The 246,236-nt window shown below is 49.0% G+C and overlaps 1 protein-coding gene across 4 annotated transcripts; it reads right to left on the bottom strand.

Moving 5' to 3' along the window:
- Nucleotides 1-20,828: 20,828 nt before the first annotated feature.
- On the bottom strand, nucleotides 20,829-244,314 carry LDLRAD3 (low density lipoprotein receptor class A domain containing 3). 4 transcript variants are annotated; one of them, XM_044389016.3, is made up of 7 exons: nucleotides 244,208-244,277; nucleotides 190,421-190,603; nucleotides 175,951-176,097; nucleotides 139,232-139,357; nucleotides 124,555-124,689; nucleotides 25,734-26,079; nucleotides 20,829-23,883 (listed from the first exon to the last, which is right to left on the bottom strand). In XM_044389016.3, exons 3-7 carry the CDS (start codon nucleotides 176,036-176,038, stop codon nucleotides 23,643-23,645), a joined length of 936 nt encoding a protein of 311 aa, XP_044244951.1. In that variant the 5' UTR covers nucleotides 176,039-176,097; nucleotides 190,421-190,603; nucleotides 244,208-244,277; the 3' UTR covers nucleotides 20,829-23,642. The 4 variants fall into 4 exon arrangements, with proteins under 4 accessions (XP_044244951.1, XP_026367889.1, XP_057173049.1 ...); XM_026512104.4 differs by lacking the exon at nucleotides 190,421-190,603 and having other exon boundaries at nucleotides 244,208-244,314; XM_057317066.1 differs by lacking the exons at nucleotides 175,951-176,097; nucleotides 190,421-190,603; nucleotides 244,208-244,277 and adding exons at nucleotides 156,634-156,751; nucleotides 157,192-159,422.
- Nucleotides 244,315-246,236: the final 1,922 nt, after the last annotated feature.

Here is a 246,236-nt window from a genome sequence, read left to right as displayed (position 1 = left end):
CTCCGGGCTGCCTCCTGCTGAGAAGGAAGGTCCCAGAGATGGATCTACGGACAGAGAGACCTTGTGACAGGAGGAGCCAGTGGGCCGAGAGGATGGAAACACAGGAGAAAGCTGGAGGTGGGACGAGGGACCCCTATCACCGGGCGCTGTCCCGGAAGGGGGTCCGTCGGATTCCAGGCAGCTGAGGGTGAGGCCGGAGCCGGCAGGTGGGTGGGAAGGGCCGGGCAACGCTGCTGGCTCTGTGGGCTGCTCTCTGGCTCTGGGACGAGAGTGGAAGCTGGTGCTTTAATTCGGGGTGCTTTTGTGCGTTTCCCAGAAGCCTCCATCTGAGCAGGTGCCCGTCTCCTCCAGCAGCCACTCAGGACTCCTGCCAGCCCTGGCTGTCCTGCTTCACTCCTTGATGGCCCATCAGCCTCCAGGTAGCTGGTCCAGCTGGCTCTCCCTCCCTCAGCCCCATGAGACGCGGAGGGGAGATTCGTACATCCTCGGCCCCAACAGACTCAGAGCTTCAGTGTCCCCTGTGCAGCCTCCTCTCCCGGCCACCCTCACCCATACCTAGGCCTTCGCACACCTGCCTCTGACTCAGACTCTGGGCCCTCAGGGTCAAGGCGGCATGGCCTTCTTGAAGCACCTCTCGCTGGGCTTGGGGGAGGGGGATAGAGGCACATCCCATCCTTCCCTTAGCCTGCCAACCGCTCTCTCCAAATATCGTCTCCATTTCCTACCTTCCCAGACACAATCCCTCCAACTCTTTTAGACTTTATATTTTGAGCTGTGAGTCCTCAAAACATTTGCAGCTCCTTCTTTGCAAACCCAGTCTCAGCATGGAATACAGCGGCACTCGGCATTGACTATTTTGTGCTTGGCCTTTTGGGACTGTGGTGAACACAACAGTTGCATTTTAACATCAAGGTTCATTTTATTTTATTTTATCTTAAATTGGTAATATATCATATGATCAAAAAAAAATCAAAAGGAGGGGCGCCCGGGTGGCACAGTTGGTTGGGCGACCGAATCTTGGTTTCGGCTCAGGTCATGGTCTCAGAGTCTTGAGATGGAGTCCGGCACTGGGCTCTGTGCTCAGCTCGGAGTGTGCTTGGAGTTTCCCTCTTCCTTTCCCTCCGCCCCTCCCCGCTGCACTTGCTCTCTCTCTCCCTCTCTCTCTCTCTAATATAAATAAATAAATCTCCCCTCCCCCCAAAAAAAATCAAAAGGAGGGGTGGCTGGGTGGCTCAGTTGGTTAAGCGTCAGACTCTTGATTTCAGCTCAGGTCATGATCTCAGGGTCCTGAGATGGAGCCCGGCATTGGGCTCTGTGTTTGGTGCGTAGCCTGCTTAAGATTCTCTCTCCCTCTTCCTCTGCCCCTCCTCCATGCTCTCTCTCTCTTAAAATTAAATTAAATTAAATTAAATTAAATTAAAATTTATCAAAAGAAACAAAAGTATGCACAATGAAAACTCGCTCTCACACCCCAGTTCCCAGGTCTCCTCCCACAGGCATGGATAGTATCAGTTTCTTGTGAATCCTTCTAGAGATAGATTTTGCCTGTGCAAACATCCTGCCCCTTAATCCCGGGGTCAGCAAACTTCAGCTGAGCTCCCCACCGAGGCCAAGCCTGGCTCACATTACACTGTTGTTCAGCCCGAGAAGGAATTATGGTTTTCACATTTTTAAAAGATTAAAAGAAAACCAAACCAAACAACAACAACAACCCCCCCCAAAAGAAAAAAAAAAACCCAAAAATATGCGACAGAGGTGGCCTGTGGTTTGCGAAGCCTAAAACATTTACTCTCTGGCCCTTTATGGAAAGTTTGGTCAAAATTTTATCAAAAGATGGCATACTCGATACACCCCGCTTTTATATTCACTCGATCATCTATCCCAAGCCCCCTTTCTATCAGTATCACTCTGTGCTGCTTCACGCGTCTCTAAGGGCACACGGGATCCTGCGGTTCAGGCGGACAGCTAGGTTGTTACCGCCCCGCTGCGGTTAGGGACACCGGCCCAGGGTGCCAGCCACGCACCGCAGACTGGCTGGCCTGTAACCGTGGGGATGTGTCTCTCACAGCCCGGGCGGCCCAGCGTCCGAGATCAAGACACCTGCCGCTTCCATGTCCTGGGAGGGTCTGCCTCCTGGCTCGCAGGTGACCGTCTTCTCACTGTGTCCCCACGCGGTGCAAGGGGGCTCTTCTACGAGGGCCCTGATCCCGTTCAGGGGGCCCCACCTCCATGAACTGAGCAGCTCACAGACCCCCCCCCCCAATGCCGTCACCCTGGGCCTTCATTCTCAAGGTAGGAATTTGGAGGACTCAAACGTTCAGTCTGTAGCCCTTTCCCTTTATCCACCCCCTTCCCACTCCCCCTTCTTTTCCTCCTTTCCTCATTTTCCCCTCCCGGCTATAATGCTGGCGTCTCAAAGACTATTGAGTGCGCTGAGTGAACAGACTTCTGTCTGGGAGGGGAGGGTTGTCAGGAGACCGTTGCCCCAGGGAGAACCAAGTCTCTGGTGGTCTCAGCGTCAGACCTGCGGCCCCTTCTCCTTCCCTTCCTCACCTCTCCGCCAGACAGTACGGTGGTGCCCTGTCTCCCCAGCACCTTCATGGGGTCTTGGGCACCCCCCACACCCCCCTTCACCTGCAGGAGGCAGATCTGCGAAGTGGGTGATCCCCAGGTCACTGGCACTTCCTTCAGACTTCCTCCAGCCTCCTGTCCCCTCTGGATGTGGCTGCCAGTCACTGGGCTCTGCAGGGCATCTCAGTGCTCCATCCAGAGCAGGAGCTGAAGCCTCGTGGGTAACCACACCCTGGGCTGGGGCTGCCAGGGCCCAGGGCTACAACGGCGCAAAACTCCAGTTCCCCTGACACACTGGATCCTGGCTTGATCCAACGTCCTTTTTCCCGTCCTCCCAAAGCTTCTCACTTCCGAGCTCTGCTCTCATGAGAGGAGTACCAGCCAGAAAGGCCGGCCGCCAGCTGCCCAAACCTGCTGTCCGCTGAGTCCCAGGATGGAGGAGACTGCTTGTGTTGGGGAAGGGCTGGAAGCAGGGACCCTCCCCAAAGCCTTTTCTGTTCTGGACAGGGCAGGACTGGCTGCCACCAGCCCCCTCTCCCCAGAGCTCCACCTTGCACCATCATCGAGCAAGGGGCCTCTGCGATCTGGCCCCCGGAGCTGTAAGCAGGGGCTCTTGTCTCTAGTTCTGGGGCTCCAACTGCCCACTTAGCTTGCAAGGCAGAGAACATCCCAGACACAGGCTGTGTGTGGATGGACAGTCCTCTGATCTCAAGCCCCAAACCTCAAAACCTAACTGACTTGTCCATTTCCTTGCCCCCCTTTCACGCAAGACTCAGCAATGCCTCTGGGTCCTGAGGTCACAATACGGCTCCACCTGCCCGCTCCCTCAGTTCCACCGTCCACACTAAGTTGGAATAAGAGCATCTTTCATCAGGACTCCTCAAGCAGAGAGGGGGAGAGGCGGGAGGCTGGGATGAGGCGCTGTTGGGGAGAGCCCCGCGGCCAGTTTAAGTGCAGGAGTGATGGCCTCTAATGGGTTTAACGGGATCATGTGGCTACCAGGAAAGGCGTGGCCTTCAGGGGGCAGCAGCAGAAGCAGGGAGACCTGCTAGGGGAACTTGAGGAGTCCTGATGAGAGGTGCTCCCCCTTCGCACCAGCTCATCCCGCTCGGGAATGCTCTCCCACAGATCCTCACGACCTGCTCACAGAGCTCAGCCCCACTCAGCCTCCTCGTCCTGGGGCAGCTCACTGGCAAGATCGGGTGTGCGGCCACCTGTCTCCTCCCCACGGAAGACAGGCTCCGGGACAGTAGGAAGCTTGTGTGTCGAGTTCGCGGTGGTGTCCCCACGTTCTAGAACTTGCACTCCCTTTTCCGTAGAGCTCCACAAAAGCTGTGTCTCGGTCACGTCCCTGGAGACTTTCAACAAATACCTTTATTAGGCAGGAGGTCCGGCAGCCCCTTACTTTGGTTTCTGAAACTTCACTAAAATTCACAAATTAGAGCGCGGATCCCGTCTCAGAGGATAGAGAATCCTCCAGCTGATCGGCCCCTCTCTCCTTTGATGTGGACTCTTTTGATTTCCTCCACCTGCCGGCCTCACTCCTTCCGCCCATGCCGCCCGCCCCCAGCCCCAGCCCTGCCTGCTTGCCGCTCCCCCATCAAAGGGAGGCAAGGTCCACCGGGGAACCCCTGAGCTTGTGGGAAATGAACAAAAGGAACGAGGGAAAAGAGACAAAGACAGAGAACGTGGAGGGAGGGGTAATACTACCAGGGGCAAGCCACGGAAGAAGTTGGCCAAGAGCGTGCCAGGCAGGCGTCTCTGAGAGCGCCCAGCCCTGGCCTGGTGGCTCATGGCGTCGTGGACACACGCTCAGGCAAGCTTGCTCCTGGATGACCAGCCCTCTCAACAGAGCTAGAGAGTCTAGGGCAAAGTCCCAGGAGGAAAGTGACATTTGAACACCAGCTTTGCCTTGGAATAGTTGAAGAGTCAGGGATGGGGGTCTGAGCTGGTCACCCATCTCTTGATTTCCTTGTCTCTTTGTCTCATCCTTGACCTCCATCCCTGGAGGATTTGAGAAGAAAGAATAACAGCTCGTAATTTTGAGTATCTACTATCAGCCAGCCACTGTTCTGAGCGCTTGGAATCACACAGCAACCTTGTGAAGGAAGAACTATTATTATTCTCATTTGTACCAGATGAGAAAACAGAGATCCAAGGAAATGAAGTGACTTGCCCAAGTCACACAGCTAATAAAAATGAGAACTAGAATGTGCTCCAGGCCATCTCCTTCTAGACTCTGGGTACTTCACCACCCTCCCTGCATGGCTCTCAAGCAAGAAATCAACATGAACAAGGCTTGTTAAACGCGACAACCCCATATAATAATTCAGTTTTCATCAAGCCCTTCTCTTGTGGCTCCCAGCATCTCTCCATGTCTCTGTGACAGGACTTCTACCCCAGGGATACCAAGGGACCCAGATGGGAGTCGTGCCCTCTGGGACCCCAGAGCCCAGCACCGAGCCTGGCACAACAGCCACACAGACGGGTAAGCAGTTGGGCTCCTCTCGGGAGGGCTGTTGAGGAAGGAGTGAAGACCGATAAGACAGTAGAGGAGCTGGAGCCGCAAGTTATAGCTTATTGATCATTCTGTTCGTAATAAAAAACAGATGATGTTTATTGCCCGCTACTCACACAGCAGGCATCATTTGGAGCCTTCAGATATTCATTGAAATGCTTATGCTGTTCGTCTTACATGTGGCCCCCAGTGATCCTCACTTCTGATATTCTTACCCTAGTTTCGTCCCCTCCCACAGTAAATCAGGGCTGACCTGTGTGACCAGGAAATTATATGACGGCAGTGACAGCGTGTGAAGGAACTGCATCTTCCTCTTTGGTGTCCTGGATCACTATATGGAAAGGAGCTGAGACGTCTGGCCATTGGCTGCCTGAGTGAGCCATCTTGGAAATGGACCCTCCAGCCCCACTCAAGTCTCCCGATTTCGCAGTGCCAGCCCACATCCGACTGTACCCTCAGGAGAGATCTTGAGCTGGAATTGCCCAGTGAAAAAACCCCTGAATTCTTGACTCATGGAAACTGTGACAGATAATAAATGGTTGTCTTATGCCACTAAGTTTTGGGATAATTTGTTATACAGCAAGAAATAACTAATACTCATTAAATCATCCCAACAACTCTATGAAGTAGATACTTTAATTGCCCAAGTTTACAGCTAGAAGGAGGAGAAGGCAGGATTTTTCTCAGGCACACCCCCCTCCCCCCCAAAACTTGTCTTCTAGTTGGACACCTAATGATGCTTCTGTGGTGGGAGATCTACTGGGGGATGTTGAGCAGACCACAGTGCCAGGCTCCCCAAACTGGCCAGTCCTCAGGGCCACCTTATTAAAAATAAAGACTCCCAGGACCTTTCCCTATTTTGGCTCCGTAGGTCTAGAAGGGGACTTTCAGCCGTTTTAACACTTGAGTATTTCAGGACTCACTAATATTCCCAGAACTTCTCAGCAGACAGCCATGCTCTCCCATTTGGCTAGTTACGGGACACTAGATTATACAGCAGTGAACCCCGAGAGGGGGCTACTGTCGTTAACATCCCTATGTCACACTGTACAGATGAGGAAACCGATTCACAGAGGCACTACATTGTCAAAGGTCCTGAGCTGGTTTCAGCTCAAACCCTGGCAGCATGGTTCCAGGGCCCTTCTCCACCAGAGGTTCTCAAGGTGGACCAGCAGCTGCAGCACCTGCGAATGAGTTAGAAACGCAAATTCTTGGGCCCCCCTCAGACCTACAGAATCAGAGCGCTCCAGGTGATTCTGGGACACCTTGAAGTTCGAGAACCCTGCACTGTGCTCTTGTGTGCTTCCCCCCTGCCCCCCCCTCCGCCCTGCGCTCCCCCACCTGTAATTAGTCCTTCTGGATCCCAGAGAAGTGCTGGCTGCTTATTAGATGAATGAATGAACGCTGTCCCCCGCTCCTAACTCCCGTTCACAGTCCTTCCTCCTGCCCCCGAGGTCAGAAGCACCAGAAGGAAACCACGCCCCACAAATGGAAATGCCCTCCTCATCCTCTCGGGGCACTTGCCCTGAGTTCTTGAACTGGGCAAGTGGGCCATCAGATCCGCTCCCTGGGTAAGATTGGGCTGGTGTCCCCTGCTCGCTGCACGCCCAGGAGAGCGGCAGGTCGTGGCTGGCTGGGTCCGGAGACGCTGTTTTGTTCCTAGCCCCAAACCAGACACCTCCAACCACGGCACCGCAAACAGATTGCGGCCCGGCCTCTCCCGGCCTCCCGCCCCAGCTGTTCCTGCCTGGCAGCCGCCCCAGCTCAGCGCTCCTGTCCCATCCAGATGGAAGCGGACTCAGCAGGCGCAGCAGCCCCGGGCAGGCAGCTGTGTGTCTGACTCGCAGGAGAGCCCCGCAGACCCGGCTTATCGGGAGGGCTCACGACGTCAGCGCAGAGGCAGCCGCGAAAATGCCAGCCTGTCCCAGCCCCCGGCCAGCCAGGGGAGCTTTCTCACGGTGGTTCTGATGTCTGTTAAGTGATGCCAGGACAACCAGGACGACCCAGCGCTTCCTGTGGGTCGGACGTCCTGCGTTAAAACAACCCTTCGGTGGAGACCGTGTTAAGATCACCTGTTTCACACGTGACGGAAATGAGCCTCAGGCTGGGATGTAATGAATCCAAGCGCTCCGAGCAGATGCGTAGTGAAGACAGTCTCAGACCCCGGTCTGTGCGACCCCACGCCCATAGGTCTAACCACTGCTCTCGATGGAGGAAACCAGCACGGCGGACTTTCACTTGGGCCTGAGCTGGCCAACAGGGGCTCCTCATGTAGCCGTGACCCACTTTTCCAGCCTTCTGGGAGCCTCTTTCTAAGGCTGCCAGCGTTCACAACCGTTTATTGAGCAGCTCCTGCTTTTGCTTAGAATTATGACATCTTGTTTCCCATAAATCCATGAGAACCAGTCCATGAGAACCAGGATTTTTTTTCTTTTTGGATCCCTGCTGGATTTCCAGCAGCTAGAATAGTACCCAGCACACAGTAGGCACACGATAAATACCTGTTAAATGAACGAGAGGCTCTGACCTCCAGATCTTGACCTGTTGCAGCCACAGGGAAGATGTAATTCTCTACTTGCATTATTTTCTTAAAAATCCATTACCACAGGGGCAGGGCTGGGTCTAATCATGAAAAATGCTTTTGAACTGGGGGATGGGTGATGAACTGTGAGGCAAGGCGAAGTGTGTGGTGTGCGCGCTGACTCCCCAGAGCACATTCTAACGCCGCTGAGGCGGCACCTGCCGCAGACGTGGGACGCCGGTGGCATTACTTGGATCAAGGATCTTGGAACTTTCTTCTCTGGCTTTTGTAGTCCCTGCAGAGATGCTGCCTTTTGGTGCTCTTGGCTTGGAAAGTGAATTCTGGGAGGCGGTAAGGCAGAGGGACCCAAAACTTAGGCTCTTCGCAGTGCTATGACTTCGAGACAGGCCATGCACCTTCTCCAAGTCCCATTCTCCTCCTCCGTAAAATGGGACTAATAACAGAACTTCCCCCCCATGATTCTTTTTATCATCACCACCACTTCATCCATCATTACCACCATGCTTTGGGCCTCTAGGGCGCTCCCCGTGCCCAGCGCTGGCCTGTCAGGCCCCTGGTTTCACCAGGGATGGACAGAGAGGTCATGGGCTCTTCCAAAGGCAATGGAAGCAGTGATGCAGCTGTGAGACAATGTGGCAACCTCTAGAAGCTAGAAAGGGCCAGGAATGGATCCTCCCACGGAGGCCTGAGCAGAAAGGCAGGCCTGTCCACACCTTGATTTTAGCCTAGTAAGACCATTTCCGGGAGACTAAGACTCTGATCTCCAGAACTGTAAGTTAATAAGCCACTAAGCCCAACAGCATTAAGAAACTAATACAAGGGCCTCTAGTCTTGCTTTATCCTTCTCTGAAATCAGGACTCCAGCTTCTATTTTATTCCATAAAAATCAAAACACACTTTGTTATATTAATTAGTTCTAGCCTGGAGAAAATACAATTTTCCGATAATACACTGTAAGGCCAGTCCCGTGGGTGTTTCTGGCCCTGCACTAGTCTGTGTAAACCAGTTTGTGCTCTGATCTACCACCACCCTTCCCTCACTCAGCTCCACCCTGCAGAGAACTACATTTTCGAGAACCGTCTTGCAAATGGCTTCCAGCTTGTTCAGGCCGATGGGCAGCACCAACAGGAGATGGGAAGGGGGGAAGCCATAGCAGCTCGCTTCTCACTCTGCCTCAGGTGGCTTCTCCAGCTGTGGCTGCATCACTTCTTGGGCCCAGTTCCTGATGGAAATTCCCTCCTGCTACAGTTCTGGGTCCCCCTGGGCATCATCCACTGTGACTTTGGCTCCTGCTGGTTGGTTTCTGATACTGGGCCCCTCCCTTGTTCATTTCCAGCCCGGATGTGAGATGACTTCTTATAGTTGCTCATCTCTGGGTTGTTGGGCTTCTCAGCACCTGTATAACCAGTTCCCTGTACTAACTGCCCGTTGTTTGAAGTCCCTGGAGTGGCTAATTTCCTGACGGCCCTTTTTCTACAAAGGCACTGCAGACAGTCCTACGTTCTCTGGCTCCCAAACAGTCTGCAGGCTCTGAGGCTGTGGACTCTGTCTTCTGGGACCATGACAGCCCTTGACCCCGTGCTGGGCTAAGTCAGCTCCATCTGGTTTTGGTCATGGTTTAAAAGAGGGGAAACCAAATATGGCAGCCATGGCTTGTTCTCCATTTTTCATTCTCCCTGACATAGTAATAGAATCCCAGACCTTGGGATGCCTGGGTGGCTCAGTCAGTTAGGCGTCTGCCTTCTGCTCAGCTCATGATCCCAGAGTCCTGGGATCCAGCCCTGTATCTGGCTCCCAGCTCAGCAGCAGTCTGCTTCTCTCTCTCCCTCTGCCTCTGCCCCTGCCTGTGCTCTCTCTCTCTCAAATGAATAAATAAAATAAAAAATAAATAAAAAGACTGAGGCCTTGGGAGTACATAGGTAAGGTGGAACATGAACTTGGACCTAGGCCATCGGGTTCAAACCCTACCTCCTTATGAGCTCTGTGACCTTGTGTGCAATACTGAATCTTTCTGCATCACAGGGTTCTCATCTGTGAAATGAGGATGATGGGAGGGCCTAACTCATGTAGTTGCCCCGTGTATTAAATGAGAAAATGTCTCTAGAGCACCAACCCAGGGCCTGGAACATAGCAAGTGCTGGGTAAACGTTCCTTTCCTCCCACACCGGGATGGTGGAGGCAGTGAGTCTGAGCCCTGGGTTAGGAGCTGAGTCTGAGGTTCCGGTGTTAGCAGGGGGCCACACTGGTGTCATGAGCCATGGGGTGCAAACTGAGAAAGTCCCCCCAAACCTCTCCGTCCACCCGGTCTCTGGAGCTGAGGAGACAACACTTGTCCGGAAGGCCCTTCTCTCTGAGAGGGGGGGAGAGCTGGGGAGGCGAGGCACGGACAGCAGCGGTCCACCAGCAACCTGGCCCCCGCCGGCCCCTCCCTCCTTGCTCAGACGATGAGTCTGTCGGGAGGGGCAGCAGCCTGTTTCATCACCCTAATTGCTGTGTGGTTTGCGTTCATCAAGGAAACAGCAGGGATTCCAAATTAAATTCCAACACGCAATTTATTCAAGATGTAAGGCCCGTTGAGAGACTCTGCAGACTGCCCTGCCCTCCCGCTCGGAGGCTGCCAGCCTGCCGCAGCCCACCCTGGTCTCCTGGGACCGAGGCTCTCCGGAAAGGGGATTCTCCCTGGGCTGCTGTCCAGCTGCATTCCCATTTTACAGATGGGGTTGCTGAGGCACAGAGAAGGGTCTCGCGCATGGAAACCGTCCTGGGGACACGGTGGCCAGTGCCAGCACGGGCTGGTCTGTCTTCGGGAATCGTGCATGACAAAGTATCTGTCCGGCACACCCTGAAGATGACAAATGAGCCAATTCTGAACGGTAGTAAGGGCCGTGGGAATCTCATTCGGAAAACCAAATCATTCCGCCAGCATTCATTGGCCTGAAAGAGGCTTCTGAACAGAGCGCAGGTTACCAACCCTCTCGCTCAGGCTTCCTACCGATGGGCCAACCCCTTCCGGGCAGACCCACCTGCCAGCGCTTTTGGACAGGTGACTACCACCTAGTCCCCCGGGAAGCTTTCATGAGTCACACAGACACCAGAATGGAGACGACAAAGTCGGTGGGAAACCACAGAGGTGAGGAAGCCACTGAACTGAGTAGGGGCCTGGCGGGGACGGCTCATGCACGCGTGGCTCCCTCCTTGTGTAGTTCTGCGCTGACAGGCAGGCGCTGGGTGCCGGGCCCCCAGAATCCCCCTCCAGGAAAGCACCCTGTGACGGCGGCCGTCAACGGTTTGCGGCCAGAGACTAATTCCTCCCAGGTAAGCTTTGCATTCAGATGAGAATTAGAGCTACATGCCCAAACACCCTTTGGGGCTCAGGGGTCCTTAATGTGGAAGGGTGTGGTGTAGGGACATCAAAGTGACATGTGCTGAAACCCGGATTATGTGCGTTCTGGAAGGAAGACTTTGCACAAAGCCAGCCCTGTCCGGCAAAGCTGTATTTTTCTAGGCTCCTGGACTCAGCTCCAAAACCAGCAGACTTCCTACCACTTAGCAGACCGCACTGCGCCTTCGGGGAATGGATCGATTTTGAGAGCAGTAAGGCCGCAAACAATGTCTAGGGAAGCAACATCCAGTTCTGAGCGAGAGCCTGGAGGTGGGAAGTGGACGATTCAATTCAGGCCTGCGGCCGTCATTGGAAGGAGGCAGGCAGTGGCTTGCATGTCCCAGTTTCCCCAGAGGAACGGGGAACGGAGAGGAGGAGGCATCACTGCCATGAAACGACCGGAAGTTTAAAACTTAATTGTTGCAGCCTGGCCTTTGAACTCAAATCTGACACGGAGGCCTTTCTACGTTTAGGTCTTAGAACAAGCTCTTTTATGTCTCAGGCCCTCAGTTTCCCAATCTGGAAAGTGGGTGGAATAATGATACCCAACTCTCAGGCTTCATTTAGAGCAAGGATCGGCACGTTTTCCCCATTAAGTGCAGATGGCAAATACTTTAAGGCTTTTGGGCCAAACGGACACGGTTGCGGCTACTCTGCTCTGCCTTTGTGCCTCGAAAGCAGCTGTAGAAATAGTAAATGTATGGGCATAGGTGTGCCCCAATAAAAGTTTATTTACAAAACAAATGGTGGGCCAGACTGTGAGTTACGGCGTGCCAATCCCTGATTCAGGCGATTATATGAGCCAATTCAAATGCTAGCAAAAGTGCTCGGCGCAAAATTGCTGACCAATAAATGTTGCCATCATCATCTCAATATCATTATCATCATCATCATCATCATCATCATCATCATCATGGGCGTTACTGCTCTGCATTTGGCCATTTGGGTCATCAGGTGCTGCCTACTACATATCTCTATCTCCCCTCCCAGCCTTTACCAACTTGTTAAATCAATTTCCAAAGGGCCCTTAAGTGGATTAATTCAGACTCCTGGGTGCAAATGCATTCAGGACTTTGCCCTGAAGTGGTGTGCTTAACGCAGTTTCCCAAATCTCTTAGCAAGTCATTTCTCCAAAGAAGCCATACAAATGGCCAACAGACACATGAAAAAATGCGCAACATCACTCGGCATCAGGGAAATACAAATCAAAACCACAATGAGATACCACCTCACCTTGGTCAGAATGGCTAAAATTAACAAGTCAGGAAACGGCAGACGTTGGCGAGGATGTGGAGAAAGGGGAACCTCTTACACTGTTGGTGGGAACGCAAGCTGGTGCAGCCACTCTGGAAAACAGTGTGGAGGTTCCTCAAGAAGTTGAAAATAGAGTTAGCCTATGACCCAGCAATTGCACTACTGGGTACTTACCCCAAAGATACAGACGTAGGGATCTGAAAGGTCACCCCAATGTTTATAGCAGCAATGTCCACAATAGCCAAATATGGAAAGAGCCCAGATGTCCATTGATAGATGAATGGATAAAAATGTGAGATACACACACACACACACACACACACACACACACACACACTGGAATATTACTCAGCCATCAAAAAAAGAAATCTTGCCATTTGCAACGATGTGGATGGAACTAGAGGGTATTATGCTGAGTGAAATAAGTCAATCAGAGAAAGACAATTATATAATCTCACTCCTATGTGGAATTTAAGAAACAAAACAGAGGATCACAGGGGAAGGGAGAGAAAATAAGATGAAATCAGAGAGGGAGACAAACCATAAGAAACAAAATAGAGGATCACAGGGGAAGGGAGAGAAAATAAGATGAAATCAGAGAGGGAGACAAACCATAAGAAACAAAATAGAGGATCACAGGGGAAGGGAGAGAAAATAAGATGAAATCAGAGAGGGAGACAAACCATAAGACTCTTAGTCATAGGAAGCAAACCGAGGGTTGCTGGAGGGGAGGGGGGATGGGGTAACTGGGTGCTGGACATTAAGGAGGGCATGTGATGAAATGTGCACTGGGTGTTACATAAGACTGATGAATCACTGACCTCTACCTCTGAAACTAATAATGTACTATATGTTAATTACTTGAATTTAAATGTAAAAACCCTGGAAAAAGAAAAAAAGAAAGAAAAATATCAATAAATCCACTCTCCAGAAATTAGAAACAACAACAACAAAAAGCAAGGGCGGCTTGGATCCCCGCTGAAGTAACATTGATAAGACTTCCCATTTAGAGTTTCTATCACCAGGGACTTCATTTGGAAGCAAGACGGCACAGATTTCCCACTGCTGCTTGAGGAAGTAGAGATGATTACAACCGTTTTGTGTGTAAGGAACTGAGCTTTGGTTAGACTGATCTGTGGGAAGTCACGCGGAGCGGCGGGAGCTGGGCTGAAATTTGGTCTCAGGTCCGTGGACTCGAAATCCAGTGCTCCTTCCCTGCCACGGCAGCTGCAGATTTGCTGGTTTAAACAAGGAAGGAATTCATTGAGTCAGTGGCTTGGAGAGTTTGTGCGAGGAGCAGAGAACCAGGGCTGGGGCTGTGTAGGAGAACACCACCCCACGGCCCTGGAGCCCCAGCCGGCCCCAGCCACGCAGAGCACCTTCGCTGCGGCCTGAAGCCTGACGTTCCTAAGCCACCCTCAGAACCAATTCCGTCTGCATGGTGCCTCCTTCTTCACCTTCTTCGCTTTCAAAGGGAAGTCTTCACGTGAGCGTCCTAGGAGCTGAGCCTCGGCCACGTGCCTGGGCCCCAGGTCCCAAGGAGCTTGCGCAAGGGAGTCACTTCTTCCTTGGGGAGGCAGGACTCACAGGAGGGTGTGGAAAACCTAGGAAGGGTGTGGAAAAGGTGTGGGGCCAGCTCCCCTGTGGGTATACACCCCAAAGAAGCGAACGCAGGGACTCAAAGATCCACCTGCACGCCCTCGCACACAGCAGCATTAGTCTCCGTCGCCAAAACGTGGCCACAAATCAAATGCTCGTCTACGGATGAAATAAACGAACTGTGGTAGATACCTACAAGGGACTCTCATTCGGCCTTAGAAAGTGGGAAATCCTGCCACACGCTGCCACATGGGGGAACTTGGAGGACATTATGCTGAGCGAAATCAACTAAGCCCAAAAAGACACTTCCGCTCATATGAGGTCCCTAGACTATTCAGAGAGACAGAAAGTAGAATGGAGAGTGCCAGGGCTGAGCGAACCGGGGAGGGGGGCTACGGTTTAATGCGGACAGAGTTTCAGTTTGGGGTAATGAAAATTTTCTGGAGATGGAGGGTGGTGACGTCTGCACGATGACGTGAATGTGCTTAGCGCCGCTGAACTGCACACTTAACAGTGACTACGATGGTAAATTCTATGTTCTGTCTATTTTACCACACACACAAGCAAAGGTGCTGGACATGACAAATGTCCATTGCCAGAACTTAGGTTTTCATTTTCCAGAAGGGGAAACAGAGGCCCAGAAAGTGACAAGACTAATTAGTGGCAAAGTTGGCAATTGTCTGAATCCCTGGTACTTGTTCTTCCCAGAAAGAAACTGCTGGTAGAAATTTGGATGCTGGCTCCTCAGCCTTGCTCCCTCCAGGTTCTAACAAGTCGGACAGGGGCCAGGCAAGCAATTAAATAAGTGAAGTGGGTTGGATGGGAGACGGGAGGGAGAAGCGGTGGCCGCGATGAGCAAACGTTCCATGCGAACAGGCCAGCAGCTCCCCAGCACTGGCGAGCCCGACATGTTGGAAGGGAGCCCAATGTTGCTCTAGTTTATGGTTCTTCACAAGAAGCCAGACATCCAGATATGAATTTGCCTGAACCTCAGTCATTGGCAATAGATTCAAACAAAAAAAAAAAGTCTACAAGCTGATGAAAATATATGTAAGGGTTGAATACTACCCTTGGGTTTCTGGCTTGCAAACCCAGTTTGTGAGTACAGAGGCAAGGACCCAAGATAAAAGTTTTGATAGTAAACACCAAGTGTCTGGTAATTTTTCAAAGTATAGGCTCCCCAGTAGGGGTCGATAAGTAAAACATGGCTATTAACTAAAACCCAAATGAGAACATTCTGTTACATTCTATTTGCCAAATGTAAACCTTTGGATCTTCCAGGGGAGGATTAGGACTGCAGATTACACTCGGAGGGCTCTGAGCCACCCCATTTGCTCCAAGCAGCATGAAGAGACTTATCTTTAAAACTCAGTAAGCAAGGAACGGAGCTTGGGAGAGAGGACAGGGAAAGAGGGAGAGAGACGGACAAGGAGGACAGGTGTGGAAGGGTGGGAGAGACTGGATGAGCATTCCCCTTTCAAGGCTGACTCTTCCTTCTGGAATCTCTGAACTCTTGTTCCCCCTTCGAGTAATCTGTTCCCTGGTTGACATGGCCGGATTGATATGTTTACCTGATTGACTCTTACCTAGTACATTTGTTTCTGTGAGGTGTTCATGAGCAGGAGAGAGGAAAACCATGGGGAGAGGGGCCAGATGCCTCTATCTTGGCTTCCAACTTTTTGACTTGACAGCCAAACCTACGGTCAACCCACAGGCCATTTCTCTCAGGGGAGGAGGCATGTATCTCACTCCCATCTGCAGGAATTTGCTCACCCAACACCCATAACTGTCCCATTTTGAGTTTCCTTGGGACCCACAGTGGGCAGTAGGAAGTTTTGTTCAGGGTCAAAACAGATCATGAGTAAAAGTAACCCCAAAGCAAAGCCTTTTCTATTTCCCAACACAAATTGTCCAAACAGCTTACCAGAAATTATACCAAAGAATATAATGGAATCATCCCAGTATTGAAAACAATGGCCTCCAATGATTGGGTATACCTAGAAAAATTCAGGGTCAAAATCAAATTCCCTTTCCTCATGAATTACAAAGAACTTAAGGTCCAATACTCATCAGACTGATTTGCTACATAATAAGAAATCTCACCTGGAGGATGGAGGGTCTGTTTTGGAAATGACTGCATGGCCGGGCATCCTGGTCCCCCCCGTGGGCTGAGGGCCCATTGACTCCATTCTCGCCTAAGGCTGGGAACCGTGCTCCCCAGAATCCTCTTTCCCGAATGGCTCCAGGTGAGTGTGCCCATGAAGGGAGCTCATGTGAGGTGCGAAAGGCGAGGTGCAGCTGCGTCGTTATTCTTGGGCGTTTGGGGCGACATGGCTTTACAGCCCTATGAGCTCTCCCGTCGCAGTACCATTGGGGAGTTAATGTGGCTTCTCCACTTGCCTTGCAGGCCCCGGTTTCTCTGCCTGTCCCTGGATGTGGCTGGTGTCATTGGTAACTGGGTCTTGGGTCCTTTCAGGCCATCACTCGGCCAGCTCTCGGTAAGCCCTCATTTCCATATTCAATCCCTTATTCCTGTAATGCTTGCAGTGGCTCTAACGCATCCCAGCTGATACACACTGGGCAAACACAACATCATCTTCACAAACGAGCCACTTATTAGATTTAAGCCGAGTCAGCAAGAGGGGTCAAGACACTCACATCCAGTCATTTCCCAGGACCTGATTCCAACGGGAGGGATGAGTTATTTAAGCAGTTTATTTTTCACTTAGAAGGAAGCTATCTCCTTCTTTTCTTTCTCTAACTCTCTAACTCTTCTCTGTTTGAGCTAGATGCCAACACCTCATCTCTGACCCCAGGATGCCACCATTTCCGACCAGGAATCGGTGATCCTAGGGAGTTTCCAGGCACGTCGGTGTGCCCTCTAGCTGATTCACCGACTGATAACACCAGAACGCACTCCAAGAAGAACGTCTGGTTCAAGTTCTTCTGCAAAAGAATCATGTGTCATGCAGGGGTCGCTGAAAGAGCAGGCCCCCCGTGGGCGTGCATTCAGGTGTCACCTCCATCCCTAGGTCCTGTCCTTCACAGTCCAGTGTATTATCCCCAAGTTCAAGGTATTTCTTAAGTCGGCTCACCTCTTGACCCTTGGATAATATTAGCATTGGTCCAAATTACATTTCCAGAGCTCACTTTTCAAACATACTCCCCAAAGCTCCTTCCCAAGTTCCCATGCACTGCTTTGGTCTAGGAATCCCTCAAAATCATTTAAGTGCTAACTAGATCTTGGTGAAGAGCGAGCTCTGCTATTTCTCTCTTCCAAGAGTCTCCAAGTGGCCACAGCTGAGGTCCCCAAGACGGCAATAGGAAGATTCTAAGTGGACATGGGTCATGATGGTTTTCTGACGGGGAAGAGTGTTCCATGTGTCTGGAGATGGGTGTTCCGGGTAATGGGAATAGCAGGAGCAAAGGCCTGAGCGGGGAGAGTGCCTGGTGGGATCCAGAGCCAGCAAAGGGGCCAAGGTCGCTGGAGCAGTGAGAGGGAGGAGGAGAAGAGTAGAAAATGAGGTTGGATAGGTAATGGCGGCTGATGGTGTGAATGTCCAGTAGATCACAATTTTGACTTTTACTCCGGGAGACTTGAAAGTTATTCAAGTATTTTGAGAATTAGGTTAAAGGAAGTCAATCTAAGAAGACAAATGATAAAAGATATGTGGGGTTGAGAAATTGTCCTAATAGGGGAGCCACATTTGCGTTGGACAGAAATTTTCACTGATCCTAGACATTGAATCTGATTAGATGCAGAATCTGGTTGGGTTTCTTCTTTGGGGAAGGGATGACTGTATTTTATGAGGGGAAACAAGTGTATGAACATATATTTGGTGGCTGGTGTCAAAATCCACTTCCGGTTCTTCCAGGACACACATCCAATCTATCTTCCCAGCTTCCTTGCAGTAGCCGTGGCTGTGAGACTGATCAGACCCTGGGTAAGGATGTGAGTGGACGGGAATGACCACTTCCAGGCCTGGTCCATAAATGCTGCCCATGTGTGCTCCATTTTAGAGAAAAGTCCAGAGGATTTCTCCATGTGTCTTTTGCTCTGTTGGCCCACAGGGATGATTTATCAGGATGAACTTGAAAGCCCAGCAATGGCAAATACTGCCTGGTACTGGAACTTAGCAGGAATCACCCTTGCTCAGCCCAGAGACCCACCCAGAAGTGGGTCTGAAGAATCAGTCATGTTAAAATAAACAAGCTTGCCCCAGTATTGCATCCCAGTCCCCCATGGTCATGCCTTCAAGTCCCAACCGTGATGGGAATTCAGCCCCTCAGCTCCTGTGACACCAGCTGTGCCAGAATTTCCAAGTTGTGGTTCTCTGGACATTGATGCATCCTGGCTCTTAGTGGGGGCACATAAAAGGGTTAATTTGGAAAGCTTAGTTAACAGCATGCATAATTGAGTCTAAGTCTTTGCATAGTGTAACAAGGGTGAAAAATGGGAATGTATCTCTGATCCATCAAATTAGAAATCCTGTGCAAGTTGGGGATGAATCTTGGTCGGATACCTGCACCATTTCCATGCTTCCAGGGGTCCGGGCGAAAGCCCTAGATCCCAAAAAAGAAAGTTCAAGCTTCTTTAGGGTAGAACTCCTCCTATCTTTATCCATGTGACCTACCCCAGATGAATCTCTCATAAAAGCATACCTAACCCGGGTCCAATATACCTGTAGCCCGAAACTGACCTTGCCCCCTACTTTTAGAGAAAGGCTGTTCTCTTCTGAAATTTTCACTGTTAACACTGCCTCTGCTCTTTTCAGCCCTATGTTGCCTGAAGCTTGAAGTTGCGTGCATTTTCTTATGTGCGCCAGAAATTGTGCCAGCCAGTTGTGGGTCCCATTCCTTGGTGAGTGAGGCTCTACAGTAGACATATTCATATGTTGGCTACTACGAGCCCCTCCCATATGGGAATCATCCCTTTCCCATTTCACGTAATGCTGGCAGGACTGTAAATCAAGAGACTGATTCCCACCCACAGTATTGGCCATATGACCAAGGACGACCAGTCATAATTCCATTTAAGGGAATTTCTGTAGACTCTAGGAGAAGAAATAGTATCTCTTTTTCTGAGATTGCAAACTTGGATCTTCTGGGACCCTCTTTTTCACCTACTGTAAAGCCATGACACCAATGCTGGGCAAAGCAGGGTGCTGAAGTGGAGAGGGAGAAACAGACTCCTAATGACAGGTGTTGAGCAACTAGAGCCAGCCCAACCTGAAACCAACGGTCCCATATCCTTGGACTTAGTTGCATTAGCCAATATATCTTCTAAAATTTAATACAATTAAGCATGTTATGAATTGGATTTCTATCACTTGGGGATTATTGGGGAGTGATCCCATGATCTTACCTAACTATAAGATGTCAAGGGAGTCAGCATATTACCTCACTGACATTTTTCCTGAAGGTCTTACTGGGTGCACTTATCACACCTCCACCGTAGTCATCTGAAGTTTTTTTTTTTTTTTTTTTAATAGTTTTCCCTTTCGATCTACTACTGCCTTGCCTCAGGTTGCCAGCTAAGTGGAGAATACGGACAATCTTCTCAGAGCACTCATTCCCATGGACTTTTCTCTGAAACACAAAATGTTATGTCAGTTTATCAGGTTAGAGAATCCTTAGTGAGAGTAATTTTTTTTTACTAGGACCTCTGCATTCAAAACAACTATTTAGGACCTCATTGGGAAAGCCTCTACTCATCTTAATCCTGTATTTCTATTTACCGGAAAAGAGTTTACAGGGTCAATTAAAATTAATTCCACAGGTCTTTGAATTGCTTGCCTCAGAAGTTCTATTTTTTATTTTTTTTTTGGAGATGGGTGCAATTTTAAGGGTTCTAATATTCCGGGCCACTAACATACTGTTTCTTTTCTACAATGCTGCTAGCCTTGGATACATGAACCCAATGTAGGAATGCTCTTTTAAGTCAAGGGTTGGGGAACCCCAGCCCACGGGCTAAAATCCAGCCAGCTGCCTATTTTTATGAATAGTTTTATTGGAACACACCCACACCCATGTATTTATTGTCTACGGCTGCTTTTGTCCTTGCTACAGAGACCATATGGCTGCCGAGCCAAAAATATTTAGTATCGGACCCTTTACACAAAACGTTTACTGATTTCTGCTCTAGATTGATGCTTCTCAACCATTTCCTCATCCTGGCACCCCGTAAATAATGGTACTTGGAGAGATGAAGGAGTTAATATCTTGACAAACCTTTGGAGCATACTGCTGGGGGAAGGTCTCCTCTAGACCACCTGGGGCAGGACACGGCCGGGTATACACTCGGCAGACCACTGTCTGAGAGCCCGGCCTTCTTTACGAGACACCTGGGGATGGACATGTGATCTAAACCTTGGTTCCATACATTCTGTGTTTAGAAATCCATGCGGATTTCGATCTTGGCCAAGGCCAGGGTTATTTCTCCTGTTCATGGGTGAGCTCTTGGGCACCCTGACTTTCTGTGGAAACTATCCGTGCAGCCTCAATTAACATACAGTTCCAAAATGAGACTCGGAAAAGCACAAAGACGTTATCATCACTGGTGGGGCCAGTCTGAGCCACTGGGGTTCAAAACTAATGACCAGCTAACTGTGCGAGAGCTGCAGTGTGCCCCTGAACACGTGGTCAGAATGTGTTTGCTGTCACAGTTAACTGTCCTTTTCCCTCAAATGGCACCCTAGTGACGGCAGTCAGTGTCCACCTTCTGAACGGACATGCTGGGTCCCATGATACTAACTGGTGTCCATGACTTCACTTCTGTATTTCAACCCCACGAGCTACAGAATCCTTAAACGCCCATCACATTTTCAGGTCCCATCACTATACTCCTCCTTTTTCTCACTTTGTTATGGCGTAAATTCACAGCAGAAGCCATGAGGAGTGGCCGCGGACTCTTCATACTGCCACAGAGGAGAAACACCGGTTAAGAACCATTTGCACCAATAGAAAGAATGAAACTGCAAGTTTATTTGAAAGTATAAAAATTAAAAAAAAAAAAAAAAAAAGAAACCCAAACCAAAACCTGACCAAAACACGAAAAGCAACCACACAACAAACTTTCCAGTTTACATCAACTTTGAACATCGCACACTATTTGTCAGCCACTTTGTTGCATTTTTTTTAAAAAGTCAGTTTCAGAGGAGGGGGCTGAGTCAGGGGATAAGATATGGGTTACAGGGATGTGAATTTGAACATGAAAATAAAAAGAACTTGCTGGTCTCATTTGAGGAAAAAGAGCAGAGATGGTTTTCTGTAGATTTAGGCAATATATAAAAAAATAGCCTGGATGGAATGAGTTAAAAAATATTGCTGGCCACTTACTTGCCATCTTGAGTAGGGGGAAAAAAAACAGGAAAAACCCCTGCAGCTTTGGTGTCCTATTTATATATTTTTTAAAAGATTCATTAAAAAAATCACCATCTATAATAAAAATGTCCCTGTGTTTATTAAAAAAAAAACCCAACAACAACATTAATAGGCTTTCTTATCTACTAAGACCATTTGTTTTTCCTAAGATGCCTGGAAGCAGAAAAGTGAGTGAGATTAATTCACTGCACAATTAATTAAAATTAGAATCCTTTCCTCTAAATAACTTCCAAAATACCAGAAAGAAGCACGGGCCCATCAAAGCGAGAAGATATAAAGCCATTCTGACTCATAGGAGATGAAATGCTCAGCCGGAGTTCTTAACACACTCCGGCTCCCATCAAAAGTTCTTTCTTTATTGGATTACGCGGAAAATAACTCAAGTGTTATTTAAAAAAATGAAAGACGCAAGCAACCAAGGCTCCTTTTCTTTAACTTAAAAAAGACAGAAAGAAATCAACAAGTGGCTAGCCTTCCTGTAACACAGTTGGATTTGGTTAAAAAAAAAAAAAAGTTCCAAGAACAGGATCATTAAATGCCACGTCGTACCCCCCGACTCCTGCAGGCTTCACTGAAATTCGCATCAACGAGGTCACTGAACATTTCTCCTGCTGTGGAAGAAGTCCTGAACTGGTGACAGCTGCCTGGAGTGGTTCCACCTGGTTCCAGTTTTGCTCCCCATCAGTCAGTGTGGTTTCCTGCCAACGAACACCCACATTTCTACCCACCATTTCTCCAGGGAGTGGGCCCTGTGGCTGGCTGGGCACAGAGGAAGAGGAAAGCTAGCATAAACACAGAGACTGTGAACCGAGGGAGAAAGGCATCCCTCTTTCTGCATCCTTCAAGAACTCGATAAATAATGACTCAAAGTGCAACAATGCACAAAAGCCTGGCACGCAGGTCAGTCTGGAGTGACTTGGTATCAAGGCTCAGTGGGACAAAGGTGTGATCTCCTTTCGCATCTTTCTTTGGACCTCACTGAAGGAAAAACAAACAAACAAAAAAGACAGCTTTCCTATACACATATAAATAATCCCTTAACTAGAAGGGAAAAAACAAACACACTGTTTCAAATGCATTTCTAAGAGATTAAAAAAAAAAAAAAAGTCCGAATGGCAAATCTTGACTCCAAATTGTCTACTGTCCATGTCTTTTAGAGGAGAAACTATGGCAGGTCAGAAGCAGCCTGAGCCTGACGCTAACCCTAACCCTAATGCTAAATCAGGGTGCTGGTCTCTGGGCCTTGGGAAGGGAAGTGTGTGCCGCGCAGGGAGCCAGGAGCCCTGGTGGGAGGTACTGAACATGGTTCTCATGCTTGTCAGAAACCACAGTGCCAAGTCCAAACGCACAGGGAAAATGACTTCTGGGGGTGAAGGTAACCTGGGAAGCTAGTGCGGAAAGCTGCACGAATGGGCAAGACAGGCTGGGTGTGGTTTCCGGGGACAGAGGACCAGATCCGATTTTTGGCCAATTCAAGGTGGGTCCTCCTTCCTTGGATCAGGGCAGGTCACAGCTGGAGGGGTGACAGTCCAGAAGCCGGGGGAAGGACTGTGGACCAAAGCAGGCCCGGGCTCTCAACAGCCTGCATTTGAGGAGCCGAGAACTCGGTTGAATGTATGGCTGGGGCTTCCTGCCTATTCTGGGATGAGGCTGATGACGGACGCCGCCAGACCCTCCAAACGAGGATTTTCGGGCAAGTTTTTAAAGCGAGTCTCTGCAGAGTAGATGGTTTGAGTTGTTCAGAGAACCAAAATGGCCCCCTGATGGCTCAAGGGCATAACCCTTGGCAACGTCTCCTCTGGCCGCCGCCTCCAATGAACTGAGGGCAGCGTGCACAAGAGTGCAAGGCAGGGTTTGCGGCTCACCCGGGTTCTTTCCAGGGCGGCCATCCGTGCCGGCCTCCTCGGAGCACCAACCAAGCCCAACCCCCAATAGAGCTGCAGTGAGCGGCCCACGGAGAACCTGGCCCAGTGTCTCCTGCCCCTCTGAACACCCAGCATGGCACAGCAACACTGCGTTCTCGAGGACTCCCCAAATACTGCCTTATTCTGCCGCCTGCAAACTTAGGCTGCCTATTCGGCACGATGCCACCAGTCACAGGACAATGATATGACAAGTGAGGTCACGATCCTGGGCCCCGAAGGACGAGTGACCTTCCAGACAAGACGCACAATACATCAGGTCACCCGAGAGGCCGGAAAAACGCCAGGTCTCCCTCGAAAGAACATCCCTGAAATTTGGGGCGGGGAGGGGGGCGGGAAGGGGAACGGAGAGACAGCTGACACCCCAAATCCCTCCTTGAGGCACCCTGAGGAGCTTCCCACGAGCGTAAGTTGTTAGGATGGTAACAAGTCAGAGCAGATGAACCCATATGGACTTTGGAAGCGCCGGGTTTAGACTTCTGCGGTGCCCTGGCCAGGCACGGAGTCCCTGGGCCCCGGGGAGCTCTCCGGAGGAGGGCCGGCCTGCCCGGGGCTGTGGCCGCTGTCTTCCGTGCTCAGCAGGCTGCTGGCCGCCTGGGAGCCGGCGCTGTCGGCGCTCCCGGAGCGCGAGCGGTACGGAGGCAGGTCGGCTTGGTTCAGAGACTCGGTGTCGGACGAGTAGGGCGGTGGAGGAAGGTCGTACCACGCGGGTCTGCAGGGAGAGGCAGGGTGGGGCGGGAGAGCAGAGGGAAGACAACACGTTAGGAGCCAAGGTCAGGGGGCAACCCCTCTCTGCCCCCCACCCCAGTCTGCGGGATGCTGGTGTGCCCCCTAAGGAGGACGGCTATCCGAGGACTAGGGTGACCCCTGCAACAAGACCAAGGGAACGGAAGAGGTCGGTGTGCTGCAGCTGGCGTGCGCTGAATGGGCGGTGCCCAAGCCACGTCCTGTGGGTCGGCTCCGGGGCAGGGCGGGGGGACGATGCCCAGCACCAGCGAGGGGCCCTGGGGCCGAGCGGCTGGCTGGCTGTTCTGGCCGAACCTCTGACCGTCCACAGAACTTGGGGTTCTTACTGAAAGCCAACTCTTCCTGGCTGTGTGGACTTGGGTGAGAGGGGACCTTCCCACTGACTCCGTCTCTTCTGTCAGAGGGGGTAATAAGGACACTGGCTGGCCGGGCACTAACTCCCCAGAAGATAGTCCGTTTTGCAGCTCTTCCCGCAGGCTTCCTGCCACCCGCTCTGCCTTCACTACCCCACTTACCGCTCATGACATTAAGAGGCGGACATTACTTTTATGCCCATCATACTGGGGAGTAAACTGAGGCAAGGGGGCATGAAATGACTTGCATAAGACCACAAATAACTAGGAAGCAGCAGCTCTGGGATCGAAACCCAGTGCTCTGTCTTTGGATTTGGCCACTTTAACTTGACTCTACACTGGCTGGTCCAGGTGAAGAGGCTGTGTGGAGAGTGAGGCTCTGGGCTCTTAACACTTATTTGCAAAGATGTCTTAAGCACCGCCCCCTAACGCTACCTTTACCTTTTATGAGGAGGAAAAACAAAGATTAAATAACACGAGAGCTGCCGCTGGAGAGGGTCCAAGAGGAGCCCAGTCAGCCCGGGAACATGAACTGCAAAATGCCTCTCGCCACACCCGGTGAGAGGAGAGCACGGGGGACCTCGAGCCAAAGTGAACTTCCAACATGGGTTCTCTGGGATACCCTGGAGGTCACCAAGGAAGGGAGGGGGAGGCTGAGCCGGCAGGATTCAACTACAGAACTCTGCTTTTTCACTTTCTCTGTTGCGCTTTCTGGCCCTCATTTCATTGGAAATGAGGGCCCTACTGTTTTGAAAAGCTTGGGACTGCTCTATGCTACCTCCTTTATTTTATAAATGAAGCCAAGCAAAGAACTCATTCATTCATTCATTCATTCATTCATTCATTCAACAATATGAACCACCCTCTAGTACGGCCTGGCCACTGTTCTGTGGTAGCAGGTGAGGCCCTGGAGCTAGCAGGTGGGCTGACCACGTGTCAGCGTGGCACTACCAGGGAGCACCAGGGCTCTGAGGTGGCCAGGATCCTAGCTCTATGTCCTTGGACAAGTCACTTAATATCCCAGAATCAGTTTCTCATCTCTAAGGCTGAGGCACTCCCCCAGTGACCTGCAGAGAGGGTTAAATGAGATGATGCAGGGGCGCCTGAGTGGCTCAGTGGGTTAAGCGTCTGCCTTCGTTCAGGTCATGATCTTAGGGTCCTGGGATCAAGTCCTGCATTGGGCTCCCTGCTCAGCAGGGAGTCTGCTTCTCCCTCTCCCTCTGCCCCTTTCCCCTGGCTTGTGCTCTCTCTCTCGCTCTCTCACTCTCTCTTAAATAAATGAAAATCTTAAAAAAAAAAAAAAAGGGATGATACATGTGAATTGTTCTGCCAGGACCCAGGACAGGCGGCCCTCGTGGCCGCCGTCAGCAGCCGGGTGCAGCTCTCGGCAAGCCCTGGGAACCCGTATCCCGCTTTCCCCGTCGATGCCCTCCCCCGCCCACCTCCGCCCTCCGGCTCGCACCTTTGGTCCAGGAGGGCCTCTGAGTAGGAGGGCGGGGAGCCCACTTCCGAGGCGTTCTGCTCGGCCTGGCTGGCCACGTACTGGATGCCGTTGTTGACGTTGTAGGTGACGTTGCAGTGGTGGGGGTGGTCCAGGACCACCAGGCGGGAGAGCAGCACCGGGTGCTGCAGCCGGTGCACGGGCAACGTCATGAGGTTGTTCCTCTTCCGCTGGTGATGCAAGACCAGCGCCAGCAGCGCCACCACCAGCACGAAGATGACCGAGCTGCCGATGATGGCGTACGTGATGCTGGGGTAATACACGAGCTGGTTCTCTGACGTCACGAACACCTGCCCGCTGCCTGGCTCTGAGAAACCCCAGGGGGAGAGAAAAGGAGACAGCTCAGCGGTTTGGCTCACACCTCTGCTTCCGACTCAGTCCCAGGAAGCGTGCAAGTGTTCGTCGCGACACAATCCGCCACAGCCAGAAACTGGGAAGCCACCCCCACGTCCAGTGACTGGTGAGGGGCTAAACGAAATGTGGGACAGCACACGATGAGTGGAATATTATTCGGCCACGAAAAGTAGTGATGCGTGTTACAACATGGACGGACCCCAACAACATGATGTTAAGCAAAATAAGCCAGACACCAGAGGCCACATCCTGTATGATTCCATTATCACGTGAAATGTTCAGGGAAGGCAAATGTACATAGACGGAAAATGGATCGATGGTTGCCGAGGGCTGGAAGCTCACTGGGAATTCACGGGAAGTGTGTACTATGACGTATATGAAGACCCCTGGTTGGTATTATGCAGAGCGCTCACTTTATGCCAGCCCTATGCCGAGCACCGGCGAACATGAGGGACTCTGGAGCCAGACTGGGTTCAGACCCCAGCCTCTGCGCCCTCCGGAACGTACTATGTGCCCCTTGTAAGGCGGCAGCCTCTCTGTGCTGTAATTTCGTCATCTGTAAAGCGGGGACAGTCATGGTGCCCACCTCGCTGGCTGTGGTGGGCATGAAATGAGCGAATCGTGTCGGAGCACTTGCAACAAGGGCTGACGCTGTGCTATGCAGGGACGGGGTCAAGACAGACAAACGCACGCTTCAGCCCCTCTACTCGCCTCACAGCAATTCTACGAATCAGGTGCCGTAACTGCCTTCTTTTCAAGATGAGCAAAGAGCATCTCAGAGGGTCCAGGCCCCCTGACGAGGGTCCCATGGTTAGTAGGTAAAGAGTGGCCTCACATCAGCACCTTGCCCCTCACACTGTGTCCTGCACCCCCTGACCAGACCGTTAGGCAATCTGCAAGCATGTCCTCAGAGGCCCTCAAGCAAAAGTCTGGGACACGTCCAACCCCCACAGGTTGCCAACACCCTCCTCTCCAAATGCACTAATAAGCCATGCTTCAAATCCTCAGGCGAGGGAGGGGCTTTCCACTCAGCGGGACACGCCTGGCAACCAAGACACGGTCCAGGCTGGCCCAGCAAACCAGCGCGGTCCCTCCTGGTCGAGAGCTAGGGACCCCTCATCTCTGCAGAACCACAACCACCACTGCTGTGGCCCCGCTGGAAGAAAAACAGAAATATAGCCCAAGTGAGCCGATCTGGTGGCCACCTCCTGTGCCTGGCCCACCCCGGCAGCACGGAGGCTTTCGGGATCCACAGGAGCCGAAACGCACATGTGACATAGCAGCAGGAGCGGCAACGGCTGGGTGTCCGGGCCCCGTGTCCTGGAGCTGGGCTAAGCTTACCGATCCCTCGTTACTAGACACGCACCTGTTCTGTTCAGCACAGTACCCCCAGCCAGTCTGCAGGACGGTGCCTGGCACGGAGCAGACCCTGCATACGTGCCTCCAACTCAGTGGGGAAAGTATCTGTGTGTTCACACACCCTGGGAAGGGAGGTGCTATCATCATTATTATTATTCCAGATATTATTATGATTTCCAGATAGCAACCTGACTCAGAGGTGAATTAACTTGTCTAGGTTCACATAAGATGCAAGTAGAAGACTCAGGCCTAGAAACCACCACACGCTGGGAAACACGCTATCTCTTCTCTTCCCTAATACAAACATCTCTCGATTTCCCAAACAATCCTAACCTGTGACAAATGAAGATCTTCAAAAGCTTCGATGTTCCTGTGGCCACTGTTGGAAGGATTACCTGTACAGTAAGATCCCCGACAAACCCAGCACACGCTGCAGACAGTGGAGGGACGGACGCGGTTTGGAATTTATCCCGAGACAACTAGCTGTGGCACTCGGGGCGGGGGGGTGTTGCTGGTGGAGTTCTGTCTGCTCTCAGTTTAGCTAACTAAAAATTGGGTGGGAGCTCCTGTGTGTGTGTGTGTGTGATGTTTCAGAGCTCGGCTTTCAAAAGAAAATATCCTCTTTATTTTGTGATCTCCAGCCCAGAGCTGAGGGGTCAAATCCCGGGGCCACTGCTTCCAGCTGTTGCTCGAGCAAGTGACTGCCCTCTTCGGAGCCTCGAGTGCCTCCCTGTCTACAATGGCGGCAGCTGTGGGTAAATCACAGTAGCCAAGTCCTTGGATTCGTGGGAGGGTAAAATACACTATATATGCAATGTGCCTGGCAAGGGTTTGAATTCCATTAATGCTAGTTCTTTTTGCTTTTTTATGGTGGTAAAATACACACATAACTTACTTTACCATTCTCACCATGGCTAAGGGTTTGGTTCAGTGGCAGTAAGTACATTCATGTTGCTCTGCAACCATCACCATCCTCCATATCCGGAACGTTTCATCATCCCACACTGGTTCATGCTAATTCTGAGTGTTCACATTCTTTCCATTATCCTCCCCAATTTCTCTGGGCCAGACAGAGACGGGGAGAGTCCCCTTTGCAGGGGGCAGGATGGCAGAGAGAGTAAGGATCAAGTGAGTTCCTCTTTAGAGAGCTGTGTCTCCTAAAAACCGAAAGCCAGTGCATTTTCCTCCGGCAAACAAATAGGTCCGGAGATTTTAAAACACTGACTTCCGTGTAACCACGTGAAGTTTTAAGAATACAAGAGGGAGCGCTTTAAAGTGAATGGAATATGAAATGATTGCAAATCTTAACAGTCTCATTTATGTCTCCGAAAGCAGGCTCTCTCCAGCTCGGCCCACTTTGGCATGCGAGAAGCGGCAATCACATTTACTCGAGAAATTATGATGTTACATAACTCAGTGCTGCCTGGTCTCGTTTTTGCTCTGTGTGTAAAATGTCATCTTGTATTAATTCATTAACTAGATTCACTTTTCTTAAGAGCTTAATGAGCCCGCTGGCCAAATTACTAATATCAGAGTTGCCTGGGACCTGAGTTCTAAGTGCATAATCCATAGATAATGAAGTTTCCATTTATTCTGGCTGTCCCTCAAACGAATGCCCTCATGCTTCAGGCAGCCTGAATTCCTGTCCTGTATCTGCCGCTAAGACCGCAGTCATTGCGGGCAATCTGGGTACCACCCAGAGACCGCTGTGCTCTCGAAACCTCCAGGCCCCCCCCCCCCCCCCCCGCTGCTGCCTGTGGGGGAGGAGGCTGTGCTGTCCCCAGCTCCGGGGCTGTTCTTCACCTCACTGTCCTCACAGATTTGTACGGTTATCACAACAGCTTTCTGGCAGGTGGCAGTCAAGGAAAAGGCACGCCTTTTCCTAATTCACAGAGAGGCGCTGTCTGGCCTGACGGAGGCAAGGGGGGAGGTGACGCTTGAGACACACTGTGCCTTTGCTTCTAAAATAGTCCTTCCTCCAGAAGCGAATCGAATTTCCTAGAAGGTACACTTTCTCACCTATCACACTGGCAAAGGCAAACCTGGATTTCCCATTCTGCTGGCCAGGTCTTGGGAAAACAGGTGTTACTTATTCATGTGGGGCTGGGGGAAGGGTGAACGGGTTATCACCCAGGGTGGTGACAGGGTTCACCATACACATCAAAACAGAAATGTACGTGTCCTTTGGTCCAGCCGTTCCACTTTCAAGAATCTATTTACTAGACAGAGTCACACACACAAGAAGTAACTTTTCAATATGCGTATTAACTGAAGCATCATTTGTAATGCGCCCCTATCAGAAATGATCTGAATGTCTCCCAGCGGCAGCCGGGCCAAATCCATACGATACCACACCTATTTAAGTATGAGGGCAGCTCTACATGTTCTGATGGGGAACAATCTGAAGGAGAACTTGATCCGTGAAAAATAGCAAAGTTCAATAGAGAACGCATGAAATATTTCTAGGCAGACGCACGGAACTGGTAATGCTGGTAGCTCCCAGGGTGGAGAAGAGAGGTGACGGGACGTTTGTTTACTCCTTTCTACTCTCTGTACTGTATTGTCCCTTCCAAAACCATGTCCATTGTCCACCACCTTGGTACCGCCTAGGCCGACAGTACGTCTGTTCGTTTTCCTTCCTTCTCTCCCTGTAACATGAGGACCCCTCGGGGTCACTCACTTAGGAACCCCCACTGACTCACCACTCCCAGAGTATGGCACTAACGCCTCCTGCCTGACCTCTGGAGTCCTGTTCTGGAATGTTCACTGCCCCATTCAAACCGACTCCTCATCATTCCTCTGAAAGATCAACTCCTGTGCACCTTTTTTTTTTTAAATTATTTTTTAAAGTCTGTTTTTCCCCAGATTATGATCTTAGAAAGTCAGGTTGATTGAGCTATCTATAATTTGCACACAATCCAATGTCCCCTTTTACAATGAGCAGCGAGAGGCGTTTCACAGAATGAAACAGTTGCATAACCACGACCACAAACGAGACAGGAACCTTCGCGTCCCTCCCCAGAAGTTCTCTCGTGCTCCTTTGCAGTCCATTCATTGCCCCTGGAAAACACTCCTCTGTTTTCTGCCCAAATGGATTCACTTTTCCCAGCAAGGCTTGTCACTGGAACCACACAGGATGTAGCCAGATGTGTCTGGCTTCCTCCCCTTGCATGGTGCTTCTGAAATCCCCCATGTCTCTGAGTATCAGTAGTTTCCTCCTTCAGAACGCGCAGTCGCATTCCATCGGACGCGGGATCACAATTTGTGTCGAGGGAGGGAACTGTGTTGTTTCCAGTTTCTGGAATGCAGGTTACTGCACGGACATATATTTTCCGATTTCTTGGGTTTACACCTTAGGGGTAAGGCTGCTGGGCCACACGGGACGTGTACGTTTAGCTTTATAAGAAACTCTCCCCATTTGTTCACGGTGGCCACAGCATTCGGCCTCCCCCAGACGCTCTGCACCCTCACCAGCACGTAATGAGGCTAGTCTTTTACTGTAGCCACGCGAGCAGGTGTGCAGTGACGGCTCCCTGAGGTTTTAAGTTGCATTTCCCAGTGACTAATGATGTCACGCCTCCGTTCACGTGCTGATTTCCCACCTGCAGATCTTCTTTGCTCAAGTGGAGCAAAAATCTCTTTAAATCTCTTGCCCATTTTAAAATTTGGTCATTTGGTTACTTGAGTAGTAAGGATCCTTTGTACGTTCTAGGATACAAGCCTTTCTCCAGAAATGTGTTTTGCAAATATTTCCTCCCCGGTTGGTGGCTTGCCTCTTCCTTTACAGTGCCTCTTTGAAGATAAGTGCTTAAAATTTTTTTATGAAGTCTATTGTATTAATGATTTCTCTTACGCTTCCTGTTTTTTGTACTCTATCCAAGAAATCTTTGCCTAGAAGACGTTTCATAGCATTAGCTCCTACATTTCCTTCTCCCATCCACTGCAAGTTAATTTTTTTTTATGGTTCAAGGTGAAGTTCAGTGTTCTTTTCCCCCCTCCCCCTGGATAATCAATTGTTCTAGCACCATTTGTTGAAAGCTTATCCTTTCCTATTGAATTACCTTGGCACCTGACGATACAAGTCTGGGTCTATTTCTAGATTCTCTATTCTGTTTGATTGAACCATATACCAATCTTCGTGCCAGTAAGTGTGTTGGTAACTAGAGCTTTACAGCAAGTCTCAAAATCAGGTATTGTGAGTCCTGTATGCTTTTTTCCTTCCAAACTGGACCTTATATCTGATTATACAAATCCAGAGTTGGAGGGGAAATAAAAAAAAAAATCCATTAACATTAAAAGCAAAACAGAAATATTCATCACCTCCCTCCCCTAAACCTACTAGAACAAAACAGTTAAGAGCTTGGTGTAGACCAGGGTTTGGCAACCTTTTTCTGTCAAAGGCGAGACAGTCAATATTCCATGCTTTGTGGGGCAGACAGCTTCCGTCACAACTACTCAACTTCACTGTTGTTGTACAAAGTCAGTTTCAGATGAGATACATCCGTGAATGAGGACAGTTGTGTCCCAATCAAATGTTACTTACATAGAGGCAGCAGCTGGGCTCACTGGCTGTAGTTTCTCCATCTACAGCGTGTACCCTTCAAAACTATTCTCCATGCATAGCCACACACACACAAGTACTTTTGTTCCTGCTACACAGATATTTCTGCGTATGGCCATCTTTCCCCACCCACACCTTTGTTAAAGAGTAGCTGGTGGGATCCCACTACACAGACGCATCACAACTTACAACCAACACCTGCTAATGTACACTTAGGTTACTTCCCTTTTTGTTGTCGTTGTTGCTGTGACCAACAATGCGACCACCCCACCCAGGGAGACCACGTGGACCGTGAGAGCCACGAGAGTGGAGCCAGGCTTGCTCTCTCCACCATCCTGTAGTTGGTGCTCAACGCATGTTGAGTAAGTTAGTGACCTGTGGGCACTGGTGTCATTTCTTAGGACAGACTTCCAGATACTGGTCACATCCTTGGTCCTCTGTTCTCCCAGGCCCGAACATTTGGGCTGTCTTGAACTCTCTCTTCTTCTCTGTCCACAGGGGGCCACCACGTGTGGTCGGTTTCTGCAGCGTGGGGTTTCTCCACCTCATCCATGTCCACGTTAGGAGGAGAAACTGCCTTGGGGGTCTTTCTGTCTTCAGCCTCTCATCCTCCAAGCCTTCGGCAACGCTCCCATCAGTCTGTGTCACTGTGTGATCCTTGTAAAATTCTTTGCACCAAGGACCCTCGATGGCTCGCATGGCCCTCGTCACCCACACTTTCAGACTCTGCAGCGTCCCCCGCCTTGGCTTCCCAGCACCAACCCTCAGGAGGTATGGGGAAAGAAGTCCAGGGCTGGGGAGAAACACTATTTGCCTTGGGCCTACCCCCCTCCTGATTTGAATTAATTAATAACACGAATAATACTAACCACCACCATCCATATTTGCTTTGGACTCGAAAACAGAGTAACAATAATAATCTCATCCTAACAATGATCACGGAGGTTCCTGCCCGACTGGCAGTATCTTCTGTGTGGTATGTATATTCACTCTTATAATCCTTCCACCATCGGTCGCGAGCTGAATGATGTCCCTCCCAAAGATAGGTCCACTTGGAGTCTCAGACTGTGATCTATTTAGAGTAAGGGTCTCTGCAGATGAAATTAAGGGAAAGCTCTTAAGATGAGGTCATCCCAAATTAGGGTGGACTCTCCAGCCAGTGAAGCGGAAGAAAAGGAGAAGATGCAAAACAGACGAGGGAGAAGGCCGTGTGCAAGGGACACAGGGACTGAAGTCGCACAGCCCAAGCCAAGGACTGCCTAGAATTGCAGAAGAGAGGCAAGGACGGATTCCCCTCTGAGCCTGCACAAAGAGCCAACCCTGCCAGTGCTTTGATCTGGGGCTTCTGGGCTCCAGAGCAGCAAGAGAAGAGGTTTCTGTTGTTTGAAGCAGTCCAGTTTGTGGGAGTTTGTTACGGCAGACCTAGGCAACAAATACACCATCCTATGAAGCCGACGATTTCAAAGAAGAGGAAATGGGAAGCAGGGGAGCTGAAGTATCATGCCCATGTGGTCCAAAGCCTAGGTTACTATTCACAACTACTGGTATAGCTTGCTAGCTGAAAAACCGACTGAGCCATCCCGACACCCCAACAAACCCGTGATGATTGACAACTACAGTACAGGACTTCTCAGAGGCTTTACCAGGCAAATATTCACTGTGATGCTTTACGAGAGGACGTGGCTATTTCACCAACTGCAGTGCTACCTGAGATGGACAGGACCCCCATCATATTCCAAAAAAGCACATTCCCAACATTCTGGAAGTTGTCTTTTTACAAATCAGATAGGGGCATCCCCGGCCCTACTGTCGGGAGGAAGCTCTGTGGCTGCAGCTGTCCACTGATGAGGTGGACGCTGAGAAGCAGATGCCTCGGCCCCCTTCCGTCTCCATGCAGAGCAGCCCCCACCTGGGAGGCGGGGCCTGGTTAGGGTTCAGCAGCAGGGTCCCTGACGGAAGCAGGCTGAGCACCGGGAGCCTGACCGTGCAGCAGCTGCTGAGCGAGATGCGAGACTGCACCCGGAGGGCTGCATGACACCCTGGCCCCCTGACACCTGACGAGTCGTCAGGAGCTGATCCTATTCAAATGTGCGTGAAGCCCAAGGCTGCCCTGGGTCTGCGAGTTCGCCAGCCTCCTGCATAATCGGGTCACTCGTGCGACGCCTGCCCGGGAAACCTGATTACCCAGGAACTGCTGAGTGGGCACCCTTGGAGCTTCTGAACGCAAAAACTTTCTGAATTATTTAGGGGAAATGGCTGAAGAGAGAAGCATTATAAGAGGGGCTCCCAAGAAGGAGTTTTACTGACACAAATGAATTTCCCCCTTCTGGAGATTTCAGAAAGTCTCAGCAATACGACTGGGGCCCCAGACGGAAGGGCTATCTGTTTTGCACACCCTGGGGTCTAGGGCTCCCGTCCCAGTGCTCCCAGTGACGGCAGGACAAGGTGTCCTCAAAGAGAAGCACAACACACAGCTGATCCCAATGAGCACCCCGCACACCAGCCCCTGGCTGGCCTCTCGTGGCCTCACACCCTCCACACCATGGCCACCCTTGTCCCGGCTGCGGTATAAAGTCCAAGTCTTCACCATGGTCTCCTCTTCTGCCTCTCCCTGGCTTCTTGTGCTGCAGACTCACTGGCTTTCTTTCTGTGGTTTCAGAACACACCAAGCACATGCCTGCCCCGGGGCCTTTGCCCTTGCTGTGTTCTCTGCTGTATATGCTGCTCCCCGGGCAACTGCATCACTCATACTCTCTCCCACCCAAGTCCCTGCTCCTAGGTCAGTGTTAGCGAGAGGACTTTCCGAGCCACCGTCAGGCCTCTCCATCCATCCCCTCCCCTGACCTTATCTTTCTGCACAGCACTTGCCACCACCTGTCATGTCCACTGTATTTGTATGTAATTATCCCAAAGTGGTCAAGATGGTGCCCGGACCCAGTCAGGCCAGGCCAAGCCTATGGAGACCCTCAGACTTGACCTGACTCAGCCGCCGCTCACCACCCCGCCTGAACCTTCTACTTCCCAAGGGCCAAGTCCCAGCTCCTCATCGTGACACTCGGCTCTTCCCTCTTGGTTCCTCCCTCCCCGTCTTCTCTCACTGCTTCCACCCTGACCTGCCCTCCCAGGCCCTGGCTGGCCTGGCCTGGAACAGGGTGCTCAGTGCTCCGGATCCACCCACAACCCTCCTGCCTGGTGCCCACCACCTGCCGAAGTGCGCCCCGCAGCCTCCTGGTTTCACAGGGGAGAACGGAAGAGGTTCATGCAGGGACCGTGACGGCCGTTCCCGGACTCAGGCCTGGGGGTGAGCACGCGGCTCCTAGGACCAGGTGAGCCTCTGGCGGAGGAATGTGGCCAGCACCCGCGTGTGGCTCACAGGACGCGGGAGGAACAAACACGCTGACCTTTTCTCTTCCACTCCCCTCCCTCCTGCTGGTGCTTCCCACTGGTCACCACAGGACGCCAAGGGGAGGAAGGGCCAGCTGATGCAGCCCGGGAAGGGGACAGTGGTGCCGGGAGGAGAGGCAGGGAGAGGGGCTGGAAGGGGCCACCCCCTCCCCCATCGCAGCCTGGCAAATTCGACCATCCTCCCGGCATGCGCTCAAATGCCACCGCTTTCACGAAGGCTCCTGCTGTCGCCGCTATTGGACGGACATGCCGTCCTTCCCTCTGCTAGACCCCTAATGACACCTTGCTGTAGGCCGCGCCGACGTCATGCTGCAGGCGAGGGGGCCCGGTGCTGAGCAGCACGGAACGGCCGCGCCTGCGACCCCCTCGGGGAAGCACCTGTCTTCAGAGCTGGCCCGCACGCCTGCTGCCTGCTGACCGGGAAGAAACGGAGCCCCCCAGATGAGCGAAGCAAGGGCTGTTTCTTCAGAGCTTGCCACAGCAAGGGAGTCAGCCGCTCTCCGCTGCATTCCTGCAGAGCCTCCGAGGCAGGCCGAGGGGCTTCGGGAAAGCTTCAGAGCGGGCTGAGGGAAGGCCTCAGGGGTGCCCCGAGTGGGGGCTGCTGGCACGCACGAGAAGCAGGACAGCCCCTGTGACTGGTTACGTATCTGGCTTTCTCCGCTTGGCCCCAAGCTGGAAGCAGGGACACACATTAGGGAAGCTGTCAGTTTATTAACCAGGTCTTGGATGCTTTGGGCCCAGGGCTGCAAGGGCCATCGTTGGGCTTCCTGGCTGGTCACTGTAGTGGCTGGATGGGCGTCCTGGGCTGGTTGCTGGAGGCTGGGGGTCACAGTTCTGCTTTCACATGTGGTCTGGCCATTGTCTGTTTATTGTCTTTCACTGACGAGCCTACCCACATCGCTGAGTCTGGCCCAAATCCCACTGCTGCTTGAGTCTCTGCGACACCTTGGGCCAGTCTCAGGCTCGGTCTCCTCGTTTGTAAAGTAGGGGCAGTAAACACCCCCCTGCAGCATCCCTGGGGGGCTGAGCGCCGACACAGGTGAAGTCCAGACGTGGGCAGTGCATTCCGCCCAGACAGTCGCTGATAATACCACGCACCTGTCTGTGCACAGAGGGACGGAAGGTGGAGCATGAATGCGGATGGGGGGACCCAACTAAAAAGGGGGTGGTTAGTCTATGTTTGGGAGTCTGACTGACTGGCTGAAAGTTCTGGTTTTGCCACAGACCGGGAGTGACTTCGGGCTATTTACTGCAGCTCTGTAAGCGTCCTCTGTAAAACTGGGCTTAAAAACCCATACCCAGCACAGAGTTGATGTGAACGTTAAAGGCTATTGTGTGAAATGTGAGCCAAGTGAACTGATGGTGAGCTCGCTTCTGTGGCTTCCTAGCATCGGCGCAGTCTGGTCCCCTCACGTGGTTAAAAAGGCCTCGTGAATGCAGGCTAGCGGAGAAGAGGGACACTGCCCAGGGGAGGCAGGAAGGACAGTGGGATTTTAGGGACACAGAGGCTGTGGCCTTCCAAGGATGGAAGGGAACGGACACTCCCTGGTGGGCTAGTGATTAGAATTCCACGCTGTCTCCAAGGACGGAAGGGAAGAGCTGAGGAGGAAAGTCTGGCCAGCAGTACATTCATTTATCTGCTTAGTGGCCCAGACTGCGGGGCAGGCCGTGTGCTCAGTGCTGGGGATTCTAGAACCAAAACAGCAGAGACCCAACTGGGAGGAGCTCCCCGCACAGAGAGGCCCTGGGACCCACTTCTCTCCAGCTCCCCATGACCGCTACGGCCTATGGCCCATTCTCTCCAGCACGGAAGCTTCCAGGAAAGGTCTTGGCTATTGTAAAGGAAAAGCATCCCCTACCCACCCTTTCTTGTTTAAAAAAACAAAAAAACATCCTGTGGGGGCTGCAGCACATTTATGGGCCCCTATTCCAAGCATACCTCGTGTCCCAATTTAACTGTGGACTGAAAAAGTTTAATTTAAAGGGCAGACCGGCAAATGGCTGAATCCAAAGAAAATCACGAAAACCCCATTGAACCATTACCATGGCAACTCATGTTTCTAAAATTAACTGGAAGAAGGGGGAGGGGAAATCCACGCTGCTAGACTGCCCCGCATCAGATGGACCCGGCAGGAGCCGGGCTGGCCTGAGCCTGAGGGAAATCAGGGGACCCATCTGCCAGGAGGGAGCTAGGACTCTAGGGCCATCCAGGGCCAGGAGACAAGCACCAGAAGATTACATGCAAAATGAGAGAGAGAGGGGAGGAAAAAGACACGAGAAAGTTGTAAAACTGAAGACAGAAGTAAGCAGATATCTTCCTGGGAATTTTCAGTTGTTCCTATCCTAACAGACCAAAGGGGTTTTGGCCCTCCCAGACCGTCACTTATGCCGCCTCCTGGGCAAAGGGGGCAGGGAAGCATCCTTGAAAGGCCCTGCGTTTTCAGCAGGTGCTACTGAACCAGCCAGCTGTTGCCGGTGGCCCCTAATTTACAAGCTGCTCCCAGTAAGGAGGGCGTCATGGCTTGGAGGCAACAGCCTATGGTCCCGGAGCTCTCTGAAGCCTGCTAAGGACTGCTGCACACCCTGAGAGCTTGATCTCAGCCTCTGATGAGGGAGGGTGCCAATGATAACCTGGGGAGCGAGCTGGGGAAGGGCCTCTGCTAAGGAACAGGCACAGGGCAGTTACAGAACCGGCTGGAGAATAAGGAACTTAATTGGCTGCTTAAGGTAGAAAAGGGCATTTTTTATTAGGAACTTAGATTGCTACCAAAACGCAGTGATGAGGGTAATTGGAGCGAGGGCCCTGGGTGGCCTTTTTAGAGCTCTGTTCAATTGTGTCATGGATTTAAAAATGTCAACAGAGGAGGGCCATGGAAGGAAGGGGGAGGGGCGGACAGTAATCTAGTTCTTTGGTGCCTCTTCTACGGCAGAAAGACCACGGAAAGCAATAGCCAGCAGGGGAGGGGTGTGGGCCTTGGTGATGAGCTCAAGGACTGGGATCCGTGTTCTAATCTTTCCACCCACCAAAGGGGAGACCTCCGGGCCCTCTCTCTCCTGTGCGCTGAGGGGCTCCGGGCAAACCAGGCTCCCCCCCGCCACTGACAACAGAGGCCGTTCCTGCTCGCGCGTGCTTGCTTCCAACGGATGCCCTGGCCGCCTGCAATATGCTGAATCAGGAGGGCTGCACAGAATTCCTCTTTCTACTGTTTACTCCAGCTGCAAAATTAAACGCTTAGCACGCAGTCTTTGAACTCAATGGCCCGTTGGTTTCTGGGCCGGTACTCAGGCTGGGCGAGCAACAAGACAGCGGTCTGTGGAGCCTGCAACGTCAGTGGCCCCAGCCCCAGCGGCATCCTGCTAACTCAAGCAGGATGCAGGGGCGGGGCGGGGCAGGGGGGGGGGGTTGAGGCTTTGATGAGTTTGTGAATCCTGCGTAATCCTTACACAAACAGCATTGCAGGGAGAAGCTCACCTTAAAAACCAGGGAGAGGGAGAACCTACCTCAGGCATACCATCGGCGGCAAATCAAATCTCATCAGTGGGAGCTGAGAAAACAAACAGCATCCAGTATCCGTTCCGATCCCGCAGGGGCATCCCGGCCACCCCAAAGCCGGACGTCCCAGCTGGGTCCTGCCTTCCCTATTCCATTCATGACCTTCCCTATTCATTCATGTCCAAGGGGCAGGTCCTGCCAACTCTGCTCCCAGATTCTGCGACAAGTTACCATGATCTGTTGCGTGGATTCCCACATGAACTTCCCAGCTGGCTTCCCACTCTCCAGTCTTGCTCCTCTCCATGTGCCACGCGGCATGCAGAAAGCTTTTTTAGGAAGTAAATAAGAGGGCGGCGTTGTCCCCGAAATCCAACTTCCTAACTGCGGCCTCCAGAGGCCTCTCTGACCTGGCCCTTGAGTCTTCGACAGTCTGACTTGAGCCATTTGCCTTGTAGCACTCCATGCTCTAGCCCTGGGGTCAGGGAAGCCTGGCCTGCTGCCTGTTTCTAGAAAGAAAGTTTTCCTGGAATACAGCCATGGCCATTTTATACGTATAGTCTCCATCTGCTTTTACGCTACCGTGGCTGAGCTGTGTGGTTCGGACCACAGGCTCTAGGCACACAGAGCCCCAAACACCGACGGTCTGGCCCACACGGGTGTAATTTCGATCCCCTGAGCAGACTGACATGTAATGAGCTATGAGCTGAGAGGTCCACCAACCGCTTTCATCCAGAGCAGTCTCTTTGGGAAGTCACTCTAATATCCAAAACGCAGCAGTCGTGATAAGCTGAAGAACCGCACAGAAAGGAGACAGAGAAACTGGGAGGTCAAGGGAGACATCAAGCACACCCCTTCCCGCCCTGCCTCTCTTGGCTCTAGCTTTTGGTTGCATCTAGAAGAAGGTGACAGAGATTTCCCAGAGGACGTGAAAGACTTGGCGTCAATCCAGGATACGAAATACCCGAATGGTTAAACATCTGCTTGCCCTCTGCGGCCACCACCTCCCCGTGTGGCCGCCCATCCCGTCTGACGCAGCAGTCCCGTCCTCTGAGAGGTGCTGGGAGGTCTCCCGTCTCCGCTTCCTGAAAGGAAGGCCTGGTGGAGCTTTTCATGTTCTCCAAGACAAGGTGCTGGAGGATCCCTTCGAACACCACAGGGCCTCCTGGGCATGGGGTCAATGAACCTGCCTGTTTGAGAAGAGACGAGCAACAACAGGGTTGGAGGCAGTGGAGAAGTCAGTTACCTTCTTGATTCTTTAAAGAGGAGACAATCACCCCATATCCCCAGGGCCGTTTTCAAATCCATGTATCCCTGTCAAAAGCTTTCCAGACACCGCAGACAGGCCAGAGAGCTCAGACAAGCATTTTTTCAACACTAATGGGGCTGTGTTAAAACCAGCGAGTGAAGAAATCAAAGCCTCCTGTCACTGACAGAGGACCCAAGCTGGCCTCCTCAGGGAAAGAAATGAGGGGATGTGATGTGATCCGTCCCATGCCGGGCCAACAGCAGAGCAGGGTGCGTCTTCACTAACCATTTACTGGGCACCCACTGGGGGATGGCCAGGGTGCAAGGAGATCCCGGGTCACAGTCATGGGGCTGGAGTTACTGGAGAATGGACAGGAGCCCAGGGAACCTCAGAGCTCTCACGGCTGCTTAGAATTTTTTAAAATTTATTATTTGAATAGAGAATCAATTCCTGGTTCAAAACTCAAAAGGTACGTACGGATCTGCAGAGAAAAGTAAAGCTGCCTCCCCTATCTGTCCCCAGCCACCAGAGTCCCCTCCCCAGAGGCAGCCACTGGCACCATTTTCTTTTCGTGTGGGCTTCTAAAACTAGTCCAGGCGTCTATCAGCAACTACCTATTATTTTCAGTACACATTTTAAGTATTTATGATTTTTACTTAAAATTTTTTTTCACCTAATGAACCACATCAATACACTAATTTTTAAAAAAAACCAAGTACCGTTTTGCCTATTTAATAAATACCTATACAGCACTTCCTATGGGCCAGGCTCTCCTTTTCTTTAAAAACACTTTTTATTTTGAGGTAGGTTTGGATTTACAGGAGAGTTGCAAAAATAGTACAGAGAGTTCCCACAGACCCCGCATCCAGCTCTCCCCAATGTTAACACCTTACCTAACCACAGAACGACGGTCAAAACGAAGAGGGGGTGTTGGAATGATAATGATATTCACAAAACTCCAGGATTTTTTCAGGCTTTTCCAGTTCTCCACTCATGTCCTCTTTCTGTCCTACCACCCAATCCACAGCATCTGCTTCTAAGCTGTGGCAGCTTCTCGGGTCTTCCCTGACCACGACCCTTCAGAGGAGACTGAGCAGTGATTCTGTAGGCTGTCCCTCCACGTGGGCTTCCCAAACGTCGCTTCATGAGCAGAGGTGCTGTGCCTTCTCTGTGTGTCCTACCAGAGGTTGGAGGCTGTGTCCCCACCGCTGACAACCACGGCCACCTGGTTCCGTGAAGGTGGCCTCTGCCTGGTCTCTTCACTGTCAAGTGATTTTTCCTGTTGGAGTGAATACAGTCTTGGAGGAGATCTTTGCGACTATGGGACTATCCTGCTTCTGCTCAGACTTCAGACTCTCCCCCACGCATGTTAGTATTCTTCAGGGGTCCTGCCCGCAGCAGTTATGACTCCGCTGTTCCAATGGGGCTTCTCCAGTTCCCTCATGCCTTCTCCATTCATTACCTGGAATTCAGCAGCACGGAAGGAAGTGTTGCCCCTTCCTCCCGTTTATTTATTTATTTGGTTACTTATTGACATCAGATAGACTCGTGACTATTTACTTCACTCTCCAAGCTATCATCCGATACTATTATTAATTAATTGTTACGTAGGTTGTTGCAACTTTTGGCCACAGGGTGCTTTTCTAGGCTGGCTCAGCTCCTGTAACCTTTCAACACACCCCCAGGATTCTGTTTCTTTGTCTATTTCAGGGACTACTTGTTTACTTTCTGGCAGAAAATACTTCAGACTCAGACCTGGAATCGACTCTTTTTTTCTTTTTAAGATTTTTATTTATTTATTTGAGAGAGAGAGAGACAGTGCACGAGAGCCAGCGTAAGCAGGGGGAAGAGGGAGAGGGAGAAGCAGACTCCCAGAGGAGCAGGGAGCCTGACGTGGGACTCGATCCCAGGACCCTGAGATCAAGACCTGAGCTTAAGGCAGGCACTTAACCAACTAAGCTACCCAGGCAGCTACCCCGACTCTAACTCTTTTCACAAGTAGCTGCATGGTGTGCTCCTTGTAGAGATGTGCCCCTGGTTATTTAACCAGAACCCATGATGGGCACCTAGGGTCTACTTCCAATCTCTTCCTATCATCATCTTTTACAACAAAAAGATCCTTGTGGATGGGTCATTTTGCAGTTCAGCAATTGTTAAAGTCAAACCCGAAGTCTTTACAAAGCCTCCTGAGCCCCTCTCTGACCTCAGGTCCTGTCACTCCTTCCCTTCCCACCCAGTGTGGTGGGCAACCCCGAAGATGGCCCCTCTGATTCTCTGCTCCTGGGATTCAAGCTCCTGTGCAATCCCATTCCTGCGAGTCGGGCCGGATTTATTTTCTCTCTTCTAATGAACAGAGTATCGGAGAAATTACAAGCTGTCACTTCCAATATCAGTTGATAGAAAGCCTGTGGCTTCTGTTTTGTCTTAGGTCCTTGTTCTCTCTCCCTCCCTCGCCTGCTCTGAGAGCCACGATGAGAGTTGTGCTAGAGAAGGCCACTTGGCGAGGACCAGAGGGAGGCCTCCACCTGCCAGCCAGCCAGCGAGGAGTGGAGCCCATCATCCCAGCAGCCCACCAGGAACTGAACCTTGTCAACAGCTATGCGAGTGAGCTTGGGTGCTGACCTTCCCTGCGCGGACCCTTCAGATGAGTCCACAGTCCCAGCCAATAGCATCGCTGTGAGCTCTAAAGACAATAGAGCAAGAGCTACTCATGTACAAAGGGTTAAGTCAACTCACGTCTCAGGTACCGCTGAAAGTGGAGAGCAGTCTCACTAGTCACAGGGCTCTACGGGTAACTCACGAGTCACAGGGCTCTACGGGTAAATCGTTCTAGATGCCCTTCCTTCTTAGGACTGCCCCTCTCTTGGCCCACTGTGTCCTTCCCAACATGACCTCCAGGCCACATCCTCACCGGCCTCCAAGACTCAGATGGCCCCCGAGCTACTTTCTCCCTGACTTCTCCCCCACCCCCCAGCCCTCCCAACTAGAAATAGCTTGTCTCTGCTACAACCTCCCACTGCCCCTCACCTGATCCCCCGCAGGGCACTTCTTACTCCCTCCCTTGCTACAGAGTTATGGACACAGCTAGTTTCCTACAAAGAAAACCCTAAATTTCTTGAGTGTTGGATTCCCATTTCAGTCATGTTTATAATGCATTCCTCTTGCTTCGAAGCACTAAGTTCAGGCTTACGCACCTACTGGGTGCTTCATAATATCTGTAGAGCCAGTAAGTAATAATAAGCCTTAAATTATGGGTTAGAATCCACTTACAGTCACAACGCTTACCACATACCGTATTAGCCATTATAAGCATTATTATCACCGATCGGTATTTCATAAATGAATGTTCTCTTTTCTCACAAGGATTTAGTTCTCTGGGCTCCCCATGGTTTTCCTCCCCCATTTTAGAACTTCCAAGTTTAGAGGAAATAAGAGATAATTCCTGGCCAAAAGTTGAGGACCTCGGGCTTAATTCTGCTGTTTTTATGTATCAACCGTCCCTTCTGGTGATGCCTTCACCCAGAGCAACAAGGAGACCCTGGTGTCAATAGCAACCTCAAATCCTGGCTGGAGGCTCAGGGCAGAAGCTTCCAGGCAGAAGCCAACCAAATTCCTGTCAATTAATATTCTACTCCTCATTTCTGAGAGTTCGCTGGCCACACTATCGCCCCAGCAAAGCCTTCTTGCAATAGCGTCTATGTCCAATTGTACTAATTGAACACACGCATAAGGGAGATAAAGGAAGACTCAGCTAACTGTATTTTTTTGTTGGTTCTAGAGGAGGAAAACTCATAATCAGTCATGATTACAGACGCCCCTTGTGGTCTCAACAGTACAGACCGAGGCTGGCACTCTTCTGAAGCATCTTGTCGGATGGCAGATAAACAAGCTCTTAACTCTTTCTCGCTCCATACAAGACTTCTGAGGGAGTAAGAGGAGATGTTGCAGATTTTCCTCCTTCCTTTGGTTTAGAAGCTCCTTTAACCCCGAGTCTAAGCTAAAGATGCTGTCATTTGTGGCATTTCCCCCATCATTGGTTCTCTTTGTGGATAAAAGATGAACACCTTGGGGGACGGGGCGGGGGGGTAAAAAAAAATAACAGGGCCAGCCCTGAGAAGCCCGTGACTGTCTCGACCGTCTCGACAGAAAGAGAGGTGCTGAAGGAGAAGGCCCTGGGCTTTCACTCTCTTCAGAGACGGGCTGCGGGCTTCCTTCAGCCTTTCACACTGATGGGATCAACTGCGTGTGGGGGGTGTAGTCCTGCTGATGGTGGGACTCTCAGGAACGTCCCAGCCTGTGGAGACCAAGAAGGGACCACGGTTTTGTCACCTTAACTTATCTGAACTAACAGAATAAGAATAAGGCAAATGCAGATTGGATGGATCAACTGAACATTGATCTTGAGCCCCGGGCAGAGCTTGGAATATATAAATCTGAGTTCCAGAGAATTCTGGCCTTCTATTAATGAAGGGGACAAAGGCTCTGGGAACCTGGGGGAAGGGGGCTGGGGGTGCACAGGGGCAGGTGGTCTGAACCTGGGGCTGGTAGCTCTCTGCAGACTTTTGCAAAGTATGTGTGACCTAATACCCCGAACAGGATGCTGGTAGGAGGCAGGAATGTCTAAGGGTCGAGTGCTATTTTGGGAAAACTTTGTGAACGTAAGAACCCAAGGAAAACTGAAATCAGTAACAAAGAAACTCTGATGACAACAAGAAAATCCCAAAACGCCCGGAGAAGAGAGCAAGACCCATGAGCGCAGCCCCACTGCACACCCTGGGAGAGACAAGGGAGCGGGAGGTGGAGGACGGGGCCTGGGCCAGCGTGGCCGCTGGCTGGCTCGCTCTCCAACTTTGGGCAAACTGCTTACTCTCTCTGTGCCTCAGTTTCTCGCCTCCTGATGCTGCCCCTGACACGGCATAAAGACTTGGCTCGGACCTGATCCACCTGGACACCGTATATACGATGGACAGATATCCAGGCTGTTGTGCCCAGAGCCTTCTGCTCTCCCTCTGACCCGTACACTGTGACCTGCTTCGGTCTCACTTCAGCGAGAATGCCCATAAATACATTCAGCCCCAAACTGCTTTAATTACAGAATGAGGAAATTGCTCCACTTGGCGAAAGCTTCTTCCCAGTTCAACTAATGGCAGTCTGGTAGGAGTGTGTGTGATGGGATTTTTTTTTTACTAAAGCCATCGGGCTTAATGAGAATTGGAAGAGGGCCATGGAATCAGCATTCACTGGGGCCCAACCCAGCCCTTCCGGTGAGCTGTCACTGCCTGAAGAAATCACACACCATTCCAGATAGTCACCACTGACCTCCAAGAGACTGAGTGCTTCAAAAACCAAAAGTAGTCACTGACTAAGAGAGCTTGACCTAACAGAGAGGGGAAAAGGCTGAGAGGTCTTTCTGTGGTTGTGTTATCTGAAAATGGGAACCTCAGAAAAAGTGCCCTGTGTTAAATAAATACAAGACCCTGTAATGACTGCAGTGAGACACACTCTAGATTTCTCTTATCCTTTGCTCTGGAGATTCTAGAAAGTTCTTGACGAGCACCCAACTATCACCTCCTTTGCAACCAGGGAAATCTTTGAGACTGCCAACCCTTAAGACTTGGGTTCTTGCCACCAGCAGGCAAGACTGAAGAAGACGGCCTTTGTAGGGCCATGTGTTCCCACCTGGTGAGCGGCTGCCCCTGGACATTAAAAAGGGGTTGGGAAGATGATGCTCTGTTGTCCAGGACGGACTCTAGCCTCTAGCGGCTGCCAGATCTGCGTTTGAATCCTGGCTCTACCAATGACTAGCTCTGCAATCTTAGCAAGTCATGGGAACTCCTAAGTCTCAGTTTTCCTCATCTGTAGAATGGGCATAACAGCAGCCATCTCCTGGGGTAGTTTGAGAAGATCAGACTTGGTCGTTATAAAGTACGTAGCACAGTGGCTGGCAAACAGTCTGAGAGCTCAGCAGACATTTGCTGCTGCCCCTGGCAGTACCCCCAAATCTACCACCTCTGTGATATTCTTCTTCATGGCTTCTTGAATGGGGCCTTGCTTTACTGGTTGACATACCCCTGGAATGTCCATCTTTAGCACAAGGGCAACCCCAGAAAAAGAAGCAAGCTGAATAAATTCCACTTGTAGCCGCAAGTGAGGGGTACAAGGATTTCTTTCTTTTTTCCAGCTTGGACAAACATGAGAGTGAATGAGTGGCAAGTGACCCTGGGCAAGTTCCTTAAGTCTCAGATCTCCACCCTGGGCAAGTTCCTTTTCTCAGATCTCCGTGGCCGGGTAAGAGAGAATAATGCACGTCACAGGCTTAGCATTTGGATGGCCTGCTGTAACCGCTCGACCCAGGAGACGCTGTTCTTAATCATATGCTTGTTACAACCCAACTCCTATACCCTGCGCTATAGAAAAGGAGGCCCCAGGAATGCCCAACGAAGGGTCTTTGACACAGGCCACATTTATTTATTTATTTATTTATTTATTTATTTATTTATTTATAATATTTTTTAAATTATATTATGTTAGTCACCATACAGTACATCCCCGGTTTTTGATGTAAAGTTCGATGATTCATTAGTTGCGTATACACCCAGTGCACCATGCGATACGTGCCCTCCTTACTACAGGCCACATTTAAACAAAGTGGCCTATGTACCAGGGTTGGGCTATGCTTACTTGCCAAAAAATGATCATCTAAGGTATGGTTAGGGCCACACCCTGGACAACAGTGCCCAAGAAAGCCAGAAGTCTACAGAACGAAGAGGACAGTTGAGAAAAAAAGCACCTGTGATTTTCTCCTTTATGTTTCTGGGGGCTGTTAGTTTGGGGAGGCTTTGCTAATAGTTTGGGAGACTGAAACACAATGCAGGCTCCCTGAGCTAAGCCAGCTAAAAGTTTAATTAAATACAATTGCTTGCTGTGAGTTCTTTTCCCAAACGGCCTCATCCATATTCATCATGGTAATTACAGTAGTGAAAAAATTCACGACTAATTATTCCATGCTCCCCATCTTTCACATGCCTAGAATTTTTGCATAATTACTGTTGAAATTAATTACAAGTTAGTTAATTTTATACTTTGTTCTTTCAAAACTTAATTGAAAATTAATTTAAAAGATACAAAAAAACCCACTCCAAAACCAAAACACAATCTAACAACCACCCAACAAAACCCCCATCACCAGCCACGATGGCAAGCCTGGTTACTCAGACTTATGACGTGCATTAAAAATGTGACGTGATTCCTTCTAACTCAGACACAGGGTTGTGGGTGTCAAGCTACAATTGTGGCCGGTCCCTGGAGTCAGACCTCTACCTTTCTACCATCCGGCAACAGAGACAAGATTTGTGATGGGTGGAGAGGCCTGCCAATGGTCTGGCTGTCTTCTGGCCAGGGGCTTAGCGTTTTATGTTGTAAGAATAATTGCATCTCCAGCCGCGAAGAAGTCCGAGCGAGGCTCCCATTTTTACCCCACCCAGCTTCCACCCTCAACTGTCTCCACCGATTACCTCTCTCAGGACCCACTGCCACGTGGCACCCAGGGCACTTCCCTTTCATGCTGAACGAAATGAAACATTTCTTTCTCCCCATTCTGTCACCGCACTGGGCGATCACTGGCTCCTGCACTGGGTCACTCCCGCTGATCCCGTTCCTGGGCTCTGTTCCGTGTGGGACCTGCCAGGAAACACTTATTGGGTGTCCACCCTGTCCTGCACTTGGGTCTAAGGCAGACGTGTGAGTTTCAGGTCATTTCAGCACTTGACATAGTGCCTGATATGTCACAGGTAACCAACCAACCAATCAACCCATAGTGATTTCTTGACGGACTCACTGAATAAAGAACACTGCCAGGACGCATAAATGCGTAAAGAAAGAACTCCTTGCAAGCCCACGATCCAGCATCCCCAGCCCCACTTTTATAGAGGAGGAAAGGTCCGTTCACATAGACGAAGTGTATCTCTTGAGTTCACACGGCCAGTGAGTGGCCAGGCTGCCACTCTCTTTCTGCCATGCTGGGTTACCCCTCCATGCTCCTCTCGATGCCCTACCATCCCGACCGTTCAGATTTTCTCTTCTACCAGCCACTCTCTTAGTAACATGCTTTTCTTACCCCCGAGTCCTGAAGCCTGTTGGTGATGACCTGAATATTTGTGTCCCCTCCCCAAATTCCCAAGTGGAAGCCCTAACCCACACGTGATGCTATTGAGGCAGGGCCTTTGGGAGGCAATCGGGGTTGGATGAGGTCACGAGGGTGGGACCCTTCTCCTAGGATCAGCACCTGTTAAGAAGGAGACATCAGGGAGCTCTCTCTCTCTCTCTCTCCCAGCAGTGCCAGGACACAGCAAGAAGGCTGCAGAAGAGGCACCCAGAGAACCAAACTGGCCTGTACTTTGATCTTGGACTTTCCAGCCTCTCCAACCATGAGAAAGAAATTTCTGTTGTCCAGAGCACCCGGTCCATGGGATTTAGTTACGGCAGCTGAACAGAACAAGATACCGTGCCACAGTTTTACTGAAGGACCTTGGTTACTCACCTTATACATTTTGGACTGACTCAAGGCGGAGCTGTGAGAGTATGAAGGAAAAGAGAAGTGAAAGCCAAATCAGGGCAAGTCTTTGTGGCACAAAGGAAGCCGGACGGGGTACCGTTGAAAGGCCGAGGCAGGCATATGCATGCTAAGCGGGTGCCGTTGCCCCACCTGGAATGGGACAGAAGGCACATATGTGTGAACAGGGTCCTCAGCCAGAGAGCTGACGTGTCTTCGATTGTGCCACAGAGGACAAGAATGAATCAACCTGTCACTGAGTAGATGGGGAGGAAAAAGAGGTGGAAAGTCAATTCACAGAGCACAAGGCCATTGATGGGTTTTCTTTTTTTTTGAGTCCATGAAAGTATCTCCTTTGAAAGTGACTCATAGTGACCTGAGCCTTCAGCAATTTCAAGACAAACAATTCATCCTCCAAGAGACTAATAAGGTTTGGGGGTCTCTTATGACCCTAGGAGCAAATTCCTCAACAGGAATTCTTTAGAATTCGGGATCCCAACACAGAAGAGGTACTTAAAGAAATAAGATGACGGGCATGCATATGAATTCTTCCTCCACGTGTTAAGCAGAGGCTCCTGGTCCAGAAAAGCCTTTTAAATGCTGGTTGCAAACCCAAGTTATGTTTTCAGAGGGAGCCATAAAGTTTCTGGGTACCATTTGCACATGAGAATATGCTCCAGGGAGCCTGGAGGCTCTCTGCCAGGCTCTCTGCAGGGCCCAGGGAGCGGGCGTGTGACAAGAGCTGCAGGGGGATGTCAGGAAGGGCTGGCTCTGACACAACCATCCGGCCTCGTGGGAAGGCAGGGGAGGGCCGGGGCAGGGAGGTAAGCAGGTAGGTCACCAGCTGGAGGGTCCAGAGTGGCTCTCAGTAATCAGGAAGTCAGTCCCAATGGCTGACCCACAAAGGTGTCCGTGGTATGCTGCTTGGTGGAAGAAAGCACTTTAGGGAAAAACACACAGTTTTTAAGAACGGGATGCCATTTTGGGGATGAGGACACGTGCATGCGTGAGTGTATTTTTATTCATTCATAAAAAAGATACGGAAGGCTACATACTAATATGTTAACAGTAGTTATCATGGGATGGAGGAATTATCAGTGGTTTTTTGTATTTTCCTGTATTTTCTGAGTTAGTTTGTAATGAATTAATGCTTCGCTTTCCTTCGCTCTCAGGGCAATCATCCCCTCCTCAGGGAAGCCTGAGATGACCTTCCTGATGAGGACAAGTCTCCTCATTTGTGTTCCCCTGGAAGGAGTTACCCGCCCCTCCCCAGCATGGCACATTCTACCGTCAACAGTTTTACTCCAATCTTGCACGTAGGGCCTGCCTCCCCAGGAAACTCTGTCCGTATAGACAGGGACCATGTGGCTTCTGTTTTGTTCTTGCGGACAGTTTTGTTCCCAGCATCTAGTAATAGTAATGATAATTAATACTACTATTAGTACTCCTCCTCCTACTACTCTCAACAACAGTAGCAGTAAAGGTGGCGGACAGTTCGACAGTACTGACGGTGGGCCAGGCACTAGTCCGAGGACTTTAGAATGAGGAAAGGATGGTTTGCTTGGTGGCCCCATTTTACCCAAGGGGAAACCACAACACTGGAAGGCCATGTGGCCGGCACAACCTCACTCAGCGATTTGGGGCTGGAGCTGGGATCTGCACCCAGGCCGTTGGCTCCTGCGTCCGGGCTCCTAACAACTTCACTGCACTGACCTTTTCTCCAGCGCACGGGGGTCCCCGACAAAAAGCTGTCACCGAAAGGTCGATCACACATTGCTTTCTGGAATTCTCAAAATGTTCTCTTTTTCTAGATGAACAGAGATTAAAAAAAAAAAAAAAAAATCGCTCCCCTGGGAATGAACCATCAACACGAAAGAGGTCGTTTTGAACCACCAGAGTTTTCTGGAAAGAAATTTTCTTTTTCAGACATCCGTGCGTGCCTCTGAAGAAAAATGTTCCACACGAGGTTCATTCGTTATGACAAGTCCCAGTTTTCACTTCCCCAAGTCCAGAAGGGATGAGGGGGCAGACTGGGCTCAATGCCTTTTTCTTTCCACATTCTACAGCTGGGCCTCTGGACTCAAGTTCCCATCACTTGATAAAGTCAAAGGTTCTGGTTCCTCGTAAGTGGCTTATCAAAGGAAGAGACAATCCTTCATTTAAAACCTTCCCAGGCTCACAGTAAGAGAGCCCGACCCCAGAGGACGGGCGCTGCACTACCGCTAAGGTTAAGTCATGCCAAGGGCCTGGCGCGTTGCGTGAAGGATTTGGGTAAAACCATGTAGGCATGGGGAATTACCGATTCCTCCCCCCAAAAAGCAGGCAGAAGTGGTTATACTTGCATGGTCTTAGCAGAACATGACTGTCTGTGGAGCTAAAGGGCCCCCTGTGCATTGTTAGCTAGAAATATTTAACGGATTAGGACCGCGTGTACGGGCAGACAGACCTCATTTAAGTTTTTCACATGATGTGAAATCCCCAGGGTAAAACCCAACATGCTGGCATCATTCCAGGTGGAAGCAGGAGATAAAACTGGAAGAATCTGGGCTGCTTCGTTCATTGCAACCCAGGAAAGTGAGCGTCTCTTTTATAGCTTATTGTTTCAGGATTAGTGTACGTAATGTCAGCGCCACGCTGCATACCGATGAGATGGGCCTCACGTCAGGAAGCCTGGGAAGCGGTTAAACTGCCACCCACCTCAGAGCCTACGGGAGTCATCATACACTGACTTGTCCTACACACAGAAGGCAAGGCTCCACTCCCTCCTCTTCTGATCGTTTCAAAAGCAAGAGAAAAAAATATAGACTTCTTCCAACTCCCTTGTGTCTTAGAGTAAGATAAGAACACATTTTCTACCATTTCTACCATCCTTCGGCTCATGCCAATAATACGAAATAACTCCGTGAAGCCAGATGTATCCGATTTCTGCCAGGGCTTAGAAACAGACCCAGCTACCAGGCAGCTGTGAAACAGAGCAGCAAACTGTCGGGATTTAATGAGGCCAGCTTTTTGGATGGGGTATACGTCTTTTTTTTTTCTTTCCTTGGGGGGGGGGGGAATGGATATTTTGGCAAAAGGCTGCGGTGGACTAGGACTGTGGCGTAAGTACGTCCTTGATTCAGGGGATGTCTGACTGTAGCAGTGGCACAGTGACTTCCCTTTCTTTACTCAACGACCCTGACCTTGAGCAGGCATAGACCCGGAAGTGTCTGCATGTTATGCACAAATGGGGAATGAACAGTGGTGTTTCTCTGGCTCTCCTGTCCTTCCTGCCAAACCCACCAGGTGTCATTGCCTGGTCCAGCGTCCTGGGTGACTGAGCCCCAGAGGGACTCAGTATGTATTTTTCCCTAGGAACAGTGACTGACATCTGGCCATAGAGAGGCATACCCAGGCACTCATTCGATGTATCCCAGGGACGGACGGTTTTCAGCCCCTCTGTCTGGCTTTCAGAATTATTAGCTGCTTTTTCCCTTTTAAAAAATGTTCAATTCATATTCAGCTGTTCTTCCCATACTCTGAATCTTAGCAGTGAAAAGCCACTTGAATGTTCCAAAGGGATTAGAGGCTGGGACTTCAGAGGCCAACAACAGTGGGTCAGCTGGAGCCACACAGATGCCGATCACAGCGGATTAGCTGGAGCCAGGCCAGTGTCACAAACAGCGGAGAGGTGGGACTGCAGCGGTGGTCCTTACTGGGTGCTTCGGGTCCATGGGAAACAAGCTCTCAGGGACTAATGTGTTCACACAAACAACCATTTGTAATATGGTTCTTACCACCAAGCCAGCCCTGCAAGAAATACTAAGGGGGATGCTGTAACATGGTTCTTACAGGAAAATGCGAAACCTTCCTTACTGGTTCCACATCTCCCCATTCCCACCATCACTGACCTTCATCCTAAATACTACAGTGATGGTGAGGAGGGGGGTGGCGATGATGATGAAACCTTACCAAGGCTTTCCACATGCCAACATCTTTTTTTTTTAAATAATAATATTTTTTATTATATTATGTTAGTCACCATACAGTACATCCCTAGTTTTTGATGTAAAGTTCCATGATTCATTACTTGTGTATAACACCCAGTGCACCTTGCAATATGTGCCCTCCTTAGTACCCATCACCAGTCTATCCCAATCCCCCACCCTCCCCCGAAGCCCTCAGTTTGTTTCAACATCTTAATGAAATGTTCTCTATGGGTTCTGTACCTCACTTCCTCTTTATAATAATCCTATAACGTAAGTACGGTCAGTTATCACGCTCATTTTAAAGATGGTAAGACTGAGGTACAGAGAGTTTTAGAACTTGCCCAAGGCTGCCAGGAAGAGATGCAAGGCCATGTGGGTGGGCTGTCTCCAGAGCCCATTCTTAGGCCCTGCAGTGAACTGCTGCTCTGCCCAGCTGTCAGCTCTGAGTGGGCAGGGACACATCTATTATTGCTATGTTGTTGTAAACACAACAGTGCTTGGGACACAGCAGGTCTCGACAGGTATTATATTTGTTTTTGTTTTTTTTTTAAAAGATTTTATTTATTTATTCGACAGAGATAGAGAGAGCCAGCGAGAGAGGGAACACAAGCAGGGGGAGTGGGAGAGGAAGAAGCAGGCTCATAGCAGAGGAGCCTGATGTGGGGCTCGATCCCGGAACGCCGGGATCACGCCCTGAGCCGAAGGCAGACGCTTAACCGCTGTGCCACCCAGGCGCCCCTATATTTGTTGAGTAAATGAATCAATGAGTGGGTGAGTGGAGGATGACAGAACTTTAGAGGACTGGAGTCCCTGAATATTGGTCAGAATTTCAGACGGGATACAACGTTCTTCTTCATGCGTCCTCACTGCTTGGAGGAACAGCTGAGTCTCTAGACAACTGGATTTATTCTCGGGTTCTGGCAAAGGCCGTGGATCAGGGAGGGAACCGTGAACCCCTGCAGAACGGGGCTGTAGCTCATCACCGAGACTCCAAGTGCCTGGCAAAGACCTGCACACCCAGCAGGAGGCTTTCAAACAGGCAACTTCATGTGCAAAGCAGGGGGTAGACTTCTGGAGGACACAGCAGTCATTAGGGGGTTGACCAATGTTCCTAAATGTCTCTCCTTCCAGATACACAGTAGGATTAGACCTCCCTGTCCCCTTAAACATTAGACTTGCCCAGAGGACTCGCTTTGGTCAATGAAAGGTGAGAGGTCTAGCTCCCTGGGTGACTAGAATGACAAGGGCTTGCCCTACCCATCCATAATGGACGTGCAGGGTGAACAAGAAATCAACATCTACTGTTCTAAACGGCTGGGACCTGGGCCTACATGTTACTACAGCATTAGCTAGCAGACACTGACTGATACAGAGGGGTAAGTTACACGAACAGAATATTCGGGTCCTGCACCTGAGGAGCCGGTGTTGTATCAAAGCAACAAAACATGCACAAATGAAACAACGTAGGGAAGAAAATTCATCTGTTAGCAACTGAATGCCGGGTGTGATGCTACAGGATTTATGGGGCTGTTTCACGGCGGTCTTATGCACTGGAAGCCGGGAATAATGACACTGTGCCCAGCTCCCAGATGTGCGTGTTACAAGTGAGGACGCGAAGAGGTAAAATTACGTTCCCAGGGTCTCTCGGCTAGTCTGTAGCACAACTAAGATCGGAAACCAAACCTGTCAGACTCCAAAGCGTCATGCTCCTTCCCACGGCGCTCCGTGGGAAGTTTGCCCCAAACTGCAGGAGACCGGCGCTGGTTATAGCAGGAGTGCTGCCAAGCCAAGGAACCAAGAAGTGACTAGAGCAGGCTTTCTGATGGAAGTGAGTTCCCAATCAACTCCTGAAATAAGCAATGTTCTTTCTGTTCTTTTTTAAAAAGATTTTATATATTTATTTGTTAGAGAGAGAGCACAAGCAGGCGGAGCAGCAGGCAGAAGGAGACGCAGGCTCCCCACTGAGCAAGGAGCCCGACGCGGGACTCGATCCCAGGACCCCGGGATCATGACCTGAGCCGAAGGCAGACGCTTCACCGACTGAGCCACCCAGATGCCCCAATAAGTGACGTTCTTAAGAGGGAAGCCGGGGAGGGCGTGACAGCACGCAGCCCGCCGAGGTGGGAGACGGTAGCGCGCACGAGGAATGAGGTGACCATCTGCACAGAGAAGAGGCAAGGCGGAGAGAGGGGAAGGAGGCAGCTGTGTGAAGTTTTAAATAACAGGCTGGGGTGTTGTGATTTTATAACCACAGTGGGCTCTTCAGCGGGGGCGGGAGTGATAAAACCAGTGTTTCTGGAAAATTGTTCCGGCAACCGTGTGGAGGATGAGCTCCAGCAGAGACAGGGAGAGAGACGGGCCAGGAAGGAGGCAGGCAAGCCTGAGTGAGGACAGAGGCCGAGGGTGAGGAAAGGAAGGAAGGACGAATGAACTTCATGACCTGAGCTCTTACCGGCTGCCGTGTATTAGGTTATGCAATTTGTCCACATCAGCTCATGGAATGTTCACAACGATCTCGGGAGATGCCCCCATCTCCCCCCATTTTACAACTACGGAAACTGAGGCTCAGAGAGATTCAGTGGCTTTCCCAGTATGACGCAGGTAATCGAATACTGAGTTAATAGTGTGTGATGGGTCCTGTTCTAAGAACACGTCTTACGTGCTCTTTCCTTCTACATTGTAGGTACTACCCTTATCCCCATTTTACAGAAGACAAAACAGAGGTTCAGGGACATGCAGGAACCTCGTCTGAGTCACACCCAGCCGAGAAGTGCAAGGTCAAGATTTGAATCCCATCTGGGGTGGGTTCCAAAGCTCCTGCTTCAGAGCACGGGGCTCGTGAGCGCGTTTGGCGTCTGCGGCCCTGGGGCTGGCCGGGCTGCCGGCCCATGAGCGTGCACAGGACCCGTCTCAGAAGAAGAGCCTCTGCTCTTCACCCCAAGAGGTGCTCAGGGATGAGTCAGGTAACATCCTGTGTCTGGAGTCTGTAAGGAATGTGGCGCAATCAGCGTACCTAATCCAGGCTCGCCTGGGAGGGTGGGGGAAGAGAGCGTGAATCCTTATCCCACTCTGCAGATGGACACCATGTGGTTTGGCTCTGAAAACCAGGGCAGAATTGTAAGTTACCACACAAAGGCGCCTTGTGCTGCTTTGTGTGTGACCCAAACCCACTGAGAGGGCACCCCGGCCACCTCGTCTGGCTTGCGGTAGACCGACACGCTCAGAATTGGATTTTTCAATAAACCACTCATCCTGCAGTTATTCTGCACAGAAAAAAGTCAGGTCATGGGCTTCCATCACCAAGGTAGACCTGGACTGGGAGAGGAGGGGGGGTGCCGTGTGGTTCGTGTCCGGGCCATCTGTGGCGAGGCCGGGGACCCCACGAAGGAGCTTCTTCTTGGACAGCGCATTTTAAGCACAGAGGCATGGTTACGGACCACTTGTTTCTCCCCGAGCATTGTTCAACTTCCGTTTCTGTTTTTATCAAAGGAACACGTGTACGCAGTTTAGAGTCAGAGAGTTGTGTGGGCTGCGATAACGGATATCGCCTTCTTTGACCCCCCTGTCCCAGAAGCAATCATGTCCCCCTATCTTCGGTTGGGTCTTCTCCTCGTTCACCTGCCTATTTCTGTGTAACATGCTGCTAGGAGTGCCTCTTGATTTTTTAGGGTTGGGAACTAGCTGCTGACTTTGCACTCGAGGAGGAGGACTTAGCCCCGGTTTATGGCCACACACTTCCCTTCTTGGCAAAAGTTTCTGTTCTCCCTGGAGTGACTAGAGCCTTTCCCTGCCACCGTGTTCTACACATTTCTCACGGATCCAAACACAACATTGTCCCCAGACATGTCGTCCCCAGCTTGGTCAATCTTCTCTACATTTCAGTCCATTAGGGATTCTAGCAGTGTCTTCACAGAAAAATGTCGCCACGAGCGTGAGCCATGCCAGGCTGCACAGCCACCCAAGGGATGCCCTTCGTGGCATCCTGGACAGCCTCATCCACGCTCACTCAGGTCGGATCCCGATTTCCCCTATCCTGTGTCTTCGTCTAGCTTTACTCTCTTCGTTTTGGTAGAGCATATTCATTGGTAGTTTTCTGGACAGGCCATCTAGAAGTCTCTTTCTTCTCACTTCTGAAAACGTCTTTATGGTGGAGAATTTGAAATTATTCACTTCAGAACTGTTGACTCACGTCTGGTGTTATTAAGAAGTCTGACGCCATTTTGATTCTTGAACCTTTGTATGAAACCTGTGTTTATTCGTTTATTTCTTTATTTTTGAATATTCTCCCCAGAAGCTTGGAGGATCTTCCTTTGGCCCAATGTTCTGAAATCTCATACCAGGGGGTGGGGCCTGGTGTGGTTTATCCTCATTCATGGATCTGAACATTAAGGTGGGCCCCTTCCTGTCCAGAAGCTCTGTCCTTGGTTCAGGGGGGGATTTCCTTCAGTGTTTCTTCTCTTCTCTCCAGAAGGCCTATTATTTGGATATAAATCTAACCACATCCTTCATTTTTCTTATCCTTTCAATCTTATTTTGTATTTCTTTCTGCTTTTGTACTTCCTGGGATATACCCTTAAATTTATTGCAAACTTTTTCATATTTTAAATTTCTGGGGTCTTTCCTGTTGGCTTCCCTAAAAAGGGAGAGGGGGCATCCTGTTTTTATTTCAAGAATGCAAGATCTTGCTAAGTGAAATAAGTCAAGCAGAGAAAGACAACTATCATATGATTTCTCTCATCTATGGAACATAAGAACTAGGATGATCGGTAGGGGAAGAAAGGGATAAAGAAAGGGGGGGTAATCAGAGGGGGAATGAAACATGAGAGACTATGGACTCTGAGAAACAAACTGAGGGCTACAGAGGGGAGGGGGGTGGGGGAATGGGATAGACCGGTGATGGGTAGTAAGGAGGGCACGTATTGCATGGTGCACTGGGTGTTATACACAACTAATGAATCATCGAGCCTTACATCGGAAACCGGGGATGTACTGTATGGTGACTAACATAATATAATAAAAAATCATTTAAAAAAATAAAAATAAAAAAATAAATTGCTAAAATTCATCTGAAAAAAAAAATGCAAGATCTTCAGCTATCTTTTAGTTTAGTTTTTTTTTTTTTTTTAAGTTTTCTTCATATATAGCCTGTTTCCTTTAAGGTCCTTCTCCCTCCTCTTGTCTTCTCTATCTGCGTGTGTGTTGTGTCTTTCATAGTCAAGGCTTTCCCCACGGGGTGGGTGGTTCTCGGCTGCCTGCTCACTTCTAGGCATGGATACTAAAAAGCACCCAGCTGACGTTTGTTGACAGCCCCATCACCATATGATGATTCCACTGGGCCATCTCCTTGGGGATTTCCAATCCCTTAAACCGGTGAGATTCCCCCAGAGAAGACTCTTCTAAACTCCTGACTGGAAGGAACTGGCTGACTATTCTGGGAAATGGCCTGAGGAAAAAGAAGGGTGGTTTCAACAATCACTATGGCAACTGGCACCAAATCCATTTTCAGAACAGAACGGAACCTCCATCCTCACCCAGGTGCTTGACTCCTGATGTTCCGGAGACCCTGTCTGCCGCCCGGTGGGGGAGGGGCAGTCGCCAGGCTGAGTCATGCAGGGAGGGGATCTGCAAGGGTGACAGCTTCCTGATGAAATTCCAACCGATTTTCCTGTTTTTAGCCCCAATGCCACCCCTGCTCTCAGGGCTATCTCATGCTGCCCATCCCCAGGGATTCTGGAAGTGAATTTGGTGGCTTCTTAGTTCTCCTGCGTGCCAGGGAGGACTGCGTTGCCTGAGCCCACTAAGTCAGTTTCTGCTCATGCATCCGTGCTCCAACTTCCACATCTTTACTGCTGTTTCTTCTCCTCTTCTCTGTCCTTGTGAGTTCACCCTTTAAAACACTATTTGAGCAGATTTTCAGGAGGAAGCACAGGTGAATGTGTGTGCCCGGGCTGCCATTTTAAACCAGAAGACTTGAAGGTAGGTCGTCCTAGCATGTCCTCCTGAACCCCAACTATCTAAGGCACCTGGGTTTTCAGGGAAGGGCTGCTACCAGGATCCTGGATGTCTGTGTGGTGGAGACTGGTCTCTTCCTAGCGTGGTGTTCTTCTTAGTGTGGAAGAACACCGGGCCAGGAGTAGGAAAGGAGGGATGAATCCTAGCTCTGATTCCTACTCAGAGGTTATCCTTGTGCAGGCTCAGGAGAACAACCCCAACCCTGTGCACCTTCAGGGTTCTAAGTGGGATCAAATGGGATACTGTGTGTGAAAGCACTTCGGAAAGCATAAAGTACTACAGAAACACATGGCTTTACTATTACTTAAAGACTCCCTTTCACCTCCTGAAATCCAATGTAATATTATCTTGGCCTGTTGTTGGGGAAGAGAGGTGTCTCCAGTCATCTTACAAATCACCCTTGAGACGTTCAAAAGAATGTCCTCTAGTCACACGGACATACGACACAGGACAGTGTCTCTCACTCCACCAACACAGTCCAATCAATTGCCCAAGCCAGCCACGCTCCACATTACCCAAAAAGAACACTCCAGAATCCCAAGGAGTTTAACCCAAAAGGGATGAGTGAGATGGAACTCTCTTTGGGGGTCCATTCCACAATGGGTCTGCCTCTCAGCTGAGCTATAAATCCATCTTGAGTCAGGTTAGAAATATAGAAAAAAAGAGTGGCTAAATATATCCAAACAATAGACATATTACAACCATTGCAAAAAAAGAGTTGGGGAGGTAGCTCTATTTGTGGTGATGTGAACCCACCATCTATTAAGCGATAAAAACAAGACGCAGAGCAATGTGAATGCGTCCATCTTCAGAGTGAAACAACGAAACCTTATATACGGGTATGTATTGCTGCTCTACATACCTAAATATTTGTGTTATACACACACACACACACACACACACACACACACACACACACACTGAGAGAGGGCCTGGCTGCATTCTCACCAAACCACTAATGCTAGGCCTTCAGGAAATGGGACGGGAGGTGGGGAAAGATGTTCACTTTCTACTTTACACACCTCTGAGTGGTTGAGAATTTTTTTCAAAACATGGATATATTATTTCTGATCATAAAAAATATTAAATATAAAAGAGTAAGAAAGAAAAAAATCTGGGAAGAAAAGTAAAGGCAGTTAAGAAGTCAGATGAAGATGTGGTGGAGAAACGGCTAAGAAAGGTACCAGCGTTGGCGGGAGGTGGGGGCAGGTCACACACTTCTCCTAGAGATGTACGACAGGTGTACCTCCCCACAGCTGGTGACCACAAAAGGACCCTCCTCAGCCCATGACAACAGCCTGCACATTTAGGCAGGCTCCACTACCAACTCAAGGGGAGGAAAGCCTCATCTAAAAAAGACCTGTAATTTCTGTACAATGAAATGCACCCATCTTGAGTCTACAGTTTAATCAAAAGTTCAATGACTTTGGAAAAAATGCATATACCCAGGCAGCTCAGGGGGAATTTGTTTTTAACATAATCTCCTAGCTGTGTGTGGCTGAGTGGGGGGACTGAGCTCACTAGCTAGGATCAAACATAGGAATGGGCTGACTGTCTCAACCCCAAGAGCCTGTGACGGGTCAGGGGTTGTCGCTCGGTGTGGGACTCAGATCCCACTCATCTCACTCATTCTGAGCAGCACCTGCCCGGTGGTGCTCTCTAGCCTTCTGTCTGCATTTCCCAAAGATTCCCTGATTCTATATCCTCCTAACATGGGTGTTTCCCGGCTCAGCAACTCTTACGTCTCTTGGCAATGACCATGATAACGCTAGAACACACATGCAATCTGTCTGGCAAGGGTGTTCTGAGTGGAAAAGATCCTTGGATGTGGACCAGCTCTCTCCGACAAGCCAGCTACCACTGTCAATTTCCCTTTTCAAAATGGGAGCTCTTAGCTCCCGTGACGCACTGGAACAGGGGACTGTTTTATAGGCGTTGACGGTATCTGCATATAGTTGCTCTGGGCTAGCATAATCATCATGATAGCTCACGTTTATTGAGTGCTTGCTATAGCCAAGCATTCTATTCGAAGCAATTTACATGATTTATCTTTACCAACAACACCATGAGATGGGAAGCATCATTATCTCCATTGTAGAGATGATGAACTCAGGCAGAGATGCGAGTAACTCGCCCAAGGTCACAGAATTAGTAAGTGTCAAGACCGGAACCCCATGAGGCTATGCGTTGTCTCACCGGGGAAGGATGGGCAGAACCAGGGTTGCAAATGTCATCTCCTGACTTCCCGGCTACGGCTTTCTTTGCCAGACTCTGTGGCCTCTGTGTAATATATAAAACTGTCGAGTCCATCTTTCTTCTAAAAAGAGGTAAATATACAGTCCTCTCTAGGTATTGCTAGGGCCACAGAGGGGTCTCTTAGCTCTGTCTAGACACAAAACCAACAGAGTGTAATGCATAACAGTGTTTTATAGCCAGAGGTTTTTATCTTGTTTCTTCTCTGAGGAGTTGGCTGATAAATCAGGCTTCACAGGTGGAGAGGAATGTGTGTTTTCAAGAGTGACTTTCAGGAGCGGAGTGAAGGGCAAGCAATAATGTGGCAAAGTGAAGCATCCTTCAGAACCAGTGGCAATCTCACCTCAAGAGGCCAATTAATCCATTTGAGGGAATAACGAGGACGAGAGCGACGGAGCCTGGGTGCGGACTGTCTGCCCTATTTTCCATGACGGAAGCTGGAGCACTCCTTCCTGCCTGCACTCATCCGTCTCTGCGGTGAACACGAGCCACCCCGCAGCACTGCACCCATCAGACCGCGTTTGCGGGCTACCGGCACCCAGCGATCAGGAGAGGGAAGATGAGCTCCAGGGCATCTGGCCGGCTGTGGCTCCCAGTCCCTGAATCCCCAGCAGCTGAGGATTCCCAGCCTTTACGGCATCCCCATCGCCTCCTTCTAGAAGCACCGTTTGACCTTTTTATTGCACTGAAGTAAGTGCGGCTTTCAGATTTGAGCCATCTCATTGAAATACCCCGAGATACCTTAGGAGAATGGAAGTGAGAGAGCTGGGCAAAGACAGGTAAAGCGTTCTACCCAACAACAGGCCAGAAGCAGATCTTCTGTTCTCTGCTCTATTAATGTGGGCTGGAGTGGACAGAGGCATGCTTGTCAAATTCTAGCATAGAGACTTCCAGTTCTGGTCATATGGTGGGCTAGCTATTCAACCAATTTTCCCATCAGAAAAAAATAACTTACAGTGCTGGAGGAAAATATTTTTTTAAGACGTCTTAAGATCATTGAAGAGGTGATAAAAAGTAAAGGGTAAAAACCTGGAAAACTGAGATAACTTTTTGTGGTGGTCTGCACCAGCTTGGGTTCCAGGTCTTGCCCACAGTGGGAATCTAAGGGAGACCCTTCCTTCACGCCGTGACTCGAAGAGCTAACTCCTAGGGTCGGGAGGAAGTAAACCTCTTCCCCCTTGCCCAGGAAACTGCAGGGAGGGTTATCTTTGCAACAGGAGCAACACGGGAGATGTGGAGGAATTTATTACTATGGATAGCCTCTCATGGACAGTGTACCTTGGGTTTGCATTACTTAGATGGTCTCGGGGACCTCATCAATTGGGATTGAAGTGGTAGTGTACTGGAATACTCCCACGCACCTAGCAGAAGCCAGACTCAATCTCTCTGAAGAAAGGCAAATTTATCACAGGCTTTAAAGAATCTCCACAAACAATTTGTCAGAGATAAGGAGCAATATATAGCCCAAAATACCAAGCACTTGAGGAACCAATGCACCGTGAGTAGACCAGGAGGAACAGCAGACCATCAGACACAGAGCCACAAGGACTTCAGATATTAAACTTTTCACACCAAATCATAAACATGCTTGCTATTTTTAGAGAAATAAAGGGTTGAATACATCCATTTGCAGGGAATAGTATGCTACTAAAAAAAAATATGACTAAATAAATTTTAAAAAGAACCACACAGAATGTCCAGAAGTTAACAACACTATAACTAAAATCGAAACCTTGACGGACCAGTTTAACAGTAGATTAGAAACAGATGAAAAAAGAATGCATGAACTGAAAGACAGCTCAGGAGGAATTACTCAGAATGCAGCAGAGAGCAGGGCAAAGACAGAAAAGACGAAGAAGCAGCTAAGAGACATGGAGCGAGGCGGTCTAAAGGAAATTCAAACTATGATGTGCAACAGATCACCTTTGGAGCTTGTTGAGATATGGATCCTGGGGCCCTAATACCACCCAAGTCACTTCTTCAGGAATACTTGGGGTCCAGGAATAGGCAACGTTAACAGGTTCGGAAGCCACCTATACACTAAGACGTAGTGGAATTGCAACTTCTGGGTGGCAGACTTCAGAAGCTAATTTTCTTTCTTTTGTCCAACATGAAGTTTTTCACCTCTCCTTGACCAAACCCTTCTCACCTGTACAGCTGCACAGAACGTGTGATGTACCTTTTTGTATTATGGTCAATGTACTTGAATTCAATTGGGGTTTACACAGCAGAACCAAAACATGTTTGAACTGCGTGCATCCACTCATACATGGATTTAAAAAAAAAATAAATACAATACTACAAGTGTATTTTCTCTTTTGCATGATTTTCTTAATAACATTTTCTTTCCTCTAGCTTACTTCATTGTAAGAATACAGCATATAATACATAAAACACACAAGATATGTGTTGTTAATGTTACTGTTAAAGCTTCTGGTCAACAACAGGTTATTAGTAGTTAAGTTTTGGGGGAGTCAAAATTTATGTACAGTTTTTGATGGCACAGGGACTTAGCACCCCTGACTCCTGTGTTGTTCAAGGGTCATGTGTATTTCCAAAGCAGATGACATTGAAAAGAATTGTTTAAATTTTGCCTTGAGTAAGTGTGCATTCACTACTGATGTTTAACATGGTGTTTGGTAAAAGTACATGCTGCTTGTCTTGGACTCACTTCAGCCTATGGAAAGTGCCTCTCGAAAGCTAGCTAACTACCACGGTGTGTGTGGGGCTAGCTCACTTCACCTGCCATGTCTCACCTGTCCCACCTGTAACACGAGCGTCCCACCATCTATAGTCCAGGCGGCACGTGTGAAGTGCTCAGCACAGTGCCTGGTACACCGGCAGTGCTCAAAAACGTGGAAGCCATTATTAATAAATGACGAATCCATTTCCTGAATTGCAACAGACTTCTCCTGTTGTCTCTCCAAATTCCTTGTGCTTTTTCAAAGACAGCACCTTCCTGGCACTGCTGCTGTAGGCTTCTCCTTTGCTTGACTCTTAATATCAGGCTGTCTGTGTGTGTAACAGTAACGAAGAGCCTGCATGATTAGACGACGCACGTGGCCTCTGGTAATTCCACAGCCGTCTTCCCAAAGATGCAAAAGGTGACAGATAAGGGGGAAAGCCTTTGTGACTTGTCATCATGTTTTTCCCTATAAAATGGTGTCCTGCACTGTGAGGGGTCTGTAAGAGCTGCAATAGGGAACCGGAGGTGACTGGCCACTTCCCACCGTCCCCACTTCAGAAGGCATGCACGAGGGGCTTGTAGAATTTCTAAAGTCCCGTGGAACACGTCTCTCCGCAGTGCAAATGCACTAATAAGGCAGCAGATGTTGCCAAGAGCAGAACCCACTCCTTTCTTCTTAAAGGAGGGCAGGATGGGGTGGAAGTGAAAGGGGGATGGGGAATGTTGAGATGATGCCAAAAGTTTGAACCTGGGGGACCGAATTCTGAAGATCACTCAAAGCTATTATACTTCGTCTACATTTCCCACCTTCCTTCCTATGTCTCTTTCAAAATCTTTTTTTCTCCCCCTTTATGGTGTGTCTTCCAGCTCCCAAACCTGCAAATCTGCATACGTCTTGGTGATCAGTGTTACACAGTTTCAAACCTCATTTCTTCTACCTGGAAAGGACTGGATCACAAGCAACAACTTCATGCCGAGGACATAATTCCATCCCAGGACCGTTTCCAAGCAAGCGGAGTGCAAGCCCACCTCCTGTTTAAAGCTGATCAATGTATCCTCCCGAGGTCGTCTCAGTGCAGCGATTCGTTCCTGGTCATTTCCACTGTCCCTGTCGAGATAAGCTCCTCATTTCTGTTGTGTGCAGGCTCAGATCAAAGGATCAGAGCCAAAGTTAGGGAGACAGGATAAGATGTTTTCTAGTAGTCAAGATTGGTCGGCTTGACCTTTTATTTCAAATGCTTCGGGTCAACTGCAAGCTCAAGCTGTGTATGTGTGCGTGAGAGAGAGGCAAAGAGAGGGAGAGAGCGAGGCAGGCAAAACTGACTCCCGTCCCCCCTCAGGGCCCTCCTATTAACAATTTAACGACACTTCACATTTTCAAAGTGTTATCAAACCATTAATAATTGAGCAGCTTCTCAAAACAATGTTGGGCTGCCTTCTCAGGAGAGAAGGAAAGCTGTAATGAGAAATATGGCAGTCTATTGAGAGAAGCCACATTTAATTAGTCCATTTTAATTTAATTTAGGTAGGGTCTACACAAAGTCGCTCGCAACCAACCCCATAGCAGGAGATGCCGGAGAAGTTTCAGAAGGCTCCTTCGTGAAAGCCTGGGGCGCTTGCTGCCAGGACAGCGGTCAAGAGCTGAGGCTTCTGTGTCTGAGGAGCTACCATGAACCCCTGCCTTCAATGGCCTTGGGCAAGTCACTCCCCTTAATTCCATCTCCTCATCTGCATAATGTGAAAAAAAGGTATCTACATTTCAAAGATTTGATATGGAGATTATAGTCAGGAGATGCTTATGAGGCACCTAATTGGCTCAGGGCTGGGCTTGCAGAACATGTAGAAACACACCCGCAAAAAATAAATAAGTAAATAAATAAATAAATAAATAAATAAATAAATAAAAATTTAAAAATGCAAAAAGCAAACTGAACGATAATTATCCAAGAGCAGCAGGGGTAGCGAGGAAGACTTACTTTTTCACCCAAGTCCTGTATTCTTAAAAAGCTAATGTTCAGCCACGTATGTGGTGGAGTTTCCAAACCGCCCCAGAGACCAGCCACCTGAGGCCACACTCAACCTCAGGAGGTGATCAGCCCCCAGACGCGTTCCTGATCTGTCCTTCTTGCGACGCACCCCCGTTTCTGTCATTGGTCGCTCCACCCTGCCACTTCCTCAAGCCAAACATGTTGGTGTCAGCGTCGACTCTTCTCATACTCCACACCCGATCCATAAGCAATTCTAACCGACCCACTTCAAAACACAGCCTGAGTCTCTCCAACTGCTTCTCACCACGTCCACTGTGACCGCCATCGGGCCTGGGGCCCCCCTCCCATGCCTGGATCCCTGCAGTGGCTACCATCCACCTGCTTCCCTGCTCCTACCACCACCCTGTAAAGTCTATTCTCAACACTGCGGCAACAGGAGTCAGACCTTGCCATGTCACTCCTCTGCTCAAGGCGCTCCATGGGCTCCACCTCCCCTGGAGTAGAAGCCAAAGTCCCTCCCACACGCACAGTGTATTCACCATCTGGTTCCCAGACTCCTCTCTGTCCCGGCTCCTCCCACTCTCCTCCCTCACTCGGCTTCAGCTTCATCGTGCTCCCTGCAATGTCCTCCTACCTATATATCATGCTTCTAGTCTGTCTAGAATAGAGGCTCCTTGAGGACAGGGACTTTCACTCATTCTGTTCCCTGCCGTATGTCCAGTGTCTACACCAGCGTCTGGCACAGAGCAGATACTCAACGATATATGCTGAGGCGACGGCACCCAGAAAAAGCGCTCTAAGGAAAGCGGCATGGACACTGGGTCCTTGGCAACTCAGGTCCACCCGGCCACAAGCAGCAGAAAGAGGCAAAGAAGCAGATGAATTGCAGGAGCAGAAGAGCTGTGGCTTCTGCTGGAAGGGACCTTCACACAGTGCTGTGGGCGACCAGGATGCAGCACCGGATGTGGCCCTTTGGGAAAGGAAGCCACATCCACAGTGTCTACTGTGGTCGAAGCCCCGGGGCAGCCATGTGGAGGGAGACGGCACTGGGCAGTGAAAGACAGGAAATGACAAGATCTGTTTGGGGAACGACAATCAATCCAGTTTCGCTGGGGCGTGGGGACAGTGTGTGAGGTCCCCTGGAGTCCAAGCTCTGAGGGCCGGGGTGAGGGGCCTACTCCTCATCTCAAAGGCAAACAGGGTGGTCTCTGGAAGAGGCTTGTGTGGGGAGTTAACACTGGGAGGAAGATTGGGAACGAGAAATCCGACACTGACTGCAGGATGGACTGGTGTGAAGGAGAATGAGAGGATGGGAGGACCACTCGGCAGAGGAACGATGGAGGGCAAAGAAAGGTGCCGGGTTCTGGAAGGAGAGGACCCTCCACAGCAGAGGGAGAGGCGCAGCAGGAGAGCAGCACCTGAGGTGGAAAGGATGCTGAAGAAACTCATACTGGGTGGCCTTAATCTTCTCTGTAAAGTGGGAAGCATGAGCTTCTGCAAGATGGGGCTGGAAGACCGAAGAAGACGACGGTTTACAACTATGATAGAAGATGGCCCACCAAGTCGCAGGAGATCAGTAAGAAGGATCTGTGTCACCCAGGACAGGGAGGATCTAGCTGATGCTGGATAACCAGGGTCTGCACTGACGTGAGTCAGCACATAGAAGACTCTCTTTGAGGGAAGTCAAAAAGCACAGTGAGCCTCATCACGGGAACGCAGAGTTACTCGTTATGTGCCACTCCTTGCAGCCACACGTCGACCTGTCGACACATGGACAAGCATCACTTTCAAGCTCAAAGAATGATGAGGGTTGTGTTCAGTCTGAGGTCCATCTGGAGACAGTCCTAACAGTCACCTTGATTTGTTGAATTAGGTAGCTGAGAAATCACATTATCTCGGAGTTTGGTTTCTCCACGCTATCACTGTGAAGAAGAACTCTACTTTTGCAGAGTAATTTTGTTTCTTCACCACTGATTTTGATTGATACCCCCTGGCGAAAATTGAATTCACTGGTTTCAGACTTCAGCACGGGGACGTGCACGCGCGCACATACGTACACACACACACACATACACAATTGTTGCTGAAAAGTGAAATGAGTGACATTTACAGCTCTGCTTTCCTCATGGAGGCTACCCTATTGACCACAACTGACATTTACGTAAACATTCCCTGGCAAAAATAAATAAATAATAATAATACCTCCTGATTCTATCTCCTTCTAAAAATGCCAACAAATGTGCCCGAGGCAGGGGAGAAAAAAACCAGCCAGAATAAAATCATCTATCCATTCCCCTACAACAATGTTATTTTGTTAATATTATAACCTTAATTATTTCCTGGGCTCTTGATAGCTCGTGTTGTTAGTCTGACCCTCACCCGGGTATTGATTCTCCTCCTGCTAAAAAAGAGCACCCGTGAGGCACCAAGAATTGCCTGCTCCAGCTTATTGCTCTGCCGGGAGGTATACATGCACATTAAATCTTGACAGCATTTAGGCTAAAGCAATCTTAACTTTATGATCTTGTTGGTTTTTAAAGCAAATGTTAATGAAATATGCATTACTTATGGCAAATGGCAATCCCGGTGGGGTACATTTTAATTAGTATAGTTTGTTCAATGAAAAGCAAATTTAAACTCCTCCTTATGGGTCACCAGCTGCCCTCCCACCTGAGGGCAGAGAGAGAAGAGAAAGTAGAGGAGGAGACAGGTGAGCATCTTCAGACCGACTCTCGAGTCGGGGAGACATGAGGGGTGCCCTGACCAGTTCCTTCTCAGCCACAGGAGCTCTGAACTTCTCTTCTACGAAGCACAGTACTGTGTGCACTTTCCAGACTCTGGTCTACCTGGCTCTATCCTTCAATGCAGCAGAGTGCCAGAAAAGTCATGCGACGATGTTCTTAGGCTTGCCACTGGCTAATTACTTACAATACTGCGTTAGTTTTCAAGGGCTGCCCTAACAAAGCACCACAAACTGGGAGGCTTAGAACAATATAAATCAAGGTTCTAGTGAATCCTCTGTTGCCTCTTCCAAGCTTCTGGGGGTTGTTGGTAATCCTTGGCGTACCTTGACTTGTAGATGCATCATTCCAATCTCTGTCTTCTCATGGTCCTGCGTGTCTGTGTCCAAATTTCTTTCTTCTTATAGGGATGCCAGTCATATTGATTTTAGGGCCATCCTAATCTGATAAGACCTCATGGTGATGGTCAATTGTATGTGTCAATTTGGCTTTACCTGGCTTTTAGTCAAACATCAGTCTAGATGTTGCTATGAAGGTATTTCTTTAGATGTGGTTAACATTTAAACTGGTAGACTCAGAGTGAAGCAGATTACTCTCTATAATGTGGTGGGCCTCCTCCAAGCATTTGAAGATCTTAAGAGAAATGACGGACGTTCTCCCAGGAAGACCGTGGCTTCACACTCAAGACTGCAATCTCAACTCTTCCTTGGCTCTCCAGCAAGCCGGGCTGTTGTGCAGAATTTGGATTTGCCAGCTCACACAATCATGTTATTCTTTCAAATTAGTTAATCGATCTCTTCTCTCTCTCCAAAGATAGACAGACAGATATAGATTCTGTGTTTCTAGAGAACGGTAATATGCTCATCTTCACTTGATTACATCTGCAAAGATGATTTCCAGATAAGGTCACATTCTTCATTCCTGGATGGACATGAATTCTGGGGGAACATTCTCAAATCCAGCGTAGATATGTGGACGAGGGCCTCACTATTCAAACTGTGGTGCTTGGAACAGCGGCAATGGTGTCTCCTAGGAGCCCGGTAGAAATGCCGTCTCTCTGGCTCCATCCTGAAGCTAATGAATCAGAACCTTCATTTTAATGGACCTCCAGGTGATTTGTATGCACAGGAGTCTGAGAAGCCCTGGACTGGAAGATCACGCTTCCAACCATCATGGCATTTATAATAAAAGGCTTGGAGTGCAGACATTGTAAAAGTCAGACAACTCTGAAGTAAAGGGTCAGAGAAAGGGACTGAGAAAGAAAGTAGAAATAGCAGAGAGTTTCGAATTAGGTCACGTCTCCTTAATATGCACCTTACCAAGAGCTGAGCCTAGATAATATTTGTCACACGAGAGGACAAAAGAATAAATGAATAAACTGGGCTCTTTAAGATAGAGAGGTTTTCTAATAAACTGGCCCCTATTTACAAGGAAAGTCCTCAGGCAAAAGAGAGAAAGAAATCTCATTTCCACCATCCCAGCCCAGGTCACCTCTCTCCCTTTGTTCATAGAAGCACCGCTATGCGGATGTGATTACTTGGGGACAGTGTCGCGCTCGAATACTGACGTCCTGCTCTAGGCTCCCACTGTAACTCATGTTGACATGGAGAAATGTTTCATTTTCAGATCCATATGTATGAATTTTTAATGAACTGTGTCAAAGAAATCAAATATTTCCCCCTCTACCCCCACTCCGAGGAATCAGATTTTGACCTCCTGCCAAACAACTATAAATCATGTTGAGCACGAAGAGGAGGAGGAACCAGGGGCTGCTACACATGGATTAGCCGGTTAATTTCCCTCTGTCAGACATTCAGCCACACTGTCACAGGACGGAGAGGGGAGGGAAGGAAGGACGGAGGAAAGAGGGAGGGAAGGAAGGAATGAAAGAAGGACTGGAAAGAGCAGGCACCCAATGTTATAGACTAAACAGTTAAAGTCAGAAAAATTAAAATCCAGATAAGGTTGCTCATTGCCTGAGAACTGGGTGGCCCTATCCATCACCAGATACTTCAGAATATCCAACAAGTCCCTGCTCTCGTAGTTGGTTACAGATTTCCTCGTGTAAGGTGACTTAAAAGTGGGGGGGGGGCGGTGGGGGTGGAGATGAGCCCTTTCAAAGAGTAGAATGAAAATAAATTATTTCCTTTTTCAAGAGCCCTTTCCTAGAATTTCCATGAACTATGCAAAATACAGCAGGGTCTTCCTAAATAAAGCCTCGATCAACACGCAGAGGGGGAGCTGAAGCATTAAAGGTAATTAGATATTATTTCCGGCCGAGCAATGCGGAAGTGATTTAAAAACGGTAACACACTCTGTCGGCACGGACGTGGTGAAAAGATTTTATCCAATTGCTTGTCGGGGTGTAAAAAGATACAATCCATTTGGAAAACCATTTAGTAATTAAAGTGCAACGAGCCCCAAGTGTTCATCCCTGGTACAAATCCTATCGAGATCTGTCGTAAGGAAGTAATCCACAAGATGAAACAAAGCTATGTAGACCATTATGGCTTTGTGTACAAGAACTCCACGGTAAAACCCGAATGTTCACCAGTTGGGGTGTGGCTAAGGAAAGGAAGTTGCCTCCACCTGACAGACCATCATGCCATCATTAAAACGCTTATGAAGAGTTTATAACAACATGTGAAACTAGTTATTAATACAAGCGGGGAAAAGGTAGGATGCAAAACTGAATAAATATCATTGTGCAAGAATAAAAAGCCTCCATTACTTACGTACAGAAAAGAATATGACAGAATATGGCAATATTCAAATTGAAATACACCAATTGCTAATGATGATTATCTATGGTTGGAGGAAATATGGGTGAATGTTTCCTTCTGCTGAGTTTCCAAACATCCTATACTAAGTTTGTGTACTTTTATAATGGAAACCTGATTTCATTATGCTTTGGTAAAGCAAGTCAGATTTAGAAGTGAGATTTTGAAAGCTGCCTCCTTCAACAAACAGTAAAATTGAATCATAGCTAATTCAAGGTGAAACAAATTTGTAAATACCAAATTTTCACATCTAACCTCCCAATCTGGAACACAGAAGAAATCTGGTCAGCTGCCTGCTTCCAAAGCATCTCTTTCTGTCCAAAAGACTGCACTTAAGAAGTGAAACGAAGAGCCAGAGCTGTCAGCTTTAAACTACTCAACTCTAGGATGAGTCAACTAGCTGTCACAGGCACTCCATTTGCTGAAGTTCATTCATCGGAAGGAGGTGCGCCGTGCGGTGCCTTAGAACAGGCGCACAGGGATGGACAGGCGTGGATGGGACTGGACGCTTCTCCTGCCAGAGATCAGCCCCAATCCCAGCATTCTCCTTTCTATGCAAATCTGTTCACTTGAAAGCTCTCATCTCCTGTGTCTGGGCCCTCCTCGAGCAAGATTTTTTGCAGCAAGCCATCTGGTTATGGGAATGAGGAGCCATCTAGGGCCATATGCAGGGTGCAGGAGTAGGGGAACTATTCTGTTTGAATGATGGGCTTATTGGATATTTTCTAAGTGGCTGAATGCTGTTCAATTTTAAATAAAGTGACACTCAGGTGACCTAAATGGGTCACAAGGTGGCAGCAGCAACAGCATGGCAAAGCAGGGCAGGGATGTGGGCTCTTGGGATGGGCACTGGGGATGCTCAACGCCCGCGTGCTCCCCATAAGGCCCCTGTACACTCTTCCATGGCCTGGGAACTCATGTACGGGGACAGCGCATGGCTGAGACCCCACAGGACTCAATCACACTGCTGGCCCCTCTGAAACCCAGATGTCACGAAGGGCAGCGGGGAGGGTGGAGTCCTAACTCAGTCTTGCCCCCAACCTCCTGTCTTCTCACTAGAAGCTCTAGGTCTCCAATTTCCTGACCTAGTCTGCCAGGACTGGGTGAAAGCAGGGAAAAGCAAAGCCATTTGGCACTAAGGACAAAGTAAAAAAGGGAGCAGAATCTAGGTGCCTTATTCGGCCCTCTGAACGAGTGGTCTTCAAACACTTTCATTAATGACATTTGGAACACACCAATATAGACATGGACTTATACACACGATCCTCGGTCAATCCATATATCAAATATACAGCTTTTCTTTTTCCTTAAAGTAAAATACATTTACTAAAACTCTAGAGAATCACCCCATACACATCCCTCTCTGGAAAACTGTTCTAAATACTTTCTTGTGTGGTTATCAAGTAGGCATGGCAGGGATGGGGTGGGTACCAGGGCCAGGAAAGAACGTTTGCCATGCCTTGACCATCCTGTTGAAACAAGGAATACTTAAAGGGCCCCCTACATCTCACTGGTAGGTATCTGACACCAGCATTGTCCAAACTCCAGTTTTGCACACTGGTCACCATCCTCTATCTTGTCACAAGCAAGGCTAAAACTTCATTAATGTGGAGCCCATAAACTAATTCAAAGCACGCAGGGCTATGATATATTTCTGTGCTGGGCATCAAGGAAGAAGGGTCTGCCGAGTAACTATGGTAGAGAAATCATGGGGGGAATGTTTAATTGCTGGAAGGAAAGAGATTCTTTTCAGGCTCCATTTACATCGAAGCAATCCATCTACCAATTAAAAGCAAGTTCTTATCCAGACATTAAAGCAGGCAACTGCCCGTGTTGGAAACCAACCAAAACTGCTTATCTTCAGCCTTCCATAATTCCAGACCTTTTCCTGATCCACCCTGGCTTCCTGCCTAATGCATGTACATCGCCTTTTCTGCCCCCACTTTTAGCCCCTGATCCCACAGGAGATGCCTGTGCAGACACATGTGGGCAAGGTGGTGAGGAGATCTTCAACTCCCTGGGGAGGAAGATGCCATTTGGCTTCCAGTCCACATCTGTCCTGCTGAACATCACAACTGCTGAGCCCCCCTGGAGAGGATCCGGTTCTAACGACAGCCCCATTCTACCCCTTACGCCTGAAATATTCCAGAAAAGAAGACCGTCAGGAGAAAGGGACGGGGGAAGCTGTAATGTCAGCCAACACTTTTTAAAAATGGACACTCCGTACAGAATGGTGCATTCCCACGGCAAATCAAGCATTCACTGGCCCCCCCCGTGAGCCAAGCTCAGGACCCCGGCTAATTAAGTAGCCTCAAGTGGGGAGCTGGGAGCCCAAGGGCTCTCGCTTGGCTGTCGGTGGAGGGGCTCGGGGCTGAGGCTCCGGTTCACCCTGCCTGCCACGTCTAGCAAGTCAAAGCTAATGCAAGGAGCAGAGCCACAGCGGCCCGGGCCTCCCCTCCATCATGTGCACCCACAGCCCAGCGCTCACGTGTCCTTTCTCCGCATTAACATTCTGTCTGGGTTCTCCCTTCACACTCAACAAGCCTACCGCAGGCTGTAAATAAGGAGGTGAAGGGCAGGGAGGGACGCCAAGGAAGGGCTTCTTCTCACATGTGGTGCACAGCAACAAAAGCCAGTTTACTAATGTGATCTGAGAAGACCCAAGGAAGATCGGATGTGCCCTCACTTCTCCCCTGATGAAGAATCTCGCCGGTGGGAAGTGACTGATATTCCAATTCTTCAAAATGCATCTTTCAAAAATGTAGATTAAACTTTCAAAAATAGCTTTGAAGCTCCTCCAACCCCTTCTTCTCAGCACCCCTCCCCCATGGCTTAAAAACTACCATGCCAGGAATTTATATTTGGTTCAAATTTGCTTAGCACACCAAAGCTAAATGCAGCTTATACACTGATCTTGTTTCTAAAACCGCTTACTTGTACACGTATGAGACTGTAATGGAATGATTTATGGTTTTCGCTGAGCTCGTTCACTGCTGATTTTCGGAGATCTCTCTAGGGGTGATTATTTTTGGATATTTCTATGTCTGTGAACTGCACAACTCTTGACAGATGTTAATTCATTCTCAGGGAGCCTCATGTTAACTGATTTACATGTTTCGTTCATTTAAACATTCAGTAAGCACCCAGGAAGCATTAAGTATGGCGGGGCGTACGAAACTGATTAAGGCACGGGCTTCCGTCCTCAAAGAACTTATTCTTGTTCTCACTCATCCGACCAGTCAGGAGCCGTGCTGCCACCGTGACCAAATTTCCTGGCGGAATCAAACTTCCCTGGTCGGAAGCCACATCGCGTGTGTCTGTAAATGCATCTGTTCTAGCCCTTTAGCAAGAGGGCCTTGCTATTAATTCCTGGAACAGAAACGGCCTTGGCCTCTGAGAATGGCTGGATTCCATCCATCCAACCCCAAACTGAATCACTAGAAGGTAGGCTGACTCCACAAGGGCAGGGAGTTTTGCCTGTGTGGTTTGGGGTTTTTTTTGTTTTTGTTTTCACTAGTGTTTCTCTTTGTAAGGACGTCTACATATTGATGGCTTCTCCGCCCTTTCTGGAAGTTTCTGTGGCATCCAGCCTGCGGGGATTCTGAGGCCCAAGCTTGATTTCCATTTGCAATACAGCCACTCTGAATTTCCGTGTTGTGACCCAGAAAGTGGGGGTAATAAAACCCGCTGCACAGGATTCCTGGGAGAAGTCAGCAGGCTAATAACGCAGGAAAGGCACTACTAACACAGTGCCGGGCACCCCAGGAGCTCTTGCCTTCCTGCCCCGTGGACAGAGACGTCAGAGACAGAGAGCCCTGGCTGGGGAGAAATGGCGAGACTGGCACTCACTCGGTGAGGGTACACATCCCGCTTCCAGCAGCTCCCAGAGAGTCACTGCATAGCTTTGGGGAGGGCACAAGCACATTTTCAGCCTTGGTTTCTCCGCTGTGAAAATACTTTCTCAAACTGAAAACTACTATACAAAGGTAAACCATGACGGTAAATGGAATCAGACAGCATTATTTTATTCAAAGATCCTCTCCTCTGATAGTAAAATTCCTGGCTTGAACTACCGGATACAAACATTTAAAAAACTGACCTCTAAGAGCCTAATTAGAAGGAAAAACTCCCAGAGACGGTATTTTATTTTATTACTTTATTTTATTTTGCTGCAAGGCTAAATATAGGTTAAGGGGAAAAAAAGAACTGCTGGGATATGCATTCATGGATCTTATAATTAAATACTTCAAGGAGGATTTGGCCCAACTGGCATTGCTTAACGGAAATGCACTCCCCCCGCCCCCCCTCAGCCTTATCTCCTCTGGCTGGAAAATCACACTGGCTTTCTGGGAGTACAATTTTCCTGCAGGTTTCGGTGGGCAAAGGCCCTCGTGGCTGGCCTGCACACAGAATTGGGGGGGGGGGGGTCTGAGAACAAAGACGGGGCGGCTTGCAATATTTCCCACAAAGTGGCAAGTTGGAAATTTATCATTTCACTTCACCAGAATGTTCATTCACCACACAGACTCAGGTTTACTCTTTGTGTCTCAGGCAAGAAAAGGGAAGGTGGGGGGGGGGACGGGAGGGGAGATGCTTTTAATTTTGTCAGACTGCTCTTATCTGCCTCAGTCACAGCCACTAAAGCAGCGGAATTATAAATTCTCCCACAATGGTCTTATCAACCAGGAGCCACATGGGGCGGCGCAAGACTGAACATTTTCAAGGGGGTCCCCACAAAAGCCCTGCATCGGCTGCCAAGGAGATGCTGGATGTGCAGAGAAGGAAGACTCAGGCCCGGGGCAGAAGGAGAGGAATCCAGGTTGGACCCCTATCACATCCTGGCCCCCTGGGAACGAGGATGGGCTCTCCTTAGGAGAAGAGGTCACAGGACTTTGTCACCTGGATGCCAGGTCCCCGACCTCCCCTTTATCCTGGGCGTTTTCACTCACTCACACGACACGTCTCCTACTCTCACCCACTGTTCCTCCTCACTGACATGGCTAATCCACGTGGGGCTCAGCCTTTCCTTAATCTCCTCAACTCAAGAAAGTCACAGTCAGAGGCTGCGACTTTTAGTCACGTGCTCGTTCCTTTATGCATTCAACAACATCTCCAGTGGGCATCCATCAGGCGACAGGTGCTTCTCCAGCTGTTTGGGATAAATACATCAACACAACACAAATTCCTGCCCTCACCGAACTCGCAGGCTCGCAGAGGGAGGCAGACAATAAGTATAATAAATAAATTATATTGCTTGTCTGAAGGAACCAAACAACCACCAAAGAACCCCAGAGCGTGGGAAGTGGAAGGAAGAGTGAGCAGGAGTACGGGTGGGAGGGGTGTTGCAATTACAAACAGGACAGTCAGGTGGGCAAGTCATCGAGAAGGTGACGCCTGAGAAAGAATCGAAGATGGACCCTTGGCTGTTTGGAAGAAGCATGTTCCAATTGGAAGAAAGAGCAAGTGCAAAGGCCCTGGGGTGAAAGAGTCCTGCCATGTTTGAGGAACTGCAGGGGACGTGTTCTTTAAAACTCAATGGAACACAAAGGGACAGCAACATTCCGGGAAATGTTCTAGCTGAGGCAGCTCTAGGAACTCACGTGCTGAACTCCTCCTCACAGAATTCCCGCCGCAGTGGCTTGTTACGAAGCAGAGAAACTAACACAGTGGGCCAGGGCCAGCATAAAATTAAGAGAGAGAGAATATATTACACACATCAGGGCACGGCATATAGAACACCCTCCTCTCTATCCTTGACTGTGATGTAAAAATTACTTCTTATTTTGGGTTGGGGTCGACAGAACTTGAAAGCTACCGTCCCACAGGCTGCCTTCTATGGAGCCCCAACCTGCCCACCACGTGGCAGTGTCTTCTGCCCCCAGCACCTGGGAGCATCTACCCAAGAGTAATCCAGATTCCTTCTAATGCAGGCTGAAGAAGTGAAGCCCAGAGAGAAAGGAAGGCACTTCCTCACCCATCCGACATTGCCTGTCTCAGGCATGACTAAAATAGAGACCCTCTCCTTTCTCCAGAGGTGGACACCCTGCTTCCTGACTGGGGCTCTCTTTCCTTATCATTGACCCCCACGCAACAGGGTGGGCTCTAACTCATGGGCAGTTCGCTGGAAAACAACTCCCTGGCTTGACCAACGTTCATCTGTTCTCTTGCCCCAGGACTCAAAGCTCACCTGGGATTTCTAAAAACGATGACTAAAAACGAAATTTAAGAAATCAACAAAAGCACTACACACGGCTCCTGAGTAACAATGTGGGAAACTCTTCAGTCAACCGCCCCGACTTTTTCGTTTCCAACAAAAATAGTTTGTCTGGCAGCCCCTAGAGGTCTTGCTTTATCTGGACAACTCATTTCTGGTTTTTGTAATATGTCCTCCACTAAGCAGGAAATTATTAATGTTCCCATTTAAAGGCGTGAGGGGGCAGAAGGCAGGGGTGGGGGTTCGCTATGACAGCTCTGGGGGTGCAGGAGACTCCGTGCAGAATCTGGACTCCCCATCAGCCCCCCCAAGAGCCCCGTACAGCCCTAGCCAGAGTATCCTGAACAAGGCCCACTCTTTCCAGCAGGAGACCCAACAGATTGCTCTTAATAGAATTTTTTAAATTGCTTAAAATTGCTGCTTCTATTCCAGGCTGAAAATTACAGCCCTTGCTCTGTTTCCCATCCTCCCCCCAGAGTTCCTCGGAGCCCCTGAGGAGATCTGTACTAACAACGACATCATCAACAAAACCCGAATGTACTTTGTGTGGAGAAAAATATTTGCAGCTTTTCAACCAGATCCAAAGAGGCTGTGACTGACACACAGCCTCTCCCAAATGGATTGAGCCTTTTCTCTCTCTCTCACTCTTTTTTTAACATGGTAAAAAAAAAAAAAAAAATTACCAGTGTGATTTATGTTGCTTTCTGAAAACATTACAAATCAAATGCTAAAAATCGTTGCAACCTTACTGTGCTGAAGATGATGAATACTGACCTTCCTCCTTTGTCATTCCACCAGGCGTGTGGGTGGCGTGAGGTGGGAGGGAGGTGGCTGATGAATAAGTCATTGTTTCCAAATAATGCCACATCAGAGTATAAGTGCTGAGAATATCCGTCACTTAACCTCCCCCCAAGAGAAGGCTTTGTGTGGGTAAACAAACAGATCCCAATCTGTGTGTATTTAAAGATGGTACGTCTTCCGAAAGTTGTGCACAGCAGTGAGGTTCACTGCCCTGGGAAGATCCAAGGTCCTTCAGCCCATGTTGACGATGACAAATGGGGGGGGGGGGCGTTGTTCCTAGTGGCCCTGGACCACCTGGTTCATGTTCTGCCGAGGCACCTGGCCCTATTCGGGGTCCTACTGGGCAGAGCTGGCTGGCTGAACACACCTGGACTTTGAGTGTGCAGTGACCATGTGTCCGTCCAAACTGCTTTTAAGTTGGGGATGGTGTCACCCTCTGCAGGTAACCAACTGCTTCTGATTCAATTTTGAAGCCCCAACCAAGATGGAAACTATGGGACTTTTTTTTTTTTTTTAAGATTTTTTATTTATTTATTCGACAGAGATAGAGACAGCCAGCGAGAGAGGGAACACAAGCAGGGGGAGTGGGAGAGGAAGAAGCAGGCTCATAGCAGAGGAGCCTGATGTGGGGCTCGATCCCGGAACACCGGGATCACGCCCTGAGCCGAAGGCAGACGCTTAACCGCTGTGCCACCCAGGCGCCCCATGGGACTTCTTTTTTATCCCTCTGAGTGCTTAGTGTTCAATGAGATCATATAACCTCCACTCGGTTCTCCTCAATTAAAAAGCCAAGGCTTTTTGCCCTGGGTTGCACCCTGGGATTGCAAGGCCCCATCCCAGACCAGTAGAGTCCATCTCTAGGGGTGGCCTTGGCATCAGCATTGTAAAAACAGCTCTCTGGGTGATTCTAACATGCAAACAGCACTGAGAATGGCTAAAGAGGTGGAGGGCCAGGCACTGACTTGTCTAGGAATGCGGTCCCCCCAGGTCAAAGTTCCCTCTCTTAGAACCCTGCAGGTGGCCTTCTGGCTACGGTGGCAGTGCCTTGAAGCTGGGAGGAAGACAGGCCCAGGGCTTTCGAGGGCCCAGGCTAGACTCCCATAGAGGATTTTTACAACAGGCATGTCCCACTCCTCTATTCCCCGCTGTAAACATTTTCCTGACCATCTACTACAAGCCGGATAGCCCTGACAACACAGGAGTGAACAAGAGGCCCTTTCTTCTCCTCAAGTGATGGATATGAAGGGGATGAGAATATGCCACCCCAAAATATGCTACTTTGGCATAAGGATTATCGTGAGCAGAAGGCAACTGAGAAATGGTAGATGCAGGAAGAGTTCTCTGCCTGCCCGCACATCTGCCTAAAAGCAGGGCGTAAATTTCCCTTTGTTGAGGTAACATCATTTCCCCTGTGAGGCGTCCTCCACTCTTACACCAAAGCAGAGAACAACTTCTAACCACCAGAGACAGAGAAGACACTGAGATGAGTCTGTATAAACACCCCTTACCAAGGAACACTTACCTGTCATTAATTTACCATATTTTTACCTTCCCACAATTTACCACCCCTCAAAGCCCACATCTTTTTCTTTTGTCTGGTTACTTCTTCACAATTTATCATCCTCTGTTAAAATGGTATATAAACCCCTGGGTCTCAACACTTCTTTGGATTTTCAGTTCTTTTCCGTGAAGTCCCCATGCACATGAAGTTTAAAATATTAATATTAATAAATTTTTTTCTCCTGCAAACCTGTCTTTGTCTGTTTAATTTGCAGGCCCCCGTGAATCACCTAAGAAGGTACAGGTTTTCTCTCCCCTGCAGGTAACTATGTTCTTGGACAGTCCTAAGTACTCTGCATTCTCTGCATCTCTCATTTAATCCCCACCACCAATCTCCGAGGTAGGTATTATCATGCCCACTCTGCAGAGGAAGAAACCCAGGCTCCAAAACATTAAGCGGCTGTCCAATGTCGCAAAGTGAGGGACTGACACCAGTCCGACTTGTTCTGAACTCTGGGAGCCAGACTGGGGAGAAAGCAGGCAGCAAAAATGAACTCAGGAGCAGGGGCGTAAGTCAACAGAGCTGCTACGTAGCAGGGTTGTCTCAAAACAGAGTTTTTAATTACAATTCTTTAAACAAAAGAAGAAGAAACTCAAATAATTTAGAATTCTTAATGACATTTTGAGGCATAGCTTCAAACACCCTGAATAAATAATGAATGTCACCAAAAGGACACGGAGCAGAGTGGCTGAATCACTCACAGCCAGTGCCAAGAGCAGGCTGAAAAAAGCAAACACTTGACAGCACGCTCCGTGGGTTGTTAACAACATCTGAAAATCTTTCTAGATCAGCAGATTTCCTAGACAGCCACGATCTACTCTGGGGAGCCTGTCATCCACCAGTTAATTTCTGATCAATGAGAAACCAGAGGATGCCAAATAAAGCAGTTCAGACGTGGAAGAGTTGTGGGTCTGAGGTCAGAGGTCATCCGTTTCCTAGCAGAATTCAAACTGAGGTGGGGAGAGAGAGGAAGAATGGGGAATGAGGAAGAGGTAGGGGCCTGAGGAAGAGGAAAGAAGGGAGAGAAAGACGCAGCACACAGACAGACAGACTGAGCCTGAAGACAGGGCAGGCACCCTGGAGAGGCACGTGTGGTGGGAGGCCACAGGGCAGCTGCTTGGGGTTAGCTGGTGACCCGTTTGTTTGTCGTGGAAAATTTTGTCCCAAATGAGGGTGCCGTTGGATGGACACAGATGTCCCTCCGTGTCTTAGTCAGTCGGCTGCCATAATGACGTGTCACAGACCAGGTGGCTTAGGTATAAGTTGGTTGGGGGGTGGATCAGGGTACCGGATGTCTGGGTTCTGCTGAGAACCCTCTTCTGCATTGCAGACTCCTGAATTTTCATGTATCCTCACACAGGAGAAAAGAGAAAAAGCTGGCTCTCTGGCCTGTTCTTACAAGGGCACTAATCCCATTCACGAGGGCTCCACCCTCATGACCCAATCACCCCCTGAAGGCCCCACCTCCTCACATAATTGCATTGAGATTAAGGTTTCAACATAGGAAAATGGGGGGAGGGAGGGAAACACCAACATTTAGTCTTTTTAAAGTTTTTTAATAATCTCTACACCCAACGTGGGGCTCAAACTCATGACCCCAAGATCAAGACGCACATGCTCTTCTGACCAAGCCAGCCCCTCAAGCACTGAGTCTCTGATGCTCTGACACAGGCTCTCTCACCAGGATGCAGCAGACCCCCGACCAGGTGACCTGCCTGACCCCAGCTACAGCTTCTGGAAAGGCTCTGCATGGGAGGACAGAGGTGGGTTCTTGGGTCAGTTCAGTTTAGGACACACTGGTTAGACGATGTTAAACAGATTTCTTGTCAGCAGGATTTCTCCAAATCTCTTGTGTGATTTCCAAGAGTAGGACAGTACCGCCCACATTTAGGTGACCACAGGGGGAGCACTGTAGATGTAGGGCCATAGAGGCATGGCCTGAGCAAAGCTACTTGGGCACAGAAGGAATCGGTGAGGCCTGAGAGCCCCTGGGCTGTGCCATGTGGGGTCTGGTCTTCTCTTGCACAGTAAAGGTGAGAGTCGCCATTTATCCCTTCTGCCTTCCCTGCAGCCCGGGGACACGGGAGGTGGTAGCAGGATGAGTACAGTCTTCCCATTTCACTGCACCTGGCATTTAAAGTGTGACTTCCAGTAGGTGTGATATTCTCAAAGACCAAAACTGGGACTCTGCCTGACGAATGACACTCTGAAAGAATGTCAAAAATGTGAGGGAACATTCCAGATCTATGTATCACTTGTAGAAGAGAAATAGGCAGAGCCTTGGGGATGACTGGGGAAGTGCAGATGAAACCAGAACCAGGCGTTCCTGACCCTCGGTTTGAGCTCCTCCCCCTGCTCTGGCAGCCCTCCTGCTCATCTCCTACAGACGGTGCAACTCCAACCAATGTTTAAAAATGCAAGAGGAACTGTGTCCTCGCACTGCAGGGGAGGCAGAAAATCCCACCTCCCCATGGTTGCCCAGCCTCTTGATGGCCTTTATAACACTTCCACATTAGCTACCCTGTAAAAGAAACATTAACAAGAAAGCGAGCCAGAGAAACTCCCCAAGGCTGAGAGGGTAAATGGCTGCCCACCACTGGAGGAAACAAATATGCAAATGGTGTTGCCCTCCCTTCTCCTTTGTTCAAGAAGCGGAGAAAAAAAAGAGCATAAAGGGAGCATTTGGGAAACGGGTCACTGGGATTGTGATGAGATGTTCCACTTAGCCATTCAAAACGAGAGACTGGCTAATTAGATCACGTACTTGGTAACTGGGTCTACATTTACAACAACTTTACAGGCTGACCCAAAAAACAGACAAACTAGGGTAATCCAGGGTAATCTGCCCCTGGCGGGGAGAAGGAGGCTCACTGGTAAGTCTGGGTGGATGAGCCAGCCGACAGGGCAGGAGGTCTGGGTAAAGCATAGATACCCCCAAGGCGTTCAGGTGAAGGTTCTCTCCCACAACAACCAGAGGTTAGCCAGTGGTCATACAGAAACCTACATGAAATTTACACACCTCACTGGAAAATAACCTCTGGTTCCCCCTGGGCCCATATGCTTCCCACAATGGGAGGTGGCATGTATTTCCTCTTGGAGTATAAATTCAACACATATTTACCGTGGGTTGTCTCCTTGCTGGGAGGCCCTGTTCCCGGAAGTGGGGACACAGCACTGACAACACAGAGCTCCTGCACTCACAAAGCTCACACTGGTCAAGCACCTCCTCTAGGCCTGGCATCTCACTGAATCCTCACGTATGAATATCCCCTTTCTTGGGGACTTGGAGGCTCAGAGCAGGGAAATAACGTGCCCCAAACACACAGTAAATGAGAGTCAGGACTGGAGCCAGGGGAGCAGGACTCCAAGGTCTTCATTCACAAGCCCTAATTATTCCTGCTTCCCTTAAGAGAAAAAAAGACTGTCTGATTAGAGCTCATTTTAGAGCTCATTTCCCCCTGAGTTAGGGATCCCCCAGACCAGCCCTAGGTATGACAGTTCACTAGGAGGACTTGCAGGACTCAGCCTTTAGCTGTACTCATGGTTACAGTTTATTACAGCACAGAAAGCAAACTGAGCAATGGAAAAGGTCCATGGGGTAAAGTTCAGGGGAAGCCAGATGCAAGCTTTCAAAAGTCCTGTCTCTATCTTTTTTTAAGATTTTATTTATTTATTTATTTATGTGAGAGAGAGAAAGAGTGTGCACGAGTAGGGGGAGGGGCAGAGGAAGTGAGAGAAGCAGACTTCCCACTGAGCAGGGAGCCCAACAGAGGACTCCATCCCAGGACCCCAGGACCATGACCTGAGCTGAAGGTAGATGCTTAACTGGCTGAGACCCAGGCACCCCTCAAAAGTCCTCTTTAGTGGAGGCACATAGGAGATACTTAATTCCCCTACCAATGAGTTGTAACAACACATAGGAAATATGTTCATCGGGGAAGCTCATTAGAGACCCACTGCCCACGGTTTTTACTGGGGCTGGTCAGGCAGGCGCCCTCTGCCTAGCACGTGCCACAGTTCCAAGCTCCCAGAAGGAAACTGGGTGTCCAGCATAAACCACACTGTCTATGCAAACACATTAGGCCCAGTGGGCCTCAGAGGTGGTTTGGGTTCCCTCAGGGGGTGTCTGGAATGTCAGCATTCCTTGGTTCTGCCAGTTTGTAGTTCACTCAGCAATGGGGAGTTTGATGGGCTGGCTTGGGAAGAGAGGTGGTGTCCACAGATGACACTGCAGACATTGGTCACGCTGGGGTCAACTCCCCAAAATTACCCAGCTGAGGGGGTTGGGGTCAAGTCTAAAAACCTCTCAGCACCCCCAGTCCTTTAGTTTATGATCCAGACTTTCCCTGCAATTGCCACCAAGAGATAAGATAACAGACTTAAAGTGTCCCAGGCTTTGCGGGAAAGGAATTGTGTATTTTGCTTCTTTCAGCTCTATTTATTGATTTTAAAGTCTAACCTATTCATTTGAACCCATGCTAATAATGCCAGAGTCTCTACGACTGTGTAAGCGGTACTCAACAGGATAAACAGTTTTGGCCAATGAGCATTTATTAAGCTCAAAGGAGGAGAGGGAAGATCACAAAGGAATGAGATGTGGGACCCTGACCTCACTCAGGGTTAAGCACCTATTAGAAGGGTAATCGAATGTCATGGAAAGAACAGGGGCTTTGGAAACAGACCTGAGTTCATTACTGCCCAGCTCCATCACTTACGATGTAGTTTTGGGCAAGAAACCTAATCTGTATAATCTCAGTTTTCTCATCTGTAAAATGGAGGTGACAGCATCCACATTCCAGGGCTGAGATGATCTAGGTTAAAGGGCCTGGCAGCGTGACCAGCAGTGCCTCCGTCCTGTATTCGAAGAGAACAGTGGCCCCTATTGTCAGTGGTGTTACTGTGAGTCTGAACCCCAGGAGAGTGCTAATTTGTCTGAGCCGTGACGGAATTCAGATGTGACTATGGTTCACCGAAAGGAGACATTTGAATGAGAATCTGAACAACTGGAGATCTTTTGCCTGGCTGTATCTGGAAGGGCATTCCAGGAAGAGGAAAAAGCATGAGTCAAAGGTGGAAAACCAAGGCGTACCTACACGCAACGGTGAACAGCAGAGATCTGGAGAATCTTGACTATCGAGCGAGTTCGGCTTTATGCAGTTGGCACAGAAAGCAAGACCATTAGGAGGGCGTTGAGTCAAGGGAGGACGAGGGGCAGGGAGCCCCATTAGGAAGCCACTGTGAAGGCGGGATGCACGGGCATTCAGCTCCAACAGGGGATTTTTAAAAGGACCCAGTCATGCCTCATTCATTCAACAAATATCGTTCTCAGTCCTAGGACAGGTGGGGTCTAGGGGTCTAAGGCAGACGTGGCCACTAGGAGGTGGCAAAGCTCTTCCCTGCAGAATGTGACACCGCACAGTTTCCAGGTAAGTGACACCTACCTGCAGCCCCAGCGGTAATTTCAAGAAAGCAGTTTCTGGGAATGGAAAAGGCTCCCCCACTGTTTCTGCCCCCCTACAGCACTCCCCAACTCCATCACCCATCCCCACCTCAGGCCTAATGTACAGAAAAGGAACACTGTAAAAATGAAGCAGGGCTTTACCCTCTCACTCAGCAATGCGGGGGTCGTGGGAAGACAGGTGCTCCCCCCACCGAACCCCTGCTTTCTGCAAGGTCGGCACCTGCCTTGGCAGCCCTGGCCCTGCGCTCATGCCCTCACCCCCAGTGGCTGAGTCCCAGGCGATGGCTGTCTTCCCAGTGATTGTCTGAGATGAGTGAGGCAGGACAGGGTAGCGCCGCCAGGCACGGACCCCTGAGCACCAGCCCAGAAGCAGATGCACAGCGCCGACATTTTTAACGAGAAGTAAACAGGAGCTGGGGTCAGACTCAAACTCCCTCTCGTCCTCATCTCTCATCAGCCCGCGGATGTTGTTATGCAAGGTCAGTGACTCAGCCCAAGACAGTGTCTCTGGAATCATTTGTCTTTTTAGGGCCTTCCAAATTGGGTTCTTCTGTCCTTTCCTTGCCATTTACCGCATGCTGATACTCTCTTTTTTCCTCTTGCTTTCTGCCAACTTAATTGTGTCCAGGGCAATTTCTGCATTTGCCTCTCCAGGCTCTTTCCATTCTCTTATACATTTGATTTGAGATTTCATCTCCTTATTTCTGCACAAAGTCCCTTGACATTGTGTCTTCTCTCCACCCAGTCCTGAATGCCTGCTCACTGCCAAGAAGCCTGCAGAAAGCCCACCTTCCCTGGTCCCCAAACAGGGTTAAGTACTCCCCTTATCTGCCACACTAGTATTCAACAAAACTCCCCTGTTGGCCTTGGTCTGTTCCTCTTTTTAGGCTCTGAGTTTCCTGAGAGCCCACATCTTACTTCTCTTTACAATTCCAGTGCACAACATGGGGAACAGTTCATGGGAGGTGCCAACGATGCTGGCGGAATGGATGCCTAAGTGGAGGGATAAATGAGGGCCCATTTCACTAATTTCAGTTGCCCCTTCTACAGCACCTACCACCACCTTTGAGAAAAAATGTTATTTTAATTCATTACCAACACTGTCTGCCTACTCTAACCAGGGGGACCCACACTTCGCCAGTCTAGTGAGGTGTGGGCGGCAGGAGACAACTGACTTCTCCATGTCCCTCAGAACCTGGAAGATAAGGTTGGGGATAGAGTTGTTCCAGGGCAGCTTCCTTGCCGGTGCAAGTGCCCAGGGGTCACCAGGACCCACAGTCTAAGAGACTGGAAAACCCTAATATGGCCCTATCGCCCTCCTCTGCTTGGCCATCTCTCACACCTCCACTTAGACCACCACCCCTTCGCTTCTACACGCTTCTCATCACAACTGCTGTCAGACTCACGCCTTCCCTCCAGTCCCACCAGTAAATATAACTGCCAGAAGGATTTCCCCAAAGTAGGCAGCGAGAGAAAAATAATACAGGTTGTGAAGTCCCAGCTAAGGAACAGAAAGGCTGGATCTGTCGCTAGATGAACGACGATGTCCCCAGAGTCAGCACAGAAATGCAGAGAGGAAATACAGACTGAGTGCATCAGGACGGGGGGCTGAACACACACACACACACAAGCTCCTGAAATGATGGGGAGGAGGTCAAACACGAACCACACAGGGGTGCAAGACTAAGAGCACATACGCCATCACTGGTCCCCTAGTTTATAGTTTTCTTTTTGCTTTTCTAGAATCCCTATACCAGCTTGTACTACTTACAGAAGAGGAAAAGGAAATAAAATATTAATGGGGAAAAAAGGGAACGAAGTGAAAGAACAGGTACTATAGACTCAAACTGGCCCCTCATGCTCGCTGCGCCACAGGGCACTTGGGAAGCTGGGTACCGCTCTGCAGAGCAGGGAGAGGTCGGAGTCCCAGCAGCCTGGCATGAAATGAAGTGTGGTGTTAAATAAATCAGACCACAGCTGTACGATGGGGTATCTGGAACAGATGTACAGTGTTAGGAATTTGTAATGACTTGAGAAAATGCCCATGATTCTATGTGTAATGGGCTGAATTGTGTCCCCCAAAAGATACGTCCAAGTCCTAACCCCTGGTCACTGTGCACGTGACCTTATTTGGAAGTAGGGTCTTTGCAGAGGTCACTGAGTAAAGGACCGGATTTAGGGTGGGCCCTCCGTGCAATGACTGGAGTCTGTGTGAGAGCAGGGACGGGGAGATGTGAGGCACAGAGACGGGTAGGGAAGAAGGGCAGATAAAGATGGACGCAAAGAGCGATGTGTCTACAAGCTAAGCAATGCCAAAGACTGCTGGAAGCCTCCAGAAGCTAGGAGACAGGCATGGAACGAGTGCCCCCTCATAGCCTCTGGAAGGAACCAATCCTGACGACACTGACTTTGGACTTCTGTGCAGGAACACATCTCTGTTATTTTAAGCTACTGAGTTCGTGTCACTTATGGCGGCTCTAGGAAACCAATACGCTACGATGAGTAGAAGCCACTTACAGAGCTGTTACAGTGATGCTGAAGAACTGGACATGGGTGTCGATTACTACCTTTACCGAGAGACAAAAGTTACTAAAAATGCACAAGCAATGTGCCATCCCACCACTGATGATCTGCTAACAGCAAAACCTTGCAACCACGTTATGGTTCTTACTCACCACACACTTGATCTTCAAAATAATCTGGGGAGGTGAGAGCACCGGGGACATATACAAACGAGCGGCTGGAAGGTGGTCAAGAACTTGAGCTGGTGGAGTCTGAACACAAATGTGGGTCCCTTGGTGCTTCTTACCAGCCCCTGTCCGGTGGGCTATTTACTTAGTTGCTACAGACGGGATTGTGTCCCACCCCCACCCCCCGATCCGCACGTTCAAGTCCTAACCCCCAGCACCTCGGAATGTAACGATATTTGGAGACTAAGGTCTTTAAGAGGTGGTTAAGTCAAAATGAAGTCTTTAGCTGTGTTCTAATCCATTCCGACTGGTGTCCTTACAAAAAGAGGAAATTTGGACACACAGGAAAAGAGAGACATTAGGCGTGCACGCATGTGAGGACACAGAGAGAAGACAGCAGTCTCGAAGCCAAGGAGAGGGGCCTCAGGAGAAACCTGACCGTGATCTTGGATGTCTCGTCTCCAGAACTATGAAAATGTCAATCTTTGTGGTGGAGCTTTGTAACCTGGGGTATTGTGTTATGGCAGGCAAGCTAACCAAGGCTAACAGAGGCTGCAACACACAGTCTTTATGCCCATTTCTCCTTTTCCAGTGGCATCCTCTCTGGACTCAAACAGGAAGCAGCAAAAGGCATCATTCCCAGCTACCAGAATGTTCTACCCCAGGAGGTTATTTCTGGGCTAACAATAACAGCCAAGACTTCTGGCAAATCCACCTTCCGCAGAAGGTCCGCCAAACCCAGCAGGAAGGTGAAGTGGTTAAAGCCACATTCGCTAGACGTTCCAGCCTCTGGTGGTTTCTCATTTAGAGCCACAGACCACCAGTGGGGTAGGGTGGGGGCCCCCAGGCGTGGTTTTCTTTCAGGTGAGTTGGGGGAAAGTGCTCCTTCCTGGCTCAGTTGGTAGAGCACGCAACTCTTGATTATCTCAGGGTCATCAGTTCAAGCCCCACATTGGGCACAGAGCCCACTTAAAAAACCAAAAAAACCCCACAAAAACCTCCAAAACAAAACAAAAATAAACTTGCAATTTCTCTCTCAGGCCAGGGGATGCTTTGTCACTTTTAGACAGGGGAAGCAAGGCTGCAAGAGGCAGGGCATGGTGGCTGGGGCACAGACTCTGGAAGACAGCGGGGTTTGGATACCGGTTTCCATCACTCCTGTGCTTCGAAGCAAACTGCTTCCCCAAGTTGAGACTCAGTTTCCTGATCTGGAATCCTACCCACCTCACTGCTGGGTATGAATGTGCAATGTCAAGCACTCGGCCCAGTGCCCACCCCACGGGAGGTGCTTAAGAAATACTTTTTATGTGTACTGATGGAAAGGTTGCACAAATTCGGCTCCTTTTTCACCGGTATTCAAATCCCACTGGGGTAGTTTGGCCTTCTCCCCCCTGCTGTTACAGGAGCCTGGAGACCAGGTTTTTGTGACTGCACCACGTGTTCAAAAGACTTTGAATTTTCATTCCCGGCCTTTAAAAATCAAGAGCTTCTACAGAAAAAGTCCAGCCTCTGAGTCCTTTTGCTAAGCTGGAAGAGGCGACGACACACAGAGCGAGTGGCCTCCTCCACGGCAGTGCCGGGCTGGAACGGAGCCGGGGCTTGCCTTTCAGGGAGAGTGTGCCCTCCCATGGACCTGGGTCCCCCCTGGCCGGCCACACCACTGCTCACCTGCTCAGCCTCCTGGAGACACCTGCACCTGTGACTCAGGTGTAGAGAGAAGGGGGCAGGAACCAGAGAGTGAGGTCCACGTGCGCCGCCATCAAGTAAACGGGTCCCCATCAGCTTTGACGAAAGCTTGTGTAGCCAGCACTCGGAGTTAATGATGAGTCACATTTAAAGGAGGCAGGTGAACAAGCTGTACTATTAAGATTTCCACCTCAAGACTTGAGCAGTAGCTATTAAACTGAACATGATTACAATTACAGACAGCAGACTTCCAGAGCTACGCAGACAGATGGATTTTCTTGCGTCTAGCTCTCTTGCAGCTCGCTTAACAAATCCAGCAGGGACGTCTGAATGCGGTCTAGACTGCAGTCCGCCCTCTCGTCTGAGGACAAACGCAGAGAGAGGCTCAGGGTGTTCCTGAGCTCAGAGCTGCTCTGACAGAAGGCCACGGGGGCTGCCGACTGTGGGTGCGCTCTGCTGAGCACCCCCCACCCCCCAAACACTGTGGGCTGGCTTCCCCAGAGCAAAGAAAAGAGGAAGGCTGGGAGCAAGCGAGATTTATTTTTCTCAGAAAATGGAACAAATTAGCTCCTGCACATCCCATCTGAGATTCAAGGGAAGGTCCCAATCGTATGGCTTAAAAAAAAAAAATCACTGATGCTGCAATTTCACAGAGCAAATCAATACTGCAGCTTCGATGAGAATTTACTGCCTTCAGAAATGCAGATGAAGCTATGCTTTGAGTCTCAGCCTGCCTTCTGCCCAGTTTCGCCCAGTTCTGCCGAGGTCCCGTGACCCCGAGGGCTCCAGCTGCCTACCTTTTCAGGTAAAAGGAGGAGCTCAGTGCAGACCATGCCTGTCTCCACCGGCTGGGGATACCGGCTCAGGCCCGTGTTGCCATAGAAACCACTATCTGAACACCCTGCCCTTTGTCTATATCCGTAAGCCGACATCCCCTCCTCCACCGTCCCGCTCCCTTTATTGACCGACTCTCTACCCTCTCACCCTCCCAAACTCCCCTTTCCCTTGAACTCTGGCCACTGCATATACAGCAGCCCAGAAAGCATGTCTAACTACATCTATCGGATCTGTTCCGGAGCACGTGACTGCTGGGGGAGAGAGAACCCCTGGACCTCAGGACCACTGTCTCCGTTTTCCTGGAGGGAAGCATCCGCTCTCCCACATCCTCCCCAAGCCTTCCAAGACGCACATAAAAACCAATCCCCGCTTTCCCTTTACTTTTATCTTGGCTGTGTGCTCTGGGGAGTTTTTACAAAACAAACGAACATGGACGTCAAGGTATGGAGAGCATAAATCATTGCAAATCCTCCCAGAACTCCAAAGCTACAAACACCACTTAGCTAAGGACCAAAGAAAAGCCCGATAGGTGATGATTCTTATTAAATAAACACTACCCTACCTTCGCCTTGCAGCCTAGTTGAGAGACCATTTTCACGTCTATTCACACCATCAGATCAGATCCTCATGACAGCCCAGCTCGAGAGGCGGGGCTGGTAACACGCATATCTCCTGTTGGGGTGGAGACTTTAAAAAATACATACAAAGGCTCTGGGTTTTATATTGTTCTTGAGGGTTGTGTTTTGGTTTTGTTCCCTTTTGTTTTTATTTTGGCCTTTCCTCTCGGTCTTTTCAGGGAGACCGGATATTTGCAATGGCAGATGATGGCTCGAGGTGTAATGTGCAGCTCATTTACGTATGTTTGGGGAAGCTTCTGTCTTGGATGGCAAATGCAATGGATTTAGCACGCCAGGGCGGCACACTCATCCTCTGCCCTTCCCTCCAGATCAGTCCCTGCTGTTTCTCCTTTCAAATACGTGATCGTACTAGCTCTTTCCATAGGAAAGAACTCTCCTTATTTAAATACAAAAATTTTTGGGGGCGCCTGGGTGGCACAGCGGTTAAAGCGTCTGCCTTCGGCTCAGGGCGTGATCCTGGCGATCTGGGATCGAGCCCCACATCAGGCTCCTCTGCTATGAGCCTGCTTCTTCCTCTCCCACTCCCCCTGCTTGTGTTCCCTCTCTCACTGGCTGTCTCTATCTCTGTCGAATAAATAAAAATAAATAAATAAATAAATAAATACAAAAATTTTTTAAAAAAGAAAAAAATATACAGAAAAAAATTAAAAAATAAAGATGTGCGTGTATTTATTCAACAATACCCAGATTTAAAATGAGTTAGCATTTGTCACTTTCTGTTTATTTAAAAAATATCCAAAGGTCTCCTTTTCCAGCCTTTTTCAATTGTTTTGTCTGCCCATCCCCCATCCCACTGACTCCAGGTCATCAATTTCTTGAGTCTGTTTTGCAACTTCAAAGTCCATTTTTAAATACTTTCACATACACATTTAAACCTCTAGTCAATAGCACTGGTTTGCCTGTGTTTTTTTAAAGTGCACACGAGTTGTATTATTACCACATTATCGATCAACACCTTGCTATTTTTTTTTAAACATTTTATTTATTTGACAGAGAGACAGAGACAGCCAGCGAGAGAGGGAACACAAGCAGGAGGAGTGGGAGAGGAAGAAGTAGGCTCCCAGCAGAGGAGCCTGATGGGGGCTCGATCCCAGATCGCTGGGATCACGCCCTGAGCCGAAGGCAGACGCTCAATGACTGAGCCACCCAGGCGCCCCAACACCTTGCTATTTTTAAAACTCAAGAGCTGCAAGGTATTCCACCACAGATCTGTCGAATCCTCTACCGATGGACATTTAGATTACTTGAAACTTTTTCATCATGAGAAACAGCCATGACAAGAAAATCCTTAATCCCAACCTTTCAGAAACACGGCAAGATTGACTCCAGGGTGACAAGGGACCCTCGCTGTTCGGATCTGCCTTGCCCCTGTCCACTGCAATGCATGAACATCTTCTCCTAGGCTTATGGTTCCTTGAATTTCCTCTTCTGCGAACTGCCTTTGTTAAGCACAAGTAACCACATTCGCAGGTAAGAGACACAGCTTTCCAAGGCAAAACAAATCACTCCCCTTCTCTCGCCCATCATGACTGACTCTTCTTTTCACGGCCGCCAGAGGGAATATTTACTTTTCCCTGGCATGGCGCTTAGCTCACTGAGAGATCTGTCACTTTCCAGGGCATTTCCAAGGACATCAGGCTGACCCCACTCCGGACAGCCTTCAGGGCTACAGCACCAATAACCACCCAGCGCCCAACTCTACAATTAGAGAGCACGCTGTCGCTCTCGCGGGCTACCTGCAGCCAAGGCTCTGGAAGAGAGGTTCTCACCTGTTCCTTCTGCACTACTTCTTCCTATATCCGTTCACAAAGGGCATGCCCAGCCTCCCTCCACTCTCATCTCCTCGAGACAACGTAAACACTGGTCACAGAGAATCTCCTAACCCCCTTCCCACTGCCCTCCCTGAACTGGTGAGGTTGTAGTTTAGTGGAAAGGGCACAGGCTTCCGTTCATCAGCTGTGTGACTACCAGTAAGTGACCTACCATCTCTGAGCCTCAGACACCTTCCCAGTGAAAATGGTGGTGGTTGTAAGAAACGGGAGAAAATACGCAAGAAGTGATTGGAAAATATCAAGCACTCACTTCATGGTAACCAAGGGCAAGCCATGAGGCCCTTGTAAAAAATATCAATGTTATCACACAAGGTGCGGCTCTGTGGAGATACGGAGAGGTTAAGACGTGGACCAGATCCTGGGTGGGGACACAGAATGAAGACACGCACAGGCTAAAGTTGGGATCATCTAGTACTCACTGGTGAATTCTGCGGGCTGGAAATGAAGTCTTTGTGGAGAAGGTGAAAGGCTAAGCTGGGTCTGGCGCCCCAGGGACACTTGGCAACGTCTTCGAGACATTTTTGGTTGTCATGACTTGAGCATGGGGGTGCTGCTGGCAACTCATAGTGGAGGCTGGGAATGCTGCTAGACACCCTTACAGGGCACAGGACAGCTGTCCACAATGAAGAATGAGCCACCCCAAGTGCTAGTAGTCCGGAAATCGGGGAACCCTGTGTTAGGGCACAGGACAGAGAAGGGCATTCTAGGGCAGGGAGAAGATGTGAGTGTAGCATTTTCCTGAGATTCTAAGGACATTTATTTGGCTCCAGCCAAGGCCACAAGCTGGGGGATGATTGGCGGGAGAGAAGGGGACAGGCAGGGTGTGCAAAAGGTAAAAATGGTCATGATTTCTTGTAAAAGTAATGACCTGAGGTCAGAGGGCAGCTGTCTGGACTCCCTCCTGCCTCACAAGGCTGTACTCTCCAGACAGGCTGGACTCACGGACTTAGGGAAGGCTCAGTGGAAAACACCACCCAGACCACGGGTTCCAAACTTCGCACCATCACTGACTCGTCTTTATTGCCCAGCCCCCGCCCCACCCCGCCCACAAGGACCGCAGGTCCTGACAGCTGCCGTCTCCTTTTCAAGGGAAAATGTAAGGGGCAGTCTGGCTGCAACAGCTGGCAGCACAATGCAATGACCAAGTCCTAATTCATCTGATTCCTACTTTTTATTAACCATGAGCCAATGTAACCGCCCATCCAAGCCTCTGATCAGCGTGAGACGACAGGCGTTGCTAGGAGGCTGACAAGAGTCCAGCCAAAAGCAAAACAAGCAAAGCAAAACAAAACAAAACAAAAACAATCAGGTGTCTCTAGTTCAGACTAAAAATGCCAGGTGGACTGCCCCCACCGATATGTCTATGGAACCCATTTTGGGAACCCATAATACGGTCTGATCCCTTCACTGTACCGAAGACGAACCTCAGGCTGAGAAAAACCATCAATGAAAACTAACGTTGATCTAGTCCTGCCTCATGCGTCAGGCACTGCACTAGGCACGCGTGACCCATCACCTCACCCATCCTTCCAGGCTCCCAAGGAAGGAGGTCCTACGATCATCCTCATTCACTTGCTTTTCCGAAAGATCAAGAAAGCGAAGAGCCAGGACTGGAACCCAGGTCTCTGTGGCTCCAGAGCCCCAGCCTCTTGTCCCCAGGGCGATGGTCGGTCCTCTTGCAGGGGGCGGCCAGCTGGGGTCACTGCCAGCCTTCAGTCAAGTACTCAGGCTCATGCCGCTCAAACACAACAGAGGAAAGGGTGAGGGGGCAGCCCCCCAAGTTACTTACGCCCAGTAAATTCCACCCTCCAGACCCAGTCTGGCTTGTTTTTCCCTTTAGTGTGAACACTTTGATGTTATTTAACCTTAAAAAATAACGAGCCCAGCTGAGCCAGAGACATCTGTGAATATAGACAAAACAGTTTACTCATCACTGGAGCAGATAAATATGTAAATGGTTCTTCTGCTCCCCTCGCCTTCATCTGGGCAGCAGGGAAGAGCAGCGTTAACAGCATTTTTCAAGAAGTGGTCTAGGATTAGGGGGTGGAATTATTATTTATCCATTCAAAATATGAGTCTTGCTAATTAGGTCATAATGGTACTCATTCATCATGTGAATTTGAAGCATATATTGTATTGATCTGCAATGTCTATGGGCACAAGGTACTTATTAATCCCAGCTTAGCTCTGCCGAACTGCTCTCATAAACCTTAAGCCCTCTCGGAAACCAATTTAAGTGATCCGGGCTGACTGCAGATGACGAACTTACTGTGATTACAGTCCTCCGCTGGCGCTGCTAGAACCGGGTGCTTGGCCTTCAGTATCTCCCCCACCCCCAACTGGAGAGGATCTGCTTGGTCCGGCAAGAGAAATTATGGGTAAAATGAACTCACACGGTTATGTCATTAGAAGCTGGGTGGATAAATATCGAACTTGTAGGTATGTGAACTGAGACCTGTATTTTAAAACACGTTCAGGTAGCCAAAGGATGTAAGTGCCTGGCCGTGGTGGCAGGAGGATGTCCATTCATCTGCACAAACAGCCCGAGAGGGGCCCTATCCCAGAGCCCTGCTCCCTGGCCAAACACCGGTGACAAACGAGGCTCAGTACGGCTTCATTATGCTCCATGGACTCTTCCTAACGTTTCTGCTGAAGGCTGGCTCTGCCTTTATCAGCTGTAGGGCTCTGGGTAACTTAGCTTGCCCCTCGGTCCACCAGTGAGAGCATCTGTGAAACGGGATAACGAAGCCTATCTACGCGGTGGGGTTGTTGTGAGGTCTACGCAAGAGTGTGAGCCAATCACCTGGTGTAGAGTAGGTGCTCGGGGTGTCATGCCTCAGTTTACCCTGAAAGTGGTCAGCTCGCGTGCTGCAGCTCACACCCACGCAGGCAAACTGCCACGAGCACAGGACTCACTGTGCATGGGCTCGTGGGCACGCGTGATGAGCGGGGTTATCCTAAAGGGACGACGTGAGAAAGTCTTTGGGAGTCGGACTTTTGGCAGTGTCAATCCACGAGATGTACCAAAAAGGAAGAATTCTGTGATCGGGTACTTTTGGGAAATGCCGGAATCTACCCCTGCACCCCCCACCCCACTTAGGGATTCCTAATGCACCCAAGTGTATCCAAAGCTCGGAACAGTCCCAGGACAGAGAAGATGCTTTAATTTGGTTTTCTTTAGCCATACTTCTTAAATCACAGAACTTTTCTCGGGGGGTGGGTGGGAGAGAGCATAGATGTTAGCACGTTAGACACTCAGGTGAACGAAAAGACTCAGAATGGAAAAGAGGACAGGAAGGTCGCAATTGTCAGCACTGGACCCCCCATCCCCACCCCAGGGCCTAAAGGCCAGAGGTGGCAACTGTCCCAGACAGTCCCAGATTCCACCTGAGAAAGGGCAAACGTTGGCAACGTATCTGCCACGAGTCATATGGCTCAGAACTGGAAGGGTACAGGCACAACGTGCCCCAGACATTTCCCTGGACCTCTGGCTTTGACCGGAGTGAGCTGGTTCCAGGACAAGCCAAGGCTAAACCTTGTGTTCACATGATTTCCACCGCCAAGTGGAGATGCCGCATCTCGGGGCGGGGTCAAAAGAAGGCACAGCCTCAGGTAACTGAATCGTCCACCGCGCATCACTCTTACTCTGCTCCATCTCCAACACGGAGGGAGACAGAGAGGGACCAGGCGAGGAGAGAGGGGAGGGGACCCGCTCTGCTCCATCTCCAACACGGAGGAAGACAGAGAGGGACCAGGCGAGGAGAGAGGGGAGGGGACCCGAGTAATTCGTGTCTCCCCTCCACTTAACATCCACATGATGTCGGGCAGCCGGCTGCCCTCCGGGGGACCCAGAAGGCCCAGGTCCCCACCCCCACCTTGCCCACTCCGAGTTCTCCTTCCTGCCAGGGCCCGATGAGAGATTTTCCGGGCAGACGGGAGGGTCCAACTGTAACTGCATGAGCCTCGCAGAGAAGGCAAGGGTGATCCCATTTCTCCACAAGGCGCAGCAGCAGACGGCCCATGTTGCCACTCCCCCTGCGATTCCGACCATTCAACTGAAAGCTGGGCGTGCACTTGAACATCTAGACCGCGGCCTCCTCCCCGATTTGAGAGGGGGGCCCCACACGGGCTCGGAACAAACACATCTCATTTCCCACGCTGCCATTAAGATAATACGTAAAATTCCCTCTCACGGCTCCATACCTTTGGATTAAGAAATCGCTTCCTTGAGACATGCCAGTACGACAGACCCCTTGGGTGAGGACGTGAGATCGGGCAGCCTACCAGCTGATGGGAAAACGGGAGTAGGAGAACCCAGTTTTTACAGGAACCTAAGAAACTGCTCATTAATATTGTTAGTTCACCTGCGACACACGCTGCATAGTAAGGAGACTAGCAATGACACTTCACAACTTAAACGGCAGTAACGACAGCTGTATAATGCGTTTCGATTTATTAGCCCCAGCGCGAAGGAAATTTCTCAGGACCTCCCTCCTCAGTTTCCGTAAGACACTGATAGTATAATTTTGCATTGTAGGAGGCAATGTGCAGATGAACACAATTTGTTCCCCAGTATCTGGTCACCCACCCAAATGTCTGAGGTCCTTCTGGACCATTCCTGTTATACTTGGTCCACAAGGATCCAGACTGATGTGCATGCATGTGTGTACGTGTATACGTATGCATGTATGTGTATGGGAATCGGGAAGAGGAGAGAGCTGATAAAGCCAACTTTCTCAGCTTTCGGTTCTCCCAACTAGAACAGACATTAAGAACTCATGTCCCCCCAGAGCGGGACCATTCTGTCCTCCAACGTAGAAAATGGACTCAGCCCTCTGGGGGGATAGGGGACATTATGTCCCAGTAGGGGAGACCACAAGTACATGGGTGGAGAGCAAGGTAAGTTTCACCTTCCAGATCAAAAGTAAACAAAGGTAACATTTTTTTTTACGTTTTATCAGTGAAGTATAGTTGACATACAATGTTATATTAGTTTCAGGTGTACAATACAGTGAGTCAGCAAGTCTATGTATCATTCCACGTTCATCGAGGTAACTGTATCTATCACCATACGGTATTACAACATTACTGACTATATTTCCTACGCTGTACTCCCATCTCTGTGACTTATTTATTTTACAACTGCAAGTCTGTACTTCTTAATCCCCTTTATTATGGCTCTTTGTCTCTCAAATAACTCTTATTCTGATTTCCCTCAGGTTTTCCTCAGGGAAGTTTGTTCCTCTTAATCGCCCTCACCAACCCCCACCCTCTGGCAACTACCCATTTGTTCTCTGTATTTATGAGTCTTTTTCTATTTTTTGTTTGTTTATTTGCTTTGGTTTTTTGGTTCCACACAGAAGTGAAATCATAGGATATTTGTCTTTCTCTGACTGACTTAATCCACGCTGTTCCAAACAGCAAGATCTTATTCTTTTTTACGGCTGAGTAATATTCCATTGTCTTTATATCAGCTCTTTATCCGTTCATCTACTGACTGAACCTGGGCTGCGTCCATAGCTTGGCTGTTGTAAATTGTGCTGCTATAAACATAGGGGTGCATGTCTCTTTTCAAATTAATGTGTTCATTTTCTTTGGATAAATACCCAGGGGGGAGTTACTGAATCATATTGTATTTCTGTCTTTAACTTTTTGAGGAACCCCCCCTCCACTATTTTCCACAGTGGCTGCACCAATTTACATTCCCACCAATCGTGCACAAGGGGTCCCTTTCTCCACATTCTTGCCAACTTGCTATTTCTTGTCTTTTTGATACTAGCCATTTTGCCGGGGGTGAGGTGGTGTCTCATTGGGGTTTTGATTTGCATTTCCCTGATGATGAGTGACGTTAAGCATCTTTTCCTGGGTCTGTTGGCCCTCTGGATGTCTTCTCTGGAAAAATTTCTAGTCAGGTCCTCTGCCTGTTTTTTAATTGGAGTGGGGTTTTTTGGTGTTAACAATGGCAAGATTTAATGAGCATATATGTGTCAGAGACTGGACAGGTGCTATCATAATCATCCCGTCATGTAGCCTTTCAAAAACAACAACAACACACTCTAAAACTCATTTTATTGTGCCCCCAAATGGAGGAACTGAAGCACGGGAGGGGAAATCACTTGTCCACGGTCACGTGGTAGGTAAATGACAGAGCCAAGGACAGGACTCAGACCTGCTGACTCCAAAATCGTACCCGGTCCTCCACATACAGCCGCTCATGGCTTTCTACTTAGGAACTCCTTCAAACAAGCCCCTGACCCCAAACAAGCTTAAATGGCTTTTTCGCATAACAAGAGCTGTCTGGGCCCTTTCTGGGCATGGAGTTGTGAGGGGCTCCAGACCGCAAGGGACACGTGGATAGGAGAGACCACAGCCACACAGCCATCACCACCAGCTGAAGAGCAGAGGACAACAATGGAAACGCATCATTTCCTGGAACCCTCACGAAAGCCCCAGTGTCGCCAAGCCCTTAGAAATGTCTCTACCACAACACACAGACTGTAACTCTGTGACCTGTGCCACGTTACTTAACCATTCTGGGCCTCGGTGTCCTCATCTATAAAATGGGCAACTAACAACACTCCTTTTGGGTTGTCCTGAGGATTAAGTAATTTAAAATACAAAGCATTTAGGAGAATGTTGGGGACACAGAATTATAGAGGTGTAGCTACACTGCATTCCTCCTCTTGTGACAACTATTAGAATAACCACACACCGTCAAAGCATGTGCGTACGTGCGTATCGCACACGCACACACACATTTTCTTTTTTTCTCGTCTCTCACACAAAAACTGGTGACTGGGTCACATTTTCCAATGAGTGAGTAGACTTGGCAAAGCGGCCCCTCACTGCAGCCTTCCTTATTGTCTGTCTTCAGCTCTCCTCTATAAATAGGTTCACAAAATTGATGCTTAATAGCCTAATATCAGGTTCATATTAATCTCACCCTGTCTGAGCTTCAAAGGGACAAACTGTTCTGACTATTAACAAAACGGATTTCAGCAGCAAGTTTCCAAGAGATCAGAGCTGGAGAAAAATACTGGCGGATCTAAAAAGACAAACATCTTTCCTCGGTGCTCTTTTAAAGCCATTTGGATTTAGAGAGCCACCACGGGAAGCCTGAGAAATCCAACAGCCTCCTCCTGGACAGCACAAGGCCCCACAGACACTAGATGGCGCTAGAACATGCTCGAAAGAAAGATGCCCCACACCTTGGCCTTCCTGGGCCTCACCCTTCCCACCCCACTCCTCAGATAGGGTCAGGCAGGCAAGATGTGGCACAGACTGTGCAAACTGGAATACACGACCCAAACGTGGATAACCAGTCCAATGTCAGTAGTAGTCGAGGACGGTCAAGGAAGAAATATATGCTCATTTTTACCTCCCTGCACAAAATAAACCTAGGCTTTCTTTTCTGGATTTCAAAAGGCAAATCATCAGAACAAGGAGAATATATTTAGCACTACTTAACTGTACAGTTAAAAAATGGTTACGACCACAAATTATATGTTCTGTATACCTTACCACAATTAAAAAGAACTGCAAGGGAAAAGGGCAAATCATCCCCAATAATAGGGATGGCATTTTCATTCACTAAATAAGCACAAAAATGCAGTCAGGTCCCCTCTCTTGCTTTTGCAGAACGCCCTCCAGTCGCAACGCAACTAAAAAGTAGGGATTTCACAAACTGGCTGGCTCCGCGGCCCCGGAGGACACTGCCAGGCAGCTCACATCTCCGTCCGCTATGCAGCCCTCACCCGATGTAAATACCGACTCTCCCATGTTTGAGAAGGGTCTGATGCAGGTTGTCCTCATCCAGAGCAAGGTTCAGAGCCCCAGACAAGCTCTCCAATGCGGCTGCCGCTGCTCCCAGGCTTCCTATTTGCAATTCACTGGTGTCAAAAGGCAAGAGACCCTGGGGCACCTGAGTTGCTCAGTTAAGCGTCTGCCTTCAGCTCCGGTCATGATCTCGGGGTCCTGGGATCAGGCCCCGCGTCGGGCTCTGTGCTCGGCGGGGAGCCTTCTTCTCCCTCTCCTCCCAGCTCATGCGTGCCCTCTCTCCCTCTCTCAAGTAAAAATAAAATAATAAAATCTTAAAAAAAAAAAAAAGGCAAGAGACCCACACTGAAACCCGGATCACCTGTGACGGCGGGGCAAGCGCAGCCCGAAGACCAGAGGGTCTCAGACAGCCTCCTAAGCACCTCACGCTCAAGTGGGAAGAGCGGCTCCTCTGGCTCCTGCCATCCCTGAGCTGAGACCTGCAAGGCTCAGTGTGGAGCCCAGAGCCAGTCGGGAGCGTGCATCCTGCGAGGGGCCACCAGCAGGGCAGGGGGACGACCCTGGGGCCCCGAGAGTGGGAAGTAGGGCATGGGCACTGGACTTGGACTCAGCTCTGGCACCTTCTAGAAAAGTGAACCTGGGTGAATCTCTACACACTGGCTGCCACCACCATGAAGTGCGGATGACGACAACGATCTTCACCAGAGGATCACAGGGCTCACTCTGTGCAAAGGACCCAGCAGAGTGGCTGGCACGGAGCAGGCACTCGGCCTGGGGCTGAGACCTTGAGAATGACAGGACGGCAGGAGGGACTCGGACAGGAAAGCTGGGATGCATCACAGTCTGGGCTCAAGGGTGTCCCTGGCCTACAGGACCAAACTGGCGCCCGCAGGTCACAGCCCTGCAAGGCACTTTGGTGTCACCCGGGCAAGGTGGCACTGCTCCAGACCTGCCTTCCAGACTGCCCTTCAAACCCGCTCCTGATCCGGGACCAAGGCCAAGATCTTAATACTGTTTCTAAGACCCCACCCCACCCCACCCTGGTTGACCTTGCAAGACAGGCGTCTCCACACCCCCCTCTTCATGGGTGGGCCACGTTCTCTTTACTTTACGTCCTCACACTTGCTGTGCTCTTTCTTCGCCTCAAACTCCTACTCACCCTTCCGAGCCCTCAGCTTAATGTCCTTTCCTCAGAAGTCCAGCTTGTCCACCATGCTGTGCACAGTTTCTTCCACAAATTATCATGTTTGAAATGGCTTGTTCAGTGCCTTTCTTCCCACAATGTAGTGAACTGTGAGCGTAAAATCTCGGCTGATAAAAGTTAGCCATTACTGTTATTATCCACTCAAGAAATATTTCCTGAATATCTCCTGTGTTCCAGGTAGCGCTCTGGGGGCTGGGGATACAACAATCAACAACAACAACACCACACACACACACACACACACACATGAATTTATTAGAAAAGTATAAAGAGGCTGTTCTTATTCTGTTGGGAAGTACGCTGAGAACTAATGCCATAACTCTTCTAAATTAACATTCTCCCTTCTCACGACGACCAGGCATTCATATCTGGGAAGGCCCACTAAATCCTCAGGCTGGAGGTGGGGGCCCTCCCCCTCGCCATCGTTCCCTCCCAAACATCAACGCTAGAACTGGGGTCTGTTACTTCTACCTTGCTAACTTATCTTGGGTCTGCCCACGTGCCTCCATCCACGGGGCGGATCACCACCAGCCCTTTTGTGGATTATACAGGTGGCCTGTCAGCCAGGTCTCTGTGCACCGATCTTGGCCTCTGCTCTTGCTCCCAACCTGCAAACAGAGCGGTTTTTCTACGAGCAAATCCGACTACCTCTGCCCTTTGGATTCTCCTTGCTCTTGGGATGAAGTCCAATGTCTGTGGCCCACGGGCTTCTACGGCCTTTTACTAGAGCCCTCTGGCATCTCTATCCGAGGGCCCCGAAGGAGCATCCGTGCACGTGACAGCTGAGTCATCTTTATTTGTCGAAGCACCCAGCACAGAGTTAGGCAGACTGAGTCACGGTAAATGTGTGAGATGCCCCAACGCTCCCCACCTAAGAGGAGGCAGAGGAGCCCCTCTTACTGGGCCCCAGGCTACGGAGCGGGGACTTGCACAGGTGCTGATGAACTGTTTGCCTGGACACTGCACTCCAAACAGGAAGTTAATTATTTATCCTCCAATTCCCATCATACCTTTACTAGCAAGCCACACAATGGCTTTAGGTTTCTGAAAACCCTCTGCCATCGACAGGTAGCATTTGAGGTATGAGCCTCCCACCGCCTGATTCATCACATCAGTGGGTGTGGGCGGCTCCTGCCTCTCTGGACATATATCCACCAGGAGGTGGCTTGGTCTTTGCTCTGGGGACACAGACTGAGAAATTCCCGACATATCCCTTTGGAAGAGCATTCGAGCACCTCAACGAGAGGAACTCTGACCCCCAGGAGGAATGCCAGGGAAGGCAAAGGCCAGTGTGTCTCTTGGACGCGTGCAGGAGAACACAACATTAAGACAAGGTGATGGAAGATAGTGTGATTCAGAGCATGAGCTTTGGGGCTGGGGTCCAATTCTTACAAGCTGTGTGATCTTGGGCAGGTTACCTAAGCTCTCGGAGCCCCTGCACCCTGACCTATAATGTGCAGATAATGACAGAATCAACGGTAGAGAGTAGATGTGAGGAGCTTGGATCAAGAATGGAGCATGGTGGCTCAGACGTGGTCAGAACTCTACCATGTACCCTGATTCCCTGTGGTTAACTTTATTCCTGCTGCTACTTCCAAGATGGACAAAAATGCACGAAATGTAGTCAAAGCCTAAGTGTCACACTAAGAGTAAACCAGCAGCAGACATCTTACTGAGTAATTGCTATGTGCCAGCCCTGGCCTAAGAGTTTCGCAAACATTACTTAATTTCATTCTCAGAATGACCTTAGGGACCAATACTATTTTATACCATTTTAGAGACGGGAGAACTGAGGCACAGAGAAATTAAGGAACCAGCCCAGGGTTAAACAGTGCCTATTACATGCATTTAAAAGCAGAACCGCAAAAACCCCTCCTCCAGTATGATTTTATTTTCTGATTTTGCCTTTCACAATACACTATTCGTAAGAGATGTTCTTTCAAACCCCTGTTCAACCAATCCCCACCTCCCGTGCAAACCTGCAGTCTTATTATATTACTATTTCCTTAGCACAAATAAATAATAAAACAAAGATAGTCTTTAAAAGCTGCATATTTAGCTTCTAAGAGTCATTTTTCCAGGCTTCTATATATTCAGCTCACAAGATCAAGTGTTCAGGGGCATGGGTATTATTTATTTTTGAATGTACATCTTTCTTTCGAAACATGAAAGTAATGCACTCCCTGTGGAAAAAATGGAAAACGTCTAAAACCAGACATAAAAGTCCCCAGTGATCCACCACCAGAGATGACCGCCCGCCCATTTCGTGACTCTTCCTCCAGGCTGATCCTGCACAATTTTGTTTACAGAACCCAGCTCACAAGATCCATCACTCTGCAGTGGGCTTCACGCCGGGTGGCGACGCAAATTACTTAGCCATTCAAGACACCCACTGGTCTTACAACACAGGTCCTTTGTAGATTATAATTCCACAGAGTTCTTTCTTCCTTTCAACAGAAATTAAAAAGGAAATTAAAATCACAGACATGCCACAGAACAGCAGGGGCACTAGAGTCCCCAGGGAATGAAAACCCAAGGGTAACTCAGACCACCCAGCACCCTGTTATTGGATCTGTTAATGAGCTTCCACTGGAAAACCCAAACAAGGCCGACAGCCCCAGGAGATGACCTGGCACCAGACCCCTCTGCCTTGAAGCCTCAGCCCACAGCCAGCTGGCTTCCTCTGGGGGGCCAGCCTCCTCTTCCTGACCACTGGGAGAACCAGGCTCCCCCCATTTCCCTGAAGCTGGGAGTAGGGGAAATGAGGCTGGTAGGGTGTCCGGGATAACTTACTCTAGAAGAAAGAAATCCTGCTCTCAGCAGGTGGGAGCATCAGAGGGTGATGCCATGCCCATGAGAAGCTGGTGGAGGTGGGTGGAAAGAGCGGGCAGCAGAGGCCAGCACAAGGGAGGACAAGAAACGAATGGACTGCAGGGAAAAGTTCTTTTTTTTTCTTAAGATTTATTTATTTTAGAAAGAGCAAGTGTGTGAGAGAGCAGGGTGAGGGGCAGAAGGAGAGGGAGAACCCTGAAGCCGACTCCCCACTGAGCGAGAAGCCCAGTGGGGGAGGAGGGGTTGATCCCAGGACCCTGAGATCCTGACCTGAGCCAAAACCAGGAGTCAGCCGCTTAACTGACTGAGACACCCAGGTGTCCCCAGGGGAGAGTTCTAAAGCTTCCGGCAGGAACCTGCTAAAGCCTCAGAGGTCAAAGGCAAGGACAAGAATGGAAAATGGGACTGGAATGTCCACAGTGGACTCTGTGAGAGACAGGGGAGCAGAGGCACGGCATACGCACGGATTAGCACGCACGGTCGAACCGGTGCCACAGCAGCTCCAAACGGGCTTCCGCTGCCCCTGGCTGGGCCCCAGTGCAAGTCTGCAGCTTCTTCCATCAGATGCCTTCCAAGGGGACTGAATGGCCTCACAGACTGGATCAGTGGGGTTGTCAGAGGGGATGGAACAGGACCACAGAGCCCACCTGCCTCACGTTCCTCTTACCCATGGGGTGGGTAGGAAAGTATTCTTTTCCACCAACAAAATCACCTGCTCAACTCCACCAAAAAATATATATAGAACTTATATGTGCTGCTAATAATAATATGAATAATGGTGATGACATTAGCAGTTCACATTTCCTGAGTTCCTTAGAGCATATCAGGCACTGTACCATAAGCATTTTTACAGCTTAGTTAACTCACTCTCCATAATAACCCTATTATTATCCCCATTTGCAGGTGGAAAAACAGAGAACAGAAAGATACAGTCATGGGCCTAAGGTCACACAGTGTGCAGTAGGTGGCAGGGCCAGGATCTGAACCCAGAGAACTGTTTCCAGAGCCCATGCTCTGACGACCCTCCTGCCTGTACTGCAGAGTCTGGGCACACAGAACTGAATAATGAAGTACGAGCTTGGCTTGCAGAGAGACTGTGGAAGGAAGACCTACAGTCACCAATACACAAAGCTAAGAACCGCCCTGAAGAAACAAACAGGAAGCTGTGATCAAGAGTACGAAGGCCAAGGGGCGGACAGCCTGCTGAGACACAGTGGCAGGGACGCCGCGCTCCTTGTAGGGGCAGGGTTCTCGGCACAGGTGGTAGCACCCGCAAAGGCCCGTAGACAGGAGAGTGCCTGCCATGCCTAAGACACAGAAAAGTGACCCGTGTGGCTTGGGCCAGCGGACAGGAGAAGATGTGCCTGGAGACCGCCTGGGAGCTGGAACATTCGAGGCGTTGTAATCTTGGTAAAGAGTTCGGATTTCACCCCAATTACGGTGAAAGAACTCTCAAAACACCGCCTTGCAGAGCCCGATCGGGAGGGCCCTGGTTACGTAACTTGCCAGGTGCCCCCACGCCGTGGACTGCTCCAGGTCACCAGACCCCTCTGGGTACTGCTATCCTCATCTGCGAAACAGGAATAATAGTAAGACCCATCTTACAGGCTTGTATCAGAAGAGTCCATTATATATGCAAAAAACATCTAGACTAGTGCTGGGCACATAAGAGCTTATCTGTGTTTTCCTTGGGGGACTTTGCCTCTCAAAGTCCAAGTCTCTGCCATGCATCCGACACATTTCCTACGTTATTACGGGAGGCGGTGGTCAGGGCAGAGCCAAGAAAGAGAAGAAACAAAGCAAAATTAACTTGCGATCAATACTGCTTGTAGCCATGACCGTGACAGGCAGCAGATAAACACACACACAGAACCGAAGACCAGCTTCCTCGGCCAGCTGTTGCCATCAGCTGCTTTGGACAATTATGCAGGCAGACGCATAACCTTTATAGAATTCAGCATTCCCTGACATTTTATAGGCGGCTCTTCTTTTTATCCCCCCCCCCTTTATTTAGTCTGCTTTCGACTGTGAGGGTCCAGCTGCCGGCTTCACTTGGATGCGCTGACTTACAGTAATTTTGAGTTAAGCTTTATTTAACAGTCTGTGTAAATAATGAGTCAGAGGCAGACTCAGTAAACGGTAGCGCGGGCTGGAGTCAGAGCTCGGCTCTTAAGGCGTCTGGGTGGTAGGCTCCGAGGGTCAAGGTGGGGAGGGAGGTACTCTGCCACCGCCCAGGCAGGCATCCTGGAAATCAAGACGTCTGCAGGGTCAAGGGCTGCCATTTGTGGCCAGAACTTAACCCCTCATCCCAATGCCACTTCCAAACTTCGGTGTGAAATACAAGGCTGTTCCCTGTTCCTCCCCCTTTCTCACACCCACGCCCTTGGCCACGTAACCCTGCAGTTTGGCTCTCCTGAGGCAGAGTGTGTTTCCCGCCCCACGGAGCCTGGGCTTGGCTGTGTGATTTCCTCTGGCCACAATGGTGCCACAGCGTGTGCCACGGGCAGAGCCTTTCAAACCTGCTGGTGCAGCTGGGCATGGGCCTTTGCACCTCTAACACCGCCAGGAGAGACACATGCCCTGGGTGGCCCATGTCTCCCCGAAGAAAGAAAACAGGTGCAGCTAAGGGAACCCAGTTGTAGGAAGGAGGCGGGCCTGGCCCACCTCCACTGAACCTTCCCAAACTGCGGACCGGGTAGAACTCTCCAGTTGCGTGTATCGCACCACGTGTTGAAAGAGTCACTGACGGTTACTCATTTGACAAGGTCGGCTGGAGTCCTTAACGGTGGGAGCGGGGAGTGCGCAGAGAAATAAAGTAGCAAGCGGGAATGATCGTCCCCTTGCGTATCTCCTTCGCTGGGGGCGCGTCTTACTCCTCTCGCTCAGGGTTCTGGCACCCAGGACAGTGTCTCTATGATCAGCGCCAGCGGTCACGCAGCAACAAGGAGTCCTAGCAGCCACTAGCTCCCGAGCGCTCTCTCTGTGCCCAGCCCTACACTGAGCCCTTCACAACATTATTTCATCGGAGCGTCACAATATATGAGGAGATGGGTCTGGTCCTCATTTTTCAGAGGAGAAAACGGAGTCTTGGAGAGGCGACTTTATCAGCGTTAACCCTCAACCCCGCAGAGCAAGCCCGTTCTCTCCCACACGCTGAGCCTCCATTTTCTCGGCCACAGTTCTATCTTGAACAGCATCTCCAAGCGGCTCGTCCAGATCCCCTCACTTGCTCCCTTGCGGTTTTCTGTTTGTTCACCTGGTCACCCAAACCAAAGGGCAAGATCCTAGGGAGCAGAGACTATGTCTTTAGACTGTAGTCGTGAAAGGGCACCTCGGTGGCTCAGCTGGTTGGGCGACTGCCTTCAGCTCAGGTCATGATCCCGGAATCCAGGGTCAAGTCTCGCACGGGGCTCCCTGCTCAGCAGGGAGTCTGCTCCTCCCTCTGACCCTCCCCCCTTCTCATACTTTCTCTCATTCTCTGTCTCTCAAGTAAATAAATAAAATCTTAAGACTGTAGTAGTGAAGAGCTTCAGCTCTGAGGTCCCAAGAGTGTGGGTTCAAATCCAGGCTCTGCCATTTACTGGATGACTGGATAGCCAGGGTTCTCTAGAGGAACAGAACCAACAGAAGACCAGATAGACAGATGGACGGATGGACAGACAGACAGACATAGATAATTATACTATGAAGCATTGGCTCAGGTGATTCTGGAGGCTGAGACATCCCATGATCTGCCCTCTGCAGGCTGGAGGCTCAGAGAAGCTGGTGGTATAGTCCCCATCCAAACCCAGATGTCTGAGAACCAGGGAGCCAAGGGTAAAAGTCACTGAGTTCAAAAGCCCAAGGACTGAGAGCACCAATGTCACCAAGCATGAGGGCAGAAGACGGATGTCTCGTCTCAACTGGAGACTGACTCTGCCCCTCCTCTGCCTTTCTGTCTCCAATGAATGGGATGAGCCCCACCTGCACCGGGGAGGGCCCTCTGCTTTACTCGCTCGACTGACCCAAACGCTAACCTCTTCCAGTAACAAGCCCCACAGACACACCCAGAAACATCCCACAATTCTCTGGTCATCCCTAGCCCAGAAGAAGGGACACATAAATTCAACCACCACGATGAGCTTATGCAAGTCCCACAATCTCCCTAACCTCATTTTCCTTCCCTGTAAAACGGGAATCCTAACAACAGGAGGAACTTCTTCAACAGATTCCAGTAAGGCATAAAATGCTCGTGCCTGGGGCCCCGGCATGCAGCGGGAGTTTACGAAGACTAGTGATCGCTGCTCTCTCTTCAGGGGTTCGCAGAGGCAGGCGCTGCCTTCTCCAGGAAGCCAGTCGGTCTCTGGCTTTGCTGCGCTCTCATACTGGTGTGGCCTCAGCTCTGCAGGCCAGAGGCAATTTTTCGGCTTATGTCCTGGGTGAGAAGCACAGGAGCTCCGCATTCCTAGCCCGACTCACCTCGGACAACCCATCACACTTCGCTGGTTCGCAAGAGCCTACCCTCCCTGCTGGAACACTGCGGAGAGATCCCGCTTCTCCTGAATTCCACAATAGGCAATTTTTCCCCAGAACGACAATCATGGGATCCCCGTGCCACACCCTCTCCTCAGATCTGCGGTGAGGCCTTGCTGGTCGGCCGTGCAGCCCCGGAGCAGAGCCTCCCAGGCCCATACCCTGTCCACGAGGCCGTCGGGACGCCCGGGTGTATGTGGCCATTCGATGGCATGTCCATACTTTTCCTACTCACGCTGTGCCACGGGCTGCAACGTCTGCACTCCAGCCTCGCCCCTGCGCTGCACCACCCGTCACTCCTCCCCCTCTCCTCCCAGAGTGAGGCGATGATCCCTCTCCCTCGCGGCACCTCTGGCTTCGGCAGCTCACTCACTTAGGCCAGCTCTATGGACCTCACGCCTCTAATTTGCTCCCATAAATCAATCCTCTCTTCCCTTGGCCACCGCTCTTCCGTCTGGATTGTTCCTCTAGTCGTCTATTCACTTCCTCCCATTGTGTATCCAGCAAATGGTTACTGAGTGCCAACGATGTGCTGGGCAGCGGGCACAGGACAGTGAATGCGAGAGGCACCTTGGCCTCGCTGCTGAAGGAGTCAAAGAGCGCACTGGTGTCTGGAGCTGGGCTGGTGGATTCAAATCTGACCTCTCACCTATCAGCTGACTGACCCAGAGCAAATGAACTAACCTCTCTGGGCCGCATTCTCCCCATTGATAAAATGTAGGTCATAGTTATGGCCTCATGGAGTTCTCACGGTTTAAATGGATGACACACACAGAGCGTTCAGAGAAGTGCCCGGCACACAGTAAACATGCACGGGACAGACCCCACTACCCACAACTATGGCGACAACTCTCATGACCTATGGAGTAAAAAATATTACTATTCTGGCGAAGGCGACTACACTGCCTTTATGAAGGCAAAGAATGTGGTATTATGAAGTCATCTGATGAGCGAGGATCTGACCACTTAAAAAAAAATGTTTGCTATATCATCACACAGCTTTGTCTTCTTTCTGAATATAAATCCCTAGAAGGCAAGGGCTGTCACATGCTACCTGTGAATTTGTCCCCAGACTAGAAATATAGCTGAGGGAGTCTAGGTAGTGTATTTATTAAAAGCAAAGCAGACAAGGGTACAGAGACAATTTCAATGGAGAAAGAACAGTCTTTGCAACAAAAGGGGGTGGGACAACTGGATATCCACAAGCAAAAGAATGAAGCCGGACCCCTCCCTCACACCACACATAAAAACGGACTCAAAATGCATCAGAGACCTAAATGTAAGAGCCAGGACTATAAAACTCTTAGGAAAAAAAGTAGGAATAAATCTTTGGCACCTTGGATTTAGACAGTGACGTATGAGATCTGATACCAAAAGCACAAACAAAAGAAAAAACACATGAATCGGACTTTACCAAAATTAAAAACTTCTGTGCAACAAAAGACACCATTACGGCAGTGGAAAAGACAACCCATGGAATGGGAGAAAATATTTTCAAATTGTAGAACTGATAAAGGACTCATCAACCCTGTGGCCGGGCATATTTGCTGGGAAATAAGAGGATGGCTGAGAACAAACTCTGGGGACCCTGATACTGCAAAGTGTAAACAACGTACTTTTAATGAAAAATGATAAGGAACAAGGATGGAAGCAAAAAAAAAAAAAAAAAAAAAGACAAGAGCAGAACCAAGCTTAGTTGAGGATCCAGCAAATTAGTATAATTCCCTCTAGTTTTTGTTTCACGTTTCAGTTCATACTCCAGCTTTAAATATAGCCTGTGTTAAATATGACGTGAAGCCATACTTTCACACCCTCTGTGCGAATTTTGCAATTCTAATAGAAAACACGCCATAAATTAGTCTGAGGTGACTTGTCTTTTCCAAATGTCTCGGAGTGTGATCGTCTAGAATGGATGATCAGTGACTCCAGAGACTTTTTTTTCCCCTCCCTTTTCTTCCAGATTCTCCCTCACCACTTTTGCTCTAAAAGATCACTCTTGCGACCAGAAGGCAAATCTCTGTTCTTGCTCTTGAATAATCAAAGAAATGTCCTCCAGACGAATCAAGATTTACACACGGCTGTTCACCCGGTGCCAGTCCGCAGAAATGGAGAGAACCACATAACGTAAGGGCCTTTCGTACTCAGTGATGCACTCCAGGTACCTAAGGTTTGGTCACATTTGCTGAGTGAACCAAGGCTGATGTGAGATTACTTCCGTTGTTTACCAGTAAGACAGCTTCTCCAAGGACGCAGCCGGAGAATCGTTATTATGGAGACGCTCTGGACAACAGAGGCCCCTCCACGAGCATCTCTGACTTGCCGGGAGCAGGTCTGCTCCACCCCCACCTATATCTGAACATTCACCCTCTGGAATGTTCCATGGCTATTTCCACTTTTGTCAGGCCAGGAAGCAAGACGCCGGATGGAACGAAGCCTGTGGGCTGGCTCCTCGCAGGGAGGCAAGAAGGAAAAAAAAACTTGTGAGCTGGCAGAGGCCGAGCACCCTGGAGAGGTCACGTGATTCTTCTACATTTTGTGTTCCTCCAGAGAGGGAAAGGCTCGGGCCCGCGGCTACGCGGTGGTTGGTGATACAGGGGAGCTGCTGACCCACGGGGAATGGAAACCACACTTAGGAACACCGGCTCTAAGTGCCTGGCAGCCTTCTCTCACGTTTCTGTCCAGCCATCCTGGAGGCAGGACTTGTCCCCTTGGTGTTGAAGAGGCTCAGAGTGGTTAAGTCACTCGCCCAAAGCCACAGAGCTACTAGCTGGCAGAGCTGGTGCCTGACCCTATGGCAAGTCTGACCCCTTCCGTGTTGTACCACGAATACGTCTGATAGAGTCGCCAAGGGCGGTGACAGAGAGGTCTCGCTCCTAAAATTCACACCCAAAGCCTGATGGATTGTTTTCTTTTTTTTTCTTTTCTTTCTTTTTTCACTTTCTCCCATCTAATGTTCTCTGTCTTCTCTGTGCCTAGTGCAGGGCTGGCCAGGGAACATAAAGGTCCCCCAGGCTTCTGTGCATCAGGGATTAGGACTCAGCTTCTGGGAGAAGCACCTGACATACCTCCAGGGATCACACCTGAAGTGTGATCCCACTCGGGGGATGTGAGTGCAGGGTGACCAGGAATAGCTTCGTGTGACTGAAACCTGACATGGCAGTCGGGGGCCACAGGCTTTCTGGCCTACGTGTGCAACACCGTGTTCGAGAGCACACTCAGGAACACAAAGACCACGTGAAAGCTCTCTTAGGAACTGAGGGGTCCGGGGAAGGGTGTGGGCCAAACAGCGGCTCAAATCAATGGCTCGGGGGTTCCAATGAGCTATTGCTGCATAACAAATGATCCCCAACCTTAATGACTTTTATTATCTCTCACAATTTCTGTGGGTCGGGAATTCAGGAAAGGAGCAGGAGTTCTGGCTTGGGGTCTCACGTACGGTGGCTGCCCAAACACGGCTCTCTCTCCAAGGGCCTCCTCCATGGTCTCTCTGTGTACTTGGGCTTCCTTACAATATGGCAGCCTAAGGGCAGGTAGACTGTTTACATGGCAGCTGACGCTTTCAAGAGGGACTCTCCCGGAGAGCAAGAGGAAAGCTGCATTCCCTTTTCTTTCCTAGCTGTGGAAGTCACAGAGCATCACTTCTATGACACTCTCTTAGGCAAAATAGTCACAAATGCTGGCCCAGTGTCCAGGGGAAAGGACAGGGGCTCCAGTTCTTGATGAGAGGAATGGCAAAGAATTTGTGGACATACTTTAAAATGGCCACACTGTGGCTGGGAGAAAGAAAGAGAGAAGTAACTAGCCGTGGATAGCACGGAGATGTGTGTGCGGTGGGGAGGGAGGCACCGCGTGGTCACTTCCCCATATACACAGCATATTTCCAGAAGGGAAGCAGGCAGGCACTGGCAGACCAAAACAGTTGGAAAAATGAATAAATAAAACGTTCCGAGCCACAAGGGAGAGGCTGCCTAACAAATCAGCTAGTGAGGACAAAGCATCTGACCTTGGAGATTTCCTTAGATGCAAAGTGAGCCAGATCTGAGGGCCACTGGCTTCCGCGAGAAAAGCAAATGACAAGTCAGGTTCTTGTCAACTGAAGAATAACTACCGCCTTGATCAAACTCCAGGATCAAGGTAAAAGCTTGGCTCTCAAAGGGCCACACGACAGGTTTACAATAAATGAGCTAATGAAAGAAGAAACAAACATGTCAAGTGCCTCTCCAATTAGGCGTCTGGGACGGAGAGGAGCTGCCCCGGAATACTCAGGCTCGTTTGGTCGAGAGGCCCAGGAAGCAAAGCGCACGCTGAGCGTCCTCTCTCAGGCTGCGTGACTAATGCCACTCAGACGAATCTGGGGTCTCGTGGTGGCCAGGGCAAAAAAACCCGACAGGGCAGGCTACTGGCATAAAGCAGCCTCGAACTCCTGGCTCAGTTGACAAGCGTCTGTGGCAGACACAGGCTCATCATTCCCCAGCAAGCACCCATTCTCTCCTCTTCTGCCTCTCAGGACATCTACTCCTGAATTTTAGCTGGACAGATGAGCACCCCCAATGATAACGAACACAGGGCCCAGCCTCTTGTGCAGCTTGGTGCGGGTAGCTGACGGCACGGAGGTCACTGGATTATGAATAAAGATGAAATGGCCCGTCCTGGTTTTCTCCTTCTTTCCTTCTTTCCGATGTCTGGGAATTCGTGGCCGTTGGAGCAGCTTCAGGAGTGCTGAGGAGGGGAGAGTGCCTCCTGGCCCAGACTGCTCCCGTCTGGGGTGTAATATGTGGGAGATTTCATCTTCGTTAAGGCATGGAGTCCCTGACTATCGCAAGTCTTCCAAACTAAGAACCTCACGTTGGAAAAATCAGGGAAGAAAAACACTTGATGCAGATCCTAAAGGTCCCAAAGGATTTGTGTGTTTCCCTCTTTTCTCTGCCTCTCCCATCTTCCCGTTCCCTCCTGCTTGTGTGAGTACGAAACGTATGCCTTCCATGACTCAGGGAATGGCTGACACTGACTGTCACCTGTGGTCCACGCGAGTCAGCTCATGTGGAAGGGAAGGTTTACTCTGGGGGACAGAGGCCTTGGGCCTCATGGAAGCCAGGGCAGAGAACTGGGGGGCCATCCAGATTAAGCCAATACTAAGAGAAGGAGATATCCTTCTCTTTCTGGGGGGCTGCCACCTGTGGCCTCTAATGTCCTCCAGGCAGACGTGTACCCCCTACTCTGAATTCTGCCCTTCCCAGCTGTGGCTTCCATGTGGCCGTGCCCTGTCCTTCCATGTTTGCTCAGCCTCTTAAGGCTGACTCAGCCCTGAGCGTGTGAGTTTGAGGGAGACATTCCGATTTGCTGCTGGCCAGCCCATGAACCGACTGGCCTTGAATCATGTGTCCATGCCTCATTGGGTCCACAGTGGCTTAGGTGGTTAGGAACAGCCTTGGAGCATGGAGGGCTGGTCCTTCCAAAGGTCGTGAGTGGAGTACAGAGTCGGGAAGGAGCTGAGGTCAGGGCAGCTAATACAACGTATCTAATATATGTTGGTATCCAAAATACAGAGCACATTAATTCATACTCTCCAAGGCAGGGTTAAAGCAACGTTCTTCAAGTTGGTAGTGTTGATCAAAGGGGTGGCTGTGCACTCCTGACCTTTCTCTCAACTGAAAGTTAGTACTAGAGAACAGACCTGCTCCTAGGAATTCTCTTGACTTCTCACAACACCTAGCAGAGTGCTTGCTGCCAAAGACCTTCAATAAAAGCTGACTACCGATGCAAATTTGAGCAGCTCACGTGATTACAGAAGGGACAAGATCTCAAGGAAGAGAACTCACAGAAGGAGAACATGGCTGTGTCATTTTGTGGCATTCTAGAATCACAGATTCACCGGACTGCTGAGTTTTCAGACAGCAGCAAGGAGGAAATGAGAACGAGGTCCTCCAGGAGGATCTGGGAGAATGGGACAAGATATTTGCAACATCAGGGCACATTTCCACTTTTCACAGGCCAGAGTTCTCAGATAGCCAGACTGGGACCAAAAAAGAAAGATAATCACAGGACTGCATAACCCAAGAAGGACACTCAAGCTATTAGTCAGGGGTAGGGGATGGCGAGTATCCAGCCCGTGGTCATCGACCCTCCCAAACAATGCTCATCCTGGGGAATGCACAGAATCTATATTCCGCAGTCTCATTTAGACTAGTTTCCCCAAGTCTCGATTAGACTTCTGCTTGGTGGGATTGCATAGCCCAAGAAGAGCCACAAAGAATCAGAATTCTCATTGTATGCAATGATAATCGGCCCCTCCTATGAATCCCCTTACCAGGGTTGAGCATCTCATTTCCCCTGATTTTCTTCCTCTGGCTTCACCTTCCAAGGGAAGCATGCAGGGAGTGGGTCTCCATGGGCCAGCTCTAACTCACCCTGACAGCTTTCTGCCCCGCCATGCACCCCCATCCCCCACACATACATACGCACACTTTGCTCCCGCCCTACCCTCTGGCTGGATGCCCAGCCTCCCGCTTGTTTCTGGGTCCATTTTTATTTATCCTTAAAGACTAGGCAGAGACTTCTCTTCTCTGAAGTCCTGCCACACTCCCCTAGGGAAACTGTCATTTCTCACTGTCCCAGTCATGCTACTCGGTCCTCTCCTACAGCATTTATCACACTTTCCGATAATTACCTGCAGGGCATTCTGTTTCTCCCTTGCAGACTGGGAGCAATTTTAATCTGATCTAGCTGTGTGTTTCTTCCAGAACCTGGGTGGGGCCGGGCAACAGGAGGCACTCTGCCAATGGTTTGTGGGCATGAGTATCAGGAAGAGTTAGGAAAGTAGTAAGATGCTGGGGGAAGGGGGGACAGGGAACTGAGGGCCACAAGCTGTCCACGGACGGGACAGATAAATGTCACCTGCATAATCAAGCAGCGGCTCCGAAAACTCGAAAGCAGACTTGCAGAGAGGCAGTAAGCCCTACACGGGGTCCACTGCCTCAGGTGTCCAGGCTGGACGTCCCACGTGCCAAGGAGAGGGAGGGACAGGTGGACAGACGGAGGCGGAAGCCAGGAGAGCCAAGAGAAGGGAGACGTGCGTGATCAATGGGGGAGAGCTGAAAGAAACAGCTCTGAAGATGACCACGGGGGCTGCGAGATAAGGAAGCAATTACGATCTCAAGAGGATCATTCCGACTTGCTTCTCGATGAGGGGCAGTTCAGACAGCCTCAAGCTCCTGCTGCAGTGGTTCGAGGAAAGGCAGCTTTCGTGATGCAACCACTCAATTATGAAGAAGAAAACCGCACCGGTACCGGGAGGCAGCAATCAATGTCTCCCACCCTCCTTCAGTTTCTTCCAACAAAGTCAGCATTTCTGCCTTTCCTCACCCAGCTGGGCTCTCGAACTCTCAAATTAAAAGTGGAAAAAAGGCCCCCGCAATCCTGCCATTAATAATACCTCCAGCAGCTGTATTCTAAGCAAAGCCAAATGAGTTCTGTGGTGCCGGTTCCTTCCCAGGGCCTCTCTAATGTAACTCTTGGCATCACTTGGCCACAAATTCTGTAGTCGATACGGACTACCCCTCAAATCTGAAGTTGCGACATTTTGGGTTGGATCTCCTAAACCCAGACTACTATTTTTTTTTTTAGGTATAGAAAGGTCTTTTCCATTCATACTTGAAAAATTATAATAAAAACTAGTATTCTCCCATCTCATGCCCTCCATGATTTCTCCAGAAACGCTCTTTGGCTGCTTAGTCACTTGGTTTTATCTTGCTGCATGCCCTCGGCTCTCCGGCATTCTTCCAGGTGTTTATTTGAGAGGGTAGGCTAGGACGCAATCACCGACCCTAATTCTCCCTTCCTGGGGCTAGACATCTATTCACTGGAAGCCTGGGCTCCGGCTCTCCACCGAGGCAATCGCTGGCGCATTTAGGTTGGCTGGGGCACTGGGACCGGCCGGGGAGAGATGGCTACAAGTGCAACGGTCCTCAGGTCCTTGGAAGCAGAGGGGTGGATGATCTCGGTCACACACCCGGAGCGGTGCTGACTCAGACCCCAGCTCCAGCACCGCTGTGGAGACAGGGTTAATGAGGCCTGCCCCCCAAGCCCAGGAAACGAGCATCTCTAAATATAAGCTGGGAGACGTCCGCTTCACCAAGCGCAGCTCTGCCACCCTGAAGACAGGGAAAGCAGCACCTCTCCCCCCGCCCCCTCCAGAGGATTCATTCTCGACTACCATCCCCTCCACACGCCACAGGCTTTCACTCCTCTCTCAGCCCTGGTGCTCCGGTCACTTCCCAGCACTTCCCGTCCCCTTGTTTGCATTTCCACCGCGACACTCGGCGCACAGCTGGGCCCTGCCCGAGTGCGGCTTCTTGAGGGCTGGAGGAGTTTGCTAGGGCTGCTGTGAACCCAGCACCACATACCAGCTGGCTTCAACGACAGAAATTTACTGTCTCACCGTTCTGGAGGCTGGATGTTGGCGGGCTTGGCTCCTTCTCAGGGCCCGAGGAAGACTGTGCTATGCCTCTCCCGTAACCGTGGCTGGCTTGCTGGCAGTCTTCGGAGCTCTTTGGCTCATAGACGTGTTACCCCTTCGTGTTCACATGGCGTGTGTGTCTGTGTCCAAATGTGTCCTTTTTATAAGGGCACCAGTCAGACTGGATTAGAGGCCCACCTGACTCCAGTAGGACCTCATCTTAACTAGTCACATCTGCAATGACCCTATTTCCAAATAAGGTCACATCCTGAGGCACTGGGGTTTAGGACTTCAATGTACGAATTTTGGAGGAGAACACAATTCAAGAGAGGCCAAGACCATTACTGTTTCCTCTGCATACAGCTCAAGGCCTGGCACGTGGAGCCACCCCATTACCTGCCCACTGACAAAACACCAGTAAGGATTGCTTGTTGGCTCTCTCTCTGTCCCTCCCTCCTTCAATCTCTCTCTCTCTCCCCCCGCCCCCCCCCCCCACGCTTCTACAGAAGAAACAGGACAAAGCTGTCACTGTTAGCTTCTGGGGAGGTGCCAAACCTCACGACCAGCTTTCCAAATCCTCCTTGAGCGTTATCACCAGGAATACAGCAGGCAAGATAAAGAAACTGCAACCCAATTGCCAAAATACTCAATTAACTATCTTGGCATTGGTGGCTTTTTTAGAAATGCTTAACTCTCCAGCATTTCTCATGGAGTGGGAAGGGGGACAGGCATCATTAGTCTTTCCTACTGAAAGGAAAACCTGAGTACAAAAAGAGGGAATACAGGCCAGCCTTCTTCTGCAGCCTCCCCCCATGAGCTCACAGGACCAAGGGCTGGGTGTGCACGGACCACCTGGGAGTTCCTGGTTCCCAGGCGAGTGATAACCAGATGGCAGTGTCACAAGGTGACGTGAAGAATGTTCATTTGTTCCCATCCTGGCTTCACCATGTACTCGCTACACGGACAGCAGAACCAGGAACCTGTGTGCTCCTCGAGCTCTTCATCTAGAAATGGGGATCGTTTTCTGGGAGAGGACATTCTCTCACAGGAATTTTGTGGGACTGGCTAGGAACATACAGGTACACTGCTCAGACTGGTACCTGCCATTTACTTGGTGCACGGAGGGCTGGCTACCCACATATATATGTATCTGCTCTATGCCTCATGTCCTTTCCCAGGCCCGACCCTCTCACCGTCACCTGAGCCTTCAGAAGCTCTCTGTGTTAACAGCAATCAGAATTGGGACCCACTTAAAAGGTATTCGTTTTATTAGGTACTTATTACTGTATAATAAATTACTCCAGAATGTATAGGCTTAAAAAACCAAACCTGTATTACCTGCCAGTTTCCGTGGGTCCAAATCCCAGGAGTGGCTTAGCTCTGGCTCCAGACCTCTTACGACGTTATGATCAAGGTACGTATCAGGGACACAGACAGCTCAAGGCTGGGCCAGGGGAGGAGGCTTTGCCAAGCTCCTTCAGGCAGCGCCTGACAGGTCTCAGGTCCTCGCTGGCTTTTGATCAGAGCCCTACCTGGTTCCTCGCCTCGGGAGCCTCTCCACGAGGCAGCTCGCAATATGGCAGCCGACTTCTATCTGCATACGCAGGAGAGAGTAAGCAAAACAGACGCCAAAGTCTTTTCTAATCTAATCTTGCAAGTAGCAATCAAAGGAGCTGTTACTTTCTTTCCTAAAACTGAGTCGCCATCTCTACACCCATGCTCACAGCAGCCAAAAGGTGGAAGCAACTTAAATGTCCACCAGCGGGTGGAAGGATAAAGAAAATGTGGTATAGACATACAATGGAGTATCCTTCAGCCTCAGTTAAAAGGGAAGGAGAATCCTGACACACGCTACAGCATGCATGAACCTCGAGGACATTCCATTAAGCGAGCGAAGCCAGTCACAAAATGACAAATACTGTTCGATTCCACTTATATGCGTTACCTAGAGCAGTCAAATTCATAGAAACAGAAAGCTGAATGGTGGTCGTCAGGGCTTGGAGCGGAGAACAGGGAGCTGTTTAATGGGGACAGAGTTTCAGTTTTGCAAGATAAAAAAGTTCTGGAGATGGGTTGCACAGCAGTGTGACTATACGTAACACCACTGAACTACACACTTAAAAATGGGTAAGGTGGTCAATTAACATCAGGTGTATTTTGCCGCAATTGAAAAAAACAACATGCAAGTCACAAGGTCTAGAGCACGTTCAAAGGATGGGACTCTACCAGGATGTGAACCCCAGGGGGTAAGGATCCTTGCAGGATGCCTACCGCATTCAGTCATTTATCCAAGGTTGAAAAGAATCGATCTGTTCAGTTAGGATTGAATCCAACATATTGGAGGCTACCTGAGTGCTGGCCACACCCTCCATCTGCCCAGCAGGACCTGCTGGCTCTCACATGTGTTCCTAAGAAACGGAAAAGCCACATGCAAGCCTGCTTTTGGAGTTACCTGGTAAACAGGCTGTGTTTCCAATCCATGAACCCCCAATTAAAAATCCATTCCACCACAGTGTTCTTTGGTCTCTATGACATCCCGGATGGAATAGAAAAGTATGGTAATGGTTGCACTCTCACGGTCCACTCCCACTTCCAAGCCCTGACAGTCTATTGTTAGTTTTAAAGGCCACGGATTAAGAAGGGAACTAAATCGGGATGAGCAAGAAGGGGAGGAGAGGCGCACATAGCTGGTATCTCTAAAGTAGAGACATTGCCTTTTCATACCCTCATCCAGCCGGAAGAAAAGTATTTCAAGCACCCTATTTCCTGTCTTTGGGCCAGTTCTCTCCACTCCATCCAAATAAACATTATAAAACGTCATTTTCTTTTCCCACATCAAGTGAAAGCAAAGACGCATTTTTCAAGGGCTGGGAGACCAGCAGAAGCAGATCGGATATTGTCTGATTAAAGGAGTTCATGGGCAAAAGGTGCTCGGCACAGTGTCTGCTGCACGGTAAGACTCGATCACTGTTCGCCGTTATGAGGACGACAACGGGCCAAACCCTGCGCTGGATAAGACCACGTTCTGTCTAGTCAAGATGCCTCTGAAATTCTTCATGAAGATACTGCATGAAGCTCAGTCTCTCAAGGCCCAGTACGAGTCAGGTTTGCCCCCAGCACCAGTACACTGGTATTCCTTTGTTCAAGCACCAAAATTAGGAGCCAGTCTGCATTTAGAAGCTACACGACAGAGAAAAGCATACCCTCTGGTACTAGAATCATACCCCGAGCAGGAGGACGCTCACGTCGTAGGAGGAATGCGGCACGGCAGACTGGCCAAGGGGCCAGCAGGTCCGGATCCTCATGTCATTCTCACTGCAGGGCACATCCCCCTTGAGGGAATGCCAGAATCATCTACTCTATTTAAACGACAGCAAAATACTGATTATTTTAATAGATTGTGTATACTTGAACTTGCATAACTTAAACACATACACACTATTATACCACATAAGGTACAAATGAAACACAGCTTCCTGGGGCTCCTGGGTGGCTCAGTCGGTTAAGCGCCTGACTCTTGATTTCAGCTCAGGTCATGATCTCAGAGTTGTGAGATCAAGCCCTGCATCAGGCTCCACGCTGAGCGTGGAGTCGGCTTGAGAGTCTCTCTCCCCTTCCCTTTGCCCCTCCCCCCTGCTCACGCTCCCATGCTCACACACACCCTCTCTCTCTCTCTCAAAAAATAAATAAATAGGGGCGCCTGGGTGGCACAGCGGTTAAGCGTCTGCCTTCGGCTCAGGGCGTGATCCCGGCGTTGTGGGATCGAGCCCCACATCAGGCTCCTCCGCTATGAGCCTGCTTCTTCCTCTCCCACTCCCCCTGCTTGTGTTCCCTCTCTCGCTGGCTGTCTCTATCTCTGTCAAATAAATAAATAAAATCTTTAAAAAAAAATAAAAATAAAAAAAATAAATAAATAAATAACCACAGCTTCCTAACCTAACACCCTACAGAGAAATCTTTTCTAGTATACAGCACTTACTGAATGGACTCTGTGCAGGGCCCCGTGCTACTAGGTAGGATCTGTGGAATTCGAGGGGGGAAAAAGGCACACTTCCTGTTCTCTGGCAGCTAGCAACAGTGCCTTTCCACAATGGTCACCCTTGCTCAGAGGCTGTCATACTAAATGGCACCTGACAGCTGTCACCCATGCCCTGAGGGGACTTGTTTTCGGAGAGCTTACTTTCTACAGGGGTGTCATTTGGGTACAGAAGGCACAAAGCTGAGATTCTAAGGGAAGCTGCTCCAAGTTACGTATTTGCCAAGAGCTGGGCTTCGCGTGCATGTGTCCACCACTGACCTACCCAACACCTCATGTTTATAATACAAGAGTATGATGCAGAGGAAGAGAAAGAGCTGGACTTAGAAATACAAACTTCAACCAGCCATCGGAGAGATGGTTCTTAAGGGCGAGGAAAAATCTGCTTCAGCAAAATGCAGGGACAAGCACGTGGAGGGTAGGGGGATGCTGCCAAAACCATCAGGACAAATTCCCTACCCTCCACGTTTTAGACGTAGGGGTTGGTGAGTCTAGGATGCAGGAACACATAACAAACTCTAAGAAACAGTACTTACAGCAAATGTCCCTCCATCCCTCCTATCTATGCTAATACCTCCTTGACTTTGGGACGGCTCCTCCCCTACTTGATATCCATCACTGCTGATGGCAGATGCCAGAGGAGCTATACTGGCATATGTTTTGGTTTATAAAAATCTGACTCTGCGTGAAGGCTAGACACACCTTATTGTTCGATGAGCAGTTTAAAAACTACCAGGCAAGGGGTGCCCGCGTGGCTCAGTTGGTTGAGGGTCTGACTCTTGGTTTCGGCTCAGGTCACGACCTCAGGGTCGTAAGAGCAAGCCCTGCATTAGGCTCTGTGCTGAGCCTGGAGCCTGCTTGGGATTCTCTCTCTCCTTCTCTCTCCGCCCCTCCCCACTTGTGCACTGTCTCTCTCTCTCTCCCTCTCTTAAAATAAAAGGGGGGGCACACCTGGGTGGCTCAGTCAGTTAAGCATCCGACTCTTGATTTCAGCTCAGGTCATGATCTCAGGGTTGTGAGATCAGGCCCTGCATCTGGCTCCACACTGTGTGTGGAGCCTGCCTGAGATTCTCTCTCACCCACTCCCTCTACCCTCATGCCCGGTCACTTGTGCACACTCTCTTTCTCTCTAAAAAAGCAAAATAATAATAATAATAATAAAAATTTTTAAAAATCCCAGGCAAATGGCAAGATTAGAAACCTCTCTAAAGTTAGTATAAAACAGTAGTTCTCAGAATTACTGTATATTTCAACCACTTGGAGGACTCATTAAAACACAGACTGCTGAGTCCACTTCCCAGGTTGATTCTGTTGGTCTGGGATGCAGCTTGAGCTCTGTATTTCCAAAGAGTTCCCACATGATTCTGGTGATACTGGTCTCAGGATTATACTTTGAGAATCACCAGTGAAGGGAAAACTCAAAGAGAAGATTTTCCAGACGAGAGGATAATCAGAAGTTAATTCTACCCAAGACTCACCTCCCAGAGCTCTTCTCTGCACAAATTTTGGCAAAATCTATGTTAGTAAACATTTTGTCTTTTTTTCTCTGTGGACCTTAGGCATACAGACTTGGACTGGTCATAATCCTTGATGTGTGACCTACCCTCACCAGTGGCCTACACACGACTCATTCATTCATTCATTCATTCATTCATTCATTCATTTTTAATAACATAATAAACATCAGCCAAAATAAAGGCTAGGACTGTGAAAAGGACCTACTTGTAACTTCACGGAACTTATTCCACCCAACCTGCCTCCCAATGTATGAGCGACCCAGTTAGCCCCCTTTCTCTTGCTTTTCTGGTTTACAATTTTATTCAAACTATAAACTGTGGTTCACACGGCAGAATACCGAATAACAGTCCAAACAAATGAACTCTACCAACAAACAATAATGTGGGTGAATCACAGCAATAGGATATTAAGTGAAAAAAGTAGTGACGGCAAACAGATCATACCAGTTTACAACATTAGAAATATATATTTTTTACGATACCTTAATATTGATAAACATTTTTAAATCTTTATATATTTTTTTAATCACTGAAAAAATACGTGTTTACCAGAAGAGTCAATGAGTAAAGAAAAGTGCCCGATCAGTTTTAACAGAGGAGGATATGACCCCGCTGTATCCTTCTGGGCTCCCTAAAAAGCTCACTTTCCCATCCCCCCAACCGCATCCCTTCAGATTCCATAAAATTACCCTGAGCTCAAGAGTCCTGATAGGAGCAGGCAATTCACACGAGAGGAACAAAGTAGTAAACAAACACACGGGGGAAATGTTGACTCTGCTCATAATCAGAGCAATGCACATTAAAGCATTCGGGGAGCTCTCATTCTATGACTACTAAATTAGCAAAAATGGAAAAAACAGAACAGCAGCGAATACCCGGGATGCGAAGGTGAAACTGACAAGCACAGACAACGCTAGCACCCGGGTAAAGAAAAAAATTGTTTCCAACAGCTGCGTGTGGCAGTGTAAGCCATGAACTGTGCAGATGTCCCACTCTGCAGAATTTATCCTGAAGAAGTAATGCAAGACAAACAATCCAGGTGGACCCCAACGATGCAACAATTTAGAAAACCACGGTGGAGCATCCTGACCGGCTGGGGCGAATTACAGTTTTGAAGAGAAAACGTGTATGTGATATTTCATACAGGAGGAATACGAAATGCAAAATGGTAGGTGCCTCACAGGTAAAAGCAAGGGTACGGGGGCTGCAAGGTAAAGTGCAAACATTAATGTGGCTATTGTATTTGGAGGGGGTATGGGTGCTGTTTTCTTCCTTTCGGTGTTACTGGGTGTGGTGATGCAATTCTTTTTTTAAAGCTTTGGAGGCTTCCTACCTTGCGAGCTTTCACAGCTCTCCTCGTCACTGTTGTCTTGACAGTTATTTTGCCCATCGCAAATGAAGCTCTTGTCAATGCAGAGGCCGTTCTTGCAGTGGTAGCGCGCAGTGGAGCAAAGCAGAGGGTTCGCCGCTGTGAAGGGAAAACAGAGCAGGTCACCAGGGAGGCCAGCAGGGCCCATGGAACCAGGCGGTGCCCTGCTCAGGAAGCAGTGAGCTCATCTTCTAAGATGGCTGACTCAAAGACCATCCTGGGAAACTGGCCAGCCAATGACTAGGACAGGATAAGACCTACCCTGCCCCATTCTAAAAGCTCCTTCCCCCAAGTCACCAGGCGGTACCCTGTAACCACACCAATGTGGCCGGAAGGCAATGCCTCAGTCCACATGGTTAACCTCCAGGCGGGCTAGCTGCCTCTGAAGGTCCTGGGGCAAAACCTGAATCTCCTGGGAGAGTCACGAATGAAATGGTTGGTAGCATAAGACACACAGAGAAGCAAGCCAGAAGGAGGAGCTGAGTTGGGGAATCCGTGAACCTCTGCTACCCAGGGAGTGACGGCATGATCTGGTCCAAGAGCTGTATTGGATTCTTCTGGTTCTATAACTATAGACCGGCCTCTTAATCCCTCATGTATCTTTATGGCTCACCACAGTAAACTCGGTGGTCTCCATTTCTTTGCAATCAAAGAGGCCCATTAACCTACTCGGTCAGCCTGAGCGGCACCCCTGTGAGGCTCCCTGTTCTAGGCACTTTCAGAACCTCAAAAGAAATGACGGGCATGGTCCCTCCCCTCAAGGAAGAGAGTGGCAACTGGCCAGGCCAGTGTGAGGTCAACGCAAAGCTACCTAACAACACACAAGCAAATCTCCATAGAAGATCAGGATTTCCACAGCACAATTTACCTTGTTCCCCTGTTCCCTGCAGTGCAATTCAAACGAGGCTCATTCCAGGGCTCTAGTTTCAATAAATGAAGTAGCGAAGTAGAAATCAGTCCAATCCCAGCTCTGCCGCTTATGAGCTGTGTAATCCTGCATAAATTACTTCGTGTCTTTGAACCTTGGTCTCTTTGCCTGTAGATGGGACAGGCTACATAAGTTGTGGGGCCCAGTGCAAACAGAAAATGTGGGTTCAGCTCTTCAAAAATTAAAAATTCAAGAAGGGCATAAAATCAGGCATGGCGCCCTTCCAAAGCTGAGCCTGGGCCCTGTGTAACTGTGCAGGTGACAGGCCCATGAAGCCAGCCCTGCTCAGAGCATTAATTTGCCCATCAAATGAGATGACATGTGAGCAAATGTGCAGTGCAAAATCTGACTCACAGCACATGCTCAGGGAATGTTCGACACGCTCCCCTATCACGTTTGTCTGGGTCCCACGAGCGTGGCCCTCCCTGCAGAGACAATACTGGCGATGATGAGGAGGGCACATACTGGATGTCAGGGAATGGACTGAGCCCACACCTGCATTACACGTGGCGGGAAGAGCACCAGATCGGGGTGCCAGGCCCAGCACAGAGATTGCGATGCGATCAGGGGCAAGTCAGCTGTGGTGTCCCTTGGTGGACCTTAACTGTAAGATGGCATTTGTAATACATCTTTCCCACACGCTTCACTGAGCTATTGTTAAAATGCACACAGATCAAGGCGGCAAGGGCTGAAGACTTCACAGGGCTTCATAAACCCGAAGGACTGCAGAGGTTTTTGGTTTTGTTTTGTTTTTTTTTTTTAATATCTTTAACTATGTAACTCAGGAAGTTTGACTTGAAAGGTCAGAGGAGGTAGAAGGATGGAGGAAGCCAGTGCTCTCTGCTTTAAAGATAATGGACCAGTGTAAAGTCACCCAAAAGTAGTCTAGCCTGAAAATATAAGTTTTAATTATTTTAATTGCTGTGGGCCAGAGGACGGTTCAACTTGATCAGAATGAAACCAAGGTCTGATTTCAGCCAAAACCAAAATGGGGAAGCTCAAACCACAAATCACGTTCAGTTTCTGTCCAAGGCAGCCCTCCAAACCCTCCGGCATCCCATGGTGGTGGCCTTCAGCTTCCCTGGGACCTTGGGGGTCATGTGTATGCAGCTGAAGTGTCGGCAGCAATCAGCTCACTCAGACGGACAGCCTCGGAAAGGGGCTCTAATTGCTCCAAGATGGGGCGGTCGCACACGTACGTGAACACCCTGGCGGGGAATCTGTGCCCAATCAGCCTTGCTGACAGGGCTGGCATCTACTTACTTTTCTTCAGCCTCACACCCTCTCAACCCTGCAAACTCACTCACAGAAAAGAAGTGACGTGTGTGTGTGTGCGTGTGTGCGTGTGCGCACACTCACGGCCATATATGCACACACGTACATTACATACGTGTGTGTGCGTGGACGTGTATAGACAGATCACACACATCTGCAGGATAAACTAAGACTGGTGATACCCTAAAACACAGCTCCGATAAAGAATCCAGACTGATTGAAAACCAAGTCACAGCCCGACTTTAACACATATAACCACACGGACTAGTAGCCAGATTATTATATAAAGATCTCTCACAACTCAAGAGGAAAAAGACAACTCCGTAGGAAAATGGGCAAAGGATACGATCAGACAACTGCCACAAAAGAAATGGCAAATGGTCCTTAACAGCTGGAAAAAATGTTGACTGTCATCGGTAATGAAGCACCACTTTGACCACAGCAGACTGGCCAAACTTAAGGTCTTAAGAGACCGCCAGGTTGCTGGCAAGGATGTGGAGGGAGAGAAGCTCTCGGGGACCACCAGTGGTATGCAAACTGGGGGATCCACCTCGGAGACCAATTTAGTAATTTCTAATAAAAAGGTGCCCGTGCCCTCCAGCCCCGCAATTTCACTTCCAGCTATACACTCCAGGGAGAATCCTGAACACAAATGTTTACTGAAGCTCTGTTTGTAAAATAAAAAAATTAGAAATGACCCAAATGTCCATCCACAGGAGAACAGATGCGTGTGTTATGTTGGTGCAACAGAGTTCTACAGCAGGAGGTGGCTCACCTTTTCTCTAAAGGGCCAATTAGGACATATTTAAGGCTTTGCTCACTATTCTGCCTCTGTCTCTGTCAGGGCTACTCAACTTTTGCCATGGAAATCCATCAACAGAGGGCATGCCTGTGTTTCAATCAAACTTTATTTATAAAAACAAGTGGCAGGCCAAATACGGCCCAGCAACCGTTGTTTGCCAACCCCTGATGAACAGTAGTAAAAAGTCAATCAACCCAGGGGCGCCTGGGTGGCGCAGTTGTTAAGCGTCTGCCTTCGGCTCAGGGCGTGATCCCGGCGTTGTGGGATCGAGCCCCACATCAGGCTCCTCTGCTATGAGCCTGTTTCTTCCTCTCCCACTCCCCCTGCTTGTGTTCCTTCTCTCGCTGGCTGTCTCTATCTCTGTCAAATAAATAAATAAAATCTTAAAAAAAAAAAAAAAGTCAATCAACCCAAAACAAAACAAAAAACCCCCAAAATCAGTGAACCAGAGTCAAGATCCATAAACATCACAAATACCACAGTGTGGGAGCAAAGTAAGCTCAGGACAGTAGATGCCTCCGGGGAGAAGGGAAAAGGATAGACTCCAGGAAGGGGTATACGCTGTGAACTTCTAATGATATCTGGTAACATTTTATTTTAAAAATCTAAAGCAAATAAGGCAAAATGGAAACATGATTTTTTTAACTGAGGTAAAACTAGCATACACCATTATATTAGTTTCAAGTGTACAAAATACTGATTCGATATTCGTATCTACTATGGAATGATCACCGCAGTAAGTCTAGTTGACATCCGTCAGCACAGTTACAATTTTTTTCTTGTGATGAGAGCTTTTAAGATCTACTCTCAGCAACTTTCGAGTATACAATACAGTGTTATTAACTAAGCTATAGTGATACCATTATTATAATACATTATTAATAATAAAATAGATCATTAACTATAGTTAATACAGTTATAATAATATAACAATAGGCAACTTGATTTTTTTTTTAAAGATTTATTTATTTGAAAGAGAGAATGATTGCAAGTGGGGGTAGGGACGGGGGGGAGAGAGAATCTCCTGCAGTCCCGCAGACTCCCACTGAGTGCAGAACCTGACATGGGGCTCGATCCCACGACCCCGAGATCATGACTGGAGCAGAAATCAAGTCAGCCACTCAACCGACTGAGCCAACCAGAAGCCCCGGTAATGTGATTTTTAAAACGGGGCTGGAGGGCTTCAGAGAGGAGGGGGGTGGGAGAATGGGATAGGCTGGTGATGGGTAGTAAGGAGGGCACGTATTGCATGGTGCACTGGGTGTTATACACAACTAATGAATCATCGAACTTTACATCAAAAACCAGGGATGTACTGTATTGTGACTAACATAATATAATAAAAAATATTATTCTAAAAAAATAAAATAAAACAGGGTGTTGGGGACGCAGGTGTTCATTTAATTCTACTTTGCCTTTTCAGTATGTTTGAAAGACTCCACTAAAAATGTTGAAGTGTCTAGTCTGGCAGAAATGTCTCAGTGATCACGAACTTTCCTTTACTCTTCCCTCACAGAATGCCATCTGGCCCACCAACACCTGTTTTGGTGTCTTCCACACTTAGATGGCCAGTTGCTCGGAAGACGCAGGTCCGTGCTGGCCTCACCCACACCTGGCGTTCCTCCTTATCAACGGCTCCTCATAAAAGAGCATATCCTCGGGGCGCCTGGGTGGCTCAGTCGTTGAGCTTGAGCGTCTGCCTTCGGCTCAGGGCGTGATCCCGGAGTTCTGGGATCGGGCCCCACATCAGGCTCTTCCGCTGGGAACCTGCTTCTTCCTCTCCCACTCCCCCTGCTTGTGCTCCCTCTCTCGCTGGCTGTCTCTCTCTCTCTCAAATAAATAATAAAAATAAAATCTTTAAAAAAAAAAAAAAAGAGCATATCCTCGCCACTGTCCAACAGGAGGGCAGAGAAACCGAGGCAGAGGAGGCCACAGGAACACTGCCCAACCCCAGCAGCAAGAACGAGAAAAAGGCCTCTGAGCCATCAAAACGCACATGGCGTGTGCACGCCCTTCGAGGCCTGGGGGCTTCCTCCTCGAGGGGCCTTCAAGCCTTCACCTCCCTCAGGCTCTATTGATTCTCCAGCTCTGTAAATTCCAGCAAGGTTTGCGCTCCCATTCCCAAGGCCACAGCGAAGAGAAGGAGAGGCGATGTTGCCTGGCCACTCGCAGACGAACCGCCCGCAAGAAACACAAGCAGACAACTATGGCAGGAGACGGAGAAGCTATAAAAAGCTGCCTTCCGAATTCCAAAAGCACAGCAGCCTAAGATAGTTTCAAAAGAGACCAGAAAGTTCTAAAAGGAGCCAAAAGCAACCCTGTATTATAGCCCAGTCTAAAAATTAACGTTCCTAAGATGGCCCTGCGCTGTCGCCAACGGAGGAAAACTGAAAAAACCGGGATGCCATGCATCGCAGAGAGATCGCTGTCAACCACGGCCCTCCAAGGCATAAACACGTCCAGTTATTGGGCAGACTCACTTAACCAGAGGAGCAATACACCCCCCGAAGTTTCACTCTATTTCTTCCAGGGCCTCTGCCCGTCGACCAGGCTCAGCCACACTTGAGGGTGAGCACGCGTGGGACTATGGCGGACCGACCCTGGAGGCTCTGGGCGGACAGGGATAGAGTCTTACGGGCTCCCACGGTCCCATGGAACCCTACCCAGGACCCTAAAAGAGTAACTGTTTGATGGACAGCTCATCACCCGAGCAGCAAATGCTTCCTACATCAGGATGTTATGTCTCAGTATTCTCTAGCAATATTTAATGTGCTCCAAATGTATGTTTTCTTTGTCCTTGGGAAGGTTTACCAGTCACCGAAAAATGTATTCCTTTCCTCAGTTAACTAGAAAGAAGAACATTATTTATCCCAATAAGGGTGGAGAAAACTGTCCATAGAGTCAATTTCAAAAACTCAACAGCAGACTCAAAAGCTCTTTAGTTATTATTAGCACAACAAACACAGGGATCCGAGGATCTGTTTTCAAGCCCACAATACTCAGGAAAGAGAACGTGTCTCCCCCTGCCATGGGGGAGAGAGGAAGGAGTTAAGGTTAAGCTCCGTGGTTAATTAAACTGGCAGCGTTTACTTCAACCACATCTGAAGGAGAAGCACCCAGGGCCCACTGCGGTTGCCCAAAAGCAACTGACCGGCTTGAAGACAGGAAATGAAGCAATCTGTCTCTAGCAGGATGTAGGAAATGTCGCCTTTAATCCATATAAAGTCTGTGAAGTCGGCCCCTCTTGCACCTCAAAGGGTTCTTCATAAAACACTTCAATGAGAAACTCCTCATCACCAGCTCCCTCGTTTCCCATCTGCTCCCCATCCCCTGGCAGCCGCTCACTTCCTCACCGAGCATCCCAACCTCATGGCCTCCAGGGAGAGCTTTGCTTTCCAGCTCCAATTTCCCTGGAAACCAGGCAGCTGGGGGAGCTGGAGCTGCCCGGAGCCTTCCTCTGTTCCAGGATGGAGGGCCCCCCAAGCCCCTCTAGAAATCATCTGTGCCATTAACAAGCACGACTCCCTTTGTGCGGGAAAAGGCATGCAGCCCCGACCTGCAAAGAGGCAGCCTGGGCGCTGCCAGCTGCAAGTTCTTGCCCTCCTTTCAGAGTCTGCTCCCCGAGGCCTCTCCCAGCAAGCCCTCCGCCCACTGAGCCAGCGTGGCCCATGCGCAGCCACGTTCTGGAGCTAGCCCCTCTTCTGGGTCTGCAGGAGGGGAAGGAGTCACCACTCTGGGCAAGAGGCAGGAGGCAGAGTCCTCAATCCCGCTGAGTCTCTAAAGGCTCAGAGGATTGGAATTTTCAAAATCCCTCTCGAGTCCACTGGGTGCTGGTGGCAGAATTCTGATTCACTGCTGATGACAGTCTGTTTCCTCCTCCCTATAAAGGCTTCCGGGACATGCCCACCTCCTGTCCAACACCCACGCCTGCCTTTTATCCAATTTCACTGCTTCAACCACCGCCTTCCCACGGATGGCCTCCTAGACCCTTCCTCTCGCAATAAACATCATTCCCCTGATGCCCTGTGGACACTGCAGCCTGAATACCCCCTCCCTCACACCCTGCATGTCTGCAATGGACGACCTCCCCCCTCTCGCTCTTCTTATAGCTCCACTCCTATTAAAGGGACCACCATGTCCCAGCTCTTCAGGCTCCAACCACGCATGACCTTCTCCCTCTTCTCACCCTGCAACTTGGCTCAGGTTCAACTGCTCCTCATTGGGTATAAAATATAATCCCCAGGGACACCTGGGTGGCTCAGTCGGTTAAGCACCTGCCTTCGGCTCAGGTCATGATCCCGGGGTCCTGGGATCAATGTGGGACTCAGCAGAGAGCCTGCTTCCCCCTCTCCCTCTGCCCTCCTTCCTGCTCGTGTGCGTGCTCTCTCTCAGAAAAAATAAAATCTTTTCTAAAAGGGGGGGGAGTAATAATATTACCAACGTAAAATGAGATAGTACATGGAAAGCGTATAGAAACGTGCCATATGCAAAGTGAGTGCTCAGCAGCAGTTTGCATACCCCCCAGCCTCTGCCTTGAGCCCTTAGCCTGAAAACCCCCCCATGGAACTGCAGGGCCAATTTTTAATGGTACCCATCCACCTAGGTCCATCTCCTTCAACAGCTCCCACTGATGAGCCCAGAAGGAAATAATCTCCCCCATCACTGGTTTCCACAGCACTCCCAACTGCCAACCCATCCAATATTATAATTATTTGGATGTGAGTGTTTTTGTCTCCCTTGCTTGAGCGTAATCTCAACAATGCCAGAGAGTCCTGTATCTGTCCCATCTCCACATCCTTTGCAGTATCTCGCACAGGTCTGGCATAGAAATGGTGGAGAGAAGATGAGAATCTGAAAGAAGGTAAGAGCTGGGGTTAATGAACAATGTATGGCTTAAACATGCCCTCTGGGTAGCCATCTGAGACCACAGAAGAGGGTCGAGACACCCATTTGTTAGGAATACATCCTGGCTGCCTGTCTTCCTGCTTTAACCCTTTGTTCGATTAGCTGCTTGGCCCACTCGTTCAACAGACATTTACTATTGACTCTTTCCTTTAAATAAGCACTCCACTAGGCACAGGGGATGAAAGAAAGCCCAGTTCGTATTCTTAAAGAGCTTGCATTCTAGTGGGGGAGACAGGCAGGTCAATATGCAATGAAGACAGAGCACGAGAAGTGCGATTTATTCCATATGTATCTATTGCACGCTAAGGCCTGAGCCAGACTGCACACTTGGCCCTGGGAATACGGCTGTGAGCCTGACAACAATACCATCTCACGAGGTCACAGTGCGGCAGGGAAGACAGAAAATAAACACAAAGTGGTGCTACAAACAGTGAGGCAGGGGAAGGAGACAGAGTGGGAGACCAGGGAGGTAAGGAGTTATTTTTTTTTATAGGGTGCTCAGGGCAGGCCTCTCTTTTTCGGTAGCATTTGTTCAGAGAAGGTCCAAGATGGTGTGCAAACACACTGGAGAATGAGCCAGCCCGGCCCTGGCAAACCAGGGGTCTCTCCCTAAGGAGACAGGTCATTCAAGCAGAAGGACGGAGCCTTTAAGGAGACACAGATGGGGGGCTTTGGAGCTCTGGGCGGAAGAGTCCCCCTGCTACAGCCCCCTTCTGCCCCAGCTCATCCGATGCAGGCCCGACTCCTTGAGGGCACCACTGGGAAATGGAGCATCTAACCAGGCTGACACAAATAGAGCTTTGGGAACAAGGCAGCGCTGGGGGGGTTCTGTGAACAAAAACCACAGGTACACTGGTGAAACCCGGCAGCTGTTCAGGGGGACAGGCGAGAACTGGTCAGCAGCGGAAGAAACACAGTCTAGGACACGGTGGTCCTTCTGGGCACAGGTATGCTGAAAGCAAGAGGAGGAGACCCTTAGCCTGAATCAGTGGCCCATGCAGGTCGCCCAGGCCACGCTGCCATCTCGGTTCCGGGCAGGAGTCTCCGTCCTCACACCAAATGAGGACTCAGGTCAGGGCTGTGCGGCCAGCCGAGCCAGTGTCCCACGTCCAGCCAAAGATGTCTGAGCGCAGGGGAGAAGAAGGGGCCGAACGCAACCAAGGGAGGAAGGACAAAAAGCGAAAGGGTAAAATCTCAGCATTGTGAGCCTCCGAGAGGGAGTCCTGGCTCTCGCTTATCTTCACTCCTGAGTCAAATGAGTGCAAACGGTGGGAAAACCTGTCCGGAGAAACAAAGTTCTTCAACAACAGGACGCTCTTGGGATGTCTGGGGGGCTCAGTCGGTTAAGCGGTGTGCCTTTAGCTCAGGTCGTGATCCCAGGGTCCTGGGATCGAGTCCCGCAGTGGGCTCCCCGCTCCCTCTGCCTGCTGCTCCCCCTGCTTGTGCGTGCGCTCTCTCTCTTTCTTTGACAAGTAAATAAATAAAATCTAAAAAAAAAACGACTCTCCTGTTATTCATGAAAAGTCAAAATATAACCCAACAAAACCTCTCTTTTCTTTTTACTGTTTTATTACAGAAAATTTCAAATATCCAAAAAGAGAGACTGGCATAGTGAACCCCCATGTTCCGATCACCTGGCTTTAAAACTTACCCACTCACTGACGATTTTATTTCCATTCTAGCCCCTTCCAGTACCCTTCAGGTGATTTTCCTTTATATGCTTCTTTATTATTATTATAAATATCTAATATGCTATTAGTTACTATATATGTACATATACATCTTTATATATAAGGACTTTTTAAAAATAATAAACAGAATATCAGGGCACCTGGGTGGCTCAGTCAGTTAAGCATCAACTCTTGGTTTGGCGGCTCAGGTTATGACCTCGGGGTCCTGGGATCGAGCCCTGCATCGGGCTCTGCGCTCAGCGTGGAATTTGCTTGAGATTCTCTCCCTCCACCCCTCTCTCTGCTTGTGCATGGATCTGACAGTCTGTCCTCCATGGGGCTGCCAACATGTTCCGCTGTCCCTGAATTTCCCATGAACTCATGGATGGTATTACAGAGTGCATGCTGTGTCCCCCAGAGTTCATATGCTAAAACCCTAACCCCTAATAAATGGGATGGTCTTGAGGCTTTGGGAGGAGATTAGGCTAAGATGAGGTCATGAAGGTGGTGCTCTCATGATGGCATTAGGGCCCTTCTGAGACGAGCAGCCAAGGGATTTCCCTGCGTGTGCGTGCACCAAGGAAGGCCAAGTAGGGCCATCAACAGGAAGAGGGCCCACACAAGAACCCAACCACGATGGTACCCTGCAGGCTGGTCTTCCAGGACTATGAGAAGTAAGTTCTGTTTAAGTCACCTAATCCATGGCCTTCTGCTACGGCAGCCAGAACTGACGAAGGCAGATTTAGAGGCTCGATCAGATTCAGGTCGGAAGTGGAGGCAGAAATACCTCACCGTGATGACGTGTGCTCCTGCTGGCTCACATCCGAAGGCAAACAACATCTGGCTGTCTCTTTGCTTGTGATGCTCAGACAGACTTGTGAGAGGTTCCAGTTCCGGGTCAGAGACACTCATGACACCCACCCTGGCTCTCTCCCTGAATGCAGCTGAATAAAAACCCAGCCAAATACATGGACAAACACAGCGGCTCTTTTAGATTCTGGAAAGGAAACCAGAGCAGCCAACCGGGGAAGAAGACCAAAATTTGAACTATCACCGAAGTGGAGGTAGGTTTACTACTCCCTCCCTACCCCATCACAGTCCCAGGAAACTGGAAAGGATCAGAGCAATCGTGGAGCAGGAGGAACTTGGAAAAGCAACTCCATAACATTATTTACAAACTTCTAGGCAGATCCCCACGTGGCACGGGCGTGGATCTGGTCCTAATCAGCACCCCCAAGACTTTGAGAACCACACTCACAGACCACTGCCCAGGTCCCAGACCAGCTAGAGGAGGTGTGCAGGCACCACGGACCCAAATAGCACTGCAAAAACAGCTTGCAAACGATTGCAACCGCAGCCCACAGAGGGGCTGTTAGGAATTCGTGGCCTGACCCAACAGGGTCATTTGCTCACTAAACCAAAAATATCAACATTCTCCGTAGGATTGAAACAAAACCCAGAGTGTCATACATCATCATCAAAATATCCAGAATATAATCCAAAATTACTTGCCTTGCAAAAAATCAGGAAAATCTCAATTCTCACGGGAAAAGATAATCAACAGACACCAACGCCAAAATAACACAGATGTTGGAATTATGTGACGAAGACGATAAAGCAGCTATTCCAGAAAGACTCCAACAAGCAAGCAATCACACAAACTCTCAACACAAATGGAAAACAGGAGGTCTCAGCAAAGAGCCCAGAAGATATAAAGAAGAACCCAAAGGAAGCTTTAAGAACTGAAAAATACAGTAACTGAAATTAAAAAAAAAAACACACCGTGTATGGGCTCGGAAGCAGACTGGAGATGACAGGAAAAAACAGTAAACTTGACAAAAGGCTACTAGGAATTATCCAACCTGAACAATGAAAGGAAAAAGATCGATTAAAAACTGAACAGAGCCTCAGGAACCTGTGGACAATCACAAAAGATCCAAAGTTGTTATCCGAATCCCATTAGGACACAGAGAACTTGAAAACGATTTGAAGAAAGAATAGCTGACAAGGTCCTAAGTGCGGCAAAAGACGAAAACTTACAGATTCAAACAGAACCCGACACAGAATAAACTCAAAGAAATCCCCCTAGCCAGACACACTACAGTCTAGCTGCTGAGAGCTAGACTGGGAAGAAAAAAAAATCTTCAAAGCCGCCAGAAAAAATGAAGCATTTTCTATGGGGAAACCATTTGAATGGCTGCAAATTTCTCATCGGAAACCACAGAAGCCAGAGGACGTGGCACAGCATTTTTAAAGTGCTTTAAAAAAGAACTGTCAACCCAGAATTCTATATGCAGTAAAAATATCCTTCAGGAGTGAAGGTGAAATTGAGACATCATTGGATGAAGGGAAACTAAGTGGGTGTGTTTGCCAGCGGACCTGCTTCAAAAGAATGGCTCAGGGAAACGTTTCAGCCAGAAGGGAAATGATACCAGAAGGAGACTTGGAACATTAGGAACGAAGGAAGAGCAACCAAAATGGCAAGTCTCTGGGTAAACAGAATAACAGACTGTTCTTCTCTGCTGGAGTTCTTTAAAATGCATTTGAGAGTTTAAAGCAAAAATGAAAATATTGCCTTTTGGGGTTCTGAATATATGGAGACGTACTATCTCAGAAGACCAGAACGTAAAGAGATCTATCGCGTGCTAAGGATTCTGCATTCTACCTGAAGTGGTACAGTGTTGATCCAGAGCTGTCTGTGAACAGATGGACGGCTGGTCCCAGGCGTGTTCAGCCCCATCCATTCCCTATAAAGCTCCCCATTAATTTTTCATCTAATGCTTTCAGGAGCCACTGACGATCCATTTCTTCACCAAGGTTACAAAACAAGATACTCCAATTCTCTCATTCTTCCATGTTAGTTGGTATTCTTCAATCAAAAAAAAAAAAAAAAAAAAAAAAAAAAAAACCTTTCCTATCTGTGGGCTATTTAAGACTCAGAAGTACAATGCATCTAGAAAAAGGAGGATAAATGCTGGATTCTCCCCTTTTATTTACCAGCTTCAAAATAGTGAATTAGAACCCATCGTTTTTAGATGGTAGATATGCCACAGGGAAATGCTAGCTTAATCCCCAATGAGTTGAATTTGGAATGGATATAATTAAGTCATTTAGACAATTAGAGACCATATCCAAACATTTAAATCATACAGGGTCTTTAATATGGAAGAGAGTATGCAGGATGGCACAATGATTTAGAACATACGTACTAGAACATATCACATGCTTGCTTTTGCTTTTTATTGCCATTGAATTACTCTCTAGTATGTACATATGAATACACACACACACACACACACACACACACACACACACACATAAAATTCCCCCTTAGCGTATAAGATCCCCATGGACAATAGGAAGCTAAGATCAAGCTGATACACACTTACTAAAGGACGTGGTGAAATAGAAAACAAGTACATCCTTGGACATCCTAAGCCAAAGGCCAAATGCTAGTAAACAGGGTCTTCCTCTTCATCACTCAGTTTTAAGTCCCTAGGGGTTTTCAAAATCAATTACCCCTCGCCAGCCACCACACTAAACACTTTTCAGGTACCACCTCGTCTAATTGCCTCAATGACCCAGGAAGCAGGCTCTCGGGTGTCCCCATTTCATGAGACAAGGAAACCACTGTGCAAGGAGATTATGAAACACAGCCAGCCCAGCTTCATCAGGGCAGAACACAAACCCAGGGCCGGGCTTTCCAGATCCAGAGTCGTTCTGCTCGATCGGGCTGCTACCCAGTCGGTGATGTGCATCTTCCTAAGCTGGGTTTCTGCTACTCCACTCACCAGTCAGCAATCTACCCACTAGGCCGTATTTCTGCCCTTCGGGATCCAGAAGATGAAATAAGGCAAAAGGAGAAGGCACACGGGAGAGTTATATACTCCTGGTGTCCCCACTGGGAGGGCACAGCGACAGCTGTTCCCTGGTAAGGCATAAAGAACATGGGAGATGGTCCCCCTCCTCTTCAGGGGCTTATTACACCCAGAACCAACAGGGTAAGGGAAAGTCAGTGTCTCAAAACAATCAATGACGTCATTACAACATGTTTTGAAAAAAATTAATAACGCAAATAACAATTATATGAACGATGATCACAACCCTTACGAATAACATATACGTGGATATCTACGTAAGCACACATACACACATATGCACACAGAGAGAGGGAGGAAGGGAGAGAGACGCCTGGCCCAAAAAAAAGCCCACATCTGAGCTATGTGTCATTCTGGGCAGTTTCATTTTCCTCTTTATGCTTCTTTATATTTTGCGGGGAGCGCTGGCCCGGCACAAAAGACCCCGGGAAAGAGATGTCTGAAGGTCACCAACGCTGCTGTGTGTGACGTGGTTTTGGACACAGAGATGCTGGCCAGGAAGGGACTGTGTGTCTCCAGGACACGGAGTAGGAGCTCAGCACCAAGACTGCTAAGAGGCAAAGGGGGGCAGAGAGAACAAGAGGGGGTGTGCGTCTGTCCGTGTAGCACTATTACACAGCAAGTGCAAGGAATCGAGGCAGTCCGAGACAAGGAGAACTTCAGCTTTCTATACTATTTGGGTGTTTTTCAGGAATATTTTCTTCTGATATATCTATATCTAAACATGTAGACATGTTTTTAAACATCATCCCAAGTGGGAGGGAAAGCCAGCACAGCAACACAGGTGTTGAATGGGACGGTCCCTCAGAAGAGGGCGTGAAGGAGCAGAGAATCGACTTGGCCCCTCGTACCCTATGTGACGCTGGACGAGCTCCCTGGCGTCCCGACACGTCAGATGCCTTATTTGTGAATGAGGACCATTCACGCACACCTGCAGAGCTATCGTCGGAACAGAACACAAGGTAGGTCCCAGGCCCGGAGCACTCGGAGAGTCCCCACGAAACGGGAGCGGAGCGCTTACACGTTTACCCAGGACAGAAGGGGTGAAGAGCAGGATCTGGGCAGCCAGAGAAGGCGCCGGAGCCCATGGGAGTGAGAAGCACAGGGAGGAGAGGGGCCGCGCTCGAGGCGCCGGGCCCATCGGAACGAACGAGGGGGGCATCCGGGCGCTCCTCGTACTCACTGCAGTTCTCCTCGTCGCTGCCGTCCGGACAATCTTCAAACCCGTTGCACTGGAAGCGGCCGATGATGCAGTGGATGCCGCTGGCACAAGGGAAGAACGTCGGGCCGCATTTCGACTTAGCCTTGGCTACAGGAGGCAAAACAAGACAAACAGCAGGCCGTGAGGGGGTGACGTCTTCTGACCCCTGGCGTACCCATCCCACCAACTCTGAGCGTGCACAGGGGTCCCTTCACATTTCCCTTGAAGACCCCAAAGATTTCTTACCACCCTCCACCCACTGTCAACGCCCAGCCAGCCTGGGAGCCCACACGCATGATCCTTGAGGAAGGGGGTGGCTATACCCGCTGTGTTTACACGGCCCCTGCACAAAGCCGGGCTCAACCAGAATGTGCTTCACGAAGGAACGAATGGGTGAGCAGACGGTGATGGAGGCAACCTAGTCTTAAGGGGCTTAAGGTTCCTTAGAACCATTCACAATTCATTCCCCGACTGTCAAAGTCATTGTCTGCATTTATTAAGTGCTTCCCATTCTAGGCAGTGTGGCCAGGGCTTTCTGTGGATGATCCCATTTAATCCACCCAGCAACCACCCAGTGCCATGATGTGCAGAAAAGAATTAACACCACGGGCCTGAGACGGCTACCCTGTAGAGAGCCTTGCTTGCTTGCAAGGTTGGCCCTCGCGTGGCTGGCATCCAGGGACTTGGATTTCTGGAGGGTTCCCACCATTCTCTCCTAAGAATGGCTCCAGCGCCTAAACTACATGCAAACAGTACAGTTTATGCTGGACACCTGCTTTTCTCAATTGGCCCCCAGTAAGCACCGCAGGCACTGAGTCCGTAACGAGCTTCGCCAGTAGAAAGCATTTCTCACGACTTGTTGCTGGGAAGTTAAGTGTATCCTATGTACCACTTCATTGGGAGAGGACTCTAGAAGTCTGAACCTGGTTTCCTCTGGACTTCACTCCTTTTGCTTCTTCCCTTTGCTGATTTTGCTTCGTGTCCTTCCACTATTCTAAGTCCTAGGACTATATACAGAAGTCCTGGAATCCTCTCAGCAAACCACTGAGCCGGGGGGCAGCCTTGGGGACCGCCAGCAAGGATGGGTATGGTTCCTATCCCCATGTCAGAGGTGTGCTTTGAGCGGTAAAGTGACTCACCCGGAGCCACACAGTTACAAAACGGGACACTGGGGTGGGAGGTCCCTGGCACTAGATTCCAGAAGCCAAGCTCCCAACCAGCTCAACTGTGTTGCCTCTGCCGGTCTGTCACTTCTCACAACAGAGGCCAGACTCCGGCTCAGAGAAATTCTTCCTCTGCTCCTGCTGTACAAACAAGTTTTAACAGAAACCGCTGTAACCTGGGCTTGATTGAGTGTCCTGCTAACCCAACAGCCCTGTGGGGTAATGGACTTTCCTGGTAATGGTGCCGGCTGCCCTGGCTGGTGATTACGAGGTGTAAGATCAGATCTATTACTGCATCCCAGGTAGCGAGCCCCGACGAGCATCCCTCTCCTCTCCGGCCTTAGAGGCACGACCCATTGTCCTCAAGAAGAAAGGGCCATTTCTCGGGAACAAACAGGCAGTAAATTACCTCCATGTCCCTGTCATCAGGAACATGCCAACTTTAGCAGCATGACCCACAATCAACAGGGTTTTAAGGTCTGGGACGTGCCTGGGTTTTAAATGCTCCATTCACTTTGTTTCAACCTGGAACTTCTGTAATGGTGCTGTTGTACTCTTCGAAAGCACAAACTTGGGAGACGGTGTCTGGGTTCAAATTGTGGCTCTACTTTTTATGAACTTGGGCAAGTTTCTAAATATCAGTGATTCTCAGTTTCCTTATCAGTAAATTGGAGGTAACATCTGACTCCCAGGGCTCTAGGAAGGATTCGATGAGATAATCTATACAAAATGCTTATAGGCACAGACCATTGTATACAGCAGATGCTCAATTAATGGTAATGCTTTTGCTATTCATCATCATCATCATTAATTATAGTATTTTATTTTATTTTTTTTAAAGATTTTATTTATTTGACAGAGAGAGAGACAGCCAGCGAGAGAGGGAACACGAGCAGGGGGAGTGAGAGAGGAAGAAGCAGGCTCCCAGTGGAGAGGCCTGATGTGGGGCTCCATCCCAGAACGCTGGGATCATGCCCTGAGCTGAAGGCAGATGCTTAACGACTGAGCCACCCAGATGCCCCAATTATAGAATTTTAAAATTACTTCTTAGGCTGTTAATTTTTTTCCTGATCGTTAAAGTTAAAAAAGCTCATTATGGAAGATCTCTAAGAAGTGATATGAAATGATAGCCAAGATACACTGTTAAGTGGAGGAAAAAAATAGAGTGCACAAGAGTAACTATAGTATTTTAACCCACCAAAAGAGCAAAAAAGAAGTATATAAGAAAATCTACATGGATTGGTTCATCTGTGCAGAAGAAAGGACAAACCAGAAACTAAAGAGACCGGTTATGTGCAGGGTGTAGGTGGGAAACGGGTGGAAAGAATGGGGAAATCAGATTAGAACGAGACAGCTGGGATGAGTCTATACAGCTCTGAGTCTTAGAACCCCAATATTTCCCATACCCCAACAGTAAGCAATTAAAATCATCCACATGCACGTATGTGTGTGGACACTCAAAATAGGATAGAAACAGCAGAAGTGAATGTAACTGGATTATGGAGGAGTAAGCCCACCACACTGAACCAGCCTAAGTAACGCAGGAAACCGTTATCTTGCCTGGATTCTATACAGCTGAAGAAAAAGAATTGTACACAAATAGGGCACTCTACTTTTATTTGTCACAGGGGTATGGATTAGCAGTTCTGAAACTACCTTTGTGTGTGTACTAGGACTGAACAAATAAGTAAATATACTGCAAATAATAACCGCGAGGTTTCTCACTCTCAGAGGAAGAAGTTAGAAATAAAGAAAGTGGAGAGGCTAAATGATCCCTGAGGCTTTGGACTGGAAGTAAAGACACCAGTATAAAGTCAAGGTTTGTAAAGACAGACAGAGAGATAGGTAAGAGAGAGAGAAATATTTATAGAAATTTTAAAAGATTTTATTTGAGAGAGAGGGAGAGAGAAAAGCGAGAGAAAAATAGCAGGGAGAGGGAGAAGCAGACTCCACACTGAGCAGGGAGCCCGTGATCCCAGGACCCCAGGATCATGACCTGAGCTGAAGGCAGATGCTTAACCAACTGAGCCACCCAGGTGCCTGGAGAGAGAGAAATACTGATCTGCTGTGCATATCGGTCAGCATACATACGTATATTTCCTAGTTCCATCTGCTAAGAAAGACGAGAAGCAACACACTCCAGTAGCAAATGAGCACACCCAGCACCAGATCGTGGTTTCTAAATACCATTGTCCAATAAAGGGAGCCAGGGTTCCTTGGAGAAGTGGTTAATTTCAGGGGGAAATTCAAGATGAACCTGGAGTGTCTTGTGTCAGCAGGGAGTAAAGAAGTGCTCAAACTATGACGGAGGCAGGTCAGAAGGAGCTCCTCAATGGCCAGAGCTACGACGCTTTGAGTGACAAAATAATGATAGTTTTGGACTATAACCCAGAAAATACAAGAAATATCTGCGAGTCCATACCGGCGTCATAAATTGTTGGATAAATAAGTAAATGGGGAAGAAGGGAAGTTGTTCCTTATAAGAATTCCGATGATTAAACAGAGAGGGATGTGGGATATAGAAAGTCACCATTTAGCGAACACCACAGTAACAATGGTTACAGGCAAGACCCAGTGATGGATCTCAAAGAGAGGACCAGCCAGCCTTCCTCTGGCCACCCTTACAGGCTGCTGATAGGCTTTGACATCTGAGAGCTGTAAACCTCCATTCACAACGTCACTGCCCTCCTGGCAGCTTAAAAAAGCCTAAAGCCCTTATCACAGCATCATGCAGCTCTGGACATCTCTCCAGTGCACGCCCACCTGGGCGCCCTACCTGGCTACGTGGGCCTCCTCGGTCCTCTGGAAGCTGGTGCACACAGGTCCCCGCCGCGGCCCCAGCCTGCACTGCCTTTCTCCCAGGGTCACATGGCCCATGCCTCCACTTAGACACTGGACTGTTGACCCAGGAACTTGGACTCCCACCCCCTTTCTCGAGCCCTCACTCAGCTCCTCCTCCTTTCCTTCCTGGGAAAGGACATCACCGGCTTTGTGCTGTGCTGTTTGAATCACGAACATACACTCGTTTGAATACTTTCATTCAGCCCTTTCGACAGAGCTGCGCTGCACAGTGCCGACACCAGGTCATAGATACTTGCTGAATACACAAACGAGCCTGTAAAAGAGAGAGTGGGACTGGGTACAACAGCTAGCTGACTGAATGCTGACTCGGCCAAGCACTATGCTCTAGGTTCTACAAATACCGCCTCACTTACTCCTCACAAAAACCCATTTCACAAACAGGAGAGCTGAGGTCCAGAAGAGAAGGAGCTTGACACTGCTAATAGGTAGAGTCAAAGCTCACACTCTGCTCTTGACCCATCTGCTCTTCTGCCTCTTTAGATATTTCTAAGCTCCAGTCCAGCTCCACCGGATTAGACTTTAGAAGACAAAGAAAAAGAATATGAATAATTGTAAATGAATTAGCTACCATTCAGTTAACCAGCGCTTTGGCCCTGCCCCTGAACCCTTTCCAAGAATTACTCATGAGACCTGCTGCCTCGGCAGCAACACTCCGTTGCTGTCTCTGTCAGAGGGAGCCCGTCCCGTTGTGACTACACCTGCACCGCGGGACACCTGCTACGACAACCTGCGAGGCGAATCACAGGTGGCCAGCCGAGCACCTGGCTGAGGCCCCCAGAGAAGCCAGCCACTGACAGCAGCTGTCGGCCGCCCCCTGCCCGCACCACCCACTGTGGGGCTCAGGGGGGCAATGGACCAAGGCCGCAGGGTTCCCCCCCGGCCCCCACTTCCCCGAAGGGGAGATTTCCACATGAAACTCAGCAGTCCCTGGCAGAAGGTGGACAGGGTGCCTCCAATGCCACCGATGACCTGAATTCAGTCTTTTTCAAGGACTTGCTCCCTGAACTTTCCAAAGTGGCAGCTTTCACCAGTGGGAGGACCAGAACCAGTGCTCTCCCGGGGGGTGAGTTTCTTTCCCGATCGGTGTCCTCTCCCTCCTCAGGGTCTGGTTGTCACAGTTCTGATTTTCACGGATCCGTGGGATAAAAAAAATTTTTTAAAAAACAAGATGGGGGTGGGTAAAGGCCTAAAACAGTTGCCAACTTTTTATTTTGCCAGCGAGGAAACACACAAAGAAATCTGCAATCATCTCTACTCACTACTGTCCCCCATGAAAAGCCGCTTTAGCCTCCGAAATGCAGGACAAACAACACAGCGTCCTCGCACCAGTATTTGGGGATTCTGTCAGGACTGGAGCGGAACCAGGACACATCGCGGTGAGGCCACACGGTGAGGCCCCCGGAGCAAAGACCTGATCGCCCCCACACAACATCTGGAGCACAGCTGCTAGCTCACACATCTACGCTCAATGACTGATCCTCAGTTTTCACAGCGGAGAAAACTGAGGCCTGAGGAGGTGGTCTGAGCCTTGCCCAAAGTCACACAGCTACTTAGGGTCAGACTGGTCTAGAATCCAGTTCTCAGTCCCCGAGTCTAGCCTCTTCCAACTACACTATGCTGGAGGCAGGGTGCCATCGAGTCACGCGCTGCCAAATCCCACCCCGAGGATCAGATTCGGACAAGAGCCCGGGAGGCTGAAAGCCCCTCTACCACACGGCCAGAACCCTCCAAGCCTTGCAGAGAAATGCTCTGGACCAGGCATCATGCCTGGGGCTCCCAGTCTGCCCAGAAAAGGCTCAGGGCTGCTCACGGGTCCGGAGAATGTGGTGCTGCGGCGTCTGTGGCTACGAGCCCACACCGTCCCCACGTGGTCATCCCACAAGAGTCAGAGCCGTGATGCCAGAGCCTCTCTGTTCAGCCAGGACAGCCGGAGCTCGCTCATCAGACCTGCGGCATGTCTCAGGCTTCGGCACCCGCTCCAGCCATAAACACGGTATTTGGGGTCTCTCTTCCAGATGTCTGTAGTTGGCCAAATGAGCAGCAGCTGCCATCTCCACGCCCCTGCTTGCCTTCGATTCCTGCTCCAGGATCCCGCCAGCGTGTGCCCGTGACAGCCCAAAGAACCACAAGCAGGAGCCTTAAGCTCTTCTGTAAAATTACTTTTCATAAACTCACGACACAGCTCACCGTGAAAAATTCAAACGACAAGAAAACGTACAAAGGTCAATGTAAAAATTACCCCACGCTGCTGCCCAGGGAAAGCCACAGTGGCCACTTTGGTAAATGTGCTCGTAAAGCACGGTCTCAAGAACTCCTGTGTGCAAACAGATCGCCCTAGGACCTCGTTAAAATGCAGTGGGTCTGGAGTGGAGCCTGGGATCCTGTATTCCTGAGGCTCCCAGGTGATGTCAGGGCTGCTGGTCCAAGCGCTTCCCTTCCTAATAGCTAAGGACCATGGTCTCGTCCATTGTTCTAGCTCCAAGGCCCAGAAGAGTGCCTGGTGCACACGTTACTCAGTAATTACTGACTAAATCAATGAACAGAAATCTGAGCATAGAGCTTTGCTTAAATGCACCCATGAAACACGATGCTATTTGAAACTTGCTTTTGTCACTTGCCCATATAGTGTGACATCTTTTCATGTTAGTAACTACAGGTCCACACTACCAGTTTTACTGGCTACGGGTAATTTTGCTGCATCTCTGTACCCGTAAGTCCCATGACTGATGGATACTGGGGTGTTTTCAATAAACAATGCACACACAGATGCATAGGTTATTCCCCCCACTTGTACAGTATCTCTTGAAGATACAACCGCGGGGTCACAGGATACGCGTATTTCACATTTTGGCATCCTTTTGATCATCGACTGCCTCCTCCCAGAGGAACTGGTAGTGTCTTCTGGCCACAGATGGCTACAGGAAAAGCCTCCAGCCCCCAATCATCCATCGGAGATAGGCCGATTCTCCCCTGCTCGCAAGGATATTCCTAGAAGCACACAGGCTGAGAACACCCCACAGTTCCTCTGTGTTTATGTTAAGCTGGTCCTTCACCGCACCCGGGGCTCTATTATTCTCCATTTATCTCTGTCTCCCTTCATTTTAACATCTGTGTATTTCATTACTTTGCCAAGGAGGGGACATTCCTATCCAGTCAAGGAAACCATGACTCTTCTTTTTATCTTTTAACATTTGCACCGGGTGCAGAGCATCAATCTTTGCTAGAATTGGTTTCCCCGGGTTACACTAATCATGGGCTAATGCACAGTGTCCCTCCTTTCAGGAGATGCTCCTTGAGCCAATTTTCCCAGGCTGCATCGCCCCCTCTAAGGGCCCGACAAAGGGCAGGTTCTCACTCCAAGGACGGTCCTGCTTGCTAGTATTCCTCCAGAATGTCCTGTCCTGTGACACAGAGTTTAACAAAGAAGGGTGTCAGTGATCGTCCTGCAGAAGAATCTTCAGGGAGCCCTCTCCCCTAGGGGCATCTGCATTCGTATCAAGCACAGAGGATTCCACTGAACACTCACACGTGACCACCCCATCTGACAGAGTCTACCTATAACTTAGGCCCCAAGAACAAATGACCTCATCAGTCCTTTCTTTCTGATGTTGCCATGGCACAGACCAGCAACTGCTCCAGGAATTGTGGCTACAGGGTTCCTGTGGGGCCTCCTCTGGCCACCACCCCCAGTCAAGTCTAGCACTCATCTGCCAGATAGCACAAGAGAAACCATGGGCCTCTTGACGATCTTTCTCCATCTCGACAGGTTCTCTCTTCCTCCATGTTCACGTGCAAGACACAATATCACTCTGCTTAACATGCAAAAGCTGCAAGCTTGTATTCACCTGGTTGCTGTCCTAGCAAAAAGGCCCTTTAAGATCTTAAAAACCCCTCTACCAGTGCTGTCCACATTTTAAGGATTTGCACTTTACCTGTGCACGATACAAAATAGGGATAAAAGGTCCAAAAAGTGTGTACGGTTCCCTCTGGGCAAATAACAAAATACTCCTGAGCATCCTGCTCTCTGCCAGGCACTGACTCAGTTCTGTGGTGATTCAAATACTCCCTAACTGCGAGTGGAGGAAGGACACAGACAAGTCAGCGAGACTCTGCCTGCAGTGCCGTGAGTGCTCTGATGGGGGAGCTAGAGGACACCCAAATCTCAAAGTGAGGCAGAGACTGACGTCAGAATAGGCCGCTCAAAGGAAAACACGCCTCAGCAAAGACACTTCGCACGTAGCTATGGTGGAAACTGATGTAATGTTTAGACACTCTGAGGCCTTGCTCATTTATTCATTCCACTCACGTTAATTCACATACTCTGTGTCACACCTGCAAAGAATAAGGATACAATGGAGACCGCTCTGCCACACAGAAAAGTTTAGTGCTGGTGGGACTGTTCCAAGGAGGAACAGCATGTGCAAAGGCCCAGAGGCAGAAACAATGTGGTATGGGGAGAACCGAAAGGGGGTCAGTATGAACTTGCTTCTCAGGTCAGTAAAAAGTGCCTGGTATGTTTTCTTTAATTAAAAAAATGTAAAACCTGATTTCTCATGAGAAATGTGCCATGAGTTAGTTGCAATGCAGCTCACACTAAAGATGGGAGAATTATCTACACCAAAGTATAAATTAGAAAAAAAATCAGATTATAAAATCCATATAGTTTGGATCAACATGCACAATGCTCCCCCTCCCTTCCCCAAAGTGAACGCCTACATGGAGCATCACTGGCTAAAAATTTCACAAAAAGTAATGGGTCTAAAATTGCTACTATATTCAGTCCCTTGGTTCATTCTGTAAAATGTCAAACCGTGGTTCCCTTGAAAAGTCAAACATGACTTCATGGTTGGAAGCAAAGAAGCAAAAGAGCCTTATAAAAAGTAACAGGCTTTTTAAAAAAGAATATGCCTGGATTCTCTAAGAAGTCTAGGAGACAAAAAAAGACAGGTGTTTCATTGTGGTCCTGACGCAGAGGGCAAACACCCCAGAAAGCTAAATCAACACCTGGAATTCAAGCCTTTGCGCATTCATTATTACTTGAGCAAAAAAAGCCCGTGGCTTGTTCCGGCAGTTCAACTCCCCATGACTACTGGAGTGAACTCCGAGTTTTATCCATCAGATATCACGATGTATTATTTCTTCCTCAAACACCATACTGGCTGCTTCAGAGATACACATTGGGGAGCAGAGAGAGCAAAAGATCACAAGTTCATTGGAATATAAATACAGAAAGAAGGCACTGAGCTGCAACAGCTTTAACAGAAGACTGCTGGAAAATTCTTTCTAAACATCTCCTCTTTCATAAGAATAAGGGGTGTGCAGCCTTGGGGCTAAGAAGTCAAAAGGGCTTAGGGTTCAGAAGCATCTGGGCTTCTATCCCCATTCTGCCACATAATAGCTGAGACCCTGGACAAGTCAGTGAACCTCCCTTGACCTCAGTGTCCCTGTCTGTAAAAGGGGCATAGAGATAGCACAGACCTCCTCAGTTGTTGGGAAATAACATGAGATCTTGCATGTAGAGAAAACAGCACAATGCCTGATATCTAGTAGGGATCTGATTGTACCTTCCCCTCCCAAACATGGTCCATGTGTCTACTAACTGCTCTTCTTCCCGTATATGGATGGCCCGGAAAAAGATGAGGTGGAAACCAACGTAATGTTTAGACTAAGGCCTTACTCTTTCAGTTATTCATTGCATTCATGTTAATTCTCAGACTCTCTGTGCCACACATCAGACTAAGTGGGGTTGCAAAGAGAATCAAACATTCAAACGTAACTTCTGCTACCAAGCTGTCCCTAGCCAAGGAACACCTGGCTAAAAAGAAGGAAAAAAACAAAAAACAAAAAAAGAAGAAGAAAACAAAGGGCAATAAACAGATCACTGCAACGAGATGGGGCAAGTCCTTTATAAGCTGTATAAACATTTGCCTTTCAAAACTGTACTACGGTCGGGTTAGAGGTCAACCTGTCAGGGTTCAAATACTGCCACTTACTGGACACAGGATTTACGGCAACTGATTTCACCTCTCTGTGCCTCCATTTCCTCGTCAGGGAATGGTGATAGTAACAGTATCTAACTCGCTGGGTTGTTGTGGGGATTAAATGAAACAATTTAACGATTGCTTAATCTTTCTGAGGAACACAGTATTAGCTATGATGGTTAATACTGTATTAGCTATGGTTACATATAGTACATATTAGCTATTATTATTTAACATACTACAAAATATAGTATTACATATAGTGTTATACAATATTGCACGGTATTATTACACACCATTAGCTATTATTATTACTATTTATTCCTATTATTTCCAAACAGTTTCTCCCCTCGCCTGGCAGACCCAGGGTGCACAGCACAAAGGAGTGCCACGTCAGCTGGCTAGGGGACTAGTAGGGGTGTGTTGATGAAGAGGGAGATGGAAGGGCCTTCCAGGCAAAATGAATGATGTGAATAAAAGCTCAGAGTTGCGACAGAGTGGGCCCGTCTGTACAGAGATATGGGAAGTTTAGGGGGTGTAGAACACGGATGTGGCAGGAGACGGGGGTGGGAGAGGCAGGCAGGGGTCTGGACACAGCCCAGGAGTCAGCCATCTTTATAAAGCAAGGTGACATGTCAGATCTGTTTTTTATGAAGAAAACTGTTATGGACTCACAAGGATATTATGAGGCTCTGTAACATGGAAATATTCTCCTCACTCCCAAATAGCCCTGAGGGAATTCAGGAGACAAGTCTATAATATTCTTTGGGCTTTTGGGAAAAAGAGCACTGTAAACAATAAGGGGATTCAAAGTGTCCATCCTGGCCCTTTAAAATAATTTTAAGAATGAAAGGGAAAAAGCCAGTAAGTCTGGAATTAGGACATTATCTTATAACCTAAAGGGTTTTTTTTCAGGTTATTTATTTTACCTATTTGTAATGTACATACATAGGCAGGAAGGTATGTTTTGTATGTCTTTATATATTGGAATGAAAATTCCAGAAAACCCATAAGCAGGAAACCAAGACATTCCCAACTGAGTCTTCTATAGACAAAGTCTGAGAGGAAAAGCTCTAAAAAGATAATAAATAAATGTGGGTCAGATAACTTAGCTTCCGGAGGCTTTTCACTGCTTAGAGGAAAAACTTCCTGACGGTGGATCAGAGTTCCTGGGATGAAAAACAGATGTGAGAACAGACATCCCAGAACAGACTAGTTTCCAGTTTAAAAAGAGTGCTTTGATAAAGGCATCATCGAAGAAAAGGTGATATCCGAAGGGCAACTCCTAAGAAATGGTGGGGGGGAGGGAATAAAAAGGGAAAAAAAAAAAAAAGTAGAGGGAAGGGCAAGGATGTGAGAATCAAAGTTCTCAGGTCTGAACAAAAGCTAATAAAAGGAGAATCTATTCTAGATCACTTTCCATCTTGATGGGCAACGAGGGACATCACCTTTGCCCAAAGAAGAAGGTTTGACTTTTCAGAGCCTCTACCCACTCCCACCCTCTGGGCCCTTGGCAAACGCTGATGTTTTTCTTCCTAAAACACCTTCATTTCTGCACATATTCTCTACCTTCAGACTTGTGTAAAGGAAGTTCATTTCTGATTAGCTTCCTGGAAGTGTCTCGGACAGCCCCCCTCACACACCCACACGAACAGAAGCAGCCTGGAGCTCAGACTCCGTCTCCTGAATTGTTACTGCAACGCCAGCAAAGAGCGACAGAGAAAGGCCTGTGATGGAGGACTGAACTGCTCGGAGACCCACAGGACAATGGGGCATGTCTTCAGAGACGTGAGGCGCAATGCCCTGCTGGCTAGTGCCAACAGAGCGAGATGGGAGGCAGCTCTGAAAAGCTGAGCAGGACGACATCCCGCCTGTCACGGGCTAACCTGAAAACAACTACTTCGGGGGAAAATACCGCTTAACCCACCACAAATCTGGCTCCAGGACAGGTTTTCACCAAAGGCATCCGGAGGTTTTCGTGATGCCTTCAACACCAGTCACAGGAATCACATAATCCCATGGATATCACTTCTTAGTAGCTATGGGCTGGCTTTAAACACAAAACACTGACCCTCGGCCTCTGACTTATCCTATAAGAGGAGTGACTCAATCCTGACTGCACATTCCAATAACCCAGGAAGCTTTAAAAAACAAAAAACAAAACAAGCTATCCCAAATCAAGGGAGCTAGCGTGAGTATACTAATGTCAAACAAAACAGAAGCTAAGACAAAAAAAAAAAAAAAAAAAAATGTTCCTAGAGACAAAGAAATGGCCACTCCATCAGGAAGACATAATTATACGTACCTTAAAACAGAGCCCCAAAATACATGAAGCAAAAACTGACAGAAGGGAGAAACAATATTTGAGCAGTAAGAGTTGGAGAGCTCAATACCCTACTTTCATAATGGATGAAGTAACCAGGGTGAACATCAGCAAGAAAACAGACGACATGAACAACACAATAAACCAACCACATCTAACAGACATCCACAGAAGCCAGAATCCAAAAGCAGCAGGACACACATTCTTCTTGGGTGCACATGGAACATTCTCCAGCATATTACAAACCTATGATGTCAGGTCATCAAAAAACCTCAATAGATTTAAAAGGGATAAAATCATACAATGTATCTTCTTCCATCACAGTGGAATAAAATTAGAAATCAAAAGCAGAAGGAAATCTGAGAAATTCACAACTATGTGGAAATTATCAATAATTACCAATACTGAAATAACTATGTGGAAATTACTGATGATCTCCAATACTGAAATAACCAATGAGTGGAAAAAGAAAACACAAATAAAATTAGAAAATACTTTAGGATGAATAAAAACAAAAATACAACATACCAAAATTTATGAGATGCAGCTAAAGCAGCATTGAGAGGGAAATGTATAGCTATAAATGTATATATATTTTTTAAAATCTCAAATCCACAAAAACTGTTTTTTCCACAAAAAAACCCTCTTAGAACAAACAACTTCAGCAAGATTGTAGGACACAAGATGGATATACCAAAATCAGCTGAATTTCTATATGCCAGCCATCAAATATCCAAACATGAAATCACTAGAACAATTTCATTTATAATAGTTTCTTAAAGCAAATAAAATACTTAGGAATAAATTTAACAAAAGAAGTACAAGACCTGTACATTGCATATTACAAAATACTTTTCAAAGAAATTAAAGAAATACTGCTCGAAGAAATTAGAGAAGAATTAAAGAAGAATCCCATATTAAAGAATTAAAAAAGATAACCCATATTCACGGATTAGAAGACTAAGTATTGGTCAGACAGCAATACTCTCCAAATTGATCTACAGATTCAAACGCTTAAGGATCAACAGAATAAAACTGAGAGTCTAGAAATAAACCATCACTTTTACAATCAATGGATTTTTGACAAGGGGCCAAGAAAAGTCACTGAGGGGAAAAGACAGTCGTTTTAACAAATGGCTGGGACAACTGGACATCCACATACAAAATAATGAAGCTGTACCCCTACAATTCCATACAATGTAAAGTCATTTGTTAATTAAAAAGATGAAGTACTGATGATCCGACCCAGATGAACCCTGAAAACATCACGCTAGGTGAAAGAGCTAGACACAAAGGTCACTTCGTACATGACTCCGTTTCATGTTCAGAATAGGGAAATCCACAGAGACAAAAAAATGTATTAGTGGCTCCCAGAGGCTAGGGGTGGGAGGAAGGGGGTTTCTTTTTTGGGTGATGAAAATGCTGTAAAATTAGATAGTGGCGAAAGTTGCACGCCTCTCTGAATACAACTAAAAAAAGAAACAAAACTTTCTAAGAACTTCTGAGATCCAGGAGAGTGGTGACATCAGAAATGAAAAAGTGGCTCTTTTCCAGGAAGATACTAAATTGGCCCAATTCCTTCCCAGTTCTTCTGGTTTGCTCCCCGGGCAACATTTGGCAATACTGGGGTGGGATGGGGCACCTGGCTGGCTCAGCTGACACAGCATGCGACTCTTGATCTCGGGGTTCTAAGTTCGAGCCCCATGTTGGCTGTGGGGATTACTTAGAAATAAAATCTTTTAAAAAAAGGATTGGGGATGGGAGGGGAGGAGTGAGTGCTACTGGCATCCAGTGGGTAGACCAGGGAAGCTGCTAAATGTCCCATAAGGCACAAGCCACTCCCTGCACCAAATAAAGAATTATCTGGCCCCAAAATGTCAACAGTTTCTAGGGTAAAGAACCCTATACTAGGAAAAGGTCAATCCTGAACTTTTGCCTTTTCTGATTTAAAGAAAGAAATAACTCTCTATTAATGGTAAACAGAACAAAACAAAACACAAAGGGTTAGGAATCAAACAGAACCTGGATCCGAATCCTGATTCCACTCCTTCCCAGAACTGAGACCCTGGGCAAATTACCTACCTGCCCTGGGCTCTACTCCCTCATCTGTAAAATGGGACTATGAAACCGACCTTACAAAACAGTTGTAAGGATTAAATGAGAAGATGCCTCTGGTATCAGTAAGGGCTAAGAGCTTTTATTACTATAGTTATTGCTTTCTTGTGAAGCCCCAAAGTGGCTTAGTAGCAAGAAATGGGTGACTGGGTCATCTTAAAATAGGACTATTTTCTCCAGGAACAATTAGTATATAAACTAGGACATTTTATGAGCTAATAAGCAATTGAGACATAACAGTTGACATTCCTCACTAGTATATTATGCTCTAGCCCAAGAGCGACTGGCCAAATACCCTGTTGCCATAGGAATAAAAAGTTTGTGAGTCTGACTCATTTTCTTTCCAGTAAATACTTTCTGTTTGTCAGGCTACACTTCACATGCAAGTTCACTGCACAGTGGCAGAGCCCCTTCTCCCTACTGTACCTAACATCTTCCTGTTACTCAAAACCCAATTTACTGTTGTAGAAATAGCACCAAAAACAGGACGAGAGGACGGGCTGTCATTTGCTATGGGACTTTGTAATGGAGCTCCCCAGTTAGGAGTGGATAGGAATGGCTCAATAGGACATATTAAACCAGGCCTTCCAACACCTCCACTAGACTAGGGAGTAGCTTGAGAGCCCCTCATCCTCACCAAAAATGAGGGAGAAAGATAAAGAAACCAACACTTGCTAAATGTTTACCATGGGTCCTGAGGCACTCTGGTGGACTTTATCCAATTTATATTCCACCAAAAAACTGAGAATACGGGCCACCCACATTGCATAGAGAACAATGACAATCAGAGAGATTAATGTACCCAGGGACACACTTTCCATATATATTTGTTTTTGTGCCATCTCAACTCATAAATTGTTTGAGCTGGCTTAGGAAAAAAAAAATCAGTAAAAAACAAGGAAAATGGGGGCACCTGGGAGGCTCAGTCGGTTAAGTGTCTGACTCTTGACTTTGGCTCTGGTCATGTTCTTGGGGTTGTGAGATCGAGCCCCGTGTCAGGCTCTGCACTCATCTTGGAGTCTGCTTGAGATTATTTCCCTCCTCACTCTCTCCCCTATTGTGTTCTTCCCCCTAATCACACTTTCTTGCTCTCTCTAAAATAAATAAATAAATAAAATATTTTAAACAAACAAACCAGGAAAATGGAATGTTACGGGGGAAGGCAGAAGAAAAGAAGGTAGTAGACAAAATGCAGATCATAAAGTCTTACAGGATTATAGGCACCAGGGCTCAAATTTTAGTAGGAGTCTCCTAGTGGCCAAAGCAACAAAGGAAACACGATAAGGAATCAGGGTAAAGCGTACAGAACACTAAAACTTAACCATGTAAGAAAAAAGACAGTCTTGGGACTCTCCTCATAACCTAGACATAAGGGAATAAATCACAAGATGCGAGACAGTCACAGAATTTGAACCCAGAGCAGACAAAATCCCCGTTCTGAAAAGGCTGGTGTAATGTGCACGCTCAGGAAGCCTGCGTGGGGACACATCGTTTGTATCCCACAGTCATCTTCTCAACAAACGGTGTGGTGGAGTGAGAGAACGAATCCGCTTCGGCAGTCAGACTGCTTCCGCTCCAGTCCTGGTTCAGCCCCATCTACCGACACGATCTCCAGCAAGCTATATAATTTTGGTGCCTCAGTTTCCCCAACTGTAACACGGAGGCGGTGATCATAGTCCCCAATCTCATAAAGCATTAAATGTGGGCATTAAATGTAAGTTATTTAGAGCACATTTTAGGCTCCCCCACATTGATGCAAGCTATTACTCTGCCCCTTGCGCCCACCACACTCTACCGTGACCGATGGTGTGTCGGCACTGTTCTCGGCAGAGGTGGTCTCGCCTCCACGGAGCTCTCACAAACAGAGAAACAAAAGCAGACAGCGCCAAGTGCTCCATGGGGATAAGAAGACAGGATAGTGGGTGCATGGTTGGTTTGGATAATCGGGAAGGGAATTTTGGAGGCAGAAGCAGTTCCGGTGAGATCTAAATGACAAGAAGCAGTCAGCCACACAGGGATGAGAGGGGAGAGCAGCCCCGGCAGAGAGGCCATCACAAAAACACACCGACGACAATGACTGGCAACACCCTCAAACTGGAAGGATACCAGGCGGGGCAGGAGCAGTGTGCCCAGGGGGCGAGGTGGGGAAAGCAGAAACCAGGTCTGGGAGGGCTTCCTCAGCCCAGTGAAGGAGTCTGGGTTTGAGTCCCAGTGAAAGCGATGGGGGAAACATTACAGGGGAGTGATTTTATTTACTTTTCTTTCTTTTTTAAAAGATTTTATTTATTCGACAGGACAGAGACAGCCAGCGAGAGAGGAAACACAAGCAGGGGGAGTGGGAGAGGAAGAAGCAGGCTCCTAGCGGAGGAGCCTGATGTGGGGCTCGATCCCATAATGCCGGGATCACGCCCTGAGCCGAAGGCAGACGCTTAACCGCTGTGCCACCCAGGCGCCCCTTATTTACTTTTCTAAAAAGATCATTCGGCTGCCCTTTGGAGTAGGTTGAGGCAAATGAAGCGGGAAACCATTCCAGGAGGCGGCAACAGTGCCTGGAGCTGTGTGGGAGTGGGGAAGATGGAGAGCGATGAAGGGACTCAGAACCTTCTAGACCACCGTTGACAATGGGGCTGGAGCAGGCCTGGTGTGGGCGGACTGCCGTGTCCACGGAAGGATGTTCCGCGGTCATCCCCGGCTTCCACCACTAGAGGCCAGCACCATCCCCAGTTGTGACAAACACCAACGTCTCCAGACATTGCCAAATAACCCAGGAGAGCCCAAATCACCCCTGGCTGAGAACAGCTGCTTTAGAGGTAGAGCTGGCCGGGCGTGCTAGCGGACGGGATTAGGGAAGGGCCAGTTAGCAAAAGCGAGGCCTCAAGGAGGATTCCTACATGTTCATCCATACAAGGTAAGATCCTAGCAAACGTTCACGGCACTTGCCTTGTCCGCCACTGGACCCACTTTTCATTTTCACGGTCGTACAGTCATTCGTTCAAACAGTCCACAGAGTCAGCCATACTCAATGCCAGGAGGCAAACGGCCTTAAGGAGCTTGCAATCTAAGGGGGACACAGACATACAAGCGAGTCAGGTCAGTACAGGACACACGCATCAGAAGACTCCATGAGACCAAGCAAAAGCAAGAAGGAGAACATGCTCTTTACTCCCGGGGGAGACAGGGGAGGCACCATGGAGGCTGAAGGCTGTGCTGGAGGACAGAGGTCCAGAGGGAAACAGCGTGTGTAAAGGCACGGGGAAATGAGCCTGGGTGGCTGGGGACGTGTGCAGGGAGGGGGTGGCAGGAGCTGCAGCCAGTGAGACAGGCAGAGCCAGCCAGGAGGCCTCTGTGAGCCATGCTCCAGACTCCCTGACTCCATGGGGGACACAGGAGCCACTGGAAGGCTCATACTCCTCATAGCTAAGGATTTAAAAAAAACCCTTCAAAGCACGTATCTAGTTGAGTGCTCACAGTATACCAACCCCAGTGCGGGGCACTCACTCTACATAGACAAGGCGCCTCATCCCTTCCTCCACAGGACAAAATGGCAGCCTAGGGAAGGTCAACGACTCCGTCAAGACTTCGTGGCTGACAAGTGGCAGGGCCAGGTTCCCAGGCTGGCAGGCTCCAGAGTCTTCTGTCTCCTGTTTTAAGCAAGGGAGTAGTAACATGATCTAATATGTGGTTTAGGAAGATCACTCAGAAAATATACATTTGGGCATCACTAGTTTATGGACGTGGAGGAGGTCTCCAAGGTGAAGGGGGAGGGGAGTATTAGATGGGAAGGAAGGAATTTATTCCTGGTGAATGATAATGCAAGAAACAGACTGAGAGGAGCTCCCCACCAGGAAGAGGGGCTCCCCACCAGGGGAGAGACTGAAGACAAGGAGGTGAGCTCCCAAAGCCAAGGACAGGTCAGACTCTCCTGGGGAAACAGGACACACAAAGAGTGGCCTAGCCCCAGTCCAGGCCCGTGAGCCCACCTTTCCCAGGATGGCCTGAAGCCACAGACAACTCTGTCAACCACAGAGGCTTAGGGGCCACAGAGCTGGGCAGTGTTTCTCACAGTGTGGTCCCAGACACACCATCAGCTCCAGGGTCCCATCGTAAGCTGGTGATCGGGATTCCCTAGGAAGGTCCTGGGAAAGCACCTACTGAGGCCTCTGGATCATTCTGATGCAGCCGGAAACCGTGGTCTCTAGACCCTCACTGCTCACAGTGTAGACCGCACTGGCAACCCTGGGCGGGGGTTGTTAGAAATTCAGACAATCGGCCTTGCACCACACTCACTGCATCAGAATCTGCGGTTGACCAAGACCCCCATGCCCCTCCGAGATATATATGATGTTTGAGACGTTCTGGACTCGAATGGAAGGAGGGTCCTGGGGGAGAGCAGAGAGGTACCCTGGCACCCTCCTGCCGGACCTATTCAGTGCAGACTGCCCTGAGATCTGCCTGCGGCTGATTTTTACAAAGACAGCAAAGAATCGCTGAAAAGAACCTCCAAACGGGTTCTGATGCTTCAGGCCCCTGCTGCACCCTCCAGGCAGAGGAGCAAAGTCAGGCATAACTGCAGACACTTCAAATGCAATCCTTTCTTGCATGGGAATGGGGTATACACCCCTTTGACCATGGAGGCCGGAAGCTGCATGGAGAGCCTGGAAACCTTGGAAACCTCTTCACACACATCCGCCATGGCACACACTTACCTGCAGGGGGCAGCAGAGCAGAGAGGTCAATCTGCTCCCTGAAGCCTGACTCTGCCTTCCTAACTTGACTCCACCACCCAAAGCTTCAGCCAATGACTTAACCTCTCCAAGTCTCAATTCCTCATCTGTCAAATGTGGATACTGGTAGGACCTCCCTCCTGGGGCGGCTGTGAGGACTGAATGAGATCAGCCACGCAGAGACTGGGTATAGTGCCTGGTCCACAGCTCAAAGTTTTATAGTCGGACCCCAGAGCCCCTACACTAACATGCTCACTTAGGGTCACCACCATTCTGCATAAGCCTCAACAAACCTAAACCCACTCCTACATGTGTATGCCCCCATGCCTGAAAACCACTCTGCATTTTCACAAAGGGAAGGACATGCTATTTTAAATCACAGGCATCTCTAGCTGTAACGGGGCTGGAGAAGATCAAAAGTCATTTGACAGATGAGAAAACTAAGGCCCAGAAAAGCCAGAGTGCATCCGCACAGCAACAGTTCGCTCTCTGCCCCACAGCATGCCAACCAGCACGACGGAGGCTCGCGTCCTTTACAGGGCTTAGGCTTGGGCTTCTCCACTGAGCACAGGCACCAAGGCTGTGACGGAATTGCTGAGCAGAGGAGGGCTGAAGGTGCTGTGTGCCACCCCCACCCCTCCCCGGGGCTGGGCTAAGCACGGTGAGTGTCCCTACAAGCCTGGAATTAAATGGAAAAGCCGCTGAAGCCGCTGGGTGCCCCGTGTTCCTGAGCACGAAAGCCCCTCATTAGCCCCTGCCTCTCGTCTTTAAATCCAAGCAAAATATCAGGATACGATGACTGAGCTGATAATAATAGGCGTCTATGCAAAGGCTCAGAGAGAGAGAGAGAAAGACAAGGCTCTCCCAGAGGTCACACCCCTTGAGACTCAAAGGAAAAGGAGAGAGCCTGGAGGAATATTTACCCTTAAAAGAACAATTAATTAACAAGGAGAAATTAGGATGGGGAAGCTGAAAAGGAGGATAGGAGGTCAGGCTGTTTAAGCAAATCAGGCAGGTGACCCCTTTATAAGTCCTAAGGGAGAAGAGGTGTGTGTGTGTGTGTGTGTGTGTGTGTGTGTGTGTGTGTGTTTTATAGGTGGGAGGAATCCTCTTCCGGCTTAGCAATCCCATCTGGCTCCTGGGTAAGAGAACACCAGCTCTGAGAGAGCAGCAGTCCAAGAGGGATACAAGAAAGAAAGCAAAGATTTGCTTCAACAAGTCCTTGTAAACAGTCATTGTTCTTTCATTGGTTCACCCAACAGAGGTGTACTGAGCGTCTTCCATGTGCCGGCAGTGGACACTGTTCGGTGGGGGGATAACAGCGAACAAGATGCATGCTGGGCCTTTCCTAGTTGTCCGAAGCTTCTAGTACTACCTAGAAGATGGTTCCCACCACTCTTGACTGCATCTGCTTGTTTGTAAGTCAAAGGTAGAGAAGGGTTATGGGAGCAGGAGCAAGGTAGGGTAGATACCTAGAATGAAGAAGAAGGTCAGGAAGGCTTTTGGGCAGGGATTTGGTTATAGAATGAGAGGCTTCTGTCTATCCACCAATCCATCAGTTCATCCACTGATCCATCCATCAACCCATCTATCCATGAATTTATCCATCCATCCATCCATCCATCCATCTATCCATCCAGTCACCCACCCATCCATCCATTTATCCATCCATCATCCATCCGTCTATCCATCCATCCATCCATCCATCCAGTCACCCACCCATCCATCCATGTATCCATCCATCATCCATCCTTCATTCACCCAATTATCCATCCATCCATCCATCCATCCTCACCCTTCTTTTTTTTTTTTTTTTAAAGATTTTATTTATTTATTCGACAGAGATAGAGACAGCCAGCGAGAGAGGGAACACAAGTAGGGGGAGTGGGAGAGGAAGAAGCAGGCTCATAGCAAAGGAGCCTGATGTGGGGCTCGATCCCATAACGCTAGAATCACGCCCTGAGCCGAAGGCAGATGCTTAACCGCTGTGCCACCCAGGCGCCCCCATCTTCACCCTTCTTAAGCAGCAGCCTCCGCTGATGTTTTACAGTTCTGTACTCCTATCAGCAGGGAAGCCAAAGAAGCGGGTGCTGTCAATCCTATAAAATAACCATATCTCTGGGAAGATGCCAGAGGAGGAGATCTCTACGTAGAAGGAAAGAAGAGCTCAGGAAAGTAAAATCACATGCCCTACGTTCCATGCAGACTCAAGAACAAAACAAGAGCCTGCACCCCCTGCTCTGTTCAGCTGCGGCATAGCAGCCTACCCTAAAATTCACTCGGAGAGGCACTGTTCTGTTTCCTCTGCTGTCTGTTTTGTTTTGATTGTACTCATGTCCTCCGCACAGGGTAAATATGACATCACTCCCATGTAATTTTCCCAAAGGCCAGCCTCACGTATAAGACTTTAAGGAGGACTGCTGATCAGTGGGAGCAAAAGCCTGGCAGAATTAGCAAATTAAGTGATGAAACAAATCTGCCTTTGTACTCCCACTGTCTGGAATGAAAAACAAAATATTTCTGAAATGCAGAATGCAGGGGGAAACTGGCTCAGGAACGAGAACGTTAAGGAGGAGCGCAGGGGATGTTTGTTTCACATATGTATTGTATGCACACGTGCCAAGATTTGGTTTGTATCAGAGCATGACTATACAATCCACGGTTCAGATTTCTTCTGAAACACGCCCTGCAGGGCAAAGAGAAGAGTGGGATGTGAGGGGTGCTCTAGGAACCACGTCCGTGGCCTTGTCTGTGAGGGTGGCTGACTGCTAGTATTAGGGTGACTGCTTTAAAAGGGACCCCACCATTCTTGGATGTGCTCATACAACGTTTCCAGGCAGCCCCTGTCATAACTCGAAGGCGCCTGGCTCCTACCGGTGCATGGCCCATTGGCAGGGTCAACAGCACTGAAGGGACGTTGCCCAGAATGGCATTGCCCAGAAACTGTCTGCAACCAAGAACAGGTCTCTCCTGGGGTAAGAGAGAGAGGATCCCAAGCAGACGTTCACCAGTCACTTCTGATTATTAGGGCAGTCAGGTCCCCAACACCCACCATGCACTGTATGAAAGCACCCTCTGCTTCATATCCTCATATTCATCACCCAGTCACACAGCCACAATTAGTGAAGCTAGAACTTGAAATCACATAAAGCCTGAGCAGGTGTAAGCACGGGGAACTCGTTAGTACCTAAGGCACCCCAATGCTATCATTAAAGAGTTCCAAAAAGCAGATCTGGGCTCATCGCGTGAAACAAATTTCTGAGGACTCATCTACAGTGGTTGGAAGTGAGCTCCGTCCTGGAAAAGGACAACCATGGTCCTGTCTTTGGAATGGCAGGTGCCAAGAAGAGTGCCAAGGGGGAAATGGGGCTTGTTAGGGAACCGGTCCAGTGAGATTCAACTCGTTTTGTCTGTTTACTGCAGAACCCTCCGTGGAAAAAAAATCTTATGCAAACCCACCAGGTATTAAAAGAGAAAACTGTAACTGCTTTGCTCTCACAGAGAGAAGAGCCCAAGTCAAGTCCAAAGTCCCCTTTGCATGGCTGTCCTCCTTCCTCCCACTGTGGGATTAACCCTTGGCACCCCAAGAAACAAAGTCCGAAACACTGACAGGAGTCTCATCCCTTGACATAGAGATGAGAGGTCAGGCCCCAAACCACACAGCTGGATCCTTGAAAATTTCTACTGGTCTTTACAGCAGATAATCTAGACCCTTCACACATTAGTTCCTATAATCTAGGCAGCCTGACTCTTTACATTTCTTTCTCAATCACCCTACGGCTACCTGATGCATGGACACGACGATGATTATTAATAATGTGTGATTATTAATACTAGGAGCTAATTCTTCTCAAGAGCTTAGTAAGTGTCAAGCATTGTCTAAACACTGAACAGGTATAAATGCCTTTAAACTCTGTGGGGTATCTGATTATTCCCTCTATTTGATTATTCCCCATTTTACAGATGAGGAAACTGAGGCACAGAGCGATTAAATAACTTGCCCAGTATGCCGAGGAACCAGGACAAACCCAGGCAGGCTTGTGCGCCTTGAAGCACTCCACACTGCCTCCTGTGCAAACACAGTAAGACGTTAGAGCAGAACAGCAGTCCCTTATCCCACCTCCCAGAGACACCCATGGCTAACGGGGATTTAATCTTGTTGGCATTACTTGTTGAGATTTACAAAGGCCGGGCACCTCTTGCTGAGAATTTCATTTCTGGCTGAGATGAAGTCATTTTCTTTCGTGGGCAGTGCAGGGAAGGTACCTGAGATCCATTCGCTCTCTTTTGGAGACACTGCGCATGAAAGCACCTTAGAGCAAACCAATCACTAACCCTTAGCACGTGGCCATCACGTCGCGCGGCGCCCTCTGGTCAGAACGCTTTGCTCTGGAGGCCCAGACACTAGCTGGGAGGCTTCTCACCTGCCCGGGCTTCTCAGAAGGGATGCTCTGGTGGGTATCCTTCCTTCCCTGATCTCGTAAGAGGCTCACAAGACACGCTTCGTCCTCACTTCCTCCTTCATCGGGACTCACAGAACAAGTGAGTCCCACAGTGCAGTGGCCACAAAACTCTCCTGGGCTGCTGGGTAAGATGCAGATTCCTCGGCCCCCCTCTTGAAGATTCTGTTTGGAGTCACCCCCAAATCTATGTGAACAGATGACTCAGGTGACCCGCCAAGCCCACTTTAGGAAACGCTGGTTGGGGACTGTCCCTAAGCGCCCAAGAGCCCCGGGGGGTGACAGCCTAGAGCTTCATTCAGTTGCTGTTCACGAGAAAACTCAAGGAAACTTAGTTGTTTATGTTTGGGGTTTAGTTTTATTTTTTGTTTTTGTCACTATCCGGAGGAGCAGTTTCCCCTGCGCCATCGAGAGAACACTGGGACACTCTTATTCATTCAGAAAACGTCCTGGTTGTGTCACCTGGGTAAGTCTGGTGACTGCCACACAGCAGCGGGCAAGCAGGACGCCTGTGTGACCACGCCTTTCGCACAGGACCATTTCAAGCACAGGACAATGACAAGAACTGCATTTGCTGAATGTTTACCGCATGGCAGGTCTTGTTCGAAGAGCTTTCTGGAGAGCCATTTAATCTGCATAACCCAGTGAAAGGCAACTATTCCTATCCCATTTCACAGACGCAGCACAGAAGTACAGAGAGGTGCAGTAACTTGCCCGGGGCTGCACAGCTGGGAAGCAGTAGAGCAGGACTTCGGCCAAAGCCAGATCTCCCATGAGCTGCTCTTAGCCACGGACCAGGCAAAGCAGGTGTGCTAAGACAGGCCCAACCCTGAGGGAGCCAGGGCTCCTGCAACAGGCACCTTTGGCTCTAGGGTATCCCATGGGCCTGGCAGAACCATTCGTGGACCCACACACAGCAGGCTCTTCCTCCCCTCCTCTTCCTCCTCCTTCCTTCTCTCCTTATTCAAGTACTAAACCATCGTGGCTCCCTCTGCCTTCTCCTGCTCCCACCCCCAGTAAATCTCCTGGGTGCCTAATCCCATCCCATCCTGGTGTCTGTGTCTCAGCAGACCTGAGTAATACAGCCCGACTCATAACTGCTATTCCACGGCCTGTCCCCAAAGTCAGGGTGGCCAGACAGGCTCTTCCCCAGGTTACCACTAGAACCATACCCCAGCATGCTGTGAAAAAGCTAACTGGGGAAGTAGAGAAAGAGGGGGGCGGGGGGCTCACCTCCATTTCCATCTCAGAGCAGCTCAGAGGAAGTCCTGAGTAGTGGCAGGGATGGGGAAGAGAAGGGACATGGTGTTCGGCCTTGAGTGAAAACACCGGGCATGGTCACTGCTGTACCCCAGAAACACACCCCAACTGTGGGCAGCAGGTGACACAGTTTCCCTTGCCCCTTCCCAGCATCAGACTGGTCAGTGTCCTCCATCCCAGGGAGCTGGGAACAGCCTTGGTTTCACTTTTAATGTCAGACAGCAAGCGGCCAAGCCCCGCCATGTTCCACATCAAGACCATCTGCTCCCTGTCATGCGACAGAGCCTCCCTCAGCTTTCCACCGGCTGCCCGCCTGCTTCCCGGGCACTGGGAGCACTGTGAGTATCTGGGAGAGCGTCAAGGGGCAGGCTGTGCCAGGAGCTCAGCAGAAAATGGCCCAGTGACAGGCAGCATAGTGATGGTGATGGGCTCGAGCAAGCTCCTGTCACGGCTTCCCCTCTTGTTGGCCAAAATGTTCAAAATGGCCAAGCAAGAAAAATATGTCACACTGGGTGACCACCCCAAAATCACTGTGTAAGCGGGCCGCCCTCCCTGGAGCACCTTCTCTTAGCACAGGAGACCGGTAAAAATCACCGGCTTATTGCCAGATCCCAAAAGAACTCAAGAAGCCAACAACCCTTCCACCCGACAAGAGTCAACAGGAGGCAAGATGGTCTTTGGGTCCCTGCGTATTTAAATCCCATGGAGAATCGGAGACGCTGATTACCCACCTGCCTCCACACCCTCACCTCCCCCAAAATGAAGGGCACTGATGATAGAAAAGCAACTCGGTTACATGCAAGCCACGTGTTTCCAAAGGACTCAGAGAAGATACTCTAGTTTGGAATGAACCTGATGCTTTTCAAGGCCGTAGAACATGAAACACCCACCTAGAACTGATCTCAGTCCCTTCCCTTCATCCACCGATGCTAGAAAACACCTTTTGGCCCTAAGTCATTCCCTACGTATTATGGGACTCCTTTTGCAGGAGTCTTAGCAAAGGACATGATATTAACAATGTCAAAAGCCAAAAGTTCCTGAAATGCTTTTTTAAGAGGAGCATACAGTTAGCTTTTGACCTCAAAGATTCTCCACCCCCCCTCCACCCCCCCACATCTTCTCCCACTCTAAACCATCAAACACTACTCAAGTGTTACAAGCAAACAGATCTCTCTGGTCACGTGTCTGCATTATGGGAATGCACCACATCCTCTTCTTTTAATTATTACTTTCTCATCTGTCTCTGAATTTTTTAAAAAGCCATTAGGCAACTGCACACTAGCTGTGTCGCAGATGAAAGCACAAGTCTGCATAAAAAAAAATAAAAATAAAAAGGCTGCACAGTCACAGCCTAACTTGGATCAGCAAAATGTGTCTCAATGTGCCAGGAAAAAAAAATTTTTTTGACGTTCTGTGATTTTGCAGCCATTTAAATTTTATTAGCAATTATGGAGCCTGTTACCACCAACGACATCATGTGGCTACAGCCAAGTCCTAGTAACAGGAGCGTGTCTGCACGACAGGGGCCCAGGCGACCTGGCCACACTCATTCTAGTGTGAGGGAAGAACTCGAAACACTCCCAGCTCGGAGCCACTTCATTAAGATTCTCCCCTTGCAGGCAGGGAAAAGGCAGCGCCCGGCGCCGATAATAACAGAGTTCTCTGCAAGTGGCGGGGAGGGCTGGCCAGACGGAGGGAGGCTGATATTTGTGCAAGAGTTGATTTAAAAGATGACTTCAAGATGACTCCATTCCACTAACTTCTCAGCTGGTGACAGTATGGACATGGAAGTTGGCAGTTCCCGAGAAAGGGGTGGCAGGTCCCTGATAGCAGCTGGCCTCACCTGGGAGGGACGGCGGAAACCGGGAGGGACGGCGGAAACCAGAAGGGGCCCGATGGGGTTTCTGGCAGATGCCATGCGAGTCTCCCTGTCAGCACCGGACTGGAATGACCCCAGCGGGGAGTACTTCTGCAGGAGAATGGTCCACCTTCCTTAGCTTAGACAACCTGCTGGAAGGCGGAACCTATAGAGCACCTTCCAGAATATGTTTGATGACTGCAGGAGCCCAAGGAAGCAAAAATTCTCTGGCAACCCCGGAGACTCTCCCTTTCAGGGAATCATGCACGGCTGGGGAAGGCAGAGGATGGCAGGGCGGGTCTTTGAAGTGCCTGCTGTGCACCAGACGTCAGCTCCTGCACGTCGGATTTTCCCACATCCCTTTTCAGACCTGTTCCCATTTCACAGATGAAGCAACTGAGGTCCCACGAAAGTGACTAGCCAGGGGCGGAGCTGGGATCTAAACCAGAAATGTGACTCCATGCGGCCCGTAAGAGTACAGCTAGTATTTACTGAGTGCTATTACTATGTGCCAGCAGCTACTGAAAAGGTTTTCAAGGTTTTAAGCTCATTTAATCCTCACAGGAATTCCATGGGATTTAAGGAAAACGGAGGTGAAATACCTCACCCGGGTCCCAAAGCTCACCTGTGACAGAGCCAGGACCCGAGCCAGGCAGCGTGATTCCAGAACCAGACAACCGCCCCCAGCTCTGCACCTGCACCCTGTCCTCAAGCACAGCACCCTAAGGAAAAACGCACATGTGGTGCATTGATCGGTTTGGAAACGTCACCACTTTGGGCTGAGACATCGCCTGCTAACAATCAGAGAAAATTCTATTGCACTGAATCCAACACACCATGGATTGCAAGGCGTGCCACTAGTTCACAGACAACTAAGAAAGAAAACACTCGGCCAATTAAACTAGGACACCCTGTTTTCCTAGCCCATCCATTACAAGCGGCGTTTCCACTCCAGAGATCGGAAAACTTAAAGATGCGTGTCTCAGAACTGAAGAACTACGGGAGGCCTTCGCATGAACAAAATGGTGAGACGCATGACAGCACAGAAAGTATCCTCACGTGAAATCTGATCTTTCTAGAATACCTGATAATCCTGACTTTCAGGTGCAAGTTCCTGGTTTAGGAACACTGGCAGCTCACCGGTGTTTTTAGCGTCCTTGGGCAGGACAGAGGAGACCTGACTGCACACACACACACACACACACACACACACACACATACACACACCCCACCGGCTGGGAGCCCTCGGGGCTTCCTCCAGGTGGGCGGGAAGGCAGAGAGCTACCGGAAGGTGCATCCAGAGCACCTCCCAGCCCCGACGCGCTTCAAGGCCGAGAACTCCCACAGGCTGCCTGCACGCTTGCCAGCTTTCCGAGTACTCTTTCATCATGGAAATGGCCCCATCAAGATGCCAGGTGACAGAAGTAGACCACAGAGAGCTGGCTGTTTAAAACATATTTATTCATTTTCTCATATAATGTCCTCTCCCCAGGCTTTTAAACCACTCCTGCTCCTATTCCAGGACCATTCTGCTATAAAGGAAGGGGTAAAACAAGTAACAACAAAATACCCCAAGTGGAGGCCCTGAGAAGCCGCACAGCCCACGGGGCCCCCCAGGGAGCTGTGGCCGCTGCTGGCCACTGCGCGCACGCGACCTTCTCGGTATTCACCCAGTGCCCCAGGTTGTGTCCTGGAACCTGTGAACATGACCTTACTTGGAAACAGGGTCTTGGCATATGGAACCTAGTTAAGTGGAGGTCATAATGGATTAAGGTGGACCCTAATCTAAAGATGGGTGTCCTTATAGGACAAGAGAAATTGGTACACACAGACAGATGCCCGGGGAAAAGGCCCCCTGAAGGTGGAAGCAGAAATCTGCAGGGCTGCAAATTTGCAGGGCTGCACCCACAAGCCAAGGAATGCCAGCAGTGAAGCAAGGAAGGACCCTCCCATGTAGAGCCTTCGGAGAGAGCACGGCCCTGCCCACACCTTGACTTTGGACATCCAGCTTCCAGACCTGTGAGAGAATGCCTCTCTGTTGTTGGAGGCCACCCAGTGTGTGGTATTTGTTATCGCAGACCTAGCAATCGGATACACTCAGAGAGTTTCAGAGCACTCTGTGTTTCCCTACGTGGTGTGCAAAACTGTCACCATCTTCAAACAGCTACAGGGCCCTGTTAGAAAAGTTAGCATCAGGTGAAATTCATGTTGGGTCAAGTAGAGCTCGACAACCCAGAAATGTCTGCATGCAGCTGTCGGGTGACCACCTGGGAATGTAGGCTGTGATCCCAACACCTGGACTGAAAGCCTCTCCCACATGGGTGCAGGGCACAGAGGGCATGCCGGGGGTGGGGCGGGGGCGGGAAGAGGACCAGGAAGACTGTTTCTTGTACAGGTTCTAGGCCGAAAACCTTGCAGGCCGCTCCAGGGCATGGTGCAGGTTTCAGGCCAGTGTAGCAAAGGCAGGGACTGCAGAAGGCTGTTGGAGCGATGAAGCAAAATGCCATCATCAAAATCCACTTAGGTGCTTAATTGTGCGGGGCTGCGGCAGAGCTGGGAGCAAGCTGACTCGGCCACTCTGCGGGTGGGGGCCAACGGCACGTCCATTACCCAGAGGTCCCCAACTGAACGCAGGACAGCTCCCTCTAAACTTCCCTCCCTGCAGCCCCGAGAGCCTGCCAGGCTCATCTGGGACCCTCAAATATTTGCTTCCTTCCCTTCTGCACCGGCTGCAGTGTGTGGCCAGCTCCCTGGAGCTCTCAGCTAAAGAGAATTTCATAAGAGCTCACGACTCTGTGTTCGAGACTCTCTAAAGTGCGAAGAAGATATTGACCCAGCAAAAGAAGGTGTTGCCATGGCTTAGGTTCTCCAGGGGAGAGCAGGAAGAGAGGGGGTGGAGGAGAAGGGAATGGGAGGTTCTAGAAGGGGTGAGCCCGGGGCGGGCTGGACCAGTAATGTCCAGCATTGCACAGGCCAGGAATGTCAGGCTTGGATTTTAGCAAGAATGTCAAAGTGCTTATTGAGGGAATAATGTCAGTTGGCATTTACTGAACACTTAACCCGTGCCAGGCACCCGGCTCCAAGCCTCGCATACATTAGCTCATTTAAGACAACAGTGCCCTGCGGTCAGTAAAGCTGATCTTCACCCTAACTGTACCAGCAAACAGTGCCTGTTGTTCAAGGTCAGCTCGTTTCTTACCGGCTTATGGCCTGGACATAGCGCCTATCACGTGTTTTCAGTATCACCCCTGGCGCAGGGACCATCACTAAGCCCCTTCTACAGATGAGCAAATAGGTACAGAGTCAGGTAAGATGGTGCCCAGGGCCTCCGAGGTCGTAAAAGGAGGCTGGCCCAAGGGCCCTCTTCCCAACTACGGGATTTATGGTCTCACATTCAAGATGAAACCCGTTTGGTGACGTGGGGGGCAGGCCCGGAATTACCGAAGATGTTTTATTTTTTTTTTTTTATTTTTTTTAAAGATTTTATTTATTTATTCGACAGAGATAGAGACAGCCAGCGAGAGAGGGAACACAAGCAGGGGGAGTGGGAGAGGAAGAAGCAGGCTCATAATGGAAGAGCCTGATATGGGGCTCGATCCCAGAACGCCGGGATCACGCCCTGAGCCGAAGGCAGACGCTCAACCGCTGTGCCACCCAGGCGCCCCTCGAAGATGTTTTAAAACAAGTACGTGAACAAACAGAAAGACAGAGCTCAAAAAGAGGTGTCGTAAACGCACACAGGTCGTGGATGCCTTCCACACAGGGAATGCCACAGAGGAGAGCGCGGTTTCGCTCTCCACTGTTTAACGGACGGAGCATTAAACCACCACAGTATCCTCTAGACTCTTCTAAGGTCCAGTTCTGTTTTGTGAAGCTCGACGTCTTCCGAAGGCTTTTGAAATTCAGCCCCTAACAATGTCTCGCCAGATCCCAGATCCGGAGGGAAAGGGGCATCTCGGTCACAGAAGCAGGGGCGGAGGGCACGGCTCCAGGGGAGGACCAGCGGCATGACGGGAGGGGGGTGATAAAGGGCCCCCTGCAGCCCAAACAGGGTTCCCATTAGCTGCCCCTGGGAAGTGAGCACATTAGATTCCCAGGGCTGCCACCACAAAGTAGGGTACCCTGAGCGGCTTTAAGGAACAGAAATGTATTCTCGCACATTTCTGGAAAGAGTCTGCAGGGCCACAACCCCCTCCCCCCGAGACTCTGGGTGGACTTTTCCTGGCCTCTCGTCAGCTTCCGGGGGCAGCAGTCAGAGCCTGGCATTCCTTGGCTCGCAGCTGCATCACCCCGATCTCTGCCTCTGCGGTCAGCCGGCCTCCTTCCCTCCTATCTTCACACTGTCTTCTTACAAGGACACCCCTCACGCTGGATTAAGGACCCACCCTACTCCAGTATGACCTCATCTTAACTAATTCATCCTTAATGATCCCAATTCCAAATAAGGTCCCATTCTGAGGAACTGAGGCTTCGGTCAACATATCTTTCGGGGGACGGAATTCAACCGATAACAGTATGATTCTTACTTTCAAATTATCAAAGAACAAAAAGCAGAAGCAGGATGTCACCTTGTTACACAACAGCAGGGCAGCTGTCACTTACCGCGTAACAATTTTTTTTTTAAGATTTTATTTATTCATTTGAGAGAGTGTGCAGCGGCATGAGCTGGCGTGGGCGGGGGGCGGGCAGAGGGAGAGGGACAAGCAGAGTCCTGGCTGAGCAGCAAGCCCGACGCTGACCTGGGGGGTGGGGCTGGGCTGGATCCCAGGATCCTGAGATCACAACCCAAGCCTAAGTCAGATGCTCAACCAACTGAGCCACCCAGGCGCCCCTGTCCTTAACTTTTTAAATGGCCACCTTCTCTCTATATCTTCATGGTGTCCTTCCTCTGCTCTATCTCTGCATTCCAATCTCCCCTTTCCATAAAGACATAAATTTCCACTTCCCAATTTTCTGGGGAATTATGCATGTGAGCCAAGTACTAGTGCTTTGGTGGAAGAGCTGAATTACTGCTGACCTTTGATACGGATAATACCCCAGACTCCAGTTTTGTCCCCTCATCTCTGCCTGCCCTGTAGCACCAAGCTTACAAGAAAACGTTACACGTGGCGCCACCTAGAGGCAAAAGATGAGAAAGACGATAAAAAGGAAAGGAAGAGTTTCTATTCCCCCGAGTTGCCCCCCCTATTTATTTCTTGGGTGTTTCTTATTCCAAACTTGCCCTCAGAAGCCTGTTGTGGATTTCTGCCATCACACAAGAGCAGTGAAAAGTCGTGCTCAAGAAATGGCTGGAAACAGTAAAAGCAAATACAATGCAAGTTCCATTTTTGTACTTTTCTATCTCTGAGCTTCCTGGAGACGCGCGTGCACATGCTCAGCCTGAGATTTGGAAGTTTGTACCTGCCTGATCAAAGACATTGATCAATTCCCTTTTTCAAAGACGAAGAGCACTTTGTGACACAGAACTCAAACCTCCACGACCTCTCCCCCGTATGGTCAGGACCCAGAGAGACGGCAGCTAAAATCCAACACCAGGCTAGAAGAAGATTTTAAGGCTCGTGACTCCAGGTCACGTGTGAGTTCCGGAAATCTGGACTGCTGTTTCATTATTACAGCGTGTGGCAGTAATCACACTACAGTCTCTTCTTGCAAAGACTCCCAGCACTAATGGCCATTTCAGAAATCATTTACAGAGAAGAACATCATCGACGTTTCTCAGTCTTTTTCAAAAGCAGGTTAGTAGCAGTAACACACAGGAGAATCCGATTCTGCACCGTAACAGCGAACTAGGAAGAGAAAGCCTGCGATCTCTGACAGAGGAAGGCGATGGGCACTTATCCTCTGGGACAACAGGCCAGCTCTGGTCATCTCTCTGTGGCTCAGGTCCCTCATACGGAAATCACAACAGTCCTTTCCTCATAAGATTTGTGACAATCAAATGAGTTAATACAGCGCAAAGTGCCTGGGACAGGGCAACCCAGAGCAAACTCTCAAAGTGTCTCTGTTTTCATGGGGCTTCCGTATTTTTCTAAAACATCTCTGTTCCTTTTACTACCAAAAAAAAAGTTATTTGATAAAATGATCATTTTATCCACCAAAAGCAGAAATTCACTCAAACTATCCCAAAATGAGCCTCTTCTCTCAAAACGCTAAAGAGGAGGTTCTCCAGATTCACAAGGTGGAAAATTTAATGACTCAACCCCGGTGGAAATTTATTCTAGTCCATTAATAGATATTTCACAAAGTCAGAAACATGACTAGTAAATAGGGCTATGGGAAAACATTCAACCTCTTTAGATGATAAAAAAAATAAAACTTAAAGTATATAACTTTTCTATTAAATTAGCCAGAAAAAATATTTTTTGAAGATATTACCCAATGCTGCCAAGACTAAAATAAAACCAGAATTCTCACACGTTGCCAGTGAGCGAGCACACGCTGGTACGAACCTTTAGCAAAACAAGCGGGCATCGGTTTCAAGAACCAAAAAAGGCGCCTGTCCTTTGACCCAGTCATTTCACTTCTGAGCACCTAGCCTAAGAAAAACTCTCAAAATGGGGAAAGTCATGTCCACCCTCATATTCACAACACTGGACACTATTTCTAACAGTGGAAAAGTGGAAACAACACAAATGCCAAATCATGAGTCAATAAACTATATTATACCGTGTGAATGGAATGTTTTTCTAAGCATTAAAACTGATAGAGAAATATGAAAAAAATACATTAAAATGTTAAAAGGTCAAAATGTTACTGGGGAAAAAGATCAAAATATAACATTGCATACCCACAGCGATTACAGCTGGGAAAAGCCCTGAATAAAAACTTCTAAGATGCTAACCGTGGTTTTGTTAGAATTCAGGCTTTAGATGTGATGCTGCTGTTTTTCTCCTCCCCGTTCTCCCCATTTTTACAGTATGTGATTTTTATTATGTTTATGATTTTTTAAAAAAAAAGTTTCTTCCTGTCTTATGAAAATCCTTCCTCTGCTGTAGATACAGAATGGCTTCTCACCGCCTCATATCCCACCACGACATAGCTCTCCAGGCTCTTCTCTTACCCTTTGGAAAGGGCAAGAATTCTCCTTTTTTAAGTGTACTATCTTTGAAATGCCAAAGTTATTCCATAGGATACTGGAGGCAATCACCTCTCTGCGGTGAGGACATCAGCCACCTGCACTCCTCCCCATAACTACACACTGTTCTAAAGAATCGAAGAAAGGACAAAGAGGTGGCATGAATTCTACAGCACGCTCAAAGAGCCCTCGAGAAGATGGTGCCGTTGGGACCCTGAAGACCTCAGCGGGGCCCAGCCTGGCTAAACCATCGTGTATACTGCCCTCCGGGTATGGGTAAATTCCTTCATTGAGCCCAAACATTTAAACACCCAACACAGGGCAATGGTTAGGGTACACCCCATCAACGTGATTGGACAGTAGGCAACCTCACGAAACAACAACCGTGAAGGTTAAATATAGTCATATGGCAAAGGGCCTGTAACGTGAAGGAGAAAAAAGCGGGTAACTCCATCACACATACGATACCCAGGCGCTGTGCTGTGTGCTGCACGTGCATTTCACCTCCCCAACAATGCTTACCAGAAGCCCTGTTATTCTCATTTTGGAGAGGAAGCCACTGAGGCAACCAGGAAGCTAAGGCATTCTCATTCAAATCCTCCCCGTGGGGAAGGTCTAGAACCTCGTGGTAATTTCCCTAAGATCATGTAGGATGGGATCTGGGCAGAGGGGTGGGAGGGAGCGCGGGGATTTGGACAGTCTGTCCCCAGTGTTCATACCCTCAACCCCTGGACTGGGAAGAAATATGCAAGAAATTCAAAACGCAAGTAGAGTATGTTGTAGAAAAGCGACCTCTTTTCCTTCCCTCTCTTACCTAAACCTTTTAATGTTCTTTTCTTATGATTTAAAGACAAAAAGAAAAAAAGAAAGGCAACAGAAGAGAGGTTCTTTAATGCATGTGTTTGTGTGTACGGTTTTTTAAATTATGTTTTGATCAAAACCCTAAATAAATGCCAATCAAGTCTTTACTACGCCTGGGGGTTATGGGTAGGAACTAAGGAGGAAAAAAAAAAGACTGAGAACAGCCAAGACAAGCCTGTTCCAAACCAAACCAAACAGCGCCAGGCTGCTGCCTGCCCCATCTTTTTTTTTTTTTTTTTTTTTTAATATTCTCTTTCCATCACCTTTTCCAGTTTGTGCATGAATTCTGAAATCATGGAACAGGACTGACACAAGACACAGAGTGTCACAGAGTATCCTAACATCACACAGCTGCTATGAACAGAGCTGGGAATAAAGCTTAAGTCTCAGGTCCAAACCCTGTAGGCTTTCATAAACTGACCCTGTGCTGAATACTCCCGGCTCGGCGAAAGAAAATCTGCATTGACTAGAGCTCACAGACACACCGTATTCCAAAAATGCTCATTCCCCACCTTCGTGGAGTGTTTAATAATGCTCAGAACTGGACAGATTACAGAGTTCATGCACACGATCTCATGTGTAACTCAAAGTACAAACGTTACATTTCTAGCAATTTCGAAGACCCGGACACAGAGAAAGCTGAAATAGACATTAAGACTTTTTAAAAAATTCTGCAAAAATAAAAATGCATTATGTATACTGGTCTGTTTGGGAAAAAGTCACATGCAATAAACAAAATGAATATTTCCCCCCCCACACAAAAATATTCCTAATCCACCGCCTCCCAAAGCTTCTAATATTCCTAAGTCACCCCCCAAACCTTCTCTGAAGAGTGGGGGGCAGGCAAGCAGGGATACCAGACCCCGAGATGGACGAGGGGCCAGTCTCTGAGCTGGCAGCCTGCCCAAGGGAGCACATGAGCAGGGAGGGGCGGCTGGCTGCAGAGGTGGGCTCCAGCCCAGTGTTCCTTCCCGTGCGTCAACAGACTGGGCCTCAAATCCCAGTAACAGCTACGTGAAAGTTCAAATTATCATCTCCTCAGCCATTTCCTCAGCTGGCTTCCAGAAAGAGAGCACATTCGGAGCCAGAACACACAGTTCTGTCAGTGAGGCCCTGTGGCCTGGTGCCCGAAGCCCACGGACGAGCCAAGAACCAGTGTCCAGCTGTGTGGTCCCAAGGCAGTGACCCACGAGGGAACCCTGGGCCCAGCACTCCTCGGGTGTCATTCCCGCCTGCCAGGGTGCCATAGCTGAGCTCACTCTGCAGTGCCGAACTACAGGGCAGGGAGCGCGATCTTCCGACACCCCGGACACCCTCACTCACATCCGGAGCCTCCTTTCTTCTAGGTCACCACAGACCCAAATCCCATTTCGAGGGCACAGAACAGAAAAGAGGCTGAAGAAGGAGGTGGGGTGGGGAGGGTAAGAAAGAACCCCCAGCTCTTGGTGGCGCCCATCTGAAGTGGATGCCCAGGCCCTAGTAGCAGAGCAAAGGGCAGCAGGAAGCAAATTACTATGTGCTCACTACCAGCTCCGCGTGGGCTACTTGGCACGAGGCTACGCCTCATTTAATCAGTAAGAACGTCTCACAGTGTACAGGACGTGGAAGACTGTTACCCGCCCGGGGCCTTGGGGTCAGGCGGCCCTGAGTTCAAATCCAGATCTGCTCGTTGCTAGCTGGGAGACGCTGAAGCTACATCACGTCTGGGAGTCTGAGTCCTCATGAGTAAAGCAAAAGTAAAGACAGCACCCCGGCGTGGGGGTCAGTAGAGCCCGGTGGAGGGGTCCTCTGTCGTCCCACAGCTGTGGCTCCGTCCCCACCAGGACTCTAGGCTCCACACCGACCGTGCTGCTCCCAGGCAGAGCAACAGAGTGGAGAGGGCAGGACTGCTGGCCAGAGGCCCAAACCCACCAGCCTGCAGCATGGGGAGTGGGCAGGGTCTGAGCCAGGTCAGGCCCTCGTCCCCGCCGCCCCAGGACCCTTCCCACCCCCACCCCGGCGAAGGGCCAGGCCACTCACGGCACTCCTTCTCATCACTCTTGTCGAAGCAGTCGGGCAGCCCGTCACACTGCCAGGCGCCAGGGATGCACCGGCCGTTGCCGCACATGAAGTTGCCCGGAATGTTGCACTCGTTGGTGAAGTTGTTCCCAGGGAGCAGCTGGCTCTCTGCAGGAGAGAGGGGACGGGGAGATCAGATGGGCAGAGGCGGCAAGGAGCCACATCCCCACCACTGAACGGGCTCTTGTTCGACGTGGGTCACGTTCGTGAGACTTCTGGTACGCGACCTGACTTCCCTGGGCCTCAGTTTCCTCATCTGAGAAATGGACTGGTAATCCGCCCCACCCCACCCCATCCCCACTTCTCTTCTTCCAAAGAGAAGTAAATGGAAAAATATGGAGAACACCTGTAGCAGGTGCTCATTGACGTTCTTCCTCTGTCGAAAAGCTCAGTCATAAAACCCAAACATTCTTTTCCAGGCCATCAACAGTGGCTAAAAAGGAAGGTTCCAGGACAGGAGTGAGCACTGGGCTCCCACTGCCTCTAACAGCAGGAACTTCGGGCTCCTTCTAGGCCTTGGACTCCGGGGCCCCATAACGACTGAATATTTGAACCTGGGCCAGTCGGCAGGAACACTGGGAGACCATTTCCCTTCAGCCCACCAACCCACCGGAGGTCACATGGGGAGGAAGGCCAAACTGAAACTTGAACTCGAGCCTTCTAAATCCCATGGAGGGGGCCCCCAAGGCCACTGGACTATCTGCCAAGAGTTCCTGGAGGTTTAGAACCAAGCCCCAAGGTTTAGATCCCACTCCACTGAGCACAGTCACCAAATGCCAAGGCCCTGACCAGAAAGGGCCAAGTCTTAGGCTGGAAAGCAAACAGGGAAGGCCAAGGTCATTGGGAAGGGGGTGCTGAATTCATCCCCCAATGGGCCCCAGGGCAGATTTTAAGGGGAGCCAGAATCTGATGATTCTCACCAGTCTGAGCCAGTGTGGTCAGTGGCCGGGAGATAAGGAGCCAATCGGAGTAAGGCTGTCTTAGGGGAAAAGGAGAGAAAAAGACCAGGATCTCCACGGGTCCCTCCTGAATCTTCAACAAGCATTTACTGAACATTCATGACCAGACACCTGTGCGGGTCCTACCACGCAGAGTTGAATGCTGGGGGCCTCCCCCTTCAGGCTGGGACGGCATGAGGGTATGCTAATGATCTTATTGCCAGGTGCAGAGAAAGAGGGGTGCCCAGACCTGCCTGGGAGCAGAGGAGCAGAGCAGGGTCCACGGTCCTCTTTCACAAGCTTTACCAAAGAGAAGCATCTCATGCCAGATCCCTGACATGACCTCTGCTTCATGCCACTAGCCTCTACGTGACTTATTTTTACCAGTGTGTCTCCTCATAAACCCCTACGTACCCTTTCGCATACCACGTCTGTTACTCTACGAACTGTTCCCCGACTTCTCCAAGCATAAATGAGCCCTCACTCTGTTGGGTAGTTTCGTACCACGAGGAGATGCTAAGAATATTTTACAACGGAACAAGGAGGCAACAACAAATTGGAACGGACACAGGCACAGGCAAGCAGTACCACGTCAGCCACGGATATTACTCGTACACTACCCACCCCACTGCACTGAATTCATATCTATGTGCCTGTCTCTCTACTGGAAATAAGCTTTTGTGGTTCACTGAAGAATTCTAGAACAGCAGCTACAGTGAGGAGGGGCCTCACCCTGCCCCAACTACCCACACTAGAACCCTGAACATCTCCCTGACCCCTCCTCACTCCATCACCCCCTACAGAGGGCCAACCCCACCCCTCCCAGCCCCACATGCCAATCACAGTGCCACAGGCTCCCCTCCAGCCCCAGTGGCCTCCATCTCCTACCAGCATGCCGCCAGTCTCCCAGCTTGGCCTCCCCGCCTCCCCCCCACGTCGTCCTCTGTGGCCAGAGGGACTTTTCTAAAGAGCAAATCGATTATGACACTTCCTCACTTTGAAAAGCCATTGAATGGCTCCCCCATGTTCTTAAGATAAAGTAAAAATTCAAGGCGTTAAGGAAAGGTTCCAGAAAGAGGTGGCATTTGCAGTGGAGGCTGACAGATACAGAGATGAAACACAGTGCCCTTCAGGCCCAAAAAAAAGAGCGCAGGAAGGCTCAGCCCAGCGCACTGAAGGGGATGGAAGAGAAACCCCACAGCTCGGATTGTGAGGGCCTGCAAACATATCATGCCGCTATCTCCCCTACTCCACCAGCGGGGCGGATGGGACGACGAATCGTGGCACTCTGTGCCCTGAGCCCACACTCAGTATCGGACTCCCTCTCAAGAACGGACCCCAAAAAACCACCACCAACCCTGAGAAAAGCATGAAACCAATTCACCACCTTCAGGCAAGAGCAATCACAGGAGAAGGGGAATCGTAGGAGAGAAGCCTAGAGAAATGGGCAGGCGCTGGATCCCAGCCAGACACGGCATGCACGACGCAGAACGCCCACCCATTCCAGCTGTTTCCGAACAACTGCTCTGGGCTTCACCAGCAAGCTCCCGGGAACTCTTCGGGGCTCCAGAACGCAACTGTCATTCTGTTTGGTTCGGAGATCACGTACGCTTGCCTTTGTAGGGCTGGCTCCTTGAAGGCAAGCCCCCCGGAAAAGTCACCGTAACTGTGAAGTCTTGCTCTAATAAACAGATTTCCGGAGCCAGAAAATCGGCCAGATTAGATTCCAAAGCACTTGCTCAGAGAGTCCATAGGCTGGCAGGACACGGACTGGACAAGTGAGAGGGCGTGGGCACACTACATTTCCGCCCGTGACACACAGGTGGTCCTGCCAGCCATGGGCTTGCGCAGGTTTGGGGGCAGGACCGGGGGTCCCCCGGGGCCGGGGAAGGCCGACACAGAGAACACTCTGTGAGCTTCTGAGCAACCCTGCTACGCATGCACGGGGGACGGAGCCTTGCGCTCCAGGAAAGTGACCCTACCGCTGAACTCAGAAGCATGAGGAGAAACCAAGGCAAAGAGAAGTTAAATCCTGTCGGCTCTGAATTCAAAAATTTTCCTTAAAACCCATCCGATGTGCTTTTATTAAACTGGCATCATCCCATCCAAACCGCCATGTCTTCTTGGCCCCTTTAAACCACTGGTTCTCAACAGGGGACAATTCTGCTCCACTCCCCCTGCCAACCTTGGGGGACACATGGCAGCGTCTGGAGACATTTTTGGTCGTGGCATCTAGTGAGTCGAGGCCAGGCACATGGCACATCGACAACACACCAAGCTTCCCCTCCCAACAAAGAACCATCTGGCCCTAAACGTCTATAGCGTGAGGCCTAGAAATGGAGGAAACCATGTCTCTTCTCACGCCCCCAGTTCCTTCTCCTCACAGCACAGTGAGAGTCTGAAGTGCTACCGATGGCTTCTCCGTGCCCTGGTTAATACACCGAAGACTCGTGCCATGGTTTCCAAGGCCTGTCATGATCTGCCGGGCCTACCGCTGCCACCTCCTCTCCTTGAACATAAATGTCCTCCCCACATTGAGGACTCCACGCGTTGCTACTGGCTGAACCCAATGCCTCAGCCACCTTTCACCTGGTGTTACAGGTTGAACTGTGCACCCCGCCCCCATTCGATATGTTGAAGTCCTAGCCCCCAGTACCTCCAAATTTGGGGACGGGGTCTTTAAAGAGGTGATTAAGGCAAAATGAGGACATGAGGACAGGCCCTGATCCAATATGACTGGTGTCTTTATAAGAAGAGGTGGGACACAGACGCGCACAGAGACCATGGGAGGACGCAGGGAAAAGACGGCCATCGGCAAGCCAAGGCGAGAGGCCCCAGAAGAAACCAGCCCTACCCCAGCCTTGAGCTCAGACCTGGGAGGAAACACACTTCTGTTGTCGGAGCCAGCCACTCTGCGGTGCTTCACTACAGCAGCCGAAGCAAACTCGCGGGTCTGGCTGACCTTCCGGCTCGTCCTCAGCCCCTGGCTTACCATCACTTACAGCGGACACCTCTTCATCGACACCCAGTCTAATGCGGGTCCCCTCGTTTTTCACTCTGACAGTGTCCTGTGTTGTCCTTCATCCCATCTGTGCTCGCTGTCCTGTCTACACTCCCTCCCCACCAGGCTCCCAAAGGCAGAGGGGCGCCTTTTCATTCAGCACATCCCTGGTACCCGGCAGGTCCCCAGCAGGTGCCCTAAGAAGAGAACCAAGGGTTCAGTTATGATGCATTCCCATCCCTCACACTCTTCCTCGCAAAGTTCCATCCACTCTCTGCCTCCCCAAGAAAGGGAGCGGGATCTGGACACACACAGTTAAAAACAAGGGACATGGGGGTGTCTGGATGTGTGCACGTAAATTACTACCCCGTCTGCTTTAAAAGAGGCAAGAAATCTTTTCAGCCCGGCAGCAGGACTTTCTAGTGGCTGAAATATTTATCCCATCTCAGTGTCGTGGGACACATTTAGAATCCAAAAAAGACAAGCATTAGCACGCAGTTGGCTAGCTGGGGTTTCTCCTTCTCCCTTTTCTTTTTTTCATTAAGCTGAAAAATGAAAGAATTGCCCATTTTCACTGCAGCACATCACTTACTTAAAATAACTACACCATCTGCACCAAGAACGAAAAAAAATTCCAAGTCCTCCCCCAACGGGCAAAGGCAAACAGCGTGCTGCAGCAGCTTCTTCCGAAACTTCTGGCACCCACAAATTTATATTTGATGAGGGGGCCAAGACTGGAGCAACTGCAAAATCTCAAGACAGCTGCTGCATCCACCCCAACTCCCCTTCTGGAACACGCACAGTTAGTGATGTCGACTTTTCCGGCTGAGAAATGGGAAATCTCTTCTACCCGCCAGAGGCCTCTGCATGCTCCGCTCTCCCTCTGCTGATCCCCTCCCCTCCCCCCCACCGTGCCGGGACACTCCCGGTCATGATGCAGACCAGAACTGACATCTGCAAGCTATCCACAGGCCCTGCTTTCCGATTTCTGTCCAGTTGCCTCCGTTTTCATCCTTTGTCTCCCAGCAATCTGGTCCACAGGCTCAAGGAACAACAAAGCAAGACAAACATACATACAGACAGCTCCACGTTCTGTTTTTCAGCTCTCAAATAGAGCTTCCCTAAAACCTCCCCGGAGAATTAACACACCTCTTCCCGCTGCCTGGTGCCAACAGGCATAACGCTACGGGGCTGCTGGAAACCAGTCTCTGGTTCCCCGTTGACTCCCTTCTTTGACACGCACAGACGTTCCACGTCCTGGCTGCATGCAAAGCACCAAGGGAGCTGGTCTGCCGTGATATGTTTGTAAACGTGCCTGGAAAATCCCCGAAGGTCCCCCGGACTGCATGCTGCTCCATGTGGTGGCATCAGGGTCCGAGGGAAGCAGAGACATCTGTCCCAAGCACATCCCAGAGCAAACGGCTTCCTGCTGACCGTCGCTACAGGCTTCATCAAGAGGGAACCATCTGAGCCGGGCTGAGGATGTGCCTCTGGCTCCAAGGACCTACGCTCAGCCAGGTCTCTGCTCTGACTCTGCACACAGCTCTGCCCTGGGAGAACAGTCCTGTAGCCCCCAACTCTGTCTACCCGTCTGTTCGAGGAAGATACAGCCCAGGGAAACTGGTAAGAAGGTATAAAATGACTCATGGGTTGAACCCAGGAACTGCTGACCCTTGGCATTCACAGATTTCACATTTACACAGATTCCCTATTTACACGTACAATACATCCTATTTACACGGACACTGAAGGAAGATCGGGCGTAATTTTGCTGCAGGAACAATGGATGGATGGAGAGAGTCGCCCGCGCGGTGAGTGAGCCTAGCTGTCTGCCCAGCACCTGTGCTGTACACGGTTCTCGTTCGCTCTTCGTGGGAAGTGCAGCACAGCAACCCCTTACAAGATGACAAATACTTTGTTTCCTTCCTGAAATGAGTTAGCAAAGAAAGCCAATGGCCAGTATTGACGGGGCAAGCAAAGAAAGAGTGAAGAGGTCTAGGAAAAGGACAGCTCTTCACCAGGAAATAGCTTTATAAATTATTTTTGTCCCGTATTTATAGCCTCATGAAGGCCCTGAAGCTGTTACTTACATTTTTTAGTTATGCTTCATTGCATTTCATGAGGAAAATTATGTAGGAATGGCGTTAATGTCGTGGGGATTTGCAGAGCCTTCCGTCTGCAGCCCCTGCAAGGTCCACGGTCCACGGCTGGGGGCTGGGGGTGGGGCTGGATGGCAAGGCGGGGCTCCTCGTGGTGCTGACCCTCAGAGGTGCACACGGAGCCCCACCCTGCTCTCTCCTCTTCAGGCTCCTCTCAACAGCCCCTAAGAATCGGTTATTATTGACTTTTCCCTAGGGAAGATCTAACATCTTCTACTGTGGCTCTCAACGTGGCAGGAGTCTGACATCAGTTCTTCTTCCTTTACAAGAGCCCCTATGAAACAGGCAGCCCATTTTGCAGATACAGAAACAGAGACTGATGATGTAACCTGCCCGAAGTCACACAGCTAGCAGCTAGCATGGAGGTGTGTAAACTTTTCAGGCCAGGCTGTAAAAATTTTAGGCTGTGTGGGACAAGAGGCCAAGTTAAAGATACACAGGTACTTATATAAAAGGAGAGGAAAAAAATATTCCACAGAATTTTTATTGGTGAAGTTCAAAATGTTATAATAATGGAGAACAAATTTCCATAAGATAGACCAACTAATGAGAAGAACAGAATTTGAGGGGGTGGGTGGTGGGAGGGGGCAGGTAACATCGCATTTGATTAAGGTTCAAAGTGACAGTGTTCCCTATCACCAAAATCTACTGCCAATGTTTAATTTTTTCCACCCTTTAGAAATGTTAAAACCATTCTTAGCTCAGGGACTGTAGTAGGCTTGCTCTGACCTGTGGGTCACAGTCCGCAGACTCTTGAGCCAGAAGATGAGAGGTCTACTCAAAATAAAAAAAGGACCTTAAGGTTGGGGCGCCTGGGTGGCTCAGTCGTTAAGCGTCTGCTTTTGGCTCAGGGCGTGATCCGAGAGTCCTGGGATCCTCCACTGGGAGCCTGCTTCTTCCTCTCCCACTCCCCCTGCCTGTGTTCCCTCTCTCGCTGGCTGTCTCTCTCTGTCAAATAAATAAATAAAATCTTTAAACAAAAAAAAAAAAAAAAAAAAAGGACCTTGAGGGCCCCACCCAAAGACACCTGCTCTCTATCCAGTACCCCCGCCACACTCTGAAATGATCTGAAGGCACCGACCTTGGCTAGCCTGTTCCCCCTATGTGGTCAGCAGCTAGCGAGGAGCCAGGCACCCAGCAGACGCTCCGTAAACACCTGCTGACTGAAACAGGCATGACGCATCTGGCCCCTTCCAATTCTGACCCCCTCAAGTTTGCCGACTTTATCTAAACCCCACTTGAACCCATTTATATTTCCAAAATACAATGGGCAAATGAGATCGGGTCTGAGAACACTTCTGAGCACGTGGCAGGAAAGGGACAGAAGTGAAGAGCCACCAGGTGAACTCTTATGCACACCGGTGCCCTCGCCAAGGGCCGGCTGCAAGTCAGGCCCAGGGTGTCCAGCCCAGGTGAGAAAGCCCTCTGTCTTCTTAGCTTTGCAATCAGCAGCGGCAGGAAGTGCGAATCAGGCAGTGAAGCTGCCCTGAAGGACGAGACAGGGGACAGCTTTATGACCAATTTTATCAGGCTTGCAGATAAGCCAGGCTTAAGAGAGGGCCAATCAACCCTGCACTTAAGCACCTCTCAGAAACAGCCACGGGGTCAAGAAGAAGGATTTTGCTCTGACCCCAGGTTCAGCTCAGCCCTATCTGCCTGGGGCCGGCTGTCATAATCCCTACAGTCACTGGGGACCATTCTGCAGCTTACGTGGCACTCGGCACAGAGACACCCAGCCAGGGTAAATGTGGAAAATGAAAATACCAAATCAAACCAAGGAATCAGGCCAGAAATGCAAAATGAGCTTCATTTAGGCTGAAAACCACTACCTTTATGAGCTCAGGGTAAGGAAGGATTTCTGAAATAAGAAAAACACAGCACAGACCAGAAAGACTGATAAACACGACCACACTAAAGTCTAAAACTCCTGGTCAACAAAAGATACCACAAACAAACTTACAAGGTAAGCCACTAATGGCAAGACTGCCTCTGCCGCATTTATGACCCACAAAAGATCCCTACCGAGGATGTTCCTACAAGACCGTATCAGAAAACACAAGCCACCCAGTAGGAAACTGGACAGAGCATCTGAACAGGTACTTTCACTGATGAGACAACTCAAAACGCCACTTAATATATACTCCAGCTCACTTGTAATCAAAAAATAATTAACAGAACCAGAAAGTTCTCTTTCACATCCATCAGACTTGCAAAAATTTGAAGTCTGACATTTTCAAGTGGTGAGACGATGTGAAGCAACGGGGACTCACGCTGCACGGGGCGGAGTAACTGAGAGCAACCCGGAAACTTTTCGTGAGGCGGAAGACGCTCCTACCCTTGGACCCCACTTGGACCCCACCAATCCTCTTCCGGCACATACCCCAGGCCTGAGGAAAAACGCATGAGAGACAGCAGCAAGAGAACCTTCGCTGCTGGTTCCGTGAGGATATAAAATTGCAAGACAAACTGAACGTTCATCAAAAGGAGATCGGATGAAAAAATCAGGACACATTCCTACAATGGAATACAACCCAGGGCTTCAATGTAACGAACTGGGGTGCCATGACTCCCTAGGGTAAAGCTGAGAAATCTAATGCTCAGTGAAAAAAAGCAAGTTGCAGAATATCATTAACATCAAGCTGGAAAACTGTAAGACTTTAATGGGTAGACAGAGATGCAAAAGTATTTTTTAGGGATACCTGGGTGGCACAGTGCGTTGAGCAACTGACTCTCGATTTTGGCTCAGATCATGATCTCAGGGTCCTGAGATCGAGCCCTGTGTCGGGATCCATGCTCAGTGGGGAGGTCTGCTTGAGATTCTCCGTCTCCCTCTGCCCCCTCCCCTACATGTGCGAGAGCATGCTCTCTTTCTTTTAAAAAAAAAAAAAGGTATGTGTGTATATATATATACATACATACATATTTTTTGAAACGTACAGGAAAGAAAAATAGCACATTCATGAGAGTGGTTACCCTCTGGCGAAAGGGATCAGAGGGGACACGATGAACTTCAAATGTAAGATTTCTTTCCTTACAACAATCTGAAGCAAGCACTACAGAGTATTAGAATTCAGGGGAGCTGGGTGGAAGGCACAGGCTTTGTGTTATTCTTGGTACTTTCCCCCTTCCTTCAAAAAATGTTTCATTAATAAAATTTATTACAAAGAACAAAAAATATGCTAATATTTGAGGAAAATCTCTGAAAGACATATGGAACCATTTGCCACTGATATCCTAGCTTCAAAAGCCCCATCAACTATAAAAGGATGAGAGATAAAAGGGGGCAAGTGTTCACAGTGGGGAAAAAGAGCAAATGCAAGGACATCCATCTGGGAAATTTGGTCTATTATGAGCTCTTTTCATTTTCTGAAAGGCAGCAACAGTTGCAGAGTACCAGCAAATTGTGGATGAAAAAAATAAACACATCTCATAAGATAGATTTACCCACCCAACTCATTAAGCCATGACATTCCAAAAATAAAAATAGCAAGGCCCAGCCAGAAGGTCAGATATTTTTTAAATACTCACTCCCTGAGACGTCGGGGTGGGAAAAGCCACAGTAAGGCGGTCTTTCTCAGAATAGCCCATGCCATCTGCCCCCTCACCCCTCCATAAGGGGCTGCAGGAGGCCAAGCAAAGAGGGGCCTGGCTCTGATCTGGCACGCCCAACCACACCTGCCAAATGCCTGACTCCCTAAAGCTGTGTGACTTCAGACAACTGAGCTACCCTCTCTGAGTTAAAATTCCCTGCTTGCAAAACTGGGGTAACCCCACCCCCTGGGCAGGGTTGCTGAGGGACAGAGAGATAGAATATCTAGACATATAATAAAGGGATGAAGTAAATATAACAGAGTAGCTGGCGGATACTTGGGGTTCAGTAAATCAGACGTATTGGCTACTCCTTCCTTCCTGCCATGCATTCTCCCTGACTCTCCTTATAGAGCTGGTACTGTCAGTGGTACTCAGAGACTGGGTCCCTTTTCTCCACCTGCCGCCCTAGAAAGGACACAGCCTGGGCAAGTGGACCTGGCTAAGAGCGCATGTTGCTTACGCACGAAAAAGTGGACTTGGGAGACAGACCCTGGGTTCTAAGAACATAGTTAAGGAGTTCACAACGTGACCTTGACTGTTTCTCTTCCAACATACACAACAGTCTCAGTTTGATAATTCCTAAGAAATAAGTACCACTTCTTGGATCATCCCTAGGGATCTTTAACAGCAGCCAAACTATGAACATGACTCAACCCTTCGGAACAACGTGGTTATGACGCAGGTCAAAAGAGAAAGGTACGTGGGCTTCTCCATCAGGATCTGAAGGAGTTGCTCCACATCCCTGGCCCTCAGTTTTCCCATGTGTAAAATCAGGCAGGAACAGATGACATCCAAGTTCCTTTTTAACTCCCAACTTGCTATTCCTGCTTCTGTGGACACATACCCAGTCCCCATGGCAGGCAAACACTCGCCATCTGCCTGTCCTAGATACATTCTTCGGCATGTAAAAATAATACCTGGGATTTACATAGAGCTCCTCCACTACAGAACTGAAAACATCCCTGCAAGACAGGTACTCAAGGTCATTCTTCCTTTTTCTATACAGAGGGACTTCAGACCCAGAGGTCAACCAGCCTGTCAAAAGTCAGCATGGAAGCTGGCCAGAGAATCCAGGTTCCCAGACCCCAGATGACACTGTTCTTGCCTCTGCTCGGACACTGCTGGTCCCAGCCTCCCCTGCAACTGGAGGAAGTAATCTCCAGGGCTCCCGGAATCAGATCTAGGGACTCAAGGGCCTCTCCGGTTCACTCCAATTATCCACAATCTTCCATCACGCCTCAGCAAATGAATGGCGCTTTGGCTTATCACTTCCGATCAAGGGAGGAACTCTGCCAGGGAAATCACAAATGCCAGCCTGTTACCATCAAGCAAGGGTGGAATACATATTAACTGGTGCGTCTTCTTAAATTTTCTTAAGTAGCCTTAATCCATTAAACCGGTCCATCCAGCTTCTACAATCTGCTCACTCGGGCACCCTCCCTCCGATTGGAGCGTGAAGACAGGCCCTCCATCATGAGGAATTAGCTGACTTCTTGAGCAAATGATGTTTGTACATCTAGCAAGTGCCAGACTTAAGCAGTATTTACTGCTGGCGTCCCTGCTTGGGTATGCACGTCTGAATGAGCACGGCTTTCGGAGAGAGCAATTTACCTTCGTGAGAGACTTGTCGGATTTGGTAAATCAAAGGGGCTGACACCGTGAAGACTAACCTGTTTGGGTTTTCCAGAATGCAGAGGGTAGCTTAGGACGATGGCCCAGAAGAGAAATCAAATTAAAGATTAAAGAGGGGTTACAGAACTTGTCCCGCTCAGGTCAGCCAGGAGCCCACACGCTCTGAATTCTAATTCCACCCCTTCCCAGCTCAGGGAATGGCTTAACCCTCTGGGCCTCAGTCTCCTCATCTATAAAATGGAGACGGACCAAATGCAACCTTGACAAGCTCCCCGGGCAACCCAAGGGGCACACAGGGGCACACAGGGGCAGAGCTGAAAACATCAGAGGTCTTGGTGTGTTCCCCCTCACACCAGAAAACCTAAAATAATTTAAAAGTCAGTGGAAGCTTCTGGGATTTTCACACATTTTATAAGACAGCGTGCAGATAAAGGCTATAAGATGAGCCAGAGTTCACTTGTTAAAGGTATTATTATTCACTATTAGAGAATTACCATTATATAAAGGCTAGATGCAACGCAGGCACCTAATATGCCATTTGACCCAAGATTTCTGTTCTAGTGTAGTTCCATGATTAATACTTAGAGGAAGGGTGAGCTCAAGTGTGAAGGGACCCACCTCGAACCATGCACAACAGAATCCCACCAGGCAAGAGGAGAGATCACAAGGAAGCTGCTCGTTGAGAAATGATCTTCAATAAATCGAATGTGCCCCACGTGAGGCTCCGCTGAGGCTGCCACAGCACTCTGCGACCAGGGGCGGCTCGGCACCGAGAGTCTGGAAAGAAGTCCAAGGCCTGAAGAACCCAAGACCACGACTGATCTTTCAACAGATGCGAACCCCACAGTGTGCACAGTCTTCAATCCCCGGACGCCCAGCTGGTTCCCACCCCCTTATTCCTTGAATCTGTCCTCATGAAGTCAGCAGCGGCCTCCTGATTGCTCAAAGCCACAGGCTACTGTTCAAGCTCCGCTGCGATGGACCAGCTGGACCGCTCACTCCCGAAGCTCATTCCTCGGCCTCCCCCACACACCTGGCTCTCGGACCATTCCCCCTCAGTCACCCTGGAGACTCCTCTCCCTCTGCACATCCCTCAAGGGTCTTCAGAGTTCTGCCTCCTGTGTGCTTGACAGATAGACACGTGTTCCCTGGATAAAGCTGTTTCATCTGTGGTCAGGCTCTGCCTCCAGCTCAGCACTCTCCCCTGCACTCCGTCCTCCGCCCACAGCTGCACACTACCACCCCTGCTGCTTGAGATACTTCCAGCCTGGGCACAACCTCAGCACGTCCAAAACAGAGCTCTGGATTTTTCTTCTTAACCTGCTCTTCCTGCATCACTGGCATTTCCGTTGGGAGAACCACCAACCACCCTTCTCCCTCACCCCCACCCACATCAATCAACCAGTGCTAACTGCATCCCATACCCACCCTTCCTCACCATCTCTACCACTCCCAATTCCCCACTTCAAATCCTACCCTCTTGTCTGTTTTGCATTAATGCCTTCCTCGCTGGCTTTCCTGGCTCTGGTCTTGACTCCTAAAAGGCATCTTTCACCAAAAGTAGAGCAAATCAGACCATGTCACTCACTGTTTCCAATCTCCTCTTGGCTTCCATCCCATTAAGGGTAAGGCCCAAGGTCCTGGGGTCAACACAGGAGGCCTGTGTGTCCTGGCCAGTCTCTCTCCCCTACAGGGCTGCCCTAGCCCACCAGGTGACTTTACAAGCTCCCATCAGACCTCCCCACAGAACCCACGCAAACCTCTGTCTTCCCTTATCACAGGGCTCTACTGTGTGTGTGTCAGTCCCCACCATGAGGAACTTCTACACCGGAGGAGCGTGTGTTCTGATGTAGCCCAGAGCCGAAGACAGAGGTTCGTTGGTATGGATAGATGGAAGGAGGGAGGGGAGAAGAGAAGGAGGAATAAATAGTGTGGGTGGATGGAAATGCGGACGGTTGCTTCTTTGTGCTAAAATACTATGAAAATCACTTTCACCAAACATTTTATGGATTATTCCTGCAAGTCAGGATTATTCCTCAACCCTGTGGACAGTCCGCATTTGTATGCAGCTTAAGATTTATGGAACAAAAACATATTTCTTCATGCTCAGATAATAATTTGATCTAAAGTCATTTATTTGAAAAATGAGAGTGGGGGGAGGAACCAAAAATATTTTTTATTCATATTATTATTCTCTTTCCTGAGAGGTCCATGGACCCTGGGATTTTCTACGAAGCAATCTTCACGCCTGGCTTGGCTTCAGCTTAAGCCAATCATTCTTCATGGATGAATATGAAATATTCAAAGGTAGCCCAACACTTTCTACCATAACCTGAGCAGGCAAGAGCCTGCCTCCAGAACTCTTGGGCAAGAGAACTCTGCATATGATACGGGCTGTCAGCAAGATCTGGCAAAGCTGCCCGTGAGACAGATCCAGCCTTCCGTCATGACCCATTCTCTCAGAGCCAGCTCGCAAGAAATCACGAATGGACACACGTTAGGGGTGAGAGAAGAGAACCAGGTTCACGTGCATCTAGTAGCTAAAAACACCCCTGAGAGTCAGACCCGTTTCTGCTCCATGCTGGGCTGGAGGTGGCCTCGGTCAAGCCTTGAGGCCTCCATCCACACGGAGGCTGACTTCCCCTCTCCCCAGGGTAAATCCCAAACCGTCAGTACCCTACACTTGGCCTTTTGTTTGTTTCTTTCCGTATCCAGGGAGTAGTGACAGCTGCACCGAAGACCGTGGCATTTTGGGCTGGGACTCTGCTCTAGAAGCAGCGAAGAAGCAAGCCTTCAGCGAGTGCAGGCAGAGAGGGTGGCCTGGTGGAACGAAGGGGCCTCCAGGGGTGTGGTCAAGGGTCTGTCTCCGTCATCAATGGCCATGGGAGCCCCGACGCCCGCTCCTAGCAGCCCTGACATCCTCGCACTGACAGTCCAGTTTGTTTACCAATATGGAAGATGGTAACTGTCCCCAGGCTCTGGGCGCGAAGCAAAGAATACCGGCTCCAACGAGACCCTGCCGAGAGTTGAAGCAGCCCTGATCTAGGAGATGTGAGCAGAATAAAGCAACGTAATGAAGCAGAACGGCCACCACGGCTTGAGTAACTCACCCCGTCCCTTCTTCTGTCCATCATGCGCCTTGATGCTGAAGACATGAGAGACCACAGTTTTGCAAGAGAAATGAGGCAAGGGCTCCAGCTTCTCACCGCACGTTGGCGATAATCAGCTCCGACAGGCGCCAATCCCTGCCTGGCACCACTCACTTTCTTCCGCACATCACGATTTGCCCCGTGCTGCACAAATGATAATGCGTTTACAGGCGGCAGGGACTTTCCAGCCAGGAGGAAAAATTTCACTTAATTAAATAAAAACAAACAGAAAACCAAAGCCTTTCACCGGTGCCAAGAAGAAGACCAACTACTGGTCTTTTGTGGACTTGAGAGGCAGGGATGCCAGTCAAGCTGCTGTTCCTCCTCGATCTCGTAAAGCAATCCCCCGCGTCCCTAACTGCGAAGAACGCCATTAAAATCAGGAAGAAAAGCGCAAAGAGAAGGATAAAGAAAATGACCGAGCATGTCCCAGGACGTAAACACGACTAATAAACAGCAGGACAGTGCACAGCCTCACGGGCAGTTAAACAAAGGCAAGTGGATATGTCATTTTTAAAAACAATCTGAGAGGCCAAAGCTAAAAAGATGGATAATTCTGAGAGCTGGCGTGCACGCGAGGAAGCTGGCACTCTCACACTACTCGTGAGAGTGTAAACTGGCGCACCCTCGAGGCCACTGGGCAGTCTCCGGCACTGTTCATGGTGCTTACCTTTGGGTTCCATTTCTAGGAATCGTGCTTAGGAATATGTAAGTGCACAGAGACACCCATAGGGGGTTCTTTCCCCGTATACCTACTTGTCATGCTCAAAACATCAAAGAACTGAAATAGGGACCAAGAGGGAGATGGGTAAACGTGATAGGGTGTATCCGTGCTAGAACACGGCCTGTAGGAAGAACATCCTCAAGAGGGTCAGAGGGAGGAAGCAAGCTGCAAAACAATCCATAGAACATACGCTATTTTTGCTGATCTCTAGAGACGTACGTGATAATAGACAGGCACCTGTCTTTACATACACATCTGTAAGGTCCTCGAACATACACTCTGAGCGAAGCACCTGAAAGGTCTCTTGAAATCAGGAGTATGTTGTTATTGGCATCTTTTCTTTGAAACGAATTCCTTAAAATACCTCCATGGTAAACATATGGCTGAAGAAGTGAGAAGAGTAACCAAGATGAGCCGGGGAGGGCTTGCCGAGCATGGTTCATTAGCAAATCACTCACACGCACGGCTGGGGCATCTTTAACCTGAAGAAGCAAAAGCCGAAAGGAAAAGGTCCTCCTCGTCGCCAACTTACAACATAACAAAAAAGACGGAAGCATTCCCTGAAAACTTTAGAGAAGTTGGGCAAGAGCCCTTTTACATAATGATGAAACTAAAAGCCCCAAATGTTTGGCACCCAACGAAAAAATAAATAAATAACCAAATAGGGAATCATTTGGAGAAACCTGGGCGTGGCTGTTTCTTAATGAGTTATTCTGGGAAATTACCCAAAGGCTTTACTCCCTTCTATTTTGTTTCAGGACACAGCTACCCTCCCCAAGAGAGCTCCTGAGCCCCCTTTCCACAGCCCCATGCCACCCTTCCCTCCTGCCCACCCCAGGCTGGCAGCCTGTGTGGAAGTCCAAGCTCTGACTCTGATCAGGGGAGAGAAATGAATTTGTCCTCTGTGAGGAATGCAGCGTGTCTCTCCAAGGCGAGCTTGTGCTCACTGCGAGCCCACAGTTATGGCTTGCTCTGGACTCCCGCTTCCTCGCTACGAGACCTTCCAGGTGGCAGAAGGCCACACTTTCTGCTGGAAGACAGGGGCTCATGCATCCGAGAGCGCCGGACCCGGGAGCCTGAGGCTGATGGGGCGTCTCTGGTCACCAAGGTTCCGGAGTCGCCCTCCCACCCTATATTGTGTGGAGGGTCATCCCACAACCCGCCTTCTGGAAAAGTGGACGGAAATTAGGTGTTTTTTTAACATTGAGCGAAAGGAGCCAGACACTCCTAGTCTTGCTAGTGCAGAACCAGGCAAAAGCAATCTATGATGTGGGAAGTCAAGAAGAGGGGTGGGAGGACCAGGTGGGGACACCGTGGGGTTGCTGAGGTGTTGTTAATGCTCTATTTCCTGATCTGAGCACCGGTTCCCAAGGTGTGTTGGCCTCGTGCAAATCCATGGAGCTCCCCACTAAACATCTGTGCCCTCTTCACTATATATGTTAAATTTCTGTAACAAGCTTACTTAAATAATAAAAGAAAATCTTTCCAATGGGAAGCTGGCTCCCAGGCACTGACTCTGTCCTTTCTTTTCCACAGCCCCAGCCACTGGCAAATGCACTGGTCAAAGTCACGCCAAGTCCAACGGTCCCCGGTGCCGTGGTATGGTGACGGGCAGGAGACTGGCAGTGTGAGCAGTGGGGAATGGAATGTCCAGCATTTATTTTTAATTGATTTGCTCATTTTCTCCTATCAAAACAGCCTCACTCCTTTTCTCCAATGCCCAAAATGGCATCAGCCCCACCCGGATAAACCCCAAGCATGCAAACTTCTCAGGCCTGGCACAAGGCTCTGCGGTCCCATCTACTGAACCCGTTTAAAGAACGAGCCTGCAGGAAGCATCTGGAAGGTCTGCCAAGCTGCTCCAACCCTCACGCCAAAATGAGTCTGAACCAGGGATGTGACTCTCCCCTTCCATGTCAGGGCCACCACTAGTCACCTTTGCCCTCACGCCCCAAACTCTCCTGGGGTTAGTCCTGGTTATCAGGGATTCTTGGGGTCTTAATAAACTTCTCCATGCGTTTAGTCTGGGGGGGTTCCCCTCTTTTGTTAAACAAAAAGGGTTTCTGTTTGTCTTTGACAAAAAGAAAAACGTAGAGTTGGCAGAAAACTATACGGAGAGAAGAGTGATCCGGAATGATTTACAGTTGATGAGCCCACAGAGTAGACAACTGAAGGCTGATCTCTACCTGAGGCTAAGTGAGGACCTGACTCTCCCCCTCTCTCTCTTTCCTGCCTCCCTTGCTACAATCATCTTTCCAAAAAGGCACTGCCAAGTCCCTACCACCACTGCCCAGATGTTCAGGGAGAAGAGCCTCAGCTCAAGGAAAGCGTAGCTGGTCACAGCTCACCAGCAGGGCGGCTGCCACTTCTGGGGGGCACAGCAGGAAAGCAAGGAGCAGCGAGGGGAGTCTCTGATCTGAAGACATCATCAGGTTACCCACCCATTGCCTTCTTCCGGCAACTCTGACTTGTCTGGCACAACCGGGAACATCATTTTACATAATGGTGTTACCCCATTTTCATTAAAGGCCAGGTTGGTAACACCATGTTTTGTGTTCGCTACACAGTTATATTAGTTCCTGTCCAGCAGCCCTCTGTCTGTCTGTCTGTCTGAGATCAGTTTCTTATGTGCCCACAAAACAAACAGCTTCTGTTCAAACTTCAGACCAGTGCAACTCAATCTCCTGACACCTCCCCCACCCCGAGAAAAATCCCAAGCTTGTGTAAACACGGAAAGACCTGCTCGAAGCTCAGACTGAGAGCAAGGCCGGTGGTGAGGTGTGCAAGGAACACCTCAGGCCACGCTCACCAGGCCCAAGAATCACAGACCCACAGTTCAGCAGCAAGCCACAGATCCAAAAATCACACAGGAAGGCCTGAAAAAGAAAGAACCAACTGAAGTCTTTTTAAAAAAAGTTTCTTTATTAAGGGGGGGGGGGGAAGGGGGTGCCAGTAAACCCGGACTTGATCAGCTGTCTTCGGGTGCCTTCCAGATTCTAGCGGACAACATGTAAACGGAAGGAGCTGAGCCCCGGATGGTCCCGCCTCAGGGGTCAGCAAAGCTGGTCAGTGAGAGGCAGGAAGACTTCAAGGAACAAAGCTCGAACACACTCCCTTGGGGGTTACGAGCACATGAGGAGGAGCAGGAAATGGATTCTGTAAAACGCCATCCAAAGGAAAAGACGCCCGTCCCTCAAAGTCCCTCGTCATAAGCAAGCTGCCAAGAGGCTGAGGGGCCCTTCAAGCAAGCACATACTTTCAGGAGAACATCTGCTTTTACCAAACTCCACTGAATCAGGTGCTGTCCTCAGTACTTGTTAAAGAACAAGAGAGAAGAAAGCCCAGAAACATTTACAAGACCGGTTAGGTCTCAGGATGTCCGTTCAAACAAGTAAGAACAGCACCCCCAGCCCTACGTACACCAAATATAATCATCGATGAGCAAGCCAATGTAGGCGCAGCAGATTTCTTTATAGTCCAAAATTAAGAACTTCAGAACTGTAGCAGAAAAGTAGGGATTTAAACATCGTGGATTTCCATTCTCTGCCCCCAAGCACAGCGCTTCGTTCCTACCTTTTCCACCCGCTGTGTTTCCGGTTTCCAAATTCCCAGAGGTTCACTTCGTTGATAGAGATAGAGTACTCAGAATTCCTAATCTCCAATTACTTAGACTATAGATGGGAGGCAATCCAAATGTACTGATTAAACTCAACAGGAGGAAACCACCTTCAAGGACAGTGGCCATGAAAAAGCAATTTCAGACATTTCGTGTTAACAACAGCTGTGGCTCCTCCCACCCTCTTGGACCGCAGCTATGCAGACGATGAAGTTACACACTTACAAGTGCTGGTGACAGGCCACCCTTCTCTGCCTATGTCACACCCACTGGGCGCTCGTGCTTTGGGCATGTTATTTAATCCACAAGCATCCCTACTGACCAGATCATATCCCCGTCTCACAGATGAGAAAACTGAGGTTTAAGATGCCAAACCAGCCAACAAACACTGGGATGCAGACCGAGGTCCATCTGGCTCCCAAAACACTCTTTCCTCCACCACCGTCGTGTTCCCGAAACAGCACAAACGGACCGCCTTTTCATGAAGAACGCATGAGCTGCAATGCTTTGGCTCCCTCCCCACCCTTCCAAAATCACAATCTGAGTCTTCTTGGAAGAGCGGAACTTCTGACACACAAACCCTAACAATTACATGTCTGAAGCGTGGGAGACCCATCCAATCCAAAATCGGGCAACTGCTGTGTTCTCACCACCAAACTGCCTGAGCTGATGTTCTGACAATGACACTGAGCCACCGCACTGGGTCCGCGGAACAAGATACTTCTATTTAATATCGACGCGTTATCTGCTGCGTGCTGTTTTGTGGTAAGCATCCATTCAATTATCCGATGCATTCACTCACCCAAAAAGAACTTACTGAGCACCTAACATACTTCGGATTGTGGCAAGTACAAGACCTGAGCACATTCAAAGCCTACAGTTGACCAGAAGAGAGGAGCATGCACCGAAGTCGCCATAATTATAAAACGTGGTCATTAATGGCAGAAGAAAAGAGTAGAGATTGGGAGGTAGGAATCACTAAGGAGGGAAAAAATTATTCCAGGGAGGCATTGTGGAATGCTGCACGGCAGTTTTCAACCAGGCTGGCTCTGCAGGGTGGGTAAAACGTAGACCTGCATTCCCGACAAAACGTGAAGCTAAGGAGACGCAGGAAAGCCAGCAGTCACAAAGAGGAACGAGGGAAAGAAGTCTGAAAAAAGCTTTAAAAGCGACGCTGTGGAGTTCAGACTTCACTTTGCACAGAATGAGAAACCAACAGCAACAGCTGTTTGTTTATTATTACGAAGTAATCTCTACACCCAACGTGGGACTTGAACTCACGACCCCAAGATCAAGAGTTGCATGCTCTGCTGACTGAGCCAGCCAGGCGCCCCAACAGCAAGTGTTTGAGCAGAGGAGTGACATGAGGCGAGGAATACTTCACGCAGGTTAACCTGACAGCCCCACACAGAAAGACACCGGGGTAGGGGAGACGGTAAGAAAATCTGGCTGGGAAGCTACTGGAAAGGTTGAGGCATCTATTTGTGAATCAAAGAGATGGGCCTTAATTTACTAACGCCAACAGATTGTCCCCCCTTTTTTTTTTTTAAGAATTTATTTATTTATTTGACAGAGATAGAGACAGCCAGTGAGAGAGGGAACACAAGCAGGGGGAGTGGGAGAGGAAGAAGCAGGCTCATAGCGGAGGAGCCTGATGTGGGGCTCGATCCCATAACGCCGGGATCACGCCCTGAACCGAAGGCAGAAGCTTAACTGCTGTGCCACCCAGGCGCCCCAGATTGTCCCCTTTCTAACAAGAAATATTACGAAAGGCTGGTCAAAGTTAAATAAATAAATACATTGAGTCTCTCTGACTATTTGCTGAAGGAGGAGACAACCCAAGTCATCAATCTCTGGCTCTAGAAAACAGCAGATGGTATTTTTGGCAGCACATCCGCTGTCCTAGTTATATGTTTTGCTCAGGCTAATGGTGCACTTTGTTTGCATTTCCTTAGCCTGCACCACTGGAGCACGGGGCAGGCAATCCCAAAATGCAATAAGCAATAAAGGAAGTTACACTGGGCTTCAAATTTGCGCATTCGCATCACCCAGACACAAACACATCCGCGTAGAGGACATCCTTCCATCTCCTACGCTCCCGGTATATTCTGAAGCTAAGCACTCCGTACATAATTCTGACCAGTTTCCTTCAAATCTTCAAAACCCCAGAGGCAACAAACACAGATTAAAAAAAAAAAAAAAAAAAAAAAGCAAGGAGTAGAATCAGATTGGAATTGGTGGGTATGTGCTGGAAAATTCCTGATCCTGGTTACTGATTTCCGGAAAATAAGTGCTTCGTAAGACAAATAAAACAAGCTTTTCGAAAACTATGTTTTCCTAGGCCTGACTTTTGATGTGCTCCTTTCCGCAATAATAATAATAACAAAGGGGCTCGTGCAGGAGACTAGTGACTCATAGCGTTTTCTGCATGTATTAAATTTCTGCTATGTTCCGGAAGCAAATCAAGAACAGAACAAATGGAATTTGCATTTAACAGCACCAAACTCACTCATGAGGGTCCACACAGCGGTTATAACAGGGCGGGAGAGCCGTCCTTTCCAAAGAGCTTCATTTCACCCTCCAATTCCACCTTTACCCCTTTCAAAAGAACCCTTCAGCTGGTGGGGGGGAGGACATCCATCTCTGTTGTACTGGACACTGATTTTTTTTCAGGGAGGTGAGTGAAAAAAATGCCACAGGACTGTCTCGTGTACTTTTTTCTTAGCCTTCTTTTCAGCCAAGAGACCAAGACAGTCCACAAAATCCTGCAAGGAGAATTCATCATAGGTCTTGCCGATAAGGACTGTTCCTGAACCCATGGACCTAATCTGGAGTCTGGAAACATTTGATTTTAATGAAACAAAAAGGTCCATCTCAGGGCAGAAAAGGGATGTGGATCCTAGGAAGTGATGCCAGGATACGGAAACGAGCTCTCCAGGAAAGTTCCAGGAAGAAAAAGGTGGAAAAGCCACCATGGACAGCACGTGGGAGAAGGACAGGCATTAGAACAGCACAAGATCCCTTTCACCGGGTACCAGGAAGCAGGAGGAAAATGAAGGTGCGTACTTAGGTGTTGATCTCAGACTCCTGGAGAAGGCAGAAAAAAATACAATGGAGGGAGCTATCTGGCACAGCCCCACGTGGAGCAAAAGGCAGGCGAGAGAATGGTCGATTAAAAGAAATAAAATCACTACATACACTATTTTCATAACCAAAGTGGTAAGAGACTGCTGTAATCTCCACAGTTGTAGTTCTACTGTAAAAACATGTTTTTAAAAACAAGGCCTCAGTGGAAATAGAAGTCCAAGCTGGAAAGCCTACAAGGAAAATAGAGCAGTACTTCCGCATACAGCACAGTTTCCTGCAGAAACGCAGTGAGTAAGAAGGGATTCATGTCTTAGGAAGACAAAACAAAGGCCTCAATTCTTTGGAACATGCTTATTAATACCGAGCCAGTTAAACCCAGGCCTTTCCCAGTTGCAGTCCACCAGCCCATAAATGTTCAGTAGGAGGAGACCCAGGCACGCAGGCACACACCCACCGGGCACGGGCGCCCCACACATGCGTGGGCACACAGAGCACATTCACCCCGCATCTCTCACCCCACAGGACTGGGATCCCCGCAGAATGGGCCACAGATCTGCAAACCCAGTCATGCCAGAGGAGCATTTATTTCTTTTTCTTTATTTTAAGATTATTTATTTATTAATATATTTGAGGAGGGGAGGGCCACTGGGAGAGGGACATGCAGACTCGTGCTGAGCTGCGATCGCGCTCAGGACCCTGAGAGCAGGACTTGAGCCGAAGCCAAGCGTCAGGACGCTCAAGTAACTGCCACCCAGGTGTCCTGCAACGGAAGCATTTAAAGCTCTGGCCCCTGAGCTCAACCAGCTCCTGCGGGAAAGAGTCTCTCTCTCCAGATTCTCTAGTCGTCCTTATACCTCTCAAGCCTTGAGGCGGTTCCAAGGCCGAATGGGAATCCCACGCTCTGCAATGCACCCTGGACTTGGGAAGACGGAGGCTTTTCTTTAGCAACAAGCCCACCTCCCATCGACAGCACTGGCTCGATCCGACCCACGTTTTCGGACTTCAAGGTAGACACACAAATGGCTTTTTGAGAGAATCAAGGATTCTACCCAATTTGTTTACTGATCCTGCCTGGTCTGTGTAGCCAAGCGTTCTTTACAACTGATAAATAATATGCCCTCCCCGAATATAAACGGCACTGATGATAATTACCATTTATTGAGTGTTCTCCGTGCGCCAGATGCCTTTACAAACATCTAATATTTATAACAGCTTTAATCAAAGGAATCATTAGCTCCATTTCACAAATGAGGAAAGGCTGCTCGGGGAGGTTAACTATCTGCCCAAGGTCACATGGGTAATTGAGGATCTGGGCTTCCTACCAGGGCCAAGTCTGCCTACAATTCATTTTGTCTTCTGCTGGACTCTTTTCATCCGGCCACAAAAACATGACCATGGGAAAACCCAGTTGGCTCACACCCTCCTCCCAGCACCCCATAGAACAAGCAGCCTCCGTGTCCGCCTACAAGATTCTCCTTCAGGTTTCCCCCAAAAAAGAAAATTTATGAGGATTTTTACAAAAATCACTGGTCTGCAGAGGCTGTGAAGTGACTTCCAGTTTTAAGAACTAACAAGACTCTCCCCAGAGCTGATTATTAGGGCTGATGCAGCTCATAAAACAGACCATAAAATCATTTCTGTTACATTAGTTTTGTGTTTCTCTTTTCCAGAGGCCCGTGGAGGGGGGGGGGTACTGCCATGGAGAGGCCTTCCCACGGCCTGCGGTCTGCCCACACCCAGGGAAGCCTGTAGACTTGTGTCTTGGCCTCTTTCCTTCCTCGCCCTCATCAGAGGATCTCAAGTTGGTACAAAGGAAACACCATTAACCAGCCTCTTCTACCAGAGGGTGATCTCAGATGGGTCCCAAGAGCCGGTTCTAATTTACTTAAATGATTGAGATCTCCAGTTACTCAATCCTGCAACACCGGCCAGCAGATATAATTGCAAAGCAGGTAGGCTAGACTCACCAATCTGCCAATGTGGTGCCAGCTAACGTTGCAAATTACAGGGTATAAATTTAGCAGGGTGGGTCCTGACACACATTCCTGCAAATTACACGTTCCCTTGCTCGTAGAAAGTGCATTAATTACCCTGGGTGCGTGCACTATTTCCACTTACCGGGGGCTTTCAGGAGAGCTTGAGAGCAACTCAGAGTAATCTACGAAGATTAAAGCATAAATAAATAATGCCTGCTGGGGAGGTGAGACTTTTCCAAAGGTCCTGGAATCGGAATTGTTAACGTTCTCCCTGCAGGTGGAGAGGGAGTCCCTGAAAGCCCACTGTGTGGAGTTGAAAACGCACTGACCCGAATTGAGACACAAATAGGGGACGGGTAGAGCTGAAAACTGAACACGCTGGTGATGTAAGGGCAGCAGCTTCCTTCCTCTTGCAATAAAAGGGCTGCTTTCCCTGCAAGAAGAACACGCATCAGGTGCAGCAGGGCAGACGCAGCCCGGAGTGAGGGCTGGACCCACGGGCCCATTAGATTTCGCCCTGTGTAACAGAGCGCTGCCTACGTGCCAGGCACAGATCCGAGCGTGCAAAACCTGCATTTTCACTGATCCGTCACGGCAGCCACACGATGCAGGACGGAGCTAGTGCCAACTTTACGGAGGAGGGAAACTGAGGCTCAGAAAGTGAAATACCTTGCCCAAGGTCACACATAATCAGAAAGTCGTGGCACCAGGTCTGTGTGACTCTCAAAGTCCTGCTCTGCAACCCAAGAGCTGCCGCAGAGGCTCGTCGGGGCTCTGGGGGGAGGAGAAAACACCACCCGTTCATTCAGTGCCTCCGATGGGCACACAGCTCGGTGCCTTCGCAGGGGCTGTTCCGTTTAATTCTTGGAACAACTCTGGGAGCTGTCCCATCCTCTTGACTGCATCCATGAGAAACCAAGGCCAGGAAAAATCAAGATCATCCAGCTCCTAAGTAGCAGAGCCAAAAATGTATCCCGTCTAGAATAGCTAAGTTCAAGACTTTCCTCTAAACGAAGATCCTTGTCCTCATTGGAGTTCACCGTAAATCCAGTAACTACGCAGCCTACGTGCTTCAGGGAGAAAAAGGACCAAAGTGCTGGAGCTAGAGGAGAATGTGAAATGGTCCTGCCCACAGGGGCCCTGAGCCCATACCTCCAGCGGGATGGGGAGTGAGCCAGCCGTTTCCAAGGCACAGCTATAGTAGACGCTGGTAGTGGGTTTTGTTTAAGTTACTCGGTATGCATTTGTCCTTCTGCTTTCCTGGAATGAGCTCGCTCTCAATGGCCACGATGTACCTGGACTCTAATCAAGGGTCCTCCCCTCTCCAGCCAAACGAAGGCTATGTGATCAGAAGCAGAACTGAGATGATGGCTCCCTCCCCAAGTGTGACTTCTCAGACAAAAGACAAAGGCACCGAACACAGCCCATTCCTTCCAAGAAGCAGGATGAGGCAGGACTCTTTTTACTGTAAAACGAAATCTCTCTGACACCAGCCCGCTTGGAAAGCTCACTGGTTTCCTGATTGAGGGATTCCACTGTAGCGGGAAAGCAAGGCCGAGAAAACGCAGGTGTACTGGGGGAAAGCAACCCGTGAGTTCCCTAAGATCTGCATGCAGTCTACACTTCCACAGACAAGGGATCTGGAAGTGACTGTGGCTGGCTTCCAGAGACATGCGCTCACTCGGAGAGGAGACACTGCCCCACCTGACCAGATACGTTGAGACCGGGCCTTCAGATAAGTGACTTGTCACAGCCAGACCTGCATCTTGTCGCATCTGATATTGATAGGACATTTCCTCTCAGTAATCATCATTTGGTGGATTAATTACACTTGGAATTCCGGAGCACTCAAGGTCACGACCTCAATCCTGACTCCAGGAAATTGCACATTCTTTGTCATAATTGGAACTGTGCATGGCTTTACCTAACAAAAATGTGTACGGTAACCTAATAACACGTGCAAGGTTACACTGCACCAGAAGGCTAATGAGTAAAACTGACACACTTGGATGGGAAATGTCTGTCCTTACATTAATAAATATGTACTAGAACGGTGAGCTCCTGTTGTACAAATACCACCTTATTACTTAGCTGGTCGCTCTCTCATTCATTTCTACTAAAAAGGGGGAAGCACCCACGCAGGCCAAGATAAAAATCACTGGAAAGCCCTTTACCTGGAGCAACAGTTCTGAACTCCTGAGGTGAGTCTTACTGCCCTGCAGCTAGGTAAGATTCTGGGGGACCTTCTCCAGTCTGGGAGAGGCCTGATGCCTGGATTGGAAAACCCAATATGACCCAGGGTGGGTGCTAAGACAAGGCCAGAGCTTTTTAAAAAATCAGGGAGGGAGAAGATGATGCTAAGGGAGGGTTATCAATGGAGCTCTTGGAAATGCCCCCCTGGTCAGGGCAGTAAGCACTAACAGAATAACGCGGTACCAGCCGTGACTCTCGTCGTTAACGGAATCGTAAGGATGACGCAGGATGACAACGGCAACATAGGCTCAAGGCAGTAAGCTCCGGGGTCCTGCCCGTTGGACCCCATCTACGGCAACTCTCTCCACTCCGGCCCATTCGATGCTGAGGGGCACGCATGGGTGGGGAAATTCTGGGAATTTTGTTAATCTACAGAAAGGACTAGATGTGCATGAATAACAGCTACAAACACGCTATCCACAAGTGACGTTTCAAATAGATGAAAACTTGGAAACAATACAAATGCCCCAAATCAGGGCACTAAATGATGGAACGTCTACTGGACAGAACGCAACATAGCTATTACATCTGGCATGGAAGAACGGGGGGGGGGGGGGGGCTGTGGAAGCATCCTCCCTCGAGGAGGGGCAGCCCAGTCAAGGGCGCCACACGGGGTGCTTGTGCACAATCAGCTCGGGTTAGAATCACCATCCTAGGGGCGCCTGGGTGGCTCAGTCGTTAAGCGTCTGCCTTCAGCTCAGGGCCTGATCCCAGGGTCCTGGGATCGAGCCCCGCATTGGGCTCCCTGCTTCGCTGGGAGCCTGCTTCTTCCTCTCCCACTCCCCCTGCTTGTGTTCCCTCTCTTTCTGGCTGTCTCCCTCTCTCTCTCTGTCAAATAAATAAATAAAATCGTAAAAAAAAAAAAAATCACCATCCTAAGTTGGGAGACAAATACCGAAGAAGCCTACAGCTTTCATAATACAGATCACAGAAATCAAGTGAATAAAAATGATATGGAACAACAGAGTTGGGGTAGAGAAGACTGAGGATACACTCAAAGAGAAGTGTTTTAATGAACAGAAAAAGGCTCAGCTCATGTAAAATGGAAACAGAAAGTTTAAAAACTGTACTCATACGTGTAATGTGTCCAAAAGGTTGCTAGGCCAAATTTTTTCTGAAGGGTAGGATTAGTGATGATTTTTATTTTCTTCTTTCCAGTTAACTAAATTTTCAACAACAAGTAACAGGAACAATAGCAATAAAAGTTATTTCTCACAATTTTTTTTTTTTTGGAGGTCTCCCTGAGAGAAGATTTTTCACAACTGTAATGGGGACAGAGGCTACCCCAGAGCTCATCTGTCATACAAAGGAGGCTGCACTTTGGCTCTCAAGAGACCACTTCCACCCAATAATTGGATTAAAAGATATTTTTTGATAAAGACAGTGCACGGTAATGCATACATGGAGCTTATTATTTAAAGACTTCCTCCACAGGAACCTTTCTGTGGTAAGTGGCCTCGAGTGTGCGCCTTGGAAATACGACAGGTACTTCTCATTGTGAGCACGTGTCGACATGACACTCACACCTCAGAACATTATGGATTTAATACCTGACTGGTCAGACTCTGGGAGACAATCACCTTCTCCTCAGAGTCACTGTTTTCTCCAAGCTCTGTTTCCAACCATCATCTGCTTTTCCGGGCATGTTCCTGACAGAGAAGGTCCCACTGAACTGCTAGGACATGCAGCCCTGGGGTCTGGGTAAACCAGTTCTACCAAGTCAGCAGCCAAGACTCGCTCAGAGAGGCAAGGGCTCCACTAGAATGGGATCCTCCCCATCCTGACTTTACCAGGTCCTGCTGCTTCACCTCAAGGCTATCTGAGTCATCCTGCCTTCCCTCCTGTAACTGACCCTTCCCCACTCTGCCTGGACCGTTATGGCAGCGTCCTACCCAAGTGCTGGGCCCCCAAGCTCTTCCCCACAGAGACTCTTCCCACTGAAGCCTGATCACATCACTGTCCACACACCATGTCTCCCCCCAGCTCCTATATCCAGAACCCCGCTGGCTACAAGACTCTGGGCCTGCTTGACTGAGATTCCACCTATCTTTCTACTTGTTTCACCCAGAACATTCTCCCTTGCAAGCTATGTTCCAGACACCCCACACAATCACCTGTTCTCTAAACATGCTTTTTAACGGTATGAAATATTTCAAACATATAAAGAAGTAGAGATTTCAACATAGTAGACTCAAATACCCCGACCCCCAAATTCACAAATACTAATATTTTGCCATACCTCATCTTTCTTTCTTTTTTTTTTATAATGATTTTTTATTATATTATGTTAGTCACCATACAGTACATCCCCGGTTTTCGATGTAAGGCTCGATGATTCATTAGTTGTGTATAACACCCAGTGCACCATGCAATATGTGCCCTCCTTACTACCCATCACTGGCCTATCCCATTCCCCCACCCCCCTCCCCTCTGTAGCCGTCAGTTTGTTTCTCATAGCATACTTCATCTTTCTTAAGGAATAAAACACTACTGAGATGGACAGTTGAAAGGTCCCTCCCAACTACCATCCCAGAGGTAACGACAATCCTGGTGTGTATCTTCTGTTTTCTACTTTTACCACACATGCATAATTCAATCGCAGGTGTGCATTCTATATATATACTATACATTTATACATACACCTATATATAACATATGGACAGATACATATATAGAATGTTGTACATACATACACTATACACATAGATACGAAATGGACAGATTTTGAGGTTTTAAAATAAACTCAAGTGGCCCATATCATAGATCTTTCCTCTTTACCACTCTAAAGTTCTTTAGAGATTTACCCACATCAGTGTGTGGAGACCTAGTCTATTCATTTTAGTTGCTAGACAGCACTCCACTTTATGATGGTACATCTATTATTTACTCAGTCTCCTTAAATGGTCGATAAGACTGTTTCCAAGGTTTCACGACTGCAAACAGGACTGCAGTGAACATCCTCGCACACGTCTCTGCAGGCACATATGGAGACCTTCTCTTGAGCCACAATGCTGACCCACAGGACACATGATTCACCTTTCCGTGCTGTTGCTGTGCCCAGGGCCCCTGATGAGTTGGGTCACCACTGTCGCTTGTGCTGGACCCTGACCACAGCTGCCTGAACCCAAAAGGGGTTGCATTCAAGAAGGCACTGCCAGGGGCCAGGGGCAGGCAAAGCATGCCCAGAAAAGATGAACAAGTGGCCCCAAATTCTTCCCTTAGGGTCTTTAGGAGTAGGGCCCACGCTGGCCAGTGAGCCATGGGAACTAAGCTGGAAGAGGAGGAGGGAGAGGGCGCTGGGATGGTGTGCACCGAAGCCTGGAGGCAGGAGCGGGGTAGGAGGAGAACACGGCGGGCATGCAAAGAGAAGCTGAGAACACCTAGCGGCGACCGAGCAGGTGTAAAGACAGATGAGCGAAGGGGCAGCCTCGGTCTGGGGAGGCTTCTGGCTCCAGGCCAGGCCCCAGAGGAGTAGCCCTGCCTCCAGCTCCTGCCATCAGGGAGGCCCTCCTTCAAGGATCAGTAGATGTCACTTCTGCCATAAAACCTTCCTCAATCTAGCCAGCGAACCACTCGCTTCCTCCTCCGGGCACACAGCACTCTCCGCACCTCTCTTGGAATGCTCACTCAGGTCCAGGCGGGACCCGGTTAACGGACTCCACAGTGGCCCTCTGCACGAAAGGGTAAGGCCCCGGCGGTACACATGTTCCGCCACTACTGTGTCTCCTGCACAACGGAAGCACGGGGCTCTGCACACAATCGTGCCCGCTCACTGTTCCGTGACTGAATGAAAGCTGGGAGCACCTGAAAAGCAGGGCCCACGTCATCTCCATTTTCATCAATTATCCAAGGCTTTCCAGGGTGTCAGGTACAGAGTAGGTCCTCATTAAATGCGTGCCGAACAACTGACTGAAACGCGGGCTTCCGGGAGCACACGCATCGGCCTGAACTACTCTCCCCGGGCTCGTACCGCTGATCAAATTTCAAAGTGGAGGTGACCAGGCCAAAGGATAATTTATCTCCCTAAAGACGCTAAGTGTCAGTTAAATTGCTGTATTTAATAGGGCCTGACTTAGATGGGCCATTCTGAACAAAAGCAATAACTGGCCCAGTAATGAGCCTGCTTTAAACCGCTATTACTACTACCACTCTGAGTCCGCGGGGTTCCTCGAGCCGTCGCACCGGGGCCCCAGTCAGAGGACCGCAGCCTTCACGACCAAGCCACAGGCTCCCAGACCCCCACCTTCCGCCTCCCTGGACCCGCGGAGGGTGTTCTCCCAGGGAATCCGGGACAATCCTCTCCAGAGGTTCACTCCAGGATTGTTTTGTTGTTTTGTTTTTAACCATCTCGTCCACCAGGCTCTCCGTGATCTCGCCTGGTCGAGCACAAAGCCCGACAAAGAGCGAATACGCTCTGGCCCAGAGGAGACGGGGCGGGAAGGCCTCAGAGAATCAATCTAGTATTAAATGTGTTTGTTCTGTTTCTTGGGCGCATCCAATACTTATAGCCCCGAGGAACGTTTGCCAGCATCAAAGAAGAGGGAGGGAAGGCAAGGGCCTTTCTCTGCCACGACAGATGATAATCTCCAACAGATGGGACCAACACGGGGCTCACACATTCTGAAACAGGAAGACAAAGGAATTTGCACAATCAGAAATCAGCTGAGTCCTTCAGTTCAAAAGGGCAGTGGAAAACACCTCCTCCTCGGCCTCGGCAGTGCCCGGAATAGAGGAAGAGGGAAGGGAGGGCCACGCTGTGGGATGGCCCTCCTCCGGGCAACACCCTTGAGGTCACCTGGGAGAGTCGATTCCCTCCGGCGAGACCAGAAATCTGAAGAGGCAGCCAGGTGTCTTCCCCAAGCTCAAACCGTCCCCATCAGATGAGCCACAACGAAAATACAGTGGTAAACGAAGAGGTCCAGAGTCTGGTGCAAGCTGCACAACCTGCTTGTGCCTCAGCATGCCAATCTGTCCAATGGGAACGAGGAAAGGTGTCACCCAACCAGAAACATAGCCATCATTTCTAAGCGTAGACATACGGGCTATTCTGTACATGACGTGCTGGGCCCGACGCCCACCATCCCCCGAGGCGAACATACACGGTCCGCAAGTGCTAGAGAAAACTGAGGTTTGGGAGGGGAGACGTTACATTCCCAAGGTTCCACGGGAGCAGATGGCAGGGCTGGGCCTGGAGCCTCTTGGCCTCTCTTGCTGAGAAGCTGGCACAGTTTGGGGTACCTGGGTGGCTCAGCTGGTTGAGTGCCTGACTCTTGGTTTCAGTTCAGGTCATGATCTCTCAGAATCATGGGATCAAGCCCCGTGTTGGGCTCCACACTCAGCAGGGGGGAGTCTACTTCTCCCTCTCCCCCTGCCTTCCCCCAAATCTTGTACGTGCACACGCACTCTCCCTCTCTCTCTAAAATAAATAAATACATCTTTAAAAAAAAAAAAAAGAAGGTGCACAGTTCATAAGAGACTTGACGCCAACAAAGATTAACCATTACTGTTTTGTTACCTGTTATTTATATCTGCTGCTCTCATTGCCTTTGCTGTGCTCCTAGCCCCTGGCTTTCTCAATCAGGCACAGAAGGACGTCGGTTCTTGGTCAAGAAACAGAGCTCCACCCCACACTGCCACCACTCACAGGGGCCTCTGGCTGTTGCCCTGAAACCCAGCCAATGGTGGATTTCCCATCTACGCACCAAGAGGGCCCCGAGGAGCCCTGCTGAAGGCCAGTCCTCTGGAAGGCCAGGCCGCTCCTCCACCCACCTCCAACCCGAGTGCACGTGAGATTTTCTGTTCCTGAGGCTGGGCCCCTTGGACCAGCACGACATTCATAATGGGAAGAAGAAAAGAAAACCTTTAGATCCACGTGAGTCTTTTTAACACAGGAAATGGCCCTGCTGGGAAGAAGCAAATATTTATGCAAATAATTAACCAAGGAGGTACAGTGTTCTGTCCAAATGTTGAGCAAAACGTAGTGAAAAAAAAAAGCCCCGGCCAAGAAATGGCCTCCCACAGACACAGGAGGCAAGAACAGGTCAGAATCGGCTCCTAGGGCCTCAGAAATGAACCCTGTAGTGAATGCAGGGCAAGCCTACACACTGACCAGGCCCTTCGGGGTACCTCCAACCCCTATCTCCCTCCCCATCCTCTACTCCAGGAAAATTTTCTTGTCTGCATCTCTGGCCAAGGCCGTGTTCACTGACAATTCACTGATAACCAACAAACTGAATCACGAGCTGGAGGGAAACACCAGCTCCCCTTCTCTCCTTAATTTCCTATAGGTATTTTCTCAATTTTCTATGCATCCCTACCTTGAATTTTACTTTCAGCGGAAGAACTAGAAGCCAGGTAGTCTAAATAACAGGCAGCTAGAAACTTCTAAAGTTTCTACCCTGCAATGCTCAGAAAATAGCATCTTTGCTTGAAAAATAAACAAGTGGGGCCGCCTGCCTACGCTGTGGCCATGCGGTGTGCCGTGAACGGAATACTGGGCTTGATGCAAAACCATGCCACCAGCCCTCCTCTAGGTCGTGAGCTTTCCTAACCATCCAGACTCCATGTGAAGGTGTTTACAAGGAGGCTATTCACTGCCAGTACCTTTTCTTAACCCCAAGTGCTGCTCAGTCTTTTAAAAAGACCTCTAGGCTAGCGCAGCTGTCATGGGTGTCAGAAGACAGCTTATAGTCTCAACTTAGTTGTTAACACATACTGGATAACCTTGCACCCACTTCTTAAGCTCTGGAACTCAGTGTTTTCCAGCAGTAAAATGGAGAGGAATCTATAAAAATAAGGGTTATGGAAAATCAATGTGGTGGGTCATCTCCAGCAACTTTTTTTTTTTTAAAGATTTTATTTATTTATTTGACAGAGAGAAAGACAGCCAGCGAGAGAGGCAACACAAGCAAGGGGAGTGGGAGAGGAAGAAGCAGGCTCCCAGCAGAGGAGCCCGATGCAGGGCTCGATCCCAGGACTCTTGGATCACGCCCTGAGCCGAAGGCAGACACTTAACGACTGAGCCACTCAGGTGCCCCATCTCCAGCAACTTTTTAAAGAAATACAATGGAATAGATTGGAATCAACTAGAATATATCAGACACAAAAGAGTGGGTTTTGATTCAGCTTCATATAAATGATCTAGCTTGTGCTGCAAACGTGATTTTTAACAGCTTGATTGATACATAATTCACATACCATACAATTTTACCCACTTCAAGTATGCATCTTGCTGGCATTTAGTGTACTAGTTACACAACCATCACCACACCAGTTTTAGACTATTTCATCACCCCAAAAGGAAACCACATGCCCATTAGCATTCACTCCCCAGCTCTTCTCAAACCATCACCCCAGCCCTGGGCCACCACCCATCTACTTTCCATCTCCACAGATTGACTTATTCTCGACACTTCCATATAAACAAAATCATACAACATGTGGTCTTTTGTGCTTGGCTTCGTTCACCTAGGATCATGTTCTAAAGATTCGATCATGGTGTAACACACGGCAGTACTTCATCCCTTTTGATGGCTGCATAATATTCCATTGCATGTATAGACCACATTTATTTACATCCATCTACTGAATACAGCAGGGTAGTTACCACTTCGGGGTATTACGAATAACACAGCTATGGACCATTCATGGACAAATGTTTGTGCGGACATAAAAATGTGTTTCTTTGGGTCACTGTCAATGTTGATGCCAGTGCGCTACAGGATTACCAACAGATAGCTACATCGTTCTATGATTTTTCTTTAAAATCAATCTATCAACTTTTGCTTTGAAAAGAAAATAAAGATCATCAAATCAAAGCTGCATTCCTATTGATGCAGCCACCAGGGAATCTGTGGGCAAAAGTGCTCCACTATCATCTTGAAGAACCTAACATTTCAGAGACTTTCGGCCCTTGGAACATGCAACTTCGCTGTCCAAACAGATTGGGGGCGGGGGGAGAGAGGGGACAAGGGGCATTTCCATGGCGACAGAAGCTGCTGAACCATCAGGAGAATTCAGTAATAGGTCAATTTTCTTGTTTGAGCCAGCTCCAAGCTGGATCGAATTCCAAGATGTAAATTCCTACATCGCAAGGTTTCAGACACAAGGGCACTCACCAGATATAGTCGGAGGCCACTGCAGGCTCTTTCCAATACACACACACACACACACAAATTCAATTTATAAACTGTTCCATATGAAATCTGACTCCTACAACGGAGGCTATAAAAGAGCTGATGTCAGGGGAGAGGCCATACTCAAAGCAGCTCCCTCCACTAGCAAATCTGCATTAATAATTTAGCTATTAACAGCCATGTAACCCAAGAAGCTTGAGAGGGACGACTCTGTGGTCATCTGGGACACCGGGGACATCTCCATCGCTGCCTCCTCTCTGCTTCAAAATCCGAGACTGTTGTCTTAAAGGGCTTGTCATCCTCTGAGAAAGGGTACATGACAAATTTGCAAAATCTAAGGAATAAATACAATTCCTATATGCCTTAAATTTATGGCCCTCACAAAGCCTGCAAAATATGATAAACCATTATAGGTTTTTCCTGTCTCCCCTGCCTTGGCCACAATTAATTTCACCATGTTTGAGTGTAATACAGAATGTAAGATATGGAGGCGGGAGATTTAGGGCCCTCATTGCCTTGCAGTAAATAAGCTTCTACAGTTTGGGGCCCCAGAGGTAAAAGAAGCAATAACGACAGTCCTCATTTTGGGGAACCATTTGTGTGCATTTTCTGTTTTGCATCGTTAAGCAAGACAAAAGTGCCCGAAGGAAACCGACAGCACTGGACTAGTCACTCAAAATCCAAACGCCAAACCTGTTCCATAATTGAGATGCATGGCGTCTCGTATACATACCCTAGAAGAACATCATATAGGAAATAAAAGCTGTGCATTACCAAAAAAACAACAGAAAATGCTCTGGTTTTACTGATACCATAAACCTCAAAGGTCTGAAAATACAGCAAAATTCAGTTAGAAAGTTCCAGGTGGGTTTTCCCAAACACTCTCTCGAGAAGAGTGATGGAAACTATCATGTATTGAAGGCCTACTGTGTGCACATACTGTGTTTAAGCCTTTATCTATTCTACTGTAGAGGGTAGAACTGCGTCTCCCCACCCCCAAAGATAAGTTCAAGTTCTGACCTCCAGTACCTGTGACTGCGACGTACCTGTAAGGAGGGTCTTTGCAGATGTAATCAGGTTAAGAAGAGGTCATCCTGGATCCGAGTGGAGCCGAACCCAATGTCTAAGACAAGCAGCACTGTCAATCAGACCCAGATTTTAAATGTCGCATGCATTCAACTTCACCAACATTTGCTGAGTGCTGAGGAAGCGTGAGGAAGAGAGTCTGGTAAGAGATTTACAGAAAGACAGCCCCTGACTCTGAGGAGCCCAGGTCTTCATTTTTTTCTCAAGTACACGGACCTGAGCACATGCTTGGATTTAATGAACCCATGATCAACAGGTGTGCTCTGTGCCACCTGTGATGAAGAGTGGTACTCACCTCCATCTTTGGCGCCTATACCACCATCCCCATCTGCACCGCCCCACTGCCCCCACTTCCCAGGCTGACTAGTTTGGGCCAATGGAATGTGGGCAAAAGTGACTCCTATCACTTTCAGGGTGGGAAAAAGAAGCAACAGCACATGACAACTCCTGCAAACTCATCCCCTGCTACGCCAATCTTCCAGGCGGGAGAGCCTTGATCGGCCCCGGACAAAGTCACCGTGAGGAGTGGAGCCCCTCCCGTTCCTGCCCCCCCACCGGCAGAGTCTTTGTGTAAGTGAAGAGCAGGCTTCTACGGGTTAAACCAATGAACTACTGGGGAAATCTGTTACTGCAGCAAAGGCCTATCCTACTCTGACTAATACATTCTCTAACATACATCCTTACGAGCATACCCCATAAGTAAGCAGCAGGTTACCTTCCAAGACCCAGAGTCTAAGTGGGGCTCAAGCATGAAAAGGCCCCAGTGTAGACTTTCAGCATTACCATCCCATTCTCTAGAAAGTTCCACCACCTCAGCAGGCCAACTTACGGACTCTGCAGAAACACTCGCTTCGATGGAGCGCACGACAGTCCTGACTCATCTAAAATGAAAACCTCGAAATGCTACAGGCTGATAACTGAAGGGACAAATACAATGGACGATCTGCACAATCAGAGAGAGGGTGAGTGAGGGAGGCATCGAGTAAGGAACAGTGATTTTCGAAATGAGCTCTGCAGAGATGCCTCCCAGTCAGCTTGGGTGGGAGGGTCCCGGGGGGGGCACAGACTTTCTCCCCACCCACAACCCACCGCACCCAATTCTCACCTAACAAAACCAGCCCAGATGACCTGGTTTACACATTTTGCTACGATGTCACCACTTCCTCAGAGAAAAGGCAAGATTGACTTGAACGGGACTCTCCACTGAGGATGTGCCCCTGGACAGGTCATTTCACCCCAGAGAGTCTATCAACCAGGCAATAACACTTATCCTGCAGGCCTAGCATGGGAAATTAACTGAACCGATTGCACAAAACTGCCTGGTGTACTGTAGACAGTCAACAAATACTCTTTCTCTTCCCCACCAGCATAAATACTAGCCAAATACGTCTCTGCACATGGGGCTGGAAATGTTTATTTGGCAATTAGGAGTGTGAGAGCCTTTTCTAACATCTTTGGGGGGAGCCCAAAATCTCTAGGTAAACTAGAGAGTAATGCTATTTTCCCAAAAATGGAGTGCTCTAATTCAAGTACTTAATGAGCACCAAAAGACAGCAGATTTCTCAACAAGCAGGGAAAAAACCATCATAATCAACAAACTGTTTCTCCTCTTCCCCATGCAACCAAATAGGGGAGATAACCCGAAAAGCTGGGGGATAGCCTCACGGGCCACACACAAAATGCCTAGACATGAAATATCTCCAAACTACTAGAATTAGTAGTTGGCACAACCAACTGGCACAACCACCCTCTCTCTCGTTGCCAAGGTTAAGGAGAACCACAGAGCACCTTTCGCCATAATAAAGAAAACTTCCTTCACTGTGGAAACTAAGCTAGGCACTTTGTATATATCATCACTTCTAATTTCCAGAATAATTCTACAGGGTGGGACATGGGTCTGTGACAGTGATGGCTTAACAGCCCAGCCCAGTTTTTGCATTAGCTTCTTCCGGTTCCTTTGGGGGATTCCTCCCTGGCCTCCGTCAGAGAGAGTGGGTATGAGCTTCCTAGGATTGCTGTAGGCCTAGGTGGCCACACACTGGCTGGCTTACAATAATAGAGGTTTATTCCCTCACAATTCTGGAGGACAAAACTGTCTCACACAGGTTTGGGGTAGGCAAATCTTTTGAGGGGCCACCACTCAACTCACTATACCTCCCTCACTACAGGGGTCTAAGCTAGCCACTCAGAGCACCCCATGCCCACCTCTGCCCCCAACCCTCTACCCAGCCATACAACCCAGGTGGGTCCACATAGGGAACTAAATGGACAGAAAGAGGAGGTTGTAACCAGCTCCGTCTACTGGAAACACAGGGCACACCACATATGTAACTTAAATGTTTCTAGTGGCCAGAAAGTTAAAAGGAACAAGTACAATTCACTTTAATAGCACATTTTATTTCACCCAATATGTCCAATGTAGGGTAGATTCAGTCCTTGTCTTCAAAGAGTCTACAAAAGAGGCCCCAAACATGGGACTCATTACGGCAACCCAGAAAAGCTGAGGAAATAAAAGTGAGGACGGAAGGACCAAAGAACTCCAACTCGCAGGCCATGAGGCCAAGTAAGAAAGGACCTTTCTTCAGCTTTCGATGGAAGAACCAAGAGTAGAAAATGCAGCTTTTCTGACAGGCACCCCAAGCGTGCCTCGAATACCCACACACACACCATGTTCCCAGCCTGGGCAGAGCAGGGCTACCGCTGGCTCCGGCTCACAGCTGAAGCTAGGGCAATGCCAACTCAGGGGGAGATGCCAAACACCCTTGGATTTCCAAGGCCATCTTGCCAGAGGGCTGTTTGTGATGATGGCGGTTTTGGCAGATTGCAGGCTAGGAAAGGGCCCCACTGGAACTAACTTCCCTCTGCAAGGAAAGGGGTGAACACTGCAGTATTAGGACTATCTACGTGAATGTTAGAGAGGTGTACTCTTGAAAAGTAGGAGGATATGAGAGCAAGTCTTTCAACAGGATGTGTACATACTCTTAACAGTATGAAGAGCCTACCATGTGCTAGTCTGTGATACCCCTTTTTTATAAATGCTATCCCATGTAGTCCTCACAATAATCCACTGAGGTAGTTACTGCCTCATTTTGCAGATGAAGAAACTTGAGATCAGAGAGGTTAAGTGACATGGTTAAAGTCACACAGCTGGAGGGTCCAGTCCCAAGTCATTCTTGCCTACAGAGAGCCCTGGCTCTCCTTCCTTGCCAGCCTTCCCACTGAAGTCTGTATTTCCCCAAGGTGTGGCCTAATGACACTGAGCATGGGGAAAAGAGAACTGAAAGAAGCAGTCACAGCTCTAAGTAGACCATCGGCCTCCAAGAGAAAGATTTTCTAGATTTTTTTTTTTTTTTTTTTTTTTTGGTATGTGAAATTTCCCAACCAATATGAAAACCAAAACCTAAATGATAATGCCTTGACTCTCCTGGGGTTAGCAGTGGCCCAAGGGTTTCCATCAGCAGCTTCCAAACTGAGGTCCCCAGTGGCCGGGGGTCCTGAAGATTCCCAGGACTGGTTCAAAAGGGTCAACCACACGCGTCCACTTGCCTAAATGCCGAGCAATTAGCATATCAAATGCTTTGTTCGAACACATTAGTGTGGTAACAATAACGACATCCTTCCAGGGCACTCTCTCCTCTCAGTTATAAATGTCTTCCATTAATGTTTGAACAACACAAATTATTATCTAATAATTGCCATTTGGTAACAAGCTATTTCAAAACATCTGGTTTGTGGAGGACTATTCTGAAGAAGTCCTCGGCTGGGTTGGACACAAAGGAAGCGGACTGGGATTTATCAGCTCCTGTGTCGTCCCCATTGGGCAAATCGAAACCGGCTCCATGAGGCACCCTACAAGAGCCCAAGTTTACCATTAACAACATAACATTTCTCATACTGTCGTTCTCCCAAACTGCTTAACAAAGCTCACATTCTTTCATTACCCTTCACGGTGTGTGAGCAAAGTGAATAAGAATTTCCATTTTATGTATGCAAAGAGAAACAGTAATCCCATTTCTAAAAGGAGTAACTCAAACCAACTAACTAACCACCAGTAGATTAGTTCCCTAACAAGATGGTGCCCATCCGGATAAGGTCAATGGTGAGAAGGAAAGACAAATGCCGGGGAATCCTGGTGGTAACTCCCTATGTGGTTTGACTTTCTATGGGTCATACATTTCTCTATAAGAAGGCTCAATTTCCCCAGCAACAGAATGGGGATAATATCTGCCACCTGGGAATGAAGATCTAGCTATAAATTACTTCGGACTGCCTGGATGATCAGCATTATGCAAATTGGTGGTACCATTACAGAGCAACTAAACACAGTCATAAATCTTATAAAAATACTTCCATGGAAATTAAGGCTCAATTAAGAGGCTCCGTTTAAAAAAAATGTAAAAAGTCTATCACCTTGTTATTTTAAAGACAACAATATTTAAAGCCAGCTTAGCCACTCCTAGAGAAGGGACAAGTAGAGGCCACTTTCAGGCAACCAAGTTGAGCAATGGAAATCTGAGTAAGGTAGAAGGGTCCACAGTGACCCCAGGCTGAATCCAGACATGCCCATCAGGTGATCCACCTCAAAATAGCCACCATAAGCCCTAGGTGACCAAGGGGCTACTTACACCAGGACACAGGTACCAAAATGGAAAATTCCATACGTTCCCATGCCTTCTTACCTTCCCTTTAACCACAGCCCCCCACCACCGCCTCTGGCAGCGGGTCTCTCCTCTGCTGTCCTGGCGGCCACTCCCTTGCAGTGTATTCCATAAACTATCCATCTATCTATCTCCTTTGTTCTGCCTCCGGTGAATTCTTTCATCCCCCACGCCACCGGTCTCCACCAGCTCAGGTGGCCCCACAGGATATAGGACCTTTCTCTAATAGTCTTGATAAAGCTCCACATTGATAAACAGTTGGCTAATAAGAAAAGACAAGGACAGATATGGCAAAACAGTTGCAAGGCAGGCTAGCATCAAGAAGCCAGGAGATCGCTCCCAAGGAGACAGCCACTGGCTCAGGAACCTTGTCCCAGGTACAACATTCACACCGTATGTCTCTGCACAGAGCTGCAAGGTCCGGCTATCTTATAAATTCTCTCTCAGGCACGGTACATAGGGAAAAACTTGAGCTAACTTGACTCAATATAACCTTGCTCATCCAATGCCTTCGGAAGAGGCAAAGAACAGCAACAACTTAAAACAAATGGACCAGAAACTCTGAGACTCACGATCCCAATACTCATCGAACTTGAAAAGGCATCTGCACCCCCATGTTCACTGCAGCATTGTTCCCAAGAGCCAAGACACGGACGCACCCTGAGTGTCCATCAACGGATGAATGGATAAAGAAAATGGGCTTCAGTAGCTGTACCCCTCGAAGCAAAAGCAGCATTTAAGCTAAAGCACTCATTCTCCCTCTCCCTAACCCAAGGCGCTTGGACTGCTAGGGAAACCACTCTGAGTGTGGGTGTTTAAAATGTAAATGTTTCAATGAGCTGACTCCGGAGGACTCAGCTGGTGATCAATTTACCTTTTAACTGTCTTTCCCTGCTCAATAGTTTGCTCTAGGTAAAGCAGTGCCTCCTGCTTACATGAGACCATGAGGCTAAGAAAACACGGAAACCCTTTCAGGACTGACACCTAGAGGGGCCAAGTCTAGGGCTCTGGGTCCAGCCACAGGTGCCAAGCACAGCTGTGCTGGGGACCCAACGATGTACAAGAAATAGCCCCTATTGATTCCAGGGGCTTAGTACCTCAAGGAGAGCTGATGCGTTCAGGAAAACATCGAACACGCATCAGCACCAGACACGTGTCACATGAATGTTAAGAAAAGGACACGGGAGGCTGCTCTGTGCTGGACCGCCCGGACCGCCCTGGGCAGGGACTGGATGGAGCAGCTCTGCACTGCAGGTATGCAAACCTCCAGGGAGCACGAGCTGGAGAAGGGCAGGATCCAGCTCACAGAGCGCTACAGTTTGCATTTCTGCCTTTGCCGGAATGGGGGAGACGCTTCAGTGCCATTTCCCTTCCTCTCAAAAATGTGAATGAGCTTCTCGTTATTTTCAACTGGCCAGCTTAGCCTGTATCAACCCCAGAGCATCGTAAGCCATCACGAATCAATAAAAAGAGCTCACCCTGGGGCATGTTCCACGGAGCCTTGCACAGGAGAAGCCACAGCTCTGCAAATTGGCATCCACAGCACAGAGTGGCTACTGTGCATGTGGGGTTCTGACTTGATGCCACTGTCCGTTTTCCCTAACCCTCCCCCCCCACACACCTTAAGGCACTTTATTGGGTCTCTCCCCAGCCAGACTCTCCGGGATACCTCTCATTCTTCTTTCAAAGCTGCCTGGGAGGATCGGGCATGTTTCCTATAATGTACTAACCCAGCGAAGCCAGCTACCACCTTTCTTGTCCTAAAACAAGTGTTCAGAAGTAAAACTCTAGTGTTTGGTCTGTTTCTCTTCATAATTAATCCCTGCATATACCTCCTATTGTGTGTTTTTTTCCTCCTGTATTACGAAGAGGGCTCCCAATCTGACCTCAGCACATTGCTGAGGGTCTCTTTTGCAGCAGAATGTGGCTGTGGGACTACATTTTGGCCCACAGATGAAGGCAGAAGTCCTGTATGTGACTTACAGGAGGGATCCTTAAGAGGAAGGAGCTCATTCTGCTAAGGGTCTTCCTCCTTCCTCCAGGCTGGAATCCAGATGACATGGCTGGTACTCAAGCAGTCACTTTGAGCCATGGAGTAGTTAGCAGAGGAATGCGTGAGAAAGGGAGCCTGGGTCCCTGATGACATGGAGCCATCAAGCCACCCCAAATCACCTACCTCCAGAAAGCTCTGAAAGTCACTCAACGGGCTAAGTACATGCCTGAGCAATGCAGTTTTCATGCTAATAAATCAAGTTATTGAAGTTGGCTTGAGCTTCAATAGACTGAGAGCACCCAAACAAAACACATTGACAAATATATTCAAAGCATGCATATTTCCAAGACTCCAAGAAAAATAAAAAGCCAAAGCAATACAGCTGAACACGCACACAAAGACACGCATATGTACACACACACACACACACACACACACACACACACACCCCTGAGGTCACTGTCCACCCTGTCACACGATGGAATTCAACTCAGACAGACTCTTGCAGGAAGAGAAGTCCCAATTATTCCAACATCATCTCAGATACTTCCAAGTGTCCTTGCCACCCCCGCTACACTGAGCTCCTGGAGAGAAGAGACTGTGTGTTTTTCAACTCAGTAAACCCAAGTGCCTGCCACAATGCCTGGAACGTGGTAAGTTTGATAATGAAGGAAATAAAATTCAACCACCAGGAGAGGGTTAAAGAGTGTACACAAGACACACCAACATCCTCCTTCCGTGTTTCTAGTAAACACCCCCATCCATTCTCCTGAGGCCCATCCCCCTCTCCCGTACACAAGCCCCCTACAGAGGCTCCCCTGGCCAGCCCACATCACCTGCTGTGAGGGAGAAACATTCCAGCCCCACCACCGCTAAGTCCTGGGTCATCCCCACCAACCTTCCTCTCCCTACTAAGACACACCCTCCACGTTTCTGGAAGAGCTGGATCCACAGAATCAATCCCTCTAACAAGCCTCTTCTTGATCGTGAAGGCACATAAGGGTCTAACTGTATACATTTTCAAGTTCAACTTCTACCATGATCCAATTCACCGGCAACAACTTCAGGAATTATCTGGCAGGTTTATCGCCAACATCAGCTCATTCCACCCTGATGGTCCCCAACTCCGGGACCAGCGTATTTCTACTTCAGGGCCTGGCCCAGTTCCCCAGCCAGCACCCTATACTCCTGGGAAACGAGCCCTCCAACTCCTCCTACCCGAGAGCGAAACGGGCCCCTCTGCATCAGCTGATTCTCCAACCCTGCCAAAGGCATATTCTAAACAGCCATTCTCCTGAGCCTGGCCACTCAATTCCTTATTCACTTGTTCTGAGAAGTTTCTACCAGCATCACCACATGTGAACAACACTAAAATTCTTTTTTGGTCTCACATTCTTCCACTTTTTAAAAAATCCCTTACTACCCCACCCCATCTTCTTCCAGGTGAACTCTCTGCCCTGGCCCATGGACTGCTGCCATGCCCCTCCCTCCATCCAGAACGACTGCATTCTCCTGCAGCTGTCCACCCTGTACAACTCAGTGCCCGAGATCACACCACTAGCACCCCAGTGCATACACTGTTTGTGGGAGCTAGGACTCATCTTTTATTTTATTTTGCTTTATTTTTTAGAGAGAGAGTGCATAGGGGAGGAGACGCAGAGAGAGATGGAAAAAGAGAATCTTAAGCAGGCTCATGCCCAGTGTGGAGCCCAACGCAGGGCTCAATCTCACAACCCTGAGATCCTGACCTGAGCCGAAATCAAGAGTCAGATGCTTAACCGACTGAGCCACCCGGGTGCCCCCATCATCTTTTAATTACTGTTTAAACCCTCTACTCCCAGCAGACCAATCAGTCCATAACAACCTTTGGAAAAGTAAATGGGATATGGGGTATGGGGGAGGGGCACAATCTATAGGTAATAACACTGACTTAAGGAAGTGTGAAGAGAACACAGCTGCTAGAATTCTCATCCTTCTTCCAGAGGCCTGTTCTGCATGCTTGTATTCTCCAGGGAAGAGCACTGGTACAATCCATCAGCATCTCTAACCCCCACGCGCAGTTTATCCTCTTACTGTGTTCTACTGGGATAACACTTTAAAGCTGCAACATCGCACTTGATTTCATCTCGAGGCAGTGGTGCAGCTAAAAGGTAATATTCACCAATATGAACATAATCTCTAATAAAACACAGAATTCCAGCTCCAATGCATAGAAGTGAAGCTGCAAACTTCTATTACACCCAAGCAGTTGCTAGGTTAACTCCGTCTGGAGCCACGGAGTGTGGGCATGAAGGCAACAGGCAGCCTTTGTATCAAGTTCAACCAGGGAATGAAGCCAATTGGCAAAGGTCTCAGAGAAATAGAGCCCGCAATTGGCCAGGGTTGTTTGGGCTCATGGCAGGGAGTCAGGAAAGAAGGGCACCTCCTCTCCATCTTTATGCAGCCTTCTCTTCCTCTACCATGCCTCCAGAGCTGGTGGGGTTTTGGAAATGGATTCAAATATACATAGAAACTGAAAGTCTAATAAAGGTAGGGTGGCAGACACACTCTTAAGAAGGCCCCTGCAGAGCCTCCCCCTTTCCGGGGATCAAGCCCTTGTGTGATCCTCTCCTCTTGAATGTGGACAGGACCCATGACTTGCTTCAGATCAACAGAATAAGGCAAAGCCAACAGCATGTATGCGATCATGTTACAGAAGATTGCAGGGCCCCTCTTTCTCTTGCTGACTTGATAAAACAAAAGGCCATGCTGTGACATGACAAGAACGGAGACCAGCACCCAGCCAACATCCAGCAAGAAAATGAGGCCTCCATCCAGCGGCCTACGAGGAAATGAATGCTAACAACCATGCGAGTTTGGAAATGGATCCTTCCCCAGTCGAGCCTCAGATAAGACCACAGCTCCAGCTGACCCCTCAACTGGAGTCTTGCAGAGAGCCCAGCTATGCCATGCCCGGTCTCCTGACCCACAGAAAATATGAAATAATAAATGTGCCCTATTTTAGAACACCAAGTCTGTGGTAATATTGTTACACAGCCATAGAAAGCTAATGCAGGTCAGGTCAGGGAACAGGAAGGGATTATTTAATAAATGAATGGAACACAGAGATAGCCACCTGGCAAAAAATAAAGTTGAATCCCTGACTCACACATGACACCAAAATTAATTCCAGATGGGTGAAAGATTGAACTATGAAAAAATGGATCCAAAAAAGAAAACATGAGTTTTTTAATATGTAATTCTGGGACAAGGAAGGCCTACATGTGACAGGAAAACCTAGAAGAATTTCTTCATCTAGAAAGGATGAATCAGTCTAACTAAAGTGAGAAAATCTATCTGCCATTTGTATCACAAAGGGGCTAACTTCCTTAAAAATAGCTCCCACAAATCCTAAGAAATCAAAGTAACCCCTCCACAACAAGAAAAGACCATTTTGAAAAGATGATCACTCAGGGGCGCCGGGGGCTCAGTCAGTTAAGCGTCCAACTCTTGATTTCAACTCAGGTCATGATCTCAGGGTCAAGGAATAGAGCCCCGCATCAGGCTCTGTGCTGGGTGTGGAGCCTGCTTAAGATTCCCTCTCTCCCTTTGCTCCTCCCTGCCACCTTCTCACACTCTCTCTCAAAAAAAAAAAAAAAAAAAAAAAAAAAAGAGAGAGAGAGAGAGAGAAGAGAAGAAAAAAGAAAAGAAAAAAAATTTCACTCCTTTCAAGAGAAATAAAATAAGGTACCAACTGGATGAAATGTTGCTGACACAGTGGGCTGGAAAGCAGTGCGAAATCAGCACCCTCATTTATGGCTGGGGACAGGGGGACTGGAACAGACTGTCTGGAGGGCAATTAGGCATAACCATCAAAACACCAAATGCACTTAACTCTTCAACTCAACAATTCCACTTCTCTAGATATTTAAAACAACCTAGGTATCAGGCTATTTAACAGAACACGGTTTGTCTCAGCGAAGACGCAACTCATCTTAGCTAGCAACAGCAGATAGGCTAAATAATTTATGGTACAGCCACATAACAGCGCCATGAATACCATAAACCATAAAAATAAGTGAGGCGGCTCCTTCTGTTCTGACAGAGAGATCTCTGAGATATATTCAGTAAATAAACGACAACAATAACCAGAAAACAGGTGCCTCCAGGGAGAAGACGAGGGGTGGCTGGGGATTAGATAAGAGCGAGACTTCTCACTGCGTGTTCTTTGGTACCTTACGAATATCATACCATCGGGTTGTGTTTCTTCTTCAAAACGATAAAACTCAAATCAAAAAAATATATGCAAGTGGTAGAAAAGCACGTATGATATAAAAGCATTACATCAATGCTATATACACACAATATTCTACACATGGACCATGATATTAAAATACTACAAACGTTATATCTGTGTATTATATATTATATATTATGTTTATATACTCTATATTAAACAGCTACCTCTGCAGGAACACACAAGAATCCGAGGACTGGTTTCCTCTGGGCTGGAGAACCGGTAAAACTGGTCACTAGTTAAGTAGGTAACAAGACAGCAGGGACGAGAGAGGGAACTATGTTCTCACTGTGTGTTCTTCAATTTTTGTACCGTTATATGTACCACCAATTTAAAAACAAACCATTAAAAGACAAGTTTAAGCCACTGTGCTTCCTCTGGTCCTCTGTCTTTCTTCCCTTAAGACATCCTGATGGATCCCCCAACACCCCCATGCTTGCGACTCCCCGTCTTTGTCTCTGGCTGAAGAACCGTAGGTGTCCTAAATAGCAGGCATCAGAGTCACCCCGTTGAAGGTGTGGACTTGGCAGCACCATCATGCCATCCCCCCAACTGTCTGTCTCCACACAGAAGCGGAGTGACTTGGGGCAGAACGCTTAATGCTTCTGGGCCTTGGTTTGCTCATCTGCAAAATGGGGTTAATACCCTTCTAGGTAATTCCTATATTATTTCCTAGGGGCTGCTTCACCAATTGTCATAAGCCAGGTGGCTTAAAACAACAGAAATGTATTCTCTCACAGTTCTGGAGGCTAGAAGTTCAAGATCAAGGTGTCAGCAAGGCTGTGCTCTCTCTGAAAGCTGTAGGGAAGAATGCTTCCTCGCCTCTCCCCTAGCATCTGGTGGTTGCTGGCAATCCTCGGCGTTCCTTGGCTTGTATATAATCACTCCAATTTCTACCTGTGTCTTTACGTGGCCATCGTCCTCAGCATGTGTCTGTGTGTCCCTTCCTGGTAAGGACACCAGTCCTTGGAATCAGGACCCACCCTAATCCAGTATGACGTCCTCTTAACTAACTGCATTTGCAAAGACGCTACTTCCAAATAAGGTCACGTTCAAAACTGGACTGGAACATATGTTTTTTTGTGTGTGTGTGTGGACACGATTCAACCCACCTGGAAGATCATGGGAAGATGGGAGCGGTAACGCCACGAGGCCCTGAGAACACTGCAGGCAGGGGCACACGGCGAACACGCAGCAAGTGGGAGCCTCGTTGCTATCAGACACACAAGGGACTAGTTTTCTCCCACACAGCAGGCTCCTGCTCAGAAGATCAGGGCTGGCTTCTCCACTCCTCATAAAAACAAAAACCGCAAGCAAGAAACCAAAAGCTAACAAGCCGGCATCCTTACAGCCGATGTGTTGTTAAGACTTTGAAAACAAACAAACCAGGGCTGGGTACCAAGTCCCTGATGTAAATATTTTGTCAGTGGGTCTGTCTGAGAAAACCCCACACTTGAACGAGGGCCCCATTCGCCTCCTCCTGGGAGGAGTTGGTCTGCCAGGAAGGAGCCCCCTGGGCGGCTCTAAAGGCAGAAAAGTCTTCCTCAAGGTGCGCACCTCTGGTTCCAACACCTGGCTGCCTTCCAGCCGAGCAACAACTTCCAGAAACAAAGGCCGGGAAGCCCTCAGGCTGTAGGGGAGATACAGCCCCGGGGTGAAGGCTGAATCCTGGGCAGCACACACTGGGCCTTCCCAGGAGAGCCAGGCGACATGGTGCGGCCAGCAAAGCAATGCAGAAATCCCCTCTCTTCGTCCCCCCCTCGGTGGAAACCGAAAAACCCATCAGGACGATCAAAGCTGCAGCCCACGCTGTGAGACTGACTTTGAGCTCATTAAGTCATAAGCTCCCTGCAGGGTGGACTTTCTCCATGGATAATGCTGGGAAATTAGTAAGTGAGTGGCCTGGGAGAACCTGGCCCCCCTTAACCAACTAGCCAGACAGAGCTTCCATTAAAGGAGGAAAATGTCTGAAATTCTGCAACCGTCCTTGGACAGCAGTTCGAAGATTCCATTATGAGCTTTCTGGGAAGCCCTGTGGGAGGGTTTTCACCAGTTTTGAGAGAGAGAGAGAGACCCCCTCATGGAAGGGAGGTGAGAAGAGTCTGGAAGGAGAGGGCTGGAGTCAGGGTTCGAATCCGGCCTGCTCGGTGATCTCCCCCCTCTCCCTGAGCTCTGGTTTCACCAGAGGGAGAAAGGAGGCCTGGAGCCCCAGCCGCCACCCTCACGAGATGCACCCGATTCCAGGACCTGGACCCGCGTACACAACGGTGAAGCTGAGCCGGGCGCGGTGCACACACCGGACACGTTTCAGAAAGGACCGCTCGTCACAAAACAGAAATCTGTGTATCTGTATCGTCCCATCTGCCAGGTGCCAATGATGATCCTGCACTCGAGGAGTGTCGCCAACTGAACCGTCCCCAGGTCACAAGACGACCAACCACACAAGTCCCCAAGGGCATCAGAAGTGCCTCAACACGTCACTACGGTTACTCGAAATAAATGAAACAGACTCCTTGAAAAGGTTCCCAAACGGCATGCCAATGCCATCCCGGAGTTAGGGACCCACGCGCAGAAATAAAAGAAGGCGTCAGGCTCCATGCAAACGTCAACTCTGCGACCCGGCCGTGAAACGACTCAGGTACACCTGACACCTCTGCCTTCAGAGTCCCCATCTGGCAAATGGGGGTTAGCAGGACCTCTGCTCCCCGCCCCCCAAGGCTTCTTATAAAGATTAAGTGAGAGCTCTCTCCTAATGCCTTCCTGCCAGGTGCTAAATAAATGGTCAGTCTGCCCCCTCTACTGCTCTTCCCTCCCTCGTCTCTCTGGCTCTCCTCCCCACTCCCATGGTCACAAGATCCCTCCCCAGTTCCTGCAGACATGGGCAGAGCTCCCTGCCCTAGAATACCTTTCTCGAAATCCTAAATACCCACAGGCCTGAACGCCACGTACCTGCATCCTCCCACTCCCACCATCCCTCCATCCTGCAGCTTCCTTCCCCGACACCTGAAGTCACGCTTGGGGACAAAACAGCCTCCACCAGTGGGTCCCAAACGTGTGTATGGGAACACCCAGGTCCACCGCAAGGTGTTCACTGATCAGCAACAACCTTAGACACTTCAGGAGCCATTGCTGGGAATTCACCCTACAAGTAAACTATTCCGTTGAAAAGACCCATCTTTTTTCTGAGGATGAGAAATTCCTACATTTTTGGAGTAAAACATGGTTTCTTGTATAAAACAGTGATATAATAATAAAGGGTGGGTTTTTTACGTTGTTCTCATTTGATCAAATAAAAGTAGATGACCCGACATCAGGAGCCCACCGTTCAGGGTTTATTTTTCATTATTTTACTGGTCCAGACAGCAATCCAAGTCTGGGACTCGCCTGATGCCTGGCAGTCTGCACTTCCTCCCCAGCTCAACTTCTTGACCCTCACGTACACACCCAGCTTCTGCTCTCACCATTCCAGCAAAATCCAGGCCCCTTCCAGCAGCCTGCATCTGACAGCACATGCCAGGACCTCCTCGCGCTCGGGCACACGGGAGCCTGCGTCCCGGCCAACCCCAGTCTGGCTACACTGCTCCCATCCAGGCCCAGGCCTCCCAACGCCCACCACATAAGCCCAAGCTCCCCCTGACACGCGAGGTCCTCATCACCACCAAAGCACGGGGCCGCCAGCCGGGAAAGCCCAGAGCCCGCAGTCTGTCCCTTGCCCATGTCCTAGCAAGGTACTGGCTTTTCTGAGCATGAGTTCTTACTGGGTCAAGTAGTGATGGTGACAGTCCCCATCTCAGAGGGATTTCTTTTTTTTTTTTTTTAAGATTTTATTTATGTTATTTGAGAGACAGAGAGTGTGAGCACCAGCAAGGAGGAGGGGGGGGGAGAGGGAGAAGCAGACTCCCCACTGAGCAGTGCTCTATCCCAGGACCTGAGCCGAAGGCAGACGCTTCACTGACTGAGCCACCCAGGCACCCCTCTCCTAGGGATCTTGAACAAAGCATTTTCTGTGGTGCCTGCGACACAGGAAGTGCCAACGACTGGGAACAGGTTAGGAGTGTTCGTAGGAGAGTATGCCCTCGTTCTGGCTTTGGCTCCCACTGTTCCTTGAAACTCCAGCGAAGCTGTCATCTTTGGGGTTCCCCAATTATGTTGCATACCCTCCCACCTCTGGGACTCTGCCTATGTCAGCCTGGCGTTCCAGCCTATCTCCCACCCCTTCCTCGAAGCCCACATCAGGACCTCCTTCCCGATCCTTGTTTATCCATCACAGTAGGAGTACGCGTGGGCCTCCTCGGAATTCCGCAGCATTGGGTCCGGGCCACTCTTGGGACCGACGGCTCTGCACGCTACGACACTCGCCTTACGGAGCCCTATCCATCTGCACTCTCCCTCTCCCGCTGCACTCCTCGCTCAAAGTCGGGGAAACTGGACATCCGGCAGGGCTTGCCAGTGTCTTACAAGTGAGCGAACAATAAGTCATTGTTTTGAAAGGCCCCAGTGACGTAGTCCCCAGTCTATCATTATAAAACAGATAAGCAGACTCAGGACGAAGACGTCCTGTGTCCCATGTGAAATGTCCTCCCAGGACCACCGTTAGCAATGTTTATACGTGTACACACACCCCCCCCCACACACACACACATATATATATACAGGGCTGTGTACACACACACACACACACACACACGCCCATCCCCAAATTGCAGGCAATGCCTGAGGTAACTAAAATTCGAGTCCAATGGGATTGAAATCCATTGTCCTTGGGACCCGGCCCTCCCCCCGCCCAATTCTGACTACTTTGCTCTCCCATTAACATTGACAACTTTGTACTTCAGACTCCATGGTAGTTTTGCTTGTCTTCTTTGGGTTTAATCTTTAGCACGTTATTTTCCTACCTTCATCCAAGTCACCTTCTCCAAGTGGCAGTGTTATCTATTTTACGAAGCCAGCCTATTACTCTGTTTTGTTCCCTCTCCCCCACCCCCAATCCCTGTTTCTAAACCCACTAAATGGCCTTTTGATGGTACCCGATGTGTGCAAATAACTCAAGTCCACAGAGATTTCCATTTCTTCCCACTCTGCTCTCATCCTCCATTTCTCAAAGAAATGAAAATTCTTTCAACAGAAAAGGGAACAGTCAGGGTTCCTCTAATAACAGTCCCTCTAAATGTACTTAGAGAAAGGGCATTTCTCTTTCCAAAACCTTTGAGGCTCTTCAGTTCACCTTAGGAACTCATTTCAAAGGAGGTGCTCCAGAGAACCCAGGAAACGTAGACCCTCCCAGAAGCAAGCTGTTCCTTCCCTCGAAGTCAGAACGGAACCAACATATGGAAAATTACCACCAGTCACTTCACCTGCACGATGGCTCCGCAGGGTATGAACACCCCCCTTAGATACAAAACTCGCTACGGAACAAAGTGTCTGCAGCACCACAGACCCAGGTGAGCCATCTGGACGTGCAGCAGAACTCCAATGCATCCAGAGTTCTCAGGACTCTGCTTCCAGAATCAAACTGAGCACCGGCCCAGGTCGTGTAGGAGACCACCCCCTAGACCTGGCAGACAAGCCCAAGGGCAAACTCCAAACACTTAGGTATTTTCAGAGGCACCGACAGAAAGAAAGGTATTTGAGTGTACTTTTTTTTTTTAAAGATTTTATTTATTTATTCGACAGAGATAGAGACAGCCAGCGAGAGAGGGAACACAAGCAGGGGGAGTGGGAGAGGAAGAAGCAGGCTCATAGCGGAGGAGCCTGATGTGGGGCTCGATCCCAGAACACCGGGATCACGCCCTGAGCCGAAGGCAGACGCTTAACCGCTGTGCCACCCAGGCGCCCCTTGAGTGTACTTCTGAAAGACTAAAAAGGCAGGGAAGAAACATCTAGGAAAGGGGGAAATGGGTAGAATACATTTTTAAAATTCATGCGAAAATGAGTCAGAAAAACCCCACTTCAAGGTCATGAAGTTTTAGGATTGATCAATGTCAGGTGGACCAACAGTCCTCATCTCTTGTCTTAAGACCACAAACAGGATCGCAACAGTCTCTGGTTAAAAATACGCTCATGGCTCTCCGAATAAAACTCAAAAGCCTTAAAGTAACCTGCTGTCCATTCAAAGAAAAGCGCATATGTAGGTAAAAAGTCATATATTCATTCAACAAACGTTCGCTGAGCACCCACTTCCGTGCCTGCCCCGGGGTTAGGAACTGGGGATTCGGACATAAATGACACTCCCAGCCCTCAAACCCCGTCTCAGAGCATGGATCGGTAAGCATGTGGGGCACTGGGCTAAGAGGCACCTTGCAGGCATGGCCTTGTCCACTCTCCCCAAGCATGCTATGAGGCTGGCGGTATCCTCGACAGGGTTAAAGAGCCCGCTGAGGCACAGAGAGGCTGTGCAACCAGCCTAAGGTCAACAGCCAGCATCTGAGCCCAGACCAATTGATTCAAGAGCCTGTCTTCCGGGTCATCATGCCCCCATACTTCCGTCAGCGGTGCGCTCCGGAAAGTGGCTCCCCACGGCTTTGCTGGCTTGCCCACTCTCAGTTAGGCGGTCTCAGCAGCCGTGTCAGAGTCGAACACAGGCCTGCCTTCTAGATGCTGTGCCAGAGAAGCATCCTGACACCCAAAACCCATGTCAAAAGGAAGCAGTCTACTCTCCCGCAGAACTAGAGCTCATCAGCCAGCCCCAAAAGCTGGAGTTCCCGACCTGGAATTCCTGCCACACCAACACGGAAGAACCTTTGCGGAAGGCCCTCAGGCTTCTCCATCTACACCCAAATGTTGGTGGAATGGGGGGGCGGGGAGGGCTGAGGCCTGGCCACGGCCTGCCACACCGCCCAGGCTAGTCATCAGGGGAAAGGACATTAAAACCACAGCACGATACCACTGTGCCCCTGGGAAACTAAGAACCCTAAATGCTAAAAGACTAGAAGATGGGGTAGAGAAGGGTAGGACCATCTCGGAGGGTGAGCTGGCGAGATCTGGTCAGGTTAGAAACATGCAAACCCTTGGCCCTGGCAACTCTACCTGGAGACTATTATCAAGTCCTGCTCTGGTGCACAGGATCTCCACAGCAGTGGGGCCAGTCGTGGTGACAGCCGAAAGCTCCTGTCGAGACATGAATAAATGAAGTGCAGTATATTCATATAACGGAATACCGCACAGCAGTTAAAAACCTGCCTCTATATTGGGGCGCCTCTATATTGGGGCGCCTGGCTGGCTTAGTCGGTGGAGCATGGGACTCTTGATCTCGGGGTCAAGAGTTTGAGCCCCACGTCAGGTGTAGAGTCTACTTAAAAAAACACACACCTATATGCGGCAACGTGGATGGACCCCGACATTGTAAGAATACATAAAAAGTAAGTTGAAAAATATATACAGAGTGACAGCCTTTATGTACACTTGAAAACGTGATGGCACTGGATGGTAAGAGAGTAAAACATGAACAGAAAGGATATACCTCATTTGAGGATGGCAGTGACCTCTGAGCAAAAGACAAAGTCATGAGATGAGGGAAAGTCTTTGATCAGATCTGTATCTGCTTTTCTCTTTAAAAAAAAAAACCTGAATTAAAATAACAAATGTTAAAAATCCGATCTGTGCGATAGGTACGTTGGTATCCGTTACATTATTCTTAGGGTTTTTTTATGATGTTTGAAAGATTTCAGAATTTAAAGTAATTAAAACAGCAAGTTATTTTAAAACACCCAGGTTACTCATCATCGTCTAGGTTTAAGAACCACTCCAGCGCAGGGATGAGCACAGACACGCGGGAGTACCATGTGTCAAGTCCCACAAGATCCAAGGCAAGGGCAGACGGAAGGCAGGGGAAGCCGTTAAGAAGGGAGATTATGAAATATTACTCAGCCTTTAACAAAGAAGGAAATCCTGCCATTCGTGATGCCACGGATGGACCGGGAGGGGATTATGGTAAGTGAAAAAAGTCAGACAAAGAAAAATACTGTACGGAGTCTCCCTTCTATGGGGAATCTAAAAAAAAGAGAAAGCCAAACTCATAGAAATAGAGAACAGACTGGTGGTTGCCAGAGTCAAGGGGTGGGGCTGGAGAAATGGGGGACAGTGGTCAAAAGGTACAAACTTCCAGTCAAAATAGTGATGACAGCTAACAACGCCGTACTGTAGGTCTGAAAGGTGCCCAGAGAATAGATCTTAAAACTTCTCATCACGAGAAAAGAAAATCCGTGACTGTGAAGTGATGGATGCCAAGCGAACTTACTGTGGGAATCATTTCACAGTATCCCCATATATCAAATTTCGAAAAAGTCAACTTAATTCTGTGGTTGGGGGTCAACTATGGGAGGACCGCTTTCTAGACAAGGAGATTCACTGGCAGGGTCTTGAAGGGTGAAGAGGAAACTTTCTTTGAGAAACTGTACAAACACAGACACGGTCTAAATCAATAGTCAGACCAGACAGTCAACAAGGGCATACACTCCACACATAATGGCTGCATTTAGCTGCGGGGAAGGAAGGAGCCGCGAGACACCATCCCTTCTCAGTCAAGCTGGCCAGAATCATTTCTAAAAATCCAACAGGAGACAGGGATTGCCTGGGCACCAACACCATCTCCAAGAAAGTCAGAGCAAGGGTTACTTGTTTCAAAGGACCCCACTGGCAAGGTGAAGGGAGTATTCCTGCCGAGGCCTGGGTGCCTGCGCACAGAAGCTGCTGGAAGGGACAGGGGAAGGAGGGACTACCTCTGCAGAGCCCTCCTGCAACATCCCCACTAGGATTCACAAGCCAGACGAAAGCAGAGCACATATTTCCAAATGAATCAAGAGGAGTTTTGTTGTTACTACTGTTTACCGTTTGCTGTGGAATGGTTTCAGCCTCCCCCCGCCCCCATCAGTAACACTACTCTACCAATCTGAACGGGGAAGGGAACATAGTGGTTTCCTTTTCCCCCAACTCCTGTAAATCACTGCTGTGAAACATACGGGGAGTGAGTTCGTGTGAAGCGATGGACTGAAGTGTTGGGTAGACCAGAAGGTCCAATGCCAGGCAACAGGCTTTGGAACAAAAGCAAAAGCAACACCAGTACCCAGGTCAGGTCCCCAGGGTTCTGAAAGAACCTGCAGGGGGAGGCGGATTCAACAACCAACTTGCGCCAAATCTCAAGCTTTTGGTGAGTGGGGACTGTGAGGGCCAGATTTGCCTGAATTTAGAAAAATGCCACAGTGTCCCTCCAAGCACCAAGGGGCAATTTACAACACACACATATACTCTCCCTCTCTCCAAATTTGAATCCTTCTGTTTCATAAGAATTTTTTTTCCATGTAACAACTATTCTTCTAGAACAGCGTCATCCAAAAGAACTTTCTGAGAGGACGGAAATGTTTTGCATCTAAGCTGTGCAAAAAGAGAGCCAGCAGCCACATGAGGTTACTGAGCCCCTGAAACCTGCCTGGTATGAATGAAGAACTGAATTCCTGATTGATTTTACTTAATTTTAACCAATTTAAGTTGAAGTAGCCGCACGGGGCTAGTGGGTAGCTTATAGAGAGAGCAGCTCTACAGTATCAGCGTTACTGTCCGCACAGTACTTTAGCATTTAAGGGGATAACTCACTTCCTAATGACTCTTTTGTCTGTTTCTAGTGTTTTGCTTTTGAAAGCAAGGCTGCCGCACACATCGCTATAGCTCAATGTTTGTCTGCATCTCAAAACTATTCAATTAGGATAAAATCCTAGAAGTGGAATTCCGGAGTCAATGGGGAATGATGTTTCCTGGCTTTTCCTACATGTTAACACGAGCCACTTACAGTAACATAGATGTGAACACTATCTTACCTACTACAAGATGTGTTTGAATACATGACTCCCATGGGATCACAATCACTACATAAAATTAGATGGGGCAGGTAATATCATCGCCACTGACTTGGCTGGTTTAGGTGGTTTTTATAGCCATCACCAAAGAATACACCCAGCCATTCTGTGATATCAGACCATGTGTTGCCCCCAATAAGTTTAACAAAGGACAATGCTTACGCTGTATTCACAAGTGAAAAGAGCAGGATATGAAAATACATTCCCAGCATGGTCAAAAGTATGTACAATAAAAGAAAATAAACCAATGTGTTAACAGTCTAAGTTTGTAGCACTGTAACTTGTGTTTTTCTAAATTCCTCTCTAAATTTTTATAATAAACCTGAATAATTATTAAAATAAACAACTAACATTTCGTGGGCAATTGTAAAAGCTAAATGCTTTATGTGCAGTAGCTCATTTAAACTACTATCACATGGCAAGGACCATTATTATTCCTATTACAGATGAAGACACAGTGTGTTGGTAAAAGTTTAAGAACCTTGGCCAAGGTCACGGCGGTGCACGGGATGTGAACCCAGGCTGACTCCCTTGAAAGCCTCTAACCCCGGCACCATGTCCCTGAACTTCATTAGGTGCATAAGTCACCTCAGGATCTTGTTTTTCTTTTCTTTTTTTTAGGAGGGGAAGGGGGAGAGGGAGAGAGAGAGAGAATCTTAAACAGGCTCCATGCCCAGCGCAGAGCCTGACGAAGGGCTTGATCTGAAATCATGACTTGGGCTGAAATCAAGAGTCCAACGCTTAGCCAACTGAGCCACCCAGGCGCCCCTCATCGGAGGGTCCTGCTAACGTATAGATTCTGGCTCACGTGATGCTGCCGTTGCTGGCCTGTCCACCATCCTCTGAGTAGCAAAGCTCTCCACGGTAATCCTTATGCTGTAATCTCAAAGGAGAAAACACACTCGACTCAACCAGGAAAATGTCTGCTCATACTTTAAAAACCAGCAATGCTTACTGATCTATAAAAGCAGAAATAGACTTTCCTTCTCAATAACTTTCTCGAAATCTTCTTCACCATCCCTCTGGCAGGCCCAAAACTGCCCTTGGAAACTCTCCTGTGTAGACGCTGCCCCTGGGCAGCCACTGGTGTCAGACCTGCTCAGCCCAACTGGAAGCTTAATCAACTTTCTCATCTCATTAGCAGGGAGGATTTTTTTATCCCCAAAGCTTCCGTTAGCAAACACTTCCACGAGCCCAGGGAGCAGGTGTGCGAAGGAAAGGCTGCCGGGAGTGTCCAGAGGAACATGTCAGGCCCACCCACCACTCCGCGCTGCGGACACCAGCACACTTTCAGTCTGCATTTCCCTCTTCTCATGGACGTTTTCTTGGAAATATTAAAATTATGTATTCTTTAAGTATTTTAACCTTCCAAAATTTGGCAAGCACTAGCTAATTTTATACTTGAAGAACCTTCCACAATTATGAATTAAAGCACCCTTTAATTATGTTCCTAATTCTTCATGTCTTTTTATATGGAATTCTCAGATATTCATTGTTCAATGAACCTTTAGCTATTTGCAGTAACCCTGTTTATCTATCTTAATGCTTAATGCTATGAAATTACTTATCTGATACCATAAAAGTAGCCCTTGCACAATGGATTTTATTTCCCTAACTTTTCATTCTATTTATATCTCTTGGTTTTTACTATGTCTCCTACAATGAATAGATGGGTGATTTTTTTTTTTCAGTAAGACTTAGTGACAGTTTGTTTTATATTGCTCTTACAACTGATGTATTTATATCACTCTCCATTTTTCTCCAAGATTACATTTATTAACGCACTCCCTTTCTGGAATCATTTATGTGGTTTCAGTAGCAAATTTTTATTTCCTTTGAAACTGGACCAGAAGATAACCTTAAGTTTCTTACTAGTTAACATTTTTAACAGTGATGTTTTACCAAACACAACTTTCACCTTTTCCTCTTGGTAACTTCTCCTATTCCTTAAGCAAACTATGCAAACTCCCTTCAGATGGAATTAAGATGGACAGCAGTTTTTACTGACCTGTCTGAGACCCTATTCTATGCCACATGCTAGCCTCACAACGTATGCCTAATTTATCCCCTTATTTTAAATGGTAGTCATCACTTCCCTCTTTGTCTTTTTTAAGCCACGGGTTTCTCTGGTAAAAATCTTTGTAGGTCTTTGAAAATGAGTGAGACCATTCCAAAATCTGGAGGAGAAAGGATATGCCACCAAAGGGCACAACTAGCTTGATCGGGGAAAGAGAAACTTCATTGTTCCTTCGCCTGCTTTTCTTCAAAATCACAGCCCCGTGTCCTTCATGTCACCTCCGTTCCTTCTAGGAAACTTCCAGGATATCCTATTGTGTGACTGATATCATGTCAAGCACTCACTCAGGAGCTGGACCAGAAGAGCCACCAAGGTAGCTGTCAAGGAGCCTGCCTGACCCCATCCTGCCTCCTGGAACTTTTAACCACACAAGAAAGGAAGAGTTCTTTTTTCTGTCCAGGATTGTGGCTGAGTCACATTTTATGAGTACCTTCAAAAGATCCTGACACTCTCCCCTTGATGCTGGAGTGTTCTTTTCCCCAAATCTATATATCCCAATGTCTGGGCATCTCCAACTTCTCTAGTATGTTTGTAATTCAAACACTTAGCATCACTATCATATTTTCAATATCTGTTAGCTTTTCTTGTATTGTCCTTGCCACCTCCTTGGGCACCATAAATGACCTTGGGGCATGCTGAATCTCTCCCCTGCTGCGTCACTGCTGCCCATCCTAGGTCCCACCAGGGGGTACAGTATCTCTCTAACACTTCCAAGGCTAGCTCTATCTTTCACTGATCCAGAATATTCCTGACATAGGACATATCTTCAACCTTATCTCTTCTACAGGAATTACCACCACCTCTCTCCAGGCCTGCTTCCCCAGGCCCCGCCAGCCACCCAGCCGGGCTCACGAGCTACTATCATACTTTCTCGTCAAGCTTATGCCGATGTTTTTACGAAATCTGTTTTTGAAACCCTTTGTTCAGTTCTGGTCTGGTTTCTCTCAGCATCGACACTTTTTTACAGCGTTGGGATTATTTTCTGATGAGACACTCTATGTTGCTAGTCACCCTTCTATCGTCCCCCAACGCCCCCATTTTACTTTTATAATAAAAAACAAGTTATATTTAGAACTTTCCAAGCCAACTGAGAGGCTTTTTTTTTTTCAACTGACCACGGAGCTACAAGTGTGACGAAGAGTCCTTTTTCAGCCACATCCAATTAGTTTAATGACTCCCGGAGAACACTGCTCTGATTCAACGCTGGGCTGAAGGAAAAGTTTCTGGGCCGCCATCAAAGACCATGCACTCCTGATATCCCCGAAGCGAACTTCACTGGGCCTTATAATAACGAGCAGGGATTTTTTAATGCAATAAAATTAAACACCCTTTATGCTTTCATTTCTCTATGCCAACAGACACACAAGTGTCCCACGTGGAACACTGGCTCCTTGGGTTTGCAAGTCTCCTCAATCAAGGTATTCATAAATTCCACATCCCTCCAGCACCCAGTTCCCAAAGGCCTGTTCCAGAGGAAGCTAAATGGCTGTCCTCCTTCTCCGTGGCCTCTCTCCAGGCCAGAGACAACCTCGTCTTCACACTGCACTATTTGTCTGTCAAAAATCACAGCTGGATCCGAGCACCAGCCAATTCACCCAATTAACAGTCTCCTGATATCACAATGACTCATGAAAAGGAGAAGACCTGGGAGAGGGTTTGGAAGCCTGAGGCTCTGCCTAGAGCTATTAACACCTGACAGGCCTGTGGCATTACTTTCTCACAAGGCACGACCCACTGCCCACAAGAGCCCCTTGGTTTGAAGCAACGAGATGGGGCAAATTATTTTTTACTTTCTTTCCGGTGCAGTACGTTAACATTTCACCTTCCACAATAAATAATATCAATGCCTAGTTCAGAAAAAGTTCTCCCATGTGTAAACCATACAAGCTTAAGCCCAGGTCAGAAAAAGAAGGAAAAAACTTCAGTTTTTCTTTTTATAGGAGGCATTATAATCAGCACTTTATTTTTGTCTTAAAAACCTATTTCTGGACTTTATAAACAGTGGGCCTTTCTCTTTGGCACCCAGCGGTATTTGAGGGAAGTACTGACCAAAAAGAAACCGCTTCAGGTTGGCATTCCAACAAAATATTTCCATCAACAGGGGAGAAAAAAGTCTCCATCATTAATACATTCAAAGGCAAGTCTCCTGGTGTTGAGACAATATCCTTGCTGTTATTGTGCCTTTTAATAAAACAAGCCTCCACAAAGGCCAATTTAAATAGCTAAAATGACAAGTTCTCCGCAGGGAGGAGTGGCAGAACATCAGTTTAAATCTGCCAAAGACAAGGCACCTGAATAAAATCAACTTAGGACACCCCCTGACTCCAATGGCTCTCTAACATCATTCTATCCAACACGATAAGCATGGAATCAATATTGACATCACTAGCCAATGATGGAATTGTCCAGCACGAGCTAGGGAGTGCACTTGCTTCTTCTAGCAGACATGAACTCGAGCTGGGTGTCTACTAAATGCCAAAGCAGTAAAGCCAGTGGTGAAGATCAAAGGTTCAAGTTCTACGGTCTTATGTACCAATTCTGAAACCACTTCTCACTGGCTGTGGGCTTGGGGAAAATTACTTAGCCTTCTAGTTTCTTCATCTATAAAATGGCAGAGCATACCACCTACCTGAATAAACTGTTTAAAAATGAAATAAGATTCATGTGCAGAGGAAGCATTAAATGAATTATGGTATATACATATACCAGAAGATGTTTTTAAAAGTGCTTTTAAGAGAATGGATAGATATATAAGAACTGAAAGATGGTCAAGAAGATGCATACCTTTGGTATTCTAACACATTTGAAATCCGGATGTACCTAATTTATCTTTAATACTAAAACATTTCTGAAATCAAGATGTGCTCAAACAGCCAACTTGTGATAGCACAGGGCAGGTGGACGCTGTGATTTATTGGTCATGGCACTACTTGGGTAAACTTGGTCACAGCCATTCATGGTGTCCTCACTTCCGTCCTGTGCATTGACACTACTGCAGAGGTGGAATCCATCTGCTATTCACAATGTCTCTTAAAAGATTACCCTAAAATTCTGCATTGAAATGAAAAACTTTCGTGCATACAAAAAGGCAAGGAAACAGTGTAAATATGGTGATAGGGAAGCAAACACCTGTCATTGGAAAAATGACTGCAATTCTATAATTTTTTGCAAAGCAAGAGCTAAGAACTTTAAAGCACTTAAGAGAGCAGGGCGCCTGGGTGGCTCAGTTGGTTGAGCGTCCATCTCTTGGTTTCCGCTCAGGTTGTGACCTCAGGGTCATGAGATAGACCCTGCACTGGGCTCCGTGCTCAGCAGGGAGTCCGCTTGAGATTCTCTCCCTTTCCCTCCGCCCCTCCCCTGTTTATGCAGGTGCACATGTGCGCTCTCTCTCGCTCTCTCTAAAATGAATAAATAAATCTTAATAAATAATAAAGTAATTGAGAGAGAGAGATACGCACAAAGAACCGAAGCCATACTGCAAAGAGGAAATGTCAAATGCTTTGGAATAATCGAACTGTCCAAACAGGAGTAGGGGGTGAAAGGCAGATGTAACCAATTCACCAGCTCAAAGCAGAAGTGACAAAATATATATTTAGGTAAATACATGAAAAATACATAAAGTGAAAACGAGTCAAAAAGCTACAAATACAGAAAAGTATGAGCTCATTAAACTGTGTGTGTGTGTGTGTGTGTGTGTATATAAATCCCTATTAGCGCTAAAATAATATATACTTGTTAAAAGTAATTTAGAAAAGGGGAGAGAAATGTAAATGACAGACGACGGAAAGTTTTAATGTTTTATTGTAATGATCCTATTTTGTTTGAATTTTTATAATGAGCAGGTATTTGATGTATTATTTGTGTAATGTTTTCAATTCAAGATGATTACAAGAAAATAATATACGTACAGCCTCGGCACCCTGCCAGAGAGAGTAAGCCTTCAATGAGGGGCAGTCCTCACTATGCACCTAGATACCACGAAAGGCACAAGAAATATGACATATTCGCTGAACGATAAAGAAGCCACAGAAGAAATGTCTTCTTCAAAGAAATGTCTTCTTCAAATCCCAGAAGCCAAAAGCTACAAGAGGCTTAGAACACCAACATGTGTGTCCCAATATTCCAACTGGAAAGCTAAGGAAGCACCTCCGAAACCTATTCAAGGACCCAACCGTTAAATATCCCCAAAGACGCGCTATCCACGTGCGCCCAGGCTTTGAGACGTCCCCACAGCTCTGTTCCCATCACGGTGGGGCATGCATCAGCACACCTCACATTCCGGAATGCCTTCGAGATACTGCTTACAGACAAGTGCCTTCCCAGATAAGGAAAGAAGGTAAATAACTCCACGTCCCTCATCGGATCACCTGGCTCTTCAAGGGCAAAGAACACGTTCGACACAGCTCCATGCCCCTGGAGCACGGCGCAGAGCCTGGACGGGGCCGAGCTGGTACTGTGCTGATGAAGAGCCCAATAAAGCTTTGAGAAGAATTTTCTAGTTGATGCAAAGACAAAAGGCAACACACACTTGCGTGCTTGGGAAGCCAGAGCTCCTCCTCAGTGGAAAGGCTCTCGGGAGAGCACGGGATTGGAGGCACAGGTGCCTGACCTAAGGTAACACGCACTTGTCCCTTGCCAGTCCAGCATCCCTCGTCGTGGGGCCTTCCTTTCTTCCTGCACAAAAGACAGTAGACAATGCATGCTGCTGGTCTGAAGAGAGGAGCAAGGAAAACACTCGAGGGAGGCTGGACACTGAACAAAGAGAAACGACAGCTGGAAGGCAAAGTGTCTTAAAGGAATCCAAGTGTTCCAAAGCGACACGGAGCCTAATTCTAAAGAGACTTCAGAAAACAAAGTCCGAGATGAAAATTTCCCCCAAACCAACTTGCCGATGATTTTCCCCGCCACCTGCAGAACCGACTCCAGTTGTCAAGCCCTTTGATGGGAAGGGAGAAGGAATGACGGGGAGGGGAAGGGGCGCCGAGACAAACAATAACTGCTCTGTGGAGCGGAGGAAGGGGGACTTCCAGGGTTAAGATATCAACACACAGCCCCCAAGGCAGACTTCCAGGCAGGGCGAGCCTCCCCCGTTTAACATTCAGGAAACCAGGTGGCTTCGGGCGTCAACTGTCACCTTCCTCGGTGAGTCTCTCCCAAGAGAACCGAATCTACAGTCTAAAATTCCAGAAGTTTTCACTGTGATACAAGGGGAAGTGAGAAAAAAGGGGCAGTGCTGGGCATGTCTAGTTACAACTGTACTTTCCCATTGAACTTGTGGGGCGGTGGAAACAGAAAGCAGAAACAGATGACTAAAAGACCCCTTGGAAGGAGGAGGCCAACCTGACTTGTTGCATCTAGAAAGTATTTTTAGGATGAACAGTCACAGTACCCAAGGTGCATGGCCACGGGGCTTGTTCACACTGGACCAGGAGTTCTCAATCAGGGGTGACTCTGCCCCCAGAGGGCAGTTGGTAACATCTGGGGACATGCTTGGCTGTCACAATTGCGGGAGGCGAGGAGGAAGAGGAAGCCGCTACTGGCATCTAGAACCAGAGATGCTGCTGAATATTCTAGAATGGCAGGGCAGTCCCCATAACAAAGAACTATGCAGCCCAAAATGGAGCACAGAGGCTGGGAAACCCTGCACTAGACTAACCTCATCCCCCAACCATGTCCAGAAACTCTAACGACCCGGCCTGAAATAAACATCTGCCACCCCTCGGACCGAGCAGTCCAGAAGTCCACTTATTCTGCTAAGCAATATTAAACATCAAGCCAATGATGTGACAGGCAAATGCTGCATCTTCAAAGTACCTGGCTGCTCTCCCAGCAAACATTTTTAAGGGCGCTCCTCACCATCCAAAAGAGTAGATTCTTTTACAATTACAAGGAAAGAAAGGCTCTTTTACACTTACACACACACACACACACACACACACACACACAGGTGAGCGACCATCTTAAAAATCTCCTTGGTGGTCAGGTAGAGGCACTGGCAGAAAAAACTACACCATTCAGATGGCCCAAGCATTTCCAGAATATTCTGAAGAGAGGAAGAGGAAAAGAGAACAAACAAGAAAACTCTGTAACCAAAAATAGCTCCCAGGGGTTCTAAAAAAACAAAATTTGTCCCCGGGGGCTATCTCATCGCTAAGAATAGTTCCGGGGGCCTATGGCATGTAGTATCTTTTATTTTCTTAACTGTAAAATATAACAAATACGTAAGAAAAGGGGAAGGGGCAGGGTGGCTCTGTTGGTTAGGCATCCGACGCCTGATCTCAGCTCAGGTCTGGTCTCAGGAGTGTGAGTTTGAGCCCCAGTAGGGCTCCACACTGGACATGGAGCCTACTTAAAAAATAAAAGATAAATTAAAAAAGGGGGGGAATATATACTCTCAATTAATGAAAACAAATCCCCCAAGTGACTACAATTCGGGGCAAAAACTCCACTGTGGCCAGTGGTATCTTCCTGCCACGCATATGCCTCCCCATCATGCATACGGCAAGAAGACCCACGCTGTTTTGAAAAGTTCCATCTTTCCTCAAGGACTGAGATTTATTTTATGTATTTCCCATGAGCACCAACTGCTTAGTTCACAGCGTGACCACAAACTGAACAGATTCAGGGAGGAGGGGTGTTTATGGAAACAATCTCATTGACTGTTAAATTCCCAAAAGCAAGTGGGAGGAAAGGCATGGAGGCTGCGTGCGTGATTCCTGCAAAGAAGCCAGACTTCGTACCCGAGCTTCAGTCCTCACTCTGGTGTCCTGGGTCTGAAGGATCTCTCGTGAGCCATAAAATGACTTCCTGCCACATAGTATCATTGGAAAAACTCAACAAGATCATGTGTTTGAAATGGCAAGAAAAGCATCTCACACATACATGTGCCATAAACATGGGGTCCCCTTTGCTCCCAGTGCCCATGCAAACAGGCGAGACTGTGAAGGTCAACTCTCTAACATGAGATTCTTGGACTACCAACTCCCCTAATGCCAACATTCTCTAAAATGTTCCATGAAGGTGAGATACAAGCCCACTTTCAAGGTACCCTGGGGACTTTGGTAAAAAAGGTGTCTACGTCAGTCTCGGAGGCCCAGAATGGACCACCCTGCCCTTTCCTACTCACACCGCTGCTCCTCCCCCTCTCCTATCAAGGTCAGAGGCCTCAGTGGACTGTCAGATAAAAACACCTCAAAGGCCAGCAGGGAGCCTCTGTCCCATCTCTTTGAAGATGAAAAGCAACAAGGGGTGTTTATTTGTACTTGGGTGCACAGTGCCCAGTCTCCTCCACCCGGGCTGGCCCGCGAGGCTCCTCAGCTAGTTAAAAATAATAATAAAACCCACCCGTTCGCACCGTTAAGTAGATCTTTCCAGGAGAAAAGGTCAGTACTCACACTCCTGGGAGTACACGTGGGGGAAAATGAAGCGTGTTCACTGACAGAGAATGTCAGGGAGTGGAAGCAAAGGCCAGCCCGGGAGGAGGTGAGGCTGACCGCCTGGGGGGCATGGCCACCATCAGACACGTCGCACCCCCTGTGCGCTGTAACCCAGCTAGTCCGCCGCGTGAAGGAAACCCGGACACTGGATGGGCCGAGTCTTTCTCACAGGATACATTAAAAAATAACGACAGCTAATAATCGATGCTTCACTTCCCTGACATGAACAACATAAACAAAGGAAGAAAAAGAAAACACAGAGAGGTGTCTGAGAAGGTTCCTGAATAATAAAGGCCTCCAAATTGCTCTTGAGATGTCAGTGGCCTTCCAGCCCTGCAAACACCCAGAACTCAGGGTAGGGATCAACTCAGACCCCAGTTTTCTCCACAAACTCTCAAAGGGGAGACAGCAGTCCGAAATACTGGTTTTTATCATCTCTCCTGTTGTTTCAACTTTTCAGAAGAAGATCGAGGAGCTGGATATGGGGTAGAAGGGTAGAGTGTCTGGTCCCACTATGAACCCCAAACTGAACCACACGGGCTTCTCTCTGGGCTGGGAGGCCAGGAGAACCCGGTAGCATCAAGGAAAATGACCGGACCCGTTTCTGGTAACACTGTGGGTCAATGGAGAATTCAGGCCACAAGGATGATGCTTAATGTAACATGAAAAATGCACACACCCCCAACCTGCCTAGAAGTTTCTAAACCAGCAACTGTAAAGGTGATTCAAAGCCACACAAGCGGCCTGACCACAGAGGATGGAAAACCACCACAGGGACAGTCAGGCAGTTCCACGACCCCCAATCTCTCCGTCCCCACTCTTACTATGTATTGTAGCCCTATTTTATACACATATTAAATGACCAGCATTGACCAGAGAAGGACAAAATTAACTTCATCGCTATTTTTACAGACATGGAGACTCCACCAAAGCAACCCAGTACCAACTGGGAAATGCAGAAAATAAGTTTCCACTGAGCCACAAGCAACTTTGAGGATGCATGCAAGAGCCAGCTTCTAGACTGTCCTCCTTGGGTGTTATCACAGGACCTCTCACAGCTCTGTACATGGAGGGCATGAATTCAGCCAGGTCTTCTTGTCTGAGATGCCCAGAAAACTGCCTGTTCTAACAGCCCGCACATAATCATTCACACCAACCCATACCTGCCAATATGCCCTTGGACTCCCTCCCGGGAGTGGCCTGATAGTTCAGGAGAAACAGGGCACTCTCCCCCAGACTTGGCCGAAAACCCACAGCAGCCACCACCATTCCACACGCACTGGAAGGCACAGCAAACCCATATCAAAATGGGGTCTCCAGGAGCAGGGATGATTTCATAGGTATGAGATGTGGGAAAGGCTGCCCAGTAGATTCTGAGGATGGCCAGGACCAGGGACTTCAAGGAAGGTGGGAGATTTCTCTTTCCAAAGGCACCTGGGGCGGGGGGGGGAGCTCAGAATGAAGTGAGCCTCAACTTCCCAACCAACACAGCACCACCGACACCTCCACAGCAAACAGCTACAAGCATTTGGGGAAATCAACCGTAAATAAGCCATGCGGATAGCACAATCATCAGGCAAGCAAGCTTCTGCTTAAGAAAGTTCTTTGGGCCCTGTCACCCACTTTCTGGGCATCAGCTGCCCAGAAATAAACGTCAGGGGGCGGGCTGAGCTGAGGAAGGCAGCTGACAGCTGTGGCCAGCGAGGCCCGGGCAGAGGAATGGCTCCTGGGCTGGAATTCAGAGCGTGCCCACATCAGCAGAAAAGTTCCAGGGGACAGCACGCTGTCAGGAAGGGAAAGAGGCTTGCTGCTTCCCAGGACCTCAGGATGCAACACCAAGGTGATGCCAGGTTCAAAGGGCCGCCAGATGAAGCCCGGGTGCACTCCCACCGGCACCACGCCAGTCAGAGAGCCCGCTGAGGGACAAGTCGGGTGGTCAGATGACAAATAAACGTTCTGCTCCCAGGAACAGTGGGAAAGATTAATAATTCCCAGGTTCGGCCCTGCTTCATCTCTCTTTACCCGAGCCAAACACAGTCCCAGGAAGGGAGCGGAAAGAAGCGGCGATGCTATCCGCCCGACGTCCAAGGAGGAAACTGAGGCACAAGGGTGAACGCGAGAGATGCGGGAAGAGGCCCTAGGGAGGTTCGCCCAGAGCCGAGCACCGGGAGTCTGGGGAGAGGGGATCAAGGAAGAGTTCTCTCCCCTCCCCTCCCCTCCCGTCCCCTCCTCCCTTCCCCAACACACACAACACACTCACGCACGCACACACACACAGTGGAGCTACGCCCAATCGGGGCAGCAGCCGGGCTCCCCGGAGCCGGGCTGCACACAAAGCCCCGCCCGCGCACACAGCACTCGGCACCAGCCGGCCCGCACGCCCACACAATAGGACGGCGCGCACCCCGCCGCGGCCCCTCGCCCGCGTCCCGGCCAGCCCGGCGCCGGGGGCCGCTCTCCCTGCACGCACGCCCGGAGACGCAGCCCCGGCGCGGGGAGGGCGCGCCATCGCCGCCCAGCCGCCGCGCCCCCGCCCCGCGCCCCGAGCCCCGCAGGAAGTTCGCCCGACGCCCTCCGACTCACCCGCGGCGCTGCTCAGCAGCAGGCACAGCGGCCCCAGCAGCCACATGGCGAGGCCGCCGCTCCCGCTGCCCGGCGCCGTCGCTGCCCCCGCGGCCGCGGCGCTGACCCCGCCCCTCGCCGCGCCGGCCCCGCCCCCCCCGCTGTCCCTCCGCCCGCGCGCCCCGCCCGCCCCGGCCCGGCCTCCGGCCGCGCTCCGCCGAGTTTGGCCCGCGCCCCGCCAAGCGCGCGCCGCCGCCCGCGCCCCGTCCCGCGTGCCCGGCAGCAGGGGCACCGAGGGGGCCGCCGAGAGCCGGTCCCCCTCGGCCTCGCCGCCTCCCGCCTGGGCTGCGAGGATCTCCCAACAGCCCGGACTCTGTTCTCTGCCTCCTCTCTTTTTCCTCCTCCCTTAGCGCCTCCATCCTCGAGGATGCGGCGCTCACCTCCTCCCCCAGACCCGAGCTGGAGTTCTTTACTCAACTACAAAATCAGTTTACTCCAGGGAGGGACAGAAAAAGTTTGGGAGAAAGGGCCAAATATTATGAGAAAATATGCGTTTTATTTTTAGGAGCGAGAGTGGAATACCGTGACCAGTGCTTCTCAAACTTTAATATGCGTCTGACACACTGGGGTTCTTGTTGAAATGCCGACTCTGCGTGGGTCTGGGGTGGGGCCTGAGATTCTGCTTTTCTGAGGAGCGTCTAGGTGGTTCAGAGACTGCCATCAGAGAACCACACGTGGAGGAGGGAAGCTAATACCTTCAAGAGAGTTAATTCATCTGGATCTCGAATACCTATACCAGTGGAACACTGGGGCCCCAATTCGAGGAAAAGGAAAAATGTAAAGGCAGACGCCCAGAGGCAAAATGAACAGCTGCTCCAGAATGACTTGGAGCTCCAAGCACTGGTGAAAATTGCCAAAGGATTTAGATGGTGGAAGAATGCAGTGACACTTTTGTGCCCAACTCTCCATCCCCTCACCCTCCCCAAATGTGTAAAGTTGTGTAACTTTGCTCAATCCCTCTGCAGAGTAGTCCTGCTGCCCCAAAAAGTTCACCCCCCCCAAAAAAAAGATTGAAACTAATACAGTTGCCAAAAACTGGAAATAACTCGTGTCCATCCACTGGTGAATGGATAAACAAATTGTATTGTATCATTTAATGGAACAACATGAGCAAATATCAAAAGCATGCTGAGAGAAACGCTCGAGCCCCGAACGGTATATTCTGTATGATTCCATTTACAAGACCTGGGAGGAGGAGGGAAGCTGAACTGTAGAGATCAAAAACACATCAGTAGTTACCAGGGTCGGTGTCAGGGGAAAGAAATGAGTACAAGGGGCACAAGGGAACTTTATACATTTGTCAGAACGTATGCAACTGCACCCATAAAAGCCACACCTAAACAGCGTGAGTTATACTGTGTATAAGTCGCACCTGTTTGGAGGAGGCCACAGGGTGTGGGTGCTGGGATGACGAGTCAGGGAGATTGTAGCCAGCAATCCCACATCACACTGGGGATGCACTGGAGGTAAGCTGGAGGATGCTGAGGTTCAGTGACTTTTTAATTGTCAGCTCTAGTCTGGAAACGTGACAGCTGAAGTGGATCCAGTCAAAATTTAAAAATACCAAATACAGTTCAAAGTAATGAGAAAATGTGATGCAGGAAAGTTTAGCAAGTTCTACGCTACGAAGTAGTTTGTCTAGTATGGAAAATATAAATAAATTCTCCAAAACATCTAGCATGCAGGAATTATATCCCGGAATCCATGAACACTAGCGGGACTATCCCATGGGCTTCCGGGAGTTTTAAAGTTCCTAAAATTGTGTGCAAGGCTTCAGGTATAGGTGTGTATGTGCATTTTTTCCAGGAAGACCCCTAGCCTTTGCTAGTGAGACTCAAGAAGGCCAGTAATTTCTCTGTCAGGAGCTCATTTCCCTTCAAACATTAGGAATATGGGACAACGGATCTGACCCACTGCCAACGTTCTTGTTTCCTTAGGTTGCTTTTGGGCACATGAACTTCAACTTTAGGAATGATTTAGTGTACTTGGC

Source organism: Ursus arctos, unplaced genomic scaffold (assembly GCF_023065955.2).
Source record: "Ursus arctos isolate Adak ecotype North America unplaced genomic scaffold, UrsArc2.0 scaffold_23, whole genome shotgun sequence".
Lineage (NCBI taxonomy): Eukaryota > Metazoa > Chordata > Mammalia > Carnivora > Ursidae > Ursus > Ursus arctos.
The sequence above is the reverse complement of the archived record's forward strand: the minus strand, read 5'-3'. Positions and strand labels throughout refer to the sequence as shown.

Bases quoted from the DNA above. Each gene is read 5' to 3' on its own strand.
- LDLRAD3 (XM_026512104.4), bottom strand. From the start codon at position 244,253: ATGTGGCTGCTGGGGCCGCTGTGCCTGCTGCTGAGCAGCGCCGCGG. The intron at 139,358-175,950 runs GTGAGTGGCCTG...TGCCTCCTGTAG, and splicing joins GAGTGATGAGAAGGAGTGCC to CCAAGGCTAAGTCGAAATGC. The intron at 124,690-139,231 runs GTGAGTACGAGG...TTCCCTTCACAG, and splicing joins CAGCGACGAGGAGAACTGCA to CGGCGAACCCTCTGCTTTGC.